Consider the following 288,358-nt stretch of genomic DNA (forward strand, 5'->3'; position numbering starts at 1 on the left):
AGTAATGTCTCTGCTTTTCAATATGCTGTCTAGGTTGGTCATAACTTTTCTTCCAAGGAGTAAGCGTCTTTTAATTTCATGGCTACAGTCACCATCTGTAGTGATTTTGGAGCCCAAAAAAATAAAAATAAAGTCTTACACTGTTTCCCTTGTTTCCCCATCTGTTTCCCATGAAGTGAAGGGACCAGATGCCATGATTTTCGCTTTCTGAATGTTGAGTTTTAAGCCAACTTTTTCACTCTCCTCTTTTACCTTCATCAAAAGGCTTTTTAGTTCCTCGTCACTTTCTGCCGTAAGGGTGGTGTCATCTGCATATCTGAGGTTATTGATATTTCTCCCAGAAATCTTGATTCCAGCTTTTGCTTCTTCCAGCCCAGCATTTCTCATGATGTACTCTGCATATAAGTTAAATATGCAGGGTGACGATATACAGCCTTGACGTACTCCTTTTCTTATTTGGAAGCAGTCTGTTGTTTCATGTCCAGTTCCAACTGTTGCTTCCTGACCTGCATACAAATTTCTCAAGAGGCAGGTCAGGTGGTCTGGTATTCCCATCTCTTTCAGAATTTTCCACAGTTTATTGTGATCCACACAGTCAAAGGCTTTGGCATAGTCAATAAAGCAGAAATAGATGTTTTTCTGGTACTCTCTTGCTTTTTTGATGATCCAGGGGATGTTGGCAATTTGGTCTCCGGTTCCTCTGCCTTTTCTGAAACCAGCTTGAACATCAGGAAGTTCACGGTTCACATATTGCTGAAGCCTGGCTTGGAGAATTTTGAGTATTAACTTACTAGCATGTGAGATGAGTGCAATTGTGCAGTAGTTTGAGCATTCTTTGGCATTGCCTTTCTTTGGGATTGGAATAAAAACTGATCTTTTCCAGTCCTGTGGCCACTGCTTAGTTTTCCATATTTGCTGGCATACTGAGTGCAGCACTTTCACAACATCATTTTTTCAGGATTTGAAATAGCTCAACTGGAATTCCATCACCTCCACTAGCTTTGTTCATAGTGATGCTGTCTAAGGCCCACTTGACTTCACATTCCAGGATGTCTGGCTCTAGGTCAGTGATCACACCATCGTGATTATCTGGGTCATGAAGATCTTTTTTGTACAGTTCTGTGTATTCTTGCCACCTCTTCTTAATATCTTCTGCTTCTGTTAGGTCCATACCATTTCTGTCCTTTATCGAGCCCATCTTTGCATGAAATGTTCCCTTGGTATCTCTAATCTTCTTGAAGAGATCTCTAGTCTTTCCCATTCTGTTGTTTTCCTCTATTTCTTTGCATTGATTGCTGAGGAAGGCTTTCTTACCTCTTCTTGCTATTCTTTGGAACTCTGCATTCAGATGCTTATATCTTTCCTTTTCTCCTTTGCTTTTAGCTTCTCTTCTTTTAACAGCTATTCGTAAGGCTGTTAAATCTTCTTAAAGATATTTATTGAACTTTGTGCAAAAGTCACAGTTCCTTTCAATATTAGAAAATAGGCGGCCAGAACAGAAGTCTGACTATCTATCTACCCATTTACCTATTTAGCTGCACTAAATCTTAGTTGAGGCACATGAAGTCTTTACTTGCAGCATGCAAACTCTTAGTTGTGGCATGTGGCATCTAGTTCCCTGACCGGGAATCGAACACCGGCCCCCTGCATCGGGAGTGCGGAGTCTTTAGTCACTGGACCACCATGGAAGTCCCCACAGGTCTTTTTTTTTTTTAATGAAAATTTTCAAAAGTACAAAAGCAGATGCAAGCATGCCAACATATTTATAACATTCCTACAGTTTTTTTTCCTTCCAATTTTCAAGGTAGTAAAAATAAGAAATTTCAGATAACTCCTAACGAACGGTATAAGCACAATTATTCTGTCTTCCATCAAAACCAGATCATTGTATTTGAAATGGAAATAGGAAATTGAACGTGATGGAATGTCCTTCCATCCACCTTTCAGGACAGGAATATTCAATGCAAGTAGCACCAGTATCCCAGGCCTGCCTTTTGAATAAAAGAATGAAATCCATCTCCCCGTACCTCCTCTGTCAATAAGCTGGGCTTACCAGGTAGCCCTAGTGGTAAAGAACCCACCTCCCAATGCAAGAGATGCAAGATATGTGGGTTTGATCCCTGGGTCAGGAAGATCCCCTTGAGGAGGGCATGGCTACCCACTCCAGTATTCTTGCCTGGAGAATGCCATGGACAGAGGAGCCTGGCAGGCTACAACCCATGGGATTGCAAAGAGTTGGACACAACTGAGCAACTTAGCATGCATCAAAAATATCGGGGGCTTCCCTGGTGGCTCAGACAGTAATGAATCTGCCTGCAATGAAAATATTAAAAGAAATAACCTCCCAGCTAAAGATGTAGATTCTCATAGTTCCTTATAAAGCCCAAGAAAAAGAAAAAAGAAAACATACTATTCTAATCTCAAGATATTACTTAGCTATTGGAACTAAAATAGAAAGGCAAATCCAATCAGATCCATCTTTTTTCTTAAATGAAAATGATTTTGCAATGAAAACCAAGTAAATTTTACTGGTGAGTGGCCGAGTGAATTGTCTCTACAGGGTATCTTTGTTTTCTAAAGGCTGTTACAAGTTCAGGGCCGCTCATTATTGGTGGCAAGAAACCAGTTTCTGATCAACGTCCCTTCACCCAGTCACAGTGAGCTGAATTTCCGTTGTGCTTACTTCCCTGTTATGTATGCCCTACTCTCATTTTCAGGAGTGTTTTTATAAACTGGGTACCAAAAAGGGAAGAAGAGCCCTAATGAAAGTCTTTCTGGGACGCTCACGGACTGGGCCAGAGTAGAAGAAATTTCTGGAGCTTTTTCATGTGTCTGTCAGGAGTGGGCCAAGCCTGCATTGTCTCCACAGCAAACTGAAGGCTTTTCTGTCCTTTTTTCTTTCCTTTTACTCTTTTTCTCCTCAGTTCAATTCAGTTCAGTCACTCAGTCATTTCTGACTCTTTGCTACCCCATGAACCACAGCACGCCAGGCCTCCCTGTCCATCACCAACTCCCAGAGCCCACCCAAACCCATGTCCATTGAGTAGGTGACGCCATCCAACCATCTCATCCTCCTTTGTCCCCTTCGCCTCCTGCCCTCAATCTTTCCCAGCATCAAGGTCTTTCCAAATGAGTCAGCTTTTCGCATCAGGTGGCCAAAGTATTGGAGTTTCAGCTTCAACATCAGTCCAGTGCTTCCAATGAACACCCAGGACTGATCTCCTTTAGGATGGACTGGTTGGACCTCCTTGAAGTCCAAGGGACTCTCAAGAGTCTTCTGCAACAACACAGTTCAAAAGCATCAATTCTTCGGCACTCAGCTTTCTTTATAGTCCAACTCTCACATCCATACATGACCATTGGAAAAACCATTGCCTTGAATAGACGGACCTTTGTTGACAAAGTAATGTCTCTGCTTTTTAATATGTTGTCTAAAGTTGGTCATAACTTACATGGGTTTCTCTTATCTCAGACGTGGGGTATCTCTTCACAGCTGCTCCAGCAAAGTGCAGCCACTGCTCCTTACCTTGGATGTGGGGTAGCTTCTCTCGGCCGCCCCTATGTTGTCACAGCCACCGCTCCTGCACCGTTTTTCTCCTCATCCTCTGCTTTTCATAGTTTAGAAATTACATTTTAATAAAATTTAATACATATTTATGTAATTATATATAATTTTATAATAATATATGCAATATAAAACATATGGCAAAACCAATACAATATTGTAAAATAATTAACCTCCAATTAAAATAAATAAATTTATATTTTAAAATATATAATGCTGGGGACCAGCCCCAGCTGATCCAGGGTATTCAAGGAGAGACGGCCTAGGCGACTATTTATATGCTAATTAGAGATATAGAGAACAATAGAATGAGGATAGCTCAGTAGGAAAATTCAGTGGAGAAAAGAAGCTGAGTAGCTTGGTTTACGCTGGAGACCAATAAAACTTCAAGACAAGAAGTTTGCACCACTTACGTGATTTTTAGGGGATGCAAAGTCAGCAGTCTTTGATTCTTATAAAAAACCAGGTTTCTTTCAGTTACAGGCACATCAGTTTGGCCTACTAACATTTTATGCCTCTATATGTAATATAAAACATATAATATATAATAAGATATGTAATATTTTGTAATAATGTTTATATATAATAATGGTGATGTGAATGACATTGACTCTTCTCAAACATGTTGGTTCAGGAATCTCAAGGCATGTCAAATTATCTGGGCCAGGTGGGTAGTTCCTCTATCTGTGTTGTCTGAGAACAGTGAATGTCATTCACATCACTGTTATATATAAATTTAATTTAAATCAATTCAGTGAATGCTGAAAATATTTTAGATATCAGATTTTTTTTTCTTTTCAGGCATCAAATATACAATATCAATATAATGTCTTTCCATCAGTGGCATTTTGAGCAAGGCCTGGAGGTACAGAAGTCGATTTGCACACCACAGGGCACCTCTAAAGGTCAAGGATCTAAAGAAACAGATGGAATCTAGATTCTGACCCACAGACTATCTTACCTGTGTTCAGAGACACATGAGTAGGCAGAGGAGGAAGACTGCCTGTTAGGAATGCCCCTCTGTTGGTATCCTCTGCTTTAATCAGCGGACGCCTCCTCCATGTTGGGATGAGCTAACTGGTAAATCCATCACAGGACTGCTCAACTGAAATGACAGAGGAGTGGCACTCTGGGTATGTTTACTAGGGAGTATAACTTGGAATTCAGTCTTTATAAAAATTTTTCTTGAGGAAAAAGTATTTAGGGGAGCTTGTTCAAACACTACATGTTCCATCCATTGCTCTAGTTGGCACTTCTCAAGGGAGTTTTGCATGAGAACCACGTGGTAAGGGAGTTAAGAACACATGGGCATGGCTCCATCTGGGACACAGATTCCCAGGTCTAGGGTGACATCAAGGCAGTTCATGGAGAACGCTCCCTAGGTGGTTTTGTGTCTGCTCCGGATGACCCTCTCACCACAACCTCCATTCTCCATGAGGTTCCTGCCCCAACACACAGGAGTGATGCACTTCAGGCTCATTGTTAGTAAATTTCAGGACAAACATCCTAGAGTTCTATACTGGAAGAGTATGTAAAAAGAGAGTATATATCTGAATCACTCTTCTGTACACCTGAAACTAATACAACATTGTAAATTGATATTATTTCAATTAAAAACAATCCAAGAGTCCTAGTAAATCTCAGAGAGGATGGCAATAGGGAAGTGCTTATGGAGTTTGAAAAGATCCCCAGCTGATTCCAACAGCTGGATCATTTTCCCAATTAGTCTAAGAACCACACCTCTACCATTTATCCTTGGATGAAAGGATCCATCAGAAAGATTCTCATCCAGACAAAATTGTTTTGATCCCTAAGCTCTTTGCTTCAGAATTGCTTTTTTATTTCGATTGGCCTACTAGAAGAACAAACATACCAAATAATTTTTTCATGGGGTCATTGATAAGGTCCTTCTTCACTTTTATACTGTTCTCTTTGCTAGGACTGGGGAGAAGAGAACACCTTAAGAGTTAGTTCATGCTTTATGAATGCTGGATCATGTAACTGCCTGTGTTTCTCTTCTTGTCTTGCCTGTTTGGAAGTTTAGAACTAATTATGTTGAGCAGTTCACTCTATTTGCTTTTGCCCAATTTCTTCACTTACTTCTTTTTTAAGATTTTTTTTTTTGATGTGGACCATTTCCAAAGGCTTTAATGATTTGTTACAAGATTGCTTCTGTTGTTTCTGTTCTAGTTTTTTTGGCTGCAAGGCACAGGGGATCCCAGCCCTGACCAGAGATCAAACCCACATCCCTGTCAACTACAAATCTGCACTTGCCATGGGTGCTTGCCATCTATCTCTACAAGGATTAGATCGTGCTGCTGCAGCTGCTGACCTCTAACACCCCCGAAAGAGTTCAGGGTGGAGAGCAGACATGAGGCCCTCTGTGCTCTGGGAAAAGTGGCTGGACAGGTCTTCAGATAGTTAGATATTCTCAGGAGCTGATTTTATGAGCTCAATTCTTGCATCTCCTCATATCTAGAAAACCACTAAAATCCTTCATGGTGACACTGTTCCTCGTGACTAGTGAAGATTTCACAAGACTAGCAGAAGCCTTCTGGAAAAAGTGTTTCATGGCATGGATTTCCCCTTCACCAAAAATCACATATATACTGACCTTCTCCCCTGCCTCTTTGGAGCAGTTTCTCAGAGCTATCTGAGGTGCTGGCTCCAGGGCTGCAGTCTCCATTTTGCCCCAAATAAAACTTAACTTCCAACTCTCACATAGTGCATTTTTTTCTTTTAGGTCGACATCCTCATATCTAGAAAGATATGAAATCCTTCATGGTGACGACTGTTTCTCATGACTGGCAGAAAGCTTCTGGAAAAATATGTGCTCTATTGCATGTATTCCACCTTCACCAAAATCACATATACACTGACCTTTCACCCTGCTCCTTTGGTGCAGTTTCTCAGAGCTATCTGAGATGCTGTCTCCTGGGCTACAGTTCTCATTTTGCTGCAAATAAAACTTAACTTGCAACACTCACATTGTGCATTTGGTGTTGTTGTTGTTGACATTGCCCTCATTGGAAGGTGAAGTCCCAACTACCAGATCACCAGGAAGTCTCTCCACTTATTTTTAAAGTGAACTTTGTCTCTTATGTTTAAACACTGTTCAATGGATTCTTCTGAGATATAACAATCAATACATTTAACACAATGTATAACAAGTATACTAGTGAACAGTAGATTTATAATGATAAGTTTCAAGAGTATGTCATGTTTTGTATTTGTCTTAGATCCATTCTTGAAGGATAGCCTGCTATAAACAAACAAAACAACAGACAGACACTACTGCTTCCTGGATATACTGCTGAAATATTTGGTAATTTAATAGGAATACGGCTGACTGTTAGCGGGGAAAGTGGAGACCATAGGCAGACTACAGTTTACTTGTCAGTGTCTCTTCCACATGGTTTTCATCTAGGGCCTTCCAAAATGGAATCACTTGGGGAAACTGGAATAACAGGGCTGTTTTCTCAGCTACATCCAAACTGATGATCCTTTCTAGATTTCCAGGGTTCCTGTGGATGTCTGATTCGTGATTGTCTCTAGGGTCTTCTTGATATTAACAGGGAACCCAGACACAAACAATTTTTTGCATACACCAAACACACATACATACATATATATACACATATGCATGTTATATGTTATATAAAGTATATTTTAAGAAAAATAACATTTAAAAAGGAACAATTCTTCTTTATCAATTCTTCTATTCCTTCTTCTTATTCCTATTTCCTGACCATGGTGGTATGTATTTCATATGGCACATGTATTTTCTTTAAAAATAAGAGAATGGCCATTCTATAAATAACTGCTTTGAATCTGGGCACATTTTCTTCTTTGCTCTGGTGAGATCCTTTATAATACACCATAAGCTGCTTCAAAACGCTGGAAACTATAACATCTGAGGCCAGTCCCCAGAGGAATGGCCTGAGCCTCACATATGGAGAAGCTGTTAAAACCTCATCACAGAAGTGTTCGGTTCTCCTTCAGTCTGGAAGTCCTGCTTTCAAGTATGTGAAGTGTCCTGGTGGAAACAGCATGTGAGCTGCTCGGGGCTACTGACACCCTGTGAGCAGGTGGCAAGGGCAGCAGGGGGTGGCTGGAAATAAAAGACATGGAAAATAATGAGCTTGCACTTGACGGTCATTGTCGGCTTAGCTGTTTCTGGCTCCCTTCCATTCCGTTCAGAGAGCTGAGCTCAATTGGCAAGGTGCCCCCAGAGTGTTTGGAAAATGACCAGAAAGAAGGCTCCAGGGGCATATTTAAAGAAGAGAGCACAGACACCACTTTGCTGCATACTTAGACGTCTGCTGGATAACAGAAGTCTGTGCAATGAGGCAGACATTCTATGTCCATGCCGTCCAACATGGACGCCACCAGCCACCTGTGGCTATGAAACCCTTGAAACGTTGCTAGTGCGACATGAGAACCAGATACCTTTATTTCACTTTAATTCACTGAAATTTAAATTGCCACATGTGGGTAGTGGCTACTTGATTAGACAGTTTCATGAGGATAATGGAGTATGATTTGGCTCACCGACGTGCAAAACGCTCGGCCTGTTCAGTCTGTAATTCTTAGCTACTTTCCGTCTCTAAGGCTGTGGTCCCTGAGGATTTGTATCACAATGACCGTGTCTGCACTCCGGCTTGTCTATCTCTGTCATTCTTGCTATTGCTTCCTCCTTTGCAAATAAACTTGGTTTCTTCCTCCCCAGCCTGCTTCTTGCACACAATGCCAGAGGACAGGGCTGTCTGCTAGCACTCGACCCCAAGGCTTAATTCAAAAGGCTGAGAACAAGTCCCTCAGGGCAGATCTGCTTAGAGTTCTGCAGCACAGGGCTGGAGCCATCTGCCTTGACACCACTCGGCTACCTCCTCCAAACAAATGTCAGGTGAATTTAAATCACTTCCAGATGAGGAATGTAGGTCAGCGACAAGCGTGAGAGCCTGATCAAATTGCGAGCTTGACAACTGTTACTTCTAATTGCACTTGAGCCAGGCTGTGTGATGGCTGAAAATCAAGACAGGACCCTCAAATGGGCTTGCTCCCTAAGTCACTTTAATGCCTCGCAAACGGGAACTCTGGTGGTCTTAAGCCCAGTTAAGGAACTTGGCCCAGAACATGAACTGTGGTGAACGCGCCTGACCACATTTTACAGTGCTAATCTGGATCACAGCAGGGCCAGCAAAGCCCCACATCTGATGGTAGCAAATGAAAACTCAACCCAAAATGCGTGAAAAACAAGCAAGTGTATCTAGAAACACAATGATTGAAGAACAGGGATAGTGGTTACTGTATGCCAGGCCCCAAGCTGGGAGCTGGAAATACAGATAGAAAGGAAACCAAGCCTCTGCCTTCAAGGTGCTCGCTGTCTAGTAAAAGAAATAGCAGAAAAAAAACCAATATTATAATAGACTATGCTAAGGACTCTCAAGAAAGAGCAGGTGAAATACTGTGAGAACACATAAAAGAGCCTGGATTCAGCCTAGGGTTTCACCAAATGGGTTTCCTGGAGGCAATGGCATGGGAGCGGGGTGCTGCTGCTTAGTCGCTTCAGTTGTGTCCGACTCTCTGTGACCCCATGGAACTGTAGCCCTCCAGGCTCCTCTGTCCATGGGCTCTCCAGGCAAGAATACTGGAGTGGATTGCCATTGCCTTTTTCAGGGGATCTTCCTGACCCAGGGATCAAACTCAGGTCTCCCACTTTGCATGCAGATTCTTTACCGTCTGAGCCACGAGGGAAGCCCTGACATCAAAATAGGAGTTTGCCAAGTGGGCAAGGGCATTCTGGACAGAGGCATCTGCCCAAAGGCACAGAAGTAAGAAATACTTGGTGTATCTGGAGTACTTCAGACGGTATATCCTGATCCTCAGGATGTAAAGTCTGTTTATTTAACAACTCAGGCCACACAGAACTGCCTAAAGTAGAAAGTCACATGAAATATTTTGCTCCAAATTCCATGCTCCGTAGATGGCCACTGCTAAATATGTGATGTATCCTTACAGACTGTATTTATAGTGGTGACAAATAGCGCTCAGCGCAGAGTTCAACAGATAATAAATAAGGTTAGTTCAATAAATACTGTGCCCGCATGGAAACAAATGTATGGAATGGCCGCAAAGTCCAGACACAGGCTTCCTCTTTCTCCCACAAACATGTATCTCCCCATGTGCTCCTGAACATATTCCTCTCTGAAATCTGGAAAGCTCCAGAGGGAGCCTTTTCAGCTGGTTTGTGGTCTTGATTGTGAAACCGTCTCAGACATAGAGCTTTGAGGTCCCTGGGTGTTTTTGCTGGGAGGTTGATTTTAGAAACTCCCACTCAAGAATCTCATCCTGTTGAAGCCTAGACCCTTTTGAATCCTGGAGGGACTGCCCCTATGAGGGCTGCCTTGGAAGCCCTAAGCTACCATTTTAAACCTATGCAGTCACTTGGCCAACAAAGGTCTGTACAGTTAAAACTATGGTTTTTCCAATGGTCATGTATGGATGTGACAGTTGGACTGTGAAGAAAGCTGAGTGCTGAGGAATTGATGCTTTTGAACTGTGGTGTTGGAAAATACTCTTAAGAGTCCCTTGGACTACAAGGAGGTCCAACCAGTCCATCGTAAATGAGATCAGTCCTGGGTGTTTATTGGAAGGACTGATGTTGAAGCTGAAACTCCAATACTTTGGCCACCTCATGCGAAGAGCTGACTCATTGGAAAAGACCCTGATGCTGGGAAAGATTGAGGGCAGGAGGAGAAGGGGCTGAGAGAGGATGAGATGGTTGGATGGCATCACCGACTTGCTGGACATGAGTTTGAGCAAATTCTGGGAGATAGGGGAAGACAGGGAAGCCTGGTGTGCTACAGTCCTAGGGGTCACAGAGTTATGACTGAGCGACTGAACAACATGTTTCTATCAGCCTAGTCCTTTGCTACCCAGTGCAGTGCGTGGACCAGCACCACCTTGGAGCATGTTACAAGTGCAGAGTCTTGGGCCCCACTGGACTGGAATCTGCACTAGAGATTCCCCCAGTGATTCTGGTGCATGTTACAGATTGAGAAGCTCTGGCCCAGTCAACATCCTGTTCCTAGGAGACACCCAAGTGCTAGCCTGGACCACAGCTTGGCCAGTCCTTTCTCCTCCCCCTCACTTGCCCTGGCTTTTGAAATTTCCCTCAAGAGAAATCAGTCATTTTCTGGAGGGTCCATTGTAGCATTTTCTTCTGGCTTTAGCTAGGAGCCCTTCTTCACTCTCTTCCTGACCATCCCAACATCCTAAGTTCTCCTTGGAATTGCTACTCTGAGCCTTGATCTTCTGCTGGTCCATCTTGGTGGCTTCTGCCCTTCTGGCCTCTGTGTCACCCTTTAGCGATGCAGAGAGACAGGACGGGCTTTGAATGAATGGCCTGTGGCTCTTCCCTGTCATGGGTTTGAATCCCAACCTTGGGTATCCCCATCCCAATCCCTTGGGCTTTGCCCAAGGTCACCCTTGTGTGGCCTTGGGCAAGTTATGCCACCTCTCTGTGCCTCTTGCCAGCTCCTGAGTTTGCTTGCATAGACAATTACCCACACTGGCATCTAAATCACAAGTCATGTCATCGTTCCAAGATGGCCACATCTACCATCTTCTAAGGCTAACTCAGGCCAATGTGACAGACAGAGAAACATTCCAGACAGTAAATTCCAGACAATAAATCAATCCAGAACAGATTGATTAATTGTCTTCCTGGTTGTTATTTATATAGACTGGCTGGCTGTTGGCCCTACCTACAGGACAACACAAGGGTAACAAATTGTTTTTCCTGAGATTCCTTAGACCTCAGCTGACTATTATAGGTTCTTTCATAGCTACCCTCTTTGATAATCAAGGGTCCCCATGAAGGCAGTGTGATGCTCTCTTCCTTGGTGTTCTATGTATCGAAGTAGGAAGAGGATACAAAAAGCTGGATCCGACTACAGTAAGAATTATCCAGATCTGCCACTTGGTTGGTGTATAAAATGTATGGATGCATAAGACAGATTTCAGTTTTAGAAGGAAAGTTCTCTAAAAATAAGATACAATATACATACATGTTACTGTTAGCCTACCATAAGTAAGTCACTGAGACTCTTAACTCCCAGCTTAACCAAGATGACAAGAGAGGAATGCAATGTGGGAGCGTGGGCAGGTCAGGGTTAGGGAAGGGGGGTGGCATGGCTACAAGTACAAAAAAGTGAAACAATCCATAGGGAAAAAGGCTGTATGTGAGTGTAAGGGGAAAGCATTATTTTGTCCATGTAAATGATTGTGAAATCCAGTAGGATTTATACTACTATTTATCCTGAAGAAACAATCCAATCACTTAACTAAAATGGAACCAGAGGATAGTGGTATCTAGGAGATGATCACTCAAAACCCATTCTTACCAAGGTATCTTCTGGGATGAAGGCACTTCTGTATCAGGAGGACATAGATCACTACATCACTCGCTCTGACACACCCTCTTTGGCCCTAGTATGTGATGGCACCAACTCTGTAATAAGATCCTTGAACTTTAGGTTGTGATGATGTCCCCACGGTTTCTGAGCTATTAAGGAATGTTATGGAATAGGAATCAAAAGGAAAGGAGAATAACCCAAACTCTGCTTCTCATGAGCTGCATGGTCTGTGGTTTATGAATTTTGTTAAGAACCTTAAGGATTAGACATAAAATTCCTTGTAGCAAAATGTTACTTTGCCATGGATGAACCTTAAAATCATTATGCTCACTGAAAGAAGCCAGATACAAAGAGCTCATATTATATGATTCCATTTGTGTGAAACATCCAGGAAGGCAAATCTACAGAGACAGGGCTAGGTGTGGGGTGACCGGAAATGGGTATCAGGGGTCTCTGCAGGGTGACGCAAGTGTCCCTAAACAGGACTGTGGGGATGGTAGCCCAACTCAGGATGGCTCCCAAAGGTCATTACATGTACATTCCAAATGGGAGAAGCTGATGGTATTTCTGAAATTATACCTCAGTCGAACTGTTAAACATTCACACTGCCTCACTCCATCAGGAACATCACAAAGGCTTCCTCTGGGGCTCAGTGACATTGCTGTGGCTCACTCCAGCCCTTCTAGTGGCCTGCCTTTTTGCCTGTTGATCATCACCCTTAATTTGTAAAATGCACAGTGAATGCAGGGTGATTTGGGATATGCAGGGGAGGGGTAGGCACTGGAGACGTGTCTCTGATGCCAGTTAATGTGGTATAGTGTGAATTTCAGGCACCCTGGTGCTACCATAATCATTGTTATGAGCTTACTGGACCAATAAGATGAGGACTGGAAAATCAGCTGCAAGCTGATTTGCCGTCTCTTTGAGTCTTTGATTCAGAGTTGGCCAAATCATTGCTCACTTAGTCTAGCCCCTCTTCCATATGGGGCTGGAATTTTTTAAGACAGTTTTTTAAACAGCAGTTGTAGGTTTGCAGAGGAAGGTATATAGGGCTCCATATACTCCCTGGCTTCACACATGCCTGTCCTCCCCATTATCAACACCCCCACCAGAGTGGGACATCTGCTACAATTGATGAACCTATATTGACACATCATAATCACCCAAAGTCCATAGATTACATTAGCATTCACTCTTGGTGTGATATATTCTATGAGTTTGCACAACTGTATACAACATCTCTTCCTCATTATTGGGGCTGGATTTTGAGTTTAAAACTACTGGAAAATGCTGGGCTTTCCTGGAAAGAGAGCACTGTGTCCATAGAGAGTTGTAATGTGTCTGATACACAAGGCTATCTTAATCCTATTCCCCTTTGGATGTGTGCCAAGTAGATACAGCTGAACCTGTTATGAATTTGGAAAGACCTGGGGAAAATTCTGATGGTCAAATCTCATTATATTGTCCCTCTGTTGTTAAAAACTGTAACTGTTGCTTGGAGACTACAAATATGTCTGTAGAAGCTGTTTTGTTCTTCTTCACCTTGATGTGATTTGTCAAGGGACTTGGCTGCCAAACCTTTTTTCTACTCTTGTGCATAATTCTACAGTGCATAAGAAATAAGACATGTCTTTAAAAAGAGCATGGCTTGCTAATAGCAAAGAATATGTACCCGAACTCATTTCATAGCTAATAACAGCATTTGATAAGGTAAGTAGCTTTAAGCCTTCTGTGGGACCCCATGGCACATCCTTAATTTAACGCAGCAGATCTTTCAGTGTTAGTTGCTCAGTCATGTCCAACTCTTTCGTGACCCCATGGACTGTAGCCTGGCAGGCTCCTCTGTCCATGGGATTCTCCAGGCAAGAATACTGGAGTGGCTAGCCATTTCCTTCCCCAGGGGATCTTCCTGACTCGGGGATAGAACCCGGGTCTCCTGCACTGCAGGCGAACTCTTTACCATCTATTTAGATGATGCTTAATGCTTGCCTTCCCTCAGTGCTTTGAAGTGTTTAGTAATAGCTGGAAGAATTTTTTTTTTTTTTTAAGTCAGATGTTTCTGTTTCAAAGCACTCTTGATTTTAATCTCACCAAGATGGCGATTTTGAGCATGTGCTGAAATAATGGTTTTGTAGGCGGTCCTAATAACCAAGGGCCTCCTTCAGTGTCTTTGAGATCAAATTAATTGTCAAAACTGAGTGGCCTAATGTATGTGTAACTGAGTCACTGTGTTGTACACCTGAAACTAACACAACATTGTACATCAACTATTCTTCAATTAAAAAAAACACCACTAGATTAAGAGTATGATATTGAGAGATACAAACTACTACATATGAAATAAAGAAGCAACAAGAATATATTGTACAGTACAGAGAAATATAACACAGTGAGGCTGAGGGGCGTCAAGCGTAAGTCCAGGTCAAGAGTTTGCAGGAGATCTTTTCTCTTAAGTGGTTTAAGGCTCATTCATCAAAATACTATGTTTAAAAGAAATCTATGATAAATTGAAATAGTAAATTGAAACTATAACGCAAGCAGTGAATTCTGCTTATGCAAATATTCGCTGACTCCCTGCCCCTGAGATTCACGCCTTTCCCCACCCCAGCTCCTGGGAAGCCACCTTCCAGTCCCTTGTTCCCAGGCCCCTGACTCCATGTTTTCTCCTCCTCGACCCTCTGAGTCTGATTTATTTTCAATAAGGATTTTTTTGACAGCTTAAGATAATGATATATGGGGGCTGAATTCAACACAGAGAAGGTTCACTATAGTGTCAAATGAAACAGAGTGCCGAACCTCCTCAGTCGTGCCCAGACTATTTGCAACCCTGTGGAATATAGCCCTCCAGGCTCCTCTGTCCTTGGACCTCCAGGCATGAATATTGCAGTGGGTAGCCATTCCCTTCTCCAGGAGAAGCTCCCCAGGATTGAACCTGGGTCTCTCAGGGGGACTCTAATCAATATTAAAAAAAAAAAAATTGACTGCCAGAATAGGAGGGCCCAGTTTAATCTGTGGGTCGCAAAAATTGTGCAGTTCATTTCCTCAGTTCTGTCCGACTGGCTTTGCTATCCATCACTAATACATGGGGCATGTGCAAACTCATGTCCACCAAGTCGATGATGCTATCTAATGGTTTTCCCCAATGGTGTCCCTTCCTACTCCCATCTTCAATCTTTCCCGGCACCAGAAAAATCTCCTAGAAAGCCCATTCACAAATATGAGAACCTTACTGACCAAAATCAGTCCTGAGTATTCCTTGGAAGAACTGATGCAGACACTGAAACTCCAATACTTTGCCCATCTGATGCAAAGAACTGAGTTACTAGAAACGCCCCTGATGCTGGGAAGGACTAAAGGAGGGAGGAGAAAAGAGACGACCGAAAATGAAATGGTTAGATAGCACCATTGATTCAAACGGCATGAGTATGAGTAAGCTTCAAGAATGGGTGATAGACAGGGCATCCTGAAGTGCCACAGTCCATGGGATTACAAAATAGTTGGACAGACTGACAGAATCAACCGAGCCGACCAAAGCCTAACCTCAGAATTTCACCCAATAACCACACAGAGAGCTCTTAAATATAAGTAGCCTAGAAAAAAAGCCTGCTTCAAAGCTTTCACTTTGCAAGGTCTGTTTTTGCATACAACGATGTTGGCATTGTTTCTCTCACAAGGCCTCCAAAAATTGAAGTTAAAGCAGTGATGTTTCTCCCCAGACCTAACCAACCAAATACTAAGGCAAGTCAAAGACTCAACTTGACCACAAGCACACATAACACAGTTAGGGTGAGGAGCGTCAATGGTAAGTCCGGGTTAAAAGTTTGCAACAGATCTTTCCTCTTAAGTGACTGAAGGCTCATTCTTCAAAACACAACGTTTAAAAGAAATTATGATAAATTGAAACTATATTGCGTGCAGTGCATGCTGGTTATGCAAATATTCATTGAGACCCGCCCCCGGGATTTGCCCCTTTCCCCACCCCAGCACCCGGGAAGCCAGCTTCCAGTCCCTTGTTCCCAGGGCCCTGACTCCATGTTTTCTCCTGCTCGACACTCTGAGTCTTATTTCTTTTGAATAAGGATTTTTTTGACGGCTTACAATAATGATACATGGGCGCTGCATTTGACACAGAGAAGGTTCACTACAATGTCGAATGAAAGAGAGTGCCGAACCTCCTCAGTCATGCCCAGATTATTTGGGAACGCCACGGAGTATAGCCCTCCAGGCTCCTCTGTTCATGGAATTCTCCAGGCAAGAATTCTGCAGTGGGTAACCATTTCCTTCTCCAGGAGAAGCTTCCCCAGGATCGAACCTGGGTCTCCCAGTTTATGGACTCTCTACTGTCTAAGCCATCAGGGTGACTCTAATCACTATTAAAAAAGAAAAAAAAAAAAAAAGGTGACTGCCAATATAGTAGGGCCTGGTTCCATCCCTGGGTCGTGAAAATTGTGCAGTTCATTTGCTGAGTCTTATCCGACCAGCCTTCCTGTCTGTCACCAACACGTGTGCTTGCTCAAACTCATGTCCATTCAGTTGGTGATGCCATCTAATTGCTTTTTGCAATGTGGTCCCTTTCTCCACCTACTTTCAATCTTTCCAGGCACCAAAAATCTCTTGGATATCCCCATTCAGTGTTATGGGAATCTGACCAAAGATTCCCATACAAGATGGAGGAGTAGAAGGTCCTGCCCTCATCTTCTCCTGGGAGAAGTCCAAAATTACAACTCGGTGCTGAACAACCATCAACAGGAGAATGTTGGATCCCACCAAAAAAGATATCCCACGTCCAAGGGCAAAGGAGAAGCCCAAACAAGATAGTAGGAGGGGTGAAATTTCGTTTAGAATCAAATCCCATACCCGCCAGTGACACTTGGAGGGCTCAAAGAAAACCTTGTGCACAGCAGAGCTCAGAAACCCCACAGAGACTGAGCCAGAACTGTGTTTGAGTGTCTCCTGTGGAGGGATGGTGGGTCAGCAGTGGCCTGCCTCAGGGGCAGGGGCTCTGGGTTCAGGAACCCTGGTCACCCACCCTGTGGCATAAGCCCTCTTGGAGGAGGTCACCATTAACCCCAACCATAGAGCCACCAAACAGATGACCCACAAACTGCAGAACAATCATACCAAAGAAATTCTTGCACTGTTAAGGAAGTTCTAGGACCCACAACAGATTTACCAACCTGGGGATCTGGCAAGGGAACTGAGAACCCCCAAGGAATTTGACTGTGGAGGCCAGTGGGATTTGATTACAGAACTTACACAGGACTGGGGAAACAGACTCTTGGAGGGCACAAACAAAACCTTGTGCACACCAGGACCCGGGAGAAAGGAGCAGGGACCCCACAAGGGACTGACCCAGACTTGCCCATGGGTGTCCAGGAGTCCCTGGTGGAGGCATGGGTTGGCAATGGACTGCTGCAGGGTTGGGGGCACTGAGTGCAGCAGTGCCTGCCTGGGACCTTTGGAAGGAGGTGGCCATTATCTTCATTACCTCCACCTTAGTTTGGGCTCAGGTCAAACAACAGGGAGGGAAGACAGCCCCACCTATCAACAGAAAATTGGATTAAACATTTACTGAGCATGGTCCTGCCCATCAGAACAAGACCCAGTTTCCCCACAGTCAGTCTCTCCCAGCAGGAAGCTTCCATAAGACTCTTATCCTTATCTGTCAGAGGGCAGACAGAATGAAAACCAGTGTCAAAGAAAACTTCTCAAACTGATCACATGGACTACAGCCTTGTCTAACTCAATGAAACTATGAGCCATGCCCTGTTCAGTTCAGTTCAGTCCCTGAGTCGTGTCAGACTCTTTGCGACCCCATGGACTGGAGCACGCCAGGGTCCCTGTTCATCACCAACTCCTGGAACTTGCTCAAACTCATGTACATCAAGGTGGTGATGCCATCCAACCATCTCATTCTCAGTTGTCCCCTTCTCCTCAAGCCTTCCATCTTTCCCAGCATCAGGGTCTTTTCTGATGATTCAGTTCTCCTATTTTGGCAGTCACTTTTTTTTTTTTAAATAATGATTAGAGTCATCCTGATGGCTTATATAGTAAAGAGTCTGCTTACAAAGCGGGAGACCCAGATTTGATCCTGGGGAAGCTTCCCCTGGAGAAGGGAATGGCTACCCACTGTAGTATTCTTGCCTGGAGAATTCCATGGACAGAGGAGCCCTGAGGGCTGTAGTACATGGGGTCGCAAATAGTCTGGGCACGACTGAGGAAGTTCAGCACTCTCTTTGATTCAACATTATAGTGAACCTTCTCTGTGTCAAATCCAGCACCCATATATCATTATCTTAAGCTGTCAACAAAATCCTTATTGAGAAGAAATCAGACTCAGAGTGTTGAGGAGGAGAAAACATGGAGTCAGAGGCCTGGGAACAAGGGACGGAAAGCTGGCTTCCTGGGAGCTGGGGCGGAGAAAGGCGTGAATCTCGGGGGCGGAGACTCAGCATTCATTTGCATAACCAGCATGCACTGCACGCAATATAGATTGAATTTACTCTTTTAATTCATCATAGATTTCTTTTAAACATAATATTTTGATGAGTGAACCTTCACGCACTTAAATGAAAAGATCTGCCACAAATTCTTGACCCAGACTTACCCTTGACACTCCTCACCCTAAGTGTTTTAGGAGTGCTCTTACTCAAGGTGGGTCTTTTTGTTGGCCTCTGGGTAAGCCTCGGAAGAAATATAGGCTGTGCTGCTCATAATTTTTGGAGGCTTTGTGAAATGAACAAAGCCAATAACATTGTATACAAAAACAGACGAAAGTTTTGAAACAGGGGTTATTTTTTCTGGGGCTGTTATACATAACAGGTTTCTATGTTTGTTTAGTGTGTTAGGTTTTGTTCTGCTCAGTTGATTGTCTCAGTCGTGTCTGTTATTTTGTAACCCCATGGACTGCAGTCTTTTGGGTTTCTCTGTCATCTGTTCTCTGAGCTTACTCATGCCCTGCAAATCCATAGTGCTATCTAGAAATCTCATTTTCTGTCGTCTTTTTGTTTCTCCGACCTTTAGTCCTTCCTAGCATCAAGGTTTTTTCCATTAAGTCAGTTTTTTGCATCAGGTGGCCCAAGTATTGGAATTTCAGTGTCAGCATCAGTTCTTCCAATCTTTTTGCAGTCGGAGGGACTCTCAAGCATCTACTCCAAGACCACAGTCCAACAGCCTCAGTTCTTTGGCTTTCAGCTTTCTTTACAGTGCAACTCTCACATCCATACATGAGTACTGGAAAAACCATAGCTTTGAGTGGACGGACCTTTCTTGGCCAGGTAATGTCTCTGCTTTTTAATACACTGTCTTGGTTGATCATAGCTTTTCTTCCAAGGAGCAAATAAGTGTCTTTTAATTTCATGGCTGAAGTCACCGTTCTCAGTCATTTTAGTGGCCAAGAAAGTAAGGTCAGTCACTGTTCCATCATTTCCCCATCTATTTGCCATGAAGCAAATTGATGCCATAATCTTCCTTTTCTGAATTTTCAGTTTTAAGCCAACTTTTTCACTCTCCTCTTTCACTTTCATCAACAGGGTCTTTAGTTCTTTGCTTTGCCATAAGGGTTATGTCATCTGCATATTTGAGGTTATTGATGCTACTCCCCTCACTGTTGATTCCAGCTTGTGCTTCATCCAGCATGGCATTTCGCATGATGTACTCTGCATTCAACTTAGATAAGAAGGGTGACAATATGCAGCCTTGAGGTACTCCTTTCCGAATTTGGAACCAGTCTGGGTTTCAATGTCCGGTTCTAACTGTTGCTTCTTGACCTGCATACAGGTTTCTCAGGGGGCAGGTCAGGTTGATTGGTCAGTAAAATTGCTTGGTCTTTGGCCAGTATGGTTCTCATAATCATGAATGCACTTTCCAGGAGATTTTTCTGGTGCTGGGAAAGATTGAAGATGGGAAGAGAAAGGGACGACATTGGGGAAAACCATTAGATAGCATCACCAATTTGGTGGACATTTGTTTGAGCATGCCCCAGGAGTTAGTGACGGATAGGAAAGCTGGTCGGACAGAACTGAGCAAATGAACTGGACAATTTTCTTGACCCAGGGATGGAACTGGGCCCTCCTATTTTGGCACTTTTTTTGGTTTTGTTTTTGTTTTTTTTTTGTTTGTTTGTTAAATAGTGACTAGAGTCACCCTGATGGCTGAGACAGTAAAGAGTCTGCTTACAAAGCAAGAGACCCAGATTCGATCCTGGGGAAGCTTCTCCTGGAGAAGGGAATGGCTACACACTGCAGTATGCTTGCCTGGAGAATTCCATGGACAGAGGAGCCTGGAGGGCTACAGTCCATGGGATTGCAAATTGTCTGGGCAGGACTGAGCACACACGGTACTCTATTTCATTTGACATTATAGTGAACCTTCTCTGTGTCAAATGCAGCACTCCTACATCATTTTCTTAAGCTGTCAACAACATCCTTTATTTGACACAAATCAGACTCAGAACATCGAGGAGAAGACATGGAGTCAGGGGCCTGGGAACAAGGGGCTGGAAGCGGGCTTCACAGGAGCTGGGGCAGGGAAAGGTGCAAATCTCAGGGGCGGGGATCAGCGTTCATTTGCATAACCAGAATGCAATGCACAACAATATAGTTTCTATTTATTATTTCAATTTATCATAATTTTATTTAAAATGTAGTAGTTGAAAGAATGAGCCTTCGTCCACTTCCGTGAAAAGCTCTGCTGCAAACTCTTGACCCGGACTTACCCTTGACGTTCCTCACCCTCACTGTGTTAGGAGTGACCGTTACATAATTAATATGGTCAGAGGCTCTTTATGGTATGTTTACTCTTGTCCTTGCTTCTACTCGAACTGAGTCTTTTGTCTCACTGAGGATTCAGTGAGGTAGGCCCAAGTAGGGATAAGGCAAGCTTCTGATAATTTTTGGAGGCCTTGTGAGATAAACAAGGCTAATATTGTTGTGTTGAAGAATAGAATTTAAAATGTGAAGGGCTTTGTGCTGTTTTTCTACACCTGCATCAGTTAAGGGTTTTATGTGTATTTATTTAGAAAAACCGTATTCTTAATTTTTAGTAACATTTTCATAATGCTGAATGGGTTTTCCTCGATATTTTGTTTGTTTTTTGATTCTGGGAAAGAGTTGAAGACAAGAGCAGAAAGGGACAACTCATTATAGAGCACTCATTTTCTCGGTGGACATGCATTTGAACAAGCCCCAGGAGAGCTGTTTGGAGATGACTGAGGGAACGAACTGGACAATTTTTATAACCCAGGGATGGAACCAGGTCCTCTTATATTGGTAGAAGCTTTTTTTTTTTTCTTAAATTAGTGATTAGAGTCACCGTGGTGGCTTAGACAGTGAAGACTCTGCTTACAATGTGGGAGACAGAGGCTTGCTCCTGGGGAAGAATCTACTGGAGAAGGGAATGGCTACCCACTGCATTATTCTTGCCTGGAGAATTCCATGGACAGAGAAGCATGGAGGGCTACAGTCCATGGGGTCACAAATAGTTTGGCACGACTGTGCACTCAGGGCATTCTGTTTTATTTGACATTATAGTGAACCTTCTCTGTGTCAAATGCAGCACTCCCATATCACTTTCTTAAGCCATCAGGAAAAAAGCTTTATTCGAAAGAAATAAGATGCAGAGCGTTGAGAAGAAGACATGGAGTCAGGGGCCTGGAAGTACACTTCACGAGATCTGGGGCGGGAAAGGGGCGAATCTCGGGGTGGGGACTCAGCGTTTATTTGTATAACCAGAATGCACTGCACGCAATATGTTAAATTTATTATTTGAATTTATCATAGATTTCCTTTAAACATAATATTTTGAAGAATGAGCTTTTGTCCACTAATGTGAAGAGATCTGCTACAACCTCTTTACTGGGACTTACCCTTTTTTTGCTTCTCATCCTCAGTGTATTAGGTGTGAGCTCCCCTCATCAATACATGCCCAGGCACAGTACGGTATCCGTCATCCATTTCTTGCTGCTGCTTGAGCTTAAACTCTAGTATTGCCATGCAGACTAAGTCAAGTAGGACCAAGAAAGAAAGAAATTTTACATTAGCCAACGGTTTTTGGAGGTCTTATGAGGAGAAGGCAAGACCAATATTCTTGTACTCTAGCCTGAAAAATCCCATGATTTCGAGGAGCCTTTGGGCTGCAGTCCATGGGGTCGCTGATCAGTCAGTTTGACTGGTTTGATTTTTCACTATGAGGTTAAACAAGACTGATATTCTTGTGTAGAAAAGTAGAACTTGGAAAATAAGTGATCTCGGGCGATTTTTTTAGATTCTTGAAGCTTTCTGTGTTTACCATTTCAGATTGTGGGTTTGGTCTTTGGTGAGTTGAAAGTGAAAGTTGCTTAGTTGTGTCCGACTTTTTGTGACCCCCATGTACTATGCAGTCCCTGGAATTTTCCAGACCAGAATACTGGAGTGGTTAGCCTTCCCCTTTTGCTGGGATCTTCCCAACCCAGGGATGGAGCCCAGGTCTCCCGCATTGTAGGCGAATTCTTTTCCAGCTGAGACACAAGGGAAGCCCAATATCCATAAAACCACAATGGGGTTTTTCAAGCGAAGACAGGATGGCCGATTGGACATGGCTGAGCAAATAAACCAGCCAGATTTTTTGCTCCCCAAGGACGGAACCCGGGCCTCGGATATTGGCAGACAGGTTTTTTTTTTTTTTTTTTTTTTCTTTGGCTGATTAGAGTTACCCTGATGACTTAGCCTGCTTTCAATGTGGTAGACCCAGGCTCAGTTCCTGGGGAAGGTTCTCCTGGAGAAGGGAATGGTTACCCACTGCAGTATTCTTGCCTGGGGAATCCCATGGACAGAGGAGCCAGACAGGCTCTGGTCAGACACAGCTGAGCAACTTTCAGAGAGAGAGCCACCTGGGAAAAGGAGAACTCTTTTTAGGTGATCCCACGTTTCTGTCACAGGTGTAATTGTCTTTTGGGCTGTGCTTTGTTTTCTGTAGTACCAGTCACTCAGTCCTGTGGGACTCTTAGCCAACCTATGGACTGTAACCTGCCAGGCTCCTCTGTCCATGGAATTCTCCAGGCCAGAATACTGCAGTGAGTTTCCATTCCCTTCTCCAGGGACTCTTCCTGATCCAGAGATCAAACCCAAGTCTCCTGCATTGCAGGTGAATTGTTTACCATGTGAGCCACCATTTTTTTTTTTTAATGGTAGTCAACTTTCATATTTGCATTATTCATATAGGTTCGTTTTCTTGGTTCATAAACTTATGGAGGTAGTTAGTAAACCTATGTAGGTAGATGTGTTCGTTCTGTTCTCACTCTTCCCACCCCAGGATATAATATTTGTAAAAATCCATAGGTCTTAGGCTTCACTGGTAGCTCAGCTGGTAAAAAATCCACCTTCCCTGCAGGAGACCTGGGTTCGATTCCTGGGTTGGGAAGATCCCGTGGAGAAAAGAACAGCTACCCATTCCAGTATTCTGGCCTGGAGAATTCCATGCAGTGTATAGTTCATGGGAGTCATTTTAGACTCCCTATGAGAATTGCTGATCAACGTGTATATTTAACTTTTCATTTATGTAATGCCAATTTTTGCTTTTTTCCAAAGACTGTACCAGTGCACACTCAACAGCACTATATCAACATTTCGCTGTTTCACATGCCCAGCACTTTTTTGTTTTCAGGCTTTTAGAATTTTTGAGTGTCTGGGATGTGTGCAATCCATCATTTAAAGTATTTGCATATAATTTCACTGTTTGGAGGAGCCATGACTTGTTCAAATCAAAATTCTGGTGTAGGGCGTATAGATAGTTTCCAATTTTTCTATTTTATAATCAAAGCAGTGGTTGTCCAATTACTTCCTGAAGACAAATTTCAAGAGTGAAAATGCTGGACTAAATGTTCCACACATTGAAATTTTTGATCCATATTACCCACCTGTCACCTGGAAAGATTTTACAATTTTACATTCTTATCTACAGTATTTGCATACCTTTACTCCCAAATGCATTTCAAAGCAGCTTTTAAAAAAAAATATATAATATTTTGTTTTGTATATACTTAATATTTTCATTTGTTTAAAAATATTTTATTTTTAAAATTTATTTTTTAATTGAAGGATAATTGCTTTCAGGATTTAATTTTAAAGGCCAAATGACACAGGGCTCTCAGAAGAGCAAAACCAAGAATTGCTTTTTCCCAACCCAGTTCCCACTTCCCAGAAACAACCATTTTCAATCCTTAGCAGTTTCATCTGTTTGCTTCTATAACTCATAGTATGCTTATACAGCTCTTTCTTCATTTTGTTTTAAACTGTAGCAGACAGGCTAGATGCCCACTCTGATATCAATTTTTCCTCAACCTTCAGAGATAGCTTACAATTCCTGAGCTTTCCAGGGTTCTGAAGCATTAAAAAGTCCTTGTCCGCACTTGGATGCTGTTACCTGCTCTCCTGTTTTGTCAACAAGAACATATCTTTTCTTTTTATTCCTTTACTGTCATTTAGTGGGGTTTTGTGGACAGAGTAGAGATAAATGGATATATTTAATCTGCCATATTCAATCTGAAAGCTAAAGATACTGTAGATTTTATTATCATTGTAGTTATTATTATTTGGCTGCGCTAGAATCCCAGGGATGGGGAAGCCTGGTGGGCTGCCGTCTATGGGGTCCCACAGAGTCGGACACGACTGAAGCGACTTAGCAGCAGCAGCATAGGGTTTGGGAGACCTTAGTTCCCCAATCAGGGGTTGAGCCTCTGCCCCTGCAGTGGAGTCACAACCACTGGACCATCAGGGAATTCCCGTTACTTTTTGAAAACTTTGAAAATAATTAGAGTAGCATCTATGTTGGAAAGGCCTCTCCGAAAATAGGTTAACATTTGGGACACGGATGGTTGTTAAGAAACATGGAATCAGCTGAGCGCCCCCTACTGGAATATCTTGCCCAAAGCAGTCTGAGGCCTCTCATTTCCCCCGGGGCCTCTTTGTTCAGGGCCCAGCGCTTCACAATCCTGGCAGTCCACCAAAGGCGTCAGGGAGTTTCTAAAAATCCTATGCCCAGGACTCCACCCTGGGCCAATTAAATTTTTCTCTCTGTGTGTGGGGATTGGGCATCAGCATTTTTAAAGCTCTTAAGTGGTTCTGGAGTGCAGAGTCACTGTTTTCTGCTAAACAGCTCACTGGTTTAGCTCGTTTGTAACAGCATGGCAATATTTGGACCGTAATCCATCCCGTGTTCTTGTTATGCAGTTACTTTTGTGTGTTGTCTAGATTCTGAATAGTGTCTATTTTCATGCTTTAATTTCATAAGCATGTCTTCTGTTAACCTGAGTAACGAAGCACACAGTGGCGTTAACATAGTATTTTCGTGCCACACTCATTTGGCAGAGGCATAGGATTTAGCTCAGTCCACATCACATTTATACTCTGCAGTAAGTCGCCATGACAGAGTGAAAACTGTCCAGTGATGTGGCCATTTTGCTGTATCTGGATTTTTGTATTGCTGGAGTACAGTAATGGTGGAGAATATTATGGTCTGAATGATTATTATTGTGATTATAACTTGGATACTTGAGTCGTAGTCACGAAAATCCTCCATTATTGTGAATTGAATCAATGTCTATATGGGGTTGCAAAGAGTGGACACGGCTGAGCACATCCGGACGCACTATATCAGCTACCCGCCCCACCCCGCCCCACCCTGCCCCGAAAAGCGTTATTGAGAACAGGCTTAATTCTTAGAGGGGCTGGTTAGTCTTGCTTTAGCCTGCAAAAATATAGTCATTGCTCATCATGGTTATCAGAAAAGAACAAGATGGATCAATATTTATCATCACGACTGGAGGAGGTGAAAACCCTACAACACATTTAAAGTAAAGGACTGTATGGAGCGAATTCTCTGGTGGTTAGGATTCCGTGCTTTCAGTGTCGAGAGAGCGGGTTCAATCCCTTCTGGGGGAATTAAGATCCTACAAGCTGAGTGAAGCCAACCCAACCAAAAAAAAGATGGTGACTTGGTTATGGTGATCTTTTATAATGAAGGACAGGTTACTAAATTTGAGAAGTCTACAGTGGTCTGTCTAGTCAAGGCTGTGGTTTTTCCTGTGGTCATGTATGGATGTGAGAGTTGGACTATAAAGAAAGCTGAGCGCTGAAGAATTGATGCTTTTGAACTGTGATGTTGGAGAAGACTCTTGAGAGTCCCTTGGACTGCAAGGAGATCCAACCAGTCCATCCTAAAGGAGATAAGTCCTGGGTGTTCATTGAAAGGACTGATGCTGAAGGTGAAACTCCAGTACTTTGGCCACCTCATGCGAAGTGTTGACTCACTGGAAAAGACCCTGATGCTGGGAGGGATTGGGGGCAGGAGGAGAAGGGGACAACAGAGGATGAGATGGCTGGATGGCATCACTGACTCGCTGGACATGAGTCTGAGTGAACTCTGGGAGTTGGTGATGGACAGGGAGGCCTGGCATGCTGTGATTCATGAGGTTGCAAAGAGTAGGACACGACTGAGTGACTGAACTGAACTGAACTGAACTGACAGTGAAAGTAAAATGTGTTCTTAAAACTCAAGACTATCTCAGGGCAGTTTCAGTTCTAACAATAGGAGCTGACAGGTCCTTTATACCAGGAGAGACATTTTAGTTTTCAGGAAAAACGGTAACATTTAAACCTTAAAGAAATCAGGATGCGCTGAGTAAATGCTATAAAATATTGTAGTTTAACAACTGAAATCATCAGTGGGTTTATCTAAACACATCCCTCAGTGTGAAGATCACATAACCAAAGTGATTTGTGAGAAATGCATAACTGCATGAAATTAAAGCTTCATGAATATATACATCATCTGCTATAACTTACTAGTTTTCCAAGCATCTTTGGGGGCACTGTAACATGCATTTTGTCATTTTATTTTCATTTTATTTTTAACTTCTTATTTTTTCATAGATGGATATTTTCATTTTTAAATCATTCAACTCAAAAAATAGTTTGTTTTCTTCTAATGAAACTAATGGATTTTACATTAACTATATCATTTGAAAATAGTTCTACCACATATTTTTTAAACTCAAAAATAATTTGTTAAAATTGAATGCACCTAATTTCAGGGTTGAAATATGTGTACCTTTACTTTAAAATGGTGGGAAATTCTACCAGAAAGAGCAACATACCAAATAACTCACACTATAGAAGCACATGCAGAGTCCTATTTTTTAATACCTAAAGCAGTCAAGAATGCAAATAAAAAATTGCAAGTTGAAGGTAATCTTAAGGTTTTTTTTTTTAAACTTTAAAAATATTCTGTGAATCCTATTCATAATATTATTTTTAATGCTCAAAACTATAAGAAATATGGAACACTTCTCCGAATTTGTGTGTCATCCTTGTGCAGGGGCCATGCTAATCTCTGTATTATTCAAGTATTAGTATATGTGATATTGAAGCTTCTAGCACTGTAACATTATTTTGATTGTGCAAAACCATCTTGGTTATAATGGGGCATCTGAAAGCACAATGAGTACAAATACCTACTTTATCTCCTAAAAGATAAGCTTTTTTAATTTTCAGATATGACACATTGAGACTTGTCACTTTGTGTAAGTTAGCACTTCTGCGTATAGGAGATTCTGCCACTGTAACGAATGCATGGTAGCAGCACACAACCTCCTGAGATTGGCAAGGTCAGCTGAGGATTTGACTTACTTGCCATCAACTGCTGTAATCACAAAATAGATGGATATTGTTCATTCTTGTGTGATATTGACTCCATGCATGTAAAATAGGCTTTAAAGACTTAGTATGGTTCGATGCTCTATTTACCTTTTAAATGAGTTTTGTTATTTAGGTTTATGTGCACAAACACATCATCATCCATCCAGCCTTCACAGCTTTCAGAGTGGGCACATCAGCCCTTAGATGCTGCCTGAGAGGCTCAGAGAAAGCTCGTGAACATGTAACATGGTTCTCACAAAGCCTCGCCTCTGTGCTTGGAAGAGCACACACTCTGAAATGTGCTATGAGAAATATCGGATTCAGCAGGATCATTCATTGTCCCCCTGGGAACTTGGATCCTCTTAATTTGGGCCTGTGGAAAGGGGAGTGGGCAACAGATGACAAATGAAGGCACTTGCAACTAGAAAGTCAGTGTGAGCTGAGGATGCTACAGGAAGAGTAAAAAGCACCAGAAAGTTCTGTTGCCCTGAGCACATCAGTGCATTTGTGTAGCGCCATCAACTCCTGCATGCTCGCTCAGTTGTGTCTGACTCTGCGACCCCATGGACTGTAGCCCACGAGGCTCCTCTGCCCATGGGATGCTCCAGGCAAGAATCCTGGAGTGGGTTTCCATGCCCTCCTCCAGGGGATCTTCCCAACCCAGGGATCAAATCTGGGTTTCCTACCTCTCCTGTGTTACAAGCAAATTCTTTACCACTAAGCCACTGGAGAAGCCCATGTATGTACTTATTAACTTTTCTCCAAAGAATTACCCCACACACTCTGATTAATAATGGGGAGCCCCCAATGTGCTCAGATTCCTCAGTCACCTTATATTCTTAAAGGTCCTGCCAAGATTGGGATCCAAGGTCATGGTTTAAAGCAGAAATCCCATTTCAGCCTGTTGGTAGCAAGGACATGACACAGAAGGGAAATGGGCAGAGTCTAGGGCTTATCTTCAGAGAAAGCTCCAGGCCCCAACAAGCATGTGCACAAGTTCTCCTAAGCCATCAGACCTCTGAGATGGGGCACAAAAGGCCTTGGGAACGCACACATGAAATTTCAAATGATTTCTCAAAAAAACTAAAAATAGAGTTGCCATATGATCCAGCAGTCCCACTCCTGGGCATGTATCTGGACAAAAATATAATTCTAAAAGATACATGCTAGTTCATAGCAACACTACTTACAATAGCCAAGACATGGAAACAATTTGTGCTATAAGAAGCCTTCCTCAGCCATGTCTTCTGGGTTTCCTCTGGGGAGTTGTTACACCATACCCTACAGCTGGCTTCTCTGGATCCAGATGACAGCAGAAGGGAATAAAGGAAACAAGGCCAGATTGCATCACCCAAGAAGGGGCTTGGGGATGTACTAGATCAGTATTGTGACTACCTGAAAACAGACAATGTTAATTTTTCTAATAAAACCCTGTGTAATAAAATGATAAACAAACAAAAGGAAGTGATTGCTGTGAAAGAGCAGTGGGTCCTTTGGGACTGGGCCTGAGATGGGCACTGGGAGGGACTGGTGCAGCTTGAGTTCTTGACCTGCATGGTGGTTATAAGGGTATTTATCTTGTAAAAATTCATTAAGGTACACTGGATTTCATAGTAATGATCAAAAAACAGAAAAGCAGTCCCTTATCAACTAGGCAATGATGTTTCTAGAAGCTGGCCTGGTCCTCAGAGCTGAGTCTGGGTGTTCTTCTGAACAGAAATATTTCACAGACCATCAATGTCAGACAAGGCCACTCCATGACCAGGAGTGATCAAGACAAAAATGAGACTGTCCTGAATACAGAAGACAAAACATGAGCATTGTAAGGTCAAAAAAATGACCAAACGTGTCCTGTCTTGCTCAAACGACTGGCTTCTACCAACTATAGCTTTGTCCTTGATATAGTTCTTCTGCCTTATAACTAAGATTAAAATACCCAATCATGGAAAGACACCCACTTATTCAGTATCCACTCTAAAGCAAAACTCTATTTTCTCAAACTCTCCTCCAAGTCACCTAACACAAGCCCAAATTCTAAAATAAATCCTTTTTAAAAACCTCTTAATGAAATGCCAGTGGCTCCCCATGATGGGAAGTCTCTGCACAGAGCAATAAACCCAACATGTTCTACAATAGGTTCATGTCAACTACAGGTGTTTCTAGTGGTCCTTGGATGGAGGTCTTTGGATAAGATAAAGAAACAAAGAAATAAAAGGGGGGGAAATGCTCAGAAGCCAAGTGTCACTGTCTGTCTAGAATGTTCCAACTATACAGAAACCTCTTCAAGGCAAAATAGTCAACGTGCATATTGGCTGTAACTGAGAGTATACACTGCTGTATGTGGAAACATTTCTATTTCCTGAATCTTTGGGGAAATGGAGAAATACCATGGCAGTTGAGTGCACATTGGAAAGCATTTTGAAAACATCTGGATGTAAGTTCCAAAACTCTCTGATTTCTCTGCTGGTTTCACCCACAGGGAGGAAGCCAGACTGCTTTAGACAAATCAGTAAGTTACTCTGAAGCCACTTGGCAATGAACAAACTTAGGAATCAGAATTAGTGTGGGACCCAACACAGAAGTCACCTGAAATATTCGTGTTCATTTCAGGGTGAAAAAAGCTACATGCACAGATCATAGGCACAGTCCCTCATATTTGTGATGGTATGGCATCACCGACTCAATGGACCTGAGTTTGAGCAAACTCCCAGAGATGGTCCTTTGGAGAATGACAGGGAGGCCTGGACTGCTGCAGTCCATGGGGCTGCAAAGAGCTGGACATGACTGAGCAACTGAACAACAAATTTATAAATCTTAAAGGAGCTTTCAAATACCTTATCTTTTTACCTTCAAAATAACCCCAAGAAAACCTGAAAATACATTTCTATCCCTAGTCTACAGATGGGGAAGACAAGAAGCTGAGGTGACAAACTCAAGCACTCAGAACCAACCAGGGCAAAAGACATGCCTCTGAGTCCCTTGACTTCTCACTTTCAAAACTGCTCAGTTGTGGCAAACTTTGATCCTTTCAGGACAGATTTGTCTGAAAGAGTTGCATTTTATTTCAACAAAGTCTGGCAAGTAAGATATGTAATACTTTCTATGTTTAAAGACATCTAAAAGCTGTTATCCTTGAGAATCAGGCTGATTTTGGTGTGTGGGGAGGGTTGATGTTTCCTGGCTCTTTGGCCAATTCTCTTCCAAACTATCAAGCTGTCTCCAGGGGAGAGATTTAAAATTTGTGCTGTGAGGTTGGGTAAATATGCTTTGAGGGAATGGAGGATTTCCAGGGAACTATGGTTAACATGTTATTACTCTATTGCTCTTCAGGGATTTGTGAACATAAGCCAACATAGTAAATTCTATGGAAACAATACGATGATACAATATTTGCTTCCAGAACTTTCAGTCCACCCACTCAAGGAGTGTGGTCTGACCAGGCTGTACAAGAAGACACTTTGTATTGTGGTGACTGAGCGGGCCCTTGGGCAAGGCCTGTGACCTTGTGGAATCTATTTTGTTGTTGTTCAGTCACTAAGTTGTGTCCAACTCTGCGACCCCATCTGTTTCCTTGTCTGTAAAGTGGGAGGTGGAGCTAAGGGAAGTAGGTGGCATCCAGCAGGATTCCGTGGCCCACATTCTCTTTCCTTGGGGCTCATCCCTGACGGAGTGGTACCTTGAAACATCACTCTCCTACATGCCAAGGCTCACTGCTCTGCAAGGGTTCCTCACCCAATGGGACCCGTAACTTCTTCTGACAAACTGTTTATAGTGCCCACTTTCATTTCCTCACATGAAATTCACAGACAATATAACCCTTATTTATCTCCCCTTCAAAATGGTTCACTGCTCTAAAAGTCATATAGAAATTAATAAAAGAAAAGTAATTTTTCATAAAATACATTGCAACTTATAAACAGTCAAGTGTGACAACACTAGAAGCATTGTTGCCTTCTGCCCATTAGAAATTTTTTAAAGGTTCCATGATCAAACAAATTTGGAAAGTTTTGGATTAAATCCAAAATCCAGTATTTTCCAGACCTTCTCAGAGACTTGTACAAACTGTCCATTGCCAAGTTACAAGGGAGAATTTCCTATACAGCTTTCCCCCAAATCACAAAGACCAGGCAAACTATTCTTTAGGAATATTTCATACAACCAGTGTTGAGGGCATATTTGAGGAACATTTTCTTAGTCAAAGCTATAGTTTTTTCCATTGGTCACACATGGATGTGAGAGTTGGACTATAAAGAAAGTTGAGCACCAAAGAATTGATGCTCTTGAACTGTGGTGTTGGAGAAGACTCTTGAGAGTCCCTTGGACTTCAAGGAGATCCAACCAGTCTATCCTAAAGGAAATCAGTCCTGAATATTCATTGGAAGGACTGATGCTGAAGCTGAAACTCCAAATCTTTGGCCTCCTTACGTGAAGAACTGACTAATTTGAAAAGACCCTGATGCTGGGGAAGATTGAAGGCAGGAGGAGAAGGGGACAGCAGAGGATGAGATGGTTGGATGGCATCCCCGACTCAATGGACATGAGTTTGAGCAAGCTCCGGGAGATGGTGAAAGACAGGGAAGCCTGGCGTGCTGCAGTCCGTGGGGTTGCAAAGAGGCAGACACAACTGAGCAACTGAACAACAGCAACAACTATGGGTTATTCAGTCATGAGTGAAATTGTCGGATGTCCTCAAGAGGACAACATTGTCCCCCATTGAGAACTACTTATTTAGTAACATTAAATATATTTAAATAGGACTTCCTTAGTGGCCCAGTGGTTAAGAATCTGCCTGCCAATGCAGGAGACAAAGGTTCGATCCCTGATCCAGGAGGATCCCATGCACCACGATTGAGCCTGTGCTCTAGAGCCCATATGCCACAACCACTGTAGCCCACATGCCCTAGAACCCACACTCCTCAACAAGAGAAGCCACTGCAACAAAGACCAAGGAAAGACAATATATATATATATATATAGACAATATATATATATATATATATATATTTAAATATACAAGTAATATAAAATACTATCAGAATTTTTCCCTGTTCACATTTTGTGGAAGATATTTCATGCAGATTCTCCACATGCACCTTCCAATACCAGTCTTTATCATTCTGGGAGGCACTTTTGGAATCACCTAAAGGAAGCTTCCAGGCTTCCATCATCCTTCTAAGTTGTTTTGAGATACAGCCACTTGTATCTTGGGGCCACTGAACACTTTATTCTCAGGCATGTTTTTTTTCTTCATTCCCTGTGTAGACATTTATGATCTTCAGACTTGATAATGTAATTGCTTTTCCAGCACTTCTAGAAAGGCTTGTTCACACTGACATGCACTGACAGTGATTGCAAAAGGCAGCGTGGTGCGGGGCCAGAATCTGAGCTTCAGAGCCGGCCTGCTGTAGCCCTTCTCTGGCTTTCCCACTCCACTGTCCATGACCCAGGGCAGGGCACTGAGCTTTCCTGTGCCTCAGTTTTTCCCTCTGCAAGATGGCGGGGGAGGGGTACAGTTCCTATCTCATAGGTGTTTTCAGAGGATTGATGAGCTGATATGAGTAAAAGGTTTAGCCAATGCTTGGCCCCCAGTAAGCAGTCAAAACATATTAGATATCATCTTATGTCCAGGAAGAATGGCCAAATCTTTATTAAAATGTTTTACTAGTGACTTTCATAGGTATCCCAAATCAGGACTGACTGAGGTCATTTCGGGCTAATAGGTCTTCCACCAAAAATATCTTGTTGTTAAAATAATTCAGGGAGGATTTTGTGATATGAAAGGCTTCATATGAACTCAAATATAACATGACTCCTTTCACCCTCCCACAAGGGATGCTTTTGAGAATTAATTTCCTTAAACTCAAGATGTGATGGTAGAATAACTTCCATTTCATTTATTTTTATTTCGCCCCTCAGCTTGTGGGATCTTAGTTCCCCAACCAGGGACTGAACCCCTACCCTCTGCAGTGAAAGTGTGGAGTCCTAACCACTGTACCGCCAGGGAATTCTGTAAATTTCCAATTTTGATAAGAATGACAAGAGTAAAGTTTATTGATTGGTTCAGTAGACAGTCTTTACTGAGGGCAGAGCTAACCCGAAGCGCCAAATCATGAACTTGAAAATGAACCCACACGTAGACATGTCCCTTAGATGGCCACTCTTTCCTGGTCTCTCACAGGCCTGCAGGGGTAACCATGTGTCCCTGGATCTCACCCACTGGGCACACCCTTTTACACCCAAGAGTCCTGGTTTAGAAGATGAATTATAGGGACACCCTAGTCACGGAGAACTCTCCGTTTTTCCTGGTGTAAAATGTGTCTTCACTTTGTGTACAAATCTAAACAATCTAGCTCTTTAGAGTGGGCATTAAGGATGAGGTCCATGTGCCATTGAAGCCCTGCTTCCTCGTCCTTGCTGTCTTCCTGCCTTTTTCCCCTCTTCCCCCTGCCTTTCATTACTGTGTCTGAGACATTAAGCCCTGTGCTGCACGCTCAGCCCCTCTGTCTTCTTTCCAAGTGTTCTCTGTATTTTTCCTCTTCTTCCACTGCTCCTTGCCATCGGCTCAAACGTTTGTCCTCTGCATGGAGCCTGTGGCATTGCTAGAAAGATAGTGGTCTTTGCTGTCCACCTGCACCAATCTGTCATTATAGAACAGGAGCTGATGTGGAGATGGGGGAATCTGGACTGGTTTAAGTGCTGTGACTCACTATCACATGGTCTAATATTATTTCAGCAGAATATAATAACCATTTCAAACTCTACTATGGCAGCACTAGGAGTCACTGTTTAAGGCCCTAGGATGAGACCAAAAGATTTCTAGGATCTGGTTTGCTTACAGCCCAAGCATATTTCCTGCTTCTCTTCCCAAGTTCATCGTTTCTAGAACAACAGTTCAGTAAGTAGGAGGTCTGTGGAATGTGATTTAATAGATCATCATCCACAAAAATAGTCCCTCTGTCTTGCTGTAAGTGATTTGAAAGGAAAGCATGGCTGTTGGTGTCTTTTCTCGACTCAGGAGGCACACCAAGTCAAGGAGTCATCCTTGGGATCCTGAACTAGGGTCCCACCGGGGCTTGGGGTCAAGGTCAGGATATGGGAAGTCAGGAATCAATGCCTTGTGTTTCCAGGGTCTGTAAGAGTGAGAAGGGACTGTGCTGAACTCAGTCAGGCTCTGTCCCTCTCACACACACACACACCTGACTGGAAAAGGGGACCCCACCTCCATGTTCCAAAGACAGCATCACCTGAGCCAGGCCAAGCCTGCATCCACTCCTGACAGCTCAGAGAAACAATTTCAGATCACATATTGAGCTCACTTTCTAAAACTAAGAAAAAACGAATGCAAATATCCTTTGAATAATTACAATGTCACATCTGAGTGGCTAGACCCCAGCAGTTCTCCCAGGCCTGGGTGGTCTCCACTTGTGCAGTTAGAAATGGGAGCTTTGGTTTCTTAACACATGGGCGCTTATGTGGAACCACAAAGGGTCTGAATTCTATATTTCCCATAGGAAGCAGTCTGCCAGTAAGAGCCAAGAGCACACAAGGGCCCCCAGACTCAGACCCAAGGCTCATTAATCAGACACTAGTACTAATATCTTTAAGAACAGAGACATAACTTTCCTGAACTTCACCTTTATTTTAATTACCAAATTTCCTGAGATGGAGGCAAAATAATTCTAATTCATACTCATCTGGATTTGACCTCCATGTGGCCAACAGATGTGTCAGTGGGTTGCAAAATATTTTTCTAAGATGAAATACTGCAGTGGCAAAAGAAATGAAGAACTCCTGCCCTGTTGCCAGACCCCAGCTTCCACCCACAGCAAAGCCTTCACCATGTAATTCTCTTCAAAGCTTCAACTAAATATTAAGCGAGCCTTGCATGAATTGAACAGACATTGGCAAGAACTTAAGAATTTAAACATTCTTCGTGTGACTTAAGTATATTGTTTTCAGGGGACTGCTGTCAGCCCTCCTTTGAGGGCCCTGCTTTTAGAGCCGGGAAAAATCCAGCCTGTAACTCTTCAAACTTTCAGAACTGGGGTATTGATAGGCCGAGATGGTGACTGGCCCTTGTGTCGGCTAACTAACAGACTAACTGCCTATGGTATGGAAACCATATGATGAGGGGACACAACTGGCCCCTCTCTGCAGAGGGCCCCCCAGGCAATGTGCAACAAGCAGCATGTGCTCGAAATTCCAGAAGCTCAGCATCTCACAGGAACTGCTTTATTTCATGACACAGACTCAATTATTGAGAACTGCAATAGAAAGGCTATTTTTCTGTCCTGACAGGTAGCCAGACTTCTTGACAAAAGTAACTTGTATTTTTTGGTTCTTCTTTGAGTCGTACTCTATCTTTCTCATTAGCCTGTGTTCAGGTCCTTTGCTTTCAATCTAGATAACCTCGCTGGCAAAAATAAATGGGATCATTTCTCTCTTTCACTGCAAATCTATCAGTATTTTCTCATTACACATATAGTAAAATCTGAAGTCAATGACATTGATAAATGTAAAGATACATATTATAGAATATTAGAATTTAGACAGAATGTATACTACTTATTTAAAACAGCTAAAGATTTAAAACAGTCTAAATGTTGATTGATAAGTAACTAATAATGGAATGGAATGGAGTGCTCTGCATCTGTATAGGAGAAAAATGAAGAATTTCTTTCTACATTGATGTGTGAAGAACATCAAGCCATAAAGACTTAAATATAAGAGATGAGACCATAAAACTCCTAGAAGAGGACATAGGCAAAATATTCTCTGACACAAACTGTACTAATGTTTATTTCTATTGCCTTGGTCGGTATCCCAGGGCAATAGAAATAAAAGCAAAAATAAACAAATTGGACCTAATAAAACTTACAAGCTTTTATACAGCAAAGGAAACCATAAACAAAATGAAAGGACAACCTACAGACTGTTTAAAAATATTTGCAAATGATGCAACCAACAAAGGCTTAATTTTCAAAATATACAAATAGCTTATACAACTTAATAACAACAACAAAAACAACCCAGTCAAAAAATGTGCAGAAGACCTAAATAGATACTTCTCCAAAGACATACAGATGGCCAACAGGCACATGAAAAGATGCTCAACATTGCTAATTATTAGAGAAATGCAAATCAAAACTGCAATGAAGTATCACCTCACACCAGTCAGAATGGTCGTCATCAAAAAACCTACCAACAATAAATGCTGGAGAGGGTGTGGACAAAAAAGGAACTCTTCTACACTGTTGGTGAGAATGTAAATTGGTGCATCCACTATGGGAAGAGTATGGACGTTCCTAAAAAAACTAAAAATAGAGCTGCCATATGCTCCTGCAATCCCACTCCTGGGTATATAAATAGCCAGAGAAAACTGTAAGTGAAAAATATACACACGCCCCGCCCCTATGTTCACAGCAACACTATTCACAACAGCCAAGGCATGGAAACAACCTAAAAGCCCATTTACAGGTGAATGGACAAAAAAATGTCAGACATGTATACAAGGGAATACTACTCAGCCATAAAAAAGAATGAAATAATGCCACTTGCAGCAACATAGATGGATCTAGAGATGATAATACAAACTAAAGCAAGTCAGAGAAAAGAGAACCCTTGTGTACTTTTCATGAAAATGTAAATTAGCACAGACACTATGGAAAACAGTTTTGTGGTTCCTCAACAAATTAAAAATTGAGTTACCACACAATCCAGCAATTCCACTTCTGGGTTATTTACCCAGAGGAAATGAAAACACTAACTTGAAAAGATATATGTACACTGATGTTCAATGTACTAATATTTACAATAGCCAAGACATGGAAGCAACCTACATGTCCACTGATTGATGAATAGATAAGAAAATGTGAGATATATATATATAGTATACACATATGTAATGTAACACTTTTCAGCCATAAAAAGAAAATCTTGCCACTTGTAACAACATAAATGAAACTTGAGGGCATTATGCTAAATGACATATGTTAGAAAAAGACAAGGACCATATTAAAAATGGAATATTAAAAAAAAAATCCAAACCAAAAAAGCAAACTCAGACATGGAGAACACCATGTTGGCTGCCAGAGGCAGCGGGTTGGGCAGAATGAGTGAAGGACTCAAAAGGTACAAATTTCCAGCTATAAAATAAACACGTCACGGGGATGTCATGTCAGCATGGTAAGCTCAGTTAATAAGACTGTATTGTATATTTGAAAGTTACTAACAGAGAAGGGTTTTTTTGGCCACATGGGGGAGTATGAGGATCCCCAACCAGGGATTGAACCTGTGTTCCCTTCAATAGAAGCCCAAAGCCCTAACCATTGGACGGCCAGGGAAGTCCTGAGCAGTTTTGAAGATTAATAGGACCCTGCTGTATAGGAAGTGCTCCAACTCCAGTAAGGAAATCCACTAGAATACTAGTACAAGAATTCAGATAAACCAGCCATCTTCTGTCCTTGCATTAAGAGACACAGATGATGGAAATCAAAAGGGAAATGTGACTAGGAAAAGTGCTGTGAAGGACAAACCCCTGAAGAGTGATGGAGTGGAGAGTTCCATGAGATAGTGATCAAGAAGAAAAACAATACCAAAAGTCTTCGAGCCTTTGAGATCTGGATGGGCCAACCTTGAAAAGAAATGTGGGGTCAGTAGAGGGCACCTCCTTAAAAGTCAACAACCAAATTAGTCTGAATTGAGATGAGACCAAGTGGGTAGAAGGGGCCTGATAGAAAATTTCAGGCTTAATTTATAGTCTGGAGGTATTGACCCAAGAGAGCAGTTAGTGGGAACAGGGAAGGAATTGTTAAATCCATCTGCCATCTCATTTTCACACTTCAATTTGAGCCCAATTCAAAGTAAGAGAGGGTGAAAAATAAGCACGACTCAGCGCCATAAGCTTTGCCACCCACATGAAAACAATCTGCCTTAATTGACAGCAGCCCTCATGCTCCTGCTTACCTGGCACATGTGCAAGTCTCCACGTGGCTTTCCTTCCCTTGCACACGTACACAGATGGAGGTCATGATCCCTGGAACGTGCAAACAGAGCAAGATTGCTGGGCATTCGTCTTTTTCTGACTTGCTCCATTACTCGAGTATGCAATTCCCAGTCACATTGGGTTATATTTTGCTAAAAACAACAGAAAGAATCTCTTTCAAAAGCCCTAAGAGGTAGAAGGTTCTGGCAGAGCCAGCAGCAGGCAGGGATGGGTCTGGGAGCCTGCCAAGGAGAGGTCAGGTCCAGAGCAAGAGGTGGCATGCCCGCTCCATCTCTGTGTGGATGGCTGCAGTCAAAATGGACTGAGCTCAACCCCTCTCCTCTCTTTGGCCCCAGCCATGGATGGCAGCCCTCCACCACAGAGAGGCTTCTCCATGCCATCTCCTGGCTGGTGGCCTGGCTGTAAGTGATGTGGACAAAGGTCCAAGACCTGTCTCCATGTCCTTGTGCCTGCCGATGCAAAGTGTAGGTGTCCTGCACTTACCCACTCAAAATGATGCGTCAGAGTCCGGCACAGGAAATCAGCTGTGCACAAGAAATAGGAGTGATATGTTGTTTTCAGTCTAATAGGAAATGCTGGGTGGGCTTCTCTACAGGGTTTTTCCTGTTGCCACAGTTTGAGGTTTCCAGAAGCAGTCCCTGAAGCAAGGGAGCAAACACAAGTGACTGGTCTGGGAGGTGATCTCAGGAAACTTGGCCACAGAGGAGCAGAGGCTGCTGGAAGAGAAGGAAGACAATAAAGAGTGGTGGTGAGTCAGCAATCTCAGAGGGCAGCTGGGGCTCAATCCTGCCGGGGACCTCAGGAGCTGGCCAGTGAGCCTAACCCACAAGGCAAGGGAGCTGCAACACCTATCCAGCTCATGTGCCTGAAGGTTGCCTCTGGAATATTCCCTCTCCAACACTTTGGCTTTCCCGTTGTTGTTCAGTTGCTCACTTGTGTCTGACTCTGCAGCACCACAGACTGCAGCCCGCCAGGCTTCCTTGTTCATCACCAACTCCCGGAGCTTGCTCAAACTCATGTTCACGGACTCAGTGATGCCATCCAACCATCTCATCCTCTGTCGTCCCCCTTCTCCTCCTGCCTTCAATCTTTCCCAGCATCAGGGTCTTTTCCAGTGAGACAGTTCTTCACATCAGGTGGCCAAAGTATTGGGGCTTCAGCATCAGTCCTTCCAATGAATATTCAGGATTGATTTCCTTTAGGATGGACTGGTTGGATCTCCTTGCCGTCCAAGGGACTCTCAAGAGTCCTCTCCAACACCACAGTTCAAAAGCATCAATTCATTGGCACTCAGCTGGGGTCAAACCACCTCACACAAGGAGAAAAATAGCCTTCAGGCTGAGAAACACAGGCACTGCCAGAAAGCAGCTTCTGGCACATGGAGAGGCAGGCAGAGGGCAGGTGTAGCAATGCCTCAGCTACACCCAGTAATAAAAATCAAGTGTGTGCTCCCTGCAACACCTTGTACCCGCAATCCCTCTGCTATGCACACACTCCACAATCATATGCTCTCTTCATTGCTCTGGGTCAGAATCATCTAGAACTGCTGGCCTCCATCTCTCTTTGTGAAATACCCTGGAAATACAAACATGTTCTCGAGAGACAAGCAGAGTGGGGGCCCAAATCTTAGCTCTGCTGCTCATAAGCTGAATGACCCTAGGAACTGATAAAACTTCTCTAAGTCATCTGTAAAATAGAGATAATACCTAATTTGCAAGCTGAGGTGCCGTTGAAGGGAAAGGATGCAAAGAAAATATCTGGCATATATTAAATGCTCTAGATGTTTGTAAAGTTAAGTGGCAGGAAGTTGGTATGACACGTTCCTACTTCTTTTTTTCTTGATTTGAGAAGGCAATATAGTTCAGCTGCTAAACATCCCAAGTGCACCAAAGAGTATAAAATTACCCCCAGAGGGCTTCCCTGCAGAGGGCTCAGGTTCAACCCCTGGTCAGGAAACTAGATCCTACATGCTGCAACTAAAGATCCCATGTGCCTGCAACTAAAATCCTGAGCAGCCTAAATAAATAAATAAATATTCTTTTAAAAACTTTAAAAAAATGACCCCCAGTTCCACACCTACCCCTAACTCAGAGGAATTATTGTAACCAGTTTCTTTCAGATCATTCAAGATAGCTTCTTTGTACGCACACCAAAACTATGCAGTATTCTGCATTCTCCCTTAAAAAAATTTTATTTTGAGGTCATTCCATGTTAACATATAGAGATTTATGGCCACATTATTTCTGTTATTTCAAGTGGTCTCCTCCTCAATCTTGACTCCCATTTCCTTAGAGTCCTCAAATTCTGGTTTGTCAGGGCTGAAATGAATTTAAGCATCAAAGAGTCCAAACATCTCATGTTACCAACAAGGAAGAAAGGCCCGCGAGAGTGGAAGGACTAATGGACAGATGTGAACCTAATTCTCACATAGTAGCTTTAGACTAGAATAATGCAGATCTGCTGGAGAAATATCAGGAAACAGAAAAATGTAAAAAGCAAATAGAAAAGCAATTATTTTAGCAGATCCTTGACTTGGGTCCTATCTGAGTTTTCATACCTCCAAGACCACATTCAGTTCAGTTCAGTCACTCAGTCATGTCCGACTCTTTGCAACCCCATGAATCCCAGCACGTCAGGCCTCCCTGTCCACCACCAACTCCCAGAGTTCACTCAAACTCACATCCATCGAGTCGGTGATGCCATCCAGCCATCTCATCCTCTGTTGTCCCCTTCTCCTCCTGCCCCCAATCCCTCCCAGCATCAGAGTCAACTCTTCACATGAGTTGGCCAAAGTACTGGAGTTTCAGCTTCAGCATCAGTCCTTCCAAAGAACACCCAGGACTGATCTCCTTCAGAATGGACTGGTTGGATCTTCTTGCCAGTCCAAGGGACTCTCAAGAGTCTTCTCCAACACCACAGTTCAAAAGCATCAATTCTTCGGTGCTCAGCTTTCTTCACAGTCCAACTCTCACATCCATACATGACCACTGGAAAAACCATAGCCTTGACTAGACGGACCTTTGTTGGCAAAGTAACGTCTCTGCTTTTGAATATGCTATCTAGGTTGATCATAACTTTCTTTCCAAGGAGTAAGCGTCTTTTAATTTCATGGCTGCAATCACCATCTGCAGTGATTTTGGAGCCCCCAAAAATAAAGTGTGACACTGTTTCCATTGCTTCCCCATCTATTTGCCATGAAGTGATGGGACTGGATGCCATGGTCTTAGTTTTCTGAATGTTGAGCTTTAAGCCAACTTTTTCACTCTCCTCTTTCCCTTTCATCAAGAGGGTTTTTAGTTCCTCTTCACTTTCTGCCATAAGGGTGGTGTTATCTGCATATCTGAGGTTATTGATATTTTCCACAGCAATCTTGATTCCAGCTTGTGCTTCTTCCAGCCCAGCATTTCTCATGATGTACTCTGCATAGAAGTTAAATAAGCAGGGTGCCAATATACAGCCTTGAAGTACTCCTTTTCCTATTTGCAACCAGTCTGTTGTTCCATGTCCAGTTCCAACTGTTGCTTCCTTACCTGAATATAGGTTTCTCAAGAGGGTTCTGTTAAAAGGGAACTTGATGGTTCACAGACTCGTTTTTTTGGAAAGTGTCCAGCATCTATCAGAGTGGAGGTGATTCTAACAGGCAAGAGAATAACATCCCGGAGCCAATCTCTTTGGCCAAAAAGTGTTCACTGGATAGTGCAGAGTATTAAATATTAAATACTATTTCACACATATTAAATATTGCAGATTGTGAAATGAGGGGATTGAGCAGGGTATTAAATATCTCAGATAGTCATAAGGAAGGCTTCCATCAGTCTGTGGGATATGGGGCTAGAGCAATCCCAATTTTGTGTGGGCTCCACACTGCCCCTCTGTGGGTAGTGGGTGAGCTTCAGCAGGGGTAAACTGAGGGCAGGCTGAGGAACCTGGTTTGAAGTTTCGCCCATTGCATATGGTGGCAGGGCAATGGCAGGAGGAAGCTGGGTGTGTTGATGAGAAGATGTTCAAAGCCAGCCACGTATTCTGTACTGGGTAGGGAAACCAGGCCAGGAGTGGGCTGCTGGATGGTGGGGGAAGACAGATCAATGTTCATAAGCATGAGGAGAAGGTGTGTTAGACATGAGGCAAGGTCAAGGACACTGTGGTTGGATAGATATTGAGATTTAAGGGTCTAGAAGGAGCGATGATGAGTTAGACATGATCCACAGCAGGGCTGTGGAAGGGGGCCACTGATGCAGAGCAGAAATGGTCACTGATGGGAGATCTCTGAAGAGATCTTATCCCCACCACTCTACTCTGAGTGTACATACTGATGCCTACAGTCCATTTTGTAAGGTTATGCATAGTTTAATTAGCCTTCCACCTTTCGTGGATGTAATATAGTTGTGTACTCAGCATCCTCTTGTAAGCATAATTGTTTGGCTTTGCTAAAACAACATATGGTAAATTACATGTCCATTGCACATAAATCATGGATAATGGGTCCAAGCCCAGAAACTTGGAGGGCTAGCTTCCCAGGCTGGTGGATCATGATGGACTAACCATTTGCTTTAATGAAACCCAGGCATCATTGCCATTTTGCTATTGCATTATTTGAGGGTGCATTTGCTTTATGTACTGCAGCTTTGCTGATCTTGCAGTGTTGTACACACTAATGAATTCTGGTGAAAACAGAAACAATGCTTTCTAATCTTTCACCACATAAAATAACTGATCTGAGAGACTGTGAGGGCTATTTGAATGTCTTCCTATGATGAATTGTTACCTGAGTGGTAGTGACATTTTAATGTTGAGCATACTGGTCCCATTACCTAAAAATGGGAGTTTGGACTTAGCAACAAATCTTTCTTCTAGCAACTGACTCATCTCACTTCATTGCTATCTATTTCCACAGGGATGATGTTGCTTAAAACTCAACATTCAGAAAACTAAGGTCATGGCATCCAGTCCCATCACTTCATGGCAAATAAATGGGGAAACAATGGAAACAGTGACAGACTTTATTTTGGGGGGCTCCAAAATCACTGCAGCCATGAAATTAAAAGATGCCTGTTCCTTGGAAGAAAAGTTATGACCAACCTAGACAGCATATTAAAAAGCAGAGACATTACTTTGCCAACAAAGGTCCGTCTAGTCAAAGCTATGGTTTTTCCAGTAGTCATGTATGGATGTGAGAGTTGGCCTATAAAGAAAGCTGAGCACCAAAGAATTGATGCTTTTGAACTGTGGTGTTGGAGAAGACTCTTGAGAGTCCCTTGGACTGCAAGGAGATCAAAGCAGTTGATCCTAAAGGAAATCAGTCCTGAATATTCATTGGAAGGACTGATGCTGAAGCTGAAACTCAATACTTTGGCCACCTGATGGGAAGAATTGACTCATTGGAAAAGACCCTGATGCTGGGAAAGATTGAGGGCGAGAGGAGAAGGGGATGACAGAGGATGAGACGGTTGGATGGCATCACTGACTCAATGGACATGAATTTGAGTAGACTCTGGGAGTTGGTGATGGACAGGGAGGCCTGGCGTGCTGCAGTCCATGGGGTCACGAAGAGTCAGACATGACTGACCAGCTGAACTGAACTGAACTGAAGTACTTTGAGCAGGGTATATATGTTCAGCTGGGACCTTTCAACAAATTAGGAAACACATCCAAGGAAACCCTGGATTTATTCTGCCATATTTGCTATGAGCTCTGGAATGAAAGGAAATGGCACCCCACGCCAGTATTCTTGCCTGGAGAATTTCATGGACAGAGGAGCCTGGCAGGCCACAGTCCATGGGATTGCAAAAGAGTTGGACAGGACTGAGCAACTAACACTTTCACTTTCACTGGAATAAAAGGCATCAACTCTTTGCTGGACTTTGACACATTTTGTGGCTACAAATCCAACCCTTCAAGACAGTAAGTGAACCCACTGGGCAAATGTCTTTACTAAGCTCTTTGGGTGTTCTGATACTCAGTTTCAAGGCACGTGGGAGGGGGTGTGGTAAGGGTGGGGGGTGCTCTCCCAACACATCCAACAAGCAAATGTTCAGATACCAGCTGGGGGTCCTACAATTCAACTCAACTCTGACACTATCTAGCTAGAGGTAGCCTCAGATCGCACGGGTTAAGAATTCCTGTTGTGTGGTTCCCCACCTCCACTTCAGATGCCAACTGCAAGCCCTGGTTGTACTTCTGACCAATGGGCTACAAACCAGTGGTTTCCATGTCCCTCTCCTTGGGTTCAATTAATTTGCTGGAGTGGCTCACAGAACTCCAAGAAATATTCTACTTACTAAACGACCTATTGGATATAAAAGGATGTAAACTCAGGAACTGGCTTCCCAGGTAGCTCAGTGGTAAAGAATCCGCCTGCCAGTGCATGAGACATGGCTTTGATTCCGGGTCAGGGAGATCCCCTGGATGAGGAAATGGCAATACAAGAATCCAGTATTCTTGCCTGGAGAATCCCATGGACAGAGGAGCCTGGTGGGCTACAATCCATGGGGTCGCAGAGTCAGACACAACTGAGTGACTAAGGAGGGTCGTAGGCAAACTCAGGAATAGCCAGGTGAAAGACACCAAGGGCAGGTACGGGGAAAGGACACAGAACTTCCAGGTCCTGTGCAAATGCCCCATTCTCCCCAAATCTCCACGTATTCACCAACTGGAAGTTCTCTGAACCCCATCCTTTTGGGGTTTTATGGAAGCTTCATTGTATTAGTCACAGTTGATTAAACCATTGGCCATTGGCCATCGGCCATTGGCAACTGATTCAACCTCCAGCCCCTCTCCTCTCCCTGGAAGTTATGGGGAGCTGAAAGTTCCAACCCTCCAGTCCCCAGCTTGGTTCCCCCTGCAACACCGCCCCTCCCCTCTCAGATCTTTCCCAGAAGTTACTTATCAGCATAACAAAAGACACCTTAAGGGCTCTTTTCACTTAGGAAATTCCAAGGGTTTTAGCATCTCTGTACTAGAAATGGGGACCAAGACCAAATTTTTATTTCATCTAAAGCGCAGTATCGCATATCCCCTGTGTTAACCACCAGTTTGAAACGACAAGGCTGTATTAAAGTAATATGTCCACTTAGCTGAAGAAGTGGCATTTAATTACATTATGTATTTTTTATTTAACCCAGTGAATACCTTGTTATTATGTGCAGTTTTCTCACTTAGATTTGGTGGATGGTGAGTTTCCTGTCTTTTTGGTAGTACTTTCGTCAGAAAAAAAGCAATATGTTATGAAGAGTTTTTACATCAAGCTTCTTTGTAGATTTGCCTCCCTGAAGACTCAAAAATCTTTCAGATGAGCTGGCTGTTATAAACCCTCTCTTGTCACGCAGCAACAGTGACATCTGCCGTCCAGCATTAGACATTGTTACTTTGGAAAGTGCCACAGAAGAAGGCTTTCCTTTTAAAAAATTGTCATCTTTGTTGTTGTCGTGGCTGTTGTTTTTTATTTTAAAAATTGTTTCTGGGACTTCTCTAATGGCCCAGAGACTAAGATTTCTCACTCCCAATGCAGAGGGCCCAGGTTCAATCCCTGGTCACAGAACTAGGTCCCGTATGTCTCAGTTAAAAGATTCTGCGTGCCTCAACTAAAACCCAGAGCAGGGGTTTTAAGTAAATAAGTAAAATACATTAAAAAAAATTTTAATTGGTTCTTATGCATATATAGTCCATAACATATAGTAAGTCTTGGATAGGAGGCTTAAGTTAGAGTCAGGTTTCTACAAAGGATGAAGGTAGCCCTGGCTACATAGTTTGCAGGGTTCAGTATAAAGTCAAAATGTGGGGGCTGCTTGTTCACAAATTAAGAATTTCAAGATGGTGACCACAGAGCAGATAGCCAACTGCATGACTGCATTGGTCACAAGCTCTCAAAGTGGTACAAGCAGATAGAATATGGGGGGTCCCTGGAGAAAGGCAGGCTTCCCCTGTGGCTCAGCTGGTAAAGAATCCGCCTGCAACACAGGAGACCCCAGTTGATCCCCGGGTTGGGAAGATCCCCTGGAGAAGGGATAGACTACCCACTCCAGTATTCTGGCCTGGAGAATTCCATGGACTGTATAGTTCACAGACTATATATTCGGACACGACTGAACGACTTTCACTTCTGGAGAAAGAGAAGCAGGCAAGGCTTTCTTGACCTAAGAGAAGCCATATTTGGTTTAAGCCATTTTGTGATCTAAGCCTGGCCACAATGCTTGTCCTTGAACAGGTCCTCAGCAATGAATGATCTTTTTTTTCTTTTTAAAAAAAATTATTTATTTTAATTGGAGGCTAATTACTTTACAATATTGTAGTGGTTTTGCCATACATTGACATGAATCAGCCATGGGTGTACACATGTTCCCCATCCTGAACCCCCCTCCCACCTCCCTCCCCATCCCATCCCTCAGGGTCATCCCAGTGCACCAGCCCTGAGCACCCTGTCTCATGCATTGAACTTGGACTGGTGATCTGTTTCACATATGATAATATACATGTTTCAATGCTATTCTCTCAAATCATCCCACCCTCGCCTTCTCCCACAGAGTCCAAAAAGTCTGTTCTTTACCTCTGTGTCTCTTTTGCTGTCTCACATATAGGGTCATCATTACCATCTTTCTAAATTGCATATATATGCGTTGGTATACTGTATTGGTGTTTTTCTTTCTGACTTACTTCACTCTGTATAATAGGCTCCAGTTTCATCCACCTCATTAGAACTGACTCAAATGCATTCTTTTTAACAGCTGAGTAATATTTCATTGTGTATATGTACCACAGCTTTCTTATCCATTCATCTGCTGATGGACATCTAGGTTGCTTCCATGTCCTGGCTATCCTAAACAGTGCTGCGATGAACACTGGGGTACATATGTCTCCTTCAATTCTGCTTTCCTTGGTGTGTATGCCCAGCAGTGGGATTGCTGGGTCATATGGCAGTTCTATTTCCAGTTTTTTAAGGAATCTCCACACTGTTCTCCATAGTGGCTGTACTAGTTTGCATTCCTACCTACAGGGTAAGAGGGTTCCCTTTTCTCTGCACCCTCTCCAGGATTTAAGCAGTGAATGATCTTAGGGAAGTGAGGGAATGCAGGAACGAAGGGAAAGCAGTCAAGAGACAATTGTTCTGTCAGTAAGTTCTGTTCTACTCTTTTCGACCCCATGGACTGTAGCCTGGCAGGCTCCTCTGTTCTCCACTATCTCCCAGACTTCTAGTTCCTCCTCAAGGGATACGTATCACAATCTGATCCAGTCTCTGAGTTCTGCAGGGACTAATGTCCCCACATAGGCGGCAGATGGAATGATGATATTGACCCTTCTGACTTTAATCAACTAAAGCCTGGACTCTGTCCACCTTGGCCCCAATTCTATGCTGAATTCTGCTTTTGCTCAAGCACCTTCATGAATATGCATGTACCCTTAGCTTAAAACTTCACAGATGTGCTATTCCAGGAGACATTGCTTTGGGAAAGAAGCCCAGTTTTCTGCTTACTTGAAACAAGTAATAATAAATTCTTCCTTCTCCTGATCTTTGGCTTGGTTGTGTTTTTCACTGGACTCAGATCAAGAGGCAACTCACTTTTCTGGTAACGGTGGGTCCCCAAAGCCTGGGGGCCAAGAGGGGCCCAACTCCCATCTTCAGTACAGAGGGCAAGTGGGTATCAAACGAATGGGTTTCAGGCCCACTAAAGAGGGACTGAGAGGAAAGTGGCTTAAAGGGGGAGATATGGTGGATAGAACTGTCTCAGCAATAAATGACCAACAACAACAAAAACTTCCCCCGAAATGACATGTTTAAAGGTAAACTTGAGATTTACCTCTTGCTGTGGCATGATAAGTCAGAGGGCATTTTTTTCAATATTATGTTTTCTGTTTCCTTTAGATCTAACAAAAACCAGGATTTCAGTGATCACTGACAAAAGAAAACCACTGAGGGCTAAGGCAGGCTTGGCTGTACCTGATCTGAAGGCCCACCGGGCCCCACCCCAGGGAAGAATTACCCTGGCAAGAAGACATTTGCTGGGTCTGGTGGGCCACACACCAAAACTGAGTAGGACTCGCTGACATTCAAAAACAACCTCAGATTGGGAAAATGACTAGTCCTGAACTCACAGTAGGAGGATGAAGATTTTGATGTCCCAAAGCATCTGGGAATGTCAGGAAACGTGGAAAAGGGGAGGGTGTTACTGCATTGACGGGTAGAGTTCAGGAAACCGAAACGCCCATCAACAGATATGTATAAAGAGAAGGTGTGGCACATCTATAGAATGGAATATCAGTCAGCCATACAAAAGAATAAAGCAATGCCATCTGCAGCAACCTGGCGGGACACAGACATGAGAAAAGTCCGTGCAGTAAGTCAGGCAGAGAAAGACAGAGATCAGATGATGCCACTTATAGCTGGAGTCTCAAATGGTACAAATATACCCATCTACAAAAGAGAAGGGGACTAAAGCCTTAGAATGAACTTAAGGTGATCGAAAGGGATGGTGTGAGGGGAAAGAGGGAAAACAAGGATGTCCTTATGTAAGCACACCCACTATAATACTGAAAATAGAGAATCATAAAAAGCCTACTCTTGAGGTGAGGCTACTCCATTTCACAGTCTGTAATAACTGATCTAGAAACAGAACTCAAAGGAGTACACATGTGTACGTGTAATTCTGCATCAAGTTGGTGTACCGCTAAAATAAACACATCATATTAAACCCACTAGATGCCAACAAAGTATTGAAATGCAAGTAATGAGAACCTAGCCCTTGGATATTTGTCTGGGAGCAATAAACTGGAATCCACAACCCAGAAATACGACTTTCCCTAACCTCTGTGTGTGTGCTCAGTTGCATCCGACTCTTTCGGACCCCATGGACTGTAGCTCTCCAGGCTCCTCTGTCCACTGGAATTCTCCACGCAGGAATACTGGAGTGGGTTGCAGCTGCCCTACCTCCAGGGGATCTTCCAACCCAGGGATCGAACTCAGGTCTCTAGCACTGCAGGCAGATTATTTACCATCTGAGCCACCAGGGAAACCCAGCCTAACCTCTGGTTTCCCAAATAGACAAAGTGGGGCAGCAGAAAATGCTGCCACCTTGTGGAAATTTTCTATAACTACATCGATAAAACATGACCTTAAGGACACTTATTATTCAAAAGGTCTGCGGAGCTGTAAAAATCACCTGTCTTCACGAAATGGGGCTTCCCTGGTGGCTGAGATGGTACAAAATCTCCCTGTTATGCAGGAGACACCAGTTCGATCTCTGGGTTGGGAAGATCACCTGGAGAAGGGAATGGCAACTCACTTCAGAATTCTTGCTTGGGAATCCCATGAATAGAAGAGACTGATGCCTATGTAGAATGGAATATCACTCCGCCATAGAAAAGAATGAAATAATGCCATTTGCAGAAACACGGAGAGACCTAGGCCTGATAAACTTCAGTGCGGTAAATCACAGAACAACTTTTATCATATTATACCACTTATAGCTGGAGTCTAAAATGCTACAAATAAAATATACTCGTTTACAAAAGAGAAGAGAAATCACAGCCTTCGAAAAGAAAACTGAAGGTGACCAAACGGTATGGTTGTAGAGGGGGGGAGGGGAATAAATAAGGTAGTCTGTATGAAGGTACATCCACTACAATATTGAAAATGGAGAATCAGAAAAAACCTACTCTTTAGCTGAGGCTACTCCACTTCATACTCTTTAATAACTGATCTGGAAACAGAACCAAACCAAGTACACATGCGTACATATGTATCAGCTGGCCCCAGACAGAATGGCTATCGTGTAAAATATAAGAATAAATGTGGGACAAGGCTTGGGGATAAAAGGCAACACTTCCATTCTGTGCTGAAATTGGTAACAGGCACTACAGGGCACAGAACGGAGGTACCTTGAAATACTACCCATAGAGTACCCTGTGCTGTGCTGTGCTCAGTCGCTCTGCTAAGTCGCTTCAGTCATGTCCGACTCTGTGCGACCCCAGAGATGACAGCCCACCAGGCTCCCCCATCCCTGGGATTCTCCAGGCAAGAACACTGGAGTGGGTTGCCATTTCCTTCTCCAATGCATGAAAGTGAAAAGTGAAAGTGAAGTCGCTCAGTCGTGTCCGACTCTTAGCGACCCCATGGACTGCAGCCTACCAGGCTCCTCCGTCCATGGGATTTTCCAGGCAAGAGTACTGGAGTGGGGTGCCATTGCCTTCTCCAGCTCAGCTTCTCAGTCGTGTCCAATTCTCTGCAACCCCATAGACTGTAGCCCACCAGGCTCCTCTGTCCATGAGATTCTCCAGGCAAGAATACTGGAGTGGGTTGCCATGCCCTCCTCCAGGGAATCTTCCCCACCCAGGGATTGAACCTAGGTCTCCTGCATTGCAGATAGTTTCTTTACTGTCTGAGCCACCAGGGAAGCCCATGGAGTACCCTATCATCCTGCAATTCCACTCCTAAGCAGATATTCCCAGAAAACTATAACTGGTAAAGACACATGCCGTCCTATATTCATTGCGGCACTATTTACAACAGCAAGGACATGAAAACCATGAATGTGCCCATCCATAGCAGAATGGAAAAAGAAGATGTGGTGCATCTATAGAATGGAATGTCATGCAGCCATACAAAAGAATGAGATAATGCCATTTGCAGCAACATGGAGGGGCCTAGACCTGATAAAATCAGTGAGGTGAGTCAGACAGAGAAGGACAGATATCATATGATACCATTTATAGCTGGAGTCTAAAACGACAGAAAAATGCTTGTTTACAAAAGAGAAGGGGACTCACCGCCTTAGAAAACAAACTGTAGGTGATCAAAGGGGATGTTTTTTGTGGGGCGGGGGGATAAATCAGGATGGCCTTATGAAGGTGCATCCACTATTATAGTGAAAATAGAGAATTACAAAAAACCTACTCTTTAGCTAAGGCCACCCCACTTCACACTCTGTAATAACTGATCTGGAAACAGAACCCAACGGAGTATACCCGTGTACATACATACCTCAATCAAGATGCTGTATGGCTAAAATAAAGTCATCATATTAACCCCCTTTATGACAATAAAATATTGAAATACAAGTAATGAGACCCTAGCCCTTGGATGTTTATCTTGGCATAGTACACTAGAATTCACAAACCAGGAACATGACTTTCCCTAACCTCTGGTTTCTCATCTAGACACAGTGGGGCAGTGCGAAATGCTGCTGCCTTGTGGACACCTCCTGTAACTACATCCTTAAAAAAATGGGACCCTTCTGGACTTGTTGAGTCACTCAGTCCTGTCTGACTCTTTGTGACTCCGTGAACTGCAGCACACCAGGCTTCCCTGTCCTTCATTATCTTCTAGAGTTTGCTCAAACTCACATGCATTGAGTCGGTGATGCCATCCAACCATCTCATCTTCTGTCACCCCTTTCTCTTCCTATTTTCAATCTTTCACAGCATCAAGGACTTTTCTAATGAGTCAGTTCTTCACATCAGGTGGCCAAAGTATTGGAGCTTCAGCATCAGTCCTTCCAATGAATATTCAGGACTGATTTCCTTTAGGATGGACTGGTTGGATCTCCTTGTAGTCCAAGGGACTCTCAAGAGTCTTCTCCAACACCACAATTCAAAAGCATCAATTCTTCGGCGCTCAGCCTTCTTCATGGTCCAACTCTCACATCCATACATGACCACTGGAAAAACCATAGCTTTGACTAGATGGACCTTTGTCGGTGAAGTGATGTCTCTGCTTTTTAATAACGCTGTCTAGGTTGGTCATAGCTTCTCTTCCAAGGAGCAAGCATCTTTTAATTTCATGGCTGCAGTCACCATCTGCAGTGATTTTGGAGCCCAAAAATAAAGTCTGTTACTATTTCCATTGTTTCCCCATATATTTGCCATGAAGTGATGGGACCAGATGCCATGATCTTCTTTTTTTGAATGTTGAGTTTTAAGCCAGCTTTTTCACTCTCCTCTTTCACCTTCATAAAGGGGCTTTTTAGTTCCTCTTCACTTCTGCCATAAGGATGGTATAAATCTGCATATCTGAGGTTATTGATATTTCTCCGGGCAATCTTGATTCACATGCTAGCAAGGTAATGCTCAAAATCCTCCAAGCTAGGCTTCAACAGTATGTGAACTGAGAACTTCCAGATGTACAAGCTGGATTTAGAAAAGGCAGAGAAACCAGAGATCAAATTGCCAACACCTGTTGGATCATAGAAAAAGCAAGAGAATTCCAGAAAAGCATCCACTTCAGCATCACTGACTACACTAAAGCCTTTGACTATATGGATCACAACGAACTGTGGAAAATTCTTAAAGAGATGAGAATACAAGACCACGTTGCCTGCCTCCTGAGAAATGTGTACGCAGGTCAGGAAGCAACAGTTAGAACGGGACATAGAACAACAGACTTGTTCCAAATTGGGAAAGGAGTACATCAAGGCTGTATATTGTCACCCTGCTTAGCAGGCACACACACGGGGCTCTAAAAATCACCTGCCCTCAAGAAATGCACTGGTGAAGGGTGTGAAAAAAGAATTCAAATCAGGGCTGTCTTTCAAGACCAAGTTTAAGAGGCATATATTTGCAGTGTTCTTCTTTCCTCTTAAAAACCCATGAAACATTGCAAAACATCACTAATTTTTAGAGATATGCATATCAAAGCTAGACACCATCAGAAAATCTACAAAGAATTACTGCAGGAATGAAAAGGAATCCTCCTACTTCATTGTTGGAAATGCAATTTGTAACAGACACTGAGGAGATGTGTTGGAGGTTACTTAAAAAACTACATATGGAGCTACCATATATTTGGAAGTTTCACCCTATTCATATACTCCAAGGAAACCATAAGTCAGTAAGACTCATGTACCCCAACAGTCATTGCAGTGGAATTCACATAGCCAAAATGGAAGCCACCAAAATGTACACCCACAGATGAATGGAAAAGAAGATGTGGTGCATATACACAGTGGACTATTACAAAGCCGTAATAAAGAATGAAATAATGCCATTTGCAGTAACATGGATGTACCTGGGATGAGCAAGCTCAATGTAGTCAGAGAGTGAAGACAAATATCATATGATTTCACATTTAGGTGGAGTCTAAAAATTGATAGTTGTAAACTAATTTGCTAAATAGAAACAGACTCAGACTGAGAAAACAAAGGTATGGTTACTGAAGAGGGATGGTGGGTAGAGGGACAAACTAGGGCATTGGGGTTATCATATATATATATATATATACTAATGCAAATAAAATAATCAACAAAGACTTACTGATTACTGATATATTTCACATATATATATATATATATTTGTATCACTTTGATATACACCAGAAACTAATAAAATATTTATATCAACTGTATGCTTTATACATATTTTACAAAATTATTATAAATCAGATTGTTCATTATGATTTCTCGTGAACATTTCAACCCTCAAAGAAGAAACTGTAGGCTTTATTTTGTCATCTGTTATGATCATAACCCACTCCAGTGTTCTTGCCTGGAGAATCCCAGGGATGGGGGAGCCTGGTGGGCTGCCGTTTATAGGGTCACACAGAGTCGGACACTACTGAAGCGCCTTAGCAGCAGCAGCATGATCATAACAGCCATTATTTCTGGGCATGGGATGTGACTCTTGCAAAAATCACCAGTTTACACTTAGAAGAAAATAGAAATAGAAACAGTATTTCATGTAGTCACAAACTAGACTTATTCTTCAGCAGGGAAACACTCCACGTGTTGAAAAACAGCCATGTCCTAACCCTTTACTGGGTTAATTCATTGTTTCATTGATTCAAACACATGTTTATTGGCTGGGGACACTGCAGCCAGCTCTGCTGGGATAGAGGCATCCACATAGTATGCAGGTCTGCTGTCCTCCAGGAGTTTAAAGTATCACAGAGGAGACAGACTAGAAACTGACAAGTATGACCATGCGTACACAGCACATGGACGGTGAGGTGGACCATGCCCTAGAATCCTGGGGGGGGTGTGTCACCAGACCTGGGGAGTTCTGGCTTCTCTGGGGACACAAAGCTTAAAATCAGACCTTACTGCCTGTAGAACAACTTGGCCAGGAGGATGTGATCTGTGATGGTTTCAGTTTTCTCTATGAAGTTGGAGGATAGCCAAGTGCAGAGAGCCAACACCGTGGTAGCAGGTTTGAGAAGAGTGGAGAATGTTCTACTCATCTGCCATGTTGTTTAATTCTTTGAAAAATGGTATTGTGCTGAATATTTAAGCACAATCATCTGGCTCAGTAATTTACACACACACACACACACACACACATGCACATCCACACAGAGATGTCTAACTTCTACCCCTGGCCTTGTCCATCTCTTTCTTCCTGCAACATGATTATAATTTTTCTATACTAAGTATTTAAGTGTGAATACAAGCAAATTTAACTAAATGTTCTCTTCTGTTTCCCCTTACTTAGTTAAATGTAAGTGTGGCAGAGGCAATATTCTGTGGTTACCAAGTTCCCCCTTTCTTCCGCTTTCTGATGAACACAGGAAAACTATATTTCCCAGCCTCCTTTGCTGCTAGGTTGAGGCCCTATGACTAAGTCTGGCCAATAGGAGGTGGGCAGAGGTTGATTACACCATCTCTGTGTCCCCCCAACCCCCAGCGCCACAATTCCTGAGCAGTGTTTGCACTGTCTCTCTTTGGCTGTGACTTCAAAGGCTACAGATTTAAGATGGTGGCATGTAGATCTCTGAGTCACCTGACTCACGCTGAGTTGTGCCATAAGCAAGAAATAAATATGGATTATATTAAGCTGCTGAGGCGTCATACAGCCAGTTCCCTACATATGAACTTTCAAGTTGTGAACTTTCACAGATGCTAACATGTATCTCATTCCAGGAAGGAATGAGAACCTGGGCCATCAACATTAGGTGTGAGTGACATTGCAGCCTGCCCTCCATCTCCTATTGCTGATGAGCCTTCAACTCAACCATCTTCTATCTCCTTTCCCTCCTCCAGTCAGCAAATCTTCTTGCTTGTTAACTCGATGCAAGCTATTTTACTGTATTACTGTGCTTTTCAAGGTAGTATAATGTATGACTAAAATTTTTAATTTTTTGTGTTTTTTTTTGGTATTATTTGTGCAAAAAGTATTATAAGCCCATTATAGTCGGCATATAGTAACTATGTGTTAGCTGGGTACCTAGGCTACTTTGTTGGACTTATGAACACACTCTCAGAATGGAACTTGTTCATATGTAGGGGACTTACTGTAGTTTGTTACTGCACATAGTGTGCCCACGAGAAGAAAGGAAATGAACAATATTAATCTGAACCTTCACTTAATTTTACTTAAAACAACATATCCTGAAGACCTTTCCATTTTCTTAATAGGTACACAATATTCCATTTTATGGCTCAATGGGTAAAGAATCTGCCTGCAATGCAGGAGACACAGGTTCAATCCCTGGGTTTGGAAGATCCACTAGAGCAGGAAATGACAACTCATTCCAGTATTCTTGCCTGGGAAATTCTGTGGAGAGAGGAGCCTGGTGAGCTATAGTCCATGGGATTGCAAAGAATCAGGCATAACTGAGCAACTAAGCTAAGCAGGATTATTCCATTTTGTAGAGGCTGCTGCTGCTGCTAAGTTGCTTCAGTCATGTCCAACTCTGTGCGACCCCAGAGACGGCAGCCCACCAGGCTCCCCCATCCCCGGGATTCTCCAGGCAAGAACACTGGAGTGGGTTGCCACCGCCTTCTCCATCATAAGTTATTTAAGTATTAGTTCCTTTCAAATGGACATGGCTTATTTCTACTCTCTTGCCATTATGCACATACATCTTTATGATAATATGGTAACTGGAGAATGTCTCAAGTGGTTGATGTGGAAAATGGAAAAAAGATTTAACAAGGGAAACACAATAGGGTTGCAGCAACACTGAAGACCCAGTTGACTGGAGACATCATAAATATGTTGTAGTGCAAATCTGAGACATTCTCTGCTTTTTCTCTAAAGTTCCTCAGAACCTCAGAAGAAGCTGGGGAAAGGCAGATATGTGGACCCAATGAGGGTGGGCTTATGGGAGGCTGAGTTGAGAGCTGGTCAACAGGCAGGGGGAATGAAGACCTTGGTAGTAGAGTGGTTGACATGTTGCTCCAAGTTACCTGAGCTGAATAGGGAAGGAGGTGAACAAACAAAGAGGGGGTTGGCAGGGAGAAAGTGTAGGGGCCAATGGGCTAGAGTCTTGATAAAACTGAGGAACCGAGAAGTATTGGGAGTGAGTGAGAGAGAGTTGGAAGAAAGGAGTCCTTAATTCAAGTGCCAGATATTTGAGTTTGAGACTTCAGAGTTGATAGATGTCCTCCTGGACAGAAGTCAGCTCTAGGAAGTGACCATATGGCCAGTGTGGAATAGAAGAGAAAGTCATCCTGGTGAAGAGAACAAGAAAATTAGAGGCAGGATTTTCTATGTGACATTCACTTGAATGTTAGACTTCTGGGAATCTGATAGGATTTGGCATGAAGAATAAGATTATGAGCCAGAAACTAAAATATTTAAAAGGCTTCAGGGATTTCTTAACTTGAATTCATGAATCCCTAAATGACCAAGGAATAAGCTTTAGGAAGTCATAAACACCAACCCTGAATTTACATATAAAATAGCACGTGGATATGTGTTTTCACATTTTCTTAGGAAAGGGCCCGTGACTTTTGTTAGTTTCTCAAAGGGTTCGTGATCTTCCAGGCCCACCTCTCAACCTTAATAACCATAGCCCTCAAACAGTGCTAACAGAACTTCCTGCTGTGATGACAAAAGGTCTATGTCTTGCTGTTAATATATCAATATGGTAGCTGCTAGCCACGTGTGGCTACTGAACATTAGGACATGGCTAATGTGACTGAGAGGAAAAGGCACTGGTGCACCCCACTCCAGTCCTCTTGCCTGGAAAATCCCATGGACGGAGGAGCCTGGTAGGCTGCAGTCCATGGGGTCGCTAGGAGTCAGACATGACTGAGCGACTTCACTTTCACTTTTCACTTTCATGCACTGGAGAAGGAAATGGCAACCCACTCCAGTGTTCTTGCCTGGAGAATCCCAGGGATGGGGGAGCCTGGTGGGCTGCCGTCTATGGGGTCACACAGAGTTGGACACGACTGAAGCAACTTAGCAGCAGCAGCAATGTGACTGAGAACCTAAACTTTAAAGTTACATTCAGTTAGCCACTGAACCGTTCAATTGTACATAAATGGCATATAGAAAAGTACTATGTTTTTTTTGGCTGTGCCTTGGCATTAAGAATCTTAGGTCCCCGACCAGGAATCAAACCCACATCCTCTGCATTGGGAACTTGGAGTCTTAGCCACTGGACACCAAGGAATTCCCAAGTACCACCTGTTTTGTGTGTATCAGCAGCAAAGGGCAATTTTGTCTACCAGTGACATCTCTGTTTTGATATTCTTGTATTTGATGTACTTTTTTCAATTGTATAGGACTTAGTTTCTGTGATTTATGGACTCTCACATCGCTGGTTAATTTTCCCAACAATGTGTTATTTGTCCATTTGATGATACCTACCTTTATAAAATACATTTTCCCCACTGTCTTGCTTCGTCTATCAGTTCCTTAGAGGTATACAGGGCTTCAAGTTACTTTGTAACCTCCTGAAGCCTAGAGTGGTCATAGGTCATCACGAATTCAGTTCAATTCAATCACTCAGTCGTGTCTGACTCTTTGCAACCCCATGAACTGCAGCACGCCAGGCCTCCCTGTCTATCACCAACTCCCGGAATTCACCTAAACCCATGTCCATTGAGTCGGTAATGCCATCCAGCCATCTCATCCTCTGTCGTCCCCTTCTCCTCCAATCCCTCCCAGCATCAGGGTCTTTTCCAATGAGTCAACTCTTTGCATCAGGTGGCCAAAGTACTGGAGTTTCAGCTTCAATATCAGTCCTTCCAATGAACACCCAGGACTGATCTCCTTTAGGATGGACTGGTTGGATCTCCTTGCAGTCCAAGGGACTCTCAAGAGTCTTCTTCAACCTAACATTCCAGGTTCCTATGCAATATTGCTCTTTACAGCATCACAAATTAGTAGCTAGTGAATCTATCATGTCCCAAATCTCTGAACGTTTCCAGTATTCTCTCCACATAGCAGCACGTTTACTCTGTGTTGCCCCTTTTGCTGACATATTGGAAACCATCAAGAGGGGCCGGGATATAAAACCACAAGCCCTGCTCTTCAAAAGTCCTCAGCACCCCATTTCCCTAAGTCCCTTCAAATGCCTCAGCCTGACCCACAGGATCCCTCACAGAGAAGCAGTTTTTGTTATTGCTTCTTGTAACTGAACATCAGGCTACAGCATGCTGGGATCAATGTGAAAGACATTGATGCCTGTTTTCAACACTCAATCATTATCGGAGGTTGAAAGGGTAGTTTTCTGACAGAAGTAGAAGTCAGGATCACAAGAGTTCAGATCTAACTCAGTTTTCTATTGAAGAGGCATTACAGCGAGCTTACTCAGCTCACAAGCTTCCAATTCAGACAGACTTGGGATCAAGATGTGACTCCATAAGTGCTGTTGTCATTGGGATGGTCCTTAACCTCTTGATGTTTTAGTTTCCTCACCTGTGAAACTGTAAGACAACAGAATCCACTTCCTGGCTTTGGGGGAGGCACTTAACACAGGGTGGGACTTCCCAGGTGGTGCTAGTGGTAAAGAACCCACCTGCCATTGCAGGAAACGTAAGAGACATAGGTTCAATCCCTGGGTTGGGAAGATCCCCTGGAGAAGAAAATGGCTACCCATTCCAGTATTCTTGCCTAAAGAATTGCGTGGACAGAGGAGCCTGACGGGCTGCAGTCCATGGGGTCACAGAGTTGGACACAACTGAAGTGACTGAGCACATACACATACTTAACACAGGGGCTGGAAGAAGTTTTTTGTAAAGAACCAGATAGTAAATATTTTAGGCATCTTGGGTCCTACAGCTATTGCCCTAAGAGTTGACAACTCTTCAACTCTTGGAGCACAGCACAAAAGCCATAGATAATATGTGAGTGAATGGGTTTGGTTATGTTTCAATAAAGCTTTATTTATAAAAATTAGCAATCTGTCAGACTCAGTCCTTGGACTATAGGTTGCCAGCCTGTGATGTAGCAGTTTGCTTGACTCACTGCCACCATCTAATAAAGGGGTTCCCCTGCCAGACACTGTTGTTTATATTTGTTGTTTCCGTTAATCCTCTGTGCAGTAGCTAGGAGCCCCATCTTACAGAGAAGAAAACTGAGGCTCAGGGAGGATAAACAATTTGCTAAGTTTCCATCGTTTTGTAACCAAAGTCAAGACAAACTCTAGCCTTCTGACTTTAAGCTGATTTTTCCTCCCAACACATTGTGTTACCGTTAAATATCTCCATTACTAGCAGTTTTAGAGACAAAAACCTCAGATTTGCTGGAGCAAAAATTCTTGTTTGTACATGGATTTGCATGTAGAAAGTAAGGTTTGGATTATGCAAAACAAGGATCACCAAAACCCCTAGTGAGATTTGAGCTCTGGATTCTCAGTATTTTGAATAGTTTTATTCATGCCACCAAATATAATATATCACAAAACATTTCCACTAAGAAGAGTGAGAAAAAATATTATCTGCAAAGGCAGCAATGAACAGGAAAGGCAGGCTTCCCTATTCACTACTTCTTGGGTAGGTGGCTTATCACCTGGAGGAGTCCAAAGTGACATGAAATTCCATGCTGACAATGCATGTTGCTGTGGTTGTTCAGTTGCTCAGTCATGTCCGCCTCTTTGAGACCCTGTGGACTCTAGCTCACCACACTCCTCTGTCCATGGGATTTCCCAGGCAAGAATACTGGAGTGGGGTGCCATTTCCTCCTCCAGGGGATCTTCCTGACCCAGGGATCAAAACTGTGTCTTTTGTGACTCTTGCATTGGCAGGCATTTTCTTATGGATTCAAATGAGACAAGGGCCTGGCCATGGAAAAATTCAGGGAGGTGATATTTACCTGAAATGTTAGCAAATGTCAAACAGCTTATAAGGTGAATATCAGTTAATGACCATTGGAATAAATGATGCCATTAAAGCAAAAAAAGGATCAGGAAAAACCCACCATCATCTCAAGAGTGATTATCCCTAGAATGTGGAATTACAGATTATATAAATGTTTTCCAATTTTTCTGTATTTCCCAAATTTTTGACAGTGAGCATGGGTTGGCTTTAAGATCAGACAAAACCAGAGTGTCACAAAAAATAATCATATAGAGTTTGCAATAGCAAAGGAAATGATTTTATCCTAATGTTAGGATACAAAGCTACAGAAAGAAAAGTATTTTCTCTGAAAAGGAGTAGAATCTTCACAATGAAAAAACAGACTAGAAGAATAATATTAATATTATTAATATTAATACTTCTATTAGAAGCATTAATAGAGATATGAGTAGATGTATCATGAAAATGCAGATATTTTCCTTGTCTTTTTATTCTTTTGTAGGTTCCAGATCTTCTATAAGGAACATGTTATGTTTAAAATGTTATGTGTGTTCACTCGCTCAGTTGTGTCTGACTCTTTGTGACCCCCATGGATTGTAGCCTGCCAGGCTCCACTGTCCATGGGGATTCTCCAGGCAAGAACACTGGAGTGAGTTGCCATGCCCTCCCCCAGGGGATCTTCCTGACCCAGGGATTCAACCCATGTCTGTTGGTCTCCTGCATTGGCAGGCAGATTCTTTATAGAGAAATGTAATTTTGAAATGAAGTCAATGCTATTTACAACAGAAAAATACAAATAATTAATTTCATGGTTGGTCTCAACTGGTTCAGTTCAGTTCAGTCACGCAGTCATGTCCCACTCTTTGAGACCCCATGAATCACAGCACTCGAGGCCTCCCTGTCCATCACCAACTCCTGGAGTTCACTCAAACTCACATCCATCGAGTCGGTGATGCCATCCAGCCATCTCATCTTCTGTCGTCCCCTTCTCCTCCTGCCCCCAATCCCTCCCAGCATCAGGGTCTTTTCCAGTGAGTCCACTCTTCGCATGAGGTGGCCAAAGTATTGGAATTTCAGCTTCAGCATCAGTCCTTCCAATGAACACCCAGGACTGGTCTCCTTTAGGATGGACTGGTTCGATCTCCTTGCAGTCCAAGGGATTCTCAAGAGTCTTCTCCAACACCACAGTTCAAAAGCATCAATTCTTTGGCACTCAGCTTTCTTCACAGTCCAACTCTCACATCCATACATGACCACTGGAAAAACCATAGCTTTGACTAGAAGGACCTTTGTTGGCAAAGTAATATCTCTACTTTTGAATATGCTATCTAGGTTGGTCATAAATTTCCTTCCAAGGAGTAAGCATCTTTTAATTTCATGGCTGCAGTCACCATCTGCAATGAATTTGGAGCCCCCCAGAATAAAGTCTGACACTGTTTCCACTGTTTCCCCATCTATTTCCCATGAAGTGATGGGACCAGATGCCATGATGTTAGTTTTCTGAATGCTGAGTTTTAAGCCAACTTTTTCACTCTCCTCTTTCACTTTCATCAAGAGGCTTTTTAGTTCCTCTTCACTTTCTGCCATAAGGGTGGTGTCATCTGAATATCTGAGGTTATTGATATTTCTCCTGGCTATCTTGATTCTAGCTTGTGCTTCTTCCAGCCCAGCGTTTCTCATGATGTACTCTGCATAGAAGTTAAATAAGCAGGGTGACAATATACAGCCTTGACATACTCCTTTTCCTATTTGCAACCAGTCTGTTGTTCCATGTCCAGTTCTAACTGTTGCTTCCTGACCTGCATATAGGTTTCTCAAGAGGCCAGTCAGGTGGTCTGGTATTCCCATCTCTTTCAAAATTTTCCACAGTTTATTGTGATCCACACAGTCAAGGGCTTTGGCATAGTCAATAAAGCAGAAATAGATGTTTTTCTGGAACTCTCTTGCTTTTTCCATGATCCAGCGGATGTTGGCAATTTGATCTCTGGTTCTTCTGCCTTTTCTAAAACCAGCTTGAACATCTGGAAGTTCATGGTTTACGTGTTGCTGAAGCCTGGCTTGGAGAATTTTGAGCATTACTTTACTAGTGTGTGAGATGAATGCAACTGTGTGGTAGTTTGAGCATTCTTTGGCATTGCCTTTCTTTGCGATTGGAATGAAAACTGACCTTTTCCAGTCCTGTGGCCACTGCTGAGTTTTCCAAATTTGCTGGCATATTGAGTGCAGCACTTTCACAGCATCATCTTTCAGGATTTGAAATAGCTCCACTGGAATTCCATCACCTCCACTAGCTTTGTTCGTAGTGATGCTTTCTAAGGCCCACTTGACTTCACATTCCAGGATGCCTGGCTCTAGGTGAGTGATCACACCATCGTTTGTGCTCTAGTCACTAAGCAATTTTTGTTTCAGCATGAAGCAGACCATGAACGTGAGTGTGTCCAGGCATGCCTGCACATGCATGTGTGGCATTGGGGAAAGGAGACTTGCTCTCTGTTATGGAGTCAGTACTATTTTTCAGTCCTCAGCTACAGTGTCCCGCTGCTCACCACTGGGCTTGGCAGCGCTTGCCACATCCCCACCTGCCCTCCTTCATGGCGTTCCCACTCTGTTACTGAACATCCATCATTCTTTCTCTGAACTGAGCCCAAACCTCCCACCTGCCCTGCGTCGTAGTTGTGCTGTAGTCTCGGTCTCAAATCCTCCCTCAGCTGGCTTGCAAAGTACTGCGGTTCCCTCCTCTCCCTGGAGTTCTGGCTCAATCTGGCAAGGTGCCTCACCCCAGGATCTCGCCCAGTCCCCAGCTGGTTAGCTGGAGCCATCTTCTCTATTGCCTGACTTTACGGAAATGGCCTGATTTTACAGTAAAAGTCTCTACTGCCCCAGATTCCCAGTCACTCTGTCTCCATGCCTGGCAGGACAAAATGTCTTTTGCAGGGTCATTTGTGCTGATTGTCAGCTTGAATTGTGACTGTGGCTTGTCTCCCCCAAGCCTGGCTGAACCTTTGATGTTAACTGGCCTGTTCCCCAGTGTTGATCTACTAGGGGCTGGGTTCTGTGCCAAGGTTCCCTCCTCACAGCCACCCTATTGCTATGCCAAAGCTGCATCAGGTCTAGACAGTCCAAACTGGGTTGGCCATACAAGGGCAGACACAAAGGGTAAGAGCAAAAGCACAAAGCCAAGTGATGGTGGCAAAACCAGCGGCTCCAACAGCCACAACAGAAGTGATCTTAGGGCAGGTCTTCTCCCTGCTTGGCACCATAACATTGGGAGCTGGATCTCTCTTTGTTGAGAGGGGGCTGTCTGGTGCATTGTAGGAGGTTTAGCAGCATGCCTGGTCTGTACCCATTAGATGCCAGGAGCAACCCCCACCCCACTGTGACATTGTAACAAACAAAAATGATGTTTCCAGATAACATCAAATATCCCTGGAAGGCAAAACCATGCCCAGTGATGGACAGCAATTGATCTATATAGTTAAAGGTCCCCCAAATGGTTCTTCCTTTTGGACTTTGTGGACATGGTTGCTTTTAATCAAGGCTTTTCAGCCTCAGCACTATTGATATTTTGGAGCAACCCTATTTATATGAATGCTGTTCAGTCGGACTTGACAAAGTCTTAGAACAACCCGCCATGCTTGTGGAACAGCCTTCACAAACAATGGCATTTGGAATAGTCATCTTGGGAATTCCCTGGCGGTCCTGTGTTTAGGACTCTGCACTTCCACTGACAAGGGTGCGGGTTCAATCCCTGGTCAGGGAACTAAGATCCCACATGCTGGGCATCGCAGTCAAACAGAAAAAAAAAAAAGGAAAAGGGAATAGTGATACCAATGCCAGTGACCACCTGTTCTGCTTGTACTTGCCAAGAACCAGCTACATTTTCACTGACGAGGTCAGGAGGTACCCAGGTTGCCTACTTGATCAGATACCCAAGTCACTAAAACTGGTGATAAGCTCCACGCCATCTTTGTACAAAGTTGTTCAAGGATACAACTGAGGAAACCAGATAATTTAGAAATATCTTGGCCTTTAGAGCCTCCTATGAGAAGAGATCAGCTGAACTTCAGGGCAGGAACTTTGTGATCATTATTTTTGGCTGACCAGAGGTTATTTTTAGCACAGGTCATAACTCTAACCATGCCCTGGGTAGGTGTAATTTTCTTTTTAAGTTTTAAATGTATGGATTTTCAATTTCATCTGAGTCATTTCCATCAGAGGTATGGTCAAGTACCCAAATTAGCCAAACAAAAGGCAACGCACAGAGGAAATCAGTAGTTCTCAATTCTGCTGTACAGGAGAATCACCAGGGAAGCTTTTGAACAATTTCAAAGCCTAAGACTCCAGCCCCCAGAACAATTAAGTCAGGATCTCTGATTTAAGACTTTCCAGCAGGGTCAGGAACCTGCTGAGTAAATGAATGTAATTTGAAAAAGACCAGAGTGGAAGCTCAAAGAGAGAAAACGGGCAATGGCAAAATCACGTGACCACATGCTGTTTCTATCACGCCCACCCTAGCTACAGTTCTGTTACTATTTTTTCTTTTCATTTTTTTAAACAGTTATGTTTTCCAATCTGAGCATCCCTTCTTACTCTGCTCACTTTTGAGCCTCCATATAAGTTAAATATACAAATTCCATTATAGAAAGAAAAGGGTAAAAAAAAATGACAAAAGCTGGAATCTGGGCCTTTATGGAAAAGTGTTGTAATGGGAACAGCTGGTGTGCAGTTGTTATCAGCTACCACTTGAGAATTGCTTCAGCAACACTTAATTTTGTTCCTCACTATAGGCACCAGCTTTCTTTTTGGAGTCTCTCCATTGCCATCACCAGGGAAAATTTCTGAGAAATGGCTTGATATGGCTTGAGTGCAACATTACTTAAGATCTGGTGTCCTTAGTGTCCTTAATGGGTTTTCTACACTGTCAGGAGTTTTGTGTAGGTCATCCATTTAATAAATTAAAAATAAACCAATTCATCTTAATTTGCAAAGTATACATAATATTTGATAATTGTAGATTCATATTAGTGAATCAGTATGTGGAGGGAAGACATTATCTGTAATCTATTATCATATTATATAGACATATATACAGACATTATCTGCAATCTAATATCACCAAGGAGGTAGAGACTGGCTAGTTGTTCACCAAGCCACTTCCCTTCTCCTGGGCACACAGCTAGACTACATTTCCCAGCCTCCCTTGCAGTTGGGTGGGGCCATGTAACTGATTGCTGCCAGTGGAACATAAGGGGAAGTATGGCCTCTATCACTGTGCTACCTGCTCTTTGAAGTTCTCTGCCTCACCCAATGAGCTTCTGGCGCTATAGATATCACTGAGAAATAAATGAAGGATTTCCTTAAACTAATACTCAATTTATTATGATATCATAATTTTTTAAGGGGTACCAGCTATACTGTATTGAAAGTGCCAATATTTGGTTTGAAGTAGGTGTTATCTGCCTATCGTCAGATCTTTGTCCTCTTTCCCCCAAACCTGAGATCTGAGCAGAGGGTCTCCAAGTCAAATATTGATGCAAAAAGATTAACTCCAATTTCAGGTTTTTCTTATGGTTTATCAAGAAGTGGGTATTGAAACTTGAGGCATAAAATCTTTGGGTCTGAACAACTGGAAGCTTGGAATTGCCTTTTTTTGAGATGGGGGACTGCAGAAGAAATAAGTTCTGTTTCACATATAAATACAAACAAGATGCCCTTCTCGAAGCCCTCCAGGAACTGCTTTTGGATCCACAGGGGAGGGTCTCATACTCACTGGTCTGCAAATCTGAAAATGTTAAAGCATTTTTAGGTCAGAATATTAAATAGGTGATGCTGTGTTCTTCTTAGGGTAACCCATCCGGAGGCAGACAATGTACATCTGTCCTTTACTGGTGATGTAAGTTTATCTGCATAGCATTCCTTTGTGTGCATGCCCATAGTTTATTTGACATGTCTCCTATTCTTGGGCAAATGCTGCAATGAATGACCTTGTGCACATGTATTTTCATATCATTAAAAGTATATTTCAGGGTAAATTCTGACAAGTGGCATTGGTGCATCAAAGGGTAAGCACATATGCAGTTTTGTTAGATGTTGCCAAATCCCCCTCCATAGAGACCATACAATTTTGCATTCTCTCCAGCAAACGGAGCATACACAAGTGACTAACAGATTGTGGTGTCAGCATTTTGAACTGTTGCCACTCTGATGGGTGGGAGTGGTGTTTCAGGGAGTTTTCGTTTGTATTTCTTTTATTATGAGTGAAGCTGAGCATCTTGTCCTAAGTTTAAGAGTCATTTTTACATCTCTTTCTATAAGTTGGCTGTCCATGTCTTCTGTACATTTCCCCCCTATAGGATTATTGGTCTTTCTAAGCTCAATTATAAAAGTTCTTTGCATATTACAAATTTTAGCACTTTATCTGAAATACGTTGCAAATACTTTTTCTCAGCTTGCCATTTGTGCTTTGACTTTACCTACATTGTTTTCTGCTGTGCAAAAAAAAATTTTATTTTTATGTCAAATTTATCCATCTTTTATTGCATCAGCATTTTGAGGTGTAGTTAGAAAGCCTTTCACTATACCCTTTGTCCGAGGCACTAGATGAGATATTAACAAGAAAATAAAACTGAACAAAATCCAGTCCTTATACTGAAGAATGTATCAGCCTATTTGTCCTTGATTCAAAGAGAATTTTTATATTCATAATTTGAGTAGTAATAGATTGCATGTATTCTTGACCCAAACTCCAGAGATTATTTTTTTCTGAAGCATAAGCCAACACATCTTGTTAGCTGAATGGGAGGAAATACAGGATGGTAGTCACTATGATGGACTCTGGAATCAAAATGCTCTTGGTTTCATTCTTCAACTTACTAGCTATGCAGATGTGGACAAATCAGTAAACCTCTCTGAATCTCAACTCCAGAATCTAAAATTAACACCTGCCTCATAGAGTTATTGTGGCAATTAAAGGAAATTATGTATGAAAAATGAAAAATGCTTAGCACTGTGCCTGATACATAAGAAAAGCCCAATTAAAGAGAGCTCCATTCCCCTTCCTCCCCTTCAGTGATCCAACAATGGACTATTAATAGAATAGATGCCACAGTGGACATCTATTATTTTGTCTACTCAGCTTCCCTTCCTTCCTACTGTACATCTTGTCTCCTTTTCTTTGCTACTCCTCAATCTTGAGGAGAACAAGTTTTGAACAAGAAAGGGAGTAAAGGTTCAGAGAAGGAGGTTAATCATAAACCTGGCAGAGGTCCCCACAGGGTCCTGTTCGCTTTCACCAGCAGACACTGCTTTGAGAACAGCCACTCCTATGTACTTCAAAATGCATTTCTCTCCTCAATGGTCAAAGTAGATGTTGCGATGAATGATTTTAGTGCTTTTCTAGATAGGAGAAAATGTAAGGATTTGGGCTCATAAAATCTAAAAGTATCTATCTGAAGGCCTGTTCTGCCAGTTTTTTCCCAGAGCACAGATGCCTCATTCCTAATCTCCACTCTGAACTCCTTTCAGGGGATACTGAAGGTTAGCAGCAGCAGTGGCTCAAGATTTAATCCTCACAGAAGTAGATAGCAAGTGCCGATTTTTAGTTGGCAGGGCCTCTTTATGGTCATAAGTTTGACCATGGTTTGGGGCATTTCATGACCATTTTGTCCCATAATACTAGGAATGCTCATCCCCAGGTTGGCAAAGATTTCACTTATAGGCCACTCAATGTGCTATTACTGGACAAGGCCTTATTAACAGTAGCCAAAAGTCCCTGGACCACCTATCTTGCTAGTTTCCTTTGGTCCAGGAAAATATTCCCTCTTGTTGCTGCTTTGTACATCTAGAATTACACTCTTACAATCATTGATCTCAAATGGAACTATATATCACCATTTTATCAGAGGCTCAGTTACATATTTGCTAATGCAAGATACAACAATTTTGTAAAACAGGTCATTAGTTGTTGCAAATATCTCCTAGTTTCAACAAGACTCAAGAGGGGAAAGTTTAATTTCTTCTTTCCTGCAGCCATTCACAGGTGGGCTGGGTCAGGATCTTCCCTGTGAGCTCAACAAAGGTATTTTAATTTAACATTCAAGAATAGGGGCAAGGTTCCCTGAGATGGGCCATTATGTATACTTTAAGCTATAGGCAACATCCCTTTAGTGATCAACTTGTAGCAAATGCAACAAAATACAAAGGTTAAAGTAAAAGAAACAGATCTAATATGGAGTCAGATTTGTTATTCCCTATTACAGTTCCCCACTGTCAATGTCCATCCAGTCTTGTGGGAAAGGGGTGACGATTGTTTTACTGAACAAGGGTGATGAGGGGTGATTTTGGAAAGGAATTGATTAGTTGTGGGCAGGGAATATTCCTTAGAATCTTTTGTAAATAGCACAATTCTCCTTCCTTCTTTATCTACAGTTATGTTAACCTGATGAACCCCTTAGCCCTGGTGTTATGTCATTTGTAGCTGGACTTAGGCTTTTGGCTCCAGTTTCCGTGCTGCTGTGTTGTGCTCAGTTGCTTAGTTGTGTCTAACTCTTTGCGACCAGTTCTTATACATATCTATTAATTTCAACTTTCTGACTGTGTCATAAATATACTTAAGGGGAAAGGTCTCCTAACATCTGTGAAAACACGGACTAAAAGCTAGTGATATTTCATGCAAAACCAAAAAAATTATAACCATATTCATCAGTTTACTCAGTCCTATCCATTAATCCTTTTTACTAACAGTTTTATGAAATCGGAGTTTCCATTAGTCTTTTAAAATATCTTACCTACTTTAGCAGTATGATTTAAAAGTCATCAGACACCTGTCCTCAAAATGTCCTTTCTGTGACTCTTCTCGAAGATGTGGCTTTTCTTCAAAGCATCAGCTTATCTGTCTATGAATGATAAAGTTCTTAGAAAGGCAAAATTAAAAATCTGATCACAATGCTTCCTGACAAAGAAGCTTATCCCCGCTGTTGTGACATTTGACATTTTAACATAACAACGAAGATTGTAACATTATAGTAGGACATATCCAAATTTCAGAAACTTTATATAACTTCTAAAATGCCTATATTAATATCATTTATTCATGATGTATAATCTGAAGAGGCTTATCACTCATTTGACAATGTTTCCATGTAGTTTAACATATCAGCCAATCCTAGTTTTACCTATAGATATAGATGTATAGATATGTAGCATCCTCTCTTGCCAATTACATTGTTTCTGGAGAGAGGACCTAAGGACTGAGATGGCTGCCCAGCCTGAGAGCTTCTCTGCAGCCCCATGGGCTGCTGGCAATGAATAGCACTGCATACGGGACTTGAGGGCCTTGATACTTCTCTCTTTTCCAATCAACATCTCAGTCATGTGTGATCTCCCTGTAATGCTGGGCTCTGCTCTGGTGCCCCACAGGTCCCAGTGTTCACTGTTTCTTGGAAACCTGTTGGCAGACGAGGGGATGTGGTCAGACATGCCAGGCGCCGGCAGCCTGAGGCTCCTGTGCCTTGGCCAATGTCTAGGAAAAGCTGGGTGCTGGGTACAAAGCTCCAGGAGCATTTGAGGGCAGGTTTGAGCTGCCTGCTGTCCCTGTCTGAGATCAGGTGGCTGGTCACTGCCACTGCCATGCTGAGGTCCTGGGCCACAGTCTTCAGCTTGTGGGCCAGCTGCAGCATCAAGGCCAAGTATTCCCTCTGTGAACCTCCCAGAAGTGGGATGAGCACCACAGGGACAGAGTCCACAACACCACCTTCAGAGTCCCTGAAGAAATGCTCACCTGCTGAATCACAGCACCTGGAAGGTCCTATATCACCTTTGGCATTTGGAAGATATCAAATGCAGGCACCACCTGGATCCTCTGGAGAGCTCCTGCCTGCTCTTCCTGATCCAGGGTTCTGGCCTGAAGTAGCTAGAGGAGGCGGGAGGCTGTGAGGCTGCCATTGGAATCGATGTATAGGATATTCTGTTGCAGCCGTGGGCCACGTTTGCAGCCACCCAAAGACATACCTGGGTTTTACTGCTACCTGGGCCTCCTGTGATTCCAGTCACTTCTCCAGTATAGAGATAAGCATAAAGCAGTTTGTCCAGGCTTCCAATGCCAATGGACAGGATGGCAGTGGAAGTCTTCAGTTCCTTGAACAGATCAGCACCATTGAAGGGGAAAGCTGAGAACTGAGCCAGCAGAGCCCACCTCAGGGTGACCAAGACCTTTAAGACAAGCCACTTTTCTGGGCTACCTCCAGGTCTGCAGAAACCAGATTGACCACTGTCTTGATCCCACCACTCTGCAGGAGCTGGACCATGTCCTGGGTGAGGCCCAAGCATGGTCTGGCCTGGAGCACACCCATGTTCCCTGGGGGTTCAGGGCTACTCCGCTAAGGCACATCTGCCAGGCCCTCTCCAGACACTTCCCCACTCCCACCCCCACCGCTTGGCCCCTTTTAGGACCTGGTGTGGGAGGCAGGAGGCAGTGGTGGCATGCATGGCGTGGGCCCCATGGCAGCTCCTCAGTCAACTCTTTTTTTGGTTGCTCCATGTTCCTTGTGGGATTTTAGTTCCTGGACCAGGGATGGAAACTGGGCCCTGGCAGTGAAGGTGCCTAACCACTCAACTGCCAGGGAATTCCAAACTTTTAATAAGAAAACCCATTAGTTCAATTAAGTTTAATCTAATCTCAGCCCAACCATGCATAAAACTCCTTTTTTTACTCAAAACATTTATCCCACTTTCCCACTGTAGTAAAATGTTTCCTTTATTATTTTTAGTAGTTTTAATTCCATATTTAAATTTTAATCCTCAAATCTTAAAAATCTTAATTTCTAGTGAAAATTAGGAGGCAAGTAATTGTTACCAAAATCTGGAGCAACTATTTCAGATAATTTTCAGAGCATAAGTATTACTATAGAGTTTACCTAAGACTAGTTCCAAATAGGAAAAGGAGTACTTCAAGGCTGTATATTGGCACCCTGCTTATTTAATTTATATGCAGAGTACATCATGAGAAACGCTGGGCTGGAAGAAGCACAAGCCAGAATCAAGACTGCTGGGAGAAAGATCAATAACCTCAGATATGCAGATGACACCACCCTTATGGCAGAAAGTGAAGAGGAACTAAAAAGCCTCTTGATGAAAGTGAAAGAGGAGAGTGAAAAAGTTGACTTAAAGCTCAACATTCAGGAAACGAAGATCATGGCATCTGGTCCCATCACTTCATAGGAAATAGAAGGGGAAACAGTGGAAACAGTGGCAGATTTTATTTTGGGGGGCTCCAAATTCACTGCAGATAGTGATTGCAGCCATGAAATTAAAAGACGCTTACTCCTTGGAAGGAAAGTTATGACCAATCTAGATAGCATATTCAAAAGTAGAGATATTACTTTGCCAACAAAGGTCCATCTAGTCAAGGCTATCGTTTTTCCAGTAGTCATGTATGGATGTGAGAGTTGGACTGTGAAGAAAGCTGAGTGCCAAAGAATTGATGCTTTTGAACTGTGGTGTTGGAGAAGACTCTTGAGAGTCCCTTGGACTGCAAGGAGATCCAACCAGTCCATTCTAAAGGAGTTCAGTCCTGGGTGTTCTTTGGAAGGACTGATGCTAAAGCTGAAACTCCAATACTTTGGTCACCTCATGCGAAGAGTTGACTCATTGGAAAAGACTCTGATGCTGGAAGGGATTGGGGGCAGGAGGAGAAGGGGATGACAGAAGATGAGATGGCTGGATGACATCACTGACTCGATGGATGTGAGTTTGAGTGAACTCTGGGAGTTGGTGATGGACAGGGAGGCCTGGCGTGCTGCGATTCATGGGGTTGCAAAGAGTTGGACACGACTGAACTGAGCAGAACTGAACTGAAAAGCTCTTATCTCAATTGCATTTAATTCACTCAAAAATCTCATCATACCAAGTTATTGTTCTTGCTGACAGATATTTGCAACAGATATAATAAGACTTTATAGAAATTCTATTAAACCTAGGTTCAGTAAAAGTATTATACTTATCTTGATGATTCTAAAGACATGCCTATATTAATTAGATCAACAAACTAACCTTAATGTCAGGTATTAACTCAATGGAATATTTCCCTGTTCACAGGAACTTGAAATTCATTTTGTCTAACTTCTTTTATATATAATTTGTAAGCACCTATTATTAAGTCAATCAAATAGAGCTCTTTATAAATTTAATTTTGACAATACTTTCCAGAGGTAGAACTATCTCACATGTATATACGTACATAAGCATGTAAACGGGAAATACTAGAGCTCTCATAGCTTCTCTTTAAAATACTCAGTTATGAATTGGGTATTACAGTATAAACTTGTGCTGTGTTAAGTCACTGTAGTCGTGTCCGACTCTTTATGACCCTATGAACTGTAGCCTGCCAGGCTCCTCTGTCCATGGGATTTTCCAGGCAAGAATACTGGAATGGGTTGCCATTTCCTCCTCCAGTGGATCTTCCCGACCCAGGGATTGAACTGATGTCTCTTAGTTCTCCTGCACTGGCAGGCGGAAGCCCCACCAATATAAACTTTCTAGCTTACAAAGAACAGTAGGAATACATTAAAGTTGCTTGCTCAGATGACTAAGGCTTTACTATTTATTCTTGATGAACCCTTAGGAAGCTTATGAATTAAAGTTTGGCAGAGGGAGCATTCCCAGTAGTTATGAGGTTTTCTTTGTTGTTGTTGTTTTAAATGTTATTCCTGCATCCTTTTTCCCCCCGTTTAGTTTCAAGTAACACAAACTGATTAGATAAACTCCAGAGAGCCCAGGTAGATCATTTGCATCTCAAAGGCACAAGAAGAGAAATGCAAATTCATCCTCTAACTGCTTATACAAAACCCAGCCATCTTGGGCTATTTTCAGGGAACTTTTTTTCCAGTTACCAAATATCCACTTCTATTTAAACAAACAAATAACAGTAATCATCTGCTCACATTTGCATGTCCCACTTTCAGCAAAACCAGGAAGAGAGAAAGGGATTTGGACTCAAATATGAGATACTCATTCATGTACATAGACACTCCCCTAAGATAAAAGTAACTGCAAAAGGCCCTATGATATGGGCTTCCCTGATAGCTCAGTTGGTAAAGAATCTGCCTGCAATGCAGCAGACCCTGGTTCAGGAAGATCCACTGGAGAAGGGATAGGCTACCCACTTCAGTATTCTTGGGCTTCCCTTGTGGCTCAGCTGGTGAAGAATCTGCCTGCAATGCATGAGACCTGGGTTTGATCTCTGGCTTGGGAAGATCCCCTGGAGAAGGGAAAGGCTACCCACTCCAGTATTTTGGCCTGGAGAATTCCACAAACTGTATAGTCCATGGGGTTGCAGAGTCAGACAAGACTTTCGCTTTCACTATGAAATAATAGCTGAGCCATTAGCTCTTAAGATCTTAGGGAATCCTTTTCTTTCATTAATGGGAGGCATTTTCTTTCATTAATGGGAGCATCTCTTAGTTTTGCAAAAATACCTCAAGGGACTATAAGATGGAACAGAGCTCTGATCATCCATACTTAATTATTCATGGCTGGTGTTATCAAATATCAAGCAAACAATTCAAATCAGTCTCTCAGGGTCACAGTTCCCTAGTTCCAAAAAGGAAGATTCCCAACCAATGCCCCATCAGTCCAAAAGGGGAGAACCCCAATCAATGCCCCCCAAAGATGAAGCTGAATGAATATGTCTGTGTACACATTATACCTGTGAGATATTTCTACCTCTTAAAAGTATTATCAAAATTCAATTTATAAAGAGTGCAAGTTAAAGGTAACGGCTTACAAATTAAATATAAAAAAAACTGACCAAAATGACTTTCAGGTTCATATGAAGTGGGGAATATTTAATATTAAGTTGTTATCTGGTATTAAAGTTTGTTGATCTAACTAATTAGACATATGTTTAGTCATCAACATTAAGCATGATACTTTATTGTACTTAGGTCTAATAAGTCAAATAAGGCCTTATTATATCTGTTGCAAGGAAAAAAATTTGATATGATGAAACTTTAAAGTAAATGGAAATGAGATAAGTGTTTTTGGTTTGAGACTTTCCTGGTGGTCCAGCAATTGATACTTTGCCTTCTAATGCAGGGGGTGCAGGTTCAATCCCTGGTCAGTAAGCTAAGATCCCACATGCCTTGTGGTCAAAAAAAATCAAAACATAAGACTGTAGAAATATGTAACAAATGCAATAAAGACTTTTAAAAAATTGTCCAAAACCAAAGGAAAAAAAGAGTTTTTGGGTAAACTCTTTAAAATTAACTATGTTTTAGAAATGTCTACCCAAAGAAAGGCAATGCCAAAGAATGCTCAAACTACCACACAATTCCACTCATCTCACATGCTAGTAAAGTAATGCTCAAAATTCTCCAAGCCAAGCTTCAGCAATACATGAACTGTGAACTTCCATATGTTCAAGCTGGTTTTAGAAAAGGCAGAGGAACCAGAGATCAAATTGCCAACATCCGCTGAATCATCAAAAAAGCAAGAGAGTTCCAGAAAAACATCTACTTCTGCTTTATTGACTATACCAAAGCCTTTGACTGTATGGATTACAACAAACTGGAAAATTCTGAAAGAGATGGGAATACCAGACCACCTAACCTGCCTCTTGAGAAACCTACATGCAGGTCAGGAAGCAACAGTTAGAACTGGACATGGAACAACAGACTGGTTGCAAATAGGAAAAGGAGTATGTCAAGGCTGTATATTGTCACCCGGCTTATTTAATTTACATGCAGAGTACATCATGAGAAATGCTTGGAAGAAGCACAAGCTGGAATCAAGATTGCCAGGAGAAATATCAATAACCTCAGATCTGCAGATGATAACACCCTTATGGCAGAAAGTGAAGAGGAACTAAAAAGCCTCTTGATGAAAGTGAAAGAGGAGAGTGAAAAAGTTGGCTTAAAGCTCAACATTCAGAAAACTAAGATCATGGCATCTGGTCCCATCACTTCATGGCAAATAGATGGGGCAACAGTGGAAACAGTGTCAGACTTTATTTTTTTGGGCTCCAAATTCACTGCAGATGGTGACTGCAGCCATGAAATTAAAAGACGCTTACTCCTTGGAAGGAAAGTTATGACCAACCTAGATAGCATATTCAAAATCAGAGACTACTTTGCCAACAAAGGTCCATCTAGACAAGGCTATGGTTTTTCCAGTAGTCATGTATGGATGTGAGAGTTGGACTGTGGAGAAAGCTGAGTGCCGAAGAATTGATGCTTTTGAACTGTGGTACTGGAGAAGATTCTTGAGAGTCCCTTGGACTGCAAGGAGATCCAACCAGTCCATTCTAAAGGAGTTCAGTCCTGGGTGTTCATTGGAAGGACTGATGCTGAAGCTGAAACTCCAATACTTTGGCGACCTCATGCAAAGAGTTGACCCATTGGAAAAGACCCTGATGCTGGGAGGGATTGGGGGCAGGAGGAGAAGGGAACGACAGAGGATGAGATGGCTGGATGGCATCACCGACTCGATGGACATGAGTTTTGGTAAACTCCGGGAGTTGATGATGGACAGGGAGGCCTGGTGTGCTGCAATTCATGGGGTCACAAAGAGTCAGACACGACTGAGCCACTGAACTGAACTGAACCCAAAATGATCTCTCTAGATAATCCATTAACTCAGACTTCCAGAGTTGTGCTAATTTAAGTTATGGAAATTTGCTGAATACCTAGATCATTAAAAAAAAAAAAGATACTGAGATAGCAATTACTAAACAAAAACTAAAGGTATTTAGGACTGTTAATGAATATGTCTAGAGGTGCCACCCTGAGACGTTCTCTATAAGAAAACAAATGTTTTTAGAAATTATCACTGATGTTTATGTTCTCCAATCTACAAAATGCTAATATAAAAGACAGTTCTTAATTGCTTACTTCTTAGTTTTCACTAGAAATTAATGTTTTTAAGAGTTGAGTATTCTAATTCTAAATATGCAATTAAAGCTAAAAGGAGCAAATGGAAACATCTCAGTATAAAGTAGGGAAGTAGAATGTGTGTTTTCAGTAAAGAAGGTGTGAGGGATGAAATTACATTTTACTCAGAAAAAAATGTGTTCAGGTCAGTATTCATTAAATTTAGTGTTAATTAAGTAAATTCATTGTTACATGAGCAAGTACAAGACTGGAATTTGAACGAAATTTCTTTTTTCTTAGAATATCAGAAACTTAATCTTTTTATTTAGTTATGTATCTATTTCTGTTTGGCTGTGCTGGGTCCTTGTTGCTGCATGCAGACTTGCTCTAGTTGTGGTGAGTGGGGACTACTCTCCAGTTGTAGTTTGCGGGCTTCTCATTGAGGTGATTTTTCTTGTTGTGGAGCATGGGCTTTAGGGCAGGTGGGCTTCAGTAATTGTGATGCACGGGTTCAGGAGTTGTGGCATGCGGGCTCAGCTGCTCCATGGCATGTGAGATCTCCCAGGACCAGGAATGCAACCTGTGTCCCCTGAACTGGCAGGCAAATTCTTAACCACTGGCCCACTGGAGAAGTCCCTGAACGAAGTTTCTTAGAATGCTTCTTTTTGATAACAGATTGTGTGTTTGTGTCCTTAAGTAATCTGCATTTTTTTAAAAAATCTTTTTCTGATTTTAGTTAAATGAATATGTATTGTTTCACAGTGACCTATGATCCTGCTGTGTTTTGAAACCTTTTTGATGTTTTTAACTAACTTACCAAATATTAAAGTCTAACTAAAACTCTTTTAGCCTCCAGCTGACTCTGGGATGCTTCAAAGGAGCGTCTCTGAGACATCTCAGAGAGGAATTTGTTAAACGAAGTTTATATGGTATGTTGCTGCTGCTGCTGCTGCTGCTAAGTTGCTTCAGTCATGTCCGACTCTGTGCGACCCCATAGACGGCAGCTCACCAGGCTCCTCAGTCCCTGGGATTCTCCAGGGAAGAACACTGGAGTGGGTTGCCATTTCCTTCTCCAATGCATGAAAGTGAAAAGTGAAAGTAAGTTGCTCAGTCGTGTCCGACTCCTAGCGACCCCACGGACTGCAGCCCACCAGGGTCCTCTGTCCATGCGATTTTCCAGGCAAGAGTGCTGGAGTGGGGTGCCATTTTAAGTTAATAACTAGAATTATAACTGATAACATTAAATCAGGGCATATCAGATTTTAGGAATCTATATAAATTTTGGAATATCTGTATGAACGATATTATCCATACACTACAACCTAAGATTCATTCCAATCACTTGACAATATTTTTGAAGTAATAGTGATTGGAGATGAATCTTAGATTATAATGTATGGATAATATCATTAATACAGATATTCCAAAATGTATATGGATTCCTAAAATCTGATATGCCCTGATTTAATGTTATCAGTTATAATTCTAGTTATTATCTTAAAATGTTATATTACAGAAATACCCAAGTTTCTTGCTCATTTCATTGTTCTCTGATTTTTAACCATGCTAAGTTTTGTCTTTTATAGAAAATAATCATTTTTTTTGCACTGATGCTTTTTCAAGAAGACTCATAAAATGGGCTTTAAAAAAAAAACAGATATAAGTTTTTTAATTCAGATCAACAGGAATTACATGAGACCAAATTAACTGATGAATATGATTTGTTATGACTTTTGGGGAAATTATAGTAGCTTTAATTTTTGTTTTCCAGAAAAACTTTCCTCTTATACTATGACCTATGACAAGTTGATAAAATATACCTTTGTAAACAAAGATGAAACATTTATCTTTTTTGTCTATCTGATCTGTCCAGAATTTGGCTTCTCCAGTTGGTCGCCTGTGGACTTGATGGTTTATTATAACTGGATTATAACTAGTTATACTAATCAGTTTTAATTTGTTCTTTGTTTCCAAATTGTTTGATTTGTATCTGCCTGCTACACTATGACTCTGTCAATATTACTAGCTACATTACTTATAACCTATTTTATAAGATTGTTTGTCTCTTACAGTACCCAGTGTATAACCAGGCCTCCAAGAAAATTGATGATGACTAAACATCTGGAGGAAATAAATCACATGTATGACTTTTATAGAATAATCGTAATAGTATGATTTGAGGTACGGGAAGAAGCAACAAGGGAAAACATTTCCTGGATTATAATAGACTAGTAAGATATAGGATCCACAGAATTTTAATTATCAACAGGGCCTAATCCAGAAATTAGCAACTGGAGTGGCCTATCAATAAGAATTTTCACATGATTTGGAATGAGCCTCCCAGTGCTTTTCACATGATTTGGAATGAGCCTCCCAGTGCTTTGGGACAAAAATTGGTCATGAAATGTCTACCAAATATTGGTTGAATTTGGGACCAAAAGGAGGAACTGAAAAATGGAATACTACCTGCCATATCAGTAAACACAGGATGTCACAGTCATCAGGAATGCAGCCACCAGCCACCCTCAGCTGGCGAGCCCTGAGGGAACTCAGGAAGGAAAAGAGCACCTGCTTATCTAGCAGCCATCAGATTGTAGTCACTCCTCATGGTGAGCCCTGAGGGAACTCAGGCTGTGAAAACACAGGATGCTGGCTCCATATAGGTGAGGTGCATATCAAAGGAAGGATTTCAGCAAACCCAGACTCTTACATATTTCCATATAGAGAAAAGCACTACATTCCTTAACACAAGATATCTTGTTTTCCTTTATTAACAATAAGCTTTTGTTCCTAACTATCTGCTATTTGTTGCAAAACTCATATATATCCTGGCTCCACTCCTGCTCCCCACCTTTGTGGAGCAGTTCTCTCAAGGTTACATGAGATGCTGCCTCCTGGGCTTAAAGTCCTAAAAATTTCCACTGAATAGAACATAAACTGTCAACCTTCATGTTGTGAATATATTTTTAGTCAACAATCTTAATACCCCATCCACCCTGGCCTCATAGTTGAACTCAACTAAGGAAAAGGCCATTAGAAAATTTCCATGGGACTTTCCAAATGGGGCTTAAGAGAAGGCAATCTCTTTCCCTTGGAAGGTGGGACTGGGGAAGTGTGAACCCAAGACTGGCCAGAAACCATGGCTTCTGTCCCATGGAAAAAATAAATCTAAAGAAAAAAGAGAATGAAATCAGTATCAACAAAAGATGAAGAAAATTTTTATGAAATTCAGACCCTTGGTTCCTGTCCTCTCTGAGATCTAGCCATGCCTCAGATCTTAACACTGATTAACAAGAACCAATAAATTCTCCTTTTGCCAAGTTGGATTCTATTTCTTGGGTTCAAAAGATACATATGTTTCAATCAGAAATATTTATAAAAATCTAAGGTAGACACTCCAACTATGACCCTTTGAAAGGTGGATTAATTCAGCTAAAAAAGAGGCTAAGTAGTAAGGTAACTTATCAAGGAAAGGTGTGACATTTGTGGAAGATGGTGATGAAAGACTGATCTCCACCCACTCCCCACTTTTCTCTCCCTTTGTCCCTCCCATTAGAAGACGATTTGTGGAACTGCATTTCTCCAAGAAGTGAAAGAAACTTGTATAGTGATATACAGTTTCTTGAAGCTGTCAACTAAAAAATATTCACAACCTAAAGGTGGAGAGTTACGTTTTATTCAGTGGGAATTTTTAGGACTTCAAGCTTGGGAGGCAGCATCTCAAGTTATCCTGAGAGAACTACTCCAAAGAAATGAAGGAGGGAGTCAGGATATACAGGAGTTTTGCCACAAAGAGCAGGTAGTCTGAATATTAAGAGGTTATTGCTAATTAAAGAAAACCAGATAGCTCAAGGAATTTAGTGCTTTTCTGTGTATAGGAAGAAGCAAGAGTCTGGGCTCACCGAAATCCTTCCTTTGATATGCATCTCAGCTATCCACCAGGCATCTTGTGTTTTCCTATCCTGAGTTCCCTCAGGGCTCACCATAGGGAGTGGCTACAGTCTGAAGGATGCTGGATGGCAGGTATTCTTTTCTTCCTGAGTTCCCTCAGGGCTCCGCAGCTCACCAGGGAGGTAGTGGCTACAAACACTGAGGTCTGTGACATCCTTTGTTTATTCACGTGGCAGGAAATATTCCATTTCCCAAAGCCTTCTAAAATATCGGGGGAAAAACAACTTTGAATGTAAAAACTAGGAAGAGAGCAAATACTGAAGCATTAACATCGATGTTGTTTATGGCCATTCATGTGCAGACATTTCCATCTGTAAAACATTAATTATAACCATGATTAAGCTCCCCTTGTAAACTGCATATAAATTAATTCAAAGGTGAATATTTGGGTCAATTATTTTATATATCAGTTACTATTCCTAGGAAATACATTGAATTATATAACTAATTTTTCATCTAAGTTGGGAATTTTTATTTAGTATTTTAAATTCTTGTCTTCATGCAATATTTGTGAGGCAAGCCATTGGCTTCCCTAGTGGCTCATATGGTAAAGAATCCACTAGCAATGCAGGAGACACAGGAGACCTGGGTTCAGTCCCTGGGTTGGGAAGATTCCCTGGAGAAGGAAATGGCAATCTACTCCAGTATTGCCTGGAGAATCCCATGGACAGAGTCTGGTAGGCCACAGTCCATGGGGTCACAAAAGAGTTAGACATGACAGAGTGAGTAACTTTTCAAGCTATTGAGTTTCATCTCCCTATGTGAAAACTGTGGGGTTTTTTTTCCCCCTTCCTAGAGAAACAAACAGGAATCTAACAACAAGTCCAAATTGGTTTACTGGGAAAGGACGGGAAAATAGAGATGCTGGCCAGTATGTTGCCACCCAAGAAGAGCCCTGCTCCAAGAAGTGGCTTTACTTCCGGGCAAACTGTCCTTCATCTACACAGACCACAGGCCTCCTCCCAAGGCATGATCTCCTCTCAGCACCTGGCGACATGGAATTTTCATGGCTGCCTGTGCTATCCCTCAAGTCTGTCTCACCCAACACAGGACACAGTCTGGTTAAAACAGCTGAAACCCCAAGATGGCTTCCTTTTTTACTACGCAGACTGTTTCTTCAATCTGTTTCACAGGGAGCTTGAGGAAAAAAATCACAGGTGACAGCAGAGGGCACTCTTTCCTACGTTATGCCATTCACCACCTCTGGAAGGAATTGTGAACTTGTGTTTGTTTTTCTCGGTTCCTGAGGTTGACAATGGGCACACATTCCAGCCTGAGCTAACACACCCATTACTGTTTTGTTGTCTCCTTCCCTTTCTCTACTGCCCCTTTTGTTCTCAGCTGGGTGATCTCATATTTGGAAAAACACAGAGCATAAAGTCATGGTGGCTGGCAGCAGCCTTGCTGGAGGAATACCTGAACAGAGGAAGATATGTTTTCTGTAGAGCTTCCTGTGCTCAGAAGGAGTAAGAACTCCTACTTCACTACAGAGGCCAAACTGTGTGGTTGAGATCTGTGTTGGGTGTGCCCCCCATCACCCTAAAGGAATGCAGACAGGAAGCTATAAAATTCGGAGCATTCCTGCCCTTAGCCACCACTCCCCATCTGTTCCTGCTGTGTCTATGCCACAATAAATGTCACACAGCACATGTTGGGGTCAGCATAAGGGACACTTGAGAAACAACTTGAGAATTGTGGGTGCATGTAACTCACAAACTCTCCCCCAATAGAAAAGCTGTCCCTGCAGCAGCTGGGAAATGCAGAGAGCATTATGGCCAGAAGGAAAATGGGAGAAATCACTACAGAAAATGGAAGATTTGACATATTTTCCTAGGAGATCTTCACAGGACAAAGACATGGGTAGGAAAATATTTGTTCTTTGGGTCAGGCAGCTTTCTATATTTATTCTAGATAAAATGCCCACTTCCTTTATTGGATTCTTTTTATTTTTGTGTTATTGTCATTTGATCTAGACTTCTCAGTCTGCCCTCTTCCCCCTACAAAGAGGGCTATAGGATTCCCAAATAAGGCAACAGGTTCCTGCCTGTCACTGCATGTGATCATGGCTGGGCTATGTGTCAGGGAACGAGGGAAACAGAAAAACCACAACCTTTTTTGGAAGGCCTCCTGCCTTTCTGAATGCAGAAATGTGAGGACTGCTTCGGTGACTCATCCCCTCAAGGTTGAGAGGAGGGTGAATTTTACCTTACATGTCTTTCAACTTACAGGTTTAGTGGCAAAAGTTGCCAATCAGAGCAGGGTGTGTATTTACCACCATTCATTTAGCACGCTTCCTGTAATCTGGGGAGACAACACAGGAGAAATGTCTCCTGTCAGCATTTCTCTCCCATTGGACTGCCTGGTACTCTCTTTCTTATCATGACATCATCTGCTAACCAAAGATGAATGTGCCTGGGCAGTGGAAACGTCCTGAGAGTCATCATCTATGCGATCTCCTACTACAACATGTTTTCCTAAAAACGCTAGTAGCCCTTTCTAAAAACACTAGGCCTTCCTAAAACTCTTGCCCTAAACTTGTTCAGATGCTGATGGCAGTGGAAGGAATTATGGGCAGCACAGTTGACCTGGGCTTCCCTTGTAGCTCAGTTGGTAAAGAAGCTGCCTGCAATGCAGGAGGCCTGGGTTTGATCCCTGGGATGGGAAGATCCCCTAGAGTAGGGAAAGGCTTCCCACTCCGGTATTCTGGCCTGGAGAATTCCATGGACTGTATAGTCCATGGGGTTGCAAAGAGTTGGACATGACTGAGTAACTTTCACTCACAATTGACCTAGGGTGCACGCATGCACTATAGACCTTATAAGGTACAAGCAGACTGCTGCAACTTATAAAGGAAAATCCTGTAACATGTTTGGTGGTTTTTGGAAACAACAGCTAAGATGAATTCTAGGCATGCCCCAAACTTCTTCAACTCTTTCTAAAACATTATTTCAAACTTTGTTCCAAGGACAAGTTACTCACAGGGCACCACTCCTTTTTGCCTTCTTTCTCTCCAGCAATTTTTTCTTCTGATTATAATTGGTTTAAAGAGAAGACCAGATTTATATTTCTTTGGTTCCATTCAGTGTCCAGCAGCTACAGATTATGAGTGCCCAATTAACAAGTGTTGAAATAACATAATTAGGAGAACTACTCCTCACTCTTTGCTCTGGGCAAAGGGAAAAATGAATCTCTATATTTTTTCCTTTGCTTTAGAGAAACTAGAAGGGGGTGGGAGCCTTGCCTAAGAATTTGTTCCAGTCCCAGGTAAAGAGAAGTATGTGATTCAAGTCCTGAGCCAAGCCTTTGTATGTGCTAAGTCGCTTCAGTCGTGTCCAACTCTGTGTGACCCCATAGACAGCAGCCCACCAAGCTCCCCTGTCCCTGGGATTCTCTAGGCAAGAACACTGGAGTGGGTTGCCATTTCCTTCTCTAATGCAGAAAAGTGAAAAAGTGAAAGTGAAGTCTCTCAGTCATGTCTGACTCTTAGCGACCCCATGGACTGCAGCCTACCAGGCTCCTCCATCCATGGGAGTTTCCAGGCAAGAGTACTGGAGTGGGGTGCCATCGCCTTCTCTGAGCCTTTGTATAGCCAAAGGTAAAAATGAAGGATAAATGGCATTGCTGTTTGGAGTGGTGCGATCACAGGCTTTGTTTCCTAGGTACTGAGATGTTCCTGGGCTTCCCAGGTGGTGCTAGTGGTAAAGAACACACCTGCCAATGCAGGAGACATAAGAGACGCAGGTTCGATCCCTGGGTCAGGAAGATCCCCTGAAGGAGGGCATGGAAACCCACTCCAGTTTTCTTGCCTGAAGAATCCAATGGACAGAGGAGCCTGATGGGTTACAGCCCATAGAGTTGGACACAACTTAGCAAGCAAGCGGTAAGTGACATATATATAAACGCTTCACTCCTATAGTTTCCTCAGTCCTGTGACCAGGACCCTGCACATTCCCCCAGCTTCTCAGCCCAAGCCTAAGGCTGTGGCCAGAGGAAGCAGGATCTGTCTGTGTTCTGTGCTCCCACCTTGCCACCCTCCAGTGTTCTGTTGAAACAACAGTACACATAGTCATGGGCTTCCCAGGCTAGCCAAGAGAGGCTGTTTCCTAAAGTTTCCCAGACACTGGGAAAAGAATTCTTTTCTTTTAGCTTAAGCGTCTGAGCTTGGCACTAGGATGACTAGACGTTGGAGAGGTAGGCTCAGAGCCTATCACCCATGAATCACCCATGAATCACTGTTCTGATGAAACTGTGCTTTTAGAATTCTTAAAATATTAACACAATGTTTTGGAACACAGTCTCTTTGTGAGCTGGCTGTGGCCTTGGTTTGGCCTGTGCTCTGGGTTATGTGTGTCCAGGATGTCCTCTTTATTATTACAGTAGCCCTTTGGTTGTCTGTATTTGCATAAATGGGGTGCAGTGAAGAATAGGGTGCTTTAGAATTTGAAGCATCGGTTCCAATATTTTCTGGCAGAGGAGAGCACCTGTTCCCTGTCACTGATCCAGGGGAGTGACCTTGTCATCCCAACCTGTTTAATGTTCTTGGGGTATTCTGGACAGAAGGCCAAGCTTCTCATTAATCTGGGTCGTGCTGTTGCTGGGCAGTGGTGATGTACTGCGGATGTGTGTGTTCTTGCCCAGGAAAAAGGACAGGTGTGACTGAACTGTTGGGTTTATTTATTTGGCTCTTTCTTAGTGTTGCCAAGAGGGTAGACCCTGTAGAGAACTGACATAACTTCAAGTGGCAGACTGAAGGTGAAGAAAGCACAAAAAGCACACAAATTACATGACGGATGCTGTAAAGTCAAATGAATAGGACAATTATATAAGAAATGGGGCCAAAGTAAACTCATGAACTCTTAGCCTGCTTGTCACTTGCAGTGTCCTGGAAGTTCAAATATGTCAACAAAGGAAAGCACAAACCACGCTGCAATCGGATTCAGTCACAGAGCTACAGACCAAATGAGGGAGTCCAACTGCCCAGGAAATCTGTTTCCCTCCCTGCTCCTGTTCATTTCAATAAAATTCTTAGTCACTCTTGTGAGATAATTTTAAAAATAGGAGATCTGCAAGGCACTGGCAGGCTACTTGTTGACAAGCTAAAACTGTTAGACACTGATTGTTCCAATGAGGGGGAGAAAACCAACAGAAGTTTCTAGCCTGCGTGGCAAGAGCAACCTTTTGGGCATATATTCCTCTTCCTATCATCATTTTCTTGCTCATCAATTCTAAGATTTAATGGTTAAGATTCATTTTTAGGCCATGAAGGAGTCTTCTGGTGTGTTCCGAAAGTTCTGGAACAGGGGTTGACAAAGTTTTTCAGTAAGTATTTGAGGTTTTGTGGGCATGCAGTCTTCCTCCCAACTACTCAGCTCTATATAACATATACACAGACAATACATAAACAAATCAGCACGTCTAGGTTCCATCAAACTTTACTTACATAAACAAGTAGTGGGCTGGATTTAGTCTGCTTAACGTTGCCCACCCCTTCTATACATCTTGAACTGAATGATGGTTTCATAATTGCAGTCAGTCCTTCCTATCTGCAGGGCCCACATCCATGAATTCAACCTACTGCCAAATGAAAATATTTTTTGAAAGTTCCAGAAAGTTCCAAAAAGCAAAACTTGAATTTGCTGAGTGATGGCAACCATTTACATGACATTTGCCTTGTATTTATAACCATTTACATAGCATTTACATTGTATTATATATAAGTATTCTAGAGATGATTTAAAGTATATGGGACTATACAGAAGTTATGTGCAAATATTTTATGTAAAGGACTTGAGCAACCACAGACTTTAGTATCAGCATGGGGTCCTGGAACCAGTCCCCTATGGATACCATGGGGCAATTGCATATACTTAAGAAAAATTCCACCAAGCCATGGTACACGTAAGATTTTGTGCATTTATGTAAATGTTATGACTTCATTTTTTTTAAATAAATGAGATAAAACTTTTCTTTTTTAATAGACACAGTGTCATAGATCATCTGGTGAATTCTTCTTAAACTGGTGTCTGGAAATTCCTAGATCCAGTGGTTAGGACTCCATGCTCTCACTGATGAGGGCCCAGGCTCAATCCCTGGTATGGGAATTAAAATCCCATGAGAGGTGCAGTGTGGTCAAACCCCCACCTCCACCCCCCAAAAAAACACAAAAACTGGTACCTGCCCCAGATAGGACATTGATTCAGCAACTTGTAACAGGAAGTCACACTGCAGCGGTTGTTGTTCTCCAGTTGCTCAGTTGTGTCAGACTCTTTGCGACCCCAGACTGCAGCATGCTGGGCTTCCCTGTCCTTCACTATCTCCTAAAGTTTGCTCAAACTCATCTCCATTGAGTCCGTGATGCTATCCCACCATCTCATCCTCTGTCGTCCCCTTCTCCTTCTGCCTGCAATCTTTCCCAGCATCAGGGTCTTTTCCAATGAATTGGCCCTTCGCATCAGGTGGTCAAAGGATTGCAGCTACAGCATCAGTCCTTCCAATGAGTATTAAGGGTTTATTTCCTTTAGGATGGACTGGTTGGACTCCTTGCAGTCAAGAGTCTTCTCTAACACCACAGGTCAAAAGCATCAATTCTTCAGTACTCAGCCTTCTTTATGGTCCAATTCTCACATCTGTACATGACTTCTGGAAAAACCATAGCTTTGAGTAGATGGACCTCTGTTGGCAAAGTGATGTCTCTGCTTTTTAATATGCTGTCTAGGTTTGTCTAGCAGTGGCTGAGAAGCTTGATTTCTCTCTTTCCCAGTAGCTCTGCACCTTAGGGATCCAGCCTCCTTCTCCCATGGCCCTGTTACATTAGCTTGTCACCTGACCTGTGCCTACATGGAAAAGGGAAAGGGTGGGGTACAGCCTTTCTCTTTTAAGGTACATCATTTCTTCTCTCATCCCACTAGCCAGAATTTAACCACTTGGCCATATCTAGCTCTGAAGAAATCTGGATTTTTAGTCTTTATTCTGGGTAGCCATGAATCAAATAAAGACTGGGCATTTTGTTATTCTGGAAGAAAGGCAGAACAGATATTGGATGTCAACCAACAATCTGACCTTCGTCTGCCAGGGAATATGGTGCCTATCTCCCCCATGGCTTTCACAAGGCAGTTATATGGGTGTCCATTGCGTATGCTAATGACAAATTAGGACTTATATGAAAATGGCCACTTTGCAGATTCTAAGTCAGAGGCACTAGAGAAGATAAACAGTGCTATGCTTATATTTATCCCACCACTTGTAATTATATTTTCATGTAATTACAATATCATTAAAATTTGACATCCTTCAAAATGAAACAGAGCCTGTTCTCTTGGCGGGGGGTGAGATTTTTAAACAGGTTGGATAACTATCAGTGTGTGGGTGGTCACCCACTATAATGAATCTTGAAGTCACATTAGTGATGATAGCATCTTACTCCAATCCACAGGCCAGCACTGGCTTCTTCATGATCCTGGGGAACTCACTGCTCTGCCGAAAGGCAGTCAGGAACCTAAGAGGTGCAGGTGATGAGGCCTTTGAACAGGACACATCTGCTCTGCAGCCTGGAGGCCGGGCTTGGTGGGAGCCTGTAGGGGAGGGCAGGGTCCCTGGGCTGCTGGAAGGAGACCTGGGCTCCAGGCCTCATGTGCTAACTACAGTGAGTCTCAGGTCCTCATCTATTATATGCTGAGTATTCCCACATTCTTACAGTTAAGAGCTGAAGTTACTTTTGGATCTCTCCCCATGAAGTCTTGCAAGCCACTCTAACTCCACTTGTCAAAACAAAATTTACTATGCACCTTCCAAATCAGCTCTGGTCTAGCGCCCATTCCATCTCATTATTCTGAAATGCATGCAGTTAGTGTTTGAAATGTCTCTGGGTCTGGATCTAGCTGCCTCTGGCTGGAAATTCTTTTCTTCCTTATTTTTGGGGGCAACAGGTCTTTCTTCCAAACAGGGATCCCCTCCACTATGAAGTCTTCCCTGATACCCTTTCTTCCTCTCATCAGGCTAAGGGCCCCTTCTCTCTGCTGCCGCTTTCTTGGACACACTGTGTTGGCCTCATGTTTCCTCTCTGTCTCCTCCTCTTGAGGAGTAACTTGAATGATCTCTTTCTGAATTTCCACTGTACCTCCAGTGCTGGGCACCGTGCCTGCCATGTGGAAGGTGACGATGCACATTGGTGGCTCTTAAGTAATCTTTCGACATGAGGAGACTTGGTGACTTTCCAGCGACACTTCCAATCATAAAATGTTAGGACTCACAATACCCAGTGTTGGGCATTGTGTTTGAAATATTATTCTGTCGACTAAAAAAAACAATGTACAACCTAAAAGTAGAGAGTTATGCTTCATCTGGCGAACAAAACTGAGGACTCGAGCCCAGAAGACAGTGTCTCAGCCAGCTCTGAGGGACTGCTCTAAAGAGGTAAAGGAGGAGTCAGGATACATAGGAGTTTTGCAACAAAGACCAGGTAGTCGGAATATTAAAAGATTACTGTTAATTAAAGAAAACCAAACATCCAGGTTAATGATTTTACCGTTTTTCTATGTCTGGGAAGATGAAGAGTCTGGGCTCACTGAAATCATTCCTTTGATGTGCACCTCAGGGCCAGTATCCTGTTTTTCTCCATCCTGCATCCCCTCTTGGTAGACACCTGGGTCGGCTACAGTGGCTGAGGGCTTGATGGCTGCAACTTCCTTTGTTTACTGATATATTTCAGGTGACATAGTTCAGCCATGGTTGTAAGCACAGTGTTGAGAGAAGTTGGAATCGTTATGTCTCCGGCCTCTTGTTTGTGGAAAAGCTGAGGTCTCCCCAGCCTCCCTGACTCACAGAGGAGCAGGCTCCAGCAGGTAATTAGGACAACAGAGTTACAGACCCGGTGTCCGATGCATATTGCCAAGCTGTCTTACAAATACCGTAGCAGACACTAGAGAGAGAAAGCTGACTGCATGATGAGCAGTCTGCAGCCACGCCATAAACGCTTCCATCCGGAGCAGCACTGAGTCCATGGCAGTTTCCAAGAACTGGCCTTAAAAGAGAATGGGATTAACATGACTGCTTATAACAATTACATCTTTGTAGGTATCAAGGGAGGGAGGTGGGAGCGGGGGTTCAGGATGGGGAACACGTGTACACCCATGGCGGATTCATGTTGATGCATGGCAAAACCAATACAATATTGTAAAGTAATTCGCCTCCAATTAAAATAAATTTAAATTTAAAAAAATAAAAAAATAACAAAACAAACAAACAAAAAAACAAAAACAAGATCGCTGTAGTTTGTTCTGCCCATCTCTGTAAACAGGCAAGTACAACTGTCCACAAAGAGATGCTATAGACCCACATCAACAGCTTCTACTCAGGTGAAGACAGCACCCTGTTGGCACGAAGTTACAGATCTTCATCCACGATCACACAGAAATGGAGTGATGTTCTGACAAGTAGGGATTTATAAACAGTTTTCAGCAGGAAAAAGCTCTTTGCAGAAAAGTGCTCTCTGCAGGAGGCCCCTTTGTCTTGTCACTAACCTTAAACCAGGCACGTCCACGCTCTAGCACATCTTTCAAATCTCTTGATCACACAACACCTGGCCAAACTAGTTGGTTCTTTTCTCTAGATCAAAGAAGCAGAAATGACCAAATCTCTTCCTTAGCTTCCCTTCCTTCAGTCACCTGCGGGAACAACAACCTGCATGAACAAGAGAGCCTCTAAAGAAAAATCACAAGAAGTCAATGAGCCTGCACGCAGTGGGGGGAGGTGATGATTCTGACCCCCCACCTCAATCATTAACTGGGATGACGCCTCTTTTTCCTTTTAAAAACTTTCATGGCTAAGCAGAATCTTTGGGGGTGGTTTTGGGGGGACACTGAGTCTACCATCTCTGCAGATTGCCCGCATTCTGCTTAAAAGCAACTTTCCTCCCTACCAACATTTGTCTCTTTGCCTGTAGTATCGATTTCCGAGTAGCGAGTGGCTGGACCTGATTCAGTAACAATCTGCTCTTTGACTTGTGTGACAGACTGAAATGAAGTGAGAGGAACGGTTTCTGCTAGTGGGCTTTAGGCAAAGTACTTGACCTCTTTGAGCCTTGGCATCTTTACACGCAAAATTTAAGTAATTATATCCATGACAGTCTGTGGGAATTAAATGACACTGTTTAAAAGAATGGAGAGGGAGCATAGCATAGTGGTTATAGCATAGCACTTGGGAGCCAGATGGAGTTCAAATCCCAGCCTTGATACTTGAAAGCTGTGTGACTTAAGGTAAGTTGCTAAACTTCTCTGCATCACATCCCTTCTCTGTGAAGTGACCATAGTAATAGCATTTTCCTTATAGGTGTGTTGAGATGCTGAGGTGAGTTCTTGTATGTCAAGTACTGTCCTAGACTGCCTGACACAGAATATGTGCTCTATGAGAATTGCTCTTATTATTTGTTCTCACAATACTTAATGCAGAGCCTGTTCATAGCTGGAATTTAGTAAATGTTGTGTTTTTTTTTTTTTTTTCCTGCCCAGGTGCCCTAAGGAGCCGATAGTGCCCCCTTTCCCTTTTTCTAGCACTCTTACCCTCTCTCCCAATCCTATCACAGTCTGTTCGTTATACCCAGTAAAAATCCCAAAGGAAAGACTTCTTTTGGAAAAATAAGGTGAGTCAGAAATGACTTCTGATTTCTGGGTTCTACACTGTCACAAATCTGCCCCAGACGTGTTACCTGCCAATGCCCACTGCCCTCTTCTCCTGGAAATTACCCCCTTTCATGTCTCTTCTTCAATCCAGGAAGCTGAATTAGGCTATTCTCTGCTCACAGATGGGCCTAGGAATGAGTCAATTTAGAGGCCAGCCAGAACTCTAGAATAGGTCTGCTGGGAACAGATGCACTGAGCCACTGAGATTTCACCTTTCAGAATTTGGAACCAGTCATATAGAAAGAATCTGTCCTCACCCTGATACCCAAACAAGACAAAGACAACCACCAAAAAAGAAAATTATAGGCCAATATCTTTGAAGAAAATAGATGAAAAATTCTTGACAAAATATTAGCAAATGAAATCCAACAATACATAAAAAAGATCATCTACCACGACCAAGTACGATTCATCCCAAGTTCACAAGAATGGTTCAATACACAAATCAATGCAGTACACCACACAAAGAAAAGAAGAGATAAAAAAAAAAAGAAAAAAAAAAAAACCAAGAATCTGCTAGTTTGAAGTGTAGAAAGACAGCTGAGGCAATCTGTGAAGACTAGCTGGGTTGTGTTAGTGGTGGAGAACTTGAATGAAGACCCCAGGGCTGGGACAGCAATGTGCAGGCTCTGAGACACAGAAGTATTAGCATCTGTAACCCTCTATCTCCCTTACCTGTGCCAGGTATGTTCCAATATCAAACCTCTCTTATTTTGGTAGACTGAAGGAGCAAAAAACTTCTTGCAGCCAAAAGACTCGATGTAAAAGAATTTGAGGAGTCATGTAAAAGACTCTATGTAAAAGTTTCTTGCAGCCAAAAGACTCCATGTAAAATAAATTTGAGGGCTTCAAAGCAAACCTGCTGAGACATGACCTGAGGGGATTTAGCACTGGGGGAAAGAGATGAAGGCTCTGTGCAGTACTCTGATTCCTTCTAAGCAACCTTTAAGATACCAACTTGTAACCTGACTTGGTTTTTCCTAAAGAGATAATCAGCAGTCTCCCAGGCCATAACATTGAGATGGTGACTGTGAAGGAACAATTCTGTAGATGGCTCAGGCCGTATCTGTGCCCCGATGCTGCTAATGAATGACAGGCATACTGAAGACAGTTGTCTGAGTATCTTTCCTTTACTCAATGTTGTGGGGACTAATGACCTCTTTTCCTGGGTGATGGAGTCCCTTTGATTCATGGTCCTGATTCACGGAAGGGCCATAAGGAGACTCCCCCTCCATTAAAATGGAAGGGCCTTATGATTTCTTGGGCTTCCCTGGTGGCTCAGCTGGTAAAGAATCCTCCTGAAATGCAGGAGACCTGGGTTTGATCCCTGGGTTGGGAAGATCCCCTCGAAAGGGAACAGCTACCCACTCCAGTATTCTGGCCTGGAGAATTTCATGGACTGTATAGTCCATGGGGTCATAAAGAATCGGACACGACTGAGTGACTTTCACTTTATGGTTTCTTGGAAGCGTTAGGGTCTAGTTGGGTTTGGATCTCAGCTCTATTACTCATGGCTGGGCATGTTACTTATTTGTGTAAACCTTGGTGTCCTCATCTGTCAACTGGTAATAGAAAGATCTCCCATTTAAGGTTCTTGCGAAAATTAAATGAAAATTATTTTGAAAGTAAAGTTCTTAGTAAATCATGGGTAGTGTAATAAGGATGTCTAAGGTCCAGGAGGCCATATAAGGAAGAAGACAGTTTCATAGTGGAATAATTAAACAGCCCTGGGTTGGACTAGTACGGATCTTGTCGTTGTGAGCATAAAAGTGTTAACATAAGATGTGTTTACAAGGTTAACCTGACATTGCACCTTTGGAATAAACAGATGTTCTGATTCTACAGTTGGTGAAGAAATAAAAGCACAGAACTGATCATCGCAGATCTGGCACTAGAATTTTAAGAACTGGGTGTGTTTCCCTGTCTCTATTCTACTGCATTCCTACTAATGTGATAGTGCCATTTCACCCATTTCTGTTTCACAGCACCAGCCCTTGTGTCTTCAGAATTGACTGAGCATCTCTGAGCCTTTGGGTTGGTTAGGCACCAGAGCTGAATCTACCTAAGGCGGCCTACAACCTCTTGAAGGCGTGACCCTGACTTTCAGGATCATCCTATCAATGACAGATGGACATCATGGACAGATGGACAGAGGACACATGCACATCCATTTAGGCTTTGACCCTCCTCATGTGTCCAGCCAAGAAGAAACTGAGAAGCCTGCCTGGGTGATCTGAACAGTTGTCCGTAACAAATTGGATGGAGATGGGGTTTCTGACAACTGGGAATAAATCCAGCAGCTGACTCAGATGGAAAGGCTGCCAAGTGTGTAATGGTCAGACATCATTCTTGTCTTCCTGTACAGCCTTAAAAAGATGAATCGCTCCAGGCTGTCTGGCTCTCCTGCGAGGTATCCACTTGGGTGATGCCCCAGTGTCCCATTCTGTTCTCCACTCTCAGATTCCCTCATTGACTCTGCAACAAATGTGAGCTCTTTCTCTGGGCTTGATTTCATCAGAAGGAGGAAGATGAGAGGGAGGAAAAAAAGCCTGCACCTTGGCATATTCCATGTTCTTTTTCAAAGAACAGGAGAATATGGGTATATTTCTGGCTTTAGATCTGTCTTATCAATTACCAATGAAACTTTACATAAGTAAATTCTTTGACTCTTTTCCAAACTCACTCAAAGGACTCTGGTGGGATTCAGTTCCTCATAGGTTGCTGGACTGAGGGCCAGAGTTCCTCACTGGCTATTGGCTGGAGTCCTCCTTTAGTTCTTGGCCATGTCATCCTCTCTACAGAGCAGCTGACAATGTGGTGTCTGGCTTCCAACAGTGAGCCAGTGAAAGAGGAAGAGCAGGAAGTAAGACGGGAAGCCACAGTCTCATTTGCAACCTAATCTTGAAAGTGCCATCTCCTCATTTCTGCTGTATCCTCTGCATTAGAAGTTACGTAGTTAGAAGTCCTTATGTCCAGCTCACCATTAAGGAGAGGGGATTACACAAGGGAGGCCATCCTGCAGGCTGTGGACCACTGACGGGAGTGATTGTTTTTCTAATGCTTAATTTCTTTTAGAGCAATTTTACTTTCATGGCAAAATTAAAAGGAAGGTAGAGGGATTTTCCATATGCTCCTGCTCCATATTGTTTTTTTTTTTTTTAATTTTAATACAAATTGCTTTCTTTTTTTCTTTCCTTCATCACAAATTGTTTTCAAGGAGAGCTCTGTAGCCCATGTAACCCTGTCCCTGACTTCCTTTAGGGCCTCTAATAATTCTGACATCTAAATTTAGGAAGGCCAATTGTTCACTGTGTTAAACTGTTCAGTTATTGCCCAGTTGGCTTTGAACCATCTAACCTTAAGGTTAAGCCCTTATCAGTTCAGTTCAGTTCAGTTCAGTCGTTCAGTCACGTCTGACTCTTTGCGACCCCGTGAACTGCAGCATGCCAGGCATCCCTGTCCATTACCAACTCCCAGAGTTCAAACTCACATCCATCCAGTCGGTGATGCCATCCAGCCGTCTCATCCTCTGTCGTCCCCTTCTCCTCCTGCCCCCAATCCCTCCCAGCATCAGGGTCTTTTCCAATGAGTCAACTCTTCGCATGAGGTGGCCAAAGTACTGGAGTTTCAGCTTCAGCATCAGTCCTTCCAAAGAACACCCAGGACTGATCTCCTTTAGAATGGACTGGTTGGATCTCCTTGCAGTCCAAGGGACTCTCTAGAGTCTTCTCCAACACCACAGTTCAAAAGCATCCATTCTTCGGCGCTCAGCTTTCTTCACAGTCCAACTCTCACATCCCTACTTGACCACTGGAAAAACCATAGCCTTGACTAGACGGACCTTTGTTGGCAAAGTAATGTCTCTGCTTTTTAATAAGCTATCTAGGTTGGTCATAACTTTCCTTCCAAGGAGTAAGCGTCTTTTAATTTCATGGCTGCAGTCACCATCTGCAGTGATTTTGGAGCCCCAAAAAATAAAGTCTGACACTGTTTCCACTGTTTCCCCATCTATTTGCCATGAAGTGATAGGACCAGATGCCATGATCTTAGTTTTCTGAATGTAAGCCCTTATACTACAACTCAAATATTCACTAAAATAATTTAATATTAAGGCATCTGCCTTTATACTACATGACTCAAATATTCACCAACATAATTTAGTATTACAGCACAGGAGATAACAAATTTCCCAAGTGTTGAAGAGAGTAAAAATACCTCCAAATTACTAAATTCAGAAAAGTTAAGGGCAGTAAGGGGTGATCATTACACTATTTTTTAAAGAAACAATATGAGAAAGGTTAAATAGAGGGTGAAAACTCTTAATTTGTAATCCCCAAAGTTGTGGTCCTCCTGTTAAATTGTTATATCATATAGAATTTCAGGTCAATTTCAGCCTGAAGTCCAAGTGGCAGCTTCCCAATCTGATCTATTTGAGGTTGATGTTCTCTACTTGAAGTGGAGGACCTTAGTCCAAGGTTACCTGTCATCTGGGTAATATTGGTACATGAATCCTGCCTGTCAAGGTTTTTTGATCAAAGTTCTTTCAGCCCTTCCCCTAGCCAATACTCAGCTTTGTGCTACGTGCGAATTTTGTAAACAAGTGTAACACGGTGATCCTGGTTAGGAGTGGATTTTATTTAAAGCTTTGGGAGAAACTTGAAGAACAGATTCTGGAAAAATAGATGGCTAAACATTAGGGATTGGATTTTTGCTTCCTAAACAGTAGACATGTGGACTTACACTTGAGACAAATTGTCCCTTTGCTTTTAGAAAAATATTACCATGGGCCTTCTAAGCAAGTGGTATCTACTGTTATCAGGGAAGGCTAGAACATGATCCAGAAACTAGATTTTTGTGGGGATCCAAGGACTCTTGTTTGATTGTGTACACTGCATGCATTTTGGTTATATAAACTGTGTGCATCTTTCAGCCGGGCTAGTGCTCTGACGACTTCACGGTTTCTGGGGAATGAGCTGTGAGTTTTCTCAGTAAATTTAATTGTACATTAGTGTTTGTTTGGGAGGAGTCTTGTGTGTTCTCCGTCTAGTAGCTGTTTACAGGAGACCCAAGGTTGAGAACTTGAGAACCGAGGGAAGAGCCTGCAGGCATGAGTTCCAGCTCAGCTTGGATCACTGCCTTACAGACCTGCTCTAGTGGAGGACGCGAAAGCACCCCACACACTCCCCACTTGATACCACTATCCTGTCACAATCATTCCTGGCCCACCAGACTGAACTGCTGTCTTAAATGCCCCTCAACTTGGGATATGTATAATTAGACTATTTTCTTCTAATGATATTGAAGGCCCATGTTTCTAGGGAGTAGATGGTTGCAGTGTATTTCATCATGGATTGGGTTTAATTTTAGAACTGAAAATAAGGATTGGGGAAGGAGACCTTGAACTTGGGTGATGGAAAATACTCCCACCGACTGTCTCAGTCCCTGTCTGGGTAAGCAGTTCTCTATATTCCTCTTTGTCACCTGCTCCCTGAGGCAGAGACCATGTCTGCTTTGCTTATCACTGTGTCTCCACGCTATAAGCAATTTATTGCTAGAAGCAATAAATACATACTTGCTGAATGAATGAGTGAAAGAATGAATAAAAGCTAAAGCTGTTGACCAGAGTATGGCTAAAGATACCATCCTAAAGTAATTATATTTTAAGTTACAAGATTTCTTCCTCATTCTCATTATTCTCACTCTCAAGGTTTTAAAGGAAAAACAAAAACAAATGGATCCACTAGTTCCCCAGCTTTTAAGGAACAACCATTTGGGGGTCCTATTTATAGTGTGTTCTCTGTAGCTGGGTGGAAATGAGTTGGTTTTACTTTTGCATGGGGACAAGCTTTGAAAAGAGGATATCACGATTCAGTAAAACAAAAAAAGAAAGCAAGTTTAGTCTTCAAATCATCTTCTATCCTTCATCATAACAAAGAGCTTGTATTTAATGCTGGATCCCGAAACAAAAGTTTGTGCAGGGGTCAACGTCCCCCACCCAAGTTGGTTTCCTTCCAGAAGCAGGCAGACTGTCAGACCCTGGTAGGGGAGACGGACCCCTGCAGGAGGGGCTTTGAGGATAGCTATTCTTCCGGAAAGTACACCATGTCTGTTTCTGGTTTGGCTTTTCAGTTTCCTGGACTCATTCTTCTGAGCAGAGGGAGCAAAGCCTAGTTAAATAGTACAGCTCAATCAAACCCCGGTGCTGAATCCCCATTTCAAATAGTTTCAAAGCACTGAACTCTCCCAGCTCTCAGAACTTTCCCTTGGTTCCCTGTGGAGGGTGGGTCTTTGAGTCCTGGGAGACTTCTCACATTCTGCTGTTCAACAGCTGTTTCCAGAGGCCTGTTATCCTCACACCCACACAAGACTGGAAATAGCAGCGTGTCCCTCCCCGAACAGTCTGTGCTTTCAAAGGCACTGTTTGCTCAGTCCTGCCTTTCCGTTTCTTTCATTTTCCTTTTTGGTAAACAAAGAATCGGGCTATTCTGCTTACGTGGTTATAAGTTATTTTCAAAATGCTCTGACCAGGGTAAGCAATGGAATATATAAATGCAATGGATGTAAATCAGGGAAACAACCAACTTGTGATGCTTGCTTTTTTAGAAAGTGTTGACTCTTCGGGCATAAAGGATATTGTTGTGTTGATCGAGCCTATATTAGAGACACTGGGGCTTATTTCTGAAGATTTATGGAAAAATAGCTTCCTACAATGGCACGGTCTACCCCTGACATTTGCTTTTCAAGGCTTTTTATGTTGCCAATCCTTTCTGATTTTTAGTTTAAAAAAAAATGAGATAAATTCACAGAACATGAAATCAACCATTTTAAAGGGAACAATTTTGGCATAAAGGGAACAATTTAGTATAAAGGGAACAATTTATTATAATAGTATGTTTGCAATGTCAGGCAACCACCACCTCTGTCTAGTTCCAAAATATTTTCACCACCCACAAAGAAACTCCTGGCCATTAAGCTCTAATTCCCTATTCCTTTCTCTCCTCCCAGCCCTGAGCAACCACCATTCTGCTTTTGTCCTCTTTGTATTTACCTATTCTGGATACTGCATATAAATAGGATCATATGTTATATAGTCTTTTGTGTCTGTCTTCACTCAGTGAAATGGTTCACTCATGATGTGGTACATATCAGTATTTCATTCCTTTTTATGACTAAGTAATATTTATCATATGTATACACAACATTTTATTTCTCCATTCATCTGTTGATGGACATCTGTGTTGTTTCTACCTTTTGGATATTGTGACTAATCCCACTGTAAGCACTGGTGTACAAGTATCTGTTTAAGTCCCCATTTCCATTTTCCTGAATATTTACCTAGGAGTAGAATTGCTGGGTCTTATGGTAATTCTTTGCTTCACTTTTTCAGGAACTGCCAAGCTGTTTTCCATAATGGCTGTGCCATTTTACATTCCTGCCAGTAATGCACTATGGTTCCAATTCCTTCATATCCTCACCACCACTTGTTCTCTGCCACTCTTTTGATTATACTCATCCTTGTATGTTTGAAGTGGCATCTCATTGTGGTTTTGATTTGCATTTCCCTAATGACGAATGATGTTGAATATCTTTTTAGGTATTTATTGGCTATTTGTATATCTTCTTAGGAAAAATGTCTATTCAAGTCCTTTGTCCATTTAAAAACTGAGTTGTCTTTTTTGTTGTATCTTAAGAGTTCTTTATATATTCTGGACATTAGCCCCCTTATAAGATGTGTGATTTGCAAACGTTTTATCCCTCTCTGTAGGTTGTCCTTTCATTTTTTGAAAATTAAAATATAGTTGACTTATAATGTTGTGCTGGTTTCAGGTGTACAACAAAGTGATTCAGTTGTTATGTCTCTTTCCTTTTGTAGATGCTTTTCCCTTATATTACAAAATATTGAGTATAATTCCCTGTACTAAACAGTAGGTCCTTGTTGGCCACCTATTTCATCCACAGTATATGTAACTATTTCATACATAGTATATGTATATGTTAATCCCAAACTCCTAATTTATCACCGTCTGTTTTTTTCAATTTCTTGATTATGTTCTTTGATGCAAAAAAGTTTTTAATTTTCATGAAGTCTAATTTCACCAGCCTTTTCTTACACAAAGGCATGAAGATATAGAGGAAAGGGGCTAATTATTTCTGGGTCTAGCTGACTAGCTGTCTTATTTGACCCTCAGAATACTGTTGGAATATGTTTGTCCTGTCTGTAAAACTGCACCTATGGGTTTTGTTTGAAGATGAATTTTTCAAAACCATCGTGGTTTTACGTTTTACCTGTCTTAGGTTAGAAAACTCTATTTTAAATCTAGAGCTTCTTGACTGGAATATGTCATTTACCACTGGGGCTTAGAATACATGGTTTTTTAAGAAAAGATGGAGTTGACGCCACCCAGTACTGTCTTTGGGCTTCCCTGGTGGCTCAGACGGTAAAGCATCTGCCTGAAATGTGGGAGACCCAGGTTCGATTGCTGGGTCGGGAAGATCCCCTGGAGAAGGAAATGGCAACCCACTCCAGTAGTCTTGTCTGGAAAATCCCATGGACAGAGGAGCCTGGTAGGTTATGATCCATGGGGTCGCAAAGAGTCAGACACGACTGAGAGACTTCACTTCAGTACTGTCTTCACTCAGACCTCCCTTATGGACTGCAACTGCCCACATGACATCTCTCTATGTGTGTCTAATAGGCAAGTTTAGAACATTCCAGATCAAACCCTTGTTTTCTATCCCACCCTTTCCATGCTCAGTCCCCTCAGTTTTTTACATGTTGGCAAATGGCGGCTTCATTCTTCCAGCAGCTCATGCTACAAATATTGGATTTATCCTTGATTCTCTTGCTCTCACAGTCTCTATGAGATGATTAGCAAATTCTGCTCATTCAAAGCATCGATCGATCTTGAGTTGGACACCTCACCTCCAGGCATAACAACCAGCTAAGCCACACCTTACTAGCTTAGATCCTCCACAGTCTCCTCACTCACCTCCCTATTCCCTCCTCAGTGTGATCTCCACATAGAGTCAGAGGGAGCCCTTCAAAAAGAATTCTTGTCAGCTTGCTTCGTTCCTGTGCTCTGAGTCTTCTTTTCCATCTTGCCCTGTTCTAGCCCCCCAGACTTTGCGTGGTTTCCTGAGCCCTCCACTGGCTGTGTACCGCTCCATTCTGCCTGGAGCACTGTCCCTCCACATGGCCTGAGGGCTCACCCCTCACTGCCTTTGAGGCTCTGCTCAAAGTTCCCTAGATCTGAGAGTCTGTTTGACACTCCTAAATGAGAGAGTAACTCTTCCTTCCCCACAAGTCCTCCTGCCTGCTCCCCTGCCTGCCCAGAACTACCTACCTTCTGACTCTGCTTTCTTTGGCCTCGCCTCACTTCACAAACAGCTCTATTTACATAGCATGTAATAGATATTTATTGCCATTATTTTCTTCCTCTAACACACACACACACACACACACACACACACACACACACGCGCACAGATTGAGATCCAACTGAACAGATAAAGGAAGAAAAATTTTGCACTCCATGTACTTGTGTGACTTGTGAGCATCAATATAAAAGCTAAAGGGACTGAAGGTATAGTTGTTTCCGCTTCACAAGGACCTTGAAGGCCAGCACTGCAGTGGTGCTTCCTCTGAGTTACCGAGTTTATTAATTTTTAAGCAGGAGTGTCTCCATTCATGGGATGGGGTCCATTGTGCTCCTAATCCGCTCCCTGGGGATCCCCAAGTACACATTCATACAATAGGCTGCACCACTCCGAAGACTCCATTGTGAATTTCCATGGGGAGTCCCAGAGGATTAAAGCAAAGCCTTAGAGCTTATGGGAAGCGACCCAGCCTTGTGATCTGTCAGGCCCCCGAGTCAGCTTGGACATTAATGATCACAATTCACAAGACTCCAGGAGCTGCGATCTTATCAAATGTTAGAGAGCGTCCAAAAAGACAGCAAGTCCTTTTGCTTCCTCTTTTTGTAACACAAGGCAAACTCGATGAGTACTTTCAGGTCTTACAGCTTTTCTCTGACCCTTTTCCGTTGGGGAGAAAGAGTATGGCAGTAGTGTTAGGGGTCGTCAACATGTTCCAGGTATAATGCTCAAAGGAGACTAGCTGGAAGTGCTGGAGAGAACTGGGTACACTATACGCATTTCACAGACTGAGAAACTAAGACCTGCAGCCCAAGTAGCTGGCTTTCCTGAACCTAGTTTTCCAAAGGTAAACGACTGCTTTTGTAAAATGTTAGCAATGCACAGTGGTTTTCAAGCAAGGTCTCTGAACCGGTGGCAGCAGGAGCACCTGGGAAATGTGCTAACTGAATCCCAGACTTACTGAATCTGAAACTCTTATTGAATCTGAAAGTCCGGGGCTGTGTTTAACCAGTGCTCCAGAGGATTCTGGTGCATGCTCAAGGTGGAAGTGCTGGTTTAGCGGCTGCTATTGGAGTCTTGCTTCATACCTTGGGGTTCATTTCACTAAGTGCTGCAGCTAAGGGCTCACATCTGACATCTTCTCCCAAGGATGTTCTTGGGCAACTGCTGCTGCCTCCACTGGAGAGGCACACCACACACAGACACACACAGGGTGGCCAACGACTGATTGCTCTAGCTTACCAAAGCCCCCTTGCCCTAAGATGGGACAGACTCCGCTATGTTGTTTACATCCCAGAACTCCACATGGGATTCAGCAGAGACAGGGGAGTTCAGTTCAGTTCAGTCACTCAGTCGCATCTGACTCTTTGTGACCCCATGGACTGTAGCACTCCAGGCTTCCCTGTCCATCACCAACTCCTGGAGCATATTCAAATTAATGTCAATCAAGTCAGTGATGCCATCCAACCATCTCATCCTCTGTTGTCCCCTTGTCCTCCCACCTTCAATCTTTCCCAGCATCAGGGTCTTTTCCAATGAGTCAGTTCTTTGCATCAGGTGACCAAAGAATTGGAGTTACAACTTCAGCATCAGTCCTTCCAATGAATATTTGGGACTGATTTCCTTTAGGATGGACTAGTTGGATTTCCTTGCAGTCCAAAGGACTCTCAAGAGTCTTCTCCAACACTACAGTTCAAAAGCATCAATTCTTCAGCACTCAGCTTTCTTTATAGTCCAAATCTTACATCCATACATGACAACTGGAAAAACCATAGCTTTGACTAGATGAATCTTTCTCAGCAAATCATGTCTCTGCTTTTTAATATTCTGTCTAGGTTTGTCATAGCTTTTCTTCCAAGGAGCAAGCATCTTTTAAATTCATGGGTATAGTCACCACCTGCAGTGGTTTTGGAGCCCCCAAAAATAAAGTCTCTTACTGTTTCCATTGTTTTCCCATCTATTTGCCATGAAGTGATGGGACTGAATGCCATGATCTTAGTTTTCTGAATGTTGAGTTTTAAGCCATTTTTTCCAGTCTCCTCTTTCACTCTCATCAACAGGCTCTTTGGTTCTTCTTCACTTTCTGCCATAAGGGTGGTCTTATCTGCATATCTGAGGTTATTGATACCTATCCTGGCAATCTTGATTCCAGCTTGTGCTCAATTCAACCCGGCATTTCGCATGATGTACTCTGCATATAAGTTTAATAAGCAGGGTGACAATATACAGCCTTGACGTACTCCTTTCCCTATTTGGAACCAGTCTGTTGTTCCATATCCAGTTCTAACTGTTGCTTCTTGACCTGTATACAGATTTCTCAGGGGACAGGTAAGGTGGTCTGGTATTCCCATCTCTTGATGAATTTTCCACAGTTTGTTGTGATCCGCACAGTCTAAGGCTTTGGTATAGTCAATAAAGCAGAAATAGATGTTTTTCTGAAACTCTCTTGCTTTTTCTATGATCCAGTGGATGTTGGCAATTTGATCTCTGGTTCCTCTGCCTTTTCTAAATCCAACTTGAACATCTGGAAGTTCACGGTTCGTGTACTGTTGAAGCCTGGCTTGGAGAATTTTGAGCATTACTTTACTAGCGTGTGAGATGAGTGCAATTGTGTGGTAGTTTGAGCATTCTTTGGCATTGCCTTTCTTTGGGATTGGAATGAAAACTGACCTTTTCCAGTCCTGTGGCTGAGTTTTCCATATTTGCTGGCATATTGAGTGCAGCACTTTCACAGTATCATATTTTAGGATTTGAAATAGCTCAACTAGAATTCCATCACCTCCACTAACTTTGTTTGTAGTCATGCTTCCTAAGGTCCACTTGACTTCGCATTCCAGGATATCTGGCTCTAGGTGAGTGATCGTGGTAATTTGGGTCATGAAGATCTTTTTTGTATAGCTCTTCTGTGTATTGTTGCCACCTCTTCTTAATATCTTCTGCTTCTGTTAGGTCCATACCATTTCTGTCCTTTATTGTGCCCATCTTTACATGAAATGTTCCCTTGCTATCTCTTATTTTCTTGAAGAGATTTCTAGTCTTTCCCATTCTATTGTTTTCCTCTATTTCTTTGCATTGACCACTGAGGAAGTCTTTCTTATCTCTCCTTGCTGTTCTTTGGAACTCTGCATCTCTGCAGGAGATGGCAAGAGTGAACATCAACATTTTAGGAATCAGTGAGCTAAAATGGAATGGAATGGGTGAATTTAACTCAGGTGACCATTATATCTACCACTTTGAGCAGGAATCCCTTAGAAGAAATGGAGTAGCCATCACAGTCAACAAGAGTCCAAAATGCAGTATTTGGATGCAATCTCAAAAATGACAGAATAATCTCTGTTCATTGCCAAGGCAAACCATTCAATATCACAGTAATCCAAGTCTATGACTCAACAAGTAATTCTGAAGAAGCTGAAGTTGAATGGTTCTATGAAGACCTACAAGACCTTCTAGAACTAACACCCCAAAAAGATGTCCTTTTCATCATCAGGGACTAGAACGCAAAAGTAGGAAGTCGAGAGATACCTGGAGTAACAGGCAAATTTGGCCTTGGAGTACAAAATAAAGTAGGGCAAAGGCTAACAGAGTTTGGCCAAGAGAATGCACTGGCCATAGCAAACACCCTCTTCCAACAACACAAGAGAAGACTCTACACATGGACATCACCAGATGATCAATACCAAAATCAGATTGATTGTATTCTTTGCAGCCTAAAGATGGAGAAGCTCTATACAGTCAGCAAACACAAGACCAGGAGCTGACTGTGGCTCAGATCATGAACTCCTTATTGCCAAATTCAGACTGAAATTGAAGAAAGTAGGGAAAACCACTAGATCATTCAGGTATGACCTAAATCAAATCCCTTACGATTATACAGTAGAAGTGAGAAATAGATTCAAGGGATTAGATCTGACAGACAGAGTGCCTGAAGAACTATGGGCAGAGGTTCATGACATTGTTCAGGAGGCAGTGATCAAGACCATCCCCAAGAAAAAGAAATGCAAAAAGGCAAAATGTTTGTCTGAGGAGGTCTTACAAACAGCTGAGAAAGGAAGAAAAGCTAAAGGCAAAGGAGAAAAGGAAAGACATACCCATTTGAATGCAGAGTTCCAAAGAATAGCAAAGAGAGAGGGGAGGCTACTCCTTAAATTACATCTTGCTTTCTTCCCAGTTTTGTTTTTCTCACTCCCTTACAGATTTCTCCTGTGAGCAGCCCCCAATAAATCCCATGCTCAGGGACCCCCATTCAAGGCTCTGCTTCTGGGCAACGTGACCCCAGAGAGCAAGTTCATTTCAAAGATAGTCCTCTTATGGATGAACATGTGGACCTGGGTGAATAAGAATATTTCAAAAAGTTACTCTACCGAGATTTGGGCAACTCATGTACATTGCTTTGAGACTTGTGTCCACAGTTGTCACATTTCACCTTTAATGTTGAAGCTTTCCTTGACTACATGGCAATTCAATCTCATTTGGGTTGATTCCAGGTGAGACAAACTGGCTGATGGATGATCTCCTTTTAACAAGTCAGAGTTGCTGGTGGAAGTGTACAATGCAATCTGGTTTTCTTGAGGTTGGAAATAGACGGTGAATTCAATATAGTCATTAGGGAGATCCACTGCATCTGTTTTGGGTCATTTTGTCTCAGGAGGCACATATGGAATGTCTGAAGATCTGGTTCCAAGGGAGTTCTTCTGTGGGAAAGTGCCACGAGAAGTCCAAGTCTGAGCTCCAAAGGTGCCTATTGAGCGCCTCTCCCAGCCTTAACATCATGAAGGAAGGAAGCCCCAGGGAGCTCTCCATCATGGACTGGAACCAAGATTCAGTGAAGAGTCTTTTCCTGGGATGATCTCTCATCTCCCTGGAATTCTGGGTTCCCACAAAACCTCACACAGATGGTGCAAGTTTGATTCTGGGCTTCTGGAACTTGAACCACACCCCAAGTGAAATTTACCTCTGGGTTGGCCAGGAGGCACTTTTTCTAATGTTTCCTTTTCCTTGCCCTTCTTGATCAGCTCTGGAGTCAAGAATCGGTGTGGAACAGTCTTATGTTTCCAAAATGATGGCAACAAATTGTCACCATGACCATCTCATAGGGTTGGGAAAAGACTCATGTAAATTTTTCAGCTGTTAAGATGAACAAGACAAAACTATATTTAAAAGAATCTATCCTCCTAGGAATATGCCGTAAAAGCTAGTTCTCGCTGTTAGGACATTCTTTTTAACAAACCTGAACATCTCACCTTGCAAATTAAGTTAATTTCATTTTAGTTAGTCTTTGCAGGTCTGTCTACTGAGATTTCCTGCTTCAAAGCACTAGGAGGAAAAGCCAAAACTCTGTTGAGAGAAATGATATAAATGGGAGTTTATTTGAAGGATTAGCCTGCTCTTCATTTCTAGAGACTCTTCTTTTGATTCTTGGTGGGCCACTGGAGAGCTGAACACTTTAATCATACTGTGGAGCAGTTGCTTTTGCCAGAAAATGCAGGGACGTTCACCCTTTCTAGCCTCACACAGAGGGATCTCATAATAAACACCTCTAGCTCACCAGAAATCTCATTTATTACAGAGATGATGTACCCCATGTGAAGACCTGCATGGGAATGTTCTTTGAGTTCTATGTACTAGGAGAATCTTGATTTCCTCAGAAATATTGGCAGGCTTTATTTCTTAGACAACATGAATCACACATTGGACTATATTTTCCTTTTATGAGTGGGCCATCAGAAAACTTAGAGCCAAATTTTTGGCTCATCTTTGGAAAGGAGCTTGCATAATTTTTTTTCCCCTATCTCTCCCGTGGTTTTGTCTATCTGCATTTTTACAAGCCCTGAGTTTCAAGTTTTATCTCTACTTCATCTTAGGAAGTCTAGGGAGCCATCTGGCATCATTTAGATATCAAGACAGAGATAAAATATAACATAAGCATTATAATTATCCCTAATCCTGAAAACCTCTATCAAACTACCCCTCACTCATCTTTAATAAAAGTACTAAATATACAACTTGACAGCAAAACACTACTAAAAATGGGCAGAAGATCTGAATAGAGGTGACCTTTGAACAACATGGGTTTGAACTACATGGGTCCACTTATCTGTGGGTTTTTTTTTTCAATAAACATATTGGACATTTTTTTGGATTTTCAAATTGTCAAGATTTGTGACAATTTGAAAAGACTTGCAGATGAATTGTGTAGACTAGAAATATGGAAAAAATTCAGCAAAAGTTAGGTATGTCATGAATCCTGAGATATATGTAGCTACTAGTCTATCCTTATACAGGCATAAGGTGAGAGATATTTAATATAAATTTAGTAATGTGTTATTTTTCTTACTGTTTTATAACTTTGCTTTCAAAGGCTTAACTACTATATAGTATGTGTCTCTCTTGCCATTGGAGAAATTTTATCAGCCTAGTATCACATTGTTTTTTAAAATAGTAAAAATGTTGCCAGTATTGTATTATGAATATGATTATTATACTGTATGCCATAAAATTTTATAACTCATTTATTAATATATAAGTTAGGCTACCAGGAAGCAACTATATATATATTAATAAGGCAACCATAAAGCAAGCATACTGCTGTTTCTTTGTTATCAATGCATGAATCATTACACCTGTAAATAAATAAAAATTTCTTTCCTATTACCTTTTAATTTTTGATGTCTTGTGTTAGTAATATGTATAATATCACAGTCTTTTGTATCATATAAGATAATAATGATGTAGGTACTAACAGACAAGTCATCTTGTAAACAGATGATAAACTTATTGTATTGATAAACACAGTACAGTACTGAAAATGTATTTTCTCTTCCTTATGATTTTTTTAATAACATTCTCTTTAACTTACTTCATTCTAAGAATACAGTACATAAGATACATAATATACAAAGTAGGTGATTGATCGTTTATGGTATCAGTAAGGCTTCCAGTAAACAGTAGGCTATTAGTGGTTAAGTTTGAGAAGTCAAAAGTATGCCTGTGCAGTCAGTGCCCTTAATTCCCATGTTGTTCAAGGGTCAATAGTAGACATTTTTCCAAAGAAGGCATACAGATGACAGGTACATGAAAAGATGCTCAACACTACTAATCATCAAGGATATGCAAATTGAAACCATAATTAGATATAACCTCACACCTATTTGAATGGCTATTATCAAACAGACAAATGTTGGTGAGAATGTGGAGAAAAGAGAACCCTTGTGCACTGGTGATGGGAATGTAAATTGGTGCAGCCACCTTGGAAAATGGTATGGATATGGAGGTTCCTAAAAAAGTAAAAACAGAACTACCATACAATCCAGTAATCCCACTTCTGAGTATCTATCCAAAGGAAACAGAAACAGTAACTCCAAATCATGTATGCACTCTTATGTTCATTGCAGTGTTGCTTACAGTAACCAAGATATGGAAACAACCTAAGTGTCCATTATTAGATGAATGGATAGGAAAATGTGGTGTGTATACACACACACACACACACACACACACACACATGATGGAATATTACTCAGTCATAGAAAAGAATGAAATCTTTCCATTTTTGACATGTAAGGACCTTGAGGACATTATACTAAGTGAAATAAGTCAGAAAAGACAAATACAGTATGATCTTACTCATATGTGAAATCTACAAAAAATTCATAACCTCATAGATACAGAGAACTAATTGGCGATTTGGAAAAATGGGTGAAGGGGGTCAGAAGGTAGAAAATGAAATAAATAAGTTCTGGGGATGTATAGCATGGTGACTATAGTCAATAATATTGTACTTGAAAGTTGCTAAGAGACTAGATCTTAAAAGTTCTCATCACACAGCCACTATGAAAAACAATAAGGAGATTCTTTAAAAACTAGGAATAAACCTGCCACATGATCAAGCAATCCCACTACTGGGCATATACCTGAAGAAAACCAAAATTGAAAAAGACACATGTTCCTCAGTGTTCATTGCAGCACTATTTACAATAGGTAGGACATGGAAGCAACCTAGATGTCCATCGACAGATGAATGAATAAGCTGTGGTACATATATACAATGGAATATTACTCGGCCATAAAAAGAACAAATTTGAGTCAGTTCTAGAGAGGTTCAAGAGGGAGGGGACATATGTATACTTATGGCTGATTCCTGTTGTTGTATGGCAGAAACCAACATGACACTATAAAGCAGTTATCCTTCCATTAAAACAAAAAGAAAACAATAAAATAAAATAATCTTTTTACAATGAAAAAAAGACACCAAAATACAGGGAGAAGATGACCATGCGATTAGCCATGTGAAGGCAGAGACTGGAGTTATGCTAACAAGCCAGCGAGCAAGCAGAGTTACTCAGAGCTAGGAAGAGGCAAGGAAGCACCCTTCCCAGAAGTTTCAGAGCAAGCACAGCCCTGCTGACACCTGGATTTCAGATTCTAGCCTTCAGAACTATGAGAATAAATTTGTTGTTTTAAGCAACCCCTACCCCCCGAAAAAAAAAATTTTGGAACCATAAATTTTTACATGTATACATTTGCATTTCCCTAGATATTAAATTTGTTTGATTAGGAAAAAAAAAAAAGTTCTAATCACAAGAAAAAGCTTTTCTAACTGTGTATTGGTGATGGATATTAACAAGACTTATTGGGGGTGATCATTCTACAATATATACAAACATCAAGTCATTAATGTTGTACACCTGAAACTAATATAATGTTGTAAGTCAGTTGTACCTCAATAAAAAAAGAAGTACTACATAAATTATGGAGCAGCTTACATTCTGAAATGGGGTTAGACTATGGCCATACTACCCTGAATGTTCCCTGTCTCGTCTGAAATGGGGTTAGAGTTTACAAGAGCAATTAAAATGTTGGTTCTGGTGACAAGCTCATGGAGGACCCAGATATAGGATCACTGAGAAAGGCAAGCTGGCCCTTATCAAATGTGCAAAAGCAAAATGAGCAGGAAAACAATGTTTCTAAATATTTAAGAAAATACTGCAAACAGACAACATGATGAGGTCAGAGCATGAAAGATAGAGGGAGCGGCTGGGAGAGAAGTCCCATGAGACCTTGCAGCATGGATCTCCTGGTGTCAGCCCCCGGATGAATAAACAGAAACCTGGTGACCTTGACAGTGGATCTACCGCAACAGCACTTTGTGCTTGACCTCAAACAATTTGTCCCTTGATAGAGATTTGCAAGAGGTGGTCTGATCATCGTAGTCTAGAATGTGTTTTCCTCTCTGTATATACTTATTTTTTTTTTTGCATATCACTTATTTTTAAATGAATATTTAAGGAGCCAGATCCAGTGGGGAAAGAAGTCTGGGGGAAGAATGAGAAGGGGAAGGGAGTTATCGGAACTGTGCAGTGACCATAAACAATTTCCTCTTTATTTTTTGCTTCTTTGGTTGTTTTGGGGGACACCACCCTGGAAACAGTTTTGAAGAAAAGCACAAGCAAGAATAATACTTAATAAAAATACTGAGCATGTACTATTTCCCCCACGAAATCTAACCATGACCAATGATAGGAAACTCGACTTTTGAAAAAACTCAGGACCAAAAATACACAAGGATAGTATTAGGGCGTAAGTGAACTTTAGGCTACTGGGATGGAATTGTGAAGATATGAGTTGTAAATGGTTGACAGAGTTCATCAAAGCAGGTCCTTGTTTATAATTTTCAATTCAGCATTTTTTCCCTACTAGTTACTGAAAATGCTCCGGAAGCTAAATGTAAAAACTGGAAACCTCTCTTCCATGGCTATTTCCCCTTACATTGCTTTAGTCAATCCTCTTTTGCCCCATGGATCATTCTTGCCAGTGGCCTGGAGAAACCCCAGAGCCCAGGCTCTCCCTGTCTCATGCACATGCCCAGTCCTTTCCAGGGAGGAAGCCTGAGAGTCTGCTCTGTCTTCACGCTTTTATCTCCTCTAGGCAGAGACCTCCAAGTTGGCAAGAGGGAAAGTGGAAAACCAACTCAAGTCAGTACCAGAACCCTGCCAAATGCTCAGGAATGGTGGAAGCACGTATGTCTGGAACTGGGAAATGCAACTAAGTGTGTCACACAATACAACAAACAAACAACTGTCCCACGTGTATCTGCTGCCACAAATAATACAGCATAACAAAACACTCCAAAACTCAGACTTAAAAACCAACCATTTATTATGGCTCATGAGGCTATAGGATGACTATTTCTTGGTGTAGCAAAATGTAGGTGGACTTGTGAAAAATATCTCAACAAGATGCAACAGACCCCTAGCAGAGGGTAGAAGGCTTTTATTCCAGAAATGGTGAATCAGTGGGATTAGACTCTGGGTATTATGCTGGAGACACAGTCTGCACTCAGATGCGAAACACCAAAGAGGCAGATCCCTGCCTCTTACTGGGATCTCAGACTGTCATTCAGACTTATAGGCGCCAGGCAGGACATGGAAAGTCCTCTCTCTGAAAACCTCTTATAGCGTGGCTCTTGTCTGGGGTCTAAGTATGCCACACAATATAATGAACAAACAAACAACTGTCCTATGTGTATCTACTGCCACAAATAATGCTGCATAACAAAACATCCCAAAACTCAAACTTAAAAACCAACCATTTATTATGGCTCATGAGGCTATAGGATGACTATTTTTTACTGTGTTTCAGCACACATTTATGGTCAAATGTAGGTCAAGCTGGCACCTCTGCTGATCTTGGCTGGGCTTTGTATGTCTAGGGATTGGCTGGCTGTTAGTTGATCATTCGTTAGCCTGAGCATGCTCACATGGTAGATGTAAGGATCCAAGAGACAGAACAGAAGCTCCAAGATCTCTTGAGGTCAAGGCTAGGAACTGCCACACAGTCTGTCTGCCACATTCTATTGGCCAAAGCAAGTCACTGCAATAAATCTAGCACACTAGCTTTCTGTATCTTTCTACATTTCTGGATGTGCTATGTTACATTTTAACCTTAAAAGGAAGAATGCAGTAAAATTAAGCAGGGGCAGATATTCTACCTACAGTGCCCATGGATATCTATTGGATTTTTCTACCAGTACCAAAGCTAGAAACGAATAGTTATATTGAAATAAAAAAGCCAGCCTCTGAATTTTCCCCTATGATGGATGAGTTACATGACTAATGTCCCCATCTGTACTTAAAACACATATGCATATGGCTGAGGGAGATATGGGAGGCAGACGGGGGCTTCAGACAGGAAATGCATCTTGTATGTAAACTGCAACTGGTGAGAGAAGACACTCAGCATTAGAGCAGGGAATGGAGTCATTCATCCACTGACATCACCAGGATGACAGCTGCAGCTTCGCTGTCTGATGCAACCTCATAGGCTAGGCTAGAGCCAACACTGAGATAAAGCCTGTGAGAAAGTAGACAGTTTCCTAAGAACATGCCCTTCAACACCAAGGAAAGGAAAAGCACTAAAGGTGTTTTTTAATTTTCCGTGACTTAACAACTGCAGTCTAGAAAGTTCCAACCTTATAGGAAAAAAAAATCATCTCCTGAAAAACAAACTACAAAAGAAGGTTATTTTGAGAAATTCAGCAAGTGGGTAGACTGTCTCTAGAACCAGGACACCTGTGCCAAACTTTTCTTTTGACAGCTAAGTTACTGGCCAGATTTTCCAGGGGCTTCTACTTTAAGATTCTGGGAAATGGCACCCAAGATCATTAAAAAAAAAAAAAAAGACAATCCTGCTCATTCCACATAAGCAGAATGAGCTGGTCTGGCCCTTGGAGGCAAAGGACTGGACGGGTCCTGGAGCATCTCCTCATATCTCCGCACTCAATCTCCTCACCTGGGAAATGGAGGACTGTATTCATTATGCATTGTTGTAGGACGGAATGCTGTCAGAATTTAGTGACTTAAAACAATGAACATTTATTATCTGGCATTTTCTGTGGATTAGGAATTGGGGGGGCAGCTGAACTGAGCAGTTCTGGCTTAGGGTTTCTCATTAGTGTTCAATCAAGACATCAGCCAAGGCTTCAGTCATACAAAGGCTAGCCTGGAACTGGAGGATATGCTTCCAAGATGGCAACTCCACATAGCTGTTGCCAGGAGAACTCATGACATGAGTTCCTCATGTCATGGTGACTAGGCTCCCCCTAGAGCAGAGATAAGGGAGAAAGGAAAGGTAGAGGAAGGGGGCAAAGCCATAGCATCTTTTATAACCTAACCTCTGAGGTGACATTACAGTGATTTTTCCTGTACTGATACAGTGCTGAAGGGGACTGCTGCTGCTGCTGCTGCTGCTGCTAAGTCGCATCAGTCATGTCCAACTCTGTGCGACCCCATAGATGGCAGCCCACCAGGCTCCCCCGTCCCTGGGATTCTCCAGGCAAGAACACTGGAGTGGGTTGCCATTTCCTTCTCCAATGTATGAAAGTGAAAAGTGAAAGTGAAGTCGCTCAGTCGTGTCCAACTCTTAGTGACCCCATGGACTGCAGCCTACGAGGCTCCTCTGTCCATGGGATTTTCTAGGCAAGAGTACTGGAGTGGCTTGCCATCGCCTTCTCCGTTAAGGGGACTAATTAGTGTTAATTCCAGAAGGCAGGGACCATTGGATGCTGCCATCACAGGAAATGAGACTAGATGAACTTGAAGATTCCTCCTCGTTGAGTGGTTCTATTGTCTTTTGCAGAGAGGACACAGCCACACACACCACTAGTCACAGCCACACAGACCACTAGTACCAAAAGGTAACAATATAAATATAAAACAGGTTTCATTGGGAGACAGACTTCAAAAAGATGACAAGCAGACTGCACACAGTCCATCCACCTCAAGCTCTTGTGACCTTACAGAGGGCAGCACCTTCTGAATTGCACACACCAGGGAAGGGGCCCCATGGTGTGGAAATCCAATGTGCTATATATCAGTATTTACAGGGAAAGAGAGAACTTTCTGAAGCCAGCAACTGAGATTCCTCAGAATTCTCCTAAATGGCAAAGAAGTAGGTAATATACAGGTCTACAAATTTCTTGTGCAGAATTCCATGATCTAAACACTTAGAGAATTCAAAAGTTTTTAAAATCAGTGATTTATTAGCAAAACTTGACTTCAATTATCTGAGAACTAATTATAGTCTTTTTTTTCCTTTGAGGGTGAATATTCATATGTTTCACTATAGAAACATTAATGTGTTTGATTATAGGGTACAACCCCCGACACTGCTGAAAGGACTTAATAATAGACAGGATATACACTGTACTACCTTTCTAGAAGAAAAAAAGAAAAATTCAGGTCTCCATGGGCAAAGCCTGCCTTTGTGAAGTTAACCCCCACAGGGCAGGTTCTGCAAAACACCACAGTCATATGACCCAATAGCAGAAAACGGACCCTATTACCTCCTGGGTGGATTTTTCATGTCACTGAAATCTAATTTCTGAGATACTAGAGATATTAATCAGAATTGTAATAAAATACAGGTCCCAAATTATTAGGGGTAGATGTTTCTGAAAAACATATTGACATGTTTAAAACTGAGGTACAGAAATGATGAGTTACATATGACAGAATGGTTTTGAGTCTGACCTGCCTTTTATTATCAGTATGGCCTGAGATAAATTCCGTTACCTTTTTGAGATGAAGTTCCTCATCTGTAAAACAAGAATGATGGCGTTTAACCCGGGGGGTTATAGTGGGAGCTGATGAAATGATGTGGCTTGGAGCTCAGTGTTAGATAAATGGCAGTTCTTCCATTGCCCTCTGCCACCCGCTCTCTTCCAAGTTCTACAAATTGGACCTTGGCTCCAAACAAACGCTGGTGTATTTGGCCCCTCACTATTTGGGTAAGTTGATAAAATTATTCTTTCTTGCTTCAAGTGTATTATGTGACCACACAAGCCTACACACAATGTAAGTGATCATACAGAAAGTACGATTCCCAGATCAACAAATTCCCAGTGGGTCTAGATAATTGCCTTTCCCTTAGCAACAGACCTAAAATTTTTCTGAATTTTGCTGCATTTCTCGACCCACAAAATAGCTCATATCAAAGAAAGCATGATGAAAGGAAGACTGAGCGTGTTTTAAACCAGCTCTGCTATTTCATATTGGATTTAGAATACAAGGCAACTGGAGTCCAAACCCTGCTTCCTTAGATGACCAGAAGTGTTTTTTGGTTGTTAGCCCCAAGTTAGAGATTAGGATTTCAAAGAGCTACCCAGGAAGCAAAGTTGAAATTTGTGAGTTGCAATTATTTTTGTATATACCTCATCTGGTTAAACTAATTCCCTCTTTTCTTGGTGGTGGCCTATGTAGTAATAAGCACCGTACTGAGCTTCAACCTACCACTGAATAAAATCTCTTTTTCCTTTTTGGCATTTTCTGATGGTGCCAAAAAAAAAAGGAGGGGGCGGTCATTATCGGTAAGAAGTGGCTGAAACAGCTTTACAATTGAAAGATGACATTTTTTTCAACCTGTAGGTGCTCTGTCTCCAGAATGTGCCTAATTTCCATCATATATATGAAAACCAAACCCCTCACTTTCTTTCCACCTTTTCATTTCATTTTCCCTACTCAATTCTCAGCCATTGCAGAGGGCTGATTGCATACAGAGTGGGATGGTTTACTAAGGAGAGCAGTTCCCTTGCCCTAGATGGCAGAGGATTCTGGGAGCAGACACAGAAGGGCAGTGCACCCCAGCTCAGAGTTACAACCAAAGAGCTACTGAGTGTGTGGCTCCTGCAAACTTTCTAATCCCTTCAGTTTTGTGATCAGAAAAGGGATGATCACTGAATGCACAGAAAGCTAGCTCTGTGCTGAGTAATGCAGTGGAGGGCGAGCCCGCGGACTCAGGACCCAAAGACTAGGCATTTTTTGGTCTCTTCCTTACATACTTCTCACTAAACCTAACCCACACCATGTTAAATATATAAGGTGCTAGGTTTAATCTTGTTGTAATTACATTATGAGATAGTATAGGTGAAACATGTTCGATGTAGGATCAGAGGGCCTGGGTTTGAATTTTGTCCCTGAGTTCCCATCACAAGCCCTTCTCACTATGTGACCTTGGACAGGTTTCTTAACCACTCTGTGTTTCTGTTTATTTACAAAATGGGCGAATACAATATTTTATTGAACTGAAGACATTCTATCAATACACATGGGGGGAAAAGCACCAGGATTTGCAGCAAACGTATGGGATGGGCTGGAAGGTGCTAGTAGGTCTTATTACCTTTGAAAGCCTTGCAGGGCTCCCGTTCAGATTCAGGGAAAGAGCCAAAGTCCTTCCGCGTCCTGGTGAAGCTCCCCGTCCCCTCCCCCACCTCACCTCCTACCACACCGCCTTTGGCTCTCTCCCCCAACCCCACCCACAGTGATCCTAGGACAGATTTTGAGACACTTCAAAGATGGCCTCTATACCCCCTCTTCCCTCTACCTGGAGCCCTCTTCCCCAGATGTCCTTGTGCCTGACTCCCTCACCTCCCTCAGGCTGCTCAGGGGCCACAGTCTCAACAAAGCCTTCTAGAACCATCCTCTTACAATCACAAACTTCTCCACCTCAGACTCTTCCTGTCGCCTCTCTCCACGGCACTATCCACTGTTTCCCCTGCTATGACCCTGAAGGAAAGTTACAGGGCTCAAAATAGCCTGGAGTTAAAACTTCCCTCCAGGTCCTTCCCACCATTCTATGCAAAACAAAAAACTCTCTCACCAGAAGAAAAAAAATGGACATTAAGGTTGATTACGTCCAGGTCCCAGCGGGTCCAGCCTCTGGCCAATCTCCAAAATTCCTTGCCCCAGCCATTTAAGAGATAACTACTCTGAACAACCTTAGAGAAGAACAGGCCCCCTTAAGACAGTAGCTTTCCACATACATGCCTATATATACTTAGTCTTTTCTTGGGTAAGCACAACAGCTCACTAATCTGACTCCTGCCTCTTCTCTCCTCATTAAAGGTGATCTGTTCCTGTAAAGTGCTGGTCTCATTCTTTTGTCTCTTTCTTTTTCTGAATCTCGCCTTCTCTAACTCCCTTACCCTACAGACCCTATAAAACTACTTATTCTGTCCATAACCACAAAATCATTGCAGGATGGGAAGGGAAATTTGTCAGCTTTGTTCACTGCTGGTAGCCTAGAACAGCTCCTGACACGTGGCAGGTGCTCAAAAGTTTGTTTTGTTTGAGTGAATAAGTACTAACATTTTTAAACTGGGCCACTGAGACACTTAAAGAGAAGTCCACATCTGCACTGTTCAATATGGTAGCTGTCTTATCTCAGGCTACTATAACAAAACACCATGGACTGAGATATTTAAACAACAGACATGCATGTCTTACAGTTCGGGAGGCTGGATGTTCAAGATCAAAGTGCTGGCAGATTTGGTGTCTGGTGAGGGCCCACCTCTTGGATCACAGATGGCCGTCTTCTTGTATCCTTACATGGCAGAGAACAGAAAGCAGTGAGCTTTTTTGTGACTCTTATAAGGACTCTAATCCCATTCATGAAGCTCTGCTCTCATGACCCTCATTCATCCTAATGACCTCCCAAATGCCCCACCTCTTAGGAACACCATGGGAAAGGATTTCAACATATGAATTCAGGGGGCCCACAAACATCCAATCCAGAACAGAGGCTCCATTAGTTCCACATGGTGACTGAATACTTGAACAGGTCCAAACTGTGATGTGATGTAAGTATCAAATACACATTGGATTTTGAAAACTTAGTACCAAAAAAGAATGCCAAATACCTCATGAATCTTTTTAATACTGATTACTTTCTGAAACAACAATATTTTAGATATTCTGGGTGAAATAAAACATATTAAAATTACATAATTTTCACCTGTTTCCTTTTACATGTTCAATTAAGATGTTAGAAGATTCTAAATGTAGCTCGCATTATGTTTCTCCTAGATAGTGCTGGTGTACGTGCTTATCTTCAACATCCACACAAGGAGTCATATACAGAACTCAGAGACCTGCCATTAGTGAGTCTGGCTGGCAGAAGGAAACGAGAAAGAAAAATCAAGAGATCACTTGATACTGGATCCTCCTTCCAACGGGTTGGTAAAATGCTAGAGGATGGAGAAGATGAACTGACTAGTGGCAAGACTTGCTTTGGCAAATATAAGAATGTATCTGCAGTTAGCTGCACATCTGTAATACATCTGGCTACATTTTTATCCATGCTGCATATACTAACCTATTATCAAAAGTATTTTGTAATGAGCCACTTAATCAAAGAACCTTCACTTGATATTTTTAATTTGAAGTTGGATATAAAGAAATATGGATGGATCCTTATCTGCTCAGCATTTCTCATGATTCTGTCTACCTGTATTCCTTCCAGGGCTTCCCAGGTGGCGTTAGTGGTAAAGAACGCATCTGCCAATGCAGGAGATGTAAGAGACCCAGGTTCGATCCCTGAGTCAGGAAGAGCCCCTGGAGCAGGAAATGGCAACTCATTCGAGTATTCTCGTCTAGAGAATCCCATGGACAGAGGAGCCTGGCGGTCTATAGTCAGTCCATAGGGTTGCACAGAGTTGAATATGACTGAAGTGACTCAGCATACATGTATTCCTTTCATTGGGGCAGAAAACTAGAAGCATTTATTGAAGAGGTATAGGTTTTATTTTTCATTCATTAAACAGTTATTTGTTCCAGGCATAGTTCTGGCCATGGGGGATATGGCCATGCATAAAACAGACAAAAACTCTTGTCCACATGGAATTTTCATTCAAGTGGGGCAGACTGATCATAATAAAAAAATAATAAAATAGATAATAAAAAATAAAGTGGATTGAGTGAGTTACATTTTCGAGAAAGGAGCATAGGGAGTACTGGGGCAGTGGCCATCTGGTTGGTGAAATCCTCTTTGATGAAGTGATGTTGGAGCTGAAAGTGAGCCTTGACCATCTACAGAGGGAAGGCCTTGCAGGTGGCGGGGATGGCATGTGCAAAGGCCCTGGGGAAGGGGGAGCTAAAGATGAAACAGTGGCATTGAGTGAAACAGGGAGCCACTGAAGCTTTTGAGCAGAGGTGTAACATGGTCCTTCTTCCTTCTTGAGAAAATCACTCCACTTGCTTTGTGAAGAAGAGGCTGCAGGGGGAACCCCCGGCAGAAGCAGGAAGAGGGATGAGAAGAATATGGATTAATCAGGAAAGGACTGTACATGGGAGCAGGGAGGTGCAGCAAGAGTGGTGGGAAATGGTCAGATTTTGGATGTTTTTGTTTCCCCTGTGATTTCCTTAGAAGTTGAGTGAGGAAGCAAAGAGCTGGGAGAAAGGTATTGAGTGCATGATATTATTTGGGGTAAAATTTGAATGTTTTTGTCACAGAAAATTGCAACAATAATCTAGTGCAATCTAATGGTGGGATTTGGAGTTCAAGCTCATTTGCCTGACTCAAAACTCTGTAGTTTTTTTCTTTAACGACACACCTGTTTCAATGACAAAGACTTAAATTAAACGTGGGCTAAAGAACATTTAGACTTCACGCAGAGTGACAAATCATGGTATTTGATAAAGGTCACAGGAAGGATTTTCACATTTACTAGGCTGGAATAAATATGCATCGTGTCTGGCAAAATGTTAGGCTCACATTAAGTGCTTAATAAATATCTATTGGTGACAAAAATGCTAATTAATGATTTAATATAGTTTGAAACAGAAGTGCATTAAAAAACATGCTATTTATGTAACAAGATTTTCAAAATACTCATAAACGACCTCAAACTTGATTCTCCTCCATCTTGTTCCCTTTACTCTCTACCATATAGAATGGTAAAGGCTGACCTTTCCTCATTTTGCCTATTTGTTCTTTTCTGGAAGTAGTTTCCTAAGAACTTGGAAGTTTTCTAAGATATTATTCTCTGGAAGAAAGGAAAGAAGGAAGGTGGTGGCTGTGCCTCGGATTCTGCCTAGTCTCAGCCAGAAGCACCCTTTCCCCCACTGCACCTCTGTTGTGAGGGTCTGGCGACAACTCCTCCACCCAGCTGCAGAGCCGCAACCCCATCATCTGTAGTCCTGAGTGTCCCCAGCTTAGGAACAAGATGGCCACATCCTTAAGGTGACCTCTGCCCAAATGAATGAATGGAACCGGGAGTAAATGTATTATAATATCAGCTCTAAAAATGATTTAAAGACTTCTAACAAGAAAGAAAAAACAAATCTAGGTCATGAGTGGGTAGAGTCCTCATATGAAAACTTCTAAGAAATTAAGGTGCTTTAATTCTCAGAACTTTTATTTTCTAAAGTCATCATTCCTCCTTAAAGTCTTCCTATATGAAGCAACTCTGTAGATTAGGGTTTCTTGACCCTAATGGTGACCCTCTCACCATTTTGGGGAGGATAATTCACTGTGGTGGGGGCTGTCCTAGGTACTGTGGGATGTCATAGCCTCTCCCCTTGCTCCATTGCTACCACCAAAAATGTCCCCAGACATTCCTAAGTGGCCCCTGGGGACAAAACCACCCCTATTGAGAGCCACTGCTATACTTACAGAGATACTTAGAGATATATTATGGATATCGACATATACACAGAAGATGGACTGAAAGCTGTTTCCACAAACTACCCTAGAAGGTAAGGGTTGAGTTCAGCAAGCAGAAAGTTTGCATTTTCTAATTTCCAAACCACTGTTTTGCATCTTTTTTGGTAAGCCTCTAGTACCTCTGTAATTTACAAAGACTTTGAGAAATCCTACATCAGTTCTAATTCTTTCTCTTAAGCTGACTTCCAAGTGAAAGTAACCTGTCTAAACACCTGAGACAGTCAATAAGAGCCTCATTTGAGATGTGGAACTGTTTCTTTAAAAGGCATGAGATGTGTCTTGGTAATGCTCCAGGCTGCCGAAGTACCACGTTTGCAAAAGCACACCCACGGTAGAACCTATCCAGCTTTCCCCTCCATTTATGCTCACCCATGAAGGCATTCTGTGGAACCAGACAGCAAAAGCCATAGGCACTAATGGGACAGAGCAGGACACTGGTTGAGTGCTACCGGTAGACCTGGGACCATGTCCCTCTGGTATATGTACATCTGAAAAGCCCAGAGTGAAATCCACTACTGAATGATGATCCAAGTAGCAAACTCAGCAGTGATGATGGCCACTTGTCCCTCCCCTCTCAGGACACACTATACTGGATTCATTCCTTTACTAATGAAAACCATAAGCTTCTCTTATTCTCAGTAAAATTCTCCATGTCTTCCTTGTTCACTGTCAACACAATTATTCACAAATCAGAAGGTACACTTTGAAAATTACCAAGATCTGTTACAGCTCTGATTCTACTCAGTGAATTCTTTTTTTGATTTACATGTATAAAATAAGTTTTCCAACTATATTTTTATAAAGTAAAACAGATACAGTTTCTCCACTTTTCATTTTACTTTTGAAAGGGACAAAGGAACAACATTGGGCAGCCATGATTGGGACATGTCATAAAATGCTTGGAAAAAATTTTAGGAAGAGTCAGCTGGCAGACTTTTGGTCATGATGGCAAGACTGTAAGTTCACAGCTTGAGGGCTCCTTAGTTCTAAACATTTCACATGAAGTTAAAAATATAAACAATATTAGAAAACAGAAAGCCATACTCTAGATAACATCTAGTATGAACATCTCAGCAGGGCAGAAATGGAACGGAAATAGACATTGGTGATCCAGGTGGAGCTAAGATCAAGAAAAGGAAGAGAGGATAGGAGTTTGGGGGTGGAGGGAGTAGCAGTGCCCACAAGGGCTGAGGGGCAGAACCTGTTTTGGTGGTGGCTTTCCCAGCGAAGTCAGGGAGACTGACACCTGCCCCCAGCAACTCCAGCCCTAGTGAGTGAATACATGGAGTTGACATCTGTGTCTAACAAGTCTACCAACTTCCTAGAGAGACAAGATGGTCTACCAAGTTCATTTCCTCCCATCGGCTCCATAGCCCTCTTTCATATCGCCCTACTTCTGTCATGTTTCAATAGTCCTTAAACTGTTCCTCTGCTTTTCAAGCTTCCTTATGAGATGAATTCAATGAATTCTTTCAAAATATTATTCCATCACACCATCATGTGGCTCCAAAACCGTGTTATTAGCTCTCCACTGGTAATAGTAATGTCCATGCTTTTTCTTATTGTCTTGCCATTCAAAGCCTTCTGTATACTGGCCCAGACCTGAGAGTTCTAAAAATGGAGGCTAGCATAGGACACTCTACTGACTCTTAAGAAAGCAATCAGTCGCATTCCTCAGTGGAGAGATGCTGAAGAGGGCCTCTGTGACTGTACTTCCCAGCTCCTATTCCCCTTGATGTTCTTCTAGGGACCATACCATTGTCACTCGCAGTCCAAGGGGTTTGAGTAGGGTTGACGCCATGCCAAGCAACCAGGGACAATCCCAGGGTATTCCATTCTTGACAGTGAATGACTTGGGGAGAGGCACAGATTGAAGTCAAAGCTGATCCTTGCACTGGGATTTCAACTATTGGGAAAGAGAAGCTCTCTTTAGCTGGAGTTGCTGAGCTGTGAAGACAGAAGCCTGGGAAATCTTGGCGACCACCAAGAATGAAGGGACTACATTGGAAAATCCAGATGAGACAGAGTGAGAGAGGAAGCTTGTCAACAACATGGGTGAATGACTTCATAGAGCAGCAGGGTCAAAGGATGGGGAGCGATTAAGTAAACAGGAAACACAAGGAGTTTGCCAAGAATGCTTTTCTCTGGACTCATCTGCTCTTGATCCCTATTTATGTGCACTTCTGCTTTCCACGTTTGGGGTGTGTTTGATTTCTCATTGCCACGGAGTGGCAGGCCTCTCAGGGTTTTCTCCTTCTATATTCACCTGCTTCACCAAGAGGTTTTGTATTTAAAGCACCTAACATGTCAAGTCATCATTATTTAAAGCTTTTCAGAGAAGAAAAAATTTTGCCTCTTGCAGCTAGCTCTGACTTTTAATCTAGTACCTGTAAGAAGAAATATGGGAATTTGCAACTGAGGCTTTTTCCTGGTTCAAAGCCCAAAGCAACCTCTCAAGCTTTCTCTTCTGCTCCCACTCTGTGACAAGGATGTATGAATGAGGCCTGGCCTTCATGAGACCCATGATGTACCCATTTGCACTCCTCTTTTTAGACACTCAGAGCTCGTAAGAAAGCCCAGTTTGTATAAAATAGATAACACAGAGAACAGACTTTTGGACACAGGAAGGGAAGGAGATGGTGGGACAAATTGAGAGAGCAGCATTGAAACATACACACTGCCATATGTAAAATTAGATAGCCAGGGGGAATTTGCTGTATGATGCAGGGAGCTCAAATCCTGTGCTCACTGACAGCCTAGAAGGGTGGGAAGGGGTGGGAGGTAGGAGGGAGGTTCAAGATGGAGGGGACATATGTATACCTGTGGCTGACTCATGTTGTTGTATGGCAGAAACCAACACAATATTGTAAAGCAATTATCCTCCAATTAAAAACAAATACATTTAAAAAGTAGATAACTAATGAGAACAGAAAGCACAGAAAACTCTACTCAGTGGTCTGTGGTGACCTAAATGGGAAGGAAATCCAAGGAAGAGGGGATATATGTATACATGGAGCTGATAGACTTTGCTGTACAGCAGAAACTAACACAACATTGTAAAGCAACTATATTGCAATTAATTTTAAAAAAAAGAATGGCAGTCCAATTTTATAGAAGGCTAAAGAGAATACTTAAACTCAGTGGTTCTCAAAAATGGTCCCTGACCCAACAGCATCAGCCTTACCAAGGAACTTGTTGTGCTGTGTGCTTAGTCGCTCAGTTGTGTCTGACTCTCTGTGACCCCATGGACTATAGCCCAGTAGGCTCCTCTGTCCATGGGATTCTCCAGGCAAGAATACTGGAGTGGGCTGCCATGCCCTCCTCCAGGGGATCTTCCTATCCCAGGGATGGAATCCACATCTCTTGCCTTGGCAGGTGGATGGAATGCAAATTCTCAGGCTCCACCACAGACCTACTGAATCTGTGTTTTCACAAACTCTTCATTTGATGTGGATATCCTAGCATTTGAGACCCTGCTCTAACTAGTGGCTTCTTTTAACTTCCAGCTGTTTGGATTCACCCAACTATTCTTCCAAGAGGTCATACAATTTGTTAACATTTTCATTAAAAGATGATACATTCAGAAGTTGAACTTAGTGTTGAATTAACTCAAACAGCAAAGTGAACTAAACTTTCCATTCTGTGGTGAGTTCAATAAGATCCAGGGTCTTTGTAAACTCTGAGTACTATGCTCAGTTCAGTTCAGTTGCTCAGTTGTGTCCGACTCTTTGCAACCCCATGGACTGCAGCACGCCAGGCTTCCCTGTCCATCACCAACTCCTGGAGCTTGCTCAAACTCATGTCAATCGAGTCAGTGATGCCATCCAACCATCTCATCCTCTGTTGTCCCCTTCTCCTCCTGCCTTCAATCTTTCCCAGCCTTCAATCTTTTCAGGGTCTTTTCCAATGAGTCAGTTCTTTACATCAGGTGGCCGAAATATTGGAGCTTCAGCTTCAGCATCAGTCCTTCCAATGAATATTCAGGACTGATTTCCTTTAGGACTGACTGGTTGGATCTCCTTGCAGTCCAAGGGACTCTCAAGAGTCTTCTCCAACACCACAGTTCAAAAGCATCAGTTCTTCGGTGCTCAGCTTTCTTTATGGTCCAACTCTCACATCCATACATGAAAAAAACCATAGCTTTGTCTAAATGGACCTTTGCTGGCAGAGTAATGTCTCTGCTTTTTAATATGCTGTCGAGGTTGGTCATAGCTGGTTCTCAAACTTGACTGTGTATCAAAAATCACCTTCTTCAAATGAATTGCTGGACTCCACTCCCAGAGTTTCTCCAACAGTCTGTCTCAGGTCAGGCTTAAAAATTTGCATTTCCAACAAATTCTGTGTGATGGTGATGTTGCGTGGGACAACAGTTTGAGAACCACTGGGCTAAACAAACATAAAGTATTATCATCATGGGTTTCTTTAAAGAGAGGGAGGGTGATACTGTAGGTGCGTGAATTGTAAAGTGTCCTCACAATCCCCTTCCCTGACTCCCCTTCCTCTTTCACTCCTGGATGCCAATACTTCCTGTAACCCATCTCTCTACAGAGTGAAAATGTTACAGCAGATAATGTAGTTTACTTAACCTTTTACACCTAGAGCAGGGGTTGGCAAACATTTTATGTAAAAGACCAGAAAGCAAATGTTTTAGGACTTAATGCCAAAGGGTCTCTGTTGCAAGGACTCAACATTGCCCCTGGCATTAGGTAAACAAATGGGTGACGGTGTGTTCCAATAAAACTTTATTTACAAAAACAGGGGATGACAGGATTTGGTCCTAGGGACATAACTGGCTGGCCCCTAATCTAAAACAATGGTTCTAAAGTGTGGCCTGAGACCACCAGCAGCATCAAATGGTTACTTATTAGAAACACAAATCCCCAGACTTACTCCCAAACTAAATCAGGAAATCTTAGGGTAGAATCCAAGAGTCTGTTTTATTGAGACTTTCAGGTTTGGATACTGACTCAGCTTTGGATGCATTAGTGTAGAAGAGTGTTCCTTAGCCACACATCAGAACCGCCTGGGCCCACCCCAGACCACTGACATCAGACCCTGGAGGCAGGACTCAGTTTTTAATCTTCCCAGGGATTCTGACATGCACCCATTGTATGACACAGAGACCTAAAAGGACTGTTGCATCCTCTTTTCTTCTCCAAGTATATTGAGATGGGGCTCCAGTGATCACGTGTGTGCCCGGGTCATTGTTTCCTCCCCACTGTGGGGAACTGACTTCAAAACTATTCACCCCACTGATTTCACAGGGCAATTTTTTCAACCACTTCATATGGGCTCTGAAAGGTCAAAGCTCAAATTCATCTCCGGGCCCATCTGTGGTCATTTGTTGTTCTTGGCATAAGGTGAAAAAACACCTGCTCTCAAAAAACACAATCTCAAGGTCAGAGCTGGGGGATAAGATACATATGCTTTTCTGAGCATAAATAGATCAATGATATAACTTCTTTTTCCCCTTCACCCCCACCTCCCAATTTTTACAATGAGAAATAGAAGGTGGCTTAAAGACAGCTTTTACTTTTAAAAGGCTAATTACATATGAAGCCACCATGCTTTCTTAGGGCCCATCACCCACAGGACACCTCTGGCTTGGGCAACGCCATGACAGATGGAGTTCATGGAGCAACCAGGATGGAATTTCAGCATTGGGAGCTGACTTCACAGTTGAGAGTGGTTTGGCATCTCTCAAGAGGCTCATCTGAGTTACATTTTGTAACCACTTTTGACATCTATCTGTCCTTTCAACCATTTCCACTCAAAGTGTGGTCCTTTGCCCTACAGCATGGGCATTACGTGAGAACCTGTTAGAAATGTGGAACCTTGGGCCCCACTCCAGACCCACTGAATCAGAATCTGAACAACTTCCAGGGGGAAGTATGCACACTTGAAGCTTGAGAAGCACTGTTTCAAACTAATCTTTGCTGAAACGCAGTAGGTGAGGGATTCTATAAAGCAAAGATAAAATATAACTGAGAATGTAGTTTGAGAGCTATCAGAAAGAGGAGAGAGATATTATGTCAAGTTATATATATATCCTCAGACTGAGAGGGGTTTCCCAGGTGGCACAGTGGTAAAGAATCCACCTGCCAATGCAGGAGATGCAAGAGATGCAGGTTCAATCCCTGGGTCAGGACAGGGAAGCCTGGCAGCTACAGTTCATGGGGTCGCAAAGAGTCAGACATGACTGAGCACGCACACACTAGGTCCTAGGTCAGACTGAGTAATAATCATCAGATTTCATGATATCTCTAGGCCCTAGGGGTTACTATGACTAAATATTTTAAAATATTGGAATCACAATCATGACTCTAATTTTAAATTCCAAGGGATACAGAAAATGAGGCATAAACAGAAGATGAAATTTCATGGTCAGACTGCAGAAAGGGTGACTACTGCTATGGATGTGAGTGACTTTACATCACAGGTCAGTGATTTTACATGACAGTACACTGAAGAGGCTGACTGTATTCAATGATAGAAGAGGGATTGTGGACCTTACTTTTCTTCTTGAAGAGGGGGAAAATAAATTGGCTGGACCATATCCATTAAGTGCTATCATTCCCCTGTGAACAGGTTGCTGTTGTATTGCTCAGTTGTGTCTGACTCTTTGTGACCCCACTGACTGTAGCCCACCAGGCTCCTCTGTCCATGGGATTCTCCAGGCAAGAATACTGGAGTAGGTTGCCATTCCCTTCTCCAGGGGATCTTCCTGACCCAGGGATCGAACTGGTGTCTCCTGTATTGGCAGGAGGATTCTTTACCATCTGAACCACCAGGGAAGTAAATCAAGAAACAGATTATGTGCTACTTATAGATGCAGGATACAAAAAAGCAGTAGGAAAGACTGTTTCCTTTTATGGATCAAGATACCACCTGTTCACGGAGCTTCCTGGGTAGTGCAGTGGTAAGAATCCACCTGCCACAGAAGGAGACACTGGTTCAATCCCTAGGTTGGGAAGATCCCCTGGAGAAGGAAATAGCAACCCGCTCCAGTATTCTTGCCTTGGAAATCACATGGACAGAGGAGCCTGGCAGGCTTCAGTCCATGGGGCTGCAAAGAGTCAGACATGACTTAGCGGCTAACACTTAAGATGCTAATAGCCAGCAATAGCATAAAGTTTTGTTTCTCATACTTTTCTACCTGTGGCAAACAGATTCTAGGGTGGCTCTCATGATCCTCACTTCCTGGTGTTCATGCCCTTATATAAGACCCTCCCCTTGAGTGTAGGTAGGACATGGGGCTTGCTTCTAAGCAATAGAATATGGCAGGGATGAAGGGATGTCTGAATACACGGATGTGATTGTTACAGAAGATTTTAATGTGTCCTGCTAGGAGACTTTCTTTTCTGCAGGCTTTGAAGAAGCAAGCTGCAATTTTGTATGCTGTCATATGGAGAAGACCACACAGTGAAGAGCAGAGGGCAGCCTCCAGCCAATAGCCCACAAAAAACTGAGGCCCTCAGTCCAGCAACCCACAAGGAATTAAGTGATGCCAACAGCTGTGTGAGCTTGGAAACAATCTGTCTCCAGTTCAACCTTCAGATGAGAACTACCTTCTCCTCTCATCCTCAGAGAGCCCTGCTTTACTGTCTGAATCTCCACCACTCCCACTTTCCAAGTAATCCCAAGTAATCCCCCAGTCTACAGGGTTTGGTTTCATGATTCATTGTCACTTTCCACCTGGCTAGCTGTAGATATATGCTAATCTACAATAGTCTCCTCGAGTCTGATTTTCTCAGTTTGAATACCACCCCAGGAGGCTGCAGGACCTTAGTGGAACGGTCTGGAATGGATGGACTTTGGCGCTCTGATACCCTCTGCTAGGATGGGGCAAAAATAGGTCTCGAACAAAACATACCTCCCATGGATGAACTCAGTTTATTGTAGACAATATACTTCAGATAGCAAATATATACTTCAGATAACAAAAACATTTTCCTAAAGACAATATAAGTTGCAAGGACATTCCTTGGCCCCAGTGGTGCCAGTCTTTTACTTTATTAATTACAACAGTCAAGCTGTTGCATGTTCCCCACATACAAACTCTAGAAGCAAACTTTACATAGTTAGACATTGCCATAAATAAAATGGCTTCTGACACCAAATGTTGACCTCTAGTGGCACAAGAATCAGTAGAAGCTATGAAATGAGAATATCCTTTAACACAAGCAAACTTTTTTCAGCCAGGATTTCCTCCCCACACATCTTTCTAAGTGAAATGGGTTGCATTACAGCCTCAGTCATCAGTGGTCCAGAGTGGGTCACCAGGGAATATAGATGGTTTTCACACCGCAGTCATGCTACATACATAAAATGCTCACGTGTGATCTTGTTACAATGATCTCCCAATCAAGAAAAGACATTTTCTTAGCAAAGATGTTAACAACTCACTTCTTTTAATTTTCTTTCTCTTCTGTGATTAACAGGCAATCAGCACAGAGACCCCATTTTGCTAAAGCCTGTATTTTTATAGCCTGCCCAGGCCAATTTGACTCCCACAGCGGGTGGTAAGTGGGTTTTAATCCATTTTCCGACCAAACATTTCAAACACATGAGAACTAAACAGAATACTTTTAAAGCAAGCCAGATAGTAATTTTTTAGACTCCCCCTCACACAAGGAGGAAAGCAAATCTGTCGTAATTATATGGAAAACTACATAAAATGAATTTCCATTCTCTAGTCATTCTTCCTTCTGAAGTGAGTTGTGCTGTTCAGTAGTCATATGTGTGTTGCAGTTCTATTTCCTTTGGTGGTACATTTGAAATATCTCATTTCTATAAGCCCTAAGCATGATGATAAGATCCAGTGGTGTCTTGCCCCTGTTTTCTCACAGTCCAGCTCTCTAGGTTCAAACCACCCTGACCACTCATGTGGTCATGCTCTTTTGCCTGCTGTAGGGCCTAAGCACACAGTTTTCCTTTTGCCTGGAATCTTCTCCCCTTTCTGCCCTTGGAGTGCCTAGTTACCCTTCATAGCTCAGTTTATACTTCACTTGCTCAAGCAAGCCTAGCCCCACCCTGGGCCTAGGTCAGCTTTCTCAGTTATATGCTTTCATACAAGAATTTCTGCTTCTTTCTTGTTTGGTTTGTGATTGTTCACTCATTTGGGTATTTATTTAATGGATGCTTGAATCCCTGATGTAATTTCAAGTTCTATGAACACAGGAAGCAGGCCTATGTTTTCTGTTCTCCTCATCAGCATATAAGAGGCGCTGCATACTTGTTACATCAGCTGATGAATGACCGATGCTGACTTAGGGGATGGGTCTGTGCACTGGCCCAGGAACTATGTGCAAGGAAACTAAACAAGAATGGAGGAGACATAGTGGGGACAGAAGGAATGGGAAGGTGTTAAAGACAGTTCTTAGGGAGAAAGGGGTAAAGGTGGAGTTACAGCAAGAAAGGGACTAAAACGAACCAGATGAAGAACAAGGAAACCTCTTGAGTTGACGGTCACCCAAACTGAAGACCCTAAAAGACAGAACCCATGATTTTTAGAGCTGTTTTATAAGATTGCTGTCAGATGGGACTGTTCTTCTAATGCAGGGCCTTAGGGAGCTGCCAGCAAGGCAGTTTCAGCTTGAATTATGTGGCCCTGTACACAATCAGCTAGAGGGGTCATCACTCCTTCAGGGGGTAGAGTTTCTGGTCCTTGGGGATGAGGCAGAGTAAAAGGAAGATGACCCAAACCAAGCTGACTTTGTAAGGCATTCAGTGAACACTGACTGAACATCATCTATGAGACGCTCATGAGATTTTGGAGTGACAAAGATAAGCTATCTCTGTCTTGAGAAATGTTTACTCTACTCCAGGAAAAGAAAAAATATATGGACTATGAATGTATATGCATCAGTTCAGTTCAGTCACTCGGTCGTGTCTGACTCTTTGCGACCCCATGAATTGCAGCATGCCAGGCCTCCCTGTCCATCACCAACTCCAGGAGTTCACTCAGACTCACATCCATTGAGTTGGTGATGCCATCCAGCCATCTCATCCTCTGTCATCCCCTTCTCCTCCTGCCCCCAATCCCTTCCAGCATCAGAGTCTTTTCCAATGAGTCAACTCTTTGCATGAGGTTGCCAAAGTACTAGAGTTTCAGCTTTAGCATCATTCCTTCCAAAGAACACCCAGGACTGATCTCCTTTAGAATGGACTAGTTGGATCTCCTTGCAGTCCAAGGGACTCTCAAGTCTTCTTCAACACCAAAAAGCATCAATTCTTCAGCACTCAGCTTTCTTCACAGTCCAACTCTCACACCCACACATGATTACTGGAAAAACCATAGCCTTGACTAGACGGACCTTTGTTGGCAAAGTAATGTCTCTGCTTTTGAATGGAAACACATTAAAACATATATAGATATATTCACACACAAATAGATATATAGCACCAATATTTGTAACACAGGTTACTGTCAGAGTTAAATATGTTTAAAGTGCTTCCAAAGCACTAAAAAAGGAAAGGGCTGGCCCTTCAGGGCAGTGAGGTGGAAATATTACAGTTCTTACACACTTGGTGACACTGGTTATGAAATGAGGCTATTTGTGTGAACCACCTAAGTGCCAGCACCAGCAAGTCCCCTAAACTTCCAGCTTGCCTTCTAAAATGGTACTGAAAATTCACAGCTAATTTTGGAAGCCCAGCTTCCCACCTTTTAATACTCCAGGCTCTGTTGAATCCATGGCCTGTCTCTGCCATTCTCCCCCATGCACAGTCACTCTTTCCTGCACTGGGGTGGTCCTGCTCTCTTTTCCATTCAAGCAGTGCTCCCAAGTCAAGGGTCCACTTCTGATAGACTGTATTGAATGCTATGGGCAATGGCAGTGAATGTGTGTGTGTGTCTGTACTGATTACATCAGAGACCAGAGTTAACAGGCAACTTATAATGAGATATTCGATCATCTTCTGCTTAAAACTCCTTCCCTCTTCTTGCCACTAAGGAGCCACCACTGGTCAGCACTTGTATTTCACTTCCAGCCACAATACTGTCATTCTTATATTTCTCATTCCTGTCCCCTACTCATGAGCTTCGTAAGGACCAGGAACAGTATTATTCTAATTAAAAGCAATCACTGGGTCATATGGTAGGAGCAGTCCCACTCCTGGCATGTATTCAGAGAAGAGCATAATTTGAAAAGATGTATGCACCGCATTGCTCATTGTAGCACTGTTTACAATAGCCAGGACATGGATGCACCCTAAACGTCCATCAACAGAGGAATACATAAAGATGTGGTACATATACACAATGCAGTATTATTCAGCCACAAAAAAGAGAAAAACCATGCCATTTGCAGTGACATGGATGGACCTAGAGATTGTGATACTAAGTGAAGTCAGACAGAGAAAGATGAATTATCATATGATATTGCTCAGATGTGGAATCTAAAAAAAAAAAAATGATGCAAATGAACCTATTTACAAAACAGAGTTGCAGATGTAGAAAACAAACTTATAGTTACCAAGAGGGAAAGGAGTAGATAAATTGGGAGATTGGGATTGACATACACATACTACTATATATAAAATAGATAATTAATAAGAACCTACTGTATAGCACTCAAGCATTCAAAAGACTCAACATTCAAAAAACAAAGATCATAGAATCTGGTCCCATCACTTCATGGCAAATAGATGGGGAAACAATGGAAACAGTGACAGACTATTTTCTTGGCTCCAAAATCACTGTAGATGGTGACTGAAGCCATGAAATTAAAAGACGCTTGCTCCTTGGAAGAAAAGCTATGACCAACCTAGACAGAATATTAAAAAGCAGAGATATTCCTTTGCTGACAAAGGTCCATCTAGTCAAAGTTATGGTTTCTCGAGTAGTCATGTATGGATGTGAGAGTTGGACCATAAAAAAAGTTAAGCACCAAAGAATTAATGCTTTTGAACTGTGTTGGCGAAGACTCTTGAGAGTCCCTTGGACTGCAAAGAGATCCAACCAGTCCATCCTAAAGGAAATCATCCCTGAATATTCATTGGAAGGACTGATGCTGAAGCTGAAATTCCAATACTTTGGCCACCTGATGCGAAGAACTGGCTCACTGGAAAAGACCCAGATGCTGGGAAAGATTGAAGGCAGGAGAAGGGGACGGCAGAGGATGAGATGGTTGGATGGTATCATCGACTCAATTGACGTGAGTTTGAGTAGACTCCAGGAGTTGATGATGGACAGGGAAGCCTGGCGTGCTGCAGACCATGGGGTCACAAAGAGTTGGACATGACTGAGTGACTGAACTAAACTGTATAGCATAAGTAACTCTACTCAACATTCTGTAATGACCTATATGGGAAAAGAACCTAAAAAAAAGAGTGGATATATGTATATATACAACTGATTCACTTTGATGTACAGCACAAACTAATACAGCATTGTAAATCAACTATACTCCAATAAAATTTAAAAATATTAATAAAAGTTATTTTTTAGGGGGAAAAAAAAAGCAATTTCTTACCTAGTGCTTCCTAAATGATGACACTATTTCAAGTGCTTTATATATTTAGATATCAAGGCCCTTGTCAGAAACCTTCAGAGCTACATATGCTCAGATTGCAGGATTTAGGGTATTTTTAATAGCTAGTATGTTCCCTGCACTGAAAAGTGAAAGTGAAAGTCGATCAGTTGTGTCCCACTCTTTGTAACCCCATGAACTATAGCCCACCAGGCTCCTCTGTTCATGGAATTCTCCAGGCAAGAATACTGGAGTGGGTAGCCATTCCGTTCTCCAGGGGATCTTCCTGATTCAAGGATCAAACCTGGGTCTTGTACATTGTAGTCAGATTCTTTGCCATCTGAGCCACCAGGGAAGCCCAATGCCTGCACTGTGTTGTACCCAAATATCCACCAGCAGGGTTGGGGGCAACATCATAGAACCAAATTAATTCAGGGGGGAAGCATAAATTAGGAGTTTGGGACTGAAGTACACACACTATTATATATAAAACAGATAACCAACCTATCATATAGCACATGGAACTGTATTCAGTATCTTGAAATAATCTATAATGGAATAAAATGTAAAAAAAAAAAGTATATATATATTTATGCTGCTGCTGCTACTGCTGCTAAGTCGCATCAGTCATGTCCGACTCTGTGCGACCCCACATACGGGCAGCCCACCAGGCTCCCCTGTCCCTGGGATTCTCCAGGCAAGAACAGTGGAGTGGGTTTCTATTTCCTTCTCCAATGCATGAAAGTGAAAAGTGAAAGTGAAGTCGCTCAGTCGTGTCCGACTCTTAGCGACCCCATGGACTGCAGCCTACCAGGCTCCTCTGTCCATGGGAATTGCCAGGCAAGAGTACTGGAGTAGGGTGCCATTGCTTTCTCCTATATATATATATATAAACTGAATCTTTTTGCAGCTACATGCACAAATATTCACACTAAGTGGGAGATGTGAAAATGACAGCCTCCCCCATCAGTTCATGCCAGGTGTTGTCACCAAAGGATTTACAAGAGAGCTTCTGGCTCATAGAACCTTTTGATTTCAGAAGGGTATATGGGAGAGGTGAACCTGAGACCTTGAATCTGGATTGTGGCTGGATTAGAGTTGCCTGTTGGGAACAAAAGCCACTGAATATAGAAGGTCTTGAGAATCCAAAGGCCACATGATGGGACTAATTCTGAGGGAACTCCTGCCCACTGTGACAGCTTCTGACTCCTAAAGAAAACCCTAAATCTGTATGTTAATGGAAAGCTTCCTAATTTTTTAATGTCATATTTCTTTTTTAAAAAATAAAGGCATTGTAATAAAATACAACACTTAGCCATACTTTTATCGACTGATTCCATACTGTTGTTGAAGCCTCTGGTTCCTGGTTCATTTTATCAGCACCAACTGATTTCCAGGCTTTCTAATAGGTGACCCTGAAAATTCTTAAAGGTTCAGAGTTAGAACCATCTGGGAAGCATTTTACTCAGTTTATTGGTGTGTGGGGAGGGAACGGATGAGATTAAAGGCAATGACTCTCCAAAGGCACTCATTTAGAATAGCTTGTCTTAGAGCAGCTCTTTTCAAGTGACTACCAATAACAAATTTCATTTAGCAAGCACAATCTGAAATTCATACGTGATTATCTAATCTGGCTCTCTTGTTGGGAAATAATGAAGAAATTGAGAAAAAACTGGGCTTGATTTGATATGCGACAACCACAGATGATTGAAGTGGTTTCACTTTAGGTATATATAGATTTTTATGTCCAGTATCTCTTTTCTGTTTTGGTTTCAAAGACTTCAGCCCCCACCAGTGAATTCAGTGCTTGATTGTTTTTCCATTGAAGAAAATGGAGCATTTTGTGTCAGCTCTCTTTGGACGAAGGCATTGCAGTGGTGGTGTTTGTTTTCTTGAATTTATAGCTCTATCCCATAGCAATCTATGTAGTAAAACTGGTGTGTGTGTTTATGATAGCAACTAAAGGGTAACAGAATATGCTGCCCAAAATATGAGTGCTGGGGTTCAAGACAAGCCACCTCAAAATATGCTGCTTTGGTATATTGGTTATGTTGAACTGAAGACACTTGAAAAAACAGCAAAAAAAGACTTTCTCTGAATTCTGCTTATCTGTCTAAAGTCAAGTCCTCCAAAAGGAACTTTAGAATCATAAATCCTCATCTGGGGAGCTTCATCAAACAAGGAAGACTGCCTCTTATTACAGGAGAAGACACTAGAAATTGACACCACAGCCAGATAAACTTTGTCACAAACCATCATCTCTCATTTCTGCTAAGGGCCCAATCATCTTTCTAAGTATCATTTATTCTCCCCTAAGAGGCCAAGCTCCTTCCTCCCCTTTTCCTATTAAGATGGTATTTAAGCCTGAATTTGAAGGATTTTAAACAGTTATTCATTTTCCCCTGTCTCCCATGGACATATGAGGTATACATGTTAAAATAAGTAAATAAACAAACAAACTTGCTCATTTTTCTTTTGTTAATCTGTTTCATTACAGAGGTCTGAGCCAGGAACATAGAAAATTATATTTTCTTCCTACAAGACACATACACAAAGACAGAAAAAGATAAACAAAAAGAAGAATCAGTTCAGTTCAGTTGCTTAGTCATGTCCCATTCTTTGCAACTCCATGGACTGCAGCACGCCAGGCTTCCCTGTCCATCACCAACTCCCGGAACTTGCTCAAACTCATGTCCATCGAGTCAGTGATGCCATCCAACCAGCTCATCCTCTGTCGTCCCCTTCTCCTCCCGCCTTCAATCTTTCCCAGCATCAGGGCCTTTTCTAATGAGTCAGTTCTTCACATCAGGTGGCCAAAGTATTGGAGTTTTAGCTTCAGCATCAGTCCTTCCAATGAATATTCAGAGCTGATTTCCTTTAGGATTGACTGATTTGACCTCCTTGCAGTCCAAGAGACTTAAAGAACAGAAGAGGAGAAAAAGAGAGAGACTAAGACAGAGGCAGAAAGAGAGAGAAAAAAACAAACAGGAAGACAGAAGCAAGCTACCGTGTTAGAGCTGGGAGGGTGGTTTCCATCTTTTCAGAAGGAAGGCTGGCTCAGGTTTAAATGATCTGGGCCTTGCCTTACGTGACCAAAGCAGCAGCATCATTGTTTTCTTACAATGTACAAACTGAGGGTGGGCTTCCCTCATAGCTCAGTTGATAAAGAATCTGCCTAGTATGCAGGAGACCCTGGTTTGATTCCTGGGTTGGGAAGATCTGCTGGAGAAGGGATAGGCTACCCACGCCAGTATTCTTGGGCTTCCCTTGTGGCTCAGTTGGTAAAGAACCTGCCTGCAATGTGGGAGACCTGGGTTTGATCCCAGGGTTGGGAAGGTCCCCTGGAGAAGGGAAAGGCTACCCACTCCAGTATTCTAGCCTGGAGAACTCCATGGACTATATAGTCCACGGGGTCGCAAAGAGTTGGACACTACTGAGGGGCCTTCACTTTCACAAACTGAGGGCAGCCTGACTTTTTTTAATTTTAGAAGAAGTGTATCACTATAGAAATCAGTTATTAAACTAAGAGAATCTGTGTTATCTCTTCAGGTTCTCTAAAGTATGTTTTCTAATCCTCAACTTCTTTCATTCTTGGAGGCACACCTAGACAGGCTATAAAATGATTCAAACCTGGCTCCCCAGGAAAAAACAACAAAATAAACAAACCTGATCTACAGCATTTGCTAACGCTAATAAACACTCACACCGTGGCCAATTTCAAGCTAGTGCCACGATGTGAATGTTGAGCTGTGAAAAGATGTCCCTGATAGCCTTTCAGGACAGGGCAGAATCTGGCTCCATCACAGTAGTCAAAAGAACACTAAGCAGGATTAAGAAGACATGGGATGGCTTCTCATCCATAAAATGTGAACAAAACTACCACTCAGACTGTTCATGGGGTATACAGTCATGTTAAAATGAAAATAACAAAAGCAAAACTGTAAAGATCTTTGAAAACATGAAAAATTGAAACAAGTATTAGGCATTATCACCATTACCATCTCAGTGAACCAAATCTTGCTCAATTCTCAAAAGTTAAAAAAAAAGTAGAATGCATTTGATACTATTTTTTGAATTGTGTTTTGTAGCTCCTAGTCATAAAATTTTCACACTGTACAGAAAGAGCTAGCAGTCCATTTGGCCGTAACTTCAGAACAATGAACTCATCAGTGTTATTTGTATAGGCACTGTAGCTTGGCCTGGAACCCCTGGTCACAAGAAAGCTTGAGTGTGTTCCCAGCAGTTTTTCTGCCTTAAACAGCTCCAGGGCAATGCCTACAAGGCAATGCAATTTCCCTTGGAATCTCTTCTGAGGCCTCTGCGAGATTTGCATAATTTTAACTAATTAAGCTCTAGCTTGATTTTGTAAACGATAGCAAAAGGAACAGTAAACAAAGGGAATCTCTCTTAATAGAGACAGTCTCCCTATAATTATCTTTTCAGAAGGGCACCATCCAACAGAAATGTAATGTAAGCAATACATGTGATAAAAAAAAATTACACATAAAGAGAAATAAAAAGAAACAGGTAAATTAATGTTAATGACATTAATTTAATCCAATATGTCTAGAATATTATCATTTCAACATGTAATCAATATAAAGCATATTAATGAGACTTTACATCCTTTTTTTTTTCCTGTAGTTAATTCTTCAAGTCAAGATGATTTACACTTGATTTTTTTCCCCAGCACATCCCAGTTTGGACTTGCACATTCCAAGTGATCAGTAGCTACCTACGACCAATGACTACCATGCTGGACAGTGTGGGTACTGTAATATTAGGAAGCAGAGAATCTCCTGACTGCAAGAAAATTCAGTGTTTATAGAAACTCTATTTTTACTTCCTTGGATTATGTTAAACGAATTTATTACTAGAGAAGAACAAACTCCCTCTCTCAAATCTCTGTTTCTCTAACTTTTCGTTCTCTATTATCCACTGGTTCAGTTGTCAGAGCAACCTAGATTGAGTGTGTTTCAGTTCAGTTCAGTTCAGTTCAGTCGCTCAGTCGTGTCCGACTCTTTGTGACCCCATGAATCACAGCACGCCAGGCCTCCCTGTCCATCACCAACTCCCGGAGTTCACTCAGACTCATGTCCATCGAGTCAGTGATGCCATCCAGCCGTCTCATCCTCTGTCGTCCCCTTCTCCTCCTGCCCCCAATCCCTCCCAGCATCAGAGTCTTTTCCAATGAGTCAACTCTTCGCAGGAGGTGGCCAAAGTACTGGAGTTTCACCTTCAGCATCAGTCCTTCCAAAGAAATCCCAGGGCTGATCTCCTTCAGAATGGACTGGTTGGATCTCCTTGCAGTGCAACGGACTCTCAAGAGTCTTCTCCAACACCACAGTTCAAAGGCATCAATTCTTCAGTGCTCAGCTTTCTTCACAGTCCAACTCTCACATCCATAAATGAGTGTGTTTACTGCTTGCAAAATGACCAAACCTTCTGGTTTGCACAGGACTGAGAAGTTCTCCAGTGTGGGGGACAGTCTGACACAGGAAGAGACCTCGGCAAACCATGATGAACTGTTTGCCCTGAATTTGGGGGAAAAGGTTAAATGAAGGAGGAAGAGCCTATTTGCAGTTATAAGTCTTAAAAATTTTTTTTAATTGAGGTATGATTGAGGTAAGGACTTCCCTGGTGGCTCAGACGGTAAAGCACCTGTCTACAATGCGGGAAACCCGGGTTTAGTCCCTGGGTTGGGAAGATCCTCTGGAGAAGGAAATGGCAATCCACTCCAGTACTACTGCCTGGAAAATCCCATGGACAGAGGAGCCTGGTAGGCTACAGTCCATAGGGTCGCAAAGAGTCGGACACGACTGAGCAACTTCACTTACTTACTTACTTTCTTATGGTTGATGTACAATATTATACAAGCTTCAGGTATACTACATAGTGATTCACAGTTTCTAAAGGCTATCAGTCGCTCAGTTGTGTCCGACTCTTTGTGACCTCATGGACAGCAGCACGCCAGGCCTCCCTGTCCATCACTCCTGGAGGTTGCTCAGACTCAAGTCCATTGAGTTGGTGATGCCATCCAACCATCTCATCCTCTGTCGTCCCCTTCTCCTCCTGCCCTCATATTATTATAAAACATTGACTATATTCCCTGTGCTTGTAGCTTGTTTATTTTATACATAGTAGTTTGTACCCCTTAATCCCCTACCTCTCTCTTGCCCCTCCCTTCTCTCCCCAGGTAACCTCTAGTTTGTTCTCTATATCTTGAATTCTGTTTCTTTTTAAAAAAAAAAAAAAACTATATTCACTATTTTATTTTTTGATTCCTCATACAAATGATATCGTACAGTATCTGTCTTTCTCTGACTTATTTCACTTAGCATAATACCCTCCAAGACCATACATGCTGTTGCAAATGGCAAAATCTCATTCTTTTCTGGCTGAGTAGTGCTCCATTTTACTTATATACCAACAGCTGTAAATCATGAGCATCTCTGAAAGCTACTTTGGATCTTCATATTCTGTCAACCTGGGATTCTGGGAATTGTCCCTGGAGCCTGGGCAGCAGGCTTTGCTATACTGCAGCAGTTCCCACCCTTTTTGACACCAGAGATGGGTTTTGCAGAAGACAAATTTTTCACAGGGTGAGGGTGGGCAGGTGGGTTCAGGGGGAGATTCGAGATGATTCAAGCACATTATATTTATTGTGTACTTTATTTCTATTATTATTACATCAGCACTACCTCAGATCATCAGGCCTTAGATACCAGAGATTGGCAACCCCAGCTATACTGTACTCTTGAATGTTTCAAAAGTCCCTCTAGGCTCCTGGCTACTGTTATAACTCCCTGAAACAAGTGACACTGTTTCCATGGATATGACCTTCTAGGTTCCTTCCAACCACCGTTTGTAGCTCTGTGTTTGTAGCTCCCCGTAATAGTCAAGGAAACTAAGAATACTGTCTGTTGTATCATGCTGGTTGCTGATTTCTCTGCCTACATGTCTTGAACTGAGTTTTATCGTTTTGTAAAGTCGATGTGTTAGAGAAATGTAAATAAAACTCACATTGAGGTATTACCTCATACCAGTCAGAACAACTATCATCAAAAAGTCTACAAATAATAAATGCTGGAGAGGGTGTAGAGAAAAGGGAACCCTCCTACACTGTTGGTGGGAATGTAAATTAGAGCAGCCACTATGGAGAACAGTGTGGAGGTTCCTTAAAGAAGTAAAATTAGAGTTACCATATAATAGAACAATCCCACTCCTGGGTATATATCCAGAAAAGATCAAAACTCTAATTCGAAAAGACACATGCACCCCAATGTTTATAGCAGCACTATTTACAACAGCCAGGACATGGAAAGAACAACCCAAGTATCCATCAACAGACAACTGATTCAAGAAGATGTGGTGTGGGTATATGTGTGTATATATTCACACACACACACACACACACACACACAGAATGGAATATTACTCAACCATAAAAATGAATGAAATATTGCCATTTACAGCAACATGGATGGACCTAAATTTTATCATACTAAGTGAAGTAAGTAAGACAGAAATACAGATATTGTATGATTATCACTTACATGTGGAATCTAAAAAATGATACAAATGAACTTACTCTCATAGAAAACAAACTTACGGCTACCAAAAGGGAAAGGTGAAGGTGAGGGGTAAATTAAGAGTATGGGATTAACAGATACATACCACTACACATAAAATAGATAAGCAACAAGACTTACTATATAACAAAGGAAACTATATACTTATAATGTAAAATAATCTGAAAAAAAAGTGAATCACTTTGCTGTACACCTGTTGATTATAAATCAACTATATTTAAATGAAGTGACTTTGACCATGTGCTTCAATCTTTATATTGCCATGTAATATTAATTATACACACTCTTTTTTTTTTAAGTTTACAGCTAGTGTCTTCATTCCTTAATTGGGTTTTTACTTTGTAAAATCATTCAAGACACATTGAGTATCTTAATCTCAAGATAACTTTAACTCTCCAAGTCTCCATTTCCTACTTGGCCTCAGTTTCCATATTGGTGAATGAAGCTAATAAATATGACTTACTTCATAGGATTACTATGAGGATTAAAAGTACGTTTTAGTGTCTAGAACAGTGTCATTTGCTTTAAACAGGCTTCACAGATGGAGAATATGTGCTCAGTTGTGTTGATTATTATCAGATTTTTACGTCTTTCTTGAGGTTGCTGCTGCTAAGTCACTTCAGTCATGTCCGACTCTGTGTGACCCCATAGACGGCAGCCCACCAGGCTCCCCCGTCCCTGAGATTCTCCAGGCAAGAACACTGGAGTGGGTTGCCATTTCCTTCTCCAATGCATGAAAGTGAAAAGTGAAAGTGAAGTCGCTCAGTCGTGTCCGACTCTTAGTGACCCCATGGACTGCAGCCCACCAGGCTCCTCCATCCATGGGATTTTCCAGGCAAGAGTACTGGAGTGAGGTTCTCCATTCTTGAGGTTAGGACACACATTTGATATCTCAGTATCCCTCCTTCCCTGACAATGATTAATACACCACCTTAACTAAACACTCACAGAACATCTGCTGACTGGCTGAGTCCAGCAATCCCAATTCTCTTGCTTCTGCTCTGGATTTAGAAGACGGTTTCTGAGGCCTGCAAAATATGGTCAATATGGTACCTCCCTGTTCTGACTGGGACAGACTGCTTCCGGTCCTGTCTGATGTTCTGCTCTGAAATATGACGTCAACAGCTGGGGCCATTTCCAGCTGCAACCCTGAACATTACCTCACATTGTCCCGCAAGGCTGTCTTTGCAAATGTTACAAATTGGCACTTGCCAAGAGCTCTTGATGAAAGTGAAAGTGGAGAATGAAAAAGTTGGCTTAAAGCTCAACATTAAGAAAACGAAGATCATGGCATCTGGTCCCATCACTTCATGGGAAATAGACGAAGAAACAGTGGAAACAGTTTCAGACTTTATTTTTGGGGGCTCCAAAATCACTGCAGATGGTGACTGCAGGCATGAAATTAAAAGAAGCTTACTCCTTGGAAGGAAAGTTATGACTAACCTAGATAGCATATTCAAGAGCAGAGACATTACTTTGCCAACAAAGGTCTGTCTAGTCAAGGCTATGGTTTGTCCACTGGTCATGTATGGATGTGAGAGTTGGACTGTGAAAAAGGCTGAGTCCCACAGAATTGATGCTTTTGAACTGTGGTGTTGGAGAAGACTCTTGAGAGTCCCTTGGACTGCAAGGAGATCCAACCAGTCCACTCTGAAGAAGATCAGCCCTGGGATTTCTTTGGAAGGAATGATGCTAAAGCTGAAACTCCAGTACTTTGGCCACCTCATGCGAAGAGTTGACTCATTGGAAAAGACTCATGCTGGGAGGGCTTGGGGGCAGGAGGAGAAGGGGGAAGACAGAGGATGAGATGGCCGGATGGCATCACTGACTCGATGGACGTGAGTCTGAGTGAACTCCGGGAGTTGGTGATGGACAGGGAGGCCTGGCATGCTGTGATTCATGGGGTCTCAAAGAGTCGGATATGACTGAGTGACTGAACTGAACTGAAGAGCATTTGCCAGTGACTGAAAGACAACAAGGGCATTTGCCATCTACCTCTGTGGAGACTGAACCCTGTGCTGCAGCAGCTGCCCATTTCCAACACCCACCGAGGGGAATTCAGGGTGGACAGTGAGGCACTCTGTGCTCCAGGGAAACTGGTGGAACAGGTCTTTAGGTAGATATTTTCAGGAAATGACTTCATGATCCCAATCCTTGCAACACTTCATATCTAGAGAATCACTAAATCCCTTCATGGTGACATCAGCTCCTTGTGACTAGCAGAAAACCTTTTGTAAAGTAAGTGCTTGATTCCTTGAACTCCCCCTTCACCAAAATCTTATATATTGACCTTCCTCCTCTGCCTCTCTGGAACAGCCTCTCAGAGCTATCTGAGCTGCTGTCTCCTGGGCTGCAGTCCTCATTTTGCTCCCAAATAAAACTTAACTTGCAGCTCGCAAGTTGTGCATCTTTTTAGTTGACACAAAGCAGATAAATTCTGGCTTTTCCAAATTTAAGTATATCATGAAAAGGCAGCTCTTATGTGGGATTTAAGTGACGTGCATCATGATTGATTGCTTTCTCAACGAGTCTTGGTCCAGGTTTTTGTTTTCAGTGGAACCTGCCTTCCAAGATGGAGACTTCCGAGATGGAGACAGAGAACACCCGTCTCAATTTCCTAGCTTCCCCTGTGCCTAGATCATGTGACCTAATCCTATCCAGTAGGACCAAAAGGGGTATTTTCCTGAAGGTTCTGGGACAAATTTCCTCCTTCCCTTTCTGATGATACTTTCTATGTGGAATTGAGGCAACCTTCCTGAGACCCTGATAGAGAACCAAGAAAATCACAAGATGAAATTGGGTAGAAAATAAAGAATGAGTATGTGAGTCACTGCTCCTTTGATGTCATTTAAATTCTGAATAAACCAAGTTTGGAGCCCCCTGCCTCCAGATCCCTTATTTTATGAGATTTATTAGTTACTCCCTGCTGTTTAAGTCATTTTCAGTTGGGTAGTTAATTTCTGTCCCTGAAAATATCCTAGCTGACTAGAATGAGTTCTTTGATGGCCCTAGGAAGAATTAGTCTTTAATTAAGCATAATCCCATGTTCTCTTTTCAAGACCACTGGTGCCAAGAGCCAACAGTAATCTGTTACTTCTAGAATTTCTCTGCCACTTCCCCAAATTCAATGTAGTTTGATGGTTGTGAGCACAAACCCAGGAGTCAGACCTCTGCAAGTGTGACCTTTGGCAAGTTCCTTAAGCTCTCTGTGTCTTTTTTTCTTTATCCATGAACATCAGATAATGATAATAATGCACCTGTCTTATAGTGCTTTGTGTTAAATGACGTTGTGTGTTGATTCACACAAAAAACACTTAAAATAGTATCTGGCACATAGTAAGTTCTGTAGTTGAGAACCATTTCACTTATTTACCTTTCATTTTATAGAGCCTTGAGCTTTCTGAGATAGAGGTAGGTAGGCAGGTAGATAGATATTTCTTCTTCTCCTTCTTGCACTGTTCTTTAATGTATCAATGGTTGTTATTACTGCTCATGAAGACAAACTCCATCTTCTAAAAGAGCATGTTTCTAGATGCCAGAGGATGTATGTCATCAATTACTAGCTGTGCCATGAATACTTCACTTATTTTCTCTGCACTTTGGTTTCTTCATTTGGAAAAGAAGGCTACTGTCATTGTTTTCATTCCCACATAAAGAAACCTCAAAACAGTTGTGTATGTGGGAGGTGATTCAAGGAAATTCCATTAAGGAAGTGGGGGAGTGAGCACTGAAGAGAAGGCAAGGCAAGGAAGCCAACAAGAAGTGTACGATCAAGCCACTTCCCACTGTGGGTAACAGGAACTTCATCCCATAAGGAACTATCAGCATAGAACATCATGTGCCTCAGAGGGGGCCCCCATGGGATGAGCTTGTTGGGCTATTTAAACACCATCTCTTCAGGCCCTGGTTGAGGGCTGCTGAGTGGCCATTGGTGTGTTCCTCCTCAGGGAATTCTAGTCTGCTGCTATGGGCAAGCAGGGCAGGCCCAGCCTCCATAGAATATTGGCAAAAGTATAAAAATCAGGCAGCACATACCACGATGGAAAAGCATGAGACAGAGCCTCTTGAGGCTGAAGTGGTGATTGATTCAGTTCAGTAATTATGTTTTTTGGGGGGTTGAGAGGTAGAGGAAGCTATTCTATACTAGGAACTTTGCTAGCTGAACAACAGGACACAAAGACAAGTAAGAAATGGCCCAGACTTAAAAGGTGTCACAATTCAGTAGCAGAAATGGATTGCTCTACAATCTCCATATCCTAATGGCTGATGAACATGTGCAAAGTTCTTCAACATATAATAATAACTATATAGCTAATATATATTATAATATATTACAACTATATTAAGACTATCAATATACAATATAATCAGAGATATCATTATATATATTACACATATAATATAATAACTATATAACTAATATATATTCTATAATGTATATTATAATTGTATTATTAACATATTATTATATATAATATAACTATATATTTTATATAGTTAATATAATGCCTCCTGAGAAATTTGTATGCAGGTCAGGAAGCAACAGTTAGAACTGGACATGGGACAACAGACTGGTTCCAAATAGGAAAAGGAGTACGTCAAGGCTGTATATTGTCACCCTGTTTATTTAACTTCTATGCAGAGTACATCATGAGAAATGCTGGACTGGAAGAAACACAAGCTGGAATCAAGATTGCCGGGAGAAATATCAGTAACCTCAGATATGCAGATGACACCACCCTTATGGCAGAAAGTGAAGAGGAACTCAAAAGCCTCTTGATGAAAGTGAAAGTGGAGAGTGAAAAAGTTGGCTTAAAACTCAACATTCAGAAAACGAAGATCATGGCATCTGGTCCCATCACTTCATGGGAAATAGATGGGGAAACAGTGGAAACAGTGCCAGACTTTATTTTTGGGGGCTCCAAAATGGTGGTGATTGCAGATGGTGATTTCCGCCATGAAATTAAAAGATGCTTACTCCTTGGAAGGAGGGTTATGACCAACCTAGATAGCATATTAAAAAGCAGAGACATTACTTTGCCAACAAAGATCCGTCAAGGCTATGGTTTTTCCACTGGTCATGTATGGATGTGAGAGTTGGACTGTGAAGAAGGCTGAGCGCTGAAGAATTGATGGTTTTGAACTATGGTGTTGGAGAAGACTCTTGAGAGTCCCTTGGCCTGCAAGGAGATCCAACCAGTCCATTCTAAAGGAGATCAGTGCTGGGTGTTCTTTGGAAGGAATGATGCTAAAGCTGAAACTCCAGTACTTTGGCCACCTCATGCGAGGATTTGACTCATTGGAAAAGACTCTGATGCTGGGAGGGATTGGGGGCAGGAGGAGAAGGGGGCTACAGGATGAGATGGTTGGATGGCATCACCAACTCGATGGACATGAGTTTGAGTGAACTCCGGGAGTTGGTAATGGACAGGGAGGCCTGGCATCCTGCAATTCATGGGGTTGCAAAGAGTCAGACGTGACTGAGCAACTGAACTGAACTTAAGGTATAACTACATTCATAATTAATATACTCTTAATATATAATATAATCAGAAATACAATTATATCTATATTATACATATACTCATATCTATGTCTATCATGTAATAATATATAATTGGTTATTAGGAAAATATAAATTAAAACCACAAGGAGATACTGCTACACATGAGAATGGGTAAAAATTTGGCAAGATCCAGTACTGGTAAGATTGTAGATCAAATGGAACTCATACAGCACTGGGGGAAATGAAACATGGTACAGCCCCATGGAAAAGTTTGGCAAAGTTTGGCAGTTTCTAAAATTACCCCCTGATCAGCTTTATCACTCCTAGGTATTACCTAAAAGAAATGAAAACATGCTACAGCTACAATGGAGAACAGTATGGAGGTTCTTTGAAAAAACTAAAAATAGATTTACCATATGATCCAGCAATCCCACTCTTGGACACATCCGCAGATAAGTAAAGTGAAAGCATTCAGTCGTGTCCGACTCCTCCCAGGCTCCTCCCTCCATGGGATTCTCCAGGCAAGAGTACTGGAGTGGGGTGCCATTGCCTTCTCCAGGAGATCTTTCCAATCCAGGGATCAAACCCAGGTCTCCCACATTCCAGGGAGACGCTTTAACTTCTGAGTCACCAGGAAAGCCTCAAAAAGATACATAGACCCCAATGTTCATAGCAGCTTTACTTCCAATAGCCAAGACATAGAAACAACGAAAATGTCCACTGATAGATGACTGGTTTAAGAAGATGGGGTATATACACAGACACACACACATATATACACAATGGAATATTAGCCATAAAAAGAATGAAATAATGCCATTTATAGCAACATGGATGGACATAGAGATTCTCATACTAAGTGAACCAAACCAGACAAAGACAAGTATCATATGATATCGCTTATATGTGGAATCCAAATAAAAAGATACAAATGAACTTATTTACAAAACAGAGCCCTACAGACATAGAAAACAAACCTATGGTTACCAAAGGGAAAGGGAGGTATAAATTAGGAGGATGGGATTAACATATACACACTTCTATATATAAAACAGGTAAATAACAAGGACCTACTGTGTAGCACAGGGAACTCTACTCAATATTTTGTAATAACCTAAAGGGATAAGAGCCTGAAAAACAATAGATACAGATACATATGTACAACTGAATCCTGGCACTGTACACTTGAAACTAACACGACATTGTATATCAACTATACTTCAATAAAAAAGTAAAAGTTTTTAAAAAAGAAATGAAAACAAACATCCACAAGAAGATTCATGAATGAATGCCACAAAGGCCCAGTCCCAGCGTCCCTCCCTCCCCCTGCTCCTGGCTCTCTGGGGGCTCCTTTTTCATGCCACTACCATCCATACTCTTATTTATTTGGGTGTCTGTTTCCCAGGTGGACTATGAATTTCCATAAGGCACAAACTGTGATCTTTGTTAATCAAGTCCCGGATATTCCCTTTTAAAGATCCCCAGGGCTTACTTAGCTCATTGCCTGATGTATAGTGAGCACATAAGAAATGTTGAATTAATGAATCGCCCTAATTCCAAACCAGTCATTCAGAAAGAGCCAGTGCCATGTTTTTCTATTCTAATAGCACTGCTTGTAGTTCTCCCTGAAGCTGGGCCGTAAAGGAAAGAGCATTTGAACTGAACTGTGTTTATTAGTTGCTGAGCCATTTCAGACTCTTTGTGACCCCATGAACTGTTGCTCACCAGGATCCTCTGTCCATGGAATTCTCCAGGCAAGAATACTGGAGTGGATTGCCATTCCCTTCTCCAGGGGATCTTCCCTACCCAGGGATTGAACCTGAATCTCCTGCACTGTAGCCAGATTCTTTACCGTCTGAGCCACCAGGGAAGCCCTTGAACTGAACTATGGAAGTCTAAATACTCATGTGCAAGAGACAGAAATCAGAACTTGAAAGTGACTAATGGTGTCTGATTCAATATAGAGTAGCTAAAATGGAAGCAAGATGTGGTATGTTATGCCCTGTTACAAGTGGTATGTCAAACAAAGCAGAATCAGTAGTTCTTAACTACAGCTGTTCCTAGCAGGCTATAAAAAATTCAATGGAAACACCTGAATACCTGGATGCTAACCCCAAGTAAGTTAATTAGTGAACACACAATATTCTATTTCTCCAGGACTCTCTATATGCTGGCCTGAAGAGTGGATGGGAGAGATGGTAAAAGATAGAGAAACAAATAGAAAAAGCTGTAGAACACAACAAGAATGCCTTTCTCTGAAGGTCTCTGGGCCATCATCTCCTAATTATTTTGTTCCATCCTCCTCAGTGAATACAGAATGTCTGAAATAATGCTGGGGTTCAGTTGGCACAGCTCAGTACAGCTTGAATTGAGAATAACTCTTTGTTCTTAAAAGACTCTGTCGTGTACCAAGAACAAGGAAACATTTTGGAAGTAACAGTTCTGTATCACATCCCAGGAATAGATGACTATCCTAAAAGAACATTTCCATTTCTAATTTCAAGGGTACTTCGATGATAGGATGTAGCAGCTAAACTTGGAGCATATAAAACCCAATGTCTATGACATAGCCATATTTTAACATTCATTTAAAAATACCAAAGAGTCTACTAAGGTCCACTTTTCTTTTCCCACAATAAATAGCATTGGATTGCCACATCATGCTTTAAATCAATGGACACGAATTTGAGCAAACTCCAGGAGACTGGAGGACAGAGGAGCATGCTACAGTCCATGAGGTTGCAAAGAGTCAGACACAATTTAGAAACTAAACAACAACTACATGTGAAATAAAATTAAATCCAGAATAATTTTCTACTAGTTATTGCTTTGATATATAATTTTTACATTTTATACTGAATTTGGGGGGAAAATTCCTAATGCCAATTTTTTAAAGAAATATCATGCAATCCTGCATAAATATTCACTAATATTGATTTTCTAGAGCTGTGGATTGGCATCCAAAATATTTTGCTGTTCTGCAATTTTAAACAGAAACACAGACCTTTCCCCTTTGAGTGTTTCCTAGTGATAGCTATGAATTAATTAGTTTGAATCATTCTAATAAACACAAATGTTCTTCTCTAATTTGTAAGCCAAAGAAACATTCCTTTTTGTTGTTGTTGCTGTTACAAGGTCCAATAGACCATATTACTTCATGCGGTTTTAGAAATTGGGGGCTGTGAATCTGATTCCCAACTTCAGGTTCCAGAATACATGGCAGAGCTCCCTTCTGGTCTTCAGAGATACTTGGAAGACTGGCTGAGCCACTGAAAGCTCAGAAGCAGCCCCCACTATGGCATCTCTTGCCATCTTCCCTCAGGACCAATAGAATCCATAGGAGGGTAAGTGAGTGAGTAGATTATCAGCTCTTCTGAACCTGTGAACATTCTGCTTCATTTTCAGAGTCCTCGTCTGTGTTGTGTAAAAACAATCACATTCATATCACTTTTCATAAAAGTACAGATTACATAAGCAAAATTTGCTAAGAGAGTAGATCTTAAGTGTATACTATGCATGCAGCAAAGTAAATATGTGAGGTGATGGATGTACTAATTAATGGATGGAGGTCATCATTTGACAGTGTATGCACAGATGATGGGCTTCCCAGGTGGCACTAGTGGTAAAGAACTTGCCTGTCAATACAGGAGATGTGAGACATGGGTTCCATCCCCAGGTTGGGAGGATCCCCTGGAGGAAGAAATGGCAACTCATTCCAGTATTCTTGCCTGGAGAATCCCATGGACAGAGGAGTCTGGTGGGCTAGTCCATGAGGTTGCAAAGAGTCAGACACGACTAAAGCAACTTAGCGCATGTGTGTGTGTGTGCACACGCCTGCGTGCATGCGTGCACACGTACACACACACACAGATATCATCACTTATTACACCTTTAGGAAAAAAAATCACATTGTGCAACCTAAATGTATATAATTTTTATTTGTCAATCATACTTCAATAGAGCTGGAAAAAAAGACAGAATTATAGTTCCAAGCATAACTGGCTTAAACAGGTTTGGGAACAAATAAAGCTGACTTGAAGTAAGTCCATTGGTGAGGGACAGTGCTCAAGGGGTACAGTGATCAATGAGATGTAAGGATATAAGAGGGAGCGGAGGTGGGTTCACCTCTGGAGCTGGTTGGCTAAGAGTCTTCCCAGGAACTTCTGCTGCATCAAAGCAGGGCTGGCTTTGGAGCAAATCATGGAGATTTTTGCACTGGCTTTTCATCCATGGTCATTGATCACTGACTAAAATAGAGAGCCAAGGTCGTCAAGGAAGAGTTACAGCAAGAAAAAAATGAAACCACCCTTGCCTCTGGAAGCTTACATTCTAAGCAAATCTGAAATGCTACCTGATAACTAATTCACCTTTCAGAGGAGGAACAAACCAGAAGCACGTATCAAGAAGCAAGAGGTCATTTCTAAATGCCCTTTGTTGCTGGCCAGTCCCTGATTGCTAGCAAATTTCTAGGATTATTGAGGCTTTCTTTGTAGGCTCTTCTGTGATACTCAGAAAGGTAAAGGAGACCAGAAATGTCCCAGTTTCTCCTTCAAGGAGCAAGTCTTTGTGTACTGAGACCCAAGGACCTTACCAACAACAAATGAGTGTGTACATGTACATATATATTGCTATTGTGTGTGTGTTCTTCTTTTAACCTTGCCTCCCTTGGTTAGAATATTGCTTTTGGATCACAGCATCCTTTCTTTTTCTAATTTATAGTATACACAGCTTCAGATTTATGTCCCTGCGAAGTGGGTATTCAATTCTAATTTACTTCTGCTATGTAATCTTATGACAAACTGGACAAGATGGTCATTTCAGGTAGCGCTTGGTTGCTGGCTTTTATTTCCACATGCCTATCTACACAGTCCATTTATTCCAGCATGAGGCCATTGTGTGATGGTGTTCAAGCACAACAGAAAGTTCTTCAACTGTGGAACTTTGTCCACAGTGACTCCTGACCCCTGGCACCTGGCAAAACAGGCCCAGAGACCATGCCCTGCCCTTTCTTTCCATCTGTTAAGTCCTCCCAACAATGATTGCACTGTCTCTCCTCTAATTGTGTGCTCCTACCATTCTGCTTTAAGAATACAAGGACTGTCTTTCAAGAGGCTTGATAAGAAAAAAAAAAAAAAAAAAACAGGAAATTGGGCAGTTGAAGATGATTCCTCATGTTCTAAAACTAAGGCATTACGGAGGCTCTCCTGGAAGTCTGGCCTTCTTTAGACGCATGCCAGTCGCTGTTGTGATGAGTGAGGGGGTTTATGCGGGCAGACATACCAGGAGTGTAGACCCATGGCCGCCACTTTCATTAGAATGGACTGGCGGGGGCGGCCATCCTGTAGAAAACAGCAGCGGCACTCCAGGGGGCTCCCTTTAGAGCCTGTCTCAGCGGAACTAATCTTCCCAGTCACCTCCCCCACATTCTTGTCACCATCCATTTACAGTGAACCCTGCTTGCTGGCAGCTGGCAGCTCTCCGGGAGCCGGTGGGGGTGGGGCCGGGTTGAACCCCTTCTCCCTGGAGCTCTTTCTGTCTCCTCCACCAGACTTTCAAAACACACAGTGTTTTTTTTCTTTTCTGTTCTTTGGTTATACAAAGAAGGCGTATTTCGGCCCAGTCAAGGAGGAATCTTTTATGGATGATAGAGTTTTATTTCTGCTCCCCAGCAAGTGGAATGGGGGAGGAATAAAAGGAGAAAATGGAACCCCAGCAGGTGGTTTTGTGCTCAGGGGCCTGAGCTGAAACACTGGTACTCAGAGGTGGAGTTCACATGAAAATTACAAAGCAGGGCCATGCCTGGATTTCCCTGACAGAGAGGATCAAGAATTGCTCTCCTGGCACTCAAGATTCTGGTGTGCTCTGAGATCAATTTGTGTAGTTACTGACCTAAGGTCTATGGGAAGGCAATCTAAGCAACATCATCTGTTTACCTGTGGGTCCAGGGAATAACAGAAGGAGGGCTCCATGCCCTGGCCTTTGGAACATGGGCCTGTTTGGGGCCACAGTTTTTGGTGTGGAGGGGGCCACCCCTCCACATCCCAGAGCTCATGACCATTCAAAGCAGAGCCGAGTCTCAGCTTCAGTTCAGTTCAGTTTAGTCGCTCAGTTGTGTCTGACTCTTTGCAACCCCATGGACTGTAGCATGCCAGGTTTCCCTGTCCATCACCAACTCCCAGAGCTTGCTCAAACTCATGTCCATAGAGTCAGTGATACCATCCAACCATCTCATCCTCTGCCATCCCCTTCTCCCACCTTCAATTTTTCCCAGCATAGGGTCTTTTCAGTGAGTCAGTTCTTCGCATCAGGTGGCCAAAGTATTGGAGTTTCAGCTTCAACATCAGTCCTTCCAGTGAATATTCAGGACTGATTTTCTTTAGGATGGACTGGTTGGATCTACTTGCAGTCTCAAGAGTCTTCAAGACCTCTGCCCTCAGGCAGAGGCAAGAGCAGCCTGGGGAATCCCTTCAAGATGGTCCTTCCTATGATGGGGAATACAGGAGTTACAAACTTTATCTTTTGGTGTCTGGTATTTTCTATCTGATTACAATAGAATAAAAGTGCCATCTGGGCAAATGAGGTGTATTCCCAGTTTGGGCATGGTCCAGGGGATGACGAATTCACACATGGGTTGAAACAGCATTACCCAGAGAAGTGTTCATTCAGACCCTTGAACCCACATCACCTGCGTTGACCGATTCTAACACAACCTCTGTCCCAGTTTGCTGAGCACCACTTTCCAACAAGTCAGTGTGCCTGTCATGAATGAAATCCAGTGGGAGCAGACATCTGATTGATTTAAGGGCATTCATGCCCCATCGAAAGTTCCGTTCTCTAAAAGAAAAGCCACCTGCTTTTGAAGAGCAGCTCTATGGCTCAGGGTCCACCTCTTTGCATAGTACACTATTATTTACTTTTAATTTTTGACTTACCAGATTCCTCTTGGACCCTAGACTTGCTATCCAAATACATCACAGAAACATGGGAACTCTGAGGTAGTCAGGAATAAAAAATGTGTGAAAGTGAAAATAGTCTCTCAGTCATGTCTAACTCTTTGCAACCCCATGGACTGTAGCTATCCCAAGGTCCTCTGTCCATGGAATTCTCCAGGCAAGAATACTGGAACGGGTAGCCATTCCCTTCTCCAGGGCATGTTCCTGACCCAGGAATTGAACCTGGATCTCCTGCAATGCAGACAGATTCTTTACCATCTTAGCCACCAGGGAAGCTCAAAAAATGTTTAGTAGAAGAAAAAAGAGCAAACTTAAAAGAGAGAAATTATGTATTATTTTCTTAAAAAAAATTTTATGCCAGGCACAAGTATTCTACTATTCACCAATAGCAATTTGACCTAATACTCATTTTTTTTTGAAACACTGTTATCATCTTGGAGATTTCCTTCACTTTCCATGAGAGATACATGAAACGAAAGCCAAATATCCTAATGAAACGTGGCTCCAAACACAGGGACCATGAAAATACCGAGATCATTCAAAAGAATGTCTACAGCACGAGGGATCATGAGTAATTTTTAGGCAGATGCACTTTGTGCTTGACTGTGTGACTTGAAAGACACAATCGTCTGACTTCTCGGGAGTATGAAGACGGCTCTGAGCAATTCAATTATTTTTGATAGAAGTGCTTGAGGCAACTTATCCGGTTGAGGACGAGCTTCTCTCTCTAATTATTGAATTGCTCCTTTTCCTGCACACAGAATTCCTCCCATGAACCAGTCTACCCCAGGGATGCTGCAGAATAATGGCAAGTAAAGATGAAGCATCGAACAGAGGCCATTTTTGAGAAGGAATATTCTAGGAACCTGTGTGCTGGGGTTTTGGGTTAATCAACTCTATTAACTCTCATCTCTTTTCTCTGGGGGAGGAGAAGCTAATGCTAATGACAACAGTACTGGAAACGACCCTCACACACAGGAATTTGTTAAATGATAGCTTGTCACCTACTCTCATGTATATTTGGGGGAACAGAAAATGGAGACAACAAGCAAAATATACAGCGCCAGCAATCCTGCCTGGGGAGGGGATGCAATCTTTCATTCAGCTGGTCTGCTGTTCAAATCAGACTTGTTCACTTCATGCCAACAGAGCCGTATGAGGGCCTCATCATCCATGTGGACCGGAGGTCTGGCATGAGGGTGGGAGGCTGGGCCGATGGTGCCCAGGGTTGTGGGCTCAGATCCTTCTCAGCTCCCAAGGTTAGGCTCTGTTCTGGTTTGCAGCAGCAGCCACCAGAGGCAGCACGTTGATGCTGTTTGGGGATCCGTTTGGTAACAGCTTCTCAGATGGCCAAGCGGTCCCTCCCTGCCTGCCTGTTCTTTGACTCTAAGAGCAGTCAACACTGGTCTCTTAGCCCTCAAAGAAAATGGGGTAAACTCAGTTGTGTCCAACTCTTTGCAACCCCATGGACTGTAGCCCGCCAGGCTCCTATGTCCCTGGAATTTCCCAGGCAAGAATATTGGAGTGGGTTTCCATTTCCTGCTCCAGGGGATCTTTCCAACCCAGGGATTGAACCTGTATCTCCCACGTTGGCAGGTGGATTCTTTACCACTGCGCCACCTGGGAAGCCCCAACTCAGTTCAATCTTCCATCTACTCACCCTAGCCACCCACTCTGATTCTTTTTCCAGAGGGTCTCCTTTCCCTGAGGCCATCAACTACTCGTCTCTCCAACTCAGTTCTCACTAAACCACTAAGACAGGGTTATTATTCAACCTCCAAGCTACTGACTTAGCCATTTGTTGTTGTGAGGAACTTTCTAGAGCACTGTGGGATGCTTCACAGTAAACATGGACTCCACTCACTGGCAGCGCCCCCCTGCCCACCCCACTGAGTTATGACAACCAACAATGTCTTCAGACATTGTTAAATGTCTCCCTGGGATGAAGCTGCCTGATTTAGCAAATAAAAATACAGGCTGCACAGTTTACTGAGAATTTTGGATAAACAACTCATAACTTGTTAGTGTATGTCCCACCCAATATTAGCCATTTATTTGAAATTCAAATTTAAGTGAGCATCTGTATTTTACCTGGTGGCCATTCTTGGTTGGGGGGGGGGGTGGGCAAAACTGCCTGGCTTGAGAATCACTACGTTTAGGTATTTCCACTTTGAAAGAACAGAGGAACTGATCTCTAATTGTAAAATTGCCACTTTAGCAAGCAGAGTGTGAAGACAGAAAATGGCTCAGCATCCCTGGTCATCAGGGAAATGCAAATCAAAACCACAGGGAGATACCACTTCATATCCACTCAAATGGCTAGAACCGAATAGACAAACAATACCAAGTGTTGGCAAGGAGGTAGAGCTGTTTGAGAGTTGTCTCCAAATAAATTCTTCTCTTAGCCTTGTGGTAGATCCTCCTGTGGGTGATGAAATGGTGAGTTAAACTTACTGATATGGAGGGGAGAATTCCATGAGAACAAAACACACAGTACCATTTTTATAAAATATATGAAATTTATATTCTGCCACAAATATGGCAGATCCTCACTGTTCTCTTTGCATTGGGGTTTCCTTGCTCCCATCTATCATGAACACTGCTAAAACAGTGGTTTTTCTAAACCAAAACTCTATTTGATGCTACTTGGTGAAAATACTGATGGCTTCCCATGGACAACAGGACAATCCAAATGTCTTCCCATGGCATTCAAGTCCTTCCGCAACTCTCTGTATGTTCAGTTCATTTCAGTCACTCAGTTGTGTCCGACTCTTTGCGACCCCATGAATCACAGCATGCCAGGCCTCCCTGTCCATCACCATCTCCCAGAGTTCACTCAGACTCACGTCCATTGAGTCGGTGATGCCATCCAGCCATCTCATCCTCTGTTGTCTCCTTTTCCTCCTGCCCCCAATCCCTCATTGGTAAATAACTGTATGAATGTTAGTAACAGCTTTGCTGCTGCTACTGCTGCTAAGTCGCATCAGTCATGTCCGACTCTGTGCGACCCCAGGGATGGCAGTCCATCAGGCTCCCCCGTCCCTGGGACTCTCCAGGCAAGAACACTGGAGTGGGTTGCCATTTCCTTCTCCAATGCATGAAAGTGAAAAGTGAAAGTGGAGTCACTCAGTTGTGTCTGACTCCTAGCACCCCCATGGACTGCAGCCTACCAGGCTCCTCGATCCATGGGATTTTCCAGGCAAGAGTACTGGAGTGGGTTGCCATTGCCTTCTCCCAATAACAGCTTTATTGGGATGTAATTCACAAACTAAACTATTCACCCACTTAATATGTAAATTCAAAGTATTTCAGTAAATTTACAGGGTTGGGCAACCATCACCGCAATCAGTTTTAGAACATTTTCATCACCTCCGAAGGAAACCCCTTATCTATCAGCATTCACACCTCATTTACCCTCAACCCCTTCTGCTCTATCCCCTGTGACCTTTTGTATCTGGCTTCTTTTACTCAGCATAAAGTTTTCAAGGTTCGTCCATGTTGTAGAGCATATCAGGACTTCATCCCTTTTTATTGCTGAATATTCCACTTTATTCATAGACTGGATTCATCAGTTGATGAACCATTTTGGCCATTATGCTGATTAGAAAATACAGATAACAATGTAACCAACACCCACATATGAACTTCTGTTCCTGCAGTGGATTTTTGTAAAGAGTAAGTGATAGATCTTGGATATAAAGTACCTAGCACAGAGCCTGGTCCAAACAAAAGTTGGGTCAGTGGGAGTCAAGAAATGTTATCTCCTTGAGATTAACATATCTATGCTACCATATATAAAACAGAGCACAGGGAACTCGACTCAATATTCTGTAATAACCTATAAGGGAAAAGAATCTGAAAAGAACATATATATATATATATATATATAAAATATATATATATATATAAATCCATATATATATATATATATATAAAACTGAATCACTTTGCTGTATACCTGAATCTAACACCACATTGTAAGTCAACTATACCTCAATTAAATAAATAAATTAAATAAAAACAAAAAACAACTGTCACCCCCCCACCAGATGGGAACACCCCGTGGATAGACTCAATCTTCCATGAGAGGCAATCCCAATCTAATGAAGTCTAATCATATATTTTTTTCATATATTTTTAAGTTAAGGTGGACTGAATTAGATTTTAAGAGCTTTTGAGAGTTTTCCTGTACCCATACTCAGCCCAGGGGCTTGCCTGGAAAGTCTAAGGGCCTGTTGGGAGGCATAGTGATAAACAGTCTAATATTTGCACTGTTCAGTGTCAGAGCTGTGTCTGCTACACGTCTCAAACATTTTCCCCCTTAGCTTACTCCCATCTCAAACATATGTCCTTAAAGTATTTCTCACAGTTCTTACCAGTGCTATACTAACCAGTTACTGCTTGCAGGAATAATTATCATGTCTCAAAGAGCATTAGCTGAAATGGAAATACACATGATTGAAACTCCATTTTAAAGCCAGTGTATAAAAAACACTAACTCTAAGGCTAGAGTGAATTTATGCCATTTAAAAAGATTTAATTCACTTTCTGTTCATAAAATAATAGACTTCAGGAAGGCCTGTTAAAAGCAATGACAATATACAAATAAGAAAAATCGTTTAAATCAAGATTTTGTTTCCGTGTGGTTTTTTCAACAAAATACAATGAACTACTGAGGAAATTCCTGCTGGAAGCTTCCATATACATCTCTGTCTAGACTGTTTGTGGGAAACCAAGGCCCGTGGGTCCATTTTAAATCACAAAAGTGTTCTAGTGATTCTGGCTTGAATGGCTGCTATAGTTGAATACAGACGGATACAAAGACATAGGAAAAAGGTAATTTGGGAGTTTTGGACTAGCAGAGGCAAACTATTAAATATAAGATGGATAAATAACAAGGTCCTCCTATACAGCACAGGGAAGTGTATTCAGTGACCTATAATAAACCACCATAAAAAAATTTATCAGAAAAAAAAGAAAAAGACATAAACTGTGAATTCACATGGTTCTAAAATAATTTGTTTGTTCCATATGAACTAATTACTTTATTAAAAGAAATCTTTCAAACTTAATATTATTAAGTTCCTATAGCATTCAAGGCCCTTGGTGCTCCTGGTAAGTAGATAAGTCTGTGAATTGAATTCATTTTTCTTCAAGTTGGTTGTGTGGTGTTGTGTAGCTATAGGACTCAGAAAACAGCAGGTGAAGAAGAACATGGGACATTTCCATCTATATATATTCTAATACACCAGCCCTTCAAAAACTAAGTGTGAAAGTTTATAAACAAAAGCTGGCTTTTTGTTTGGATATTCCCTAAACAGAAATTCTTATATAAAGAGCAACAATATTTGCAGTCATCTTATCAGTGCTAAACAACTGAAGTTTAATTATACTTAGTAACTGGTCATGCTTACTACTGACAGGAGAAAGGCATTAAGAGCTCATCTTGTTCTGCCTTGAGGCAGGTAAAGGTATGAATCATCCAGAACAGATGTCCTTTATCACCTATAAGATCTCAGGGAAGAAAATTCAGCTTGCATAGCTGAACCAGAGATTTCAAACAGGAATTTAAGTCAATTTTTCCCCCATCATTCATTTTCACCTAACTCCCCAAATAACCCCAACTTATAGGTTATCCACCCAATGAAGAAAGAGAAAACAAGAACGTGAAGAGTCAAAGTGCAAGCTTTCTTTGGTTAAAAGTGAAATTCCAAACTTACACAATGTTCCATGTCAAATGCATTCAAAGATAAAAACAAAAAATTCCCATTTTATTTAGGCTAGTTCGTATTAGGCTCTCCATTGCCAGTTTTGGTTATTGTGTTTTGCTTTGATAATATGATAACAGTAATGTGACTGATGACTTATATAATAATACTCAATAGAACAATAAACATATGATTTAATAATATTAAAATATATTACTATTTAAATTTTAGTGCTTTCCAAAATACACAGACCCTCTCCATATTTTTTATTCATTTAATCTTTGGCAACCTTCTAAGGTGTACCTGACAACCCATATTGCACAGATAAAAAATCTAAGTCTCAGGAAAGTCAGATGACTTAGTAAAAGTCACTTGGCTGGAAAATACCAGTACTTTAACCCAGGAATCAGCAAACTACCCCTTTTGGGTGAAACCTAGGCAGTCAGTTGTTTACACTGCTCTTGAGTTAAAATGGTTTTAACATGATTAAGTGGTTAAATAAAAAAGAATAACATTCTATGACACATGAAAATTATATGAAAATCAATTTTTAGTGTCCATAATAAAGTTTATTTGGAACACAGCATGGCCATTTGTTTACATGTTATCTATATCTGCTTTCATGCTACACTGGCAGAGTTGAGTAGTCCTGAGAGAGACCATATGTTTCTGGAAGCCTAAAATATTTACTGTCTGGGCCATAACAGAAAAAGTTGACCAACCCGGCTATAATCCAACCTTAAACTTTAGACTTGGATGCCGTCCCCTGGCCCCAACAATTTTCCTTTCTTTTTTTAAATTTTATTGAAGTATAGTTGATTCACATGCTGTGTCTAATGTCTGCTGTACAGCAAAGTGATTTAGTTATGCACATATATATTCTTTTCATATTCCTTTCCCTTACGGTTCATCCCAGGATACTGAATATGGCTCCTTGTACTATACAGTAGGGCCTTGCTGTTTATCGATCCTATATATAATAGCTTGCATCTGCTGATCCCAAACTTCCAATCCTTCCCTCCCCTACTAGATGCCTTTCACTGGATGGAAACATGGTGTAGAGGAGCAAAGTTTGCCACCCCAAAGTGTCTCTTTGGATGTGGATCATTTCTAGCTGAAAACAATCAAGGCCCAAAGACTCAGGAAGACCCATGGCTTCCCCCAAGCTGCCTGAAGAATGTAGACAGAGGACCTGTTCCAGGGAGCCACCGCCATAGATAACTATGGTATGAACCAGCTGTGTGGACAGGGGGCAACCTAGCAAAGTCTGTTTATTAAGATTCTTCTCTGGGTGCCACTGTCTCTGTGTGGCCCAGTAAATATTTTTCAAACACTGCTTTTCCATCTCCATGTGCATGGCCTTCCTCCCCTTTGGTGTCCCAAACTACCCTCAACATCCTCTGTCTTTAGCTGAAGATGGTATTTAAGGTGAGGGTTTGTTCATTTGGGTGAATTACTCAGTTTTCTTCATATACGTGTCATTAAGCTGTTTTTCTGCATATACATTATTAAAACTTTCATTGGATTTTTCTCCTATTACTCTGACTTATGTCAATTTAAAATTCTTAGACCAGCCAGAAGAACCTAGAACAGCAGAGGAAAATTCCTTCTTCCTCAACAATGGAAAATAATAAAAAGATCATTCATTGAAACTTGGCATTCACCTTGTCACTTTGTCACACATGCAATCAAACTCATGAGATAGTTTTGCTAATATGGCCATGAGTTTTGCAAACAGGAGAGCATAGGCTAAACAATTATTATCGTCACTCTGTGTTCCCAAATATGATAGAAACATTTAAATTATTTAGAGCTTATAAAAGAGATCAATATAAAATCATCAATATTTCAGGAAGTATTATGAAATTTTTAATATGCAAATTTGTCTATTGCAACTGTTGAGACTTCAGGAGTGTTATTTTGTGAGGATAATTAAGTATGCACATTTCAGTAATTAAGTTTTGGAACTTAGCCCCAAACTTAACCCTCACTCTGGCTGCTGCTGCTAAGTCACTTCAGTCGTGTCCAACTCTGTGCGACCCCATAGACGGCAGCCCACCAGACTCCACTGTCCCTGGGATTCTCCAGGCAAGAACACTGGAGTGGGTTGCCATTTCCTTCTCCAATGCATGAAAGTGAAAAGTGAAAGTGAAGTTGATCAGTCGTGTCCGACTCTTAGCGACCCCATGGACTGCAGCCTACCAGGCTCCTCTGTCCATGGGATTTTCCAGGCAAGAATACTGGAGTGGGGTGCCATTGTATAAATTCAACTGGCTGCTTCTGAGCTGCCCACAGGTCTTTCGCTTTGTTTTCAGAAATACTTTATTTGCCCCATTTGCCATAGCAATGACATACATTGCATATTCAGGAAATGTGACATGAAAATGGTTTTGAAAAACAAAGTAAATACTTGGTTTTCATGACAACTTGACGGAACTTCATTCCTCCCAACCCCCCACTTCATTCCTGCTGCCCCAGCTTAGTTGTCCTCCCTTTCAAGAGCACCTCAAAGAAAAACTTCCTGTTCATTAGTATCATTCATCATTGGGATTGCCCTCTGGAGATACCTTGCAATTCTCCATAATATAGGATATCTGAACTGCTAAAGGGATAATTTTACTGCTGTAACTTTCAGTTCAGTTCAGTCACTCAGTCGTGTCCTACTCTTTGCAACCCCATGAATTGCAGCATGCCAGGCCTCCCTGTCCATCACCATCTCCCGGAGTTCACTCAAACTCATGTCCATCGAATCTGTGATGCCATCCAGCCATCTCATCCTCTGTTGTCCCCTTTTGTTCCTTCCCCCAATCCCTCCCAGCATCAGAATCTTCTCCAATGAGTCAACTCTTCACATGAAGTGGCCAAAGTACTGGAGTTTCAGCTTTAGCATCATTCCTTCCAAAGAACACCCAGGGCTGATCTCCTTTAGAATGGACTGGTTGGATCTCCTTGCAGTCCAAGGGACTCTTAAGAGTCTTCTCCAACACCACAATTCAAAAGCATCAATTCTTCGGCACTCAGCTCTCTTCACATTCCAACTCTCACATCCATACATGACCACAGGAAAAACCATAGCCTTGACTAGACGGACCTTTGTTGGCAAAGTAATGTCTCTGCTCTAACTTTACTGAGATGTAAACAGTGTACTTTGAAAAGCACAAGTTTTTAATTTTAATGAAGTCCAATTTATCAATTTTTTTCTCTTACACTTAAAGCTTTTTGAGCCCTAAGAGATCTTTACTCTTCTCCAGGTTACAAAGATATCCTGTGTTTATTTTAGAAGCTCTATAGGGAAAGGACTCAAATCAATAAAATCAGAAATAAAGAAGGAGAAGTTACAACTGACTCCACAGAAATACAAAGGATCATAAGAGACTATTATAAGCAAATATACACCAATAAAATGGACAACTTGGAAGAAATGGACAAATTCTTAGAAAATTATAACCTTCCAAGATTGAACCAGGAAGAAATAGAAAATATGAACAGACTGATGACAAGTACTGAAAATGAAACTGTGGTGTAAAAACTTTCAACAAACAAAGTCCAGGACCAGATGACTTCACAGGCAAATTCTACCAAACATTTAGAGAAGAGCTAACATCTAGCCTTCTTAAACTCTTCCAAAAAATTGCAGAGAGAGGAACACTCCCAAACTATGAGACCACCATTGCCCTGATACCAAAACCAGATAGATATTACAAAAAAAGAAGCTTGATAATTTTAACTTTTAAATTTAAGTCTATGATTCTTCCTGAATTAATTTTTTGCATAAGATGCAAGAGTCCAAGTTCTTATTTTTTAAAATATGTAACTCTAGTAGTTCTAGTGCCAGTGATAAAGAGGTCTAAGTATTTTTATTCCTATTATTTAAAAAGGCAAGACTTGAAAAGCCAAGCATTTTTTGCCCCAGCCACATGACTGTCTGGGTGACTCCAAACTCCATACTCTTTTTCTCTCACCACAGTACTTTCGATATCAATTGTGAAGGTGACAGAACATCGTCAGTTCCTCTCATGTTGTCCCCTTCCTCCTAAGCAAACAAGAATAATATACCCCTCTATTGTCTCACTGATCCTTTTCTCTCTCACATGTGGCATTCCCAGCTCCCATACCAAGTCTTTTAATCTGGCCATGATGATCTTTCAAAATTTATAGCATATTAAATACAGGACAGTGAAAGAAAGAAAGAAAAAAATGAAAAAACAAAAACACTGAAGACACAGTGTCCAAGCAATAAACATCTTTATGTGAGAGATGATGTTGACACATTATGTGTGTCTGTGAGTGTTCAGTTGCTCAGTTGTGTCTGACTCTTTATGACCCTATGGACTGTAGCCCGCCAAGCTCCTCTCTGTCCATAGGGTTGCCATTTCCTACTCCAGGAGATCTTCCCAACCCAGGGATCAAACCCACATCTCTTGCATCTCCAGCATTGACAGGCGGATTCTTTACCACTGCGCCACTTGGGAAGCCCCCACGCTGAAAGCGAAAGTGAGGTCACTCAGTCCTGTCCGACTCTTTGCTACCCCGTGGCCTGTAGCCTACCAGGCTTCTCAGTCCATGGGATTCTCCAGGCAAGAATACTGGAGTGGGTTACCATTTCCTTCTCTAGGAGATCTTCCCGACCCAGGGATTGAACCCAGGTCTTCTGCATTGTAGGCAGACGCTTTACCATCTGAGCCACCAGGGAAGTCCACATCTCTCACGTCTCCTGCATTGACTGGTGGATTCTTTACCACTGTGCCACTTGGTAAGCCCCACATTAATTAGACATTAAAAATTTTCCACAGAGATCGTGTTAGCTCAAATAGCTGCCTAGGATAAGATACCCAAGGCCTGACAGGATAAATGATGGAGGGTGAAATTTTAAGTATTTTCAGTTCCCAAGCTTATTTCTGCAGATGTCTGTGCTAACCCTAGTTTAAGAAGCCTTACATTAAACCTGTCATGTAAGCAGATCACTTGGCACCAATGTAATCCTCCAGAGAAGTGCAAGCATGAACCTTGAAACTGTATGGCAGCCTAGGGTTATAAGGCAGTTGGCCAGATAACCCAGAATTTGCCTGTGTAAGACCAACTTAGAAAAGAACAACATTTAATGATTCCCATAGAGAATTTAGGGACCCTTGAACATATGTGCTTGGATTTCATCTGAGTGAAACCTATTTAAGAAGGAGCAGAGGACGAGTAATCCAAACAGCAGGAAAAAACGGTGGGAAGGCCTGGGAAGTGGTGGTGAATTGAGGTTCTGGTCTATTCATTCTTTCAAAATGAGGTCTTTAAAACCTAAGAAAGATGAGGCAAGGGAGGGAAGCCTTCTCTACCCTTAAACTAGCAAAGCCCTGTTTTGGTTCCAGCAGTGTCTTGTGAGTCTTTCTTGTCCATATGGATTCACAAAGACCAGGGAGGCTAAGGACCATACCCTTTGCCAGTCCAATGGCATTGTCCTGGCCAGGACTGCTTGGCCTGAATTGCTTCCTTCAGGCAGCTCTTGTAGGCTGCCTTACACCTGGATAAATATGGTTAATTTGTAAGGCACTGTAAAAGCGAAAGTCGCTCAGTCTTGTCTGATTCTTTGCAACCCCATGTAGTCCATGGAATTCTCTGGCCAGATACTGGAGTGGGTAGCCTTTCCCTTCTCCAGGGGATCTTTCCCACCTAGGGATCGAACCCAGGACTCCAGCATTGCAGGAGGATTCTTTACCAGCTGAGTCACAAGGGAAGCCCAAGAATACTGGAGTGGGTAGCCTATCCCTTCTCCAGCAGATCTTCCAGACAGAGGAATCAAACTGGGGTCTCCAGCTCTGCAGGCGGATTCTTTACCAACTGAGCCATCAGGGAAGGTCAGTGATATTATATGTATTAACCTTGTTTGGGGGTCATTATCTGTAAATTCTTAAGGCCTTAGTTCTAAAGACTATTCATTATTTTTGTGACCAAGTGATTCATTTGATTATGCATACTAGTGAGTCTTCAGTAAACTTTCTCTATTTAGCTGTGCTGCAAAATGGACTTCTCATTTTTCATACAGTGATAGCCACCTGAGTCAAGAATCCTAGGGCTCCAGTGATAATGCTCCAAGGATGGAGACATAAATATTCAGGTCTCATTGCGGGAAGACAAAAGTCAATTCATTGTTTAAGAGTGTTCCATTTCCCCTTGGTTTCCGAGAAGGTTTGAGGCTCCTACTAATATGCTGACCGTCTCAATCAATACATTTGGCTCGAGGCATTCGTGTAGTCAATTCTCCATGCCTACTCTTCAGCATCCTCTCTATATAAAATGGCTGGCTGTGTTCAGTTAGAACCTTCCTTTCCTCATCAATATATCAACGTTATACAACAGCCTGCAAGGCATGGTTAGATGAAACTATTATGTTAATCCTAGTGGCTTGAGATTTCACAAATAATTCCCAAATCCTATAACATTTAAAATGTCTCTCTATTTTTATAGAGCTACTACAGGAAAATAATTTTTTAGGAAAACTTTGTCTGGGCTATAAACGTATTCTTAGACAAGCAAAATCTGTCATTATAGTCAAGATTGATTGACCTGTCTATGTATCAAATAGACTAGTGTAGGTAAAGGTTTATAAATTAATGACTAGCATGGATTTTCCCCTCACGTCTACCTCTTTATTTCAGTGTCTGAAATCTTGACTGCCTTTGACTGTGTGGATCATAACAAACTGTGGGAAATTCTTAAAGAGATGGGAATACCAGACCACCTTACCTGCCTCCTGAGAAATCTGTATGCAGGTCAAGAAGCAACACTTAGAACTGGCCATAAAACAACACACTGGTTCCAAATTGGGAAAGGAGTACGTCAAGGCTGTATATTGTCATCCTGCTCATTTAACTTACATGCAGAGTACATCATGGGAAATATTGGGCTGGATGAAGCACAAGCTAGAATCAAGATTGCTGGGAGAAATATCAATAACCTCAGATACACAGATGACACCACCCTTATGGCAGAAAGTGAAGAAGAAATAAAGAGCCTCTTGATGAAAGTCAAAGAGGAGAGTGAAAAAGTTGGCTTAAAACCAAGTTTCAGAAAACAGAGATCGTGGCATCTGGTCCCATCACTTCATGGGAAATAGATGGGGAAACAGTGTCAGACTTTATTTTTATTTTTTGGGCTCCAAAATCACTGCAGATGGTGATTGCAGCCATGAAATTAAAAGGCGCTTACTCCTTGGAAGAAAAGTTATGACCAACCTAGATAGCATATTCAAAAGCAGAGACATTACTTTGCCAATAAAGGTCCGTCTAGTCAACGCTACGGTTTTTCCAGTAGTCATGTATGGATGTGAGAGTTGCACTGTGAAGAAAGCTGAGTACCAAAGAATTGATGCTTTTGAACTGTGGTGTTGGAGAAGACTCTGGAGAGTCCCTTGCACTGCAAAGAGATCCAACCAGTCCATCCTAAAGGAGATCAGTCCTAGGTGTTCATTGGAAAGACTGATGCTAAAGCTGAAACTCCAGTACTTTGGCCACCTTATGCGAAGAGTGGACTCATTGGAAAAGACCCTGATGCTGGGATGGATTGGGGACAGGAGCAGAAGGGGACAACAGAGGATGAGATGGCTGGATGGCATCACTGACTCGATGGACATGAGTTTCGGTAAACTCCAGGAGTTGGTGATGGACAGGGAGTCCTGGCATGCTGCGATTCAAGGGGTCGCAAAGAGTCAGACACGACTGAGCGACTGAACTGAACTGAACTGAATCAAGATTTGACACTCAAATAGTTTCTTAAATACTTTGGGGGGAGCATAGAAGTTACTGACGGAGAAGGCAATGGTACCCCACTCCAGTACTTTTGCCTAGAAAATCCCATGGACAGAGGAGCCTGGTAGGCTGCAGTCCATGGGGTCGCTAGAAGTCAGACATGACTGAGCGACTTCACTTTGACTTTTCACTTTCATGCACTGGAGAAGGAAATGGCAACCCACTCCAGTGTTCTTGCCTGGAGAATCCCAGGGACAGGGAAGCCTGGTGGGCTCCTGTGTATGGGATCACACAGAGTCGGACACGACTGAAGCGACTTAGCGGCAGCAGAAGTTACTGGTCTTATAAAAGTTCTATAGCAGAAAATTATTTCATATTTCAGCTCTTTTTTTGGGAGGTTTAAAAAGGTTCAGTCTTTCTTTGGTTGAACACTGAAATAATTTCTTCTTATCTGCTTGTGAATCTTGTTAGAATTTTGGTCAGGTGGCTGCTGCGCCTGGTCTGTGTCAAACAGAAGACTACAGAAAGTCAGTATGATCTCCACCCAGTCGACTAACATATGACTCAGCTTTCCAGTAAAAGTGGAACCAGCCTGGCCCCCCAAAACCTGACCCTGAAACATTTTCAGCAACTGTGAGAGCCCAATGTTGCCACATGAATCTGTACAAACATTCTTCGGGAAATTTATGCTAATTCTTTCTAGAATAAATATTAAATCATCCATGCCTGTAATGGGCCTCCCTGATAGCTCAGTTGGTCAAAAATCCACCTGCAATCCAGGAGACCCCAGTTCGATTCTTGGGTCAGGAAGATCCATTGGAGAAGGGATAGGCTACCTACATTAGTATTCCTGGGCTTCCCTTGTGGCTCAGCTTAGTGAAGAATCTGCCTGCAGTGCATGAGACCTGGGTTCAACCCCTGGATTGGGAAGATCCCCTGGAGAAGGGAAAGGCTACCCACTCCAGTATTCTGGCCTGGAGAATTCCATGGACTATATAAGTCTGTGGGGTCGCAAAGAGTCGGACACGACTGAGTGACTTTCACTTTTGCCTATAATATCTGGAGTTTCTGAACTCTACTTTTAGAATGGGGTTGCAGTATCAAGTTGTAAGTTTGAGACTCTGATATGATGGCAGTTTGCTTCTTTCTGTGGCCTCGTTTAACCCTTTATTACTTTTTCTACATCAACAGGGTGTTAATTTACACACTCGGTTAATTAAAAGGTTCTTGAACAGTGAACCCGAGTCACAAGGCACGAACCAATGATCACCTCTTCCCTCTACAAGAGGAGATTCTTGACCCTTCTAAATTATCTCCAACATGAATGCTGGAGGCTCATAAGAACAGTCTTGATAATCTTACATGATGCACTCTCTGCTTTTCTCTTTTTATTAGGTTGTTTTACTCTGTCATGTCCTTACAAGTCACATTTGTATCTGTGTCATTAACCCTTTGATTCAACTTCACATGTCCAAGAATATTCAGTGAGTGTTTCCATTTACAGTTTTGCAAGACTGCTTTTTCCTATACACCCATGTGTGCTTAGTCACTCAGTCATGTCCGACTCTGTGACCCCAGGGACTATAGCCTGCCAGGCTCCTCTGTCCACGGGGATTCTCCAGGCCAGAATACTAGAGTGGGTTGCCATGCCCTCCTCCAGGAGATCTTTGCAGTCCAGGGATTGATCCCAGGTCTCCTGCAGTGCAGGCGGATTCTTTACTGTCTAGCCACCAGGCAAGCCTATAACCATAACTAATCATTCTTTCCTATCAATCTGTACTAATAATACATCATAGCTCATGGGATGTAATAAGGATTACACAAGTTTCTACCTATTTATTTTTTGTCTCCAATGTCTACATAAAAAGAAAGGCTTTTATTTTCTGATGTACCCTTTAAAATTATTTCCCTCTTTCTCTGCAGCTTTAACTCTGTATCCATTATCATCTTTGTTTCATACAATAGCCATTCTCATAGATACTTGAAATTTTTTCAGAAGGTAAAATCAGAGTTTCCTGGAAGGTATAAAGGTGAAAGATTGTATAAGCAGGCATTTCTTGTCATGAATAAGTTACTTGCTTCCTTGAAAATTCCAACTATCTTTGTGTACACATTTAGAATTGCAGTTATCGAGTTGGACAGAGATACCAGAGTCACTGGTGAAGGTAGCCAAAGGCTGGATTTAGTCTTGCCAAGACTTCTGTCACTGGCTCTTAAATTCAAGCACTTCTCTCCCTGATGAGAGAATAATAAATAATCATTTTCATCAAACAAACATATCATACCATGAATTTCACTATTTTAATAAGCACCAGGGAAGCCCAATAGGCTCATTAGTATGCACCATTTTTCCTCTTTTTTTTTTTTCACAAGTTTAGAGAAAAGAAACCATTCATTTTACTTTTATCAATCAAAATAATTGGACTGAAAATCAAATGAAACTTTTTGAGCCAATCAGTTATAATAATTGCTGTATGATTCATGTTGAGTGGGCTGTTGAAAAATAAGCTCTCTGGTTGATGGGCAGTATATTATGCTGGCTATTTCTAAAGGCTGCTGCTCTGAAAACAGATCTATTGCTGAAAGAAGTACACTGAAATGGGGAACAAATTGTGCATTAGAAGGCACTAGACTTATGAATGTCACTCTGTAATGGAAAACGTATAATTCAGAAACATGCTTATTGGGAGGACAGACAAAACTTGAAGTCATAGGAAGGAAGGGCAGAGATGGAAAGAATCATTTACAAAGGGCTTCTGAATGTGATGGCCAACAACACTGAGGCTTTTCAAAAATCAATTTTACTGCTGGAGAGGATGTGGAGGAAAGGGAAGACTCCTACACTGTTGGGTGGATTTAAATTGGTGCAGTCACTATGGAAAACATTATACAGGTTCCTCAAAAAACTAAAAATAGAGCTACCATATGATCTAGCAATCCCACTCCTGGGCATATATATAGAGAAAAACATGGTTCAAAAAGATACTTGCACCCCTATGTTCACTGCAGCACTTTTTAAAATAGCCAAGACGTGGAAACAACCTGAATGTCCATCAACAGAGGAACGGATAAAGTAGATGTGGTTCATCTATGCAATGGACTACTACTCAGCCATCAAAAAGAATGAAATAATGCCATTTGCAGCAACATGGATGGACCTAGAGATTACCATACTAAGTGAAGGAGGCCAAAGACAAATATCATTTGATATCACTTAGATATGGAATCTAAAATATGACACAAACTACATATCTAGGAAAGAGAAAAAGACTCACAAAGAGAACAGACTTGGGATTACCAAGGGGGAAGGGGAGTAGGATGAGGAAATGATTGGAAGTTTTGGGTTAGCAGATGTAAACTATTAAACATAAGGATGGATAAACAATAAGGTCCTACTGTATAGCATAGGGAACTGTATTCAATATCCTATAATAAACCATAATGGAAAAGAAAAAAAATTAAAAGTGTATCCACCAATTCTTTGAAACCTCCCCTCTTCAAAACATGGAGACTAATTCCCCTCCCCTTGAGTGTAGGTTAAACTTAATGACTCAGTTCTCAATAAGAGAATATCACAAAAGTGACCTTGTGTAACTTCTGAGACTAGATGGTATCAGCATGGTGGTTTCCTCCTTCCTCTCTTTATCATGGCTTAGCTGCCAAGTTATTAGGATGCTCAAGCAATCCTATGGAGAATCCAGTGGTGAGAAACTAAGGCCTCCTGCCAATCACCACTGAGTACACCATTTTGGAAGGGGATCTACTAGCCCCAGTTGAGCCTTCAGATGATGCAACCCCATGAGAGACCCTGAGACAGGACCACCTGGCTTCCTGACACCTAGAAACTGTGAGCTAAGACATGTTTATCATCTTGAGCCAAAACATTTCTGGGTAATTTGTTACAAGGTGGTACCTAACTAATGTAGGGCCTCAGTGTGTCATTATGTGGGTCCAGTTTCAGGGTCTGGGGAGTTTTCTCCTCTCACTCTCCTATCTAACAGCAATATAATGCTTCATATAGGAAAAGGCACTGAAGAAACCTCCCTGAACTCCTGGTATTGGAGGATGTAACGTATGACTCTTTACTCCCTTGCTGAGTCAAAAGGGTTTTTGCTGAAGTGATTTTCCATGTGGGGGAGGAGCACCACTTGGCCTGTGTGTATTCTAGTGACAGAAACTCCTTTAGGAAGTTCGTAAACCCAGAATCTCCAACTCAATAAAGGATTGCATTTAACACTGCAACAATCCTACGATGTAGGTACTAGTTGCCTGACCTCAAAGTCATGGGAATCGAAATGCTATGTATGTTTCAGGGATGTACACAAATTTGGGGAAACAGTAAAAGTCTTGTGGGTTTTCCTCATAAATATCTTATGAGTTCTGCATTGCAGAAGAGACAAAGCAAGCCATTAAGAGGGGGAACAGATAGAAGGCACTAAGCACCAGGAGAAAGGTGTTCTCCCAGCTCCGGAAAGAGGCCCTCTTAAGGATTGCTTCCTGAAAGGCTGTTTGAAGGCCTAATCAACTTGACATGGTCTTCAACCCCCCATTCCCTGGATGCCTTGGAAACCCTGCCAGCTCGTGCCTAAACAATGGGCCTCCACAGGGCTACTTTCCTTTGAAATTCTGCCTCCTTTGAAGGAAGCAGCTGAAGGTTTTGCAGGGCATAAGGGGCTGATCCGTATATTCTCAAAGACACTGTGAGCTGGGAAATAGAATGGTTCTGTTGGGAGCCTTTTGTTGTGTCAGGAATTTGTCAACCACCATCTGGGGAAATTACATGACAGGGTTGAACCTGATATGGGATGTAACAGACACCCCAGACATGATGTTCTACAGGAAAGAACATCCACTGCTCTGGCTGGGCTTCGAAAAGGAAAGCACCAGTGATCTGGAGCCAAAGAGATCCTTATCTCTCCCTTAGTCTTGGTTCTACTACTAACAAGCTGTGTCCCTTCACTTTAAATGTTGCTCTCTTTATCTGCAAATGCAGATAAAATATTTTCTCAGATCTTTTCTGGCTCTGACACTAATGATTTCACGATTCCTCCAGACAGTTGTAAAAGCTTCCAATCCTTGAAGTGAATGGATCCACATTGTTTTCTTTGGGTATTTTCACAAGTATTCTCCTTGGTAAACTACAGCTTTTCTCGATTAGCATTGGGTTTGTCAAGACAAACTATTCAGCTGTGAAAGATGGAATATACTTGGTTTACCTTTGGTCTTCCTGGAAACATCCAGGAAAAATGATGGAAGGCTGTTTACGAATAATTCTCGTTTGGTTAATGTTGTATAATATCTCAGAGTCATTTTATTTTACCTATTTGTGTAATGGAAATGTTTCTTTTTTATGGAAGTATAGTTAATTTACAGTGTTTGACAGTCATTTAAAAAATATAAAGAAGTCTTTATTTGAGGAAAACCTGATAATTAGGAGGCCTGGCTATGTGCTCATGTGCATCAAGTAGTTAAGATTTTCCATTTGTTGCAGAGGAGGAGGATTTTTTACATCTGTAAAACAACTCAGGAAATGTATATCAAATACTACTATCTAGACGCTTCTAAGAGGAGCTAAAGCAGAGGATATGGAAGAAGGCCCCAAGGGGTCCTGCTCAGTTACAATTCCCCCCTTTTCTCTGATACTCCTCAATCTTGAGAGAATAAGCTTTGAACAAGAAAAGGCATAAAGGTTCAGGTAAGGAGGTTACTCATAAACTTCACAGACGCACCCACATTAATGGTTGGTAGTGTTGGAGTCTGACACAGATACTCCATTTTTACTTCCAAATACATTTCTCTTCTCAATAGGCAAAGGTGATGTCACTATTAGTGATTTTAAAGCTTTTCTATATATGAGAAGATGCAAGAATTTGGGCTCATAAATTCTTCTGAAAATTATGTAACTATCTGAGGACCTGTTTTGCCAGTTTTTCCCAGAGCACAGAATGCTTCATTCCTGACCTCCACCTTGAACTCCTTTCAGGGGGTGTTGAAGGTCAGCAGCTGCAGTGGAGAGGTAGGGCTCCTGCTATTGCTGTTTACTCACTCAGTCGTGTCTGACTCTTTGCGACCCCATGGACTGTAGTCCACCAGGCTCCTCTGTCCACGGGATTCTCCAGGCAAGAATACTGGAGTGAGTTACCATTCCCTTCTCCAGGGGATCTTCCCAACCCAGGGATCAAATCTGAGTCTCCTGTATTTGCAGGTAAATTCTTTACTGCTGAGCTACCAGGGAAACCCAAAGACTAAAGAGAGTATGATTCAAAATTTCAAGAGATAAGTTTAAAAAGTCTGAGTTTTCCTCATAGTCAAACATTCTCTGACCTAAATCATAGCAATGTTTTGAGTCCATCTCCTAAAACAAAGGAAATAAAAGTAAAAATAAATATATGGGACCTAATTAAACTGAAAAGCTTTTGCATAGCAAAGGAAACCACAGACCAAATGAAAAGACCATCTACTGAATGGGAGAAAATATTTGCAACTGATTTATAAACAGCTCATACAACTTAACATTAAAAAACAAACAACTCGATTAAAAAACGGGCAGAAGATCTGAATAGACATTTTTCCAAAGTGGAAATGCAGGTGGCCAACAGGCACATGAAAAGATGCTCAACATAGCTAATACCAGGCAAACACAAATCAAAATCACAATGCGATTATCACCTTATACCTGTTAGAATGGCCATCATCAAAAAGAACTGGGGTCTCCTGCATTGCAGGCAGACTCTTTACCAATTGAGCTATGAGGGAAGCCCTCAAAAAGAACACAAGTAACTAACGTTGGCAACAATGTGGAGAAAAGGGAACCCTCATACGTCATTAGTGGGAATGTAAATTGATGCAGCCACTAGGGCATTTCTCAAATAATTTCTCTTTGAAAACAGACTGAGCACTAACATAGCATTGGAAAAGGGAATATTTTATTTGTGACTCAGTTATTAACTTAATAAGGAGTCAATACAGGCTATAGGGGATATTTCACTTTTTAATTTACTCTCTGGTTTATTTCCTCAAAGTGACCAAAAGTAAATGACCATTTACAGAGAGCAAATATTGCTTTTCGCCAGAAATTCCTAATGTATGTGTTCATTTTAGTTTAACATAGTTGTATTAAAAATGACAGAAATAATGACCTAGGCTTCTGTGGTGTTTTCCTTCTGGAGAAGGAAATGGCAATCTACTCTAGTATTCTTGCCTGGGAAATCCCATGGACAGAGAAGCCTGGTGGGCTATAGTCCATGGGGTCACAAACAGTTGGACATGACTTAGCAACTAAACCACCACCACCAGAGAAAATGTACAATGCATGCATTAACATGGATGGGCCTAGAGATTATCATACTAAGTGAAGTAAGCCAGACAGATAAAGACAAATACTACATGATATCACTTATATGTGGACTCTAAAAAAAAAAAAAGAGAGACAAACGAATTTATTTGGGACTTCCCTTGTGGCTGAGAAGGTAAAGAGTTTGTCTGCAATGCAAGAGACCTGGGTTTGATCCCTGAGTCAGGAAGACGCCCTGGAGAAGGGAATGGCTACCCGGTCCAGCATTCTTGGCTGGAAAATTACATGGACTGGTGGGCTACAGTCCATGAGGTCACAAACAGTTGGATACTACTCTTATTTATTTACAAAACAGAAAGAGACTCATACACACAGAAAACAAAGCAAGCAGAGAACAAAGACCGAGTTCAGCAAGCTTCCTCTTAAGAGCCCAATTTCTCTCCCTCTCTGGTGGTGGTGGTTTAGTTGCTAAGTTGTGTTCAACACTTTGTGAACCCATGGACTATAGTCCACCAGGCTTCTCTGTCCATGGGATTTCCCAGGCAAGAATACTGGAGCAGGTTGCCATTTCTTTCTCTAGGGGATCTTCCTGGCCCAGAGATTGAACCCGTGTCTCCTGCAACGCAGGCAGATTCTTTTACCACTGAGCCACCAGGGAAGCCCCTTCTCCCTCTCTATTCCCTTCTAATGTGAGAATGAAAAAGAATAAAAAAGTGGTAGCAAGGGCCTGCACGTCTTCCTCCTACTCTTTCCATAGAGGACACAAGGCAGGGCTGAGCAGTGTTTCCATTCCTTCTGGAATTCCAAGGTGATGTTGGCCTGAACTTGCATGGAACATTGCGCAGCTCACTTGGGTGTAACCTGACACATGATGTCATTGTCAGCCGTCTGGATTAATCAACTCCAGCTGCCAGACTCTCTGCTCTGTGTGGGGGTTCAAGCCTTCTCATCTGTTCCTGGCCCCCCTGCCCCACTTTTCTCTGCTTGAGCCTCCAGCCACACCAGATGGCTCTTTTTTGGTATCAGAGATCATTTTTCTCTGATCAATGTCTCAGCCCCAATCTGTGCGGAACAATTCAAACCACCTCTATCACTTTCATTGCTTTAGGCATTTTTAGAGATTGATTTCCATGACACATGCATACGTGTGTGCATGTACACAGTGACCACAATGCACATGCGTATAGAACTTCATTCTTTTTAACTTTCACACACCCCACAACCCAGGCTCAGAAACAGTATTTCTTCAATACTGTTGAACTTGGGTTCTCTACAGTGGCTGTGGATAAGAAATATGTTGAGGATCATCTCCAAAACCCTTATCTATTACACTTGAGTACTTAGAAACTACAAAAAGTCAAGTTTACCAGCCCCTAGGGTCTATTCTATATCCTGCTGATCTGGTCAAGCAACTTCATTTTTGGCTCTGGGAAATCTTGCTCGTAATTACAATACTCAAGTTCCAACAACGTAGGGATTTTCCTGAGTGGTTGAGAAAGACCTGGCAGCTCACAGACTCTGCCTGGCAGCTGGAGCCCTGAGCCAATGACTGTTCTCACCAGCAAACCACGGGTTGGGCTTCTGAATAATGTCTTTCACCATACCTGCAATGATCACAGTCATCTTCATGGGTGAAAGGGAGTAACTGATACAAATGTGTCACTTCCTTGAGGGAATATTTTAAAGCAACAGTAGTTTTCATTTACTATTTTAGGTCTGATAGCACTGTTTTTTCAATGATTATGAAAGCGGTTCTCTTTAAGACAATATCTAAAATAGTCTACTTGGCTTCCCTTGGCAATCTTTATGTGTCATATAGGTGAAAAAACATTACTTCTATTGCAGGGGTTCTCAGCCAGGGGTGATTCTGCACCTTCCCCACCCATCCCGTGGGGAGGTGCTACCAGCATCTAATGGGTGGAGTCAGGAATGCTGTTCAGCATCCTATAGTGCCCAATCAGACTGACCTCCACCAACAGCAAAGAACTGCCTGGCCCAAATGTCAACAGTGTCCAGACTGAGAAGCCCAGCTCTATCAGATTATGAATTATTTACACCATCTGATGAAGCCCTGCTCCTTATAAAGGAGCACCTAAGACTCTAGACTGAGGAGCCTGGCAGGCTACAGTCCATGGGGCTGCAAAGACTTGGATGCAACTGGGCGACTAAGCATGCAAGAGTATAGGATTTCAGGTGTGAGGCCATCCTTCTTACAAAATGTTTTGAGCCAGGTGAAGGCTCACCCTAGAAACCAAAAGCTGTACCTGTATCTTGGCTAACTTCTAGGCACCAACAAGATTTCTATTTAATTTTGGTAGATCTCTGGAGCTTGAGGCCTTCCCCTTCCTCTTCCTCTTCAGAGCTTTTTCCAAGACTAAGGATTGAACAGGGACGCCTGGTATGCTGCAGTTCCTGGGGTCGCAAAGAGTCGGACTCGAATGAGTGACTGAACTGAAGGATTTTATTGGGCTTCCCAGGTGGCGTTAGTGGTAAAGAATCTGACTGCCAATGCAGGATATGCAAGAGACATGGGTTCCATCCCTGGGTAGGGGAGATCCCCTGGAGGAGGGCATGGTAACCCACTCCAGTATTCTTGCCTGGGAAATCCCACGGACAGAGGAGCTCCAGCAGGCTACAGTCCATGGGTTGCAAACAGTCAGACACGACTGAGCACTTACTTAAGGATTTTATTAGCCTATAGTTCCTTGGTACAGTTTAATCATACTCCTTAAGAAACAAACAGAATTGTGTATAATAACAACAGAAACCTCGATTAAAGTCAGGAGACCAGAGGGGGTGCTCTCATGCTCTTCAATGACAGCCAACTCCAACAGGAAGAAGACCCTTCTTTCCTGCCAAGGGCTCAGCCAATGGAAAGCATGGACTCTGTTTACTATAGCTCTATCACCTCTACAGAAGTGTTCTTCTTCCCCTGACATGTGGAGGCTTACCCATGGCTTGCCAAGGTTGCAGACCCTGAACTGCAATTCTCTGCTGATAGCTAATAAACCCATCTTTCCTGGAGAAGTATCTGGCAGTCTGATTATTTCAGGTCAGCAATATGCAGAAAACAAATGCAAGATCTTATAAGACTGATTTCTTTGGTGTAAAAAAGTAATAGTGGTACCAGCTGGGTTTGGGAGGAACTCGTGACCCTGTGAAGGTTTTCACAGGTCAACTTGCCTTCTTTTTGTTCTAAGTCATGAAACTTCTACAAAGCCAGTCTCACACACGAAGTTCCATTTTCGTTCATCTTCAGAGCTAATGTTCAAGGGAGTGGTTTTTTTTTTTATTATTATTGTCATAAGCTCTCATTCTCATCAAAAAAAAAGTGATCAGTATATATTCTCTTAAAAATGAAGAGAACAATAACCTCAAAACCCACCTTTTTGGATCAGCGTTTCCAGATTACAGCATTATACAGGGATGACAGTTCAGTTTTAGTCTCTGCCAAATCTCATGCTGCTCCTACTAGTGGAATATACAGGGCCAGGCCTTTGGTGGCCATGTGATGCTTTTCAAGCAAGTGTTCAAGAAAAGAACCAGGTGATTTTTGCCTCTAGAAAGTTTCTAGTATAGCTTCTAGTTCTCAAGAAGAAATAGACTGTTAAGGATGCTGTATTTTTAAGTGAGATGATAGTGTTTAGGTATGTTTTTTAAATTATCTTTAGAGTTAAATTCTTAACTATTTATGGATTAAAACAATATAATGTCTGGAAAGTGCTTCAAAATAGTTCAGGGGAAAAGGTATGGATGAAATGAAGTTGGCCATGAGTTTATAACTGTTTTAAACTGATGATGAATACATGAAGGTGTATGTATTCTAATCGAAATGCTCCAGTGGACTGGGAGAAATTGATGACCAAGAAGAGAGAGGAAATGGCCTAACAAAAAAATACTTAAGACATGATGGATTACAGTGAGGTATTACCTCACACTGGTCAGAATGGCCATCATCAAAAAAAGTCTACAACAATAAATGCTGGAGAGGATGTGGAAGAAACGGAACCCTCATACACTGTTGGTGGGAATGTAAATTGGGACAGCCACTATGGAGAAGAGTATGGAAGTTCCTTTAAAAAACTAAAAATAGAGCTACTCTATGATCCAGCAATCCAACTACCAGGCACATACCCTGAGAAAACCATAATTCAAAAAGACACATGCACCCCAATGTTCATAGAAGCACTATTTACAATAGCCAGGACATGGAAGCAATCTAAATGTCCATTGACAGATGAATGGATAAAGATGATGTGGTATGTGTTAACACACACATACATTACTCAGCCATAAGATAGAATGAAATAATGCCATTTGTAGTAATATGGATGGATCCAGAGATGATCATACTAAGTGAAGTAAGTCAGAAATAGAAAAGCAAATACACGATTATTACTTATATGTGAAATCTATAAAAAGATACAAATGAACTTACTTACAAAACAGAAACAGACTCACAGACTTAGAAAACAAGATTATGGTTACAAAAGTGGAAAGAGGTGGGAGGGATAAATTAGGAGGTTAGGATAAATAAATACCCACTACTACATATAAAGAAATGGCAACCCACTCCAGTATTCTTGCCTGGAGAATCCCATGGACAGAGGTGCCTGGTGGGCTACAGTCCATGTGGTCACAAAGAGTCAGACATGACTGAAGTGACTGAGCATGCACATATAAAGTAGATAATCAACAAGGACCTACTATATAGTACAGGGATCTCTACTCAGTTCTAATAACTTGTATGCAAAAAGAATCTGAAAAAGGAAACATGTATGTATAAATGATTAACTTTGATGTAGACCTGAAAGTAACACAACATTGTAAATCAGCTCTACTCCAATATAAAATAAAAATTTTTGAAAAGACATGATGGGACAGGAGGTAGATTTCAGAGACTAGAATGTCTCGAGTAATCACTATAAATTCAGCCTGATCCTTGAGCGTATTGAAAACATTTCCCTCCACTCTGGCCATTTTGCCAGATGTAGAGACATTTAGAAGAGGAGTAAAGATATTTCTAAGCCATATTAATTTATACTTTGGCTTGCTTTTTATCTTGATGCACTTAACATATTGGGAGCCACACTGGACATACTTTCCTCCTTTAAATGTCAAGGGTTTATTGAAATTGTGAATCAATTTTCTTTTTCTAAAATCTTGGCTTTGTAAGGCTGATATCTGGGCCAGTATGGTCATAGATTTTACAATAACATTTTGGTTGATGTCACTTTCTTACTCTCCCTCAAAATAATGAGTTGCATGGGAACTGTAATGTTTCTTCCTCCATGAGGTCATGAACGGGTGAAGCTTTCAAGCTCCTATCACTTTTTCCAAAAGATATCACTCATTCTGACTCCTAATTAATTGACATTATTATGTAGCAACCAAATAAATAGTCTCCTAAAGAAAGCATCCTCTCCTTGGCTGTTCCAGCAGACTCTGCTGACTCATTTGGTGTTGGATTTGAGTAAGTCTGCAGGCACATAATGCCTAAGAAGCCACACTTTCTCTGAGCCATTCCCCTGCCTCCTTGTCCCTACCAAGTAGGGGAAGCTAACAAGAAGCTTTGTTCTGGGTTTTCAGTATCTTTGCAAGAGAGGGGGTTTAGCATGGCTTTGGCAACCACCTCTAAAGAATATATTCCATAAGCTAAAGATTCCTTTGCTACATTTGCTTGTTTTTCAACTGAAATTCCTTTAAACGTGTATCACATAATCTTTTATGCTCAGGTTCCAGGCTCACAAGAACTGCATTGTGGCCACCTTGGTTGCCCCTTTATCACTGGGTGTTTCTTTTAATTAATTAATTTATTTTAATTTGAAGCTAATTACTTTCCAATATTGTGGTGGTTTTGGCCATACATCCACATGAATCAGCCATGGGTGCACACGTGTCCCCACATCCTGAACCCCCTTCCCATCTCCCTCACCCCATCCCTCTGGGTTGACCCAGAGCACCAGCTTTGAGTGCCCTGCTTCATACATCGAACTTGTACTGGTCATCTATTTTACATATGGTAATATACATGATTCAATGCTATTCTCTCAAATCATCCTACCCTTGCCTCCTCCCACATAGTCCAAAAAGTCTGTTCTTTACCTCTGTGTCTCTTCTGCTGTCTTACATATAGGGTCGTTGTTACCATCTTTCTAAATTCCATATATATGTGTTAATATATTGTACTGGTATTTCTTTTTCTGACTTACTTCACTCTGCAAAATAGGCTCCAGTTTCATCCACCTCATTAGAACTGATTCAAATGTGTTCCTTTTTATAGCTGAGTAATATTCCATGGTGTATATGTACCACTGTACCACAACTTCCTTATCCATTCATCTGCTGATGGATATCTAGGTTGCTTCCATGTCCTGGCTATTGTAAACAGTGCTACAGTGAACACTGGGGTACACGTGTCTCTTTCAATTCTGGTTTCCTCGGTGTGTATGCCCAGCAGTGGGATTGCTGAGTCATAAGGAAGTTCTATTTCCAGCTTTTAAAGGAATGTCCACACTGTTCTCCATAGTGGCTATACTAGTTTGCATTCCCAAAAACAGTGTAAGAGGGTTCCCTTTTCTCCACATCCTCTCCCAGTGGGTGTTTCTTTAAGAGAATCTATCTAGATGACAGATGAAGAAACTGAGGCCCAGAGAATCACCTCAAGGGGTGATATGGAGGCTACCCAGTTAAGAGTTAGGAGGGTGAAAGAGGAAAGTGAAAAAGCTGGCTTAAAACTCAATATTAAAAAAACTAAGATCATGGCATCTGGTCCCAACACTAATGGCAAATAGAAGGTCCCAGCATCCAATAACAATAGATACAACAGTGATAGCAACCACACTAATCACACAAAGATATTCCACAACTATACATTTACCCCCAAGAATCCAAATAATATCAGTAAGATGGAACTCAGTTTGCAGGAGAACCCCTCTGATGAAATTTTGCTAATGTGAAACTGGAAAGCAAGTAAGTCCAACTGAATTCAATGGAAGTGACATATTCTTTCTATTTTTTATTCTAGATAATATGGTTTTAACTGATTTGAGGCCACATATTAGAATCTGGCCTCATTTGTGCTTATATTTTCATACTCGATGACTTAATGTACTCAAATCTACCCGAGGTTGGTATGGGCCTGCATGTGTGTACAAGTGGTTGCTCATTGAACTCATGCTTAGTAGAGTACATCAAAGTCAGTCTTTAGCTTATTGCCAGTGGCATTTCCCTGTTTCCTTGGTGGCAAATTCCAGCCTTCAGAAGACATGCTTTTCAAGAGTTCAGTGGTGGAGAACTGCTTATAGTTCCTGGAGACAGAGTTAGGAAAGCAATCAATCAACTCCACTCAATTAGCAGAGGACACAAGGAATAAGGAGAGAGAGCTCAGGGGAGAGGGGAGCCTGAGGTCCAGTTTGAAACCTATTTTTATCTGAGTGAATCACTTCAGTTCTCTGCACCTCAGTTTCTTCATCTGTAAAATGAAGGTTTGGAATGCTAAGCCTTTTTTAAAAACAATATTAAAGGTTATACTCCATTTATAGCTATTACAAAATATTGGCTCTGTTCCCCATGTCGTACAGTACATCCCTGAGCCTAACTCACCCCAATAGTTTGTGCCTCCCACCCTATATTACTGCTCTCTCCCCACTACTGGTAACCAATAGTTGCTTCTTTTTTGGTATTAGAATGCTTACTCTTTATTACTCTGGCTTTTTTCATTCTGATAGTCTATTTACTAATGACTATGTACTAGGTACAGTTCCTATAGGAAATGCAAAATTTTCTACAACCTAACAGCGACCTTCAGAATGCTTCAAACCTCTTTGGGAAAAAAAAATTCAACTATTAACAAAAAAATGTCATGCAGTGGTGACAGGCAGATTACAAATGCTCAGACTTGAAGGGAACTTCATTTTGGTTGCTGTTTGGTAGGAAATGTGTGCAGAGAAACATTAATGAGGACTTGTCTCAAGTGTTGGTTCTAAATGAAACTGGTCTATTCCCAGTACTGGGGTTGGAAGACAAACACAAGAGTAAGGGACTCTACAGTCTAAAACCTCCCCAAAGGGATACTACTGTATATGGCTAGCAATGAAATCCAATATGGTCCAAAGCCCAAGGGGCCTTATAAACTGTGAGGGATACTGGTTAACTTGAGCTGCATAGATGAGATAAAGCTTCCCAAAGAGGTAACAATTGAGACAGGTATGGGCTTTTGGAAGGAAGCCATGCCGATCAAAATCAACATGGTAATGGTTGCATGTTTCCCATACACAGTTGTGTGAAATTCAGGAAGCTATAGCTAAAAAAAAAATATGATTTTGATGTTCACCCAGATTTAAGAGCCCATGCATTATTAATCATATTTCCATGGAAGCACTGTGTTCAAATTAGGAACTTTTAGTTCAAAAGAGAGCTGTAGAACTTGGGGTAGAGTCCAGAGAAAAGAAAGCAAACCCATTAAAAGTTCAGTGGTGGAATTCTAGAAAAAATGGTAAATGAAATAAAGAAGGCTGAGGGGGAAATAAGATTTCAAATATGAAAATCGCTTTTCTATGAGTAGTAGCTGACTCTTGTTCTCTGGGTACATCCAGAATGAGAAAAATGGGAGTGAGCAAAAATGGGAGCAGTTAGGATTTAAAGCAGATGTGCAGGCAAAGTCCTGACAAGGCTAGTGAGATGATGGTATCTAGATATTTTTAAGGTATAATTTGCATTGATCTGACAGAACATAGACAAGGCAAAATATTATTGCTTCATATATATTCGGATTACTCAGGGCTAACCCCCTATCTATATCTACCAAGGAACTACAAACAAGGATTGCTGTTGTTCAGTCGCTCAGTCATGTCTGACTCTTTGCAACCCCATGGACTGTAGCATGCCAGGCTTTTCTGTCCTTCACCATCTCCCGGAGCTTGCTCAAACTCACAAACGATGATACATTTGCAAAATGTAGATTCACATGTGCCTGGTGATTGTAGACATTTCTCATGTGCTTGGAGGATGGACACGATCTCTCTCATAAGGAAAGATCTTTTTTGTTCCTATAAATGCTGGAGAACAGAACAAATTGCAGTGAGTTTTTATTTATTTTATTTTTTAACTTTACAATATTGTATTGGTTCTGCCATATATCAACATGAATCCGCCACAGGTATACACATGTTCCCCATCCTGAACCCTCCTCCCTCCTCCGTCCCCGTACCATTCCTCTGGGTCGCCCCAGTGCACCAGCCCCAAGCATAGGTTCTCCAGCAGTTGGCCATGACGGAGGTCCACTATCATTGGTCCATTAAGTGGTGACAGCTTGGAATCAGATCACAGAATGTTAGATCTGGAAGAGAGCTAGTCTACTGCGTCTCCAAGTGTGGTTGAGAAACAATCAGTGTGGGGATGTCCTGAGTTTTCTTCTGAAAAAAAGAAAGAGGACTTCTCTGGTGGTCCAGTGGTTAAGATTTCACCTTCCAAAGCAGGGGGTGTGGGTTCAGTCCCTGGTCAGGGAGCTAAAATCCCACATGCCTCAATATTGTAACAAATTCAATAAGGATTTTAAAAATGATTCACATTAAAAAAAAAAAACTAAAAACAGAAAAAATAATAAAAAGAAGGAATTTTGTAGTCTTATAAATTTATATAATCCTGAGTTAAAAAGTTAAACAGATTCACTTATTGCAAGGATTCTCAGAGGCTTCATTCTTCCAGAAGGGCATAGGAACAAGCAGATGCATTCTTGTATCTCATCAGATCATTTTTCTATGAAATACACTCTGAGACAAAGGGAATGATCTGGACCAGCTCCTTCATTTATCTTTAAACAACAGCATCTCAAGTTTAGAGAGGTAAAGAGAGATACCTAACATCATATACAGTCAATAAAACACTGAAGTGTAGAAACAAGTCTCCCAACTCTATGGAGGGTGCCTTTTCAGGCCCCCACTCTGTGAAAGCTATACCCCCATTTAAGGCAAACAGTCACCACGTCCAATGTACATTTGGGACAACCCAGTGTGTCCAGTTGGAATACACCCAGTGGAGCAATATTGAGGACCCCAAAGTCAAAGGGATCAACTGCTAAGCTTGCAATGCCATGAGGACATGATGTGATAGTGACCAATGAAAAAATTGTGGTTGAAACTAATCTTGTGCAGGAGAGAAAAATCTGTTACTCCAAAATGCATCTCTTTGGCATGAGGATTAATTTAAGCTGATTGTTTTAAAGAAACAGACAACTCAGAAAGTTTTCTTTTACTCGCTCCCCTCCCCGCCTTGGCTCAGATGGTAAAGAAAGAATCTGCCTGCAGTGCAGGAGACCTGGGTTTAATTCCTGGGTTGGGAAGATCCCCTGGAGAAGGAAATGGCAAGCCACTCCAGTATTGTTGCCTGGAGAATCCCATGGACAGAGAAGCCTGGCATGCTGCAGTCCATGGGGTTGCAAAGAGTCAGACACAACTCAGCAACTTTTAGCTATTAAAAGAATTTACATAAAGGACCAGAATAAAGCAGTCACCAGAAATATCTTCAAAGATTATGGGGTGAGGTGTAGTCGGGACAACTGGGCAGGCCAAAAGACCAGAGTCCACTCAGTATCCCATTGTCTCTGCAGGACCCAGCAAACACTTGTTTACCAAATGAGTGCTTTTCCATCTCCATGTCAATTGCCTTCCTCTCTATTGAAGTCCCAAATGACTATCCCCAACCTTCTCTTTTGTCTTCAACTAAAGATGGTATTCAAGGTGAGAGTTTTGGCCATTTTGGTGAGTGACTTAGTTTTCCTGGGTCTCTCCCATGTTTACACGTCATTAAACTTCTGTTTGATTTTCTCCTGTTAATCTGCCTCATGTCAATTTAATTCCACATCATCTGGAAGAACTAGAAGGGTCGAAAATTTCTTCCTCCCTGATGTTTATAACCATTATATTTGTGAAACTGAAAGTGTTAGTCGCTCAGTTGTGTCCGACTCTGCAACCCCATGGATTGTAGCCTGCTGGGCTCCTCTTTCCATGGAATTCTCCAGGCAAGAATACTGGAGTGGGTTGCCATTTGCTTCTCCATGGGATCTTCTCCACCCAGGGATCGAAGCCAGGTCTCCTGCATTACAGGCAGATTTTTTTTTTTTTTTTTACCACCTGAGCCACCAGGGACTCATATCAGTGTATTAACATGACCTGTATTATACTGCAACACAAAGTTCTGTGCAAAGGTCTCAATTTTTTATAGAGACTTTCTGAAAGTGACAGTTGTTCAGTCGTGTCCGGCTCTTTGTGACCCCATTCTACATGAATGCTGTTCTAGGCTTTGGACATGTGGTTTACATGTATATACATATCTACCTTAAGGCTCCTCTGTCCATGGGGTTTTCCAGGCAATAGTACTGGAGTGGATTGCCATTTCCTTCTCCAGGGGATCTTCCCAACCCAGGGATTGAACCTGGGTCTCCCGCATTGTAGACAGATGCTTTACCATCTGAGCCACCAGGGAAGTCCCAAGCATGGGCTAGAGGGTAGCAAAAGAGAATGCTTAGCAGATGGGTGTTAGGAGTGAAGTAAATTGCTTGATGATGCCACCAATTAGGTGGTCTCTAAGATATATACATATATATATATATATATATATATATATATATATATGTCACTTACTCCCAGGAGTAGAAAGTATTAATCCATGTATCTGAGTAGCAGCCACAGATCATTAATTAAGCTTAAATTCCCTATTATAATCTGTATTTTGGACCATTTTATACAAAATGGAATGAATTTACTTTTGAACAAAACATCCAGAGTAGTAAATAGAAGTGAAACCAAATAATTGTTGTCTTTTAAAAATAAATATTTAAGAGCTTTTTAGAGTCTTTGTTTTGGATGGAACTTTTCAAAGCCTGCTATATTGGTGCCTGTTGGTAGAAGCTGACTCCTGCTGTCCGCTTCTTGGGTGCAGATGCAGCATATTCTTTGGGTGTATTTTAGTCGTTTTTATGCTAAGATGAATAGGCTATTTGAAGTGAAGGGAGGACTGGTAGTTCCTGTTGGAATAAAAGGATCATAAATCCATTCATGCCAAACTGTGAACAGTTAGACAATGCACTGAAGGCAATTTTTATTTGGTAATTACTGTCTTTGTTCAGAAGCTTTGCCAAAGCTGATTGAAAAGCTCCCAGAACAAAACAGTGAAAGGATAAAGCTCCCTCATTAGCCTAAACTGCATTTGAATTATTCCTGTCTTTTAGGACACTCCGGTTTTTCTTTTTAAACAAAGGGTTAATGGGCTCTTTAGCTTAGCTTATATATTCAAAATCAAGAGGGATGGAAGAGGATAGTTATCTCCTATCTTCCTAATCTTGACTAAAGGGTTGGAATGAGACCAACAGATTTTCCCCTTTGAGAGCTTTGCCTTTATGGCTGCTTCCTCAAAGAGCAAGAGTCAGCAAGTGAGTCAAATGGCTAGAGACTCTCCTGAAGATAGGAGGAATGAATGAGCACACTGAAACATCTTCCCACTAAAAGGGAGTACACAGAATGCCCATATCAGCAAATACTCTCATTGGAAGCACTTCGAATCTCTATTACCATATTATCAACATAAGGTATTTGGCTCTTGAAACACCTGGAGTCACAGGCAAATTTGGCCTTGGAATACGGAATGAAGCAGGGCAAAGTCTAATAGAGTTTTGCCAAGAAAATGCACTGGTCAGAACAAACACCCTCTTCCAACAACACAAGAGAAGACTCTACACATGGACATCACCAGATGGTCAACACCAAAATCAGACTGATTATATTCTTTGCAGCCAAAGATGGAGAAGCTCTATACAGTCAGCATAAAACAAGACCAGGAGCTGACTGTGGCTCAGACCATGAACTCCTTATTGCCAAATTCAGACTGAAATTGAAGAAAGTAGGGAAAACCACTAGACCATTCAGGTATGACCTAAATCAAATCCCTTATGATTATACAGTGGAAGTGAGAAATAGATTTAAGGGCCTAGATCTGAGAGACAGAGTGCCTGATCAACTATGGAATGAGGTTCATGACATTGTACAGGAGACAGGGATCAAGACCATCCCCATGGAAAAGAAATGCAAAAAAGCAAAATGGCTGTCTGGTGAGGCCTTGCAAATAGCTGTGAAAAGAAGAGAAGCGAAAAGCAAATAGAGAAAAGGAAAGATATAAACATCTGAATGCAGAGTTCCAAAGAATAGCAAGAAAAGATAAGAAAGCCTTCTTCAGCGATCAATGCAAAGAAATAGAGGAAAACAACAGAATGGGAAAGACTAGGGATCTCTTCAAGAAAATCAGAGATACCAAAGGAACATTTCATGCAAAGATGGGCTCGATAAAGGACAGAAATGGTAGGGACCTAACAGAAGCAGAAGATATTAAGAAGAGATGGCAAGAATACACAGAAGAACTGTACAAAAAATATCTTCACAACCCAGATAATCACGATGGTGTGATCACTGACCTACAGCCAGACATCCTGGAATGTGAAGTCAAGTGGGCCTTAGAAAGCATCACTACAAACAAAGCTAGTGGAGGTGATGGAATTCCAGTTGAGCTATTCCAAATCCTGAAAGATGATGCTGTAAAAGTGCTGCACTCTATATGCCAGCAAATTTGGAAAACTCAGTAGTGGCCACAGGACTGGAAAAGGTCAGTTTTCATTCCAATCCCAAAGAAAGGCAATGCCAAAGAATGCTCAAACTACCACACAATTGCACTCATCTCACACGCTAGTGAAGTAATGCTCAAAATTCTCCAAGCCGGGCTTCAGCAATATGTGAACTGTGAACTTCCTGATGTTCAAGCTGGTTTTAGAAAAGGCAGAGGAACCAGAGATCAAATTGCCAACATCTGCTGGATCATGGAAAAAGCAAGAGAGTTCCAGAAAATCATCTATTTCTGCTTTATTGACTATGCCAAAGCATTTGACTGTGTGGATCACTATAAACTGTGGGAAATTCTTCAAGAGATGGGAATACCAGACCACCTAACCTGCCTCTTGAGAAATCTGTATGCAGGTCAGGAAGCAACAGTTAGAACTGGACATGGAACAACAGACTGGTTCCAAATAGGAAAAGGAGTTTGTCAAGGCTGTATATTGTCACCCTGCTTATTTAACTTATATGCAGAGTACATCATGAGAAACGCTGGACTGGAAGAAACACAAGCTGGAATCAAGATTGCTGGGAGAAATATCAATAACCTCAGATACGCAGATAACACCACCTTTATGGCAGAAAGTGAAGAGGAATTCAAAAGCCTCTTGATGAAAGTGAAAGAGGAGAGTGAAAAAGTTGGCTTAAAGCTCAACGTTCAGAAAAAGAAGATCATGGCATCTGGTCCCATCTCTTCATGGGAAATAGATGGGGAAACAGTGGAAACAGTGTCAGACTTTATTTTTCTGAGCTCCAAAATCACTACAGATGGTGACTGCAGCCATGAAGTAAAAGATGCTTGCTCCTTGGAAGGAAAGTTATGACCAACCTAGATAGCATATTCAAAAGCAGAGACATTACTTTGCCAACAGAGGTTCGTCTAGTCAAGGCTATGGTTTTTCTAGTGGTCATGTATGGATGTGAGAGTTGGACTGTGAAGAAGGCTGAGCACCGAAGAATTGATGCTTTTGAACTGTGGTGTTGGAGAAGACTCTTGAGAGTCCCTTGGACTGCAAGGAGATCCAACCAGTCCATTCTAGGAGATCAACCCTGGGATTTCTTTGGAAGGAATGATGCTAAAGCTGAAACTCCAGTACTTTGGCCACCTCACGCGAAGAGTTGACTCATTGGAAAAGACTCTGATGTTGGGAGGGATTGGGGGCAGGAGGAGAAGGGGATGACAGAGGATGAGATGGCTGGATGGCATCACCGACTTGATGGACGTGAGTCTGAGTGAACTCCGGGAGTTGGTGATGGACAGGGAGGCCTGGTGTGCTGCTGTTCATGGGGTCGCAAACAGTCAGACATGACTGAGTGACTGATCTGATCTGATCTCTGAAGGCATTCCCTTAGTGCTTCAGGATGTCAATGCTGAGAGAGGGAGGGAAAAGGAAACTAGGAACGACTAGTATGGTCACACTCAAGACTTATACTCAAGTTAGTAGGTAAAACAAAATCTTCTCTATCTTGTTGAAAGATCCATTATTCAATTCAAAGAACATTTATGGATAGAGGGAGGAGACAAGATGGCAAAGTAGAAGGACTTGAGCTCACCTACTCTCATGAAAACACCAAAATCACAACTAACTGCTGAACAACCATTGACTGGAACCTGCCAAAAAAGATATTGTACATCCAGAGACAAGTCACAATGAGATGGTAGGAGGGGCACTTTCCAGATATAATCAAATCTCATAACTACCTGGTGACCAACCCATAAACTAGAAAAATAACTATATCACAGAGGTTGTCCCATAGGAGTCAGATTTCTGAGCCCCATGTCAGGCTCCCCAGTCTGGGGGTCTGGCATCAGGAGAAGGAGCCGCCAGAGCACTTGGCTTTGAAGGCCAGCGGGGCTTGAGAGCAGGAGCTGTGCAGGACTGGGAGAAACAGACTCCACTCTTGGAGGGCATTCACAAGTTTTCATGTGTACTAGGACCCAGGGCAAAGCAGTGACTCCATAGGAGACTGAGCCAAAACTACCTGTGGGTCTTGGAAGGTCTCCAGGAGAGGTGTGGGTTGGCTGTGGCTGACTGTGGAGGCAAGGACACTGGTGGTAGAGGCCCCAGGGAAAACTCACAGGCATAAGCTCTCCCAGAGGTTGCCATTTTGGCACTGAGAACGGGCCCCACCCAATAGCCTGCAGGCTCCAGTGCTGGGACGCTTCAGGCCAAGCACCGAACAGGGTGGGAACAGCCTCACCCATCAGCAGACAGTCTGTCTACAGTCATACTGAGCTCACAACCACCTTGAAAACACACTCCTTAACATGGCCCTGCCCAACAGAGGAACAAGACCCAGACACAGACTGGCTGAATGGATACAAAACCAAACCCATATAAATGCTGTCTACAAGAGACCCATTTCAGATCTAGGGATACATACAGACAAAGTGAGGGGATGAAAAAAGGTTCAGTTCAGTTCAGTTCAGTCGCTATCATGTCCGACTCTTTGCGACCCCATGAATCGCAGCACGCCAGGCCTCCCTGTCCATCACCAACTCCCAGAGTTCACTCAGACTCACGTCCATCGAGTCAGTGATGCCATCCAGCCATCTCATTCTCTGTCATCCCCTTCTCCTCCTGCCCCCAATCCCTCCCAGCATCAGAGTCTTTTCCAGTGAGTCAACTCTTTGCATGAGGTGGCCAAAGTATTGGAGTTTCAGCTTTAGCACCATTCCTTCCAAAGAGATTCCAGGGCTGAAAAAAGGTACAAAGGGGAAATATGGATGGTAGTGATAAATTAGGAGTTTGGGATTAACATATACACATTGCTATGTATAAAATAGATAAGCAACAGGGACCTACTGTACAGCACAGGGAACTCTACTCAATACTCTGTAGTAATATATATGGGAAAATAATCTGAAAAAGAATGGATGTATGTACATGCACAACTGATTCACTTTGCTGTACACCTGAAACTAACTCAACATCGTAGATCAACTATACTCCAATGTAAAATGAAAGTTAAAAAATGGAAACAAAACAAATTAAAAAACCCCCAACAACAACAAATAACACTTATGAAATACATTGTATGTTCCCAAAGTTACTTTCTGATGGTTTAACATTGCTAATAATCTAATTGGCCTGCTGCTGCTGCTGCTAAGTCACTTCAGTCGTGTCCAACTCTGTGAGACCCCATAAACGGCAGCCAACCAGGCTCCCCCATCCCTAGGATTCTCCAGGCAAGAACACTGGAGTGGGTTGCCATTTCCTTCTCCAATGCATGAAAGTGGAAAGTGAAAGTCAAGTCGCTCAGTCAGGCTGCTTATTATGTGGTTCTGGTTGGCCTGGAAATATTGGAAGATGAAAATACTATGTGAAAAGACAGTCATTTCAACTACTGTTAATTGATACTTACTTTATGGCAGTCATTGGAGGTAAAACATGAGTAAGTCACAGCCTCTCCAATGAGGAGATTGATAATTAAACATTATCGGTGTGCTTGTGTCAAAATATTTATTATTCAAATACAGGTTGTTCAGGGAAGCAAAAGTCAATATAATACTTAAAAATTCAGTAGGAACTGATTACTTAGTAAAATCTGTCCCCAACCAAGCATCCCTCTTTGTTACTAAGGCATATCCTTGCCTATTGGGTCAGTGTCTTTGGTAATGTCAACCAAAACAATGCAGAGGTCTGCCAACAAGAGTTTATTTGGGGTCTTAAGAAGTGAAATTTGGGAGAGACAGATTTGGATAAAGCCAAAAGAGGGTTCTGGGTAAGAGCAAGAATCAGGAGCTTATAAAGGCAAAAGCCACACAAGAAAAGAAATATTTACCCTTAAGGGTAGGCTGCAACAAGCTGTTCTAGGGTAAGCATCCAACAAGTATCTTGAGTTTCCAGATGTTGTGGATGACTGTGTTAAGACAATGAATGGTCGAAAGGTCAGATTCCATCCAGGCTGAAATGTACATACATCATACTTCCTCAGTGGCCTCCTGGCTCCATTTTAGAGAGCTCTCTTAGCAACACTGACTCCCATTTTTATTTGCCTTTCACACTAGTCAGTATTTGCAGATTAAGATCTTAAACCAAAAGCAATTAAATTTGGCTAATGTTAACTCATGCCTACTTTATGCCAGTCATTGGTGGTACAAGTCACATCCTCTCCATTAAAGAGTTCCCAATCTAGTGAAGGAGCCTGGTGTGTCATTACATGTGGGTATTGTAAAATATGACAAAATAATACAAGTAGTTTTTAACTGAAATCACATAGCTTGTTAACATGAAGGAGTCTGCAAAGCTGATGACGCAGGAGAATGGCTCAAATTGCTGGCAAAGCCAAAATAAGAATGCTGGAGTTAACATTGGAAGAAGAGAAAATGAACAAGGATATTATGGAATACTGTCCAGGATGAGAGTTATTCAAAGTGGCTGTCTTGTGTCCATTTCTCACTCTGAAACAGCAATTTCACCCTGCTCTCCAAGTGAAGGTTAACAGAACACAGCACCCCAAAATATGCCTCTTTGGCATAAAGATTATTTTGAGCTATTTTGGAGAAAAGGCAGACACAATAAAACTCTAAAAAGAGGAGAATTTACTCTTTTGTATGGAGAAGGCAATGGCAACCCACTCCAGTACTCTTACCTGGAAAACCCCATGGACGGAAGAGCCTGGGAGGCTGCAGTCCATGGGGTTGCTAACAGTCAGGCACGACTGAGCGACTTCACTTTCATGCATTGGAGAAGGAAATGGCAACCCCCTCCAGTATTCTTGCCTGGAGAATCCCAGGGACAGAGGAACCTAGTGGGCTGCTGTCAATGGGGTCGCACAGAGTCGGACACAACTGAAGCGACTTAGCAGCAGCAAAGGAAATTTACATTTATAAAGGAAATCTTCATTTGTGAGGGTGTCTCCCTTTCTGTGGCTTCCTTGGTGGCTCAGTGGTAAAGAATGGGCCTCCCAATGCAGAAGACGTGGGTTTGATGCTTGGCTCAGAAAGATCCCCTGCAGAAGGAAATGGCAACCTGCTGCAGTATTTTTGCCTGGAGAATCCCATGGACAGAGGAGCCTTGCGGGCTACAGTCCATGGAATTGCAAAGAGTCAGACACGACTGAGCATGCATGCACCCACACACTCCCTCTCAGTATCAGGAAGAGAAACAGTTACCAATGGAGCGAGTAGCCTTATACCTGTTCACCATGCTTTTCCTGGTCACCTCCCACAACTGGTTCCCCAACCCTTCAATATCTTTATTTTGTGTTTAGCTTAAGACAGTTATTTCAGGTGGTGGCTTGGACTATGTTTACTCAAGTTTTCCTGGGTCTCTCCCATGTATATAGAAGGTATGCATGTTATGAGACTTTGTTTTTCTCATTAATCTGTGTTTTATGATGGGGAGGGGGTCTCAGCCAAGAACCTAGAAGGGTAGAGGGAAAATTATTTGTCCTCCCTTACAATGTCAGAATATGGGGTCTGGTAAAAAAAGATTTGAATATCAAGAGTTTTAGAGAGGTCTTTGGGGGAAATTGATGAAATATTTTTGTAAAGACCTTCTTTGTAACTGTGCCTGAAAGTCAACTGTGAAGAGAGGGCCAAACAAAACTATCATACAGTTTTTCCAGAACAATTATGGTCAAAGAAAAATCCACACTTGTCACTGTTGTTGATTTTAAGAATATATGGCAATTACATTGAATTTTTAATATATGAGAGTATATATAAAATTATTTTATTTTTTAAACAAATTTTTTTCAGAAATAAATTCTAGTTTAATCTTTTTTTCAATACTATGACATTTTAGTCAGAGAAGGCAATGGCACCACATTCCAGTACTCTTGCCTGGAAAATCCCATGGAGGGAGGAACCTGGTAGGCTGCAGTCCATGGGGTCGAGAAGAGTCGGACATGACTGAGTGACTTCACTTTTATTTTTACTTTCATGCATTGGAGAAGGAAATGGCAACCCACTCCAGTGTTCTTGCATGGAGACTCCCAGGGACGGGGGAGCCTGGTGGGTTGCCGTCTATGGGGTTACACAGAGTTGGACATGACTGAGACGACTTAGCAGCAGCATGACATTTTAGTACTTACTACGACATTTGGTCCCTATTTTAGATAGATTTGTTTTAAATGATGTTTTTGAGATATAAATTATCTGTGGATAATGAAGGCTTCCAATATTTATGAAACAACATGATAAACATGTATAAAGAGATAAGCACAGACAGAAATGGGAGAAGAGTCGGAACTGAAGGATTTTACTTTTGAAATATACCCTTAGGCATGCATGTTTCCTATGGATACTTTACTGCGATACTCTTTTGAGTTAGATGCTGTCAGGGTTCAACCTGTAGGAAAGTGACAATGATGATGTCTCTTAACTGGAGATTTGCCTCCTGACTCTGACACGTGATTTGACCCTTTGCTCTAAGACTGACAGTCCCACCATTCACATTATCCTAGATCACCTCCATATTTGCCAGATCATTCAGGGTCTTGAGGAATGCAGGTTCCTAAGCCACTTCTCTCTCTTTGCAAGAACTGACAAACCAGGGAAAGAGTGGAGTGTTTGCTGGTAATTTTAGAAAGCCTTCTCCAGGGACAAGCATTTGTATTCATTCCAATTCCTTTCCTGTACATTTTAAAAGTCTTGATTCTGAGTGATGGAAATCTGAGATCTAAAAGAGGCTGACTTTGGCAGTAACATTGGATTGGACAATCATTTAAAGTGCTGGTGTTTCATTCCTCACAGTGAAGTGGAGATGGATGGATAAAACAGTCTTGGACTCCAGTGACTAGAAGCAGAGCAGATGCTCCTTTACACGTGTCACATCAGAGTTACTTAGAGCTCAGAGTTGGGAAAACTGACCTAGTAATGTTACATTGCTCTTCTGCAAGCTTTTACCTCTGCCATCTTACTCCTTTTTTTTCCTTTCCTGTTGGTGACTCTCTAGATGTTCTATTCCAACTGCAATTAGGCTGTGGAAGATGGATGGAACTAAGCCCATATGCCACAACTACGGAGCTCATGTGCCAAAACTACGGAGCTCATGTGCCACAATTATTGAGCCCATGTGCCTAGAGCCCGTGCTCCACAACGAGAGAAGCCACCACAATGAGAAGCCCGCATACGGCAACTAGAGAGTAGCCCCCACTCGCTGCAACTAGAGAAAGCCTGTGCACAGCAACGAAGACCCAGTGAAGCCAAAAATAAAGTACCTTAAAAAAAAAGACGCATCCATCCTGTAATCAAAATATTTCTGGCTTCCATTGAGACCAATCAGTACAGAGTCACACTGCAAGAAAACCAAACTGACATTTTAAAAAGTATGGAAACCACATGTAACTTCACAGAAGGCTCTTAGACTAAGGGCAATATGATTGAGAGCACACAGCCAAATTTCTACAGATCACCAGAGACATCCACCTCTGCAGTGTCACCCAGCACAGGGTGACAGCTTCAGCCCCAACCCCCTAGAAACTCTTGAAACTCTTCCCTGAAGCTCCCTGCCTTGTCTCCGCCTCACAGCCTTTTCCTTTCAGGATTATGTCTTCCCCAAAACAGCTCCCGCTTCTCCAACATCAGACTGCCTAGCCTTTCCTTCTTCCTGGCGCCCATCTTGCTGCTCTAGGCCAAGGAAGCAGGAACAGCTGTGAAGACAATTTTACCTTCGTGGTATCTTAATATTTATGGACTCTGAACCTTTTGTCTCTGTTAGAAACCCTTAAGGGAATTTGGCCATTTCCTTGAGCAAGTATCCCTTGAAAGTGGCTTTTCAAATGACAATGAACGTCTTCCTGAAGTTTCTCTTCAAAGTATCTCCTCAAGGACCAAGTAGTAAAGATGTTTGGCATTGCAGGTTTTAAGGCCTCCATTGCGCCTACTCAACTCTGCCATCGTAGCTGGAAAGCAGCCACAGGCAACATATACATTAAGGGTGGCTATATTCCAAAGAAACTTTATTTGCAAACACAGGGTAGTGAGCCCTGCTTCTCAACGTCTCTACAGGGCTTCTCAACTGGAGTCGTGCATCACTATCACCTTGGGAACTTTGGAAACTCCTGGCTCTCAGGCCACACCCAGGCCAATTAAATTAGGATCTTAAGGGTCAGGGGGTGGGACCTCAGCATCAGTATTTTAAAATTCCTCAGGCGAGTCCAGTGCGCAGCCAAAGTTGAAAACACCTGCTGTAAAACTGCTCAGCAGTCCTGCCACAACAGGAGTCCCCAAGCTCTGGGACCTAATATCTGATGATCTGAGGTGGAACCGATGTAATACTCATAGAAATACAGTGCACCATAAGTTTAATGTGCTTGAATCATCCCGAAACCATGCCCCTCAACCCCAGCCAGTGGAAAAGTTGTCTTGTATGAAACCAGTACCTGGTACCAAAAAGGTTGGGGACCCCTGCTGTAACCAAACCTGAAGCATCGAGATTCCCCTGGTCCTGAGTGGGCTGCACGTGTGCATAGATATTAATCCTCCCCGTTTCACAATGGTCATGGGGGTCTCCTGTGAACGGTTCCACTGCTTTATCCTATGTTAGAGTTACTAAAATTCCTTGAACAGGAATAAGTGGAGCATTTTTTTTTGATAAGGCTAAATTTAACTATTCACTCTCTTCTAAACTGAGAAATATCAATGCATTCCACTGACACTTCTTCTTGCTTCTATAGGCTACATTTAAAGCTGTGATTTTAACAGGAATGTCTCTCTCGAGTGAGATGATAAAGAATGTGGTTATTTCCTGAAAGTAAATCAGAAATTCACTCCTGGGTCCACAGCTGTGCTTCTTTTCAAATCTTCCAGGGCACATCTGAGTTGGTCCCAGTGGAGGACTGGGTTAGACTCATACTTCCCTGTTTTCATCAGAACCAGGTTCTAGTATATTAAAATGTTGTTTAAGTCATTCTGAGGTCCACTTGCTCATAACCATTTTACTTGAAGTATAATGCTTTCTAGAGACCCAACACTCCATGGAGAGTACCTCCATGGTACCTGAGGTGCCGCTTCCCTGCTATCACCAAAGAAAGCCTTGCAAGTAGCCATTACCCATGAGACGAGTCAGCTGCTCTCCCCGTCCTTGGCTGTCATGAGCTCTCAGTGTCTTAGAAACACTAACCTAACAAGGAGGTACTTTCCTCAGATTTCAGAGCTAGCAAAAACACGTTGTCCAGTATAGAGCTAGGATTATGAGGATCCAGGGGAGGATAAACACCTGTGCGTGTCCCTTTCCCCCTCCTCTTGGTTCATGGAGCATGTGTTGGCTTGGAGACTTTGGGTTGAGTCTCTGCAAAGCCCACTCATGGTCTCACATGCAATTAGCTCATGGCACATGCCCTCCCAGGCCCAGTGGGTTGACTCCAAAAAGGTTATATGAGTTTATTGATGCAGGCTCAAGGATGGCTAAGGATCCTTCCAGAAAAGAGGGCAAGTTGAAGGTATTTTGACATCTCAAAAGGCTTTCTGGAAAATTTCTCATGATGGCAATGACTCAAGGTGGTTCTCTCCAAATTTTCAGTTCTTCCCATGGCAGCTCCAGAAGGAACTTAAGAACAGTGACCTATTTGGTGGCTTTGGAGGTCCTCAGAGATATGTTGGCCAATAAATTGATATTATCTTGACAAAATATTATTGGTGCACATAAAAAAAAAAGGTGGAGGGAATCTGATGGAGATTGGGGAGGGAAATAAAGCCGCCCGACTTGTGAATGTTCCACTCACACCCTTGCCCTTGGCACTGCTATTGAGTCCTTTGGATTCCCAACTTGGGTGGCTTGTGTAGGCCTAGAATGGGACTGGGCATTTTTCAATGACTAACTCTGACCTGAGTGAGGAACTGAACTGTAACAGGAGTAGGAGAAAAGTATACTGCAGAGGGTAATAGGTGCTATTAGTATCTTTGTACAGAATTTTTTAGAAGACCCGCTTTCTGTTCTTTGCTTAGTCAAGGTTCTTTTGTGGTTTGTGGGAGGGCAGAAGTTTCTAGACACCTGGCCATATCCAGAGAGAAGCAGCCCCAGTCTGTTATGGTCTTCACAGAATCCACATAAGACAGCTTTTTTTTTTTGGCCCTGACCAGGTTCCTTGCTCAGTGGCAGCGGATGCTGAAATAAGACCCAGAGAGTTAGCTGTATTGGCAGAGGTTGGCCTAATTCACAGGAACTTAATAGCTGCCTAGAAAATCCACCCAAAACATGAATTATGTCATTTAATAAGCACCAGCATTACTGGACAAATAACTAAACTAAGTGGCACGATCCCATCAAAATCAGAAACAGAACAAGGATCTCTCCACCATTATATTAGTTAATACAATTCTAGTACGGATATAGGAACATTATTAAAGACAAAGAGAAAACAAAAAGCATTATTTGGAGATGATGTAATTGTCTATCAAGAAATCCCAAGATAATTAAAAACTGATTATCTTCATGATGTTTAGTAAAATGGCTGGTTAAAGATAAATGTACTAAAGTAGCAGGCTTTCCTGTCCTCCCCAAAGTAGCTAACAGAAAAATACATAAGGTTTTGCTCCATTTCAAAACATCCAGATATAACCTTAATGTTAAAAATGAATATATGAAAAATAAATTAAAAATTGAGTATATGAGGAATGTAACAAAATTTACTGAGTTCAAAGAAAACATATATATAAAATCATAAAATAAATGACTATATATCCCACATAACAGGGTGAGAAGAATGACTATTACAGAAGTATGTTTTTTCCAAGAAAGCATATTGATTTAGCACAACTCCAAGAGTAATTACTTGAGCTGCACTGCTAGATATTAAAGCACAATATAAATTTAAAAAATTTATGTCAGTGGATCCTGGTTCAACAGTACCTTTAGAAGAAGATGCATTATTTTATTGTTCTACTTTTTATGTGTATGTACACATAGCCACACATATTTAAAAAATATAGAGAGAGATAGGAACATCATGACACTAGCATGAAAATGGATATATTCATCTATAGAAACAAAGCAATTATAAAGAAATAATCCTAGTATACAAGATAAGATAATATATAATAAAAGAAGCATTATAACCCAGTGGTCAAGAGATAATTCATCAAAGAGTTAAAAATAATTGACTGGAGGAAAAGGGTTATATCTAGGTTTCATATCCTACAAAGAACAAAATGCAAATGTTTTTAAGAATTGCAAAAAACAGTGGGAAATGTTGATGATTGACTGAATCGGAGAAGGACCTTTTAAGCAAAAGTCAGACAGAAAAGTTAAAAGGAATAAGACTATTACAGAATAAGGAAATAGGATTATTTTCTTAAGAAAATAAATTATTATATTGACTATTAAAGATATAATTCATTTTTGTCAAAAGATTATAGATTTATAGTAAGATATATATCTATAATTTCAAAGTAGGGTTTCTCACAGCATTGAATGAATATTTTAACTTTTAGAATTCAATTAATGTTTCATATCATGTTTTAAGATTAGAGCATGAAAACCATATTCTTTGCAATTAATAAAAGAATTCAACAAAAGTAATTGTGATAAAAGCTTCTAACAAACCAGGAATAGAAGAGAATTTCCTTTATCTGACAAGTTATATATGTTATCAACCTTTTTAGCAGATATAATACTGCATCAGAAAGTGTGGAATCATTCCCATTTATAACAGGATTGAAAGAATAAACTCATTGGTCAATTCTTCATTGGAGATTCCAGATAAGCAAAGAAATAAGAGGTCTAAGAATATTTTACAGGTGATAAAACAATCCTTATTAGTAAACAATATGATTATCTCCATAGAAAATTCAAGAGATTTTAAAACAAAGTTTTAGACTGATAACAAAGTTTGGCAATGTGCTGGATACAAAACCAACATATTAACATTTTTTGCATTCTTACACATAGTAATAACCAATAAGAAAATGTTTTCAATTAATGTTCTCATTTTTCATAGCTACAAGAAGTATGTTTCATAGCTATAATACCTAAGAATAAATTTATACAAGATGTGCAAAACCTTTATGGAGAAAATTACAAAAAACAGCACCATAGAATATAAAAGATGATAATATATGCAGAGATATAACAGGTTCGTGGAAGACAAGACAAGATCAGGAGGATGACACTTGTTTCCATATTAATCTATAAATGCCATGGAATTAAGATTAAAATCCCAACTGAGTTTCCTAGGAAAGATGACAAGCTGACCCCAACACTTGTGTAGGAGATAAAAGAGCCCACAATAGTCAGGACTCTCCAGAGAAACAGAAGCAATGGTATACAAAAAGAGATGTATTATGTGGAATTGGGAACTGGCTCATGCAATTATGGAAGCTGAGAAGTCACACGATCTGCTGTCTGCAAGCTTGAGACTGAGAAGAGCTGGTGGTTTAATTCCAGTCCCAAGAACTAGGTCCTAACTATAACACACAGGCAGATAGGGAACAAATCCTCCCTTCATTTGCTTTTTTGTTCTATTTAGGCCCTCAAGGGACAAGACAATGCCCACCCCCACTGGGGGTGGTAATTTACTGAGTTCACCAATATACACTCACAGATACACCCAGGAACAATGTTTAATCTGGCCACCCCATGGCCCAGTCAAGTTGACACATAAAATTAACCACCACAATAGCCAAGACACAGCCAGAGGGCTTGCTCTCCCAGATACTTAGACTTATAAATTATTTACTTACTAATTACTTACTAATAGTAATGTAGACAGCAATGCTATTTGAGTTGGACAAAATAGGTGCCAGGCACTTATAGAGACTTGATGCTGGACAGGGAGGACCCTACAAATCAGGGTGGAATGCATGAACTAGTGACAAAATGAATCTGGGAAAATTCGTTATCCTTCTGGAAAGAAAGTTAAGTCACTATCTTACACTTTGCAAAGACAAATTCCAGACTATCCAAATGTACAAAAGAAACCACAAAACCATCTGGAAGAGAATAAAGGAAGACCTCTTTATGACCCTGAATAAATCTTGTGGATTTCATAGATAAGCACAAGAGAAAAAAACCCTTAATTAAGGAAAAGGTAGACAAGTATAACTACAATAAAGTGATAAACTTAAATACAATAAAAAAAAAAAACATCTTTAACAAAAGTTAAAAGTTAAAAGATAAGTAATAGCCAGGAAGAAGATACTGAGTGCATATAATCAGCAAATATTGTTGTTGTTCAGTTGCTCAGTCGTGTCCCACTCTTTGCAACCCCATGTCCTTCACTGTCCTTCACTGTCTCTCAGAGTTTGCTCAAATTCATGTCCCTAGCAAATGTTAGTATCTAAAATATGTAAAAGTATTTTTATAATTTGTAAAGAAAAAGACAAATATCCCCCAATGGGCAAAATATACCAAGGAACACATTCAAAGAGGAGGAAATATGAATGTCAAATAAATGAAAAGTTGCTCTATTTCTTTAGATATGTAGAAAATGCTATCTCATAGCCAAGACATTGGCAAAATGAAGAAAAGGAGGTTTCATACACTGTGGGTTTAAATGTTACTTGATAAATCAGGATTGAGAAGAATTTCTCACTCTACCTTTGTGGGTCTATAACCTAGAGAAGGTCTCTGACCTGTGCATAAGGAAGCATGCACCAGATTTTCCTTTGCAGCACTGTTTATGATAGTGAAAACTGGAAATAACTCACATGTTCATTAGCAGAAGAACAGGTGAGTCGATTGTATTTTATTCAGTAACAGAATATTATCAAGCAGATAAAAAAGAGGGAACTAGATCAACAAGGGTAAGACTCATCAAAACAATGAAAGAACAGATAAGCTGTTGAAAAGTATCCCATATGATGCCATTTTCAAAACTATAATCTTATTATGGATACATGCATATATGGTAATAGGATAAAATATGCAAAAGATTGATACCAGATGGGGTAACAGTTATAGGAAGAAAGGGAATACATCAAAAGGTGGATATAGAGAACATCAAAATGTTAGTATCTGATGGATCTGAGTGTTGAGGGTGTGGCTGGGTGTCAGTTATATACTCTCTAAATTAATATATATTTGAAGCATTTTGTAACAAAAATGGGGGAATTGTTGCCTGTACTTTAAAAATTTCTTCCTGCTTGTAGAAGGTTTATGGTAGGAATCTTAGTTCCCCTAAAACATCATTTGCCATCACCTTTGCTCCCAAACAACAGTGATTACTTGACTTCTTCTACAACCTGGACAACTAATAGTTTCTCAATCTTATATACAGTAAAAATAAAAACATCTTTAGAAAACTTTACTAGTATTATTTACAATGATATAAATTCTAAGCTAAAAATTGTGTCTTTGCTGTGCAAACATAATTTTAGATATGTACACTTTCCCCTTTCTAGGCCTCAGCTCTACAAATGGTAGCTTCTAAGTCTGTCCTGCATAGAAATTCCAGGGCTACCACTTCATGCGCCCTCCAAACACCATGGTATCTAAGTGATTAGGAAGTTCTGGAGTTGCCCCTCTCCATTAATGGCCAGAAATATAACTGGAGAATTATGAGCTCAAGAGTGTATGGAACAAAGCTAATTCCTTCTATTCCGTGTATGTTGTGAACAAAAAACATCTTGGACACAGTTAATGCGTAGCTTCCATCTGGCATTTTTCATATTATGTAAAATTGTTATGTCAGCAACAGATGGTAGAGCTAAGTGTTAGGAGATCTTACTTATGCCCAACTATCAGGTTTGCAAATCTGAACATTAAACAGTTTGCAGGTCTGTGGAAATGCACGAGGTGCTAGATTTTCTCCTGTTGTGCTCGCAGACTTGCAAAATATTAGTTTTTTGCCTCTTTCTCCTTTCCTCCTTCTTAACAGTCCTTGATTTTGTTTTGATATCCCCATCTGAGATCCTGAGCTGACTCCTCCACCATTAGTTCAGCAAGCCTTTGGCATATGTTTTTGGTAACTTGAAGATGGACTTATAAGCTTGTGCAAGTGAAGTGTATGTATCTCTATTTCTCATCTGATGCAACCAAAGGAGATAATAGATGTGATTTCTTCCAGAAGCCACTTAGTGACCATGAGAAAACCTCAGCTTTAGGATGAACTAGCATGAGGATGGTGGAAAGGAGACTCAGAGAAAGTGTGAGTCTTTAACCTCATCAAACTGTTGATTACCTATGAACTGCCCAACCTCCGGGCACAGTGTTTGTCAGATGAAATATTTTCTTGTTCAAGCCTGTGAGTCAGGATTTCTTTTCCTTAGAGCCCAAAGCACCCTGCTAAAAGATGGAGAAACTTTAATATTCATTAATTTAGAAGTCCCTTGCTATAAAATTCATGAAACACAATTGATCCTTGAACAAAGCAGGGATTAAAGGCACCAACCCTCTGTGCAGTTGAAAATCCACATAACTTACAGTCTGCCCTCCACATGAACAATTCCTCTGTATTTGCCATTCTATGTCCTCAGAGTCAACCAACCACACACAGATGGTGCAGGACTGTAGTATTTACTACTGAAAAAACTCTGTGTGTAAGTGGAACTGCAGGGTTCAAATCCATGCTGTTCAAGGGTCAACTGTACAAAGAAAAGGAACCATAGACCTGGATCAAGAGCATTTTTGGAAATTATAATGGTCAGGATGGGGTAGGTTATGCTGCAGTAATAAATGCCCCCAAATCTCAGTTGCTTACAAGAGCAAAGGATTATTTCTAGCTAGTGGGAACAGTTGGGTTGGTCAACACCTCCAGTGCATATTGTCCTCATTCCAAGCCCCAGGCTGATGGAACTACTTCTATCTGAATCATGGCTCGTCATCATGGCAGGGCAAAAGTGCACAGCCAATCACCTGCCAGCTCTAGAACCTCTGCATGGAAGTCAAATGAGGCAGATTCAGTCTATTTGCATTGGCCAAATTAACTTAATATGGCCAAGTGTGATGTTAATAGGGTGGGGAAGGATGATCCTTCCCTATAGAGTGCTAGCGACAATGAACACAGAAAACTTGCCATATTTCCAATGAACTTCCACTCTAATTCTGTGCCCCTATACCCAATAACACACAAACTTAAGAATGAACAGTTCAGGGACTTCCTTGATGGTCCAGTTGTTAAGACTCCACGCTTCCACTGCATGGGGCACAGATTCCATCCCTGGTTGGGGAACTAGGGTTCTGCATGTACGATGGCATGGCCAAAAAAACAAATAGAAAAAAAAAAAAACCCTAAAATAAAATGAATAGTTCACAGGGCTATGATGTCATTCACACTTGATGTAACTGATGATTGATGAGGACAATGTTTCTCAAAATGCATCCTAGTTGTGTGAGACATTGGTAAAGAATGGCTTGCATGGTCTTATGATTTGGGAAAACACTATATACTAGATTCTCCCTTGTAACTTGGAAACAGATGGTAGTATGTGCAAATCTCTGAGAAGTCTTACAAAATGCTGGACTTTAATCTCAAACTTTCCAAATATATTTCATCATGCAGCTTTTAGTTATTTTCCATAACTTGGTTTGTTTTGCATAATAGCTATTGGCATCTCACAGCACTACATTCCCTGGCTACACTTTGGGCTAGACTGTTGTAGTGAAACTGGGCTTGGGGTCAAGTCCAGGGTTTTAGCTCCACCTCTTTCACCAAATAGCCATGTGAACTTGGCACATCATTCATAATTCTGTTTTAATTTATACATTTGTTAAATGGAAATATGTTAGCCTGTGAGCCTATAGTGAGATCATTAATGTGAATACTCCTTGAATGATAGAGTATTTTTACATATGCCAGGAACAAGCCTTGGACAAACATTTCAAGAAGATCTGTCTTTATCGGAGTCCTAAATCTCTCTGCACTGCCTGTGAGTCCCTTCTCTGAGCCTGTGTCAGAATGGGGATAAACCATCGAATGGGCTTGATGTGAGCCGCAGTTCATCTGCTCATTTTTATAGCTGGGCTGTAAGCATCGAGCCCTCCTCTCCCTGATGGTTCCCAGATACAAACCATATATAAGATAGTATCTGGGAATGTGCCTTGTAAACTGTGAAGTGTCATACAAATTTCACAATTTATAAACTGTGACATTTTCCCCTTATTATGTATTAGTTCTTTTCAAGTTTTGTTATAACCATAAGTTACCCTTCAAATGCTATATTTATCTCTGAATTCAATAAGGAGTTCTCTTTGGACAATTTGAGAATACACATACACATACATGCACATTTCCATTCATTAATTCTTGTAGCAAGCACATACTGAGAGTATATGTATATATATACATACACATACATATGTGCACACATACACACAGATACACCTGGTTTTATGCCCTCTTAAACTTTATGACAGAAAGTGAAGAGGAACTGAGAAGCCTGTTGATGAAGGTGAAGGAGGAGTGTGAAAAAGTTGACTTAAAGCTCAACATTCAGAAAACTAAGATCGTGGCATCTGGTCCCATCACTTCAGGGGAAATAGATGGGGAAACAGTGGAAACAGTGTCAGACTTTATTTTGGGGGGCTCAAAAATCACTGCAGATGGTGACTGCAGCCATGAAATTAAAAGATGCTTACTCCTTGGAAGGAAAGTTATGACCAACCTAGATAGCATATTCAAAAGCAGAGAGATTACTTTGCCAACAAAGGTCCATCTAGTCAAGGCTATGGTTTTTCCAGTAGTTATGTATGGATGTGAGAGTTGGACTGTGAAGAAAGCTGAGCGCTGAAGAATTGATGCTTTTGAACTGTGGTGTTGGAGAAGACTCTTGAGAGTCCCTTGGACTGCAAGGAGATCCAACCAGTCCATTCTAAAGGAGATCAGTCCTGGATGTTCTTTGGAAGGAATGATGCTAAAGCTGAAACTCCAGTATTTTGGCCACCTCATGTGAAGAGTTGACTCAATGGAAAAGACTCTGATGCTGGGAGTGATTGGGCAGGAGGAGAAGGGGATGACAGAGGATGAGATGGCTGGATGGCATCACCGACTTGATGGACGTGAGTTTGAGTGAACTCCGGGAGTTGGTGATGGACAGCGAGGCCTGGCATGCTGCAATTCATGGGGTTGCAAAGAGTGAGACACGACTGAGCGACTAAACTGAACTGAACTGAAACTTTAAGTTGATTATAAATATCCATGAGGTACAACAAAATAAAAGATAAATAAATAATCTGATAATTTGATGAAATGAGAGAAAAACGTAATTAGGGGTGGAAGAAATAAAATGAGTACAGAAGCAATTCGGGTCCCCCCACCACTCATATATCCCATAAGGTGCTGTCCTGCTGTTTTGGCCATTGGATACAAGCTTACCTTGGAGTTTTCAAGGCCAATAGAAAGACTAACACACAGTTTATTGCAGATTTCCTTCGAGGAAAGCTGGGAATGCAAATGATGATTTGCTATATTCCAAGTTTTAAATGCTGACAGCTAATTCAAATTTGTTTAAAAACTATGCACTAAACAAAATATTTGTGAAAACTGAATCTAGCACATGGGTCTCAAGTTTATAATCTCAAATGTCTGTGCTGGGGGAAGGTAGCTTTCACAGAGGAGAGGCTGGGGCCCACTCTATCAAATGGATGCGACACAGAATCTGGGGGAGAGGGAGTGCTATGAACTGACTGTGTCCCCCTCAAATCCATACACTGAAGTCCCAGTCTCGAATGTGATTGTATTTGGAGATGGGGCTTTAGGAGGTAATTTAGGGCTTCCCTGATGGCTCAGATGGTAAAGAATCTGCCTGTAATGCAGGAGACTCGGGTTTGATCCCTAGGTTGGGAAGATCCCTGAAGAGAATGGCAACCCACTCCAGTATTCTTGACTGGAGAATTCCATGGGCAGAGGAGCTTACAGTCCATAGGGTATCAAAAGAGTGGGACAAGACTGAGCAACTTAACACTTTCACTTAGGTCAAAGGAGGTCATAAGGGTGGAGTCTTTTTTTTTTTTTGGAGTCTTAATCCAATAGGATTGGTGGCCTTATAAGAGGAAGGCCATCTCTCTCCCCGTATACACACCAAAGAAAAGCCCTGGGAGGACACTGTCTTCAAGCTGGAAGAATTCTCTCACCAGAACCTGTCCCTGCTGGCCCTCTGGTCTAGGACTGCCAGCTTCGAGAACTGAGGAAATCAAGTTCTCCCTTTTGAGCCAGGCAGACTATGGTATCTCATTACCATACATCTCCGGGTAGAGTAATCCCCGGAACTTAGTCCACCTTGCTAGCCCCTGTGAAGGATGAACTCCTGAGCCCCTCAAGGAAACCCTACCAACAGTGCATTCACCTTTGTAGGATTTTGGAGAAGGCAGTGGCACCCCACTCCAGTACAGTTGCCTGGTAAATCCCATGGATGGAGGAGCCTGGTAGGCTGCAGTCCATGGGGTCGCTAAGAGTCGGACACGACTGAGCGACTTCACTTTCACTTTCCACTTTCATGCATTGGAGAAGGAAATGGCAACCCACTCCAGTGTTGTTGCCTGGAGAATCCCATGGACAGAGAAGCCTGGTAGGCTGCAGTCCATGGGGTCACACAGAGTTGGACACGACTGAAGCGACTTAGCAGCAGCAGCAGAGACATGTTTTAACAGGAAATGAAAAGGAGAGAAAAAGACTTGGGAAGAGCCTTCTATTTCAAGGTTGGGATCCCAGAGGAACTGATGGAAAAATTGCTTTCAGATGAGTTCCACTGAAAATATATTAATAATTAGTATATGATGATAAATGAAAATTAGTTCACGCAAAATACAGATACCGTTCAGAAGGCTTCCAATACACCTTCGCATTATGAACGAATCCCAACCTATATTTTCAAGGTCTTCTGTTTCCTCTCTTCTCCCTTCACTTTTGATTACAGTCACCTGCCTCTTCAAATACACCTGCAAATACTACTAGATATGTTCCTGGAAGTTAGCTTGTTGTCTTATTTAAAGCATGATTCTAAATCTTGGTTTGAGGATACAAAGTCCAGCTATGACCATTACTCCATGATTTTGGGCAAATTATTTAATATCATTGTGCCTTAATTTCCTTTACTCCAATAGGGATGATATTAATAGTACTTACCTCCTGGGGAGTCTGTGAGGAGAAAATGAGTTAATATTTGTAACACATCTGCAACATTGCCTGAGAAGGTAAATTTTATGTGTTTATTAAATAAAATGCCTCTGTATGTTTGTATGTGCTTTTCCTGCTGCTCAGATGCTTATCCTCCACTTTTTCAGCCCCCACCCCATGCCTATGACTTTTTAAACAGCTTTATGAAGATGCGACTGATACAATAAACTGCACATATTTAAAGTTTTAACATATGCAAACTTTTCAAAGGGAAAGGTGGGGGGGAGTAAATTGAGAGTTTGGGATTGACATATACACACTACTATATTTAAAATATTAATAGATAACCAACAAGGACTTACTTATAGCACAGGGAATTCTACTCAATATTCTGTAATAACCCACATGGCAAAAAAATTGGAAAAAGAACAGTATTATGTATAACTGAACCACTTTGCTGTACACCTGAAAGCAATACAACATTGTAAATCAGCTATAATATAAAATAAAAACTTGTTTTAAAGTTTTGACTTATGTATACATTCATGACCTCATCACTACAGTCAAGATAATAAACATATCCCCCACCTCCAAAAGATTTCTCATGCCCCTTGCAACTCCCTTCTGCCCTCCCTGTCTCCTCTTTCCCCCCACCTGCTAGTCTGTTTCCTGTCACTATAGATTGGTTTGAATCATCTAGAGTTTTATAACAATGCAATCATAACATAGAGCCTTTGGTGTCTGGCTGCTTTCACTCAGTATAATGTTTCTGAAGTTCATCCATATTGTAGCCCCATACCAGTAGCAGTTCTTTTTTTATTGTTGAGTAGTTTTGCATTGTGTGGATAGACTATGATTTCTTTATTGATCGTCTGTTGACAGATACTGGGGCTTTGTCTCTTTGTAAGAGTTGTTTTCCTAGTGCCTTGAACACTGCCCGGAACTACTGAATACTCAATAAATAATTTTAAACAAATAAATGGAAACATGTCTTTCTGGTGTCCTTCATCTTGTCTTTAAAGCTCAAGTTAGTGCTGCCATGAATACTATGCAGCCATTACTGACTATGTTTTCAAAGAATATTTGTTCATATACAAGAATGCTGATGGATTTGGGGCCATAAAAGGCAAAGCCCCAGAGTGTATAATGGCGTAGTATGCATGGAGGACTCATACAAAAAATATCAATAGATGTCATCCCTGACTTTCATTTCAGTATTTGCTATATTTTCCAAAATTTTGACAATGACAAGAGATATACGATTTTTTTTTCAAAAATGGAATTAAGAATTTTTATTATTTTTAAAAATAATCTGCCTACACGTTACTTCCTCCATTAAGTCATTACCATCTCCCTCCAGCAGCATCAATTTCTCCTTCTGTAAAGGAAAAATGGCATGTATCAGTCGGCTCTTGCCAAGGTAATACTGCCCAACAAATCACCCTAAATTTCGATGACTTACAAATACAAGTCTTTATTGCTCACTTTGGAGTCTGCAGGTTTGCTAGGTAGGGGGTATGGTGCTTTCCTTCAGGCAGAGTTTGCCTGGGTTGCTTTCATTCTTAGCCTCAGATCTTCTCCAGATACGACCTTCTTCTAGAAGACGTGAGTGCAAACACATGATGCCTCTCAAAGCTGAGGCTCTGAACTGCCTCAGAGTCCTTCATACTCACATTCCATGGCCCAAACAAGACACACCAAGTTCATGTCAATACGGCAGAGAATGATTCCTTCCATGGAGACAGGTGGAAGTGGGAGACTAAATACTTGCTGAAGGATAATCTACCATACAACAGAAGACAAAACCCTGGTTTGGGAGGGGGCGGTTTTTCAAACTCGGCTTTGGAAGCTGGCTCCACCATTTAAGAGCTTCCCAGGCAGCTCAGATGGTAAAGAATCTGCCTGCAATGCAAGAGACCCAGGTTTGATCCCTAGGTTGGGAAGATCCCTGAAGAGAATGGCAACCCACTCCAGTATTCCTGCCTGGGAAATCCCATGGACAAAGAAGCCTGGTGGGCTACAGTCCATGGGGTCACAAAGAGTTGGACACGACTGAGTGGTTAACACTTTCACACTTGACCACTTAAGGGCCACATGCTTTGGGGAATTTTATTTAAGCCCCATTTCCCCTTTTGTTGACTGGAGATTATAAAATGCTTGGAGGAGGGATTGTGAGCTCTGAACAAGATGGGTGTGTGGTGACCAGGGAAGTGCGCAGATGGAGCTCCTTCTAAAGAACTTGCTGCAGGGAGCCCAAGTGTTACACAGCCTCGGCTCTGGATCCTCCAGGGGGTTTGTACTGAGGCCACGCTGCCCCCAGGCTGCAAGTGGTCAACAATGAAGCACAGCAGAGAGACCCTCACAGGCCCATTGCTGGGGAATGAGAGACTCCTCTAGTGGGAGATGAAGACTTCCCATCAATCTGGCCCAAGCCTTCTTAGACCACACTGAGGGCTCCCTTCCTTTCATCCTCTCCCCTGTGTCAGACCTGCACTGAGCCAGAAGCCTCCCCTTGCCCTTTCCTTCTTCCTCAGCTCTGCCCTGCATAGGTGTTTCCCAGAGTCTGTAGCACATTTAATTCCTCATGTCCCTTTAGCATCTGCTTCCTGGAAGACCTGGACTGACACAGACTATCAAGTGCCTAGAAAAGGGTCAAAGAAAAATGTGAACTCAATACGTTTTGTTTTTAAATGATGATTTCTTCTCTTTACTCTTAAGATTTTTGACACATGTTGCATCTATAGCTTTTGCTACACTTCAAAGGTAGTTATTTATTGTGGCAAAATATGTAGAACATAAAATCTGCAATTTCGACCATGTTTGAGTATAAAACTCAGTGACATTCATTACACTCACAAACTTGTACAGCCATCACCACTATCTGTCTCCAAAATGTTTTTATCACCCCAAACAGAGACTCAGCAGGATCACCTCTCTTCCTTCTCCCCTAGACCCTGAGAATCTCAGTCCTACTTGCTGTCTCAGAGAGCTATACTGTTACCTACCACCCTGCTTAACTGAACTCAAAGACTGGAATTTTGTTCTAGTCCTTTTTGTATTTTAGGGAGTGTACAAAGTCTTGACAGTAATGGAACAAGAACTAGAAACAGTGATGGTTCCCAGATCTTTTTTAACTTGGATATAATTTTGGAGGACGTTATCATCTCTATATTTTTGCTTCACAGTAACATTTGTAAGTAAGAAAGGGGTGGTTCTATGTTCCTGCCCTTGAAGTTAAAGATGTCTCTTATCTTTCCCCATTGTGTCCCCTTTCTCGCCTGGACTGCATGTTCTACAAACTTCAGCACATGACTGTTTAAGCAGAAGGCCAGAAGTAGGTCAACAGATGACTGGGAGCAAGGAGCAAAAGAAGAATAGAAAGCCACCCCTTGTTCAGTGTTAGTTATCGTGGAAAAGTTAACATGATGTGCTATAGATGTTTTATCAGAGGGGTCTTTCTTTGATCTGCATTTGACTTTCTACTCAAATCACATGAACTGGCTGATAGATTAGAAAAGAAATGTGCATATGTCTTCCTAATTAAAAGAAGCTCAGATCACTTCAAAATAAAAGCATAGCCATTACCTTCTGAGAAAATCCACAGTGTTACAGTTAAGAACACGTTCCAGTTTAGACTGCACAGACGGGGCTGCCAGGCCTGATGAAGATATCCTAGAGCAAGCAGTGGGAATATCATCAGGCTGGGCCTGCTGGAGTTGAGGAGGAGGAGGTTGGTGGTGGTTTAATATTTAAGTTGTGTCCAACTCTGTGACCCCATGGACAGTAGCCCACCAGGTTCCTCTGTCCATGGATTCTCCAGGCAAGAATACAGGAGTGGGTGCCATTCCCTTCTCCAGGGGATCTTCCTGACCCAGGGATCAAACCCATGTCTCTTGCATTGGCAGGTGGACTCTTTATGCTGAGTCATCTGAGAAGCCCTGGGGGAGGTTGAGGTCAACCATATCAATAGCATATAACTCATGTACCTGTATGGGAGACTGGAGCTACCGCTCCAACAAGGGAGGGATTTAGAGCAGAGTTCTTCAATCTTAGCACTGCTAATTTTGGGGGCTGGATCATTATTTGTGATGGGAGCTGCCACGTGCATTGTAGGACATTCACAGCAGCATCCCTCATCTCTACATACTAGATGCCAGCGTCACTTCACCTGCCCTGGGAGTCATGACCACCCCAAATGTCTCCAGACATTGTCAAATGTCCCCTGGGGGGCAACATCACACACCTGGTTGAGAATCATTGATTCTGATGAAAATGTCCATGAATGAATTTCACCATTGCATTATGCCTGTGCTTCTGCATTTTGAATCAGGAGATACTGTTTTTTTCAGGTGCTTTTTCTAAAGCTTTTGTCTGAATTTCTGATCAGAAGGAGGAAATGGAAAGAATGCTTTCAAGGACCTCCTGTTCTCTCACATCTTTCTTTTCAGTCACACCTGCAAGCAGTATTTTTTTCCTCTTTCTATTGAGAAATAACTATTGTCTTAATGAACTGATTTAGGTTTGTGATTTAATCTATTTCCCTACTGCACTAACTCAATAGGTGTATACTTTTCCGTGACAATTTTAAAAATACATTTAAAAATAAATTATAAAAAAATAAATATCTTTCTGACAGATGGCTTAAACTAGCTAGACTTCATTTAATAAAACATTCCAAGGGGTTTCATCTGATAAAGCACCCCAAGACTTCATTCTTTAAGCATCACAAAAGTTCTAAAAGTTTATTCAACTTTCTTTCAAGAAAAAGGCTGTCAGGCTCTAGCCCCCTGGCCTTCTGTTTCCTAGAGGACTTTCAGTAGCTTGAGGGGAAAGTGGGAACTCACTCCAGACTGGCCTAAGACTACTAGCGAGCTAGAAGCTTAATTAGCGTTTGTAAGACATTTGAGATGAAAATCACTATTAGCTCAAACCACTGCTATGAGAAGTGTTATTTTCAAAACCTCACTGACATATTAGCATTTGTGTTAACCAGTCCTGAGGGAAAGAGAAAAGACTAGAAGTACCAAAGGGTGATAGAAGAAATGATGAAGGTCCTAATAGGACTCCAGGTGCCAGGGAAGGTGATGCTTGAGATAATGACAGGTTTGGTAGCTGGCGTGCTATATACAGTCCTGCTAACAAGAGCAGCCTCAAGCAACCAATTATTTATGTGAAAGGACCACCAAGGTCCTTCAGCCAATCTAGTGACCATGTTTATTTGCAAGTGTCCTTTAAGTTGTGTTGACCAACCATCACAGTGATCAAGGAAATTTCAGATATCCTGTCACACTATGAAGGTGTCTCTAGCTAATGTGTTTTCTTGAAATTTTCAGGCAAGAGTAGATGGTATTCCTAATCAAGATAATGACCTTGGGAGTTTACAGATATCCAGGTAAGATATCACACATCCCTACTGGTGTCTGTCTGGATATCTGCACAATATCAAGAGTTCTAACTTTGGTACGAACATCATCATCTTATAGTTAGACGCAAGCAAAATTCTGCCTCCAATACTGTACAGAGCTTCTCAACAGTCTCTTAATTGGAATCTGCAACAACTAAAGAGACACTAGTGTTTAAGGATAATTCTACAATCTGGATGCTGGAAAATCCTATGAGCACTACAAACTTAAAGGGAACCATTAAGTCTACCTGGATATTTTATTTCCAAAAAAAAAAAAAAGCAAGGTCAAGACTTTGGATAGAGATAATATCTCCTCTTCAGTAAACATTTGCAAAAATATCCAAGAGATGATGGCTCAACTAATATTAAGATTCAATTTTGCATTTTGCTGGTGGTCCAGTTAAGAGATGATGTGAGGCCTTCTTTTGGTATTACACAATACTCTTTATTTGGTATTATAAAGACAAATGATAAAGAGTGAATTAGGAATACATGTATTATCTGAACACTTGGGAAAATTCCATTGAATTTATGGGGCCAATCAAATCTACCTGAAAACTTGCAAAAGTCTAAGATCAACACCTTAGTTAGACACAATCCTGTCTTTGACAAGAAGACTGCAAAAAGCCATGGTAAACAAAAAGTTTCTCAACAATTACATGGTAAAATAGAAATCTTTTTAAAAATATAAAACAGGAGGCTGACATGGTTGCTAGAACTAGTGGAATACTATCAATTCTTACCTGAAAACCTAGCCCCCAAATCCCATGGCAAAACAGTAACAAATATTACTTACCTAAGCGTTTGAAGACTGGATGGTGGCTGATGTGATGAAGGTGCCTGTAATCACTTACCTGGATGCCAGATATGCCTCTGAGAACAACCATTGTAAGGTTCACCATGATCTCTTGACATAAAGGTGAAAAAAACATTATGATCCATGTAAAAAGGACACAATTTGTTCTACCAAGACACCTGAAGACACTACTTTCATCATTATAAGAACATCAGCATTCATTGAATACTGGCAGGAATCCAAGTTAGGAATATTCCCAGGTAAGCAGACATTTCTTTCTTTTTTTTTAAATTGTGTGTAAGTTTTATTTTTTTATTTTTTTCTGTTTTATACCTTTTTATTTTTTTAATTTAAATTTATTTATTTTAATAGGGCACATGTGCAAGATTTCCATGGTCACTATCATGGCTAGCTAGGTTCATTGTGCTAATTACCTCTGGTTATGTGAAATTACTCAATACTCAGAGAAAGACAAAATTTTAAAAATAATAATAAATGAAAACTCCTGGTTTCTAGAACTGGTAAGAGATCCACTGTTTACATCTGAAAGGCTGCAAGGAAATCATGGTAACAAGTGTGAGGAACACTACCATCACCTACGTAGCTACCTGGAGACTGGAAGGCCTATGTAGTGGTTCAGGCCTACACCACCACTTCCCTGCACACCAACCATGTATTCCCATCAACAACCAATTTCTGAGATTTCTAGAAGGAAACATGAAAGAAATATTATAAAGCATATGTTAAAGGGCACAAGTTTATTTTCTACCAGGACACCTGCAGATAACCTTGGTCACTTCCTCATGAGGAGACACATCAACTTTACCTGTGTACCTGCAGGAATCCAAAGTTAACACCAAGGTTGTAAAACTATCATTTCTTGCCTGGACACCTGTACAAATCCTGTGGGTAGTACTGTGGTGGGGAAAACCACCATAAGTACCTGTATATGCAACCCTTGAGTGCCCCTATGTTAAATATAAATTTCACCTGAAACAAAAAAGTGAAAACTCAGAGTCTCTAGATTTGGTAATGACTCTATCATTTCATACCTAAACATCTGTATCTAAGTCATACTGACAAGCATTCCTGACACCTGCCATCACTTACCTCCATATAGGAAAACTGGATGGTCTGTGATGTGGTTTAGGCCATGCCATCACTTACCTCAACACCAGCTGTGTCCAGCTATCAACTGCCACTGACTGGCTTGCTGCCTGATCTCTTGGCAAGCCCTGAAAAACACACTGTGAAAAACGTGCTTGGTATAATGCTGTATGTCACCTGTGCGCCAGCAAGCCCCTCTGTCACCTATATCATTTTGAGATCCATCAATATTACTTGGATACTTGGAGAACTCTGAGGATAAACCCGAATAACACACACACCTTTCTCCCCTGAAGGGCTACTTGCAAATATCCTGTGGTTAATAAAGCCATTAGAACAATATAACAAACTGCCTGGATGCTTGCAATCTGTCTACCAGCTCAAGCAAGAAATACACATTGTATCTGTACAAGATCACAATAAAAAACTATTGCTTGCTAGTATTACTAGGGACAAATTAATTTAGCCTACACTTGTGCCAAACAAGGTAAATATCAGATGATTACAAAGATATTTGAAAATAAGCAGCCCTCTAATGGGCTTCCCTGGTGGCTCTGCTGGTAAAGAATCTGCCTGCAACGAGGAAGACCTGGATTCTATCCCTGGGTTGGGAAGATCCCCTGGAGAAGGGAACAGCTACCTGCTCCACTGCCCTGGCCTAGAGAGTTTCATGGATTGTATAGTCCATGGGGTCGCAAAAAGTCAGATACGACTGAGCGATTTTCACTGATGTGTTTACATCACATCATCTCATACCTGTGTACTACTTAAGACCTGAACTGCACACCTGCAAAAATAATTAGGGAAGTACAAGTGTTAGGGACACCATCAACACTAACGTTTATGCATGATGATCACATGATTTAGGTTGTGGCTTCGGCGCAAGTCACCACTTCCCTCCATATCTGCGATGTGCCTTGATAACTACTGTGAATAAGTTCACTGTGATGCTTTCACATGAAGCTGAAAACAACTGTGTAAAATGTGTTTGGTATGCATCTTACTCCACTGGGCCACCTGAAAATTCCTTGTTCAATTCTACCATTTCAAGACACATTGCTGTTTCATGGTAACTGTGGAAATCTGAGATTAATAAAAAGAGATTCTTTCCTCTCTTGCTGGGATGCCTGGAAAAACCTAAAAGTGAACGTTAACCACTGATGGACAGTATGACAAATCATCCACTGATTCATCTATCACTGCTGCTGCTGCTTCTGCTAAGTTACTTCAGTCGTGTCCAACTCTGTGCGACCCCATAGACAGAAGCCCACCAGGCTCCCCTGTCCCTGGGATTCTCCAGGCAAGAACACTGGAGTGGGGTGCCATTGCCTTCTCTGTATCTATCACTGCTGCTGCTGCTGCTAAGTCGCTTCAGTCATGTCTGACTCTGTGCGACCCCATAGACGGCAGCCCGCCAGGCTCCCCTGTCCCTGGGATTCTCAAGGCAAGAACACTGGAGTGGGTTGCCATTTCCTTCTCCAATGTATAAGAGTGAAAAGTGAAAGTGAAGTCGCTCAGTCGTGTCCGACTCTCAGTGACCCCATGGACTGTAGCCCACCAGGCTCCTCCATCCATGGGATTTTCCAGACAAGAGTACTGGAGTGGGGTGCCATTGCCTTCTCTGGCATCTATCACTATGCGTACATAAAACACATAACCTGTGAACAAGAACACAGTCAAATATCCGACTTACTGGTATTGTTGGGGTCAATTTAAATTCTGAATGGCAAATATGCCAAAGTTATACTTAACACAGAGACTTGAAAGCATCATCATTCACACATATGAAAATAAGAAGCTCTGTAATGAGGGAAAGTCATATAACCTCATACCTGCACATTAGGAAAGGACTTAATTGGATCACTTGCAAAACAACAGGGTAACACTCTGTTAGGGAAAGCATATCCATGTACTCAGATATCTGAAGACTAGATGACCTGGCTTCTGCGAAAGGCCCACAGTGTCACTCACTTGGATAAAATCCATGTTCTTTTCATGGTCATGAAGAAGTGCACAATAATCTTTAGACATGAACCTGGAAAAAACATTGTGACAAATGTGTCTATGGACACGATTAATTGTCTGGACACTGCAGATGACCTCATACACTGCCTTCACCAAAGAACACATCCTCCGCTCTCCCTGGGGGCATGCAGTTCTCCAAGGTCTATGCTACTGTTATAATTGTTATAAATACCATCCTCTCTTCCCTGCTCCCCTGCAGAAACGCCACATTCACAATTGTGCCACATAGTCATTACTGCCTGCACACCCAGGAATTGCTCATCACTCACAGCATTAAAAATAAACTCTCAAAAATATAAAACAGTAGACAATCATAATTGTTAAGATTAATAAAAACACTACCATTTCTTACCTGAAGACCTGAAATTGATGATAACGGCCCTCTTGGCTCTTGTCCAAGATAGATCACAATACATGCTGATAACCTAGTTCAACATTCTTGGAGTTTTTTTCTGCATTATGCATTCAAATGCTGATAGAGCAGGCAGTGAGCTCTCCAACATTACCGCTAGATAAAGTCTTAAGCCAAAGAAAATTCTCCAGATAATCAATGTATAATTCTTTAAGACCTTCTACTGTCTGTTGTAAAATTATATTCACTGTTATTAAAATTTTGCTACAATGCATTCTATAAAAAAATAAAATAAAAAAAAATAAAAACATGGTACAACAAGTTAAGCCAATCAATACCACTTACCTAGAGATGTGAATGCAGGATGCTGTGATGTGGGGAAGGTGCACATCGTCACTTACCTGGACATCAGAAAGGACCCCTTTAACAGCCATTAAGTTCATCTTGATCTCTTGACGGGAATCTGAAAAACATGTTCTACAGTTCCAAAGGACAGAACTTGTAGCAGGACACCTTCAAATGACCTCAGACATTTCCTTCATTTTGAGAACATCAACTCTACCTGAATACCTGCAGTATAGCAAGGTTGTCGGCGTTTGCAGATATGACAACATTTCATTCTGGGACACCTGCAATATTTCATGGTTACTATCATGGTTAAGAGCATCATGAGGATCATCTGAAAATGACAAACACCTCAATCACACCATCAACGAAAATTCTCTCTAAAATATAAGAATGGAAAACTCATGGTTTCTAGAATTGATAAGAACAGTCCTTTTCTACCTGAATACCTAGGGCTTTCCAGGTGGTGCAGTGGCAGAGAATCTGCCTGCAAATGCAGAAGACCTAAGAGACTCAGGTTTGAACCCTGGAGGAGGAAATGGCAACCCACTCCAGTATTATTGCTGGGAGAATCCCATGGACCGAGGAGCCTGGAGGGCTACAGTTCACGGGGTCGCAAAGAGTTGGACACAACTGAGTGAGCACTATTACTACCACCTGAATGCCTGTAAAGAAAAAATGGTAACATCAACTGTCAGAGAAACTATCAGAAGGTGCCCAGTTTTATGAAGATCAAATGGCCTGTGCTGTGGTTTAGGCCTATATCCTGACTTACCTGCACACAAGTCATGGTCACCACTAATTAGCACTGTTAGTTTAACCATGGTCTCTTGACATGAACCTAGAATGATAATATGAAATGTTTGTTAAAGGACATAACTTTTTCTACCGTGACAGTTGTAAATAATTTTGGTCACTTCATCATTAGGAGACACAGCAACTTACCTGGATACTTGTAGCAAGCCAAGGTGAACACCAGTATAAGATAAAATATCCCTCTTTGACTGGAGACCTGTAAAAATCCTATGACTAGTACTGAGATGGGGAACACCATGATAAATAACTGTACTCACATAAAACCTCAGCATTCACAGAGGTAAAAATGAACATTTCCAGAAATATAACAAATGAAAACTGAGGCTATCTAGAAGTGGTAAAGACTATCACTTTCTAACTCAATTTCTTAAAAAACCAGAGTAACAAGAAGTATCACATCATCACTTAGCTGGATATATGAAGGTCAGATGGGATTTGCTATGGTATAGGCCCACGTCTGTACTTACCTCCATACCAGCAATGATCCCCAATGACTACCATTAATAGGCTCACCATGATGTCTTCACGTGAATCTGAGAAACACATTGTGGACAATGTTTGTGCATGTGTGCACACTTGGTTGCTCAATTGTGTCTGACTCGTTTGTGACCACATGGACCATAGCTTGCCCGCCAGGCTTCTGTGTCCATGGAATTTTCCAAGCAAGTATTACTGGAGTGGGTTGCCAGTTCCTACTCCAGGGATTTTCCTGAACCAGAGATTGAAATCACATCTCCTGAATCTCCTGCATTCGCAGATGGATTATTTACCACTGCACCACCTGGGAAAGTTTGCAGAATATAAATCATTTGACCGCTAAAGATGCACATTTCCTTGGTCACTTGATCATTTTGGTACCCATTGACACTACAGGGCTAGTTGCAGAAGCTGAAGGTCAATTCCTAGGAAGAGACACCGTTTTCACTTGAAGGGACACCTGAAAAAATTTCCATGGTCAGTAATGTGATGATGGCAATGTGAAAGAATATCTGCATCACTGCATATCTGTTAATCAGTACAAGTATTAAGTATATATTATCTCTAAACAGGAATAGAAAAAACATCTTATTGGTAGTAATCTATATAGGGTCAAATAAATTTAACTACACACATGGCAAAAACAAGGTAAATATAAGATACAGAGATTACAGAGATATCTGAAAAGGAAAATGTCCTTAATAGGGTAATGTCATATAATATCATACCTGTATATGAGTAAAGACCTCATGAGGATATCTAAAAACGCACATGGTAACACAAGTGTCTGGGATACCAACCTCATTTATCTTCATATTCAAGTTCAGATGGTCTTGTTGTGGTAGGACCCACTTTATCACTTAAATGGCTGAGAACAAGGTTCCGTTAGCAACCATTGCTAGGTTCACACTGTTCTCTTCACAGGAAGATGACAAAATACATCTAACAAATGTATTTAAAGATACAATCTATTCCATCAGGACACCTACACCGAAAATTGTCTTCTACCCGAACTGTGGAAATAACAACACGCAAAGGTATTTGAATTAATTCAAGTCAATATCATTCTCAGGATAAATGTTGACTTTTTAATTGGATATGTGAAATGAAAATTAAAAGATATGATCACACAACACTCAAAGGATTAAATATTAGTTATACCTAAAACATACAAAATGTAAACTCATAAGTAACAGAATTAGTAGGAAAACTTAGAATTTCTCACCTGAAGATCTAAAACAAAATCATGCTAGAAAGAACTGTTCAGAACACTACCATGACTTACCAAGATGCATGGAGAAGAGATGGTCTGTGATGAGGAAAAGGCAACCATCCCAACTTAGGTAGACACAAGCAATGTCCCAAGCAAATTACCAATGAAAGTTCACCATCAGGACATGACATGAACCTGAAAACACTAAGAGAATGAATGCAATAAGCATAATATTCTAGGTGTGGACACCTGAATATTCTCTTGGTCAGTTTTACCATTTGGATGCTTGTACAAGTGCAGGACTCAATCTAACAAAGAGATACCGTCTCACCTAGCCTCTTCATCAGTATGTAACACACTGACTCAACCTGCATCTTGTCAGGAATAAGAGATCCATACTGACGTCAGATAAAACCACCAGGACTTCACTGGACACCTGGGAAAAACGTATGGGTACTCCTAGGATTGGGGACACCATGATCAGTACCTAGGGAGGTATAATCCCTCAACTCTCACAGGATGGAACAGAAGCTTTTTCTAAGATAAAGAGGAGAAAGCATATGTTGAAGGATTTGGTAAATCTCTGTCATTTCTTACCTGAGTGCCTCGATGAAAAAAGTCTTGGTAACATCAGTGTGGCAACCCATCCTAACTTACCTAGATTGATGAAGGCCTGAGGACCCATGCCGTGGGTGAGGCCACAAACATCGCTTACCTGGATACTGGCCAGGTCACATGGGAACCACCTTCAACACGTTCACCTAGAGTGCTTGACGTGAATCTGAAAAATGCCTTGGGCAAAACGCGTTCAGTACACATCACAGTCGACCTGTGTGACTGCAGGAACATCAGGTCAAGGCCTAGTTCCTCTTTTGAGTGTTTACCTGCAAAACTCCCCTGGTCAATGTCACAGGTATGGGAAATCCAATGAATTGCATCCATACCATCACAAGAGCAGGGAAAAAGAAGCATCTCTGAACAAGAATATATTCATAGTCAGTTTCTCATGCTGATGAACACTGTGAGGGACCAATGAGTTTCTGAAATGCTCCATGCCAAATCAAGATCTATTTAAGAGTCTTCAGAAGATCATGAATTTCCTATCAATCTGAAAATAAGAAGGTCCCTAATGAATTCATGTCACATAATCTCACACTGCTACACTACGCAAAGAACTGAATGGGAAACCTGCAACAAAGAACATTCACACGCTGGGTTAAAGACACCATCCCCATTCACCTAGACATCAGAAAATGGAATGATATGGCTGGGCAAGGACCCACTTCATCCCACTCCTGGTTGCTAGCGAGGTCCTGAGGATAGCTATCATTTGGTTCATTGTGATGCCATGACAGCTAGAACCTTGAGAAATGCATTCCACTGTGTCTTAAAGGACACAGTGGCTTCCCTGTGAAATAAGCTTACCCTTGCCAATAACATCGGTCACTTCCATAGAGAGGGCAAGCAGAAACACAACCTGGACTTGGACTAATTGAAGGTCAACACCATTGTTAGGCACAGAGTCACCTCTTGGAGGCATACTGGGAGAAATCTCCTGGTGAGTATTTCAACAGGAGAATCAATTGCCTGGATATGCATTACCCTCTGTCACTCTTAAGCTGAAACACACTTAATAGCAAAATTCTAAGGGGAAAAAAAAGGAGGGGGGAAGATGTACTTAACATTGGTGGTGGACAATGTCATGTCTTGACTGAAAATCTGCTCCCCTGAAAAATAAAAAACCTAAAATCGAATAGGTAGGAATGCCATCCACACTTGCCTACATTGCTGAAGATCAATTTGTTTGCAGGCAGCTAAAGGCCCACCTCATGACTGACCTGGACACCAGCAAGGTCCCCAGAGAGTGACCACTGGAAGGTTCTTCCCTTGAAAGGAACCTGCAAAACACATGAAGAGATCTGCGTAAAGGGTCACAGTTTGCATGACCAGGACACCTGAAAACCACCCTAGTCATTTCCGTCCTTAGGCAATCAACGTTACCTGAGTGCTTGCAGGACTCCGAGGTCAAGACCCCGTCAGGTTAATTACACTTCTTTACAGGGTACCTACAGAATGTCCATGGTCACTACAGTGCTTGGCATATCATAAGAAATACCTGACCTGTGTCATCCCTCACAAATCTCAGAGATAAACATTTTTCTCTCAAGGTCTTAAGAATGAGTAAAGTATCCCTCGTTACCTGAGGACCAGCAAAGAAGTCATGGTCACAGTGGGAGGGTCACAATGCTCGCTCAGCTATTTATGTGCAGTTCAGGGAACCTGTGCTGAGGGTTAGCCCACATCATCCATGTACCTGATGTGCCTGTTCAATCAGGACACTTGGGTCATGTCATCATTAGGGGACACATCCACTCTACCTGGAGATTTTCCAAGGTCATGGCCCAGGTTGGAAAGCCATAGTTGGCTCACTGGACACCTATTCAAAGCCTATGGACAGCACCGTGATAGCAAAACCATGATCAATATCTGCATATGTGCAAACATTCAATGCGTAAGAGTATTCAACTTCTTCCAAAAGAGAAACAGGGCAAAGTGTTACATTTTTACATCACGAAAGACATGCTTGGGCTTCCCTGATAGCTCAGTTGGTAAAGAATCACCTGCAATGCAGGAGACCCCAGTTCAATTCCCGGGTGGGGAAGATCCACTGGAAAAGGGACAGGGTACCCACACTAGTATTCCAGGGCTTCCCTTGTGGCTCAGCTGGTAAAGAATCTGCCTGCAACGCGTGAGACCTGGGTTCGATCCCAGGCTTGGGAAGATCCCTTGGAGAAGGGAAAGGCTCCCAATTCCAGTATTCTAGCCTGGAGAATTCCATGGACTGGATCGTCCATGGGGTCGCAAAAAGTTGGACATGACTGAGTCACTTTCACTTTCACTTTCAAAGACACTCTTCTGTCTTACCCTGATCCCTGAAAGAAAAAGTCAGGGTAACAAGAAGGGTTAGGACACACCATCACCTACACAGACATCTGGACATCAGATGGCCTGCACTGCGGCTTAGGCCCACTGCGTCCCTTACCTGGACACCAACCAGGTTCCACCTGCAAATCTTTCCTTCCTTCACTGCTATGTTGAATACATACCAAATGCTAAAGCGGAACAAAGCAAAATGTCATTTCTACCAGTGTCATTAGGGAAACATGAAATTCCTCATCGATGACATGCCAGAAACAAAGTCAACACAAGAGACTGGAATCATGATGCACAGAGATACCTCATGATCCAAACATCTTTCATCAATTCATATTGCACGAACTCATACTGGGAGAACAAGGATGGGAACATGAGGCCCGCAGGGAAAAAAAAAAAAAAAAAGAGAGAGAAAGAAGACATAATCAGGATTGTAGGGATAGCATCCTTATTCTTCTCGATAGGAAAGTTCAGAGGGTCTGCAGTCTGGTGAGATCCACTTTAACACTTAACTGGTTAAGCGGTCTCTTCTGGATGAATCGGCTCACCCCGTTCTCCTATCAGGATCCTAAAGAAACACATGCAACCAATGTGTTTAGCATGAATCTTGTTCTACTAGGATTCCTGCCCCTGACCGTTTTCACCTCCTTTATTACACATCACCGCCATTCTACCTCCATCTTTGCAGCCATTCATGGTCACCACTGTGGTCAGGAGAGACCAGTTGTACTTCTCTGGATATGTGCAAAAATGCTAGAGTTACAACATGGCAGGCACTTCAGGACAACTATCTGGACAGAGTCCTCATGACCTACAGGGTGAAACAGACGGCTTCACTAAACTGGAAACAGGGTAAACTTACGGCTAATACAATGAGTAAGGACTCTGGCGGCTCACATGGTAAAGGGTCTGCCTACAATGTGGGAGACCTGGGTTCGATCCCTGGGTCGGGAAGATCCCCTGGAGAAGGAAATGGCAACCCACTCCAGTATTCTTGCCTGGAAAATCCCATGGACGGAGGAGCCTGGTAGGCTACAGTCCATGGGGTCACAAAGAGTTGCACAGGACTGAGCGACTTCACTTCACTTCACTTATCATTTCTTACCCGAGTACCTGCATGAAAAAAATCTTGGCAATGTCAGTGTGACAACCCATCTTAACTTACCTAGATTGATGAAGGCCTGAGGACCCGTGCCATGCATGAGGCCCTAACCACCGCTTACCTGGATACCAGCCAGGTCACATGGGAACCACCTTCGACACGTTCACCTAGAGAGCTTGACATTAATCTGAAAAACATATTGTGCCATATGTGTTCAGTACACATCATCCACATACCTGCACCTCAACAGTTTCTTTACTGTCTTGATGCTCGCAAAACTGCACCACTAAATCCTAGTAAATGGTACTCTGTTACCTTGAAGAGATATCTCAAAACTTCACTGTCATATTTGTGGTCATGAACAAGATAAATTACCTGGATCCTGTTGTCAGCAGGAATGTATAAAACAGTATATCAGAAGAAGAGTAGATTATTCTTTTAGTAGTAATGTAGTAGTAGTACATTATTCTTACTAATGTTTCTAGGGACAGGTTGATACTTTATATTCAAACCCAAAATACAGTTAATACAATTTGCTAGATTTTAAATTATATAGTGTTCATAATTCCATTAATTACGTACTTATGTGAATGCCTAATAAATTATGTGACTTGTCCTACCTTTACTAGCAAACAGTGTATCAGGATTCTGTGTAGGAAAACACATGGGGAGACTGTACTTGTGGTATTATACATCATCCTCACTTAGCAAGATGTCTAAAGACCAGCTGGTCTATATTGTGATAAAGTGATATTGTGATATTGATTTTGAAGTTTGGTAAAACTCTGTCATTTCTTACCTGAATACCTGCATGCAAAAATCAGAAATTCTTAACTGACTCTCAGCTGTACAGTGAAATTGAAGGGAAACTGACGTTTGGATTAATTCCCACTTCTAAAGGCCCCTACGCTGGACTGATGTATAGAGAGGCCTGTTGTCGTCAAACTCACCTTCAAACGATGCTCAAACAGAGGAAACTGCACTACACTAGGATGAGAAGATGATGACATCAGACATAGCCAGCTTGCCCAAGATGTTGATCTGATTCGTACGATTATAATGTTTCTTGATTCCTTGGACCTATGCCTATCAATCAAATGTTTTCTATCATGGACACGATTCTGTGCTAGTTTAAAACTCAATCCAATTTTTGAGTTGTGGCCAGTTACCTGTGCCTAGTACTTCTGGGTTACCTGGGTAGATTTCTGTCCTCCAGGGCTCTGATTAGATACCCCCTAGGAAATTTATTTTAGGTGAGAGTTCAGTCGTGTTCTGTCTATTCATGATACTACTAAATGGGATCCTCTCACCTGGCCAGTTAATAATATCTGCTCTGATGTTGGCCATAGATTTAAGTCCCAATCAAAATATTAACCTCTCATCTATTAAAAGGAAAACTCCCACAATTATGGGATGGATCTGTATGGTTAACACCAGGCTCTGGTCATTCGCACAGAGTCGGACATGACTGAAGTGACTTAGCAGCAGCAGCATGGTCATTTAAGTTTAAAAGCTCCTCTATGTTTGGAACAATTAAATCATACTAAAAATGATAACCTGGTAATATTATGAGACAAGGCTAGGTGCTTTATGAACTATGCCTATTATTATCCTTACAGAGAGTGATTGGTATGGAACTCAGTGGATCTGTGACACTAATTTATGGCCTTGACGTCTATAAGCATGGATACAAAGGTATAGCCTGGGCCATACATGTTAACAAATTAGAGGTAACTCCAACCAATCTACCATTGGTATGATCCCAATGGGTCAAAAGATCTGTATTCTACTGGTATGACCACTTAGCAGCTATTTTTTTGTGCCTTCAGTGGGATTTGAGGATGTAATTGGCCATATCGAAGCCTTAACAACTTTCATAAACTTTAAATGGTAGTAATAGGGCTATTAGCCTATTGAATTCCGATCTCTATGATGAGAAAGGCAGTGCTACACAACTGCAAGCCCCTTGACACCTTACAGCATCTCAGGGAGATATCTGTGCTATAATTCAAACTGAATGCTATTTTCATACCTGATAAACCCTTTAATGTAACACATTTGATGAACCATATGAAAAATCAGATTTCTGCTTTAAGTGACTCATTCCCTAGTCTTGATGATCTTTTACTGGTTTGGTGCAGGAGGCTCATGGCTAAAATATTTACTCTTAATTTCACTAATGTTATTAACTTTACTATTTGTATTTTGTCTGTTTCACAAGATAATTATTTCTTGTATCACCAAGTGTATGACTGAGCCTCCAGTGAAAATAATGATGACTAGACTTGAAGCAGTTGATCAAATGTATAGCTTGATATGTGATCAATGATTGTAATAGTGTAACTCTAGATATGGGAAGACGCAATGAAAGGGAATACTTTGCTGGGCCATAACTAGAAGACAGGTGTCCAGAGATCTTTGACTATTAAGACCTAGTCCAGTAATAGCACACTGAGTGGCCCATCAGCAAAACTTTCAGAACTGGGAAAGAGCCTTCCCAGCAACGCGCGACAAAATGGTCATGAAAAGCCCCCCAAAGTGTGGTCGGATTAATGACCACAAGGTGTCCGTGTCAACTACAAACTGGCACTGACCAAGAGCGATACCAACGACTGAACAACAAAGGCATTTCCCATCTGCCTCCATAGCGATTGAACTCTGTACTGCTATAGCTGTTGATCTTCAACAACCCCTGAGGGAGTTCAGGGTGGAGTGAGGCACTCTGTGCTCCAGAGAATCTGGTGGGACAGGTCTTTAGACATTTGGATGTTTTTAGGAACAGATTTTATGATCTCAGTCCTTGCATCTCCTCATATCTAGAGAAGCACTAAATTCCTTCATAGTGACATCAGATCCTCATGACTAACAAAACATCTTTTGTAAAATGAGTGCTTAATGGTATTGAACCCCCCCTTCCCCAAAGCCTTATATATTGACCTTCCCCCACTGCTTTGGAGCAGTTTCTGAGTTGTTTGGAGCAGTTTTCTGAGATGCTGCCTCCCAGGCTGCAGTCCTCATTTTGCCCCCAAATAAAACTTAACTCACAACTCTCAAGTGGTACATCTGTTTTTAGTTGACAATATATATCTACTTAACACACAAATAGTGAAACCTCAGTTCTTCAAGATTTCAGTTCTGAGTTAGGTACAGCAAAGTAAAACCCATCTGTTTACAAAAGAGGCTGGATTAAAATTGGGGTTTTCACAGATAAAACAAGTCAGGCTTACTTGGCTAGATGGTTAAATATTATATTTGCAGAAAAAGCAATTTCTAATTACCTTGGACAAGCCAATTTCTAAATTACTTTACCCTCTTTAAAATTTGCACTTCAAAAACACAGAGATAAGGTTCCAAGGAAGACCAGAGAGGATATTTGCATCTCAAAGATACAGGCAAGTTCCTCCTAGGATAATTTGTTTCCCCATGTTTAGTATTTAGGAGCTTCACAAGATGAACAGAGAAGGTTTTGGGGGTGGTGAAAAGATTTTTGGAACCACCCTTCTGGTCCTGTAAAGATTACATTTGTAAACCAAGGACAGTTTTGTTTTTTCCCACCTTTTCCAAAAGAATTGGGTGTCCTCCCCAACAAGGACTGACACATCTATCCATCCATGTTGGAAAGCTTCACCTCTCCTCTTCTCTGGAAGAGAAGAAGTGAGAAGGCCTCTCTGGAAGGCCCAGGAGCAACACCCAGGCTCCCACAAGAAAGAGGCAAATGTAACAGGAAAGATAGGGAAGACCGAGAAATCCACCCTTTGCTCCACTGGGCTGGTCCTCAGAAAGAAGTCAAAAGGAGAAACCCTCACCCATTTGGCAGCAGCTACTGGGGCCCAGTGAGCAGTGGGGCCTTTGGAACACACCAGAGGAAAGCCAGAGTTCCTTAGTTGCTTCCACAGCTACTGGCCTGTTTGCAGAGGGTGTGAGGAGAAAGAAAAGAGGAGAAAACCATAGAGGAAGCCATAGAGGAAGCAGTTCCAGATGTCTGCACATCACCAAAGTAACCAGAATAAACCAAAACCTAACCATCCAGAAAGTTACATTAACACGACTTCCCAGTCCCATTAGACTGGCAACCTTTCTCCAAAGTGCCTTATAAACAGTTTCCCTTATAGCGAGAACACTCCAAATTGGAGCCATAGCCCCCAAGATGGGAGCCGAAGCTTCCCAGATTGTACAAGGTCAAAAAAGGCCACTGTGGGACTCTGATGTCAAGCTGTTCTGGGGAAAAGGTTATTTAAGTATTTAATTTACAAAGGAGAGTAGTATCTATTAGAGAAACAATCAACTTGTTCTCCGCTGTCAAAATTACCTGGGGCTCTAGTAGGGGAAATTAGAATTGGATGCCTCAAGTCCAAGGGAGTCTCCTGGGCATGTTTATTATCAGCACTTTGTAACTGCCTGATTGTTTAGTTGTGAGCCATTTCAGGGGCTTTGTTCTTCTGATCTTAACTTGTCTAATGTGAACCCGAAAGATCTTTCCTTCAGGATAGATGAAATATTTCCCACTTTTATAAGCTGTATAGCACCAAACACACAGACAGACAAATTCCAACAAAAAAGGCACAGATTCCAGCATCGATACATCCAGACAAACCGATTCCCAGAATAGGGTAAATAAATTTACGCTATAAAACAAATGACCTAACTCCAACTAGGCTACCCACCCCCATAAGAACTAGCTCCTAAATGAACCGGTTCCAACTGGACCAGTTCCCAAATGAGGTAAATTTACCCTATGAATGAGCTAATTTCAACTAGGGTGGGCTTACTCCACGAGGACTAGTTCCCAATGAACCAATTCAGGGTAGAGCCCAATAACACTTCCCCTCTGCAAATGGGTACCAAATCAGGTTGGCTAATCCTGTAAAGCAAAAGCCCAGATTGAGGGGAAAAAATGTTTGTGGTGTGCACACTGAAGCAACTTAACCTTCAAAATTGAGCCTGTCAGCTCTTAACACAAAACAACACACAAAACAAGCAAACTGGCTGAACCAGCTATCAAACTGGGTAGATTGACCCTACAAATGAAATTCAGCCTGTTGACTCTGGAAGTTTGTCAGTTCCTTGTCTCAACTGCCAAGCACTAGGGACAGTCGGTGCCACTTCAGGAAATTTTGAAGGAAAGAACCTCAGGACAACAAATGGTCCCAGCAGCTGCTTGGATCTTGCCCCAGCATTCCCTGTTCAGGTCCAGCTAGCCACGAGCAGCAAGGCTCCTGGCTGGCTAAATCAAATTGTTATCGAGTCCAAGCTCACTCTGCTTACTGCACAATAAGCCAATGAATCCATGAGATGAGGCACTGAGGAAAGGAAGAGACTTTAATTGGAGAGCCAGCAGACAGAAAAGATGGCAGGCTCAGTTCAGTTCAGTCGCTCAGTCGTGTCTGACTCTTTGCAACCCCATGGACTGCAGCATGCCAGGCTTCCCTGTCCATCACCAATTCCCAGAGCTTACTCAAACTCATGTCCATCGAGTTGGTGATGCCATCCAACCATCTCATCCTCTGTCAAAATAACCATTTTATGGGGTCTGGATGCCAGGTTCTTTTATAGATCAGAGATGATGAGGGGAAGTAAGGAAGCAAAGTACAAAGGCCATTAATCTTGCAAACATATCCTAGAATGGCAAGTCTCAGGCAGGGGATGTGTTAATTTCTTTCTTCCTGCCGTCCACAGGTGGACATGGTTCTGAACAAAGGCACTTTAGTTTAACAGTCAGGCGGAGGGGCAGGATTCTCTGATGCAAACCATTCTGCATGATTATGATAACAAAAGCAACAAAAAGCAAGTCAAAGAAACAGTTCCAACATGGGAGTCAGAATTGGCTTCTTCGCTGCAACAGTGTTAGGGACGCTATCACCACTTCCCTACATTTCTGAAGGTCAGATGGCCTGTGCTATGGTTTAGGCCCACATCATCACTTACCCGGACAACAGCAGTATCCCCATTAATGAGCATTGTTACCACAGTGTCTTGACAGGAACCTGAAAAACATATTATGAAATATGCATCAAAGGAAACAATATATTCTACCAAGATACCTGCAAATAACCCTGTTTACGTCTATCATTATGGGACACATCAACTTTACCTGTTTATTAGCAACATTCCAAGGTCAACATCATTTTGGGATAAGACCATCATTTCCTAAGTACATACTTGCAAAAATTCCACGCTTACTACTGTGGAGAGGAACACCATAATTATCTGTGTACCTGCAATTTCTGGACACTTGGAGGGCAAAACAAAGTTTCTCTCAATTAAAAATATGAAGACTCATGGATTCAAGAATTGGTAAGGACTCTTATCATTTCTTACGTAAATAGCTATTTTTAAAAAATGTTAAGTGTTAGGGATGCTACTGTCACTTACTTAGATATCCAAAAATGAGATGGTCTATGCTGATTTAGACCCACATCATCATTTACCTGGACACTGGCAAAATCCATGTTAACAGCTATGGTAAAGTTCATCATACTCTTTTGACTGAAACCTGACAAATACATTGTTACAAATGTTCCCACATATGTATCTTTTTTCTTCTGGGTGCCTACAAATAAAGCTGATTTTTTTTTTTTTATTGTAGGATGTATCGACTCTACTTGGATACTTGTTGTATTCCACAGTTTACATCTTTGTTAGTAACCATAATGTCTTTTGACTGGATACTTGGAAAAATTCTAGTGAAAAGTAAGGGCTAATTTTCTTTCTCTCTCTTTTTTTAGGGCTAAATCTTTGTATAATTTATGAGAACACTAAGACAGTAGGTGTTGCAAGAGGGCATCAGAGGGCAGAGACACTGAAACCATAATCACAGAAAACTAGTCAATCTAATCACACTAGGACCACGGCCTTGTCTAACTCAACGAAACTAAGCCATGCCCTGTGGGGCCACCCAAGACAGGTGGGTCATGGTGGAGAGGTCTGACAGAATGTGGTCCACTGGAGAAGGGAATGGCAAACCACTTCACTATTCTTGCCTTGAGAACCCCATGAACAGTATGAAAAGGCAAAATGATAGGATACTGAAAGAGGAACTCCCCAGGTCGGTAGGTGCCCAATATGCTACTGGAGATCAGTGGAGAAATAACTCCAGAAAGAATGAAGGGATGGAGCCAAAGCAAAAACAATACCCAGTTGTGGATGTGACTGGTGATGGAAGCAAGGTCCGATGCTGTAAAGAGCAATATTGCATAGGAACCTGGAATGTTAGGTCCATGAATCAAGGCAAACTGGAAGTGATCAAACAGGAGATGGCAAGAGTGAACATCGACATTCTAGGAATCAGCAAACTAAAATGGACTGGAATGGGTGAATTTAACTCAGATGACCATTATATCTACTACTGTGAGCAGGAATCCCTTAGAAGAAATGGAGTAGCCATCATGGTCAACAAAAGAGTTCGAAATGCAGTACTTGGACACAATCTCAAAAATGACAGAATGATCTCTGTTCGTTTCCAAGGCAAACCTTTCAATATCACAGTAATCCAAGTCTATGCCCCAACCAGTAATGCTGAAGAAGCTGAAGTTGAACGGTTCTATGAAGACCTACAAGACCTTTTAGAACTAACACCCAAAAAAGATGTCCTTTTCATTATAGGGGACTGGAATGCAAAAGTAGGAAGTCAAGAAACACCTGGAGTAACAGGCAAATTTGGCCTTGGAATATGGAATGAAGCAGGGCAAAGACTAATAGAGTTTTGCCAAGAGAATGCACTGGTCATAGCAAACACCATCTTCCAACAACACAAGAGAAGACTCTACACATGGAAATCACCAGATGGTCAACACCGAAATCAGACTGATTATATTCTGTGCAGCCAAAGATGGAGAAGCTCTATACAGTCAGCAAAAACAAGGCCAGGAGCTGACTGTGGCTCAGACCATGAACTCCTTATTGCCAAATTCAGACTGAAATTGAAGAAAGTAGGGAAAACCACTAGACCATTCAGGTATGACCTAAATCAAATGCCTTATGATTATACAGTGGAAGTGAGAAATAGATTTAAGGGACTAGACCTGATAGACAGAGGGCCTGATGAACTATGGACGGAGGTTCGTGACATTGTACAGGAGACAGGGATCAAGACCATCCCCATGGAAAAGAAATGCAAAAAAGCAAAATGGCTGTCTGGGGAGGCCTTACAAATAGCTGTGAAAAGGAGAGAAGTGAAAAGCAAAGGAGAAAAAGAAAGATATAAGCATCTGAATGCAGAGTTCCAAAGAATAGCAAGAAGAGATAAGAAAGCCTTCCTCAGCAATGAATGCAAAGAAATAGAGGAAAACAACAGAATGGGAAAGACTAGAGATCTCTTCAAGAAAATTAGAGATACCAAGGGAACATTTCATGCAAAGATGGGCTCGATAAAGGACAGAAATGCTATGGATCTAACAGAAGCAGAAGATATTAAGAAGAGATGGCAAGAATACACAGAAGAACTGTACAAAAAAGATCTTCACAACCCAGATAATCACGATGGTGTGATCACTGACCTAGAGCCAGACATCCTGGAATGTGAAGTCAAGTGGGCCTTAGAAAGCATCACTACAAACAAAGCTAGTGGAGGTGATGGAATTCCAGTTGAGCTATTCCAAATCCTGAAAGATGATGCTGTGAAAGTGCTGCACTCAATATGCCAGCAAATTTGGAAAACTCAGCAGTGGCCCCAGAACTGGAAAAGGTCAGTTTTCATTCCAATCCCAAAGAAAGGCAATGCCAAAGAATGCTCAAACTACCACACAATTGCACTCATCTCACACACTAGTAAAGTAATGCTCAAAATTCTCCAAGCCAGGCTTCAGCAGTACATGAACCGTGAACTTCCAGATGTTCAAGCTGGTTTTAGAAAAGACAGAGGAACCAGAGATCAAATTGTCTATATCTGCTGGATCATGGAAAAAGCAAGAGAGTTCCAGAAAAACATCTATTTCTGCTTTATTGAGTATGGCAAAGCCTTTGACTGTGTGGATCACAATAAACTGTGGAAAATTTTGAAAGAGATGGGAATACCAGACCACCTGACCTGCCTCTTGAGAAATCTATATGCAGGTCAGGAAGCAACAGTTAGAACTGGACATGGAACAACAGACTGGTTCCAAATAGGAAAAGGAGTACGTCAAGGTTGTATATTGTCACCCTGCTTATTTAACTTATATGCAGAGTACATCATGAGAAACGCTGGGCTGGAAGAAGCACAGGCTGGAATCAAGTTTGCCAGGAGAAATATCAATAACCTCAGATATGCAGATGACACCACCCTTATGGCAGAAAGTGAAGAGGAACTAAAAAGCCACTTGATGAAAGTGAAAGTGGAGAGTGAAAAAGTTGGCTTAAAACTCAACATTCAGAAAACGAAGATCATGGCATCTGGTCCCATCACTTCATGGCAAATAGATGGGGAAACAGTGGAAACAGTGTCAGACTTTATTTTGGAGGGCTCCAAAATCAGTGCAGATGGTGATTTCAGCCATGAAATTAAAAGATGCTTAGTCTTTGGAAGGAAAGTTATGACCAACCTAGATAGCATATTGAAAAGCAGAGACATTACTTTGCCAACAAAGGTCCATCTAGTCAAGGCTATGGTTTTTCCAGTAGTCATGTATGGATGTGAGAGTTGGACTGTGAAGAAAGCTGAGCACCAAAGAATTGATGCTTTTGAACTGTGGTGTTGGAGAAACTCTTGAGAGTCCCTTGGCCTGCAAGGATATCCAACTAGTCCATTCTAAAGGAGATCAGTCCTGGGATTTCTTTGGAAGGAATGATGCTAAATCTGAAACTGCAGTACTTGGGCCACCTCATGCGAAGAGTTTACCCATTGGAAAAGACTCTGATGCTGGGAAGGATTGGGGGCAGGAGGAAAAGGGGATGACAGAGGATGAGATGGCTGGATGGCATCACCGACTCAATGGACGTTAGTTCGTGTGAACTCCAGGAGTTGGTGATGGACAGGGAGACCTAGCGTCCTGCAATTCATGTGGTCACAAAATGTCGGACACAACTGAGTGACTGAAATGAACTGAACTGAATATGTCTTACCTGGATATCTGCAAAAACAAAACAAAACATGGTAACACAAATGTCAAGGATACCATCATCATTTACCTAGATTTCTGAAGGTCAGAAGGGCTATAGTGTTGTCAGATTCATATAATCACTCACTGGATCAAGCAACATTTTATTAATGACCATTGTTAGGGTCACTGTGCTTCCCTGACTGGAACCAAAACAAAAAACAAAAAAACACTGTGACAGACACATTTAACAACATAACTTTTCCTACTAGGACACTGACAAAGAACTTTGGCCACGTCCATATTTATGGGCCCATTGAACACTGGCAGAATTTACAGGTTAACACTGTTGTTCCAGGCACCATCATTTCTTGATCTTGCACCGATAAAAATCTCATGGTCAATACTATGATGGAGAACGTTAAGCTCACTTATCTGGATACTTGCAAATCTTTCATTCATTCCTAAGGTTAAATACATATTATCTCTAAACTAGAAAACTAGCTAAACTAGATCTCACAGTTATTGGTATTTGTAGGCCAAGTATCACTTTTTATCTGAATATTTGCAAAAAAAAATATGACACCAACACATGTTGGGGACAACATCATTGCTTACCTAGAATTCTGAAAATCATATAGCCTATGCAATGTTTAAGGTCCACACCATCACTTGCCTGGATTCCATGATTTTCACCTTTATCTCCTGATTTAGAGCCTACAAAAACACATGGTGGAAACTGTGATTAGGGATATATCTTCCACATGGATTTCAAACACTCCTATGATCACTACTACCATTATGGGACTCATGAACTCTACCTGGATCTTTTAGTTCTGAGGTCAGCATTGTCGTTAGAGACATCATCATCTCTTTACTGGGACCTGTAAAAACACATGGTGGCAACCCTGGTTAGGAATACTTGTTCTTCCATGTGGACCCTGCTAATTCCAACAGTCCATTGCATTATGGCAACCACCAACTCCACCTGGATACCTGGAGAAGTCTAAGGTCAACACTGTAGTTTCAGACACCATCTTCTATTCAAAGAATACCTGCAAAAATCCCGTGGTCGCTACTATACTTAGGACTCTGAGATATCTTGTCTGGATCCTTGGAAATATTTTTGTCACTACTAAGTTTTAAGACAAAATCATCCCTGAACTAGGAAACAGTAAATTCTGATGCCTGCTACTTTTGTTAGGGACATTAATTTCTACAAAAACATGATTATGTTAAGAGTTTGGGACAACATCATTACTTTTCTAGATATCTGAAAATCTTATGTTTTCTAATGTGTTTAAAGCCCACATCATCTTTTACTTGGGTATTAGCAAAGTCCAACATTTATTACTATTATTAAGTTTACTATCATCTACTGACTGGAAACTGAAAAATCCCATGGTCTGCACTGTGGTGAGTGATGCCATGATAACTTACTGGACAGTTACAAAATACTTTGAAGTCCTTGGTTAAAACCCACATCTTTTCACCTGAAAGATTTATCTGCCTACAAGGCAAACTTCTTTAACCATTTGTTTCCTCTTCTCACCTTCCTATAAATTGTCTTCCTCCCTTTGGAAGCCCCAGAGCCCTGTCTCTTCCCTTAGCTCAGGATGGCATATAAGTCTCAATTGCTTGGCTGCCTTTTTGAGTCTCATATCTTTGTGGAGCTCCAATACATACATATGTGCATGTTACCAAAAAATGCAAGTTTGTGTGGCCAACACACAGTGAAGCCAAACAATACTAAAACATTGGAGTTTGGAACAGAGGTGTATTACAGGGCCATGCAAGGAGATGGGGGTATCATGCCCTAAGAACCCCAAAGTTACTGAAAGCTTTCAGCAAACCCCTTTTATAGGAAAGGTGAGGGAGGGACATGGTTAGTTACTACAAACTTCATGCAGTCAAATCCTTTGTCCTTGAAGTCAGGTCATGGTCAGATAACAATGTTCCTATAAATCTCTACCAAACAAATGTTATTCTCTGTCCTGATAAGAAAGACCAAGGTCCCAAGGCGTAACTTTCACCCTCTGAGGTCCAGGTCCTGGCTAAGAGGAGGCAGATCTCAGTTGGCAGCTCCCAAGGCCAGGTCCCCAGATCCTGCCCAGCTGTCACGGCTGAGGAAGCCAGGTGCTCAGGACCCAAGTGGCCCTCAGACTTCTCAGGCCACCCAAACTGGGGCATGTGAGGGGGAAACCATGTCCCACAGACTGCAACCCAGGCGGACTGGCCACCTGATGTGAAGAGCTGACTCATGTGAAGAGACCCTGATGCTGGGAAAGAGTGAAGGCAGGAGGAGAAGGGGATGACAGAGGATGAGATGGTTGGGTGGCATCACTGACTCAGTGGACATGAGTTTGAGCAAGCTCTGACACTTGGTGATGGACAGGGGGGCCTGGTGTGCTGTACTCCATGGGGTCACAAAAGAGTAGGACACAACTGAGAGACTGAAATGAACTGAACTGAAAAGGGAAAAACAAGCACTTCTACAGGTCACAGCTCAATGATGTAGGCCCGCTCAAAAAAACCTGAGATTTAACTATAAGATAATAGTGTGCTTCCCCACCTTTTTACCTTAGCACCACATTGGCAGGACTCCAGGATAATAATAGTGATTTCAACTGAGAGACCTGTAAGATACAGACTCTACTTAAGAAGGTGTTCTGAGGGAAACCTAAAGATAATACAGAAGCAGAAAAATAAAAAAGAAACTAGAGAATTAAGTGCTATAAGTAAGTAAGTGTTAGTCGCTCAGTCATGCCCGACTCTTTGCGACCCCATGGACTGCAGCCCACCAGGCTCCTCTGTCCATGAGATTTTCCAGGCAAGGGTACTGGAGTGGGTTGCCATTTCCTTCTCCAGTATACAGTCCTGCTGCTGCTACTGCTAAGTCACTTCAGTCATGTCCGACTCTGTGTGACCCCAGAGATGGCAGCCCACCAGACTCCCCCGTCCCTGGGATTCTCCAGGCAAGAACACTGGAGTGGGTTGCCATTTCCTTCTCCAATGCATGAAAGTGAAAAGTGAAAGTGAAGTCGCTCAGTCGTGTCCGACTCTTAGCGACCCCATGGACTGCAGCCTACCAGGCTCCTCCATCCATGGGATTTTCCAGGCAAGAGTACTGGAGTGGGGTACCATTGCCTTCTCCAATATACAGTCCTAATAAGCATTAAATATAGCCCAGCTCTGCCCAGATTTACGTAAAGATTCACAATGAGAGGCTGATTACCTTAGTTCCTATTATCAGATACACAATGACCACTTTTAACAAAAAATTGTGAGGTATGTTAAAGGACAAGAAAAAAAATACATTCTGAAGACATAAAGCAACCATCAGTACCAGACTCAGATATGACACAGATTTTGAAATTATCATATATGAAATTTTAAAATAATCATGATTAGTATATTAAGGGCTCTGTAGTATATTAAAGAATTTATCTAGTCTTCCTCTCTGGTCTCTGGCAAAGAGCTTCAAAAACCCTTGAAATTTCCTGAGTAATAGGAATGTCTGTTACTTTAATGAGGCATCTGTGGTACGCCCTTTGTTAGCTTCAGGATGGGAACTGGTCACCAGAAAAGACCAACCATTTGATTATAAGGCTGGAACTCTAGGCCACTCTGACCTCCAGAGACAGGAAGGGAGCTGGAGATTGCGCTCAATCACATGACCATCATTTATTCGACCATGCCCATGTAATGGTACCCTACATAAAAACTCTTAACATTGAAGCTCCACAAAGTTTGCTGGCTGATGAACACAGGAATGTACCAGGAGAGTGAAATATCCTGACTATACAGGAAAAGCATGAAAGCTCTTTATCCAGGGCCCTTCTGGAGGTTGTCTTTTGTGTGTCTTGTATAATAAAACATACTTCTAAGTATAGCAGTTTCAGGGATTTCAGTGAGTTACTCTAAAAAGTTATTAAAACTGATGGTTGTCAAGTCACTAAGTCATGTCCAACTCTTTGTGACCCCATGGACTGCAGAATGCCAGGCTTCCCTGTTCTTCACTATCTCCTGGAGCTTGCTCAAACTCACATCCATTGAGTCAGTGATGCCATCCAACGATCTCATCCTTTGTCATCCCCTTCTCCTCCTGCCTTCAATCTTTCCAAGAATCAAGGTCTTTTCCAATGAGTCAGTTCTTTGCATCAGGTGGCCAAAGTATTGGAGTTTCAGCTTCAGCATCAGTCATTCCAATGAATATTCAGCACTGATTTTCTTTAGGATGGACTGGTTTGATCTCTTTGTAGTCCAAGGGACTCTCAAAACTCTTCTCCAACACCACAGTTCAAAAGCATCAATTCCTCAGCACTCAGCTTTCTTTATAGTCCAACTCTCACATCCATACATGACTACTGGAAAAACCATAGCTTTGACTAGACAGATTTTTGTTGGTAAAGTAATGTCTCTGCTTTCCAATATGCTGTCTAGGTGGGTCAAAGCTTTTCTTCTAAGGAGCAAGTTTCTTTTGATTTCATGGATGCAGTCACCATCTGCAGTGATTTTGGAGCCCCCCAAAAATTAACTCTCTGTTTCCATTGTTCCCCCATCTATTTGCCATGAACTGATGGGACTGGATGCCATGACCATTGTTTTTAGAATGTTGAGTTTTAAACCAGCTTTTTCACTTTCCTCTTTCACCCACATCAAGGTGAAATCATCATTAAAACTGAAGGGGTTGTGGGAAATGAATATTTGTGAAAATGCTATGCAGGCTATAAATGTAAGACATCTTCAGGACACATCTATAGAAAGGGTTGCAGCAGATATTCTGGGGGCTCTGCCCTTACCCTTCTAGCACTACCTATATGCCACGGGCATCCAGTTACAGGTATTTACATCCAAGGGCTTCTGCTTGACCCCAGAAGGGAGGGAAATATCTCATCTCTGGGAGCAGCCCTCAGTCAATAAGAGATGAGAGTTAGAGGCAAAATAATGCCTATGTCTAGCTTCTTAGTAGGGAGATCTCTGAGCTGTTTCTCGAAGTTCCCCAGCAGGAGTTAGCCTTCATTGCTCTCAACTGTTACCTGCTCTATGATGTGTCATTTATTAGCTTCCTGCTCTCCCCTGTCACTTCTCCTATACATGCCTCCAGGTGTCACCTCCCAAATAGGATCCTTGTCTCAGAGTTAGTTTCTAGGGTAATCCAAACTAAAGTAGTTGCCAAAGAAAAGACTTTCGTGGAAGCCTTTTTAATACATTGCCATAGTGAATACAGTCAAGACTGCGATTGATGGTGATAGAAGCTGTGAATATGAAATGAAAAGATGTATGTAAGAGGACTGCGAAAAGATAAAGCACTCCACAAATGCAAGGAGAGAACATTAGTATTTTGGTTGTCATTAGAGTCTGAACCGGGAAAGCTCACTATAAAACACTGCCAGCTCACGGCTACCTATGATGGTGGAAGCAAGCAGCAGTATGAATAATACAAAACAGAAGATGACTGAAAAACTAATAACGCATGGCTTCAAAGAACATTATGTGAAATTTAAGCAGTAGTTTTCATGTTTCACTATAATTTTTTTCCAAAAATAATGTTTGTAGAGTAACATAATAACCATAAAATGCACTAGTAGAATGGAAAAAATTATAACATTTTGCAGTATTCATTTTAGATCTCTTTCTAAAAATAAGCAAAACATTGCAGATACAGTTGGATTTTCTTTTCTAGTCCTAGCTGTCCCTATTGCCTCTTTCTTTTCCCAGTGACAACCACACTCATTAAACTGGTGTGTACTCTTCATATTTGTGGTATAGGGGAGCAGAATTTGCCACCCTGAAATATGTCACTGGCATACTCATTGTCGTAAACTGCTTATTTGATGAGAAACAGCGGACACTGGAAGGGCACAGAAAGCCCAGTTAAGAGCTGTTATTTGGTAGAAACATCTTCATTTGTAAAGGAAATCTCCATTTGTAAGGGTGTCTCTTTCTCTGTAACTGCAAGGGGTAGATGACCAAACCTTTAGAAACTCTTATCAAAGGAGAAGGCAACGACTTAATCTCTATCACAATCACCCCTGTTTACTATGCTTTTCCTGGTAACATCACACAACTGACTCTCCACCCTCAGCATTCTCCTTTGTCTTTAGCTGAGGCTGGTATTTAGGGTGAGGGCTCTGGCCATTTTGGCAAGTTACTCAGTTTTCCTGGGTCTCTTCCATGTATGTGTGTGTGTGTGTGTGTGCATGTGTAGTTGTGTCTGACTTTTATGACCCCATAGACTACAGCCTGCCAGGATTTCCCAAGTAAGAATACTGGAGTGGGTTGTCATTTCCTTAGGCATCTTCCCGACCTCCCATGCATATGTGTTATTAAATAATAATTCAGTTCAGTTCATTTCAGTTGCTCAGTCATGTCCGACTCTTTGCGACCCCATGGACTGAGGCACGCCAGGCCTTCCTGTCCATTACCAACTCCCAGAGTTTACTCAGACTCATGTCCATTGAGTTGGTGATGCCCTCCAACCATCTCATCCTCTGTCATCCCCTTCTCCTCCCTCCTTCAATCTTTCCCAGCATCAGTGTCTTTTCTAATGAGTCAGTTCTTTGCATCAGGTAGCCAAAGTACTGGAGTTTCAGCTTCAGCATCAGTACTTCTGTTGGGGAAGTACACTGATTGAAACCGCCCACCCTGGCCAGGCACCATAGTAACCATTTGCATGAGCTGTTTTATGACAGGAGGTTCTGGTAAGGAACAGGGAACTAATAAGCCTCCACCAACCAGAAGAATTCGGGAAAGGTCAAAAGGAGACACCACCTGTCCAACCTCCTCCCAGAATCCTTCTCTCTGGCATCCATCTTGGCTGAACAAGGCGTGCACCACCAGGAAGGACTCTGAGTCAGAATGATTGGCTAAGGGCAACCTGGAAACTAATCCCATCACCATAAAACCCAAGACTGCAAGCCATGTGACAGGGCTGTTCTCCTGGGTTCCCTTAATCTACTGCTCTCCACCCAGGTGCCCTTTCCCAATAAAATTTCTTGTTTTCTCAGCACATGTCTCCTTGGACAATTCTTTTCTGAGTGTTAGACAAGAGTCCACTCTTGGGGCCCTGAAGGGGGGCCTCCCCCTTCCAACAACACTTCCAATATTCAGGACTGATTTCCTTTAGGATGAACTGGTTGGATCTCCTTGCTGTCCGAGGGATTCCCAAGAGTCTTCTCCAACACCACAGTTCAAAAGCATCAATTCTTTGGTGCTCAGCTTTCTTTATGGTCCAACTCTCACATCCATACATGAAAACTGAAAAAACCATAGCCTTGACAAGATGGACCTTTACTGGTAAAGTAATGTCTCTGCTTTTTAATATGCTGTCTAGGTTGGTCATAGCTTTTCTTCCAAGGAGCAAGCTTCTTTTAATTTCATGGCTGCAGTCACCATCTGCAATGATTTTGGAGCCCAAAAAAACAAAATCTACCACTGCTTCCACTGTTTCCCCACCTGTTTGCCATGAAGTGATGGGACCAGATGCCATGATCTTAGTTTTCTGAATGTTAAGTTTTAAGCCAACTTTTTCATTCTCCTCTTTCACTTTCAAGAGGCTCTCTAGTTCTTTGCTTTCTGCTGTAAGGATGGTGTCATCTGCATACCTGAGATTATTGATATTGCTCCTGGCAATCTTGATTCCAGCTTATACTTCATCTAGCCCATGTCATATATTAAAACATATTTTAAACAATATTATTAAATATGTGTTATTAAATGATTTTTCTCCTGTTAATATGTCTCATGTCAATTTACTTCTTAGATCTGCCACAGGAACCTAGAAGGGTAAAGTTTTTTTCTCGTGACAATGGTTTTATACTTTTACTCCATAGCATGTTTCTATAAACAATGCATATTACAAGATTTTGTGATTTTAAGATTCATAAATAGTGTCTTCCTACGCAAAGAATTCTGCAACCTTCTGTGTTCAGTTCAGTTCAGTTCAATCTCTCAGTCATGTCCGACTCTTTGTGACCCCATGAACCGCAGCACGCCAGACCTCCCTGTCTATCACCAACTCTCAGAGTCCACCCAAACTCATGTCCATCGAGTTGGTGATGCCATCCAACCATCTCATCCTCTGTCGTCCCCTTCTCCTCCTGCCCTCAATCTTTCCCAGCATCAGGGTCTTTTCAAATGAGTCAGTTCTTTGCATCAGGTGGCCAATGTGTTGGAGTTTCAGCTTCAACATCAGTCCTTCCAATGAATACCCAGGACTGATCTCCTTTAGGATGGACTGGTTGGATCTTCTTGCAGTCCAAGGGAGTCTCAAGAGTATTCTCCAACACCACAGTTCAAAAGCATCAATCCTTCGGCACTCAGCTGTCTTTATAGTTCAACTCTCACATCCATACATGATCACTGGAAAAACCATAGCCTTGACTAGACGGACCTTTGTTGACAAAGTAATGTCCCTGCTTTTCAATATGCTGTCTAGGTTGGTCATAACTTTTCTTCCAAGGAGTAAGTGTCTTTTAACTGCATGGCTGCAATCACCATCTGCAGTGATTTTGGAGCCCAGAAAAATAAAGTCAGCCACTGTTTCCACTGTTTCCCCATCTATTTCCCATGAAGTGATGGGACCAGATGCCAACTGTTTCACTCTCCTCTTTCACTTTCATCAGGAGGCTCTTTAGTTCTTCTTCACTTTCTGCCATAAGGGTGGTGTCATCTGCATATCTGAGGTTATTGATATTTCTCCTGGCAATCTTGATTCCAGCTGTGCTTCCAGCGTTTCTCATGATGTACTCTGCATATAAGTTCAATAAGCAGGATGACAATATACAGCCTTGACGTACTCCTTTTCCTATGTGGAACCAGTCTGTTGTTCCAAGTCCAGTTCTAACTGTTGCTTCTGAGGAGGCAGGTCAGGTGTTCATGCAACACTATTACTGAGCCCCATCCATGTTGATACACATTAGTTGACTACATTGACTTATCTTTGGAACCATCCTCCCTTTACTCTGAAGGAAGCATTGTGGGATACTTTAATAGAATAGACCAGTGGTTCTCAATTATGGGTGATTTTGCCACTCCACTTCCACCCCTGTGAAATTTGGCAATGTCTGGAAATACTTTAGGATGTCATGAGTGGAGGTAGGGGTGTTACAGAGCAGGGATGCTGCTAAACATCCTGCAATGCACAGGAAAGTCCCCAAAGCAAAGAATTATCTGGTCTAAAATGACAACAGTGCTGAGGCTGACAAACCCTGATATAGATGAAAGCCAAGTATCCTCATTCTTGAAGAATTTCTGAGTATGGGAGAAAAATCCAAATTTTGACCTTTCAAGCTGAGACAGCACATGTTCTGCCTGTTGGATCATCAGAACTGTGTTTCTATTGCATTAAAGTATTTTCTTCTTGAGTGTGGATTTTAGATTGCTTTATGGCTAAAAATTATTGCTTATTTTGGGGAGTTGTGTGCATATGTATTATGTGTGTATCTGTACACTATGCTGGGAGGTGAGGCCCACACACTTGATCTCTATCACTCATGCTGATAGAAAAAATACAACAAGGAACTGAATTATATTTGATTTAATGAAAACTAACTGTAAACAGATAGGGTAGAGTGTCCCTGGAGAAAGAGAAGCAAGCATGGCTTCCTTGACATAAGAGAAGCCATTTTTGACCTAAGCCATTTTGGACCAAATGTGACCAAACATTTGGTCACAATGCTTGCCCTTGAACAGGTCTCAGTAATTAATGATCTTGGGGGAAAAAGAATGCAGGAACAAAGGACTGTTATTAAGCAAGAGAAGTAACAACAGCAAAGATAATAAATCAGCTGTAAAGACTCCCAGTTCTGTTTCAATGGTAAAGATTAGACTGAAGCACTTTCTTGAGCTCTTCTGTAGAATTCAAATTCCCCTCAAGTGCTCAACCACCAGATCACCTAAGGAATGGTGATGTTGACCTCTTCAGACCCTCACGACTTCAACAGACTAAAACTTGGACTCTGTCAACCTTGGTTCTATGCTGAATTATCCTCTGTTCAAATCTCTTCATAAATATATATGTACCCTTACTTAAAGGAAAACAACAGAATGGGAAAGACTAGAATCCTCCTGCAATGCGGGAGACCTGGGTTCAGTCCTTGGGTTGGGAAGATACCCTGAAAGAGGAAATGGCAATCCATTCCAGTATTCTTGCTTGGAGAATCCCCATGGACAGAGAAGCCTGACAGTTCGTGGGGTCACAAAGTGTCGGACACGATTGAGTGACTAAGCACAGCATGCAGAGATCTCTTTAATTGGAAATATCGAGGGAACATTTCATGCAATGGTGGGCACGATAAAGGATAGAAACAGTAAGGACCTAACAGAAGCAGAAGTGATTGAGAAGAGATGGTAAGAATACACAGAAGAACAATACTAAAAAGGTGTTAATGATCCAGACAACCACAATGGTGTGGTTGCTCACCTAGAGTCAGACATCATCCCAGAGTGTGAAGTCAAGAGGGTCTTAGGAAGCATTACTTATGAACAAAGCTAGTGGAGGTGATGGGGCTGAGGTATTTAAAATCCTAAATGATGATGCTGTCATAGTGCTGCACTTAATATGCCAGCAAATTCGGAAAACTCAGCAATGGTCACAGGACTGGAAAAGGTCAGTTTTCATTCCAATCCCAAAGATGGGCAATGCCAAAGAATGTTCAAACTACTGCACAATTGCCTTCTGAGATGGCCCACACTCTATGGAGTGTGTTTCTCTCTAAATAAATTCACTTCTTACCCATCACTTTGTCGCTCACTGAATTCTTTCTATGATGAGACAGGTAAGAACCTGAGCTTCATTTTAAGTCCTCAGATCAGGTGTGTGATCTCAGTTAAAAGACTGTGAGTTCAAGTCCCAGTCTGGGTTTTGGCTGGGTTTGAATTACAGCCAAAATTTGAATTACGGGGACTCAAATACTAATCTGAGTTACAGAGTCTCAATCAAAGCTTACCAAAGTGTCTTGATATTCATAACAAACTTCTTTCAACCACACCTAAGTTTATATTAATGAGATCAGTTTTGGAAAGCACCTATAGAAGGGAGCTGGCTGTCAGAACCAACCATGTGATTGGATGGCTGGAACTTTTAGTCCATCCCTCCTGACTTTTAGGAATGGGCAGAGGGGCTGGAGGCTGAAAGGTTGCTAATAGCCAATGATGTCGTCAATCATGACTGTAATGAAGCCTCCATAAAAACCCAGAAGGACAGGATTCAGAGAGCTTTTGGGTTGGTGAACACGGGGCAACTCAGGGAGAATGCTGCACCTGGAGAAAGCATGGAAGCTCCATGCCCTTTGCCCTTCCCTTCCCTCTGGCTATTCCTGACTTAAATCTTTTTATAGTAAACCAGTGATCTAATGGGGCTTCCCTCATAGCTCAGTTGGTAAAGAATCCGCCTTCAATGCAGGAGACCCCAGTTCTATCCTTGGGTTGGGAAGACCCCCTGGAGAAGGAAAGGCTACCCACTCCAGTATTTTGGCCTGGAGAATCCCATGGACTGTATAGTCCATGGGGTCACAAAGAGTTGGACATGTCTAAGTGACTTTCACTTTCCATTTCACTCTTTCAGTGATCTAATAAGTATGATGTTTCTCTGAGGTCTGTGAGCCACTAAAGAAAATTAATTGAATTCAAGGAGGGGGATCTATGAAACCTCTGATTTATAGCCAGTCCATCAGAAGTAAAGGTGACACCCTGAACTTGATGTCTGAAATGGGGTGGGGGCAATCTCACAGAACTCAGCCCTTAACCTCGGGGATCTGATGCTACCTCTCAGTAAAGAGTTCCAGAAGTGAGTTGAATTGCAGGACACCTAGCTGGTATCAGAAAATTGCTTGGTTGTGTAGGGGAATCCTCTCCCTCTACTTCTTACCACCAAAGGCACCTCAGAATGGGAATCACAGTCAGTTGGTGATCAGAAGTGTAATCAGTGCAAGATGCTAGAGTTGAGAAAAAGGTGAAATAAATACACAAATTGAGACAAAATTGTTTTCTTCCACAGTAGGAGGGAAGTCATTTGATGCTCTACCCCTCTACTAGACAGGATATAACTTGACGTCTACAAACAAGTATTTTGCATCGATCAGTTGTCAATTTATAGGGTTTAAGATAGTTCTCTTAGAACTGGATGACCCAGGGAGGTGCCCTATACTCTAGAAAATTAAGTTTCCCGCTGAAGCACAATATTTCCCCACAATGTGGTAATTTTAAGACTACATAAACCAAGTAGAAAGCATACTGCCTACTATTAATATTGCAATTATCTTATTTAGCTATGAATTCCAGATGACCAGGTCAATCCTTAGAGTACTATAGGATTTCCACCACTACCCTTCCATCCTCCTACCACCAATATCTGCCTGCAAAAGGGTACTGGTATTTCCCTTGTCAGTCATTCTGAGAAGAGGACAATTCCAGAGCGGGAAAATGAAGCCAGGCTAGGGCTTGAGAAAGTTTGGAGAATTTCTTCTTTCTCTAAGTTGGGGTGGACGGGGTTGGGGGGAGGCAACGGGATTTGAATTCCAATGTGGGTCAGACAGAGCAGTCTGGGTTTGAGATACTAATAAGGGTGACTTGATATTGTTGTCACAGACTGATAAAGCCTGAGACTTGGGTTAACTGTTGTTAGAACATTTTATAAAATCATGAAAGGTTGGAAATAAAAATGATAAAGATGATGGGATAAAAATATGCCATTCTTGATATATAAAATTTGAGTGCTGATTTGGTTTGGAAAAGGTAAGTACAGCATCAATATTTAATAGCAATGAGGCTGACTCTACTGTGAGAAAAATTCAACAGCATGGTGATTCAGTTTCCCAGAGGGCTTAATCACCTACAAATCTGAATTTGGAGGCTTAAGACACCTTAGTCAGAACTCATTACATAAGCCAGTTATGGGAAGTGCATGATATGCGCTTCTAGTTGTGTCCAGCATATTTGAATATAGGCACATTTTTTCACGTCTGGCTCTGTAATCTTAAATCTGTGATCATAAGAATTCTCCTTCTTGATTAATTTATTTGATAAGAATTAGTAATATCCTAAGCCTAAATTTTATGCTACCCAGCCTGTCAAGAACTGGCAGACGTGTCATTAGCCTTTGAATGAAATTTGCACCAGAGGGGCAGTGTGCCTGGTGGAAAGGTCCAGAAGCTGGTCTCCAATTTCAGCCCTGCCTCTTCCTAGCTGTGAAATCTTGAGCAACTTGAAGCTCACTGGGTTTTCATTTAATCATTTGTAAAATGAGGGCTCTGACCAGATGATTCTTAAGGGTTCATCTAACTCAAAAACCCTATGAATCTATAAAGAAATTGCTGCCCTCTTTTGCATATAGCAGCACAACACACACGTAACAACAAGGGAGGAGGAGAGCCAAGAAGAAGAATGATGCCTCTTACATTTTCCTTTCTAAATTACTGACTAAACCTCAAGGCTTTTTTACTGAATGGTTTCTGAGATGTTGTCAAATTTTGCTTTTAGCTTTCTTTATACCCATAGCTCCTTCACATACAAAAAGTAGAACAGTTAAATATACTAAAATTAAAAAAAAAAAAACAATTTGCATCTATTAAGATTATTTAAAAACCAAGAGAAAATCTCCATCTCATACCCTGGCCAAGATGTAGGAGAATAGTAACACATATACATTCCTGATGTTGTTATTGGTAAAGAACATTTCAATACACATATCAAGTATCATAAATCTGTTCTGATGAAGTAAAACCCCATTCTGAATTCATATTATAGAATTATTACATTTCTCCAATTCTAAGACTATCAATTTTAAGATGCAACACCTTTAATAATAACTTCTTAAGAGAAAAAGCTACCTGGGAAGAACTAGTACTGCTGCTTCCCTGGTAGCTCAGTGGTAAAACATCTGCCTGTAATGTAGGAGACCCAGGAGATGCAGGTTTGATCCCTGGGTTGGGAAGATCCCCTGGAGGAGGAAATGGCAACCCACTCCAATAGTCTTGCCTGGAAAATTCCATGGACAGAGAAGCCCAGTGGGCTACAGTCCATGGGGTTGCACAGAGTTGGACACGACTGAGAGACTGAGCACCTATACTAAAATATAAACTGATATATAATAAAGGAAGAAAAATGTGTATCCTGGAATTGAGGAAATATGAAAATTCAAAAGGAGAAAAATTCATATGTATGAAGATATTTATAGCAGTTATTCATAATTAAAGAAACAGGATTTTCATCCAATAAGGAAATAACTAAATAAGTATATAGATTATGCATAAGTAAATGGAATGTAACATGGTTATCAAAAATTTATGATCAAAGTATAAAATCAAGGGAAAGTGTTTCTAAAATAATGTTACATAATGTAAAAAATTTATAAATGTATAATATATATGTATAGTTTGATGAACTTAGAAGCAATCCAGTTTTCTACTCTCCTTGGCAGAGTGGGTAATTTAGATATTTAGCTGGGCAGCCAAGAAGAAGTCATGCTGTGATTTTTGCTAATGACATACAATGTGTTTACACAGTCACTTCTGTTTTGTTTCATGAGTAAAGAATATAATTATGTAGCCACTGAGAGCCAAAGCTAGCAAAGCAATCACTCGTCTGTACTCAAGAATCTTGCCCAGACTTGCAGGAACTAAACATTTTCCAGGGAAGAGAGGGGCTGGTAAGAATGCAGCAACCTGGTCATTGGTAACAAACCTCAGCATCTCTGAGATGCTGGTACTTCTCTTTCCTTGCCTGATACCGGTCAGTTCAGTTCAGTCACTCAGTCATGTCTGACTCTTTGCCACTCCATGAACTGCAGCTTCATGGGCTCCAAAATCACTGCAGATGGTAACTGCAGCCATGACATTAAAAGACACTTACTCCTTGGAAGAAAAGTTATGGCCAACCTAGATAGCATATTGAAAAGCAGAGACATTACTTTGCCAACAAAGGTCTGTCTAGTCAAGGCTATGGTTTTTCCAGTAGTCATGTATGGATATGAGAGTTGTACTGTGAAGAAAGCTGAGCACTGAAGAACTGATGGTTTTGAACTGTGGTGTTGGAGAAGACTCTTGAGAGTCCCTGGGACTGCAAGGAGATCCAACCAGTCCATTCTGAAGGAGATCAGCCCTGGGATTTCTTTGGAGGGAATGATGGTGAAGCTGAAATTCCAGTACTTTGGCCACCTCACGCGAAGAGTTGACTCATTGGAAAAGACTCTGATGCTGGGAGGGATTGGGGGCAGGAAGAGAAGGGGATGACAGAGGATGAGATGGCTGGATGGCATCACTGACTCGATGGACGTCAGTCTGAGTGAACTCCGGGTGTTGGTGATGAACAGGGAGGTTGGCATGCTGTGACTCATGGGGTCGCAAAGAGTCAGACACGACTGAGCAAATGAACTGAACTGAAACGCAGCACGCCAGACCTCCCTGTCCATCACCAACTGCCGGAGTCCACCCAAACCCATGTCCATGGAGTCAGTGATGCCATCTAACCATTTCATCCTCTGTTGTCCCCTTCTCCTCCTGCCCTCAATCTTTCCCAGCATCAGGGTCTTTTCAAATGAGTCAGCTCTTCACATCAGGTGGCCAAAGTATTGGAGTTTCAGCTTAAGCATCAGTCCTTCCAATGAATATTCAGGACTGATCTCTTTAAGGATGGACTGGTTGGATCTCCTTGCAGTCCCAGGGACTCTCAAGAGTCTTCTCCAACACCACAGTTCAAAAGCATCAATTCTTCAGCACTCATCTTTCTTGATAGTCCAACAGTCACATCCATACATGATCACTGGAAAAACTATAGCCTTGAGTAGACAGACCTTTATTGGCAAAGTAATGTCTCTGCTTTTTAATATGCTGTCTAGGTTGGTCATAACTTTCCTTCCAAGGAGTAAGCATCTTTTAATTTCATGGCTGCAGTCACCATCTGCAGTGATCTTAGAGCCCAGAAAAATAAAGTCTGACACTGTTTCCACTGTTTCCCCATCTATTTCTCTTGAAGTGATGGGACCAGATGCCATGATCTTCGTTTTCTGAATGTTGAGCTTTAAGCCAACTTTTTCACTCTCCTCTTTCACTTTCATCAAGAGGCTCTTTAGTTCTTCTTCTTCGCTTTCTGCCATAAGGGTGGTGTCATCTGCATATCTGAGGTTATTGATATTTCTCCCAGCCATCTTGATTCCAGCTTGTGCTTCTTCCAGCCCAGCGTTTCTCATGATGTACTCTGCATATAAGTTCAATAAGCAGGATGACAATATACAGCCTTGACGTACTCCTTTTCCTATTTGGAACCAGTCTGTTGTTCCATGTCCAGTTCTAACTGTTGCTTCCTGACCTGCATATAGGTTTCTCAAGAGGCAGGTCAGGTGGTCTGGTATTCCCATCTCTTTCAGAATTTTCCACAGTTTATTGTGATCCACACAGTCAAAGGCTTTGGCATAGTCAATAAAGCAGAAATAGATGTTTTTTCTGGAACTCTTGTACCTTGGCCAAAATTCTATTTTTGCGTGGGAATTAATTGGAATTTCCTGTTTACAACAATGACAGCTCTGAAGAATTTATATCATGTTACATTATAGCATGGAATAAATATATCTGGGTACATTAATCACCTAAATATGGGCTCTCTGTATGAAAACTCAAGCTGTGAACATCCAAAACTCAAACAGGTACAATATTTGTATCTTAGGGTCAAGAGTCACCTCTTATTTTCTCTCCTTTTTCCATCTCTTGCACCATCAGTCAGTTCAGTCACTCAGTCATGTCCGACTCTTTGCAACCCCATGGACTGCAGCACGCCAGGCTTCCCTGTCCATCATCAACTCCTGGAGCTTGCTCAAACTCATGTCCATCAAGTTGGTGATGCCATCCAACCATCTCATCGTCTGTTGTCCCCTTCTCCTCCTGCCTTCAATCTTTCCCAGCATCACAGTCTTTTCAAATGAATCAGTTCTTTGCATCAGGTGGCCAAAGTATTAGAGTTTCAGCTTCAGCATCAGTCCTTCCAATGAATATTCAGGACTGATTTCCTTTAGGATGGATTGGTTGGATCTCCTCAAAGTCCAAAGGACTCTCAAGAGTCTTCTCTTAAGAGTCTTGCTCCATAAGTCCACCCAAACTGGCTTTGTCATCAACCACTGCATGGAAATGTTTCTCACCAGAATATTAGTGACACCTGATTGTACATTAAAAAAAAAAACTATTTTAAAACATTTTATTTAGATATTATTTCAAATGTATAGAATGTATAGAAGAAAAGCTATGACCAACCTAGCCAGCATATTAGAAAGCAGACATTACTTTGCTAACAAAGGTCCATCTAGTCAAAGCTATGATTTTTCCAGTAGTCATATATGGATGTGAGAGTTGGACTATAAAGAAAGCTGAGCATCGAAGAATTGATGCTTTTGAACTGTGGTGTTGTGGAAGACTCTTGAGAGTCCCTTGGACTGCAAGGAGATCCAACCAGTCCATCCTAAAGGAAATCAGTCCTGAGTATTCATTAGAAGGACTGATGCTGAAGCTGAAACTCCAATACTGTGGCCACCTGATGCAAAGAACTGACTCATTGGAAAAGATCCTGATGCTGGGAAATATTGAAGGTGAGAGGAGAAGGGGACGACAGAGGATGAGATGGCTGGATAGCATCACTGACTCAATGGACATGAGTTTGAGTAAGCTCTGAGAGCTGGTGATGGACAGGGAAGCCTGGCATGCTGCATTCCATGGGGTTGCAAAGAGTTGGACACAACTGAGTGACTGAACTGACCTGAGGCTTTTTCCATCATGCGTCTCTGCCATTTTCAACATATGACCTCCAAGATCATGAGATGATGGGAAAGAATATGGAGATGGTTCTTGGAGAGTTTTAATGGGCCAGGCCTGGAATTTACCCACATTACTTCTGTCTGCATTTCACTGGCCAGGATGCAATCACATGGCCATACATAACTACAAAGGCAGCTTGGAAATGTGGGTGCCCAAGAGGAAGAGGACAGGGGTTTTTCCAACAACTAGTTAGTATATGCCAAGAAGGTCTGGTCTTTTGCATGTCGTTTATAAATTCCTGAAGGCCTAGTCAGTGAAAAATTATGGTCATCATTATGAACTCACGCTACAAAATACTTAATTGTCAAAAGAAAAACCTCATTGGATTAATGCATGGCACTTCCTAAAGCATGAAACCAGGGATGAACACAGAATGATTTTCTAAAGTTCATCCCAAGCTGGATAAAAATTAAATAAAAACACACTTGTTTATTGCGACTTGCAGCTAACTCAAATTTTGCTGTCATTGTTAACATGGAGAGCTGTCACTTTAATTCATGCCTGCAAAGCCTGCAGGGTTGATTTGTACCTTGGATACTAAGAAATGTTGTGGCATAAGTAAATGTTGCCACTTAATGCTTGACAAATGCACCTTGCCCAAAGAAAGTCACTCAGGTGGAGGCAAAATTGTGATTGTGACAGAATGACTCAGTTGGGGGTGGGCGCAGGGTAAAGGGGCAATCACAAGCCCAAGGAGAAAAGGGCCTGTGTGGGAGTGGAGCTGTGTGATTAAACCTAAGAAGTACCAGGCTAGTCCTCCAACAGTCTGAAGGCTTTCTGGGTAAATGCAGAGCCAGTGTTTTGAGGGGAAAAAAAGAAGGGTCTAGGAAAGCAGACCTTACACAACAGTAGCCAAAAGGAGTGAGAAAAGGTGGAATGGAACTGGGTCTTTTTTTTGCCTATGGCATGGGGAGTTTATCCATTGAATTTCTAAAGTTGCAACCACCTCTCTGTTTATGATGAATGAGGTCAGGAAATCTCATGGGCTGTACATTAATGACAGGAAGCATTTGAAAAGTCATCTTATTTCTTCTTCTAGTGTTATTTCCAAATACCTTTGTGTGAGGTGAGTTAATAAGGCAGCCTTTCCAGGAAGAGGAAGCCATAATGTCAGCCGCCATTACTGAGTAAACAATGTGGATCAGGGACTCTACTGGGTTATAAACCCTTTTCCCCAATGCACATGATGACTGATTCTGAAGGGAATGTGCAAGTTTTATTTATTTTTATATGTATTTTTTGATTGTGATAAATGAGTAAGATACATTGAACCACATTTTAAAAATAGCTATTTTGGAAGAAAAGTCCCCTTCCTTCTCTGAAAGTGATTGGATGTGGTTTGAAAAGATGTGGATTAAGCAGTTTTTGCTATTCCCTGAAGTTATATTCTAAAGAATTCATCAGCGACAGACACATTTTGAAGAAAGTTACTACTTTTTAAAAACTGTGTCTTGTATAGAAATGAAGGACAGCAGAGTGAGTTTGTTTCAGTATTAAAGCTCTTCTGGTTTCAAATGTGTCAGTTATATAGGCACAAGTCTCATGAGATCCCAGAGGTTTGTAGAATATATGGAGTGTAGGCTTAAAACAACAGGTGGGAAAAGTGGTAGAAAACTTCCCTTCTTTGGAAAATACTGTTTAATTAAAAATTTTTTTTTTTTTACTTTACAATATTGTATTGGTTCTGCCACATAAGATTCATGTTGATGTGTGGCAGAAAAAACTGTTTAAATGCCTACCCTGGAGTCATGAACTTCTCAAGGGAACTCTAAAACGTTTTTTAATCCTTGGCCCAAAGGGGGACCATTTTAAAGGATGTTAAGGCCTTCTTATGCCTTTCTTGTCTGGCTAGGGTAGCCATTCAGATCCAGAAGTTCTATGGACCTGACTTTGATGATTACCCCAAGGTGTGCTGAAAAAAGTGTTAGTCACTCAGTTGTCTTCGATTCTTTGTGACTCCATGAACTGTAGTCTGTCAGGCTCCTCTGTCCATGAAATTCTCCAGGTAAGAATATTGCAGTGGGTAGCCATTCCCTTCTCCAGGGGATCTTCCCAACCCAGGGATCCACCCCAGGTCTCCTGCATTGTAGGCAGATTCTTTACTATCTGAGCCACCATGGAAGCCTGATCACCCCAAAACCTGATTATAAATGATCCATATAGCTCCTGCATCAAATGTAGAGGCAGAAGAATGGAGAGAACACTTAGAGATGGTTTTGCCTCTAAGGAGGAGTCACGTACTGCCGCTGTCACTTTCATAGAGGCAGAAGGATGGGGAATGTATTTAAAGATGGTTGTGCCTCTAAACTGGAGTCATTTATTGTCACGGTCACTCTCAAGCTGAATAGTGAAGAAAATCACACCCACAGCATTTGCTAAGTAAGGGCAAAGAAAATTATCATGCAATTCATCTATCTCCTCTCTCAGCTGCCATGTGAGGCCCTCTTCCAATCCAGCAAATAGATTTGTTAGACATTATTGCAGCAGTACAATGAATTTAATCAATCAGAATAAGATTTTTTCTGTCCTTCCAACGTCTTTAAAAATAATGAATGTATTAACTCTTCTAATTTTTCTCCCTAAGCCTTAGAGTTTTAAAATTGAAATCAATATAAGAAAAAGAATCACATTTAAATGGGGGTGATGGTGGAGGGTGGGGAGATTGGAACGTAAGAGGAAATTTGCCAGTGCCTGGAGATGAGTCCTGGCTGACTCTCCAAAGTGTCCTTCAGTGACAGGTCATGGGCGTGGATTACTCCACATACCAAATGTTAGTCTGCATTTGACTGTTTTACAAAGGCAATTCCTGTCTGCTAGAGATCAGTCTCCCCCACATGACTATAAATCCATATTCAATTCCAGTACAAGCTGGTTTGAAATCTTATGCTTGTTATTAATATTTGCCAGAGTTTTCAAATATTTGGAAACACGACATTCATGAAGAGCTCATCCTGGTTTCTTTTTCCTTCCTCCAATCCCAAGGTAAACTCTTATTCTTGGTCATGAATTTCTTTCAAAATGTTCAGATCCTGGAATAAACCAATTTGTGCTATGCTCCTGTGTGTTTATTCAAAGGAGGTCAAACTGGAGGAGTAAAATGAACTGCAATTGGGGATGGGATTATCCCCATGAAATTTCCAATCTCAAGAAGGTTCCAGAAAGAATAGAGAAACTCACTGATGCTCTCTTGAGCATGATAGTCTATTCTAAACTAGCTGCTGTTCTAATACTTCAGAATTTTCACCAGACACCTCGGAACCTTCATGTGATGGATGGATGACATAAAAGCCAAGCTGGTATAGTCTCTCAGCATTCTGCCCTCTCTTTAGCATGGAGGGCATAAATGAAATACCCCCTCCACATGCATACCTGAATGGTATGAGGTTTGGCAAACAAGTTATCCTTAGCAAATTCTAGTCCTTTGACCTGCCTGCTCCTATGGATTTTTAGCTCTGAACTTCCTGAAAGTATGTCATTTTCACTTGTTTCCAGAAATAAGACTTTTTACACTTGCTTTTCCAGGCTTAAATATCAAATTGATTGATTAGTTTTGCTAATAAACAATGAAACAGGAAGCCGGTACTGGGTTCTAAGAAAGATCACAGGGTCTGCAGACCTGGACCCCCAGGTCCTGCTGGGGGCTCTGCAGTCCCAGGTGTGATGGGATGATGGCTCTTATGTATTTCTACCACACTGCTTAACACACACACACACACACAAGATGGCTTAGAATACAAACACACATAAAACGGTTCACGCAACAGCCATAGAACACGAAACATCTGAAAAGGCAGAATGCCTGATAAGGAAGCCACAAAGGTTAGTATGATGCTAAATCGCTTCAGTCGTGTCCGACTCTGTGCGACGCCATAGACGGCAGCCCACCAGGTTCCCCTGTCCCTGGGATTCTCCAGGCAAGAATACTGGAGTGGGTTGCCATTTCCTTCTCCAATGCATGAAAGTGAAAAGTGAAAGTGAAGTCGCTCAGTCATGTCCGACTCTTAGCAACCCCATGGACTGCAGCCCACCAGGTTCCTCCGTCCATGGGATTTCCAGGCAAGAGTACTGGAGTGGGGTGCCATTGCTGTCAATAAATGGAAAACTTAATGTAGGCAAAAATGTAAGCAAGACAGTTACATATAAATACCCTTCTGAGTGTATAGAGGTGGTTTCTCTTACTGCTAAAATCTAAATCCTTTATTCAGGAGACCTTGAAGTACGCCATTACACAAGGGTTTAAACCATTTTATGAAGATTTAGAAATCAAAAATGTTATGGTTAAATGGCTTAAGTAAGCCCAAATATAGGTCAACAGTTGGAGACTGCTAACTTGAGATTTAATCCCAAGTCTGTGTGGAGAATTCATGGGACGTGCGGGCTTGGAAGGAAGAGAACTACATCCTTACTTTCATCAACTTCTGAGATTTTTCAGCACTTTCTCCCACTGTGCATGAAGCTGGCACAGCACTAGCTCTAACTCTCTGTCATTGATAGAAATCACAGGTGTTTGTTATCATGATAGAGTTGTTGCAAATGTCTCAAAATTTCATCCCTTTTCCTTGCTACTTTGAAATTACAGTTGCAGTAAACCTCAGGCAGGTCTTATTTGTACTGCTTTAGTTAAGAGGCATGTATGTTGCTCTACTGAAATATTTGATAACTGAATTTTAGTATAAATGTTTTTTTTAAGTCCCTGCATTTTCTTTATGCATTGAAGTAATTATTCTGAAAAGTGTCCTGTGGGTTTCATCAGACCACCAGTGGGCTCTAAAGCATAGTAAAAGATCAGACTCCTGCCTCAAGGAGGTAAGAGACAAACCTAACATGATCCAGAGTTTTCAGATGATCTAACTTGATATAAGTATGAAAGTGAAAGTGAAAGTGAAGTCGCTCAGTCGTGTCCAACTCTTTGCGACCCTGTGGACTGTAGCCTACTAGGCTCCTCTCTCCATGGGATTCTCTAGGCAAGAATACTGAAGTGGGTTGCCATTTCCTTCTCCAGGGGAGCTTCCCAACCCAGGGATTGAACCCGGGTCTCCCACATTGCAGGCAGACACTTTAACTTCTGAGCCACCAGGGAAGCCCTTGATATAAGTATAGGGTTTAGAAAACCTAAAAGGAATATAAGATAGCACATTACTTAAATTACACACCTCTTTCTGCTAAAAAATCCTTTGATTCTGAATATCTGCTAAGGTTATGAACAGTAAATAAACAGTGAGTGAAATTCAAGGCCCTATGCCCTACCTTTTAAATTGTATCCTGGAGAATTCCATGGACTGAGGACCCTGGCAGGCTACAGTCCATGGGGTCGCAAAGAGTAGGACATGACTGAGCAACTAACACCTTTGCTTTTTTTAAAAAAAAAAAAAAAATATGCATTTGGCTGCACCAAGTCTTGGTTACAGCATGTGGGATCTAGTTCCCCGACCAGGGATCGAACCCAGGCCCCCTGCATTGGGAGCATGGAGCCTTAGCCACTGGACCACCAGGGAAGTCCCCACTTTCACTTTAATTGTTGAGTGACTAAAGGGCAAACATTTCACTTTGTCTGTATGAGCCTGGCTTTTGCCATCTTTATCTAAAATGTTTTCCTCTGAATTAAGATCTCAAAGGGCACCCAATCAGCTGAATTATGAGAAAGTGGCCCCAAGAGTGGGCCAGATGCTTGTATTACATACTGTATTATAAGAGTGTCTATTATATGCCTTCCTGGGCTGCCTACTGCATCTAATCCTCTTGAGTTTCCCTCAGCTCTACTCTGGCACCCGTCTGAAGGGCCAGACTGGACCAGTGTTCCTGTGTCTGTGGCCTTCATCTCATCACACCTCCTAAGACGGCTCCACCCCCAACATCTGCTGGAGCCACACCTCTAATACTTCCCTTTCTTACCATCGAGTATGTTTCCTGCATCAGTCTTTGTCTCTCAAAGTATTATAATCCTGCCTCTATCCTGTTTAAGGTTCCAAGAAATATTTAAGTACTTTAAAAAAATCAAGGTATGACAGATGTAAGGAAAAATGTACAAGCTATGTATGTGGAAGTAGGATGAGCTTTTCTAGAATGAATAGACCTCTGTACTTAGCACCCTGATGGAGAAATGGAACATTACCATGCCCAGGAGCTCTCTGGCCACCCCTTCCTGTCCTCATGCCATCCCATTCCATCGAGGATAACCACAAGCCTGGCTTCTGATAGCACTATTTAGTTTTGCCTGATTTTCCCTACTTTATAGACATGCATTAGTATCTGGCTTCTTTTGCTCAACACGGTGTTTGTGAGATTTAGGTTCCTGGAAAATTTTAAACTCAAAAGTTCAGTTCTTGTTTATCCCTCTAGAGTGTTAGTGTTCAGGATGGGGAGAAGAACAAAAATATTTGTTTTAGGAAAGTTGACCTTCAGGGGACCTAAAAACCCTGCCCTTGGAGTTTAGATTGCACTATTTTTAATGTGTTCTGCGTTTTCTTTTTCTTAGAAATCGAGCCTAATTTTATTTCCTGTCACGAGTTAGGGTTGAATTCAACAAAGCTGTGGATGCCTTGCAGAAAAATATCGGAACTCTTGAAAGCAATGATACTTAGAAGTTAGTTTATTGTCATTCGGAACCACCAGAACATCATATCTGCACATTTAAAGTAAACCAGGTTGTGTTAAATATATTACTTGTTTAAAATTATTTCTCTCATTGCTGCTTTTCTGTGTCACTCACTTTACAATGTTAGATGAGCAGATTCAACATGGTGTCATGGGAAGAACGCTGAATAGAGGCTCAGAGACAAACATTTTGCTCTAAACACAGGCCTAGGCAGCTGCCTCACACCAGTTCTCTCTGCCTTAGATGCCCTGTCTCTTAGGCTTGCTTTGAAAAACAGAATGAGATGATGTATAAGGAAGGCTTCATGAACTGTGGTTTTCTGTCATTGCTAGCTGTCCCCACATCATGGTTCTCTCACCTTCCACATTTGCTTTGCATATTTACAGGAGGTTTTATTCCTCTGCCTCCTGCTGTTTCTCCACCCCCTTCTTTCTGCCCGATTGCCCATTTTCCTTTCCTGCCTTTCCTGCAAGGTGCTATGTTGCTTTAGTCATGCCCAACTCTTTGCAACCCCATGGTCTGTAACCCTCCAGGCTCCTCTGTCCATGGGATTCCCCAGGCAAGAATACTAGAGTGGGTAGCCATTTCTTTCTCTAGGGGGTCTTCCTGATCCAGGGATTGAACCCACGTCTCTATGTCTCCTGCACTGGCAGGCAGGTTCCTTACAACTAGCACCACCTGGGAAGCCCAAGCTCAGCTCAAAGTCCAACATTTTCATGACATTTCTGCCATATGTGTGCCCACTCTTTTCTCTCTCTTTGGGCTCCTCCTGTCCTCATGTTTCACGTTATAGTTTTTTGTTCGATGTTCCCTGTTTGGTTTTTTACCCCCTCAAGAAGGTTAGAAATTCCATGAAAAAAGCAAGTGTCCCTTTGGGGGGGGGGGCTGGGGGAGGGGTCAACCATCTTAAAAAGGACATGGTAGGCATTTCATGCATAATGTTGATTTGCTTGAGAGTTTTTTAAAATAAGGGACAAAAATCAGTGGTATGCTGGTAAAAGTCTTTATTTGTAGTGTTTGCTGATTCCCTTGGTGTAAATACTTCCATTGTGGCTGATTTCAAGTTATCAACATGATGTCAATTAACTCACAAAATTCCTGAATTTTTTAAACAATTAGTTCTTATGGACCAGTGTGAATTGGCTCTAATATCCCACTATGGGGCTTCCCTGGTGGCTCAGATGGTGAAGAATCTGCCTCAATGCAGGAGACCTGGGTTCGATCACTGGGTTGGGAAGATCCCCTGGAGAGGGGAATGGCCACCTACTCCAGTATTTTTGCCTGGCGAATACCATGGACAGAGGAGCCTGGCAGGCTACAGTCCATGGGGTCGCAAAGAGTTGGACATGACTGAGCGACTAACACACACACACACACACACACACACCACTAGACAAAATTTTATAAATAAGAAGTTCCTTTAAGGGAATTTCCCTTTAAGGGAAAAACCTGGTGGTCCTATGGTTAGGACTCAGCACTTTCACTGCTGAGGGCCAGGGTTCAGTCCCTGGTTGGAGAACTAAGATCCCATGAGCCACACAGTATGGCCAAAAAAAAAAAAACACTTCTTTTTAAATAAACATTATAACCTTCTTCCTGCTTCATCAGAAAAATGTAAAATGTGATATTTTATTATGGAAAAGTCATTCTGTTATTTCCTAATCTCCCAGAAAAAGCCTGGATGTGAACATTTTTCAAGAAATAGATTTACGTGGACAGATGCTAGAAGCCAGTGCCTAATTATTCTGAAGCATCTTGCTCTGTCTGTCAGATATGGTAAAAACCATAAAGTGATTCATCTGTATCATGTGTGACTTGATATCACCTTAGTTTAAAAAATGCTACTCTTCTAACCAGAGCTGTGCTGCACTTTTAGTTTTAAATGTGACAAATGTTCCTGTAGTAGAAACTTTATTTCCAACCTGTTGAAGCTTTGGGTAGAAGGTTCTCAATCAGTGAGGTGCATGGGAATGGTCTTGAAGTTGTAGGAAATTCATCAGAGCTTGAGGGTGTGGTGGGAGGGCAGTCAGGGCACCAGGGAGATTTCTGAAAGAGAAAGGGACCACAAAGCAACTATACGTTCCTTGATTATTCTGAGAGATTATGTACTAAAGTCTCAACAATAAGCTTAAAATCTTACAGTAATCATCTGGCTGGCAGAAAAACACATTCCCTTAAATAACCATATGAAGTTCATTTAAAAGTGATCCATGTCTATGCAGAGAAAGCAAACTGGTTGAGTGAGGTCAGAAGATTCTCAAAAGACTCAGATAAGATTCACCTGAGACATAATAGTGATTCCCTGTGGCTCAGTTGATAAAGAATCTGCCTGCAATGCAGAAGACCTGGGTTTGATCCCTGGGTTGGGCAGATCCCCTGGAGGAGGGCATGGCAACCCACTCCAGTATTCTTGCCAGGAAAATCCCCATGGACAGAGGAGCCTGGCAGGCTACAGTCCGTGGGGCTGCAAAGAGTTGGACATGCCTGAACAACTAAGCACAGCACAAGACAATAAATTGAGACTTTTTAACCTAGCCTCAAGCCAGATCTTTGAAGGCTTACTATCTCTAGGTCATAAGGAAAGAGAAGGGTAAAATGGCCTCAAGCCATCTGTAAAAGGGCCATAATAAGAAATAACTGAACTATGCAAGTTCTAGCTGAGCCCTGATCCTTTGTTTTCTAACCAAGGCAGAACTAGGAACTGACCTACATACCAATCATTTATTTTCTTTGTTTTCCTAAAGTAGAAATGAACTCACTGTATAAAAGTGACTGGTTTCCACAGGAGGGGAAAAAAATCAAGGGAATTATACAAGTGGTTTGCATTCAGAGGATCTCTATAACCAATGAAAAGCAAATCTCTGGGATTGTAGAGCTCAAAATCAATAAAGCATGTGGGTACTTTCAGTGGAAATCACAGGGGTTTGAGATGTTGAAGTCCTAACTCACAGTATTTCAGACTATGACCTTATTTAGAAATAGGCTCACTGCAGATGTAATTAGCTAAGATGAGGTCATGCTCAAAAATCTTTAACAAAATACTAGCAAACCCAATTCAACAGCACATTAAAAGAATTATATACCATGACTAAGTGGGATTTATTCCTGGAATGTGGGAGTGGTGCAATATATGAAAATTGATAAGTGTTAGTATAACACATTAATAGAAGGAAGGACCAAAGTGGGGAAAAAAACTCTACATGATCATCTCAAATAATGCAGAAAAACCATTTGGCAAGATCCAACACCCTTGCATGAGAAAAACAACATGCCAGGAATAAAAAGAAACTACCTGCACATGATAAAGGCCATACATGATAATCCTACTGCTAACATCATACTCATTAGGGAAAGGCTGAAAGCTTTTCCTCTAAGATCACAAACAAGATTAGAATACCTGCTATCAAGACTTTTATTTAAAATAGCATTGGAAGTCCTAGCCAGACCAATCAGGTGAGAAAAATAAAGACAAGATATCCAAATTGAAAAGGAAGAGTTAAAGGCAAATGACATGATCTTAGATGAGAAAACTCTAAAGATTCCACACCAAAAATATCAGAATAGATGATTTAGCAAAGTTGTAGGACATAAAATCAACACACTAAAGTTAGTTGTGTCTCTATACACTGAGAATGAAAAATCTGAAAAGAAAATTGAGAAAAAAAAGTTCATATAAAATAGTATCAAAAATAATAAAATGTCAAGAAAGTGGAAAGTCTTATATACTGAAAACTATAAAACACTGCTGAAAGAAATTAAAAACACAAATAATTGATGGGAATGTTAACTGGTGCAGCCACTATGGAAAACAATATGGAGATTCCTCAAAAAAACTGAAAATAGAGTTGCCATATGATCCAGCGATTCCCTCCTGGGAATATACCCAGACAAAGCTACAATTTGATAGGATACATGCACCCCTATGTTCATAGCAGCATTATTTACAACAGCCAAGACATGCAAACATCCTAAATGCCCGTCAACAGATGAATGGATAAAGAAGATATGGTGTGTGTGTGTGTGTGTGTATATATATATATATATATATATATATATATATATATAATGGAATATTGCTGCTACTGCTACTTGCTGCTAAGTCGCTTCAGTCGTGTCCGACTCTGTGCGACCCCATAGACGGCAGCCCACCAGGCTTCCCCGTCCCTGGGATTCCCCAGGCAAGAACACTGGAGTGGGTTGCCATTTCCTTCTCCAATGCATGAAAGTGAAAAGTGAAAGGGAAGTCGCTCAGTCGTGTCCGACCCTCAGCGACCCCATGGACTGCAGCCTACCAGGCTCCTCCATCCATGGGATTTTCCAGGCAAGAGTACTGGAGTGCAGTGCCATCAATAATGGAATATTACTCAGCCATAAAAAAGAATGAAATAACGCCATTTGCAGCAACATGGATGAACCTAGAGATTATCACACTAACAGAAGTCAGTCAGAAAGAGAAAGACACCTAGATATCACTTCTAGGTGGAATCTAAAGATTATGACACAAATGAACATACCTGAAATAGAAACAGACTTACAGACATAGAGAACAGACCTGTGGTTCTCAAGAGAGGAGAGAAGGATTTGGAGCCTGGGACTAGAAGATGCAAGTTATTATATACAGAATGGATAAACAACAGGGTCCTCCTGTAGAGCACAGGGAACTATATTCAGTATCTTGTGATAAACCATAATGGAAAAGAATATAAAAAAGAATATATGTAATATATATGTATAACTGAATCACTTTGCCGTACAGCACAAATTAAACATATTGTAAATCAACTAATCCTCAATAAAATGTTTAAAAGGTTAAGTCAAAATAGATTAAAGACCTAAACTTAAGACTCAAAACTATGAAAAAAAAAAAAAAAAAAAAAAAAGACTCAAAACTATGAAATTCCCGGAAGGCAACAGAAGGAAGAGCATCAAGACTTTGGATTTGACAATGATTTCTTGGACATGACACTAAAAGTACAGAAAACAAAAGCAATAATAGACAAATGGAACTATATCCAACTTAAAAATCTGTGCATTAAAGGACACAATCAACAGAGTAAAAAGGTAACCTATAAAGTGGGAGAGAATATTTGCAAATCATATATCTGATAAAGAATAAATATCTAATACATAAAAAGAACTCCAACTCAACAACAACCAAAAACCCAAGTAACATGATTTAAAAATGGTCAAAGGACTTGATTAGACATTTCTCCAAAGAATACATATAAATTGCCAACACACACATGAAAAGATGTTCCACATCACTAACCATTAGAGAAATGCAAATCAAAAACACAGTTAGATACCAACTCATATCCATTATAATGGCTAATGTAAACAAACAAAACGGAAAATAAGCATTGGTGAGGATGTGGAGTAATTGGAACTCTTGTGCACTGTTGATGGGAATGTAAAATGGTACAACCATTATGGAAAAGAATATGACAATTTCTCAAAAAATTAAATATAGAACTACCATATGACCCAGTAATCCCATTTCTGAGTATATATCCAAGAGAACTGAAAGCAGGGTCTCAAAACTTCCTTGTTCCAAGGGAAGCAAACTGCTATATTTTAAGTAGGCCCATGGGGGACCTGAGGCTTCAGGCCAAAAGCCCACTAGGACTTGAGGCATGCCAATAACTACTTGAGTGCATCTGCAAACCAATCTTTCAGCGCCAGTCAAATCTCTGGATGACTGCAGGCATGGTCAACAGCTTAACTACAATCTCATACAAGTTTGTGAATCACCACCTACCTTAGATTAGATGCTCTTGAATTCCTGATCCACAGAAATGGTGAAATAAGAAATGTTTGCTGGTTTAAACTAAGATTTCGGGTAGTCTGTTATGCAGCAATAGAAAACCAGCAGATAACTCTAGCACTACCATTCTGAATGGAATGAGGACCTTCAAACATAATGACAGAGAGTCATCCCTGATTTTCAACTGTGGCTACAGTTTTACATTTATGGGGGGGAAAAAGAGTTCATTTTTAATCATGGTGAAAATGACATAGTCAAATATCAAAACTAGAACACATAGAGGATTATATGGGATCATATAAAAACGTGACCACTAGTACACAAAGGATCAACAATAAAGTATTTTGAATAACTGAAAAATGTTGACCTCATATGCCCTTGTGATATTTTCATTTCATATTCGAGATATTCAGATTATATGCTACATTCCTTACTGGCATCACATGCTCCAGATCACAGAACATTGCCTCCCCTCATGATTTGGGAACATTCTATTTTATTGCAATTACAGTTTTCAGGGATGACAGGTGCTGAATAATTATGGGAAAATTGCTTTAGTACTCTTCCATAAAATTTACATGTTACCAAGCCTGGCTTTTGTTGAGACTGTAATCCTATGCTTGAAGATGTGTAGACCCATGTTACAGCTCAAAACACAATCTAAATGTATTTTATAAGATTTCCTTTGAATATTTTAGCTGCTTTACAGCATCAGGCAGAGGGAAATTAGAATTCTGTGAATTATCTATAGTCAGCCAATTTTTTTTTTGTCTATATTACTTGCTCCATTGTCATCCTCCCTAAAATGAAAGGTTGGAATAGATACTAGATAATTTTTAAGGTCCACTTTACCTTTAAGAATGTAAATGTATCTAAGAAGTGACTTGTGAGGTTAAAATGAGGAATCTTAGGGCTTGTCTGGAAATCCTTTGACCCTTTGGGGACAGGTCAACTCTCTCCTAGCAGTCAGAGTGGAAAACAGACTGACCTTGAATAAGATACAGCTTATCCTGATACGGGCTTTCCTTGTGGCTCAGCTGGTAAAGCATACGCCTGTAATGTGGGAGACCTGGGTTTAATCCCTGGGTTGGGAAGATCCCCTGGAGAAGGGAAAGGCTACTCACTCCAGTATTCTGGCCTGGAGAATTCCATGGATGGTATAGTTGTCCATGGAGTCACAAAGAGTTGGATTTATCCTGATAAGGATGGAATTAATGACAGGAATGTCCTGGACTCTAGGCTCTTTGTTGGGGTTCCACAGCAGGGAGGCTCGTTTTTCTAAGTAATTATCAAAGGGAATCATTGGGCAGAACCCTTAGTGTGTGGCCAAGACATGACTTAGCGACTAAACAACAACAATCCATGCAGGAGTCACAAAGCAATGATAGAAATACTTGTGTGTGTGTGTGTTTGTGGACTTTTGGGGGCCATTTTATATAAGTACACCGATTCCAGTGAGGGGACAATAAACCCTGGACAAGCTGGAATTGACGTTTCCAGGGTCCCTTCTTCTGATAGGTAGCATGCTTGAGGAATCAGAACAGACAAGTGTCTGTCAAGATGCAATTGAGAAAGGAGGACACCCTGGAGGAAACACCAGTCAACAGAGAAAATTTAATATAGGGACTCGGTTGCACAGGACTGAGAAGACAAGGAGGAAAGACTGAATTAATATAGAGGTATCACTGTAAGTGGAAGCAATGCCCCTCCTAAGCCTGCAGGAGCAAACGGAAGAAAGTGACATTATCGGAACCGAAAATCTATGCACAGAGCTGGGGCTCAGACCTCCGGGGAGGCAGCTGCCAGGTGGCGGGAACTGATATCTTTAAAGAGCTGAAGAGTAATACTGGGAATTGCAAACAATTCTTATTGGAAGCAATGCTGCCATGGCAAGGAAGCATGGCCAGGATGACATTGACAGAGCAGCAAGCAAAGGGGAAGAATTTCTGTCCTGTCTGCAAGGCTTCTGCCTCTATCGAGCACCCCTTCCTGGCAGAGCCAAACAGGGAGACAGATGGCAAAGGCGTGAGGATGTTTGCAGAGGTCCAGCCCCAGCATCAGAGAGCATAGTCGAAAAGGGAGGGCTTGAGCTCAGGGACTATGATTTAATAACTAGACAGTATAGAAAAAAAGAGGCGGCTGCAGTCCTGAGTGAAGCTAGGAGCCAAGAGCTGTAGGACTGGCACTGCTAACAGGGGACAGCAGGAAGCCATGGAACAGACTCTCATGGGAACAACATGTAATTCAGGGATGGGATCCCGGGGGGCAGCAGAAGGCACAGGGGGCCTGGGATAGTAGAGCCATTTGGCGTAGGCCTCAAAGTTGGGTTTGGATGGGGCTCAATTTCAGCCATTGTTGAGTAAAAAATTTTGTGAGGGAGCAGGGTAAGGCCTCATCCATTTATTATTATATAGGCCATTAAGACAGAGAAGGTGATGGCACCCCACCCCTGGAAAATCCCATGGACGGAGGAGCCTGGTAGGCTGCAGTCCATGAGGTCGCTAAGAGTCGGACACGACTGAGCGACTTCACTTTCACTTTTCACTTTCATGCTTTGAAGAAGGAAATGGCAACCCGCTCCAGTGTTCTTGCCTGGAGAATCCCAGGGACAGGGGAGCCTGGTGGGCTGCCGTCTCTGGGGTCGCACAGAGTCAGACACGACTGAAGCGACTTAGCAGCAGTAGCTTAGCAGGCCATTAAGAAAAAGAACTTCCTACACTTAGGCTTAGCTCAGAAAATAACTTAGAAAAATTTAACTTGCATACATCCAATGGTGGTGGGATTTTGGTATTAAAATGCTGTGAAAATAATCAAGAGTGTCCTGACTTGTCACAAAGTGAAATAGCAAGTTGATGTCCACTTATATCTTGAATTTGAGTGAATGGGGTTGGGTGAGTAGGAACCAATAGAACCTCTGACACAAATATCACACGTGTATTTGTATTTATGTGGTAGTACATATTCACATATGTTGGGAGACAGCTGGTAATGCAATAATTTAATACTTAATTTCCAATGTTCCTAGTTAGAGGGCCTTAAAGCCAACCACCTCTCCCCTTACAGTAAAGGGGAGTTTGTTTCCACTCAGGCAAAGATACTCATTACTGGGCTTCCTGTAGAACCAAGACATCAGCCAGTACCTAAATGGGTCTTCCCTCTCTCTCCTTGATTTTCTACCACAGAAGGGGAAGGAAGATCCATTAAGAGAAATGTGTGATTATTTTCCAGCCTCACTGAATCTGCTGAAGTAGATTCTTTACAGAATGACCTGAAGCCACAGCTTCAGAGGAAGCAAGCACTTACAAGGCCAAGCTGACCTGAAGCTCAGAAAAAAAGATGTTTTTATGACCCAAAGACGATGGATGAGTCATAAAGATACAACCATAGTTCCAAACACAGGATTAGAACTGGAACAAACATATAACAATGAAAAGATATTGCAAAAGGTTCTAAATTATATCCTTATATCCTCAATTTTGTTTTATTCAATGGCATCCTTTGTCAAGCTATCATATCTGCTTTTTAATATTTATGTTTTAACATGAGCTCTTGTTTTGATAAAACTACAATACAACCAGAAAAAAATATGTGGTCATAACAAAGCTCCCCCGGTGGCGGTACACCTAATTTTAGGGCACATTCCTAACAGAAAATAGCCTTTTGAGCTTTGAACTTGTGGTTTCAAGATTGAAATGACTGATAATAAGGCACATAACAAAAGCATGTTGAGAAACTTGTTCCCTCTTTTATTCCTGGCCATTTCCAAAGCAGTCCCTACTAGTAATTTTTCTGTTCATAGTTGGGCTCATAGCTAGTTTCATGTCTTGTGTCCTCTTTAGACAAACCCAGGAAGTAATTCTGAACTGTCACTTCTGAGTAATAAGGTTGGGCTGTGTTTCATCATAACGTTGAGCAATGATCACATTCAGAGGATGTATAAACTTGCACTACAAAACAACGGACACCTGTGAGTAAGTAGTTTCCTCAGCCTTGGCCGGTTGCATTGGGATGGTTAACGGAAAGGTGGATTTAGGCTCCACTGAGCTGAATCCAAAAAAAGACTATAAAATATTCTCTCACAATTTTCCCTGTAAGGTTTTCCAGCTGGGGTCCTTGCCTGTCATTTACATGTTAAAGCTCCTGAAAGTATTTCCATTTCAAGCTTTTCACCTTTCAATTTGATCTTAGATGGATGGCTCAAGTGGTAAAGAATTTGCCTGCAATGCAAGAGACACAGGAGATGTGGGTTCGATCCCTGAATTGTTCAGATCCCCAGGAGAAGGAAATGGCAACCCACTCCATTATTCTTGCCTGGAGAATCCCATGGACTAAGGAGCCTGGCGGGCTACAGTCCATGGGGTTGCTAAGAATTGGACACGACAGCACGCACTTCCCTTGAAAGAAACCTGGCTAAGTGTTCTAGATGCATGCTGACGAAGCAGCCAGTGTTCCCCAGGCTCTGGCCTTCAGTGCTAAAAACAGGCCAGTGCCAGACAAATGCCAGGCACACCAGGACAAGTTGGTCACCCTGCAGACAAATGGCTGTCACCAGTAGGCCTTCACCAAAAACTTCCTTTGCAGGTTTTTTATTGCCCAGATTCGATCTCTCCATGTAACAACAGGTAACCATAGCTTCTAGCAGGTTCAGGGGTTGCTACTGTTATGTAAAAAGGAGCATTTTGTTTTTATGCAAGTATACATTTTGATTGTTTAAGGCAGAGGTCAGCAAATGCTGCCCTTCACCTGTTTTTCACATTTTTAAATTACTAAAAAAGAAAATGACGCAACAGAGATTTTTCTGGAGCCTGCTCCTCAAAGCCTAGAATATTCACTGTCAGCTCCTTTACAGAAAAATTCACTGACCTCTAGCTTAAGATGCATTTACTTATAGAAATATCTTATAGTCAAAACACTAGGCCTATTTTTTGATAGAATAAAATCTGTATCTTAATTATAAACTGTCCAAAATTCTCTATTATTCTGCCATGTGCTGGGCTGTACTAAGTCGCTTCAGTCATATCCAACTCTGTGCAATGCTATGGACTGTAGCCTCACAGGCTCCTCTGTCCATGGGATTCTCCAGGCAAGAATACTGGAGTGGGTAGCCATGCCCTCCTCCAGGGGATCTTCCCAACCCAGGGATTGCAACTACGTCTCTTACATCTCCTGCATTGGCAGGCTGGTTCTTTACCACTAGCACCACCCGGGAACTGAATGGAGGGCTTTATAAATTAATGAAAAATATAAAATGTTAAATTGTTTACTTTTTTCCTAAATTCATTATTATCAGTCATAGTTGCTTTTTTCTGTAAATTGAATGAAACACTAGAAATCACTAGCAGACACAAGAAAATACTGGAAACCATACCCCTTCATTGTGTAGGTGAGTAAACCAAGACTAGAGAGGAAGCTGTCCTCCAGAGCTCACCCACAGCTGTTTGGGGCAAGAGCCAGAACTCAGACCACCCCGTGACACCAGCATTCCTCGCAATATATATACCACATTGCTGTTTTAATTGCCCAAAGAGATCTCTCATTCATGAGCCAGGATGGCAGTTTTAAAATGAATCATTGTTAAATCATTGTACACCAGTGTATCCTCCTGGACGATTCCCATGCATCATCCCCATTAGACGAAGACAGACAAAAGTCCTTATTATCTCTATGGGGCAATATTTTCCCAGTTTACCCACTGATTTGGTTGCCTATGTTAGTCTGTGCTTTGGACCTGGGTTCGAGGCCAGCCTTCCTGCCTGGGCAGCATGTTAGAATCTCCTGATATGCATCCTTGTTTGTATGTATGTGAGTGTTGTCTGTTTTATTTTTGTTTTAATACCATCCTCAGATACTCTGATTCAACCAGTTTGAGCAGAGCTTAAGAAATAAGTATGCCTGTACAAAAAAGATCTTCAAAACCCAGATAATCACGATGGTGTGATCACTGACCTACAGCCAGACATCCTGGAATGTGAAGTCAAGTGGGCCTTAGAAAGCATCACTACAAACAAAGCTAGTGGAGGTGATGGAATTCCAGTTGAGCTATTCCAAATCCTGAAAGATGATACTGTGAAAGTGCTGCACTCAATATGCCAGCAAATTTGGAAAACTTAGCAGTGGCCACAGGACTGGAAAAGGTCAGTTTTCATTCCAATCCCAAAGAAAGGCAATGCCAAAGAATGCTCAAACTACCACACAATTGCACTCATCTCACATGCTAGTAAAGTTATGCTCAAAATTCTCCAAGCCAGGCTTCAGCAACGAACTTCCAGATGTTCAGGCTGGTTTTAGAAAAGGCAGAGGAACCAGAGATCAAATTGCCAACATCCGCTGGATCATCAAAAAAGCAAAAGAGTTCCAGAAAAACATCTACTTCTGCTTTATTGACTATGCCAAAGCCTTTGACTGTGGATCACAATTAACTGTGGAAAATTCTGAAAGAGATGGGAATACCAGACCACCTGACCTGCCTCTTGAGAAACCTATATGCAGGTCAGGAAGCAACAGTTAGAACTGGACATGGAACAACAGACTGGTTCCAAATAGGAAAAGGAGTTTGTAAAGGCTGTATATTGTCACCCTACTTATTTAACTTCTATGCAGAGTACATCATGAGAAACACTGGACAGGAAGAAGCACAAGATGGAATCAAGATTGCCGGCAGAAATATCAATAACCTCAGATATGCAGATGATATCACCCTTATGGCAGAAAGTGAAGAGGAACTAAAAAGCCTCTTGATGAAAGTGAAAGATGAGAGTGAGGAAGTTGGCTTAAAGCTCAACATTCAGAAAACTAAGATCATGGCATCCAGTTCCATCACTTCAGGGGAAATAGGTGGGGAAACAGTGGAAACAATGTCAGACTTTATTTTGGGGGGCTCCAAAATCACTACAGATGGTGATTGCAGCCATGAAATTAAAAGATGCTTACTCGTTGGAAGGAAAGTTATGACCAACCTAGACAGCATATTAAAAAGCAGAGATATTACTTTGCCAACAAAGGTCTGTCTAGTCAGATCAGATCAGATCAGATCAGTCGCTCAGTCGTGTCCGACTCTTTGTGACCCCATGAATCGCAGCACGCCAGGCCTCCCTGTCCATCACCAACTCCCGGAGATCACTGAGACTTACGTCCATCGAGTCAGTGATGCCATCCAGCCATCTCATCCTCTGTTGTCCCCTTCTCCTCCTGCCCCCAATCCCTCCCAGCATCAGTCTTTTCCAATGAGTCAACTCTTCGCAGGCGGTGGCCAAAGTACTGGAGTTTCAGCTTTAGCATCATTCCTTCCAAAGAAATCCCAGGGCTGATCTCCTTCAGAATGGACTGGTTGGATCTCCTTGCAGTCCAAGGGACTCTCAAGCGTCTTCTCCAACACCACAGTTCAAAAGCATCAACTCTTCGGTGCTCAGCCTTCTTCACAGTCCAACTCTCACATCCATACATGACCACAGGAAAAACCATAGCCTTGACTAGAAGAACCTTTGTTGGCCAAGTAACGTCTCCGCTTTTGAATATGCTATCTAGGTTGGTCATAACTTTCCTTCCAAGGAGTAAGCGTCTTTTAATTTCATGGCTGCAGTCACCATCTGTAGTGATTTTGGAGCCCAGAAAAACAAAGTCTGACACTGTTTCCACTGTTTCCCTATCTATTTCCCATGAAGTGACGGGACCAGATGCCATGATCTTCGTTTCCTGAATGTTGAGCTTTAAGCCAAATTTTTCACTCTCCGCTGTCACTTTCATCAAGAGGCTCTTGAGTTCCTCTTCACTTTCTGCCATAAGGGTGGTGTCATCTGCATATCTGAGGTTATTGATATTTCTCCCAGCAATCTTGATTCCAGCTTGTGTTTCTTCCAGTCCAGTGTTTCTCATGATGTACTCTGCATATAAGTTAAATAAACAGGGTGACTATATACAGCCTTGACGAACTCCTTTTCCTATTTGGAACCAGTCTGTTGTTCCATGTCCAGTTCTAACTGTTGCTTCCTGACCTGCATATAGGTTTCTCAAGAGGCAGGTCAGGTGGTCTGGTATTCCCATCTCTTTCAAAATTTTCCACAGTTTGTTGTGATCCACACAGTCAAAGGCTTTGCCATACTCAATAAAGCAGAAATAGATGTTTTTCTGGAACTCTCTTGCTTTTTCCACGATCCAGCAGATGTTGGCAATTTGATCTCTGGTTCCTCTGCCTTTTCTAAAACCAGCTTGAACATCAGGAAGTTCACGGTTCACATATTGCTGAAGCCTGGTTGGAGAATTTTGAGCATTACTTTACTAGCGTGTGAGATGAATGCAATTGTGCGGTAGTTTGAGCATTCTTTGGCATTGCCTTTCTTTGGGATTGGAATGAAAACTGACCTTTTCCAGTCCTGTGGCAACTGCTGAGTTTTCCAAATTTGCTGGCATATTGAGTGCAGCACTTTCACAGCATCATCTTTCAGGATTTGGAATAGCTCAACTGGCATTCCGTCACCTCCACTAGCTTTGTTTGTAGTGATGCTTTCTAAGGCCCACTTGACTTCACATTCCAGAACGTCTGGCTCTAGGTCAGTGATCACACCATCGTGATTATCTGGGTTGTGAAGATCTTTTTTGTACAGTTCTTCTGTGTATTCTTGCCATCTCTTCTTAATATCTTCTGCTTCTGTTAGGTCCATACCATTTCTGTCCTTTATCGAACCCATCTTTGCATGAAATGTTCCTTTGGTATCTCTGATTTTCATGAAGAGATCCCTAGTCTTTCCCATTCTGTTGTTTTCCTCTATTTCTTTGCATTGATTGCTGAGGAAGGCTTTCTTATCTCTTCTTGCTATTCTTTGGAACTCTGCATTCAGATGTTTATATCTTTCCTTTTCTCCTTTGCTTTTCGCTTCTCTTCTTTTCACAGCTATTTGTAAGGCCTCCCCAGACAGCCATTTTGCTTTTTTTTCATTTCTTTTCCATGGGGATGTACTTGATCCATGTCTCCTGTACAATGTCACGAACCTCATTCCATAGTTGATCAGATACTCTATCTATCAGATCTAGGCTCTTAAATCTATTTCTCACTTCCACTGTATAATCATAAGGGATTTGATTTAGGTCATACCTGAATGGTCTAGTGGTTTTCCCTACTTTCTTCAATTTCAGTCTGAATTTGGCAATAAGATATTCATGGTCTGAGCCACAGTCAGCTCCTGGTCTTGTTTTTGCTGACTGTATAGAGCTTCTCCATCTTTGGCTGCAAAGAATATAATCAATCTGATTTTGGTGTTGACCATCTGGTGATGTCCATGTGTAGAGTCTTCTCTTGTGTTGTTGGAAGATGGTGTTTGTTATGACCAGTGTATTTTCTTGGCAAAACTCTATTAGTCTTTGCCCTGCTTCATTCTGTATTCCAAATTGGCCTGTTACTCCAGGTGTTTCTTAACTTCCTACTTTTGCATTCCAGTCCCCTATAATGAAAAGGACATCTTTTTTAGGTGTTCTAAAAGGTCTTGTAGGTCTTCATAGAACCATTCAACTTCAGCTTCTTCAGCATTACTGGTTGGGACATAGACTTGGATTACTGTGATATTGAATGGTTTGCCTTGGAAACAAACAGAGATCATCCTGTTCAGAGAGCTGACAGAATGTGGTCCACTGGAGAAGGGAATGGCAAACCACTTCACTATTCTTGCCTTGAGAACCCCATGAACAGTATGAAAAGGCAAAATGATAGGATACTGAAAGAGAAACTCCCCAGGTCAGTAGGTGCCCAATATGCTACTGGAGATCAGTGGAGAAATAACTTCAGAAAGAATGAAGGGATGGAGCCAAAGCAAAAACAATACCCACCTGTGGATGTGACTGGTGATAGAAGCAAGGTCCGATGCTGTAAAGAGCAATATTGCATAGGAACCTGGAATGCCAGGTCCATGAATCAAGGCAAATTGGAAGTGGTCAAACAAGAGATGGCAAGAGTGAATGTTGACATTCTAGGAATCAGCGAACTGAAATGGACTGGAATGAGTGAATTTAACTCAGATGACCATTATATTTACTACTGCGGGCAGGAATCCCTCAGAAGAAATGGAGTGGCCATCATGGTCAACAAAAGAGTCCGAAATGCAGTACTTGGATGCAATCTGTCTAGTCAAGGCTATGGGTTTTCCAGTGGTCATGTATGGATGTGAGAGTTGGACTGTGAAGAAAGCTGAGCACCGAAGAATTGATGCTTTTGAACTCTGGTGTTGGAGAAGACTCTTGAGAGTCCCTTGGACTGCAAGGAGTTCCAAACAGTCCATTCTAAAGATCAGTCCTGAGTGTTCATTGGAAGGACTGATGCTGAGGCTGAAACTTCAATACTTTGGCCATCTCATGCCAAGAGTTGACTTGTTGGAAAAGACTCTGATGCTGGGAGGGATTGGGGGCAGGAGGAGAAGGGGATGACAGAGGATGAGATGGCTGGATGGCATCACTGACTCCATGGACATGAGTTTGGGTGAACTCCAGGAGTGGGTGATGGACAGGGAGGCCTGGCGTGCTGCGATTCATGGGGTCGCAAAGAGTTGGACACCACTGAGTGACTGAACTGAACTGAAGGCTCAAATCATTTCTAATGTGAACCACTGTGGTAGAACATATGATACTATGTTTTACAGAAAGTAAAACTATTTTCACAAATGGTGAAATATCTTCACCAGAGCATAACTCTCATTGTGGAAGTATGTTCGTCATGCTTGATTCCTAAAGAAAAGAGTAATTTTAATTAAAAACTTTTAAGGAAAACATTGCCTATTTTGCAGACTGTAATGTAAGATAATTGAAGATGGATGAAGGCAGTTCAATTTGGTCTCCATTGAATACCAATTGTATACCAATGGATGCAATAACCAGTGATCAGTAGTCTTCACAGTATTGATCTGAAGTGGTTTGGTTGACATGTAGCTACTTGGAAAGAACTGGCATCTAAGGAAAATAATCTATTTTTTTTACATCTGTATCTATTTATATATGCTTAAGTACAAGTATCTATAGGATTATAAACATTGTGATTTGCAAATAGTGAACTGAAAATATTTTGATCCAGGAAAACATGATAATAAATAACACAAACGTACTACAATATGTGCTTTTAAATGTAAATTTTATTTTCTATATATGTATGTTTGAACAATGTATATTATACTCCCAATATGTCATTTTCTAAAAGGTTATAAATATCTCCAAGTGAGGAGGAAGAACTCTTCAAATTTTATGCCATTTGGAGTATATTTAAGACTTAGCTGAGCGTGAAGTAAAAGACATGTTGTTGGCTGTAAGAAAGTCAAATTACTGTGTGCAGGAAAATTTGTGCTGCTTTGTGCTCAATATACAATTCTCCAAAATTTTACACCCACTGCTTAGATCAAATCTTTCAATGATGCAGCCAAAGATGAGAAATTATAATTTGGGCCTTGGCTCTTTGTCAAAAATTGTTCAACAATCTCAATTAGGGGGCACAGTTCTTGAGGTGCTAGCCTGCTGTGTTCCCCCCTTTGCCTGGCAAAGTAATAAAGCCCATCTTTCCCTCTTCTCCATAAAAAGCTTCCCTGGTAGCTCAGACAGTAAAGAATCCACCTGCAATGGAGGAGACCCAGGTTCTATCCCTGGGATGAGATCTCCTGGAGGAGGGCATGGCAACCCACTCCAGTATTCTTGCCTGGAAAATCCCCATGGACAGAGAAGCCTGGCAGGCTACAGTCCATGGTGTCACAAAGAGTTGGACACAACTGAGCAACTAAGCATGCACAAATGAAATAGCAAGCTGGTGATATACATTTCTCAATGTATTCATGTATCAATAGCAATCTACCTTGCTAAGAATGTGTAAATTGTATTTACAAAGAAGGCTAATGACCAGAGTTTCTCAGCCTTGGCACTACTGACATTTTGAGCCACATCATTTTTTGTTGTGGGAGGCTGTGCTGGGCCTTGCAGGCTGTTGAGCAGCATCTCTGGCCCAAGTCGCTACATGCCAGCACACATACACCCTTGGATGTGACAACGGCATACGTCTCCAGACGCTGCCCAGGGTCCACTGGGGACAATCAGTGTTGGTTGAAAACCACTGCTATAGAACATAGGACACTGGGCTCGATGTTCAGTGAAGGGAAAGCATTTAGGACAGCGAGCATGTGAAGTTCCTTTTCCACTGAGCATCTTTCTTCCCTTTCAGTATAAAATAATAAGGCAGCTGACTCCTGCAAAGATGCTTTGTGCTCCATGATGGTATTAGGAACTGGCAACTAACTCTCCTATTTATCTTCAACTTATATCCCCAGTAAGGCTTTCAAGTCAGGAAAAAAAATGTCCAATCCTTCCCAGTCCTGATTGAAGTTAAAGCTGTAGCTGTGTCTTCATTTCAGCTAGAGAGAGAAGTTTTGACTGGGACATGGCTCTTCTGCGTATCCTGGTCCAGGACCTGTGTCCTGTGTGTGTGTGTGTGTGTGTGTGTGTGTGTGTGTGTCGGACTGGGCAGGCGGGGTATGGGGGATGAGCTTGAGGCCAGATCAAGTTGAGGGGGTGGGGGGACAAGAGGCCAGTCACCCAAGAAAGTATGTCAACATCTGTCCATCACTACAGGCCTGGCCTGATTATTATTTTTTATGCTTCTGTAAGCACACCAATGAGGTAATGCCACTGAGCAATGTCCTCTATCGCCTGCTGCCTTTCCCACCACTGCACCACCTGATATACTAATGGAAAAGCCCAGAGTTTTGTGGGCTGAAAAGGCTTTCAGGCCCACTCAGTAGGTCACCAGTCCCACTTTCTATACATCGGCTCAGCCTGCACCAAGACAGGCTCCTCTTTCCAGGGTCCTTTCTCATACCTTTTCTGTGAGTGTGGTAGTGGTGGTGGTTTAGTCACTCAGTCATGCCTGACTCTTGTAACCCCATGAACTGTAGCCCACCAGGCTCCTCTGTCCTTTGGATTCTCCAGGCAAGAATACTGGAGTGCTTAGCCATTTCCTATTCTAGGCTGCTGCTGCTGCTGCTGCTAAGTTGCTTCAGTAGTGTCCGACTCTGTGCAATCCCATAGACGGCAGCCCACCAGGCTTCCGGTCCCTGGGATTCTCCAGGCAAGAACACTGGAGTGGGTTGCCATTTCCTTCTCCAGTGTATGAAAGTGAAAAGTGAAAGTGAAGTCGCTCAGTCATGTCCGACTCTAGTGACCCCATGGACTGCAGCCTACCAGGCTCCTCCGTCCATGGGATTTTCTAGGCAAAAGTACTGGAGTGGGGTGCCATTGCCTTCTCTGTCCTACTCTAGGGGATCCTCCCAATCCAGGGGATGAACTCACATTTCCTGCATAGCAAGTGGATTCTTCACTGGTGAGCCACCTGGAGTGTGCCTCCACTTGAAAATGGCAATGGTTAACTACCTGGTTGCTAGAAAAATGGACAGATTATAAAACAAAAGTAGCAGGCACCTTGAAAACTGCCAAGTGGAGCATGATCATGCAGTCCATTCCAGGAAGAAGCCATAAACCAATGGCCTGGATCTGAAAACGACCCAATGGCATCAGTTTGATTGGAAACTTGGATGAAAGAAATCCATGCAAGTTCTGACTCCATAATGCCTGGCTTTTTCATGGAAATTCACCCAACGTGACAGCCAAGGTTTAAAAATACCTTATGTAGGTGTTCAGAATCATAAGGTCACAGGATTATGAAATGTGAGCTGGCAGAAGCATTTTCTTGTTCCTTTCTCTTCTGGCACTCTTATTTGCTTATACTAAGACTTCAATATTTATTCACTGGCTCAAAATCAACAGGTTTAAAAGGAAACTTGCAAGTCTTTATCTAGAACTTTTTATTGTCTAGAATCATTTAATGATTATTGTGCCTTTACTCAGGCCCCATAACACCAAAGGTTTCTTTTTTTCATCCAAATAGATTCATACATAGACACATTTCCCCACTTTTCATTCCAAATTCTAAAAGTTCTTGCGGTTTACCATTGCCAAGAAAGGCTGTTGTTCTCCATTAAAGCCTGGACTTCCCACTGCCCAAGGTTTATTTATTGAACAAAGTTTTATTTGTGCTGCCAGTCATTCTAATGGGCCATGAAGATGCAAAGAAGAATAAGATATAGTTTCTAATCTCAGGAAAAACATGATCTCGTTGAGGAGACAGTAAGTAATACAATGTGGTAAGTGCATTATGAAGTAGTGTGCATGGTGCTGAGGGATCACTAAAGGAGGGTAAAACCAGTCGGGAGGGATCAAGGAAGGCTTCTGAGAGGAGGTGGGTGAGCTGAGCGCAGCTCTGGGCTGCACACTGTGTTATGTGCCAAGGGAAAGAAAAGGAAAGTGTACGATTCAACTCTACCCTTGTTGACAAACTACCCTTCAGCGAGTCAACAATATGTCAAAGAAGAAGCACTGTGTAGCAATAATGCTAAGCTGGTTCTTTGCTGTTTTTTCCTCTGTTTAAATGTCCTTTCTCTCAAGATATTTCTGTTTAAATGACACAAGAGATGAAATCCATGTAAGAGAACAATAAATTTCCTCTTTATATTCTTTCTCATTCTTTGTGACTATCAACCCATCAGATATAACCTTTAAATGCATTTATCTTTGATCCTAGTAAAGAGCCTTCTAGGCACCAGATATATGCATTCTGCTCTGCAAATAAAAGGCAAATGATGTTACCCCAAGGAGATGCCATCGATTTCATGGACGTGTGGGTTGTTGGAATTCTGTGGTGTGAAATGTGTCTATCCGGGCTACTTCATTCATTAGCTAGCTGATGAACTGTCTTATTTGCAATGGGACTGCCCACCTTGTGCGAGCCTCTGGTGATGCAAAGAGGAACGAGGCCACCCTCAACCTTAAGGAGCTCAGAGTTAGGCACAGGAGAAACCCATGGAAATAGCCACTTATGATAGGTGGCAAGTATGTGACAGACAGGTAATCACTGTTGAGGGGCAACAGGGAATGGAGCAGTTATTTGGGCTCCAGAGGGCTGGACTGGTAAGGGGGTGTTGGAGGGATGTTTGTACCGAACCCAAGGATCAACTATGAGTTTTGTAACTGAAGAAGGTAGAGAAAGGGCATTTATGGCAAAGAAAACAACAGGGGCAAAGGTCTGGAGGGAGACAAGTGCAGCAGTCTCTCCTATGACAGAGGAGGCTGAGGGGGAGAAGAGATTCCGAAGAGACAGCTGGGCTTGGATAGCAAAGCACCTCAGGCTAACCAGGTGGAAATTGATCCTAGAGGCAGTGGGGCAAGAACAGTGGTTTTTAAGCATGAGAATGGCTCTATAAATTCTATGGTTAAATAGTGCTGTCCAAAACAGCTTTCTGGCGTGATGAAAATGTCTCTGTCTGTAACCCAGCAGGACCCCATGGGGAATTCACGAGACAGACCCCTCCCCCGTATCCTCTGCTTTAGCTCCTCTCTGGAGTACTTAGATTACTGTATCTGATGCACATTTTCTGAGCTGTTTTTCAGGCAAGAACCTGTGCGCATGCTAAGTCGCTTCAGTCACGTCCAATTCTTTGCAACCCCATGGACTATAGCCCTCCAGGCTCCTCTGTCCATGGAATTATTTTAGGCAAGAATACCGGAGTGGGTTGCCATTTCCTTCCCCAGGGGATCTTCTTGACCCAGGGATCAAACCCATGTCTCCTGCAATGCAGGTGGATTCTTTACCACTGAGCCACCATGGAAGCCCCCTGGAGCCTAAGGTCTGATAATGTTAACCCCTGTGACACCGCCCTGTTACCTCACTATCAACTGATCAGAGAACTGCTCACAAGCTGATTACACACTGTGGGATATCCCTCCCTCACCTGGCCTCTAAAAATGCCTTATTGAAAGCCATCGGGGACTTTGGGTCTTGTGAGCACTGTCTGGGACTCCTTGCAATAACTGCTGTATTTTCCTTGAGTTGAGAACTACTAGCCTAAAGAGAGGGTGCTGTATTCAACACCCTAACCTGCCCTCTCCCCAAGAACTGACTCCTACGAGCATCCATTTTGTGTCTGTCATGGAGTCTTCTGCCAAAACTCTGCCCCCTCTTTGCCCTGCACCCTACCTTCTCACTGTGGGGTTCCTAAAACCTGTTGGCCAAAGATAGGACTGGACTTTGCCTATCAAGTGATTGGTGGGGGCAGGGGGTCGCAGAGGGCCCCTCTGGTTAGCCACACTGTATAGTGTTTCCTACCCACCAGGGGAAACCCAAGTTAAAGACGGTTGACAGGAAAGCTAATTGAGGGAGATAATTAGCAACAACTATTAGTTCTTTGGTGGCTGTATTCATATTACTGGGGATTACTCAGTAGCAGGAAAGGCCAGTCTTCTATCAAGTCTGTTTAGCCTAATGAAGTGGAAAAGAACAACAGTTGTTTCTGCATTTGTTTTAAGGTGGAAAGAAAATACACATTCTGCAGTTGCCCTTGTTCATTTGTTGAAATGTCATTGGAAAAGATATTTCCACAGAAGAGAAAACATTTCATAGTTTTGCTGAGGGATCAAAACACATTGCTTACAGCGTCCTTTAGTTGTCAAGAGTCACCAAAGAGAACCTTCTTACCCGGGTTTCACTTAAAGCTAACAGCCTGGGGACAGAAATCAGAGGCCTTTGTTGTCTGCAAATTCTCTGGGCAGCTGAGTACAGGCCAGGCGGTGCAAGGCTTTCACAGGCTGTTCCCTGGGACATTGGGAAACACAAGCCCCCAGTGCGAACGGCTTTGGTTTTTAGCTGTTTTATTCTTTACTACAGGTCTGACCTGCTCAACGTTGTCTAAACTCGAAGCAGTCAGTTATGCTGGCTTACTTGGTGGCGGCACGCAGGTTTTCAGCCCAGATTGTCTTTGCTTCATCTGTCTGTTCACATGCAGGCAGTAGCTGGTCCTCCCTTGGGGCAGCTGAATGAAGCAAAGGCGTCCATTAATGTGGAGGGGCCAGCTGTCAGCTCCAGAACTTTCCAGTTGAGTTGGAGGCAGCATCCCAGACGTTTTCATCTTAAACACGTGATACTTTACGCTGGGGTTTTCTCAGACTCCTTCGTATCGGCATTTGGGACTAGACTCTCTTTGGCATTGTTGGTGAGCTGTCCTGTGTGCACTGCAAGAAGTTTAGCCGCATCCCTGGTCTCTACCTGGCTTTCCAGGTGGTACAGTGGTAAAAAATTGGCCTGCCAATGTAGAAGACCTTAGAGATATGTGTTCAATCCCTGGGCTGGGAAGATTCCCCTGGAGAAGGAAATGGCAACCCACTCCAGTATTCTTGCCTGGAGAATTCCATGGACAGAGGAACCTGGAGGGCTGCAGTCTCTGGGTCACCAAGAGCTGGGCACAACAGAGCACATGTGCACACGCACATGGATCTCTACCTGCTAGCTGCCAGTACCGCCCCATCCTGGTGACAAGCAAAAATGTCTCCAAAAGTTGCCAATTTGGGGGGAGGGGGATGAAATCATTCTAGTTCAGCGCCTCTGTTGCCAACCTCCCAGCTTTTAGCCAATAATTCCAATAGGGCAACGACTGGAAGACTTGGAGCGTATGCAGCAGGGAGGGACACGGTGGGTGAGGCAGTCTTACTGCTGCTCTGAGACGGTCCGGCCTCTGGGTGGGAAGGGGGGAAAAGAGAAATAAGAAGATATTCTACAGTGGCTAAATCCATAGCACTCATCCAGGCAAGGGTGAATCTTAGCAGTGGGAGTAAGAGTGAAGGATGGATTGGGGCAACACGGGGAGAGAGAGGCACCAAGGCCAGTGGATGGACTGGAAAGGGTATGTGGGGGGAAGACCGGCACCTACATGGCTCCTCAGTTGTTAGCTTCAGGGGCCTGTACTGAGACACAGGGCTTTGGAGGAGAAATTGGTGGAACAGAGGGAGAGATTGCGGGTTAGAGATGTTGAGCTTGTGGGTTTTGAGATCCCTCTCAACAGACAGCCCAGCAGAGATAGGGAGGAGCCACTGCGACTCAGAGGCTCAAAGCTGGGGGCCAGGAGTTGGGTTTAGTGGGAACAGACATAGTATTTGAGGCTCTGCGGTAGCAAGTGTAGGTAGGAAAGAACAGCGAAGGGACTCAGCCATACGTACAGGCATCCACCCACATTTTAGTTGAAGCCCTAGGCGACTGGCAAGCTCATTAGACTTTGAGAAGCTGTGTACTATGCTAGTTGGAAAACGGCCCCAGAAAATTCCAACATGGAGCAATGTTAAGGATGTGGAGGACTCTGATATGCGTGAAAACACAGGGTTGTGTTTTCATCATCATCATTACATCCTCTTTTGTATAATGCTTGAGTAACTGAAGCATCTTCACATGTATCAGTTTAATTATAAATTACCAGGAAGGTTCTGCCCTGTCACATGACACTTATATTGGAACACTTCATACCAAGAGGGGTCTGGGCTTTCCTAATCCTGTTGCTTAGCTGAAGGTTGTGGGTCCCTCTCCAGGGTCCACACAGTCAATGCCAGAATTAAATAGGTAACAGTAGTTCACCACACACTTGCTACTCTTCCCATCTCTGTAAGTTTTCTCCAAGCAACACTGCTTGAGCAGCACTCCCGTACATTGATCAGCTATGTACCTGCCAGGACTGCCACAAAAACAGTAACTCCTGATCACTCAACAGCCTCCATGTAAAGTACGGACCATTCTCCTTTCTAAGATGATAAAACTGAGAGATTACATCGTTAATTACCCCTTTGACTGCAAATAGAGGATTCAACACAGAGAGCCAAGTCACAGAGAAAAATTTATAAAATTCCCTCTGTGCAGAGGGGCAAAGTTAGGCTAGTACTTGGGTGGCTGACTGGGAAAACGAACTGGGTTAACTGGGTCGTTTGCTCAACCCAGCCAGGAAGTGGCAAACCTGGAACTCCACCCGAGCTGTGGTCCCTGTAGAGAGGTCCTGCCATCTGCTCCCCCAGATGAAAGAGTCCCACCCTGGGTGGGGTGGTGCAATCCTAGTAGAGCTCTTAATCCCACTGCTGGGCCACACGCCAGACCCATCCTCAGAGTCCCTGGAGGCCAACTCTAGGATAAGAAGCACCGCTCTGTGCTCTTTGTGTGTGCATGCTCAGTCCTGTCTGACCCTGCAACCCCATGAACTATAGCCCACCAGGCTCCTCTGTCCGTGGGATTTCCCAGGCAAGAATACTGGAGTGGGTTGCTATTTCCTTCTCTAGGGGATCTTCCAATCCCAGGGATCGAACCCGAGTCTCCTGCATTGGCAGGCAGATTCTTTACCACTGAGCCACCTGGGAAGCCCTAAGCATAGCAGAGGATGGTTTGTCTTCTACCCAGCCTTATCTCCCAGCCTCAAGCCACCTTTTTTGCTCAAATCTGCACTCAAATAAATTAACTGGTCAGGCCAGAACAGAACGACCATATGACCAAATTTTACATCATGATCTTGCAATTTCACATGAAATATAGACCAGCTTTTGGCTAAACAGGCCGAATCCCACCCCCAACGCCCACCCCCTTTTCAGGAGGTAAGACAGAAGCATGACTTCCTCCTTCGAGAGGGATCTCTGACTGACACTCACTGTTCCCAGGCAGCTTTCAAAATCCCACATGTGTGTTTCTAATTAAAATATGTCTGTCTATGAGAACGCTGGAGGGAGCAAACAATCTGGTTTTGGCTTCACTTTTAGTTAGTATGTGCTGGAAATAAACTTCCATGTTTTATCTGAGCAGCTGAGGCAGAACTCCACAGAAAGGAGGCTCTGGAGAAGAGCAGCATTAACAAAGTCCATACTCGGTCTGCATAGACCAGATGGTGGTGGTGGTGGTAGTGGTTCAGTTGCTAAGTCATGTCCAACTCTTGTGACCCCATTGACTGTAGCCCACCAGGCTCTCCTGTCCATGGGATTTCCCAGGCAAGAACACTGGAGTGGGTTGCCATTTCCCTTCTCCAGGGGATCTTCCTGACCCAGGAATCGAACCCGGGTCTTCTGCATTGCTGGCGGATTCTTTAGCGACTGAGCTATGAAGGAAGTCGCATGCACTAGGACAGACGGTTAAATGGTGAAGTACAGAACTTCAGTGCCAGGCAGGAATCAAGAGCTGCCCGCGCCTCCCGGGTCCCTGCACCCACCTCCTAAGACCCAGCCCACGTGGCCTGGCACACCCTCTGCAGGATGCCTGGCTCCAAGGCCACCATGTTTGGATTGCTCTCACCTCCTGCTGGGTGGTTGTTCCATCTTCTGAATATTCACCCTGGGTCAAGTTTATGCTTAGGGATCGAACGACCTGGGTTTCATCTGGCTCCACCATTTACACGCCTGTCACGAGGTCTTAGGTTCCTCACCTGCAAAACATGAAGTTTAAAGAAACTGTCAAGTGTTTTGCACCACAAGCAATAAATAGTTGCTGTTGTTGTTTAGTCCCTAAGTTGTGTCTGACTCTTCTGCGACCCCATGAACTGTAGCCCGGCAGGCTCCTCTGTCCATGGGATTTCCCAGGCAAGAATACTGGAGTGGGTTGCCATTTCTTCCTCCAGGGGATCTTCCCGACCCAGGGATTGAACCCAACCCAGGGATCAAACCAACCCAGGGATCGAACCCGTGTCTCCTTCATTGCATATGGATTCTTTACCCACTGAACCACCAGGGAAGCCTTGCAAAAAACAGTACTCCTGTTTTTAAGGTTTTTTGCTCAACTATGAATAATGGACTCTGCCATCCTTGACTCCCCTTCTTCTACCAGCTAAGGCTCTTTCTTGTCCCATTGGGCTTATGGAATTGTCTAATCCAGCTACGGTTTCATCACATAGAGGGCTGAGAGGCTGAGGCTTCTTCTTCTGGGGGTGTTGTGTGGGTTCTTTACCTTTTTATCACACATCACATTTTGGAAATATATTTTTAACATGTCTCACATTTACACTGAAACCACAATCCCCATTTAATTCTGTGAATCCTTGGTTCTCCTTAAACTCTGAATCTTTTTCTTTCCAGTGCTCCTTTCCCACTGTGCAATGAAGACGTTGCATAATATTCATAGCACTACTCTTTGGTTTTCTGCTTGCTTTTGCATATCCCTGTTGGTCAGATTATAAATACTTTGGGTCTTTTTGCTTTGTGGCTAGAAATGAGAAACTTCCTGTTTCCAGGAAGTAGGTCCTCTTTCATTTCCCAGCAGCCTTAAATTCTGTGTACCATGGTCAGTTGCTGTTCCCCTACCTCAGGCCCCTTCTTACCCATTAGGAACTGGAGTTCAAGTTTAACTGTTTTTTCTTCATAACTGTAAGCTGCTATGTTTGATGACATGATATTATGCCACTGATTCGAGTGCATAATGACCTTAGTGTATGTGTAAGTCATCTGGCTCTGTGTAACAAATTACCCTAAAATGTAACAACTTACAAAAAACATTTAGATCTCAGAATTTCTTTGGTTCTCTCAGGCTGCAGTCAAGGTGTTGGCTAAAAGCTATAGTTAACTCAAGGCTCAAGTGGAGGAGAATCCACTTCTAAGTTCACTCAAGTGGTTCTGGGCTGGTTTCAGCTCCTGGCAGGCTATTGGACTGAGGGTCTCAGCTTTTTGTTGGCTGTTGGCCAGAGGCCTCCCTTTGTTCTTTGTCTTGTAGGTCCCTACATAGGCTACCTCACAATATGGCATCTGAGAGAGCAAGCAAGAAAAGCCAGAGAGAAAGTAAAGTTGAAGTAACAATCTTCAAAACTTAATCTTGGAAGTAATATCCCATCGCTTCTGCCATGCTCTATTTGGCAACAGCAAGTCACTAGGTCCAGCCCTCATTCAAGGGGAGGGGATCACATAGGGTGTGACCACCAGCAAGTAGGAATTGTGGGGCCATTTTGGAAGTTGCCAACCACAGTGTATGATACAATGTGGCATGAAATTAAGACATTCACATGGATTTAAGCAGCAAACTGTTTGGAGATCACTGCTCTTTGCCAGATCCCTGTCTGGGTTCTATAGCATAACCTTCTGAACCTCCCTGCATACAATTAAGTGTAGCCTGGTCCAGACTTCTGTTTTTTCCTGGCCTGAAAGTCTAGCTTTTAAGACTTTGCTTCTCCTAGTCTAGTCCTTCCTATTGCCCGATAACCTCTTGTTCTGACCCATGAGATAGATTCAGCTATATGTTGTTAGGCCAGAGCAACCAATAAAATCACAGAGAAATAGATTCATTAAGTGGATAATGGCTGGTTTTATTAGATAAAAATGACAGCTATTAGAGACTTTTAGTTAATTTTTCAATTTTCCAAAATTTTTTGGTTGGGTTTTGTTTGTTGGTTGGTTGGTTGAACTATAGTGTAGGGGATTAGAGTATACCATCCCGAAATTGTCACTTTGGCTTAAAACTTATTTGTTCTTCTTTTTTTTTTTTTTAACCCCCACCCCTTAAGACTTATTTGGGCCGAAAAGTGAGAAATAGCAGATATCAAAAAAAATTTTTCTGCCTTCCCCACCATTTGCATAAAAGTGGGACATAAAGTTCCTCTTGTAAAAAGTGTCTCCCTGTCTCATACCAGGAAGAGAAGGACAATTCTTAGATTCTTAATCATTGCAGACAACTCTAGACTCTTATGAGCCCAGAGACATCATTGAGAGGAATCTACATCACAAATTTTACTAAATAACTGTTGTCTTCTATTATTTTCCCCCCTCAATATTTACTTTCCCATTGTTTGCCACCCATAAAAGCCTATACCCCTCTGCTTTTTGTCTTATCACTTTTTAACATATTTATTGTTCTTTGTTAAGATGCTATATAAGCCCCAAGTTCTAGCCCCTGCATTGAGTCACTCATCACTGAGTTTCTCCCACATTTATACACTCTGATGTATTAATTTTTTCTCTTGTTAGTCTGTCTTTTGTCAGTTTTATTTCCAAGGCCCCAACTGTAGAATCTAGAAAGGTAGAAGAAAAGTCTTTTCATCCTCCCCTGCAATAGACACAACTGAAAAGTTGGTTCTGGTATGTTTAGGAAGGCTTCTTAAGAGCCCATTTTGAAGTTCACCATTTCAGTCAAAAAAGAAGAGAGGAGGATTATCAACAGGCAAGAAGGAAGACTAGGAGAAATGATGACTACATGCAGTGTCTTAGCTGCGATCCTAGAACAGAAAAAGGACATTAATGGAAAAACTGGTGAAACCCAAATAAAGTCTGGGGTTTGGTTAATTACAATGCATCAGTGTCAGTGTCTTCATTTTGCCAAATATGCTACAGTTATGAAGATGTTAACCAGGGGAAAACTGGGTGAGTTGTTAAAAAATAAACAGGGGAAATTCAGGGAATTTTTCATGCTCTGAAAAAAGCCTTCCAAAAAAAGTGTCAGGACATAGTTTTTGTTTTGCTTTGAGGAGGATGTGATTCCAACATCACTTCTCCTTCCTCCCCTGTTCAGATGCCATCTGTTAGGTCAAGACTGTAAGGCAAGCATTTTCTAGAAGAACCACATATTTCCTAACTCAGAGTGGTTTGAAACAGATATTTCCAGGCAACCATTTTGGGACACGATCCATTTCCAAGCTGAGAAACTCCACACACACCCTCATGTGTATTTGCTAATATCTTCCAAATACGTCACTTTCTATTGTAGTAATAGTGTTTCATCACAAACCTATGAAGTGCTGGCTTCAGTGGCTTCACAGAAGGATATACTGTTATCAGAAGTGGTTGGCCAAACCCCTAGATGAATGAAGATGTGAATTTCACTTTGCGGCATTTTAAGCATGAGTCCACATAATCAAATACTCCCGTTTTCAGACACGATTTTTTCATTTATTCTGGATAACTACTGCTGGGAAGTTTCCCACTGCAGGGGCAGGTACAGATACATTTGGCAAATTCCTTATAGAGCATATATAATGAGCCCCTTCCGTTTATGACCGCCAGATCAGCAAATGACATGTTCAGATGCTGTCTCCTCACTGTGACATGTTCCTGCAGCTAGGCACTGGCCAAAGCTTGTTTTTTCCGGGAGTAAACCTTCCAGCAAGTAAATAATTACTGAGGGTTTCCCCCAAGGTGTTTTCCAAGGTAATGTGTGCAAGTATAGTTAAAGGTGTTCTGAACATGTGTTCTCTCTGAAGGATAAAAAGAACATTTAAGAATCTGCTGCTTTTTAATATATTAATAGCATGTGTTTGCTCACTTCAGGAGAGACTGTGGCAAGGCTTTTGAAGGATCTGACTTTCATTCAGGATCATGGCTGTTTTAACACTTGTTGGACCAGTGTTAAAGAAAATGAAGCTGATCCATATAGCCAGTGTCTTCCTTGCAAGAAGAAAGGTTAATACAAATCAATAAATAAACCTTGGTTCAGGATGAAGTTACTAATGATACAATTGTTAGAAAAAATCTGAAATGGTAAAAAAAAAATTTAATGTGCTTAATTTCCTTCCTTTATAGATCCTGTTGTTCTTATGCTGTAAATAGCCTTCTAATTCTTTACCTGCTCGTCTCTGCCAGACAGACCACATGTATATGCCATGGTCCTGGACATGGAAGGACTAACTTCTATTTTATAGCTCCAGGACCTTATGGGATACGGTCTTTGTGGGCTCACCAGGTTGCAAGGCTGAGGTCCTTGATTTCCCTACAGAGTTCTAGCGTCCTCTCCTTGGGGCTGTTTTACTGTTTGATGTCACAAGCCACAGAGATCAAGAGAACAGGAACTGTCTCCAAGAGAATGCCCACAATACGTAGTTATTGGCATTTTCAATGATATGATATCAATGATACTATCATCCTGGGTTTCTCTATCTTAGCGCTACTGACATCTGAATACACTAGATGCCAGTAGCACCACCCAAATCATGACAACTGAAGTGCCTTCAGATATTG

At 41.9% G+C, this 288,358-nt stretch overlaps 1 non-coding gene and 1 pseudogene across 1 annotated transcript; both read right to left on the bottom strand.

Moving 5' to 3' along the window:
- Positions 1-27,290: 27,290 nt before the first annotated feature.
- On the bottom strand, positions 27,291-27,398 carry LOC138986524 (U6 spliceosomal RNA). Its single transcript, XR_011463340.1, has one exon. It is a non-coding gene; the product is annotated as a U6 spliceosomal RNA (small nuclear RNA).
- A 42,581-nt stretch (positions 27,399-69,979) lies between these two features.
- LOC102282707 (DNA repair protein RAD51 homolog 4 pseudogene) lies at positions 69,980-70,960 on the bottom strand (annotated as a pseudogene).
- Positions 70,961-288,358: the final 217,398 nt, after the last annotated feature.

The sequence above is a fragment of the Bos mutus genome, chromosome X, assembly GCF_027580195.1.
Source record: "Bos mutus isolate GX-2022 chromosome X, NWIPB_WYAK_1.1, whole genome shotgun sequence".
Taxonomy (NCBI): domain Eukaryota; kingdom Metazoa; phylum Chordata; class Mammalia; order Artiodactyla; family Bovidae; genus Bos; species Bos mutus.